At 44.7% G+C, this 223,853-nt stretch overlaps 5 protein-coding genes and 3 pseudogenes across 17 annotated transcripts; 2 read left to right on the top strand and 6 right to left on the bottom strand.

Moving 5' to 3' along the window:
* The first annotated feature begins 20,859 nt into the window (after positions 1 to 20,859).
* Positions 20,860 to 42,127, top strand: APTX (aprataxin). 5 transcript variants are annotated; one of them, XM_005903011.3, is made up of 8 exons: positions 20,860 to 20,967; positions 32,400 to 32,536; positions 33,861 to 33,907; positions 34,142 to 34,444; positions 35,054 to 35,113; positions 35,992 to 36,218; positions 40,905 to 41,008; positions 41,849 to 42,127. In XM_005903011.3, the coding sequence occupies exons 2-8, from the start codon at positions 32,404 to 32,406 to the stop codon at positions 42,001 to 42,003; spliced, it is 1,029 nt and encodes a 342-aa protein (XP_005903073.1). In that variant the 5' UTR covers positions 20,860 to 20,967; positions 32,400 to 32,403; the 3' UTR covers positions 42,004 to 42,127. The 5 variants fall into 5 exon arrangements, with proteins under 5 accessions (XP_005903073.1, XP_005903072.1, XP_070231577.1 ...); XM_005903010.3 differs by lacking the exon at positions 20,860 to 20,967 and adding an exon at positions 20,974 to 21,485; XM_070375476.1 differs by lacking the exon at positions 20,860 to 20,967 and adding an exon at positions 20,974 to 21,451.
* A 24,620-nt stretch (positions 42,128 to 66,747) lies between these two features.
* Positions 66,748 to 96,979, top strand: LOC102282203 (clusterin-like). Of its 6 annotated transcripts, XR_011465100.1 has the most exons (7): positions 66,748 to 66,932; positions 72,959 to 73,107; positions 79,203 to 79,304; positions 82,797 to 83,026; positions 84,138 to 84,243; positions 85,669 to 85,827; positions 96,874 to 96,979. XR_011465100.1 is itself a non-coding variant. In XM_070375483.1 (6 exons), exons 3-5 carry the CDS (start codon positions 79,262 to 79,264, stop codon positions 84,204 to 84,206), a joined length of 342 nt encoding a protein of 113 aa, XP_070231584.1. In that variant the 5' UTR covers positions 66,748 to 66,932; positions 72,959 to 73,107; positions 79,203 to 79,261; the 3' UTR covers positions 84,207 to 84,243; positions 85,669 to 85,853. The 6 variants fall into 6 exon arrangements, 4 of the variants coding, with proteins under 4 accessions (XP_070231584.1, XP_070231586.1, XP_070231583.1 ...); XM_070375483.1 differs by lacking the exon at positions 96,874 to 96,979 and having other exon boundaries at positions 85,669 to 85,853; XM_070375485.1 differs by lacking the exons at positions 85,669 to 85,827; positions 96,874 to 96,979 and adding an exon at positions 82,230 to 82,363 and having other exon boundaries at positions 84,138 to 84,392.
* On the bottom strand, positions 91,446 to 92,071 carry LOC138988968 (hydroxyacyl-thioester dehydratase type 2, mitochondrial-like; annotated as a pseudogene).
* LOC102281927 (ribonuclease P protein subunit p14 pseudogene) lies at positions 92,010 to 92,440 on the bottom strand (annotated as a pseudogene).
* Positions 96,980 to 97,751: 772 nt separating the features above from the next.
* LOC102268085 (L-gulonolactone oxidase) lies at positions 97,752 to 129,264 on the bottom strand. Of its 3 annotated transcripts, XM_005903009.3 has the most exons (12): positions 122,111 to 129,264; positions 121,034 to 121,134; positions 118,917 to 119,042; positions 117,565 to 117,659; positions 117,104 to 117,194; positions 114,100 to 114,285; positions 105,880 to 105,987; positions 104,747 to 104,823; positions 102,405 to 102,554; positions 101,407 to 101,571; positions 99,299 to 99,389; positions 97,753 to 98,524 (listed from the first exon to the last, which is right to left on the bottom strand). In XM_005903009.3, exons 2-12 carry the CDS (start codon positions 121,070 to 121,072, stop codon positions 98,396 to 98,398), a joined length of 1,257 nt encoding a protein of 418 aa, XP_005903071.2. In that variant the 5' UTR covers positions 121,073 to 121,134; positions 122,111 to 129,264; the 3' UTR covers positions 97,753 to 98,395. The 3 variants fall into 3 exon arrangements, with proteins under 3 accessions (XP_070231582.1, XP_005903071.2, XP_070231581.1); XM_070375480.1 differs by having other exon boundaries at positions 121,034 to 129,264; XM_070375481.1 differs by lacking the exon at positions 114,100 to 114,285 and having other exon boundaries at positions 97,752 to 98,524; positions 121,034 to 129,264.
* Positions 129,265 to 129,401: 137 nt separating this feature from the next.
* EPHX2 (epoxide hydrolase 2) lies at positions 129,402 to 220,956 on the bottom strand. 2 transcript variants are annotated; one of them, XM_070375479.1, is made up of 19 exons: positions 220,727 to 220,956; positions 197,003 to 197,087; positions 193,967 to 194,126; positions 192,267 to 192,457; positions 190,200 to 190,322; positions 167,603 to 167,677; positions 162,248 to 162,343; positions 161,655 to 161,715; positions 158,130 to 158,164; positions 155,890 to 155,916; positions 154,131 to 154,216; positions 149,005 to 149,116; positions 140,319 to 140,390; positions 138,076 to 138,109; positions 136,796 to 136,898; positions 135,354 to 135,423; positions 131,716 to 131,796; positions 130,023 to 130,081; positions 129,402 to 129,878 (listed from the first exon to the last, which is right to left on the bottom strand). In XM_070375479.1, the coding sequence occupies exons 1-19, from the start codon at positions 220,825 to 220,827 to the stop codon at positions 129,800 to 129,802; spliced, it is 1,650 nt and encodes a 549-aa protein (XP_070231580.1). In that variant the 5' UTR covers positions 220,828 to 220,956; the 3' UTR covers positions 129,402 to 129,799. The 2 variants fall into 2 exon arrangements, with proteins under 2 accessions (XP_070231580.1, XP_005903070.2); XM_005903008.3 differs by having other exon boundaries at positions 161,655 to 161,733; positions 220,727 to 220,954.
* LOC102267532 (nascent polypeptide-associated complex subunit alpha pseudogene) lies at positions 158,609 to 159,363 on the bottom strand (annotated as a pseudogene).
* LOC138988969 (DNA-directed RNA polymerase II subunit GRINL1A) lies at positions 179,998 to 181,474 on the bottom strand. The gene has a single exon (XM_070376092.1). It carries the CDS (start codon positions 181,340 to 181,342, stop codon positions 180,230 to 180,232), a length of 1,113 nt encoding a protein of 370 aa, XP_070232193.1. The 5' UTR covers positions 181,343 to 181,474; the 3' UTR covers positions 179,998 to 180,229.
* Positions 220,957 to 223,853: the final 2,897 nt, after the last annotated feature.

Consider the following 223,853-nt stretch of genomic DNA (forward strand, 5'->3'; position numbering starts at 1 on the left):
TTTTAGTGTCTGGTAAGCCTCTTTCCCCTCATTGCTCCTTCTTTTTACAATTTTCCTGGCATTTTTTAGTATTTTTCTTCTTCTGCATGAGCTTAGGAATATTTCTGGCAGATTCCCCTAACATCCCAGTGTGATTTTGATTGTGATTACAGTGCTTTTATATATCAGTTTGGGAAGAAGTAACTTGTTCATAATGTTGAATCTTCCTCTCTGTAAACAAGTTATCTTGCTGTGTCTTCTGCATTGGTAGGTGGATTCTTTACCACTGAGCCACCAGGGAAGCCCATGTTATAGTTTGATTTGCATTTATTAATAATTAGTGATGTTGAACATCTTTTCATGTGCCTCCTGGGCATTTATATGTCTTCTTTGGAGAAATGTCTAGTAACGTCTTCTGCCCATTTTTCAATTGGGTTGTTTGTTTTGTTGTTGTTGTTGAGTTGTTTGAGCTGTTAATTTATTTTGAGATTAAGCTCTCATCAGTCACATCATTCACAAATATTTTTTCCCATTCTGTAGGTCTTTTTTTGTTTTTTTATGGTTTTCTTTTCTGTGTAAAAGTTTGGAAGTTTGATTAGGTCCCATTTGTTTTTATTTCTATAGCTTTGGGAGACTGCCCATATTTGTGTGATTTATGTCAGAAAATGTTATGCTCTTTTCTAGGAGTTTTACGGTACCACGTCTTGTGTTTAAGTCTTTAAATCATTTTTGAATTTATTTTTGTGCATGGTGTGAAAGTGTTTTAACTTCATTGATTTGCACACGGCTGTCTAACTTTCCCAGCACCACTTGCTTAAGAGACTCTCTTTTTCCCCTTTTATATTTTTGCCTCCTTTGTCGAAGATTAATTGACCGTAGGTGTGTGGACTTATTTCTGGGCTCTTTATTCTGTTCCAGTGATCCGTATGTCTGTTTTTATACCAATACCACACTGTTTTGATTGCTGTATACTTAAAAAAACCAGGTCCTGATCATTTCTTCTTAAAGGTGCTTTTTGTTGCTATCACCAATGAGTTGTATGAGCTTTTGGTCTCCTTTCTTACCATTATAATTTATTTCAGTAGTGTGCTCTGTAACTCTCACCAGATCACAGGTATCCATGGAGATAGCTGGAAATAACTGGAGACGTGGTAGGAGCCAGTTTCATAAGGGCTTGAGAATTATGCTAGAATTTTTTCTTGAAAGCTCTTGAGAGATACTGGAAGAGTTTAGGGATAGGGTGATATAACATCTAACAGCTGATTTTTCAGGGGGAGTACCTGTGAGGCACTGTGCTAAACTCTATAAATGGTGTCATATTTTAGTCACAGCAACTTTGTTTTACAGATGATTTGATCATATTTATATTTTAGAACAACCATTTAGATGTTAATTTGGAGGATGGATTCATAGGAAGCTTTTATGATGAGAGATTAGATTAAAATTGGTAAGGCTGGAACTTCCCTGGTGGTCTAGTGGTTAGGACTCCGTGCTTCTAATGCTGGGGGCACAGGTTCGATCCCTGGTTGGGAAACTAGGATCCTACAAGCTGTGCAATGTGGCAAAAAAAAAAAAAAAGTAAGGCCTAAGGCCTATATAGTGAAATGGAGAGCGAGGGAAATATAAATATAAAGGTAGAATCTGCAGGGCATGGTGACAGGATGCCAAGTTGATGAAGAAAGAGTCATGGCTGACTTCCAGCTTTCTGTCCTGAGCAAGAGGATGGTTGGGGACGCTCTTTCTGAGATGGGGAGACCTAAAAGATGAGAAAGAGGAGACTGTGATGGGGTCAGAGTTGGAGGGGAGGAAAGATGAGGGGAGTTTTGGGTGTGTTGAATTACTGCTATACTTTTTTTCTTTAAAAAGGAAAGAAAAATTTTATTAGAAAGCACAAAATGGAAAGTGAATTCTAGCTAAAATGCAATTTTAAATGCTTGTATGAATTAAATTTCTTACAATGCTTAGGTTTCAACTGACTGTGAGGTCTAGTGGGGTTGGAAATTTTTTTTTTGTTTGAGTGTCACTGATTTGTTCTGGTTTTCCTCTTTATCTCTAGGACTACACATGGTCTCAGTCTTCTTTATGAACTATTCTCCCTTCCAACCTCCAGGTCTCCAGTTGTTAGTTTGTAAATAAACTTTTAATTTTGAAACAGTTTTACATTTATAGAAATGTTGCAAGAATAGTACAGAGAGTTCCTGTATACCTAATACCCTGCTGCTGCTAAGTCACTTCAGTCATGTCTGACTCTGTGCGACCCCATAGATGGCAGCCCACCAGGCTCCCCCATCCCTGGGATTCTCCAGGCAAGAACACTGGAGTGGGTTGCCATTTCCTTCTCCAATGCATGAAAATGAAAAGTGAAAGCGAAGTCGCTCAGTCGTGTCTGACTCTTAGCGACCCCATGGACTGCAGCCTACCAGGCTCTTCCATCCATGGGATTTTCCAGGCAAGAGTACTGGAGTGGGCTGCCAGTGCCTTCTCCTGGTACAGTTGTCACAACTAATGATCTAAAATTGTTACTGATACATTATTAATTAACCAGAGCCCATTCTTTTTTTAAATTGAGACCTAGTTGACAAATAGTTTCAGGGGTATAACAGAATGTTTTGATAATTGTATACACTGAAAAGTGATCACCATAGCATCACCATACAAAGTTACAATTTTTCTTTTTTTTAAAAAAATTTATTTATTTGTCTGCATCTAGTTATGGTACTCAAGACCTTTAATTTTGGCATGTGGGATCTAGTTCCCTGCGTGTGTGCAGTGCTAAGTTGCCTCAGTTCAGTTCAGTTGCTCAGTTGTGTCCGACTCTTTTCGACCCCATGAATCGCAGCACGCTAGGCCTCCCTGTCCATCACCAACTCCCGGAGTTCACTCAGACTCACGTCCATCGAGTCAGTGATGCCATCCAACCATCTCATCCTCTGTCGTCCCCTTCTCCTCCTGCCCCCAGTCCCTCCCAGCATCAGAGTCATTTCCAGTGAGTCAACTCTTTGCATGAGGGGCCAAAGTATTGGAGTTTCAGCCTCAGCATCAGTCCTTACAATGAACACCCAGGACTGGTCTCCTTTAGGATGGACTGGTTGGATCTCCTTGCAGTCCAAGGGACTCTCAAGAGTCTTCTCCAGCACCACAGTTCAAAAGCATCAATTCTTCGGCACTCAGCTTTCCAATTCTCACATCCATACATGACCACTGGAAAAACCATAGCCTTGACTAGACAGACCTTTGTTGGCAAAGTAATATCTCTGCTTTTAATATGCTATCTAGGTTGGTCATAACTTTCCTTCCAAGGAGTAAGCATCTTTTAATTTCATGGCTGCAGTCACCATCTGCAGTGATTTTGGAGCCCCCTAAAATAAAGTCTGTCACTGTTTCCACTGTTTCCCCATCTATTTCCCATGAAGTGATGGGACCAGATACCATGATCTTAGTTTTCTGAATGTTGAGCTTTAAGCCAACTTTTAACTCTCCTCTTCACTTTCATCAAGAGGCTTTTTAGTTCCTCTTCACTTTCTGCCATAAGGGTGGTGTCATCTGCATATCTGAGGTTATTGATATTTTTCCTGGCAATCTTGATTCCAGCTTGTGTTTCTTCCAGCCCAGTGTTTCTCATGATGTACTCTGCATATAAGTTAAATAAGCAGGGTGACAATATACAGCCTTGACGTACTCCTTTTCCTATTTGGAACCAGTCTGTTGTTCCATGTCCAGTTCTGACTGTTGCTTCCTGACCTGCATATAGGTTTCTCAGGAGGCAGGTCAGGTGGTCTGGTATTCCCATCTCTTTCAGAATTTTCCACAGTTTATTGTGATCCACACAGTCAAAAGCTTTGGCATAGTCAATAAAGCAGAAATAGATGTTTTTCTGGAACTCTTGCTTTTTTGATGATTCAGTGGATTTTGGCAATTTGATCTCTAGTTCCTCTGCCTTTCCTAAAACCAGTTTGAACATCTGGAAGTAAGTTGCCTCAGTCATGGCCAATTCTGTGATCCTACATACTGTAACCAGCCAGGCTCCTCTGTCCATGAGATTCTCCAGGCAAGAATACTGGAGTGGGTTGCCATTCCCTCCTATAGAGGATCTTTGCGACCCAGGGATGGAACTCAAATCTCTTATGTCTCTTGTGTTGGCAGTTGGGTTCTTTACCACTAAAGTCAACTGGGAAGCCCCCTAGTTCCCTGACCAGGAATAAAACCTGGGCCCCCAGGTTCACTCCCTGGTTGGAGAACTAAAATACTGCAAGCCGCAATGCATGGTTGGTAAAAAATAATTGAGAATTTCAGGATAGTGACAGCAGAGCATTAAACCAAGCATGAGGCCCTTCTGAGCATGAGACCCTGTGTGACAGCGTATCACACAGCATGTAACTGGCCCTGAGTAGACATAGTAAGTAAAGAGGGCCAATATTAAAGCAGAGGAAGTGAGATTGGAGACTACAGAGCTGTAATGCAAGATACTAAAGAGGTAAGCCTAAGGAATTGATTGATTAGATGTGGCAGGTAAGTGGGTGGATAAAATATGGAATGTTAAGTTTCAGATGGGATAATGCTATTCACTGACAAGGAAATCAGAGAACCAGGTTAGCTTTGAGGGGAAAATAATGAGTTTGGTTTTAAACATAGTAACATTTAATATACAAGTATCTATAGAAAAAGAACAGGAGAATACAATTGGAACTGATAGTACTTACTTATCTCTGATATTGAGGACCAGGTAGGAGGTGGTCGTTGGCTGGGGATGTTAGCCTTTTAACGAAAGAATCCATACGTTTCTTGTATAATTAAGAAATAATATTTTTATTCATGAAAATCAAGTCACAAAGTATTATTGTGTTTGTAAGAGAAATGGGTTGAATCTGAAAGCAAAAATTTATTAAAGTTTGTAGTAAAAGAAAGGCATTTATGATAGAAATAGATTTGTAACCACATATTTTCTGTTTCCAGTAATACACAAAATTCAAAATAGGGTCTTAGTGTCCTGTTCTGTAATTTATTTACTGAGCACCTACAGTCTATGCGTTGCTCTACAGGGTGTATAATTTTAAAAGTTTACATTAAATTTTACTCTTATGTTGTATCTCTGTGTGATGTTGGGAAAATTACCAAGTTTCTCTTAGTATAGTTTCCTCTAAGTCGCTTTAGTCGTGTCCGACTCTGTGTGACCCCATAGACGGCAGCCCACCAGGCTCCGCTGTCCCTGGGATTCTCCAGGCAAGAACACTGGAGTGGGTTGCCATTTCCTTCTCCAATGCATGAAAGTGAAAAGTGAAAGTGAAGTCGCTCAGTCGTGTCCGACTCTTAGTGACCCCATGGACTGCAGCCCACCAGGCTCCTCTGTCCATGGGATTCTCCAGGCAAGAGTACTGGAATGGGGTGCCATCGCTTTGGTAAAATGGAGATGAAACTAACTTTACTGGGAATGTGAGAATTAAATAGGACTATAAGAAAAAGTTCTTTGTAAACACTAAATTTTGTAAATTCATACTATGTAGCTCTGCACCCTTCTTAGTGAGCCTCCTATCTCCTTCCCAGTTTCATCTCCCACAGCCTTCCTTCTCAAACTAGTTTTCTTACCACTTCCTGAACATGCCTTGGCACCTCACCCCCCTCAAGGCTTTGTTTAAATATCACCTTCTCAATGAGGTCTACAGTGTGTACCCTATTCAAAACCGCAGTCTGCTCTTCTTCTTTAGCTCTTCATCCCCACTCCCACTTAACTTTTACTCACCTTCACACTCATAACAGAACAGATTCCTTACCTATTGTCTCTTCCTCCTGTACCCCCTTCCCAATAGCAATGAGATTTCATTTGGGTAGAGATCTTTGTCTGTTTGTTTTATGATGTATCCCAGGCTTCCCTGGTGGCTCAGATGGTAAAGAATCTGCCTCCAGTGTGGGAGACCCAGGTTCGATTCCTGGGTTGGGAAGATCCCATGGAGAAGAGAATGGCTACCCACTCCAGTATTCTTGCCGGAGAATTCCATGGATGGAGGGGGCTGGCAGTCTATTGGCCATGGGGTCGCGAAGAGTCATGATGTGACTGAGTGACTAAGCGCAGCCCAGCAGCAATCGACCATCATCTTACTTTTTTTCAGGCATATAGAACACTGCCTGGTACAGATTAGGTACTTGATACATATTTATTGAGTGAATGAATGCATGAATATACATTGTGCCAGACTTTAAGCCAGGCACCAGGTAGATGTGAAAAAGCAAAGATGGTTCCTGCCCTCATGGAATATCTAGCCTAGAACTATAGTGGTTTTTCCGCCTGTCTGGGCTGCCCTCCTACAGGAAATGTCAGAGTGACTAATTGCTAAGTTCAGAGCAGGCTTTCCTCTCAGCAGTAAGCATTTTTCAGATAATTTTGCCTTTATGTTTTTTTTCTTCTTTTTTCAAAATTCTAATAGGAAGAGGAGGGAAAAATAGAAATGTCTTCTCTTTGTGTTAGTTGCTCAGTCATGTCTGACTCTTTGTGATCCCATGGACTATAGCCCACCAGGCTTCTCTGTTCATGGGATTTCCCAGGCAAGAATGCTGGAGTGAGTGGCCATTTCCTTCTCCAGGGTATAGTCCCAACCTGGGGATCAAACCCGAGTTTCCTGCATTGCAGGCAGATTATTTACCATTAGTCATTCTAAATTAAAAGTGAATAATTTTCCCCAATGCAAGTCAGAATAGTATCCCCTTTAAACCAGGCCTTATAGATCGTTGAAAGAGGTCATGGAGTAGAGCTGGGTTACTTTTTTGTTCTTTTTTTTTTCAACCTGGATAAAAAAGGTGGTTGCAATTTTTCATGCTATTGAAGAATGAATAGATATGCAGTAAACATGTTTATTGGGGCTCCCCAAATTGCTAAGTGGTAAAGAATCTGCCTGCTAATACAGGAGCTGCAGGAGACCCAGGTTTGATTCCTGGGTCAGGAAGATTCCCTGGAGGAGGAAATGGCAACCCACTGCTGTATTCTTGCCTGGGAAATCTCATGAACAGAGGAGGCTGGTAGGCTACAGTCTGTGGGGTTGCAAAGAGTCGAACAAGACTGAGCATGTGTGCACAACATGTTTATTGCTGTCTTTTTTAAAATTATGAAATGCTTCATCTATGAGATCCTGACCTATTTCCTAAGGGCCCTTATATGCAGTTGGTCAATATGAGTTTTTATATTGCTAAAAATTTTTTTTTTTTTTAAGAAAAGAGGGAAAAAAAGAGCTCAAATTGAGTGTATTTAAAAATAATCTGCTGATCCAGCACACTTAAAACAATATGCCTGCAACTATTCTTTCTCACCCTTTTCTCATTCAGGTAACCACAATCCAGGGAAAGTCCAATGCTGGGTGTCTGCCTACAAGATAGAATAAAGAATTAAGGAAGAACAGTGCTGCACAGGTATGCACCTGAAATAAATGATTTTTAATATCCCTTCCAGATGGAGACTATTGACTTTGATAATTTAAATTCTTAAATCCTGTCTGTCCTCATTTATTTGAATAATCCAGTTGATAACATTTTGTATATATATGTCTTCTAGATAACTATTTTAATTCTTCACCTTACTTTGCTATAAAATATCTTCTAACTTGAGTTTGATATTCCATCTTAATTTCTTTGTCTGCAAGTAAATTTTGATATAAGCATTATAAGCATGAATTATTTTTCCCATGATCTTTTTGTTAGAAAAAAAATTGATTAGAGGAAACTCTTGTGAAAGTAGCCTTGATCTCTTGTGAACAATTTCTATGGTGCCCCATAAATCGATGATATGATATGATGTAGAAATTTACTGTGCAAGATTTTTAGTGTTATCTTGTACTAGGTAAAAACTTAATTTTGTTTAACAATTGTTGCATTGTGAATAAATTCTACAATATCCTCAACAAACCAAAGAGCAATACAAAAAAGAAACTCCAGAAATGACCCCTCTGCAAAGTCTTCTTTAATGCTCTTGATGATTTATAAGCTCTCCTGTTTGTCAGCATCACGCTGTAGACACAATTCTATCAGAGCATTTACATAACTGTGTATAATGTATTATAAATACCGATGCCAATGTCTTCTTTTAGAAAGGGTTCATAGCCAATTCCAAGGATACTAGAAAAGCCTCCAGAACAAAAAATTGCGCACATACACACACATACACACAATACATGATGCCATAAATTAAAAGTGCAAAAAAAAAAAGTGCAGAGAATGAATAAATAAAAACATAGTTTTCAGGAAGAGTGAAGAAATAAAAATAAGACAAAATAGAGCCAGGGACAAAGCTAAAAGTACAGATAGGAATGACCTTCACATTTGCTACACCTGGGCCATGAATTTGTCTCTAAGCTAACAGCCTCCTTGGTCCCACAATTCATGGTGTCCATAGATAAAAAAACAAACCCGTTATTCTGGAGAAGTAAAACTTCCCAGAATTGAGATCAGATTGGGCTGTCTCCCAGGGATGCTCAAGAAGAGAACATTGTGTTGGATAAGGAGCAGTGTCCTTGACAGCATCCCTGAGAGGGTGTCTAGTTCACAAGGGTGTCTCTTACAGCCTGATGGCAGCACACCAAAAAGTGATTCAGTGAGTTAAAGCGCTGTTTCTGAGGTGGAACATTCTTAGTGATCATCTACCTAGTACAGTTACTGGCGTATAGCAGATGTCAAAAAGTATTTGTTGAGTGAATGTCAAGTACAGAAGATGAAGCTCAAAGATTCCCTCTAAAAGGCCCCACTAATTACCAAGACTTAAAATCTTGCTCCCCAACTCTGCACTCCTTTTGTAGCTATCAAGCACTGTAGTCATGAAATATTTCTTCTACTGTTGGGGTAAATTGCCATTTCAGTTTGGCTGGAGCATTTATGTGTGGGTATACACACTTACTGGTGGTGATAGTGATAGTTTTGGGTTAAGAAAGTACTGTACTCATCAAACTGGGAGGTCAGATTGCTGGTGACCATCACATCGTTCCTGGCTTAGATCCAGATTCCCACATCTAGGCTGTTCTTCAGAGAAGAGGCAGGGCTGGCGATGGTACTGCAGCGGGCCTTTGTCATTGGTCTCTGAGCTGAGCATGGGGAAGACCCAGTAACAAGTCACAGACGCACTGGAATTAAAAGGGACTCAGTGGTGAGCTAGCAGCTCCTGAATCAGGGTTTCCTATAGTCCTATAGGGTGGCTGGAATTGAATTGAGCTCCCAGGTTGGGGTTCAGTCTTTTAGCTGGTAGAGTTAGAGGCTTAGGGTAGGGCCTTGTATAAGTGTCTTTCTTCCTGGTGTATGTCACCATCTCTCGTTCCTGAATGTCATCTTCTTGTCATTGATGTTGTAAAGGTGTTTTAGGGCAGAAATGTGGTCCCTGTGTGCAACTTTCCACCTGTATAATCACAATGGTGTCTTCATCATGGTGAAGATATTCTTCATCTTCTCGTGTGTAACCTTACCTTATTCTTGCTTCAATAGCAATGGCACTGCCAGACCTAGAACAGGAAACTTGGAGAGAGAGTGAAGTGGCAAAGAATATGGATTCTGGAAACTGACTCCCTGGGTTTGAATCCTGGCCCTGCAACAAGCAAGTTATTCTTCTTGTTCCTCAGTTTCCTAATCTGTAAAAAGGGATAGTAATAGTACCTAGCTCATAGGGTTATTGTGAGGACTAAATTAGTTAATACCTGTAAATTGCTTAGAACAGTGTCTGTATGTAAATATTACATAATAATGTTTGCTAATAATAAAATAAGTAATCCTGTCATATTTGAGCAGAAGAACTAATATAGCTAGTACATCAGCATAATATTGATTTATTAAAATATTGATTGAGTGCCTACTATGTGCTAGGGTCTTTTCTAGGTCCTTGAAACAATGTTGACCATGACAGACATAATCCCTTTCCTCACAGAACTTATAGATGAATGCACCGGCATCTCTATTATTAGGGAAGTCGACCCTTGACCCAAGGTTCAGGCATTTTAGTCTTAAGAATTCCAGTATACATTAGGAACAGTGCCTCTTTTGTTTTTATTTTTATAAAGTAGATGTTCTAGTTTTCTAATGCTATATGACTCTTGAGAGTCCCTTGGACTGCAAGGAGATCCAACCAGTCCATTCTGAAGGATATCAGCCCTGGGATTTCTTTGGAAGGAATTGGAAGGAATGCTAAAGCTGAAAATCCAGTACTTTGGCCACCTCATGTGAAGAGTTGACTCATTGGAAAAGACTCTGATGCTGGGAGGGATTGGGGGCAAGAGGAGAAGGGGACGACAGAGGATGAGATGGCTGGATGGCATCACTGACTCGATGGATGTGAGTCTGAGTGAACTCCGGGAGTTGGTGATGGACAGGGAGGCCTGGCGTGCTGCGATTCATGGGGTCACAAAGAGTCAGACACGACTGAGCGACTGATCTGATCTGATCTGATATGACAAAATGTCCTCCACTCCCCACCAAACTGGTGGCTTAAAATAGAAACAGTAAAAAAAAAAAAAAAGAAAAAAGAAACAGTCACTTATTTGCTCAAAACTCTGCATTTAAAGCAAGGTTTATCAGAGATAGCTCATGTTTGTTCTGTGTGGTGACTACTGAGATTGCTCAACTAGGGCTGGAGGGTTCATCCAAGCTAGATCACTCACATGCTGTCTGCTGGCTGGGAGCTTAGCTGGGGCTGTTCATCAGGACCCCCGTGCTCCTTCATGTGATCTCTCCACATAGCTAAGTTGGGCTTCTCACAGCGTGGCAGCTGAGTTCTGAAGAGGAGCACCCTGAAAGGATAAGCCACAATGTGTAAACACTTATTAAGGCTCTGCTCACATTCTACTTCTTATCTACTACTTATCTACTCTACTTCCCATCAGCTAAAGCTAGTCCCATGTCCAAGTCCAAAGTCAGCGTGGGAGGGAACTATACAAGGGCAAGGATTCTGAGACATAAGAATCAATAGGGCCTAGAAGTGTAATAGACTGCCATAGAGTTCAGTTCAGTTCAGTTCAGTCGCTCAGTCGTGTCCGACTCTTTGTGACTCCATGAACTGCAGCATGCCAGGCCTCCCTGCCCATCACCAACTCTTGGATTCCACCCAAACGAATGTCCATCAAGTCCATGAACTGCCATAGAGAGAAAGGCTAAATCTCTATTTTCTAAAAGAATTATTTGTCCCTTTTTTCCTCCTCAATCACATATGCTATACCCTCTATCTGTGAGATCTCCCCTATTTGGAAAGTGGTTAAAAACTTCTATTACAGGCCATATAATTTAGGCCAATGTTATCCTATGATAACAACAGACTGGTTCCAAATAGGAAAAGGAGTTTGTCAAGCCTGTATATTGTCACCCTGTTTATTTAACTTCTATGCAGAGTACATCATGAGAAACGCTGGACTGGAAGAAACACAAGCTGGAATCAAGATGGCCGGGAGAAATATCGATAACCTCAGATATGCAGATGACACCACCCTTATGGCAGAAAGTGAAGAGAAACTAAAAAGCCTCTTGATGAAAGTGAAAGTGGAGAGTGAAAAAGTTGGCTTAAAGCTCAACATTCAGAAAACTAAGATCATGGTATCTGGTCCCATCACTTCATGGGAAATAGATGGGGAAACAGTGGAAACAGTGTCAGACTTTATTTTTCTGGGCTCCAAAATCACTACAGATGGTGACTGCAGCCATGAAATTAAAAGACGCTTCCTCCTTGGAAGGAAAGTTATGACCAACCTAGATAGCATATTCAAAAGCAGAGACATTACTTTGCCAACAAAGGTCTGTCTAGTCAAGGCTATGGTTTTTCCAGTGGTCGTGTATGGATGTGAGAGTTGGACTGTGAAGAAGGCTGAGTGCCAAAGAATTGATGCTTTTGAACTGTGGTGTTGGAGAAGACTCTTGAGAGTCCCTTGGACTGCAAGGAGATCCAACCAGTCCATCCTAAAGGAGACCAGTCCTGGGATTTCTTTGGAAGGAATGATGCTAAAGCTGAAACTCCAGTACTTTGGCCACCTCATGTGAAGAGTTGACTCATTGGAAAAGAGTCTGATGCTGGGAGGGATTGGGGGCAGAGGAGAAGGGGACAACAGAGGATGAGATGGCTGGATGGCATCACTGACTCTATGGACGTGAGTCTCAGTGAACTCCGGGAGTTGGTGATGGACAGGGAGGCCTGGTGTGCTGCGATTCATGGGGTTGCAAAGAGTCGGACACGACTGAGCGACTGATCTGATCTGATCTATCCTATCATAAGTAGATTTTTTACTCTCATTGAAAATATGGTGAAGGAAGAAAGAGTAAATTTAATTAAACTGTGTTATTTTGATATGCAGAGCTGGATCTTTATTAGTGAAGAGTGATAAGGGAGGAGGGTCCCAGGGTTGTCTGAATAGTATAAAGTGTAGACATAGAAATTTGTTGTGTATGCATGCATGCTAAGTTGCTTCAGTGGTGTCTGACTCTTTGTGACTCCATGGACTGTAGCCTGCCAGGCTCCTCTGTCTATGGGATTCTCCAGGGAAGAATACTGGAGTGGGTTTCCATGCTGTCATCCATGGGATCTTTCTGACCCAGGGGTCAAACCCACATCTCTTATGTCTCCTGCATTGGCAAATGGGTTCTTTACCACTAGCACTATCTGGGAATCCCAAATTTGTTGTCAAGAGGAGCGAAAAAATCATGGTCAGGAAAATGCCACTGGGCATCCAGTCTGAATTATAGTGAGAAAGACAAAATGGGAGAAATTGCAGCTAGGTCAGTCTCACTGATTTACCTTTGAGAGTAGAAGAGCTCAAAGGTAAGTCAGTGAAAGGTGAATGTGGGCTGGAGCTGAGCTCTCCATACTGACAGTCCCTTAAAGGGAGCGGCTGGGTCTGGTTTGTTGCCTTGTCTGTCTTTAACACCTAACTCACTGCCTAATACAGAGGAGGCACTCCAAGTGGTTGTTGAATGGATGCAGACATTGAGGTTTGAAGAACTTTCAGGTTGTAAACCATTCCCTCTCTTTAATATCCTGGTGTCACAAAATAATCAGAATGACCTTTTAAAAATACATACCATTAAAAAAAATATTTGTCACTCTGGAAATCATTGGTGGTACCAGGGCTCAAAAAGCACTCCTCTGATTAAAATCCCTTGATGGCTTCCCATCCCATCTAAATATCCACATGGCTTCCTTCTTTTAAGTCTGTGCTAAAAAAAAGGGGGGGGGGGCCTTCCACAATATACAAAATGTCCTCACCACTTTCTATCCTGCTTTTTCTTAAAAAAAATTTTTTTATTTGGGCTTGCCTGGTGGTTCAGCCATAAAGAATTCCCCTGAAGTGCAGGAGACACAGGAGATGTGGGTTCAATCCCTGGGTTGGGAAGATCCCCTGGAGGAGGACATGGCAACCCACTCTAGCATTCTTGCCTTGAGAATCCCATGGACAGGAGCCTGGTGGGCTGCAGTCCATAGTGTTGCTAAGAGTTGGACATAACTGAAGCAACTCAGCAGGAGCATGAGGGGGCTAGTTGTGGCATGCAGGATCTTTCATTGTGGCATGCAAGGACTCTCTAGTTTCATCACACAGGCTTAGTTTCTCTGTGGCATCTGGTATCTTTGTTCCCTGAACAGGGATTGAACCCATGTTCCCTGCAGTGGAAGGTAGATCTTAACCACTGAACAAACAGGGAAGTCCCTATCCTGCTTTTCTTTATAACGTTTATCCCTACATGACCTGTATTTCTTTTAATGGTCTGCCTTTCCCTACTAGATTGTAAGCTCCTTGAAAGCAGAAGCTTTGTTTTGTTCACTGTGGTATAGGCCCCAACACCTAAAACAATGCCTGACATGTCAAAAGTGCTAAAAAATACTTGTTGAATGAATGAATAATGTACCAAGCCATGGAAGGCTAGGCCTCACTGATTTCCTCCGGCTAGAGGCCAAGACCCTGGAGACTGTGGAATGCAGGTATCTATGTGGGCTTCTACAGCCACGTCCCTCCTACTTGACCAGTGGGAAGAACTCATCTTGACTGTGTCAGGAGCCCAGGCCCTCCTGTTTGGAGTTACTGTTAACTGTCTGTAATTGTGAGGTTGAGGGCCTAGTGCAGGATTCATATGGCTTGGGAATGGTACCAAGGGCAGGCCTATCAGTCTTTAGGTTAGTTTTTCAGCTTCCAATCAGAGAACCTTGACTGAGTGCGTTCAAAAAATGGAAAGAAAGCCCTTGTGTTGGGTATATGGCTAGGTAAGGAAAAAGTGGTAGATAGGATTATGAGAGAGAGATAATATCTCATTTAAAAGTAGACACATACTGAGTTTAGTCAGGTCTGTGTTTTGAAATATTTTCTATAGTTACATGCAAATGGATTGGAGGAGGCTGAAGTGAATTAGGGAGAAAATAAAGAACATTCCAGAGAAAATAACATGAGCATCTGGGAACACAGTGGAGTATTGCAGTTAGGCCAGGGCTTCATAGGGAATCGCATCCATCTCTCTATAGAGTGCTGGGGAGGAGCGGTGGAAGGGTAGGAAGTTCAGGATTGTTGGTACAAGGCTGGCAATGAAGAGATAGTAGAAGGTAAGCAGGATAAGTTAGAAAGGCTTCCTGTGACTTTCTTCTTAGTGTGAGACATTCACAAGAGACCACCAGGACATCTGCAATTTACGCAAAAGAATTTCTGAATTGATATAAAAGTTCTAACCAGGAACCATATGAATGCTAGTACTTGGGATTACAATGATGATGCTATAAAGTCTTGGAAAGTTAGATTCTTGAGAGAGTTAAGCTATGAAATCAACACAGAGTGGGAGAGGTTAACCAGTACAGAAAGTAGGAGTTGAAAACAATAAAGTATAAATTATAGGTGGAAGGTTTTAAAGTAAATTGCAGGGTATAGTTTACAGATACATTAGCATGTTTATACTTTGATGAATAGAACAGAACTTCTCTATTGGTGTGCCAATTATAGGTGTGACTCTACGAATTTAAAAATATGATCATTATAAACAATCAGAAATTACATCGCTATTTCACCATGAAACCTAATGTCAGGTAATATGTCAGAAACACGGTCAAGTTTCTCATAAAAGTAAAAACAAATTTTATTTGGATATTTAGCCAAAATCAATACTATTTTCTCAAGTAGTCTATTTAAAATTATTACTGCATGTAATTACAAAGAAAATATTTTTTTTCCACCAAGTTCCTCGTAGAACTTAAGATGACCCCAATATGCTCTGCATACATAATTTTATCGTTATGCCACGACATCAATAAATTGGAAAGCAGTGGAGTTATTAACTTACCTAAAAAGAGAATACAAAATATCATTAGAAGTATTCATTACTTATTTCTAATAAAATATCATTAGAAAATATTCAGGAAGTGTTTAGGTTGGATTCCCTCAGAGGCAGACACTGAGGCAAGGATTTTCATGCAGTTTGTTTTGGAGATGATCCCAGGAAGCGCCAGTAGGGGAGTGGAGCCCTGAGACAGGGCTGGGAGGGCAGCAGGACAGGTTAAGGTGCAGCTCACCCCTCTAGACAACTAGGGCGGGAGAGCCTCCTGGAGTCAAGTAGTATATGCTTCAGAGTTGTTTCACCCCACAGGTGTGGAAACAAGTTACGCTTCCACCTCTTTACATCATTCTTACTACTATTCCCAGGGGTGTAAATTCCCTCCCTTCCGGCCTGTGTGCAGTTCAGAGAAGGCTCTCAGGCCAGAGGAAGCCAGCAGGCAGTCGCAGGTATGCACAGTGACAAAATTTTAGATATGTTAAAGATGCAACTACATTTATGGCTCACTAGGTTTTGATGCTTAGAGAAGAATATGTCTTGTCCAGTTGATGCTGCTTCCAAAATAACTCTTAAATCATCCCACTTCTATATTCTTGTCCAGGCTGCCATCCTCCTTTGTGCTACATCAGTAAACTAACTGCTCTCAGCTATTCTCTTCTCATCCTCCCCTCAAATCCATTCTTCCTCACAGCAGCCACAGTGATCTTCATAAAACGAAAATCAAATAATGTCACTCCTAGGGTTTTTTCACTGACTATAGGATGAGCCCACATACAGTTCCTAAATGGTTTACTATCTGACCCCTGCTCAGATCTCACCATTTTCCTTTTACTATCTAGGCTTCAGCTCCACTGGACTTCTGTCATGCCTAAAAGAATGCTAAAGGCCCTTCGGTAGGGCTTTTGTACATGCTCTTTCCTTAGGCTGCTGCTACTGCTGCTGCTAAGTCGCTTCAGTCGTGTCCGGCTCTGTGCAACCCCAGAGACGGCAGCCCACCGGGCTCCCCCGTCCCTGGGATTCTAGCTTATAGTATTCTTCTACCACGTCTTCTCTTGTCTGTTTCATTTTCATCCTTCTGGACTCGATTTAATTGTCCTTTCCTTAGATAGGTCTTTCCTGTGTGTGAGTTCAGTCACTCAGTTGTGTCCAACTTTTTGTGACCCTTTGGATTTTAACAGCCCGCCAGGCTCTTCTGTCCATGGAATTTTTCAGGCAAGAATACATTCCTGACACTCCTGTATAGTCCCTCCTACCATACCTTCTCTCCTGCATCGAACAAACAAACTTTCATAGCTATATTTCCTCTAAGAACTCTGTATTTTTCCTTTTGAGAAAATCTCTGAATTAGATCACTGCAGCCTCCGCAGTTAAGTCCTCTGGCTCCAACTGCCTTTCCCTTAGGCCAGGAGTCTCAAAGTCTGAAAGAAAGAGGGGCCTTCAGGGGGTCAGACAGGTTACAGAAATGAGTGGGTGGAGACAATGGTAACTTGAGAGCACTTTGCAGCTACTCACAATTCCAGTTATTTGTTGCCCAAATTTGCTGCATTTCTTGATTTTTTTTTCCTAAGAGACCAAGAATCCTGATTTTCATTCAAGATCTTCTAATGTCTAACTGTTGGAATTTAAAAAAGTTACCTCCGCCAAGCGAAATAGCTAAAACAACCTTGGGATTGGGGGAAAGAAAGTTGAAAGTCTTACACCCCCTGATTTAAAAAGTTATTACAAAGCTACAGTAATCAAGACAGGGTGGTACTGGATCAATGGAATACAATAGAAAACCCAGAAATAAACCATTACATGCATGGTCAAACGATTTTTAACAGATATTCCAAAACCATTTAGTGGAGAAAAGACAGTGTTTTCAATAAATGGTGCTGGGAAAACTGGATATCCAAATGCAAAAGGGTGACATTAGATGCTTACTTTACACCATATAAAAAATGAATGCAACCCCACTGCTGAGTGTATACCCTGAGAAAATCATTCTAAAAGACACATGTACTCCAGTGTTCATTGTAGCACTATTTACAATAGCCAGGACATGGAAACAACCTAGATCTCCAACCACAGATGAATGGATAAAGAAGAAGTGGCACACGTATGCAATGGAATATTAATCATAAAAGGAACAAAGTTGAGTCAGTTCTAGTGAGGTGGATGAACCTAGAGCTTGTTATACAGTGAAGTAAGTCAGGAAAACAAATATTATATATTACTGAATATACATGGAATCTATAAAAATGGTACTGATGAACCTGTTTGCAGGGCAGAAAGAGAGATGCAGACATAGAGAACAGACTTGTGGACACACGTCCACAAGATTTGTGGACGGAGAGGGTGGGGTGAATTGAGAGAGTAGCATTGAAACATACATCCAGGACCATGTGTAAAATGGATAGCCAGTGGGAATTTGCTGTATGACACAGGGGGCTCAACCTTGTGCCCTGTGACAACCTAGAAGGGTGGGATGGGATGGGAGGTGGGAGAGAGGTTCAGAAGAGAGGGGACATATGTATACCCAGAGTTGATGCATTTTGATGTATGGCAGAAACCAACCCAACATTGTAAAGCAATTATCCCCCAATTAAAAATAAATTAATTTAAAAAATGAACTCAAAGCGGATCAAAGACCTAAATGTAAGACCTAAAACTGTAATACACAGGGGGAAAGTTTCCAATAATTTCTTTGCTATAATTCCAAAAGCACAGATGGCAAGAGTAAAAATAGATACATTGGACTACATCAAAATGAAAAACTTCTGTGCAGGGCACAGTTGATAAGAGTGAAAAGGCAACCTATGAAATGGGAAAATATATCTCTAAGTCATATATCTGATAAGGGGTTAACATCCAGAAGATTAAAAGAACTTCTACAGTGCAACAACAACAAAATAACATGATTAAAAATTGGGCAAAAGACTTCAACAGACATTTCTCCAAAGAAGATATACAAATGGCCAAGAAACATATGGAAAGTTGCTCAACATCACTGATCATTAGAGAAATGCAAAATGAAAGCCACAGTGAGTTATTACCTCCCCTCACATCCAAAAAACCCAAATCAGAAAATACAAGCATTGGCAAGAATGTGGAGAAATTGGAAACCTTGTGCTCTGTTGGTGGGAATGTAAAATGGTGCAGCCACTATGGAAAACAGGTGGTTCCTTAAAATATTAAAAACAGAATTATGAGTCTGCAATCCCACTTTTGGGTATATAGCCAAAAGATCTAAAGGCAAGATCTCAAAGAGATATTTGTATAACGATGTTCATTGCAGCGTTATTCCTAATAGCCAAAAGGTGGAAGCAGAGGAATAGTGTAGTGTATGCATGCAACGGAATGGTTTTTAGCCTTGAAATGAAGTTTTGACACAAGTGAATTAACTTTGAGAACATTGTGCTAAGAAGTAAGCCAGTCACAAAAAGACAAATACTGTATGATTTCACTTATATGAAGTATGTGGAGTAGTCAGACTCATGGAAACTGAAAGCAGAATGGTGGCTTCCAGGGGTGGGAGTAGGAGTAACTAGGGAGTTGTTTGAATTCCGGTTTTGCAAGATTAAAAAGTTCTAGAAATAGATTTCATTACAATGTGAATGTTCTTTAAAAAAATTTTTTTTTGGCTGCACCATGCAACTCGTGGAATCTGTTTCCCAACTCGAGTTCCCTGCATTGCAAGCTCAGAGTCTTATTCACTGGACCATGAGGGTCAGATTAAGAATATTCTTAACACTACTGAACTGTACACTACTTAAAAGTGGTTAATGGTGAGTTTTATGTTATTTGTATTTTGCCACAAGTAAAAATCGAAAAAAATTTTATAAAAGAAAAAACCCCAAAGCCCTGAGCATACTAACAAAACATTTATTGTGGGTTATGGCATGCTGCAGTCCACGGGGTCTCAAAGAGTTGGACACAACTGAGCCACTGAACTGATGGTTTGATGCTTTCGCCATCCATCAGTGAATTTCAAATTTAAGCACCTATTAGGAAAACCTGCTGGATTTGTTAAACATATTGCTGGGCCCTGCCAGCAGTTTCTAAGTCAGTAACCCTAGTGTGAGAACTGAATTTGCATTTCTAATAAGTTCCTAAGTGTTTTGAGGCTACTGCTCTTGATCCAATTATTACACTTTTAGGGCTACTATATTAGATAATCTGGAGTGGGTTGCCATGCCCTTCTCCAGGGGATCTTCCCTACCCAGGATCCAACCGTCTCCTGCCTTGGCAGGCGGGTTCTTTATCACTAGCGCCACCTGGGAAGCCCAGCACACACGCAGCACACACATTAGATAATACCACGGGCTTATTTGCTATTATTTTTCTATATATGTGTTTGTGATAAATCTTTGGTTCTGGAGTCCTTGAAAATACCCTTAAGCCGTGCATTTCCTGGGCCAGTAATATGCTATAGAGAAAGGGCTAGACCTAATAGGCTGGACATTTTTGCACAATATATGTTGAATGATCAATTAGAGTAATTCAATCCAATTTTGAATGCAAGACACACATAGGCAGGTCAGGTATTTATAGAAGCAGAGGCTAAGAGAAGCTTAATTCTTTGTGTGAGTGTGGTGCTCAGTCATGCCCAACTCTTTTCTACCCCAAGGACTATAGCCCACCAGGCTCCTCTGTCCATTGGATTTTCCAAGCACGAATACTGGAGTGGGTTGCAATTTCCTTCTCTAGGGGATCTTCCCAACCAGGGATCAAAGTTGCGTCTTCTGCACTGGCGGGCGGATTCTTTACCACTGTGATGCTTGGAAAGTGCTTAATTCTGAGGGAACAACAAAACTGGTCAGGTCACCAGAACAGCCTCTCTTTACCTGGGACAATGTGAACCACATTCCACTGCCATGAGGCCTGTGCAGTCGCTGAGCTGTTCCCTGTGCTCCCGCACTTCCTGGTGTGACCTTAATATAAACCTGCATCTTTTCTGCTAACAAGGGCAGCTCTCCCTTGTTTCCTGGAAGATCCTCCTATTCTGTTTTGATAGCTGATATCTTCATCCTACCACTAAATCTCTATGTAAGGAAACGATATTCGAAAAGAGACACAGTTTTTCCATTTGCCAGAATGCCTTTGAATTCTTGCAGTTCATGACTCTTAGGGAACATCCTGGAACTGTCATAAAAATCAGTAAACATCTCATTCCAACATCCTGCTTTTCTCCTCCCTGACAGCCCCTCAGCCAGTTCATTCAGTGAAGACAGCATCAAAAAAAAATCTTAGCAGGTTTCTCCACTTCTGGCCCGTTCAGAACTTTCTCACTCAGAAAAGGGGAAAGCCGATTGTAGCTTCAAAAGGGTGCGGGAAAACAATGCCACAAGCAGGTACTGTCTACAGCGGAAACGGTGGCTTTAAAAGTAGTGAGCTTTCCTTATGAAGGGAAAATCAAAATGCTGCATGGCTGCCTAAAAGCGGCCACCGAGAGGATAGCTGCCTGAAGTGTCTCCCAATTCAGAGATTAAGAGGTAATGGCTGGGGAGCGGCTTTCGGATAGAGGGGAACTGGGAGAACTCATCGTTTTTTGGTTAACGGCCAGGAACCAAACTTGGACTGTGGCCCAGTTCGGGAACAAATGGGGCGGGCACTTCCCTATCCGGGCATCTGGCGAGATCCTCAGTCAGTCTTCCGACAGGCACTGGAAACGTCACAGGTTGCGCTCCATTTGTCTTGCAACGTCATCCTTCAGCGCCGGAAGTGGAGGAGTAACGTGAGCTTGTCGGCCTCAGCCGTCTCGAGGTAAGGCAGTTGTCGGCCTACCTCGTCTGCCTGCCGTGTTGAGAGCCGTGAGTGTGGGCCTCAATCGAGTCCGCTGCTACCCCTGAGTAATGTTCCCTGAATAACGCTCTCACGGCTCTTTCCCGGCAGGCCAGCAGGCGTTGCTCCATCCTCGGGCTCTAAGGTCAAGGGCTGGCCATTTCCCTCCTGCCGTGTTTCGGCGGCTGGCGGCGCTCGTGTTGGTCTCCACTGCACTTTGCGTTGGTTCTTCTGTGCGCCTGACACCTGAACCTAGCTTAGTCAGAACACAAGCAGAAGAAAGATTAGAGAGTGGGCACTGTCTGACCCAAGGAGGCTTCGCAGCCTGGGGACTTTGTTTTCTCCAGAAACGCTCCTTGAGAGGAACTTGAGGGCCTTCACAGCATCCACAGCTGGCCTTGTAGGAAGACCAGAAGAGTCAAGCCTTTTCTCACGCAGACCAGTGATAGCGGTTCAACAAATCAAGGCGATAATTTCCATGTGGAATTAATGTGGTCCAGGTTTGGAGCCTTTTGAGAATTTGATATATATCGGGAGCCATTAGAACACTGAGGACAGGACTACTCTCTTCAGGGAGACAGAACATTTGTGCCCTGTCACCTTCGTTGCAAGCAGTGTTGTCGGATGATCTTTTAACATTTCCTTATAGCGCCTGTTTTCATCCTACCTTCACTATTAACGAGAGTGGTAATGGTGTTAAATGCTGGTTTTTTGCCAGATGCTGAACTTTTTATATCTTAATTTAGCCCTTGTGACAACAGTGTGGTGTAGAGCCATAATTAATATCGTTTTCCAGCTGAAGAAATGAAGACTTAGCTTAAATAACTGGCCTCAAATTATGCAGTGAGTAGTGGTGGAGGGAAGATTTGAACTCGAGCAGTTGGATTTCAGAGGTCTGGATGTTGTCCACTAATTTATATTGATTGTCTTCAGCTGTTTCTCAAGTGCCCAGACACCCTATTCTTTTGTTATCTGCTATTTTAGGGAGAAAATTGAGTTCATCCGATGTGCTTTCCCTCAAATTTCTACCCTTGCTTTCTCTTCATACACTCGTCAAGGTTGATACCACCTATCTATACCTTTCCTTCAGTATCAGATGATGAGCTGTCTCTTGATCAAAACAAATTTCTTTACCTTTGCTTTGACCTTTCTTTTATATTTTCACCTATGAAACCTGGCTTTCATTTGTCTTTTCTTCCCTTGTCTTATGTCCCAGTCATGTATAAACAAGGTCAGGTTACTCAGATCCCTGCTCCTTATCCCCCAAGCCAGAAAAAAGTTCCTGGTGATCCATCTTCCTTTAGCTCGCATACAGTAACTCTTCTCCTTACCCAGACTTTTTAAAGAGTATTCGAAATTCTGTATCCAATTCCTCACCTCTCATTCCCTTCTGCAGTCTAGCTTTCAGATCTATTATTCCCCTAAAGTTTTATACAGTAGTCACTAGTGATTTATTATCAAACCAAATATACATTCTTTAATCATTACACTTCCCTGGTGGCTCAGACACGAAAGAATCTGCTTGCAGTGCAGGAGACCAGGGTTCGATTACTAGGTTGGGAAGATCCCCTGGAAAAGGGAATGGCCACCCATTTCAGTATTCTTGCTTGGAGAATTCCATGAACAGAGGAGGCTGCTTGGTCACAATAGGGTCACAAGGAGTCGGACATGACTGAGAGACTAACACTTTCGATCATTACTGGATCCTTTTGCTGAAAACATGGTGATATTTTTACTCTTTATTCCTTTGCTTTTCAAGACAGTACACTAAGCTGATGTATTCAACAAACATTTATTGTGATATTGTGATACAGATGAACACATCAAAGTGCCTCCTTCCCTTGAAGAGCTTACATTTTAGCTTTTTTTCCCCCGAGTGCTTCCCTCACCAGTAATTTCTCCTGTGGATAGTCTTCCCTCCTTATCTAAAATGTTGGGTGCTTCCAAGGCTTGTGACTTTGGCCCACTGTTGTTTTTATGCTGTACGCACTGCTTGAATGAGCACATCAACTAGCATGGCTTTAACTCCTTCATTTATGCTCCCAAATTAAAGTGTCAGCTTAGACCTCTGCTGAGTTTCATTCTCACCTCTGGCTACCCTGCTCGATACCTTTGCCTGCTAGTCCCACAGACTGTTCAAATATTGTCTTCTCTGTACTTACTCTTAGCACATTCATCACTGTCTTGTTGATTTTACCCTCTAAGTATTTCTCAAATCTGTGTTCTTTTTTTCATCTGTATTAATGTCTTACTTTGAACCTTCTTTCACCTGAAGTATGATGGCCTTCTAACTGGTTTCCCTGCCTCTAGATCAATTCCCTGCATAACTATTCTTTACACTACCTACCATCCTCCCCCAAATGATCCTTGAAAACAAATCTGAGTCAAAGTCCTGCTTAGTAATGTTTAAGATCATTTAAGATCTTAGTAATATTTAAAGATCTGTCCTTTCGTTCATCCTATCTTTTCTTTCATTAAGCAAATATTTATTGTTTACTAAATTGCAAAATCCATTAGAGCTTCTAAAGTTTGAGCTTCTCAACCCATCACCCAGGGCTCTGCTTCATCTGGACCTGCCTGCATCTCCAGCCTCGTATTGACCTCATACTTTAGGTTGTGGCAGCCCTGAACTGCTTCTTCTTGTGTGTGCACTGTCCTGTTCCTTTTGAGTGGAATCTTCTCTTTGATTCCTTCCTCCACTTCCTGCTCCTCAGCTGATTAGGCTGCCCACTTTCACCTAATTAACCAGTTCATACATAAGCCTCATTTTAGGCCCATCTCTTATAGGAAACCTTCCTTGACACCTTTCTCCAAGGCTAGGTTGGGTATTCCAGCTTTGTGCTCCCATAACACCCTTTGCATGCTGTTGCTGCTGCTAAGTCGCTTCAGTCGTGTCCGACTCTGTGTGACCCCAAAGATGGCAGCCCACCAGGCTCCCCCATCCCTGGAATTCTCCAGGCAAGAACAGTGGAGTGGGTTGCCATTTCCTTCTCCAATGCGTGAAAGTGAAGATGCTCAGTCGTATCCGACTGTTAGCGACCCCATGGACTGCAGCTACCAGACTCCTCCGTCCATGGGATTTTCCAGGCAAGAGTACTGGGTTGCCATTGTCTTCTCCGACCCTTTGCATAGACCAGTCATTATACTTTTCACATTTGTGGCATTTGTTTTTGAATCTCTGTCCTCCACAAGACTCTGAGCATCTCGAAGGCAGGTATGATGTATTATACCTGCATCATATACAGTGAGGCTTTTGCTGTCTTAGAGCTTGCAGTTTATGGTGTTTTACTGGATGGTTTATATTGACAGTTCAGGAACAGCCGTCTTTCTGTGCTCCCCATTTTCTAAAATACTTCATTCCTACAAGTTGGAACTGTAGGCTGAAATGGATCAAGATACTGCTTAAGGTTAGTTATATAAGCATTGTGTCGTCACTGCTTCAGCCTCTCAAGGAATAGTAAATGGGAGCATTATAACGTCAGAACTTTAGGGAGACTGAAGCATCTGAATGTGTGTCTGTAGGGCAGGAGGGGGAGTTCCTCTTATCCTGCAAAAGTCAGCTGTGCTCTCAGCTGCCCATTGGATTCCCTCCTGTCCTTGCTCTTCAGCTATTCTCTCTCCAGGGTCCTTTTATTATTCCTGTGAGTCGTCAGTCACCACATGACTTATTTCCCAATATTTAATGAAAACATGCTTCACTGCTCATTCATCAGTTTCCATCAAGTGCAAACAAAGATCCCTCTGAGCACATAGCATTTAAAAGTGGGGTTTGCCTGTAGCACCATCATCACTTGACACTCTGGGTCAAGGATTTTAGATTTACAGCTGACTCTTCATGCTCTTGCATCAGCTTCTTCACAGAGGAGCTGCCTCTTAGACCTAACACTGGCCCACGTTATGTTAACAGCCTCCTGATGATCGCTGACTAGATTTCTCCACTCCAGCCTGCCTACACACAGCGTCATTTCACCTTGCTGTGCAACTCAGACCCTGGCAGTGGTTTCCTATGGATTGTTAAATCTCATGGCCTAGTTTCTGTTCTTTCAACACCTTTGCCTTTTTTTGGTGACTCTCTGGGGCACTTCCTCCGGGCTGGCCAACTAAGGTCTGCTCGCCCCTTACCCATGGCTTGTCACTGTTGAAATCTGTACTGTCACTTGTGCTTTTTGAAATGGAATGTCCACTCCCACTCCTTTTCTTCCTTATGGTCCCCTTGGCTCTTGACCTTTTCAACTGCACAGTTTCCAAAGCCTTCCCTGACTGATCCAGTTTCTGTGACTGCAAGTTCTCAGCACTCATTTGCTCACTCTGACTAGCATTATCCTATCTTTGTAAATGGTAATGAAACTCTGATGTTTAAAAATGTGGTTTCTTTTCCCTTCCCTCTGGATACAAAGCTTGTGCAGAGGGGCTGATTAAGTGCTGCCTTGCCTGCGAGAGGCATTTCTCGGAGAGAGGACATTAGAGGCTTGAGCATCGGTAAGCTTCTGGAACTGAGGGAAGCATCCCAAAGATCTAGTCCCGTCCCTCTCTGTTCCATGCTCTGCCTCCCTGGGTGATCTCATCCTCTTCTTTCACCCTAAATTCTATGACATATTGATGCCTCGCAAATATATACATTCAATTAAAGGCAAATATTTCCTTTTTGTGTCAGAGCTGGTCATAATTACAGCTTTAACAACCTTTGCTTTTATAAGCCTCTGATTCTTTCTCTTCCTTGAAACACTTTCAGGTTTACTTGAAACTGTGTCTCCCGAATTGCAATTCCTAAGACTCCTAATAAAACACTTTGTAGTCTCAAAAAAAAATTACCTCCCCAGTTCTGTCCCTTCTTTGAGCTTTGTACTGTATATCCCAGCGTGACTCTAGCATCTTCCACAGACAACTTAATCTAATTGTGTTTCAATCTGAAATCATCATATCTTCACTTGTCTTTTTTTTTTTTTTGGTTTTACCCAGAATTCTCTCTCTTTTTTTTTTTTTTATTAATTTCAGATATACACATGCTCCCCATCCTGAACCCTCCTCCCTCCCCCCTCCCCATACCATCCCCCTGGGCCATCCCAGCGCACCAGCCCCAAGCATCCAGCATCGTGCACTGAACCTGGACTGGCATCTCGTTTCATACATGACATTTCACATGTTTCAATGCCATTCTCCCAAATCTTCCCACCCTCTCCCACAGAGTCCATAAGACTGTTCTATACATCAGTGTCTCTTTTGCTGTCTCGTATACAGGGTTATCGTTACCATCTTTCTAAATTCCATATATATCGTTAGTATACTGTATTTATGTTTTTCCTTCTGGCTTACTTCACTCTGTATAATAGGCTCCAGTTTCATCCACCTCATTAGAACTGATTCAAATGTATTCTTTTTAATGGCTGAGTAATACTCCATTGTGTATATGTACCACAGCTTTCTTATCCATTCATCTGCTGATGGACATCTAGGTTGCTTCCATGTCCTGGCTATTATAAACAGTGCTGCGATGAACATTGGGGTACACGTGTCTCTTTCCCTTCTGGTTTCCTCAGTGTGTATGCCCAGCAGTGGGATTGCTGGATCATAAGGCAGTTCTATTTCCAGTTTTTTAAGGAATCTCCACACTGTTCTCCATAGTGGCTGTACTAGTTTGCATTCCCACCAACAGTGTAAGAGGGTTCCCTTTACTCCACACCCTCTCCAGCATTTATTATTTGTAGACTTTTGGATCGCAGCCATTCTGACTGGTGTGAAATGGTACCTCATAGTGGTTTTGATTTGCATTTCTCTGATAAAGAGTGATGTTGAGCATCTTTTCAAGTGTTTGTTAGCCATCTGTATATGTCTTCTTTGGAGAAATGTCTGTTTAGTTCTTTGGCCCATTTTTTGATTGGTCATTTATTTTTCTGGAGTTGAGCTGTAGGAGTTGCTTGTATATTTTTGAGATTAGTTGTTTGTCGGTTGCTTCATTTGCTATTATTTTCTCCCATTCTGAAGGCTGTCTTTTCACCTTGCTAATAGTTTCCTTTGATGTGCAGAAGCTTTTAAGTTTAATTAGGTCCCATTTGTTTATTTTTGCTTTTATTTCCAATATTCTGGGAGGTGGGTCATAGAGGATCCTGCTGTGATGTATGTCAGAGAGTGTTTTGCCTATGTTCTCCTCTAGGAGTTTTATAGTTTCTGGTCTTATGTTGAGATCTTTAATCCATTTTGAGTTTATTTTTGTATATGGTGTTAGAAAGTGTTCTAGTTTCATTCTTTTACAAGTGGTTGACCAGATTTCCCAGCACCACTTGTTAAAGAGATTGTCTTTAATCCACTGTATATTCTTGCCTCGTTTGTCAAAGATAAGGTGTCCATATGTGCGTGGATTTATCTCTGGGCTTTCTATTTTGTTCCATTGATCTATATTTCTGTCTTTGTGCCAGTACCATACTGTCTTGATAACTGTGGCTTTGTAGTAGAGCCTGAAGTCAGGTAGGTTGATTCCTCCAGTTCCATTTTCTTTCTCAAGATCACTTTGGCTATTCGAGGTTTTTGTATTTCCATACAAATTGTGAAATTATTTGTTCTAGCTCTGTGAAGAATACTGTTGGTAGCTTGATAGGGATTGCATTGAATCTATAAATTGCTTTGGGTAGTATACTCATTTTCACTATATTGATTCTTCCAATCCATGAACATGGTATATTTCTCCATCTATTAGTGTCCTCTTTGATTTCTTTCACCAGTGTTTTATAGTTTTCTATATATAGGTCTTTAGTTTCTTTAGGTAGATATATTCCTAAGTATTTTATTCTTTTTCGTTGCAATGGTGAATGGAATTGTTTCCTTAATTTCTCTTTCTGTTTTCTCATTATTAGTGTATAGGAATGCAAGGGATTTCTGTGTGTTGATTTTATATCCTTCAACTTTACTATAATCATTGATTAGTTCTAGTAATTTTCTGGTGGAGTCTTTAGGGTTTTCTATGTAGAGGATCATGTCATCTGCAAATAGTGAGAGTTTTACTTCTTCTTTTCCAATTTGGATTCCTTTTATTTCTTTTTCTGCTCTGATTGCTGTAGCCAAAACTTCGAAACTATGTTGAATAGTAATGGTGAAAGTGGGCACCCTTGTCTTGTTCCTAAATGCTTTCAATTTTTTCACCATTGAGGATAATGTTTGCTGTGGGTTTGTCATATATAGCTTTTATTATGTTGAGGTATGTTCCTTCTATTCCTGCTTTCTGGAGAGTTTTTATCATAAATGGGTGTTGAATTTTGTCAAAGGCTTTCTCTGCATCTATTGAGATAATCATATGGTTTTTGTTTTTCAATTTGTTAATGTGGTGTATTACATTACAGAGCTGGAAGGGAGCAATCGCAGCCCCAGAGAGACATTATCTATAAAACTGTAAGCAGGCTTCTTTGCTAACTAAAACTTCTTGGGGGTCTGGACGGTTAACATCTGCCTAAGAAGGTGCGCCGGTTTTGCGCCCAGATAACCGAGTGGCAGGGAGGCGATAAGTCGCAGCATTGGTGCTCGCCAAACACCTCATCACTTGAGCTGCTCGGACCTGGGAAGAGCACAATACTCAGGCCCAACTGAGTCTGCGCCTCTGAGGACTACCCGAGTGCCTGAACCTGAGCGGCTTGGACCTGGGAGGTACATGCAACCCAGGGCCAGCCTCGGATTGTTCCCGGCGGAACAACCTAGAGCCCGAGCAGTGTGGGCAGGGAGGCTACACGCGCAGTGAGCGGGGGCAGACCCAGTGTGGCTGAGGCACTGCGGCGCGACGCCAGTGTTATTTGCTTGCAGCATCCCTCCCTCCCTCCCCACAGCGCGACTGAACAAAGAGAAGAAATACAGTTCCACCCATCAGAACACTGACACAAGCTTCCCTAACCAGGAAACCTTGACAAGCCACCTGTACAAACCCACACACAGCGAGGAATAGCCACAATAAAGAGAACTCCACAAACTGCCAGAATACAGAAAGGACACCCCAAACTCAGCAATTTAAACAAGATGAAGAGACAGAGGAATAGCCAGCAGATAAAGGAACAGGATAAATGCCCACCAAACCAAACAAAAGAGGAAGAGATAGGGAATCTACCTGATAAAGAATTCGAATAATGATAGTGAAATTGATCCAAAATCTTGAAATTAAAATGGAATCACAGATAAATAGCTTGGAGACAAGGATTGAGAAGATGCAAGAAAGGTTTAACAAGGACCTAGAAGAAATAAAAAAGAGTCAATATACAATGAATAATGCAATAAATGAAATTAAAAACACTCTGGAGGCAACAAATAGTAGAATAACAGAGGCAGAAGATAGGATTAGTGAATTAGAAGATAGAATGGTAGAAATAAATGAATCAGAGAGAATAAAAAAGAAAACGAATTAAAAGAAATGAGGACAATCTCAGAGACCTCCAGGACAATATTAAACGCTACAACATTGAATCATAGGGGTTCCAGAAGAAGAAGACAAAAAGAAAGACCATGAGAAAATACTTGAGGAGATAATAGTTGAAAACTTCCTAAACTGGGAAGGAAATAATCACCCAAGTCCAAGAAACCCAGAGAATCCCAAACAGGATAAACCCAAGGCAAAACACCCCAAGACACATATTAATCAAATTAACAAAGATCAAACACAAAGAACAAATATTAAAAGCAGCAAGGGAAAAACAACAAATAACACACAAGGGAATTCCCATAAGGATAACAGCTGATCTTTCAATAGAAACTCTTCAAGCCAGGAGGGAATGGCAAGACATACTTAAAATGATGAAAGAAAATAACCTACAGCCCAGATTATTGTACCCAGCAAGGATTTCATTCAAGTATGAAGGAGAAATCAAAAGCTTCTCAGACAAGCAAAAGCTGAGAGAATTCTGCACCACCAAGCCAGCTCTCCAACAAATACTAAAGGATATTCTCTAGACAGGAAACACAAAAATGGTGTATAAATTCGAACCCCAAACAATAAAGTAAATGGCAACGGGATCATACTTATCAGTAATTACCTTAAACGTAAATGGGTTGAATGCCCCAACCAAAAGACAAAGACTGGCTGAATGGATACAAAAACAAGACCCCTACATATGTTGTCTACAGGAGACCCACCTCAAAACAGGGGACACATACAGACTGAAAGTGAAGGGCTGGAAAAAGATTTTCCATGCAAATAGGGACCAAAAGAAAGCAGGAGTAGCAATACTCATATCAGATAAAATAGACTTTAAAACAAAGGCTGTGAAAAGAGACAAAGAAGGTCACTACATAATGATCAAAGGATCAATCCAAGAAGAAGATATAACAATTATAAATATATATGCACCCAACACGGGAGCACCGCAGTATGTAAGACAAATGCTAACAAGTATGAAAGGAAAAATTAACAATAACACAATAATAGTGGGAGACTTTAATACCCCACTCACACCTATGGATAGATCAACTAAACAGAAAATTAGCAAGGAAACACAAACTTTAAACGATACAATAGACCAGTTAGACCTAATTGATATCTATAGGACATTTCATCCCAAAACAATGAATTTCACCTTTTTCTCAAGCGCACATGGAACCTTCTCCAGGATAGATCACATCCTGGGCCATAAAGCTAGCCTTGGTAAATTCAAAAAAATAGAAATCATTCCAAGCATCCTTTCTGACCACAATGCAGTAAGATTAGATCTCAATTACAGGAGAAAAACTATTAAAAATTCCAACATATGGAGGCTGAACAACACGCTGCTGAATAACCAACAAATCACAGAAGAAATCAAAAAAGAAATCAAAATTTGCATAGAAACGAATGAAAATGAAAACACAACAACCCCAAACCTGTGGGACACAGTAAAAGCAGTCCTAAGGGGAAAGTTCATAGCAATACAGGCACACCTCAAGAAACAAGAAAAAGTCAAATAAATAACCTAACTCTACACCTAAAGCAACTAGAAAAGGAAGAAATGAAGAACCCCAGGGTTAGTAGAAGGAAAGAAATCTTAAAAATTAGAGCAGAAATAAATGCAAAAGAAACAAAAGAGACCATAGCAAAAATCAACAAAGCCAAAAGCTGGTTCTTTGAAAGGATAAATAAAATTGACAAACCATTAGCCAGACTCATCAAGAAACAAAGGGAGAAAAATCAATCAATAAAATTAGAAATGACAGTGGAGAGATCACAACAGACAACATAGAAATACAAAGGATCATAAGAGACTATTATCAACAATTATATGCCAATAAAATGGACAACGAGGAAGAAATGGACAAATTCTTAGAAAAGTACAACTTTCCAAAACTCGACCAGGAAGAAATAGAAAACCTTAACAGACCCATCACAAGCACGGAAATTGAAACTGTAATCAAAAATCTTCCAGCAAACAAAAGCCCAGGTCCAGACGGCTTCACAGCTGAATTCTTCACTTGTCTTTTATCCCCATATTATGTCTTCTATGTATTCCTCATTTTGGTTAATGAGTATTTCCAAATTAAACATCTTGGTTGGTGTCTCCCTTGTTATTCCCCCAGTGCAGTCAGGAGTAAGTCCCCTTCACAGTTTTTCCTGGCTTTTTCCTCTTCATCCTCTTTGTTCAGGCCTCTTCCCTCTCCCAAATTTCTTCTCTTGCTCTTCTACTGATAACTCTGTGTGACCATGAAAGTTGTTTTACAAAAGTATCAGCACCTGTAGTAGTGTCACTGCAAGTTGTGTATTGAATAAGGGTGCTATAATCACACTTTAGAAATAGTAGGTTTGTATGTTTATTATGACAATCTTCTGGCAGATGGCAGTACAATGTATTGTTCCAACATCAGTATGTTATGACAGTTAAGGACTAGAAACCTTGATTCCTGTGGAGAACATCCTCTGTTCTTGTGTCCTCAGTTCTCGTTCAGGCAAACTTCTTGTCCTTTAAAACCAAGTGTAAATATACCTTCCCCATGAAGCCTTTTTTTGATACTCCCTACAGGAGTCAGTCGTTCCTTTCCAAGGGCAAAGGCCATATGGCTACTCCCTTCTTATAGTAGACATTGCATTATGTTGTAATAATTGGTATATGAGTCTGCCCTGTTGTACTCTAGGCCCCTGAAGGATAGGGACAGTGTTTCATCATTCTTTAATCCTCAGCAGGTAGCTTAGTGTCCAGCATGTAGAGTATGTCAATAAACATAACAAATATTTGATTGCATAACATGATTCAGGCACAGAAGTAAATATTTTACCCACTTTGCCTTCTTTAATCCTCATGACACCTTCATGAGTCCTGTTATTATCACATTTTATAAGTGAGGCAATTCAGACTAGTGAGGTGAAGCCACTTGCCTCGAGAATGAGCAGCTGGTAAATGGCATATGTGGTGGTGCTGGGGTGTGGCCCTGGAGGACATGTACTAGTTTTTCCAGTGCTTCTTTTGTGTTTTGTCACTCAGAGTAATGATGCGGGTGTGCTGGTTGGTGAGACAGGACAACCGGCACCAGCGAATCAAACTTCCACATTTGGAAACAGTCATGGTTGGGCGCAGCCCAGAGACCAAGATCGCCGACAAGAAGTGTTCTCGACAGCAAGGTAATTGGTCACAGGATTGTGGAGATTACTGTGTTTGGTTCCTTCAGATAGTGATAATCAAAGATGCACTTTTCCTGAATGCTACTGATGAAAACCTTTTCTGCCCCAAATCAAAACTCAGCAACTGAGCTCTTTTGGCTGATGACAGGGCTCTGGGCACTCCTGATTCCACCCTCTGAAAGTGGGTTCATATTCAGTGTTGGGAGCAGGCAGGTTCCATCCTGTTCTATGCGGTGGTGGAGCTGAGTCCTTGCTCCGCTTTGCCCAGGGAGGTTCCTCGTTGGGCAGGGAGACAGCTGAATTCTGGGATTTCTAGGTTGAAACCATGTCTGAGAAGTGATGGTTTCATCCTTTACACTTTGCCATACACAGAGGGAACTATCATTAAAAGATGATGGCACCTGGCTCTTGGAATGTCTTTTCTGGAATTTAATGAAATGAAAGTCCTTAGGAAGAATCTTTACTGTGTGCCTCATTTTTTTTTTTTAACCTGTAAACTCCAGACGTGCTCACTGCTACCAGGTCTCCCCCTGCAGTGTGTTCCCCATGACAGGGATTCTTGAGACTTGGAGTCTGCAGCAGTGATTCTAGTTTTCCCCACATGTTAATATAAATGGGCAAAAGATACCGCTTCTTGCTCTCTGTCACCCTTGTCATGAGAGCAGCTGTAGGGGTGTGTATGTCAGCCCATCCACTGCCTGTTCTCCTTGGAGAGAAGCTGGGATGTCTTTCCTTTGCTCCCTGTCTCTTGCCAGAATTTTTTTTGTTCACATATCTGAACCCAAATGTTTGGTGTTAACTTCTTCCCACACATGCTCAGACTGTTCTGTCCCAGCAGTCCTCTTTCTAGAATAGTTTCTGCACTCCTCCTACCCAAGGCCAGCTGAACTTCAGTTTCCCAGGAATGTATCTTTTACCTCTTTCTCTGTTGAAGGTTTCTGATCATGTCATGTAATAGGATAAGTCTGATTTGATCCTGAGCTATAAGAGCTTGTGAGGGAATTGGGTTCCATTCCCTGATTTCAGAGCCTATGATCCCGAGTGGGTCAAGGGCTCTGAATTAGGGAGACTTGTGAGGATTCAGTGACTCTGCCTTATAGAGATACTAGCAGTGCTTGAGGGAGCGTGTACACTGTTGGGTACTGTATGGAAGGACCTGGAGCCCTAGTCCCCTGAATAATGAATGATTTTGCTCATAGGTCTTTGAGGAAAACCCTTGTCACATTGCTTCCTAGAGGGAGGCTTCATTGTCTTGTAGGGATAATAGGATCAAGTTGCTGGTTCTTCATGGCATTTGGGTTTACCTTTTTTCAATCTCTTTCAGTACAGTTGAAAGCAGAGTGTAACAAAGGATATGTCAAGGTAAAGCAGGTATGTCTATTTGTATCTTGGACTTCCATGTTCTACTTGATGATTGTCTTATACTGTTGACTTTAGAGTGTCTGTGCCAGCCAGTAAAGGCTCCTTGGTCATGTGTGGAAATGACAGAATAACAGAAGTGAATATTAAGCATAGTACTGGGCATGTAGTAAGTGGTGAACATAGGAGTAGCTATATTACTAATGATGTTACTGCTATTATAATTATTTTCTGGTTATTCCATAGGTAGGGGTCAATCCCACCAGCATTGACTCAGTCATAATTGGGAAGGACCAGGAGGTGAAGCTGCAGCCTGGCCAGGTCCTCTACCTGGTGAATGAACTTTATCCGTATATTATAGAGTTTGAGGAAGAGACAAAGAGCCCTGGCCTGGAGTCACACAGGAAGAGAAAGAGGTCAGGCAGTAGCGATCCTACAGAAAGGGGTGCTGACCCGGAAGCTGAGCCCAGCACAGGACTGGAACCTGGGAGCAACCCTCACCAGCGCTCTGTGCCTCCAAAGAAGGAGAAAGATGCATCCATCAAAAAGGTGAGGGAAGAGTGCTGGCTGGATAGGTGGCATGGAGAGTACATAAAATGTAATGTTGCTTAATTGTTTTGTACGCAGTCAAGCCCAGACACGTGTGAGGGATTATTATGATGAGAGAGTCACTTGTTTATGTCACCAGTCATTGGGATGAATATCCCTTTGTGTACTTTTCTCTTGAATTCCTGAGGTAAGCCACTTGAAGGTAGGGTGAAATGGCACTATGCTTCACATTGAGCTACTAAAATAGGACAGTCATCTGTCTCTCTATACAAGGTTAACATTGCAACACACTTCATAGATCCTGTGATTCGCATCCTGATGTCAAAGTGGAAACTGAGGCTATAGGTGAAGTGGGAGAGGGGAAAGAAGATGCAATTCACATTCTGGTGTGTCCAGCTTCTGTCTAGACATGCAGCTCTGAATATGGGAAGAGAGTGGGAATAGCTTATGGTTTATAAAGGAAAAGATTGAGGTAAAGGGATTAATTTAATTCTTAAAGACTGACCTTATTTCCAAGTTTGGTTGGACGTTGCTGACATCCAGTGTTAACTAATGCCAAATTTAGCCATCTTGTTTGCAGTGTACACTGTCTTTTTTTGTTTGTTTTAGGAATCCTTGGGCCACTGGAGTCAAGGCTTGAAGATTTCTATGGAGGACCCCAAAATGCAGGTCAGAATAAATTTTGGCATCAAAATACTTTTCACATTGTAAATGATCACTCCACAGAGCTACAAATGAAATCCAAGGAGATCAGTCTTTCTGAATGAGATTTGTTTTATTAGGCTGTTTTGTGAGATCAAGTGGCTTGTCTCATTGTCAGTAAGTTACAACTGGAATTCTTTAGAGAGAAAGCTAAGTTTTTCAAATGAGTATCTTCTCTGCATTGTCCCTCCTAAACTTCTGGGTACTATTATGGGATGTTGTGTTAAACTTAGTGTAGTCCCTTTCGACAAAGTGTCAGTTACTGTATGGTGACTATAGACCGTATGTCTACTGTATGGTGACTATATACACTAGTGACAGTGTATAGTCACTGTATGGTGACTATACTGTATGGTGTTATGGCTGCCCTGGGATTAATAGACATCATCCTGGGAGGGGTCTGAGTTCTTAAATGACATCCTGGGATCACAGGGGGCAAGATCTGATAGGGCTTCTTGGAACACATGTGTGTGAGTCGTGTGGTCTGCTGGGCTGGAGTGGAGAAGAGTGCATTTGAATTCAGACCTGGGGGCTTTGCATCAGTTCCTCAGCAACTGTTTTGCAGTGTGCCTCTTTTCTGTGCTCTGTGTGTTGTGGTGACTGAAAACACAGACAGGAGTCAGCTAGGTCTGTGTTGGGATTCTAGACTTCCCACTTGGTAACTATGTGACCTGGCACATGACACAGCTTATCTGAGTCTCTGTGCGCTCATCTGTCAACATTGGGATAAGACCCTCTTCACAGGATTGTGGCAGGAGTTAAGTATGTTAGTGAACCTGACCGTACCTGGCACACACAAGATGTCCAGCTGACGTCTGTTTCCTTCTCTTGTGCCCCTCTGCTAGGTTTACAAAGATGAGCAGGTGGTGGTGATAAAGGATAAATACCCCAAGGCTCGTTTCCACTGGCTGGTCTTACCTTGGGCCTCCATTTCCAGTCTGAAGGCTGTGACCAGAGAACATCTTGAGCTCCTCAGACACATGCATGCTGTTGGAGAGAAAGTGATTGCTGACTTCGCTGGGTCCAGCAAACTCCGCTTCCGATTGGGCTACCATGCCATTCCCAGCATGAGGTAAACCTTGTGGGGAGTGCTGGTGTGTTCTGGTTCCATCTCGGCAGACAGATGAATTCAGCCTGGGTCTGCTGAGTGTGCTGGTCACGCCGAGGTTCAGGGGATTGGGTGGGGTGTTTCCAAGGCAGGTGGGCTGAAACTTGCATGCTTTTGCCTGACTTGCTTGCAAGCCTTAAGTTCCTACTTCTGCTTATAATTTGATAACATACAGTTCTTTGTTCTTCTCAAATGTAAACTCTGAGAGCCTAACTTACAAACCAGATGAAGCAGCTTTATTACCTTCAGTGAAGAACTGTCACTTGACGGTAATAAAGTGACTTTTATCAGATTTTTCAGAAGTATCAATAACCTCTAAATGATTAGGGACCATTGCTTTGAAGGAGACAAGCCTCACTGACTTCTTTCATGACAGCTTAGATCTCAGATTTAAGATAAAATGAGAAAAAAAGTGTAGAGACGGTTATCCTTTGGCTCATACCTGGAAGGATTCAGAAAGGAATGATTGATGCTTTTCAAAGAATGCAAGCAAGGCAGATCTTCAATTCTTTTGAGTTAAGCAACAAGATAAGAGGACTAATGGGATTTCTGAGTTTTTATTTTGGGGTGTTTTTCTTGGGGGGGTGTAAAATATACATAATATAAAATTTACTATTTTAACAGTTCAGTTGCATTAAGTAAATTCACAGTGTTGTGCGACCATCACCACCATGTATTTCTAGAACCTTTTTTCATCTTCCTCATCTACCCCTCAGATCCCTTTCCCCCAGCCCCTTGCAACCACCATCCTACTTTCTGTTTTCATGAACTTGACTACCCTTCACTTTCACTTCAGGTACCTCATGTAAATGGAATTATATAGTACCCATTGTTTTGTGGCTGGCTTGTTTCACTTAGGATAGTGTCATCAAGGTTCATCCATACTGTAACGTGTCAATTTCTTTTGTTTTATTTAACCACCCAACATTCTTTACATTTTATTAGGTGGATAATTGTGACTTAGGTTACTGGGCACTTTAACACATGAAATTTTTGTGCTACATTTTTTCCCCATCCATACTCTTTGTTTTAAATCGAGGCATAATTTACATCCAATAAAATGTACAGTAAGATCTTTAGTTTAATCAGTCTTGACAAATGTGTATGCCATGTAACTATGACTGTGATCAAGATAAAGAACACAGAACTTTTCTATCATCTCCCAGGAAGTTCTTTTGTGCTTCTTTTTCTTTAATCCTCCCCTTAACCTCCAAGTGCTGTTCTCGTTTTTTTCAGCCTAGATTAGTTTTGTCTGTTCCAGAACATCATATAAATGAAATCATACAATGTCTACTCTTTTTCTGTCTGGCTTTTTTTGGTCAGCGTAATAGATTTTGAGACTCATGCATGATGTTGTGTGTATCATGGATATACTTCATTTTTTTGTTCTTGTGTAAATACCTAGAAGTGGAATTGCTAGGTCTCAGGGTGGAAGTATGTTGTATCTCATTTAAAAAATATTTTTAAATTGTTAAAACCTTATTCACAACTATAGGGCAGAAAGTCACGCATGATCCTATTCCCCTTATGCTGCATACCTCATGATGACAGCCCTTGACCACAGAACCTTTTTCACATAGCAGTCGTGGTGTCCACACCTTTTTCATATAATGGATGCTGTTGTGCTAAGGAGAATGCTAAAGGCAAGAGCTGCGACTGGTGTGAGTGGGAAGCAAAATGAGCAGTAAGTTGTCAGGCACATATCCTTTTATGATCACTCTTTAGAAGTTTGAATAAGTTAAACCTAGGAAGGAAAAAGTAACAAATATTTTTTCTATTGTAAAAGTAATATATTTTCAATTTAGAAAATATAAAGTATGAAGCAGAACAAAGATCTTCCATAATATCACCACTAATTAAACTCTAGACCTTATTCGAATTTCAGCCATTATTCTTTCCTTTTTTTTTTCGCTCCAGGATCCCACATTGCGTTTATTTGTTGTCTCGCCTTAGTCTCCCTGATCTGTGACAATTCCTCCTCCTGTTCTGGTTTTCATGACCTGGACACTTTTGATGAGGACTGGCTAGTTGTTTTATGGGATGGCTCTCAATTACAGTTTGTTTGATGTTTTTTCATGATTAGATTGAGGTTGTTTTTTTTTTTTTGCCAAAATACCCCAGAAATGATACTGTGTCTTCTCAGTGCATCATATCAAGGAGTGCATGATGTCGATCGAGACAGTTTGTTGCTCCTGATGTTCACCTTGATCACTTTATTAAGGTGGTGTCTGCCAGGTTTTTCTACTCAAAGTTGCTATTTTTCCCTTGTAATTGATCAGTATCTTGGGGGGAGATGTTCTAAGATTATGCTACTAAATTTTTTTCTCCTCAGACTTTGGCCCAGTGACTTTAGCATCTACTGGTGGATCTTTTCTGCAACAGTTATTATGGTAGTGTTTACTTCATGGTAACTTTATGTTTCCCTCCTTCCTTCTAATTTATTAATCAGAATTTTTCTGTGTGGAAGAGTTGTTCTTTCTCCCCCATTATGTATTCTATACATGTATGGACTCAATGGATATTTATTTTATTATATAGGTTTTAATTTAATCTGTCTCTGTTTAGTTTCTTGCTCATATTGTTCCAGCGTTGATCATTGGAAATTCCTTTAGGTTGGTTCCTGTATCACTCTGACATGCCCCAAACATTTTTTGAGCACATCCTTTTTTTCTGGCCCCTTACTTTTTGTAACAAGGTATTCTACGCTTACATTTTTCCTGTTCTAGCTCTGGAATGAACCACTTCTCCAAAGAGCCATAGTTCCTTTTATTGGAGAATGACATAAACCAAGACTAGATCACGAGGTTTCTATAGAGAGAAATGGTTGGTTCCAGAGTGTCTTTGCTTCTAGGTTCTCTCAGCAGATGGAACTAGGAAATAGAAGCATGAATCCAACCCACACAGATACATACATGTCTCTATTTATTTCTCTGTTTACCTACCTGTGCATGTGTATGAAAAACGTGAATTCATGCTGATACTTCTGATCCAGTCCTGTTCCACAGGTTCATTCTTGTCTTTCCCTTTCCTTTTTTGTGATTTCTTTCTCCAGTAGTGACAAATTTGGCTCTCATTAGCTACAGTTAATTCACTTATGTATTCATTCCCAGTATAAACATAAAATAGTTGCAGAATTGCTTATCCACACTCACGTGAGAAAGACATTTACTCACTAGAGTACAGTATTTGTATAGCGTTCTTTTTATCTTCACAGAATCAAATCAAAATACTGTTTTCCAAACTTAATTAGGTTAATTATTTTCTTCCTGACCTCCTTCAGTGTAGTTCCCTTTTTATTTTTAATACAGTTAGTTTATTTGTTACTGCTTGTATTCCATTTTAAATTCCCACAAGGTACTGGTTTTGATGATTTATTGGAGGAATGTGAAATATTACTGATTCTGAGTCAAAGCTTTATAGAAAGTCATCCTTCTTGGTTTAACAAATCCTAAAGAGAACTGTTGGTTTTCTACCTCAAACCTGTTTTTCCCTTAAGCTTCTTCATCCCAGCAAGTGGCACCTCCCCAAACCCATATCTAATCCATTAATTGTTCCTGTTGGTTCTGTTCCAAAATATATTTAAAATTGGACTGCTTCTTGTCATCTCCACCTGTATAGCTCCTGTCTGAAACATGATTATTTTTGGTTTGGACTGCTGTGGCAGCCTCCTAACTTCTCTCTATATCCATCTTTCGCCTTCCTACAGTCCTTTTCCACACAGTAGCCAGAGTAATCTTTTAAAGTAACAAGCAGATAATAGCACATGTGTGTGTGCCGAGTCACTTCAGTTGTGTCTGACTCTATGCAACCTCATGGACTGTAGCCCACCAGGCTCCTCTGTCCATGGGATTCTCCAGGCAAGAATACTGGAGTGGGTTGCCATGCCCTCCTCCAGGGGATCTTTCTGACCCAGGGGTCGAACCCACATCTCTTATGTCTCCTGCCATTGGCAGGTGGCTTCTTTACTACTAGCACCACCTAGGAAGCCCAGATAATAGCACTCCCCTGGTTAAAATCCTTCAGTGGTTCCTCAGTATGATTGGAATAAAATTCAAACCCTCTGTCAACCTATAAGACCCGTTATGATCCAGCTCCTCCCTAGTGCCTGCTCCTTGTTTCCAGCCACTCTGGCCGTTATTTTCTTTCTGCCACTCAGTTGCACCAAGCTCTTTTTCATACCAGGGCCTTCACACGTGGTCTCTCCACTCCCTGAAACTCTTTCAGATCTTTGCTTTCTCAGTTCAAATCTCTGCCTGGGAGAGGTTTTTTGTGAACATCCTAGCTACTTAAGGAGACAGCTTCTACCCCCTAGGCACACTATCCCATCTCCCTGTTTTGTTTTTTCTTAGCATTGTTGCAGGAACATTTTGAATCTTGTTTATTTGTTTACTTATTATTTATCTCCCTTCATTACAGTATAATTTCTATAAGGAATAGGCCTTTCCCATTTTGTTCACTGCTAAATTCCCAGTGCTAGAACAGTGCTTGGCCCTAGTAGGTACTTCATGAGCAGTAAATATTCTTCAGTGACTAGATGAATGAATGGAGTTAAGTGGAAACACTGTCAATATTTTGCATATTCATACTCTTACTTTTTGGCATTTTGATTATGCTAGCTTTAATTGTAATTATTTGTTTCCTCTCAACTAGCCATGTACACCTCCATGTGATCAGCCAGGATTTTGATTCTCCTTGCCTTAAAAACAAAAAACACTGGAATTCTTTCAATACTGAGTACTTCCTTGAATCACAAGGTAAACAGTATTGTTTAATTTTTGCATTTGTTTTAGTTTCTCAGCTGTTCTTATACTTGATTCAGTTGTTTCCCTAAATAATAACTTGGCTTCGAAAACTCATGTACAAGTTTGTGTTGCCTATACAGAGAACCCCATTAACAGAAACTGGATTGTTTTGGATTTTAGTAGGATTGCCACTTTGCTGTGAGCAGCCTTCTTGGGGGATGTAGAATGCTGTTATATCAGAGTCAGAAAAAATCAATGGGGGGCTTAAAAGGTTGTCCAGAGAATTATTGGAGTTCATGGATCTGAAAGCTCTGAATAGTTTTTTCTTTCTTTTGCCAGCAACTGGGAGGAGCTTGGTGGCTGCCTTCTGTCAAGAGTGGCTACTTAATAGGGGAAGCCTGTCTATATGTAGAAAGGAAGAATTTTCCATTGTGTATACTGTGGAACTTAAGTATGCTGGAATGTTAATGATGACATAGGCTAACTAGTGGTAAAGCCCTGTGATAATAAGCCTTTGACATAGTAACATGGATTGCTTAGAATGTATCCTAAAGGAATGTAATTATCTCAGAAATAGATTGCTCAGGGAACTCCCTGATGGTGTAGTGGTTAGAACTCCATGCTTTCACTGCTGAGGGCCCGGGTTCAGTCCCTCATTGGGGAACTAAGATCTCACAAGCTGTGTGGTGCTGCCAAAAAAATCAAACAAACGAAACCCATTGCTCAGATTTAGAATCTGACCAAGCATATTTTCCCAACAGTTAATGTAACCTCAGGTTTACTCTGTTTAAGGATAATTTTTGTATCTTGACTTTCCAGAGTAGCTGGACTCTGAACATTTTTCCCTTGCAGCTGTGATTGAGATGGTGCAAGAGGCTGGCAGGGTGACCGTCCGAGACGGGATGCCCGAGCTCCTGAAGCTGCCCCTCCGTTGTCACGAGTGCCAGCAGCTGCTGCCTTCCATCCCTCAGCTGAAGGAGCACCTCAGGAAGCACTGGTCCAAGTGATTCTGCGGAGCCTGACCTTCTGCAGCACGTGTACCGTATTGTTTAGAGCAAATTCCTGGCACCTGTTCTGGATTGCATGTGACTTTTCATTTCTTGAATTAAAACATGCGTTTTTTTCTTTTTTTACAAAGCTTGTTGTATTTCTGAGTGGCCGCAATATGACGTGACCTGAAATAGTTCAGGAATTAGGAATTAGAGTTTGTCATGGGTGTGTTTTCTGCTGAGGGTGGCAGGGATAGGCCTGGCCCACCATCTCCAGGAGTCACGTCAGGTCTGACTAATGGGGGACAAAGCCTTGTTCAAACTGACCAAACACAGGATACGGAAGCAGAGAGCTGCTTATAAAGTCCTGTTCTTTACATTTATTCTCTCTCCTCAGAGGTAGGTGGTGCCATTTTATCAGAGCAGACATAATGATTTCTTGTTTACCCCGAAGGCACTGATTGTTCTCTGATCCTAATCTGGTCTGTAATATTCTCCCTCTTTCCCTCTTTCATAGGGGAGACTTCGTTTCTTCTGTCCCCTTCATTCCTTCCCATCATCCAAATGCTTCTTTCTCAGGAAGCCTGTCTTATCAGTTCTCCTTCACTCTGAGCAAACAGCTGGTGACAAGGTACAGGGATGGAATTTTCTTCTAATGTCAGGAGTACTTGGATGGTAAAGAAATACTCAGCAATATGTTTGTTCCATTTCAGGGGTCAAGTCTTCTTGGTTGGCCTGCTTGGATCTGTTGTCTGATTAGGTAATTGAAAACTATCGGGAATTCAGCTAATAGTCACAGAGTCAGTTCTGATGCACAAAAAGGTAGTTGTTGAATGAAAAAGTTGCATAGAACCTCATGGTTTCACTTTTCCCTCAGAACAGATTTGGGTAGAATAGTTGGATTAAGTTGATTTTTTGGTTAACATCAGAACTAAAGGTGAAGGGAAATCTAAAACATTTTTGAACAATTGTTGATCTATTTGGTGATGTGATTTTTTTGCTCTTGTTTGTAAACCACCCCCCCCCAAAAAAAATCTTCTTAACAATAACTTCTCTCTGAAGAGAGGAAAACCTCAATCCATGGAGACCACATTTGACCTTGTTTTCTTTCACAAATAAACAAGATGCCATAGTGGTTTTTTGGTGACTATGAGTACAGTTATACTTAATAGTAATTAATGATTACAGCAGCTAACACTTGTCCAATTTCTTTGTTTCTGGTATTATGCTTAGTACCTTTATCCAAATCTTCTCACGGAGTGTAACTCTCGGGTAGGACCTATTGTTATGCCCCTCTAAAGGATGAAGATCTAAGTATCTATAAAAGGTCCTGGGCTCCATGGTTGGTCTTGATTCTAGTGCACAGAACTCATTACATTCCCGCTCAACTGAACAGTAAAATGTAGTACTAACCAGCAGGTGTCATAGGCCTGCAGGGGCCTTGGGCCTGTGCTGATCATAACTTTCCATGACTTTTGTTGATTTCTCTGAGGCCGGTCAGTTCCTTTGAAGCCCTGTTTGTCCAACATTCTTCATCTATGTCCTCTGTTCCTCTTGCGCTCCAGGAGTGTAGTCCTTACCTTGTCAGCCCAACTTATCCTTAGTTCCTTCTGTCTGGCTCAGCTATGGACCTTTGAGCCTGTGCAGTTGTCCTCTGCTGCACTGATGCTTCCTTACTTTGTGGCCCATGGCCTTCTCCCCTGACTCAGCTGTGGAAGGGATGTGGCTTCATAGCTTTTCCTTCAGAGTCATCAGGTTATTAGGCACTGTAATGCTTGTTGGATAAGAACAGACTCTGGATTCAGATCTGGGTCCCAAACCTGGCTCAGGTACTCAGAGCTGAGGGATCTTAGGCAAGTGACTGACTTTCCCTGAACTTCAGGGTGACAAGGATTAAATAAAATAATCCATGTAGAAGACTTAGCATAATATCTGGCACAGAGAAGATAACTGGAAGCCTCTGCTTTTATTTTGTTGAGGGGAGTGGTGGGGATGGGGAAGGGGTTCGCTTGATCTAGCCCCGTCTCTACATCTGAAGCCTTTAAGCCCAGAGAAACTGTTTGTAAAGGTATAGAGTATGCCTTCTATGGACTCCTGAGATCACAATTACTAGTTTATTTTTTTTTTAATGTAAATATTTGGGTTTTACCCCAGAAGTATTGGATCACAGTCCCCTGAGCCTATGGATCTGCACTACGTAACAAACATTTAAACTCATAATAAAGTTTGAGAACCATAGTATAAAGAGCCCTTGGCTTCAAAGTATATTCCATGTCTGAAGCTTCCAGATTAGGCTGTGCCCAGCCAGGACACAAACTGCATTTTCCAGTGGGCTTTCTGGGCCAGTCGTGGGCCTTGCTTCCTTCTGCAGGGTCAGTATTATTTCAGGATCCGGGAAGTCCTTGGGCGTTAGATGAGGGAGAGTGACTGGCTGTAGCGACCAGCCCTCCCTTTCTGCAGGAGTTGGAGGGAGCCCCTCTGGCCCTGGGTCTTAGGGCCAGGTTGAGATGATGACTACTCCTCTTCAGTGGCTCTCACTCCCCTCTTTGTGCCCAGAGGTCAGTCCTGGAGGCTTGGCTTGGAACCTTGATGAATGTAGCTAGCTGGAGACTCAGAGCATTTATATTTTTCCTCTTCTGAGTTTGTCTCTTTGATATCCAGGGGCAAATAGTCCCTTCAAGGACCAGACCATACTTGGGATGATCATTAAGAGTCTCTACAAGTTCAGGGACATCTCTTAGCTTGGCATCTGGATGCCCATCACATACATTGGGTATGGCTAGGTTTCAGAGATTCAGGGCTCATCTGTGACAGAACTGGCCTAACTGTGTCTCTCTGTTCCAGTAATACCTACTTGGAGACTTCCACAGAGCTCTTCCATAGATGAGATTTAAAAATATATATATATGACAGGGAGTTCCCTGGTGGTCCAGTGGTTAGGACTCTGCATTTTCACTGTGGCGGCCCTCCCCAGGATAATGTATATATACACATTTTATATAAATTGAGAGTTTATAAAATTCCTGAAGCCCTTTCATAGATTCCCTGCTGCTGCTGCTGCTAAGTCACTTCAGTTGTGTCCGACTCTGGGTGACCTCATAGACGGCAGCCCACCAGGCTCCCCCGTCCCTGGGATTCTCCAGGCAAGAACACTGGAGTGGGTTGCCATTTCCTTCTCCAATGCATGAAAGTGAAAAGTGAAAGTGAAGTCACTCAGTCGTGTCCGACTCTTATCGACCCCATGGACTGCAGCCTACCAGGCTCCTCCATCCATGGGATTTTCCAGGCAAGAGTACTGGAGTGGGGTGCCATTGCCTTCTCCCATAGACTCCCTAGGGGTGGTGAAAAGGGTCATCACCGTGTGTCTGTGATTTCAGGAGGTATCTGGGATCGCTGTGGAGGACCAGGGGCCAGACCCCATCTCGAAGTTTCTGGGATACTCCCTTGGGTGTCAGTGCTCCTCCCTCAGCCCTTTGGTACATGCACATCCTGGGGGCCTCTGGCCAGAGATGGAATGGGGCCCAGGAGCTGCTGGCTCAGTTTAGCCACCACACTCCTGCAGGAGTCCTGGGAAACAAGGAAATTCTCAGTGGGTCTGAGGTGTTTGGAAACCTCGGCTGCCAGGCTCATCATAAACTGTCTAAAAGGCATTGAATGTACTTTACCACAATCACTGTCCAAAGGAAAACTGTACTGATCATCTGCACAAATAGATCCGCTGCATCGTGACTGTATCTGAAGACAGTGGGAGTGGCAGTATTTACATACAGCCTGTTAATAGTACAAACTGTACTGAAGACCCAGTACAGCTTGTAGCAGCTCGTACTGTTGAAACCAAGGCAGAGGTTCTACTGGGGTCCCAGCTAGTGCACTTAGAATTAAGGGAACATTTAACTAAACTTCAGACAAAGTGCCCAGTGAACTTTAAAAAATAAAGATATTGCAGAAGCATACAATTTAATTTTCTACCTAATCAATAATGTTAGCATATCAGTATTAAAATCAAGATGAGAACATCTGGTAAACTGCAACCAAGGAGAGACACTGTCTCAGTATAACGTGAGGTATGATGAAGGAAAATTGGAAGTGAGGTGACCACCTCTAAATTCTCTTTTCAGCTAGGCTACTTGGTGAGCTTGAATAATAGCTCTTTTAGAAGAACAAATATAAATAATGACTTGTAAGGGCCAGAAAGAGGATGCAAAATATTGAGGTGTATAAGTCCCATGTCACTCCCTCCCCTAGGTGGGCTATTGTTGATAATATCACTAGAAAAAAATTACCTTTCTTTGCCTATTTAACCCAGATTTATCATTGCATTGCAATTGGGTGGAGTCTTCTCAAGGTACAGGGCATACTGACATGAAAAAAATAGACCACAGGCATGTAAGTCACATTTGTGATGCCAAATCTTAGTAATTTCTCCCTTAGGATGTTCTCTTTTATCTTGATCTTATTATAGCCAGACAAGGCAGAAGTTTTGTTAAAGCAATTGAATATGGATGGATCCTTACTAGTCAAGAAGTCACATTTATAATAAGTTCTTCTGTTGCTGTAGGAGAAGGTAGGTAAGATATGATAGAGCCGAACTGGAACCTGAAACTGAGCAAGTGAATGTCTTACATGAGAGTGTGAAGAACAGGCCTTAAACCAATTTAAGTTGTAACCTGAGGAAAGGGCTCTCAAAGTCCTTTAGCCTCTATGAAATGGAGTAATCTATTATTCATATCTTAATCTGTTTTTTGTTTTTTTTTTTAAGCAAACAAGCTATCACCAAGGAATGAGCTTTGGGTCGTAGAGTCTCCTAATGATTAGGGTTCTGATGCTTTCAATTCAAGAGGGGCTGGTAAGTGAGCATTATGTAAGCAATTATCAAATGACTCATCAAATCAGTGACATCCTCAAATGCCTGCCAATTCCTATGTTGGCAGCTGCTTTCCACCCAGACCTCAGGGAAGGAAACAGCCTGGGCCCCAGGCAGTGGCAAAGGAGTTCTAGGATTCTGGGCCACTCACTACTCAATTCCTTTTCCCTGTTCCATTTTGCAAATTTATTTTGAGACCATCTATTTCAACTTTGTCATTTTTTAGAAGGCTGCTGGGACCTGGAGGTTTAAAGGGCTCATTTAGCAGTTTAAACCAGATCTTGGCCTGTATTGGAAGTCTTCCTGACTTTTCCCAGATGCTCTCAAGTTACTGACATCTCATTTAAGAATAAGGAATGGCATCAGTGCTAAATGCCACTTGCTTCTTGTCTTACCTCATAATATTTTCTTTATCTAAAGGTAGAATAGGAATAAAGGGATTTAGGCTTGTATTGGAAGCTCAGCTCTGTTCCACATTAGCTGTGTGACGCTGGGGTAGTTATTTAACTTCTCTGGTCGGAATTTTATCATCTATGAAACTGAGCTAGAAAGTATAATCCCAGGTTGACTGTGAGGATTAAACAAGTATCATTGTGAAAGGCTCAGGTACTCCGATGGTCTAGCACTCATCAATCCTAGTTTTCTCTACTAAACTATGACCCCCACCTGACCTGCGAGGCTTTAACGGGTATTCTCTTGAGTAACTTCTTTTTCCCTTCTGGTTTGGTTTCTCATATTTAAAACAAGAGCCTTGGGCTGGATAATACCTAAAGTCCCTCTTAGCTGTAAGAGGGACTTACAACTTTTTAATTTAATTTTCATTTTTTTAAGGTTTTAAAAATAACATTTATTTCTGAAAGCTGACATGTACATAATAAGAAAACAAACAAACAAACAAAAACAGGAAGCAAAAAAAGTCATCCGTAATCACAAGCAATTTAGCATTTGCTGTGTGAGGGCCTTACAGCTTGCTTTAGGCCCTGGCTACTTAGCTCCTGTTGCTGTGTCCCCACGGTTTCCTTTTTTTCCAAGACCAAAATTGGCAGATGAATTTTCTACAGCACAGAGATTCTTTACATCCCTGCCTTGACCCTAAAGGAAATTTTACAAGAAGTTACATCTGCCTCACCTTATGCTGATTCTGGACCCATGGTGGGGAGCATGGGGAATAGCCGAATCTAGGGGTTTAAATGACATCATTGGAACTTTGCTTTGCTTGGTTCTGCTTTCCTGTGATGACTCTCTCCAGAAGGCAACAAAAGTAGCCATGGGCCTCAGAGACAGAGCACAGTCCTTCTCCCTGACATTTCTGCCAAAGTAGAGAAAGGACCCTGACTCTTCTTCTTAGGTCACATACTTGGCTCTGGACTAACCACTGTATCTCTTAGGAGGATGACGCTCTCTGGCCATCTTGAGGAACAGGGCCATCTTGAGGCGTGAGAGGCGGAGGGCTGTAGGACTGATGGCCCCACTAGACTTAAAAGGAACAGGGAAGAGCAGTTTACAAAACTGTATGTATTTACCACTCACATGGGCTGCACACATCATCCCAGCACACTCATAGCTCCCTTTACCACATGCCATCATCCTGGCATCTGAGACTAAAGGAGGCACAGTCCTGGCTTCTGGCAGCCACAAATTGAAAGTTGACACAACCCCCTGCTCCCACCCCTGGCCAGTACTGTTTGCCTTGATTGGAGGAAAAACTATCATATTCAAGTTGAATAGTTACTAGCCAAGGACCTTTTGCAGAAACTTTTCTGGAAGCTGTAGGGTGTACTCTTAACACTGGCTATCGTTGCCAGGGTCCTGAGTCACTTCCATGTCCTGGCTCCCCAGTAGACCACTGGCTTCTGCTGCTGTTTCATTGGTTGTATTCTGGGGTAGGAGGCCAGGGTCAGGGCAGAGGAAGGGGCTTTGGGAGTTGCCTAAAAAGTCAGTAGAGCAGCTGGATTTTTATCTGCTACTTTTTATCTGCATTTCCATTCTTGTTAACAACTTCTCTACGTTAGCATATACCCAGAGGATTGCTTAGTGACTAGAGACTGGAAAACCTTAACTTTTGCTTTTAAGAAACCGTGAAGGGGAAAATATTCGTGACAGAACAAGGGGAGGAAATAGGTCACATACTAAAGAGTGATCCCTCCAGCTTGTCAGGCATAAGATATACCCAAGATTTTGAAGAGAGGTCCCTCCCAATAGGCACCACTATCTGAATACCCCACCTGAGAATCTATTAGCGTATGTCTCACATGAATGAAAAAAGGTGCCTCTGCAAATGAAAGTTTTTAGCTCACAGCCACCCCTGACTCTGGGGCTCATGTAGGTCACAGATGTGCAGCCTAACAGGGTGGGGACCTTGTTTCTCATCAGAACATGAGGTTCTCTAGAACAGATGCTATTTCTTTAGTTCTCTGTTATGTACCCAATAAAATTCAGCGTACCTGCAACTTAATAGGATCCCAATAAAATTGGGATGAAGGAATGAAACCATGTGATACTCTGAAAAACACAGAGGAAACAACCGCTGCTGCAGCTGGGTTTAATGGTCAAGTGTGTGGTCTGTTGTGCGTCTGGCTTTTGGAAATGTTCTGATAGATATCCTGCTGCCAGTCTGTGAGCATAGTATATCACATGGATCATAATTAGCGGAACATAAACATGTTAATGTTTTCTCATATAATGTTACAGATTATCGTTCTTGAGGTCTTCCATATCTTTTCTATGAAAGGTTGTTTTTTTAGAGGGTTTATTATCTTTGGCCACCAGAGGGCAGTCTTTGAACAGTAAAATTTTAATTTGTCCTTTATTCCAAATCTTTTTGGGAAAGAAGTTTTATGTAAGTCTTTTATACTTTATGTTTGCTTTTCTGTTTTTATTTTATTAAAAATTATTTTTTATTCTGTTTTTTTCTGTAATTCTTTTATATTTTAGAATCAGTGTTTTAAAATAAAATATAGAGGGGTTTTAAAAATAGGCTTGTGTGTGTTTAACTGATCTCCTATTTAAGATAGAAGTTTGACAGAAAACCACGGTACAGGTAAGAATATAAAATGCACATGATTGATAAGGGGAGGCCATTTGGTTTGGGGTTAACTAGTCTAAAATTAGCTAGAGTCAGGGTTGAGGTCTGATTCTGGCACTTATCAGATGGGGATCTTGGACATGTCAAGTGCATGGTAGACACTGAAAAATATGCTAGTTCATTTCTTCCCATTTCTTACGTTGATCCCAAGGTTAGTAACTCTTGTTCCTATCACATATATACCAGGAAGCAGCACTGGAAATAGACGCTTCTCCTGGGCGTATCTTTGAAAAGTGTCTTTATTTTTATTTATTTATTTCTAATTGAAGGATAATTGCTTTACACTATTGTGTAAGTTTCTACCATACATCAAAATGAGTTCTTGAACCTCCCTCCCACCTCTTACTCTATCCCACCCCTCTAGATTGTCACAGAGCCCTGGTTTGAGTTCCTTAAGTCATACAGCAAATTCCTGAAGAAGTGAAGTGAAGTTGCTCAGTCATGTCTGACTCTTTGTGACCCCGTGGACTGTAGCCCGCCAGGCTCTTCTGTCCATGGGATTCTCCAGGCAAGAATACTGGAGTGGGTTACCATTTCCTTCTCCAGGGGATCTTCCTGACCCAGGGATCGAACCCAGGTATCCCACATTGGAGGCAGACGCTTTAACCTCTGAGCCACCAGGGAAGTCCAGCAAATTCCTACTGGCTATCTATTTTACATATGGTAGTGTATAGGTTTGCATGCTGCTCTCTCCACTCATCCCATGCTCTCCTCCCTGTCTCTCCTATGTCGATAAGTCTGTTCTTTATGTCTCCATCTCCTCTGCTGCCCTGCAGGTAGGTTCATCAGTACCATCTTTCTGGATTCCGTATATATGCATTAATGTATTTGTTTTTCTCTTTATGACTTGCTTCATTCTGTATAATAGGTTCTAGTTTCATCTACCTCATTAGCATAGACTCAAATGTGTTCCTTTTTATGGCTGAGTAATATTCCATTGGAAAAGACCATAATGCTGGGAAAGATTGAGGGCAAGGGGAGAAGGGGATGATGTGGGGTAAGATGGTTGGATGACATCACTGACTCAATGGGCATGAGTTTGCACAAACTCAGGGACCTAATGAAGGACAGGGAAGCCTGGTGTTCTGCAGTTCATGGGGTCACGAAGAGTCGGACATGACTTAGCGACTGACAACAATATTCTATTGTATATGTGTACCACAGCTTCTTTATCCATTCATTTGTTGATGGACATCGAGATTGCTTCCATGTCCTAGCTATTGTAAATAGTGTTGCAGTGAACATTGGAGTACAGGTGTCTTTTTCAATTATGGTTTTCTTAGGGTATATGCCCAGTAGTGGGATTGTTGGGTCGTATGGTAGTTTTGGGCTTCCCTGGTGGCTCAAATGATAAAGAATCCACATGCAATGCAGAAGACCTTGGTTCAATCCCTGAGTTGGAAAGATCCCCTGGAGGAGGGCATGGCAACACACTCTAATGTTCTAGCCTGGAGAATCTCCATGGACAGAGGAGCCTAGCAGGCTACAGTCCATGGTGTTGCAAAGAATCAGGCACAACTGAGCAACTAAGCACACACACACAGTAGTTTTACTCCTAGTTTTTTAAGCAATCTCCGTAAAGTGGCATCATGTTTACAGTGATGTTAATTCTCTGATGGTTCAGTATTAGAGGAAGCATTGTCAAAGTGAGATGAATGATCCAGAGAAGATGAAGGGCTATCTGTGCATTTTTCACAGGCTGCTGCTGCTGCTGCTAAGTCGCTTCAGTCCTGGGATTCTCCAGGCAAGAACACTGGAGTGGGTTGCCATTTCCTTCTCCAATGCATGAAGGTGAAAAGTGAAAGTGAAGTCGCTCAGTCGTGTCCGACTCTTCGTGACCCCATGGACTGTAGCTAGTTTCCCTCAAAGCCTTTTTCTGATAAATTAACCTAGCTTCCTCTCTGTCCTCCAGCTCCTCCATTACTTCTGTCTTTTAAGCAGGCAAAATAGGTGCCCCAACCTCAATATCAAAATGCTGGAAAGAACTTGACAAACCAGGGCTCCTGAAACTGTGATGGAGCCACAAATTCTGAGAATTTGGTGAAAGCTATGGATCCTCTCCACGTACATACTTTTTATACAAATCAAAAATATTTGGATTTCCTAGGGTAGAGGTTCTCAGCTGGGGTGTGTGTGTGTGTATGTGTGTGTGTGTGTGTGTATCCTTTAGACCCTCAGCTGGGGTATGTGTGTGTATGTGTGTGTGTGTGTGTGTGTATCCCTTAGATTGCTTTGAACCATCTGGTAGGGCCTTTTTCCAAACCACATACAGAAATTCATTCTGTTACTAATGGGAAAACATCTAATACTCCTGTATTTTGGAGGCAGACAAATGTTTAATCTCTTTCCTTAAGAAGTTATTAAAATTCTTTAGTCTAGTAGCCTCTAATATCCCATTGAGTTGTTTGGGACACAGAAGTAATTGTTTTAACACCAGTGACAAACTTAAGTCTTTATACAGACCAAGAATGCTGTTTTTGTTTTCTTTTTGAGGCCACTCAGCTTGTGGGATTTTAATTCCCCAACAAGGGATTGAACCTGGGCCCTCAGCAGTTGTGAGCACAGAGCCCCAACCACTGGACCTCCAGGGAATTCTCTAAACACCAAGAATGTTTATATTCCTAAACTCATATTGAGACAATATATACTAAAATATTAATTGGTAATCTTCTCTGGATGATGAGGATGTGAGTAACTTAAATTTCATTATGTTGTGCATATTTCTAATTAGCTATTGTGAATATGTATTTGAGGATGTGAGAAAAACCAACTTTTATTAAGAGTCATAAGTCACGAGGGAATGCAATCAACAGTTATTTATATTAATAGCTGGCAAAGCCAAACATGGCTAATAATTTTAACAAGTCATATCAGTTCTTCAGGCCTCTACAGACTGAAAAACATCCTGCAGGGCCACATTCCAAGCCTTTAACAGGTTCACTTGGGCCTTAGAATGACACAAATGAAGGTAATTCACGTTCTGGATCTGATTTCTCCATCACTAGGTTTAGAAAAGTAGATCTTCTCTGTTTGCCCACAACCACAATCGCTTTTTGCAGAGATGTCAACTACATTTTGTTCAGAATTGTTGTACACAGCAACTTCCTTTTTGTATTTACAAATGTTTTTCGGCAGCCATTGAAGTCCCACGATCTCTCTTGTGTGTTATGTTGATGTGGCACATTATTAATATATTAAGTTTCCAAGTATTGAACCATCCTTGAGTTTTGGGAATGAATCCTCTTGGTTCCTAAGGGCTACTTTTAGTGTTGACTTGGACTCAAGGAGACATTTTTGATGGTGTGGGAATGGGTGATAAAGTTTATAGATTAGTTCATGTGTGAGTGCTTTGTGGCCTGGAAACCAGACTTCAGACATAAAGTATCATGAGAAGTGGAGGAGCAAATTAGACCTGAACATCAGGAGGAGAAGGGTCAAGATTTTGGTTTTAGATATCCTTTGTGGCAAAGAGTTCAAGTAATGAGAGAAGTGGAGAGGTCACAAAAAGAAGTCAGAGAAGCTAAACCAATCTATTTAATGAGAAGGTGAACATTTGGGGAAGACCAACTCAGATGATAAATAATCTACCTTCAGTGCCGCAGCCAGCCAGTATACATGTTATTGGCTGTTACACAGTTACTCTTCCGGATGAACCTTCCCTCCAACTTGTCAGATTTTATTTAAAAATATCATTAGGCTTTTGACTTTGATGGTTTTTAATTTATCATTTAAAGGGAAGCATATTAACCATATTGGATTGTCAGAATGGATTCTGATGACAGGAGCTAGGTCTCTAGTGGACATTATGGGTATGTGTGTGTGTGTATGTATAGAATGATGGTGGTGGTGGGAGATAAAACATGGAAGGCTTTCCTTTGTAGTGTCATTTCAATAGGCATTTTAGAGGAAAAAGCAAATTTAATTGGTGAGTCAGTTCTGATGAATTTTATGAGACAAAACAATCTATATTTAAAAAGGAGTCAAGGCCAAATCAGCCAATATAGTTTGATTTACATTAAAGTGTTAATATATTATAAAATCACTGAATGCACATTGAAGAGTTGCCATAGTAACAGTGATGTTCATGAAATGATTTTAGATACTAGATTCTTGAATAATGGCATGCCTTTTTATTTACTTCAAGGCATCTTTAGTGCTCTCTCCTTTTCTCCCTTATCTCTGAGGAGGGATGTAAAAGGTATTGTATCCCTTTGTTCAAGGCTCCAATTCTAGGAAGTTTCTGATCTGCCTGGTTTACAAAAAACGTGTACATCACCCTCTCCCTCCACAGGCATTTGTTTTTCTTGTAGAAAGGATTCTTATGGAGAGATTCTCATAGTGGTTTACAACCTCTTTCAGATTATGAATCATGAGCCACAGGTAATAGACCAAAGATGGCCATATAAGAAATGCCAGTTTCGAATGGAGAAGCACCTTGTGCTTGAACAGGTTTACTTCTATGTGCAGGTTTCTCAAAACTTGTCTTTCTGTGGGATTTCCTTTTACACTCATGTATCTATGTTTTCTTGCTGTCTTGTCTTGTTTTTCTTCACTCCTGAATTTTCACTAGTGAATTTCATTCATGAGGGTGTTCTGTTTTCTTCCAGAGACCTCCACTGTGGCACCTCCCCCAGCCCTTCCTCCCTCATGGACAGTGTCCAGCATGTTATATATTTTTGGACCCCACTTTCCCCCTTTCCTTCTGTGCTGTTTCCTTAGTGTATTCTTTTTAAGTCTGGCTAAATATGAAAACTCTTCCCAGAAGAGTGATGGCATGTGGAGCATAGTTGCTCCCCCATAGCACACACCCACAGCATGAGACTGAGCTCTCCCATCACACCTGCAGACTTATGAATGTGAGAATAAATGCTTCTTGTTGCATGCCTCTCTGTTTTGGGTCAATCTGTTAAGCAGCATTTATGGGCAATATTTAACTGTTACATTACTTTCTAGCAAATGTATTTTCATTTAAACTGGAGTATTCTGGAGTTCATGCCTTAATCTTTGTGCATATTTCATAGAGTCTCTTGCAGGGTAGGGGCTTCCCTGGTGGCTCAGACGGTAAAGAATCTGCCTGCAGATTCTGCGGGAGACCTGGGTTCTATCCCTGGGTTGAGAACATCCCTTGGAAAAAGGAACAGCTGCCCACTCCAGTACTCTGGCCTGGAGAATCCCATGGACGGGGAGCCTGGCAGGCTACAGTCCATGGGGTCGTAAAGAGTTGGACACGACTGAGTGACTTTCACTTTTGGGCTTCTCTGGTGACTCAGCTGGTAAAGAATCCGCCCGCAATGCAGGAGACCTGGGTTCAATTTCTAGATTAGGAAGATCCCCTGGAGAAGGGAACAGCTACCCACTCCAGTATTCTGGCCTGGAGAATTCAATGGACTATATAGGCCATGGGGTTGCAAACAGTTGGACATGACTGAGCAACTTTCACTTTCACTTTGCAGGGTAGGCAAAAAATGCTGAGCAGAAAGTATTTTCTGGGGTTCTCTCAGTATATACCAAGGGGCAAAAACCTACTATGTGCATGCTGGTTTCACACACTAAATAATCAGTATTTTTGTTAGAGAAGTGAAGCAGATTCTGGAAAGCCTTTATACACCATGTAATTATCTAGAGTTTTCCCCTGCTGAGTACATTGTCATCATGATTCTAGTATAGGTTGAACTCCTTTGATGGGCTCTTGAAACTCTGCTTAATATACTTTCCAGCAGATTTCCAGGCAGAAGTATTCCAAGGGGAAAGTATCAGCACTTTCCTGGAATTGTCCTGTCTATGAGGTCAACTCTGAGTTCAAAACTCTAGTTTGTTTGTGTTTTATGTCTATAAAAAAGTTAGTGTTTATTAAGAATCCCCTTATTTGTGGCAGCAGATAGTATATAGAGGAGTGCTTATCTATCATTCATGTCTTCCAGGAGCTCATTCTTTGAGAAGACAGCATGAATTTTATTTTAACATTGTTATTGTTTTTTATGCTTATGAAAAATCTGCTTCTTGTAAAATAGTCAAACACGTAAGTAAATGACATTGAAAATAAAAGTCTCAGCAGTCCTACACCTTAGGAAAATGATTCCTGATTCCTTAAGATATTTTTTCTAGACATATGCAAAAATATGCTTATTTCTTTTCTTTCTACAAAAATGGGGTTACACTATAAATGCCATTTTGCAGCTGTTTTTTTCTACCTAACAATATATTTCAGATGTCTTTCTTGTTAGCTATTATTCTAGTTTTGTTATTTTTAAATTTTATTTAAATTTTTTTAAATGTTTATTTAATTTTCTTTACAGAACTATTTGTAAAGTGATTCTCTTTGAGGCATAATTTTGTTTTCTTTTCAAGGATTGTATTCTAAAGCAACATAATTGGTTTTTTGCAACTGCTGAAAGCAGTAAAAACTTGAAAGAGAAAAAAAAAATGTTGGATAACCAAAGTCGGTGCTAGCATGTCCAGGTGATAGAAATTCACAATCTTTACTCAGGAATGGACCTTAGTCTGAGCCAATTTTTTGCTTTTACTTCATACTCAATTTTTTTACCTTAGTATAAGCTCTTAGTTGAAGTTAGAGGGGAGATGAATTGCTAGAAGCCTGTGTGATGAGGGCAGCAAGAAGTGACAGGTGCCATTCTGTTTGGAGGAAGAATTCAGAAAGAGACATTTCAAAAGATCCAACAGTTTGAAAAAAAAGTCATCTAGAGCATTTTATTGATAGTATAGAGAGAAAGTATCAGTTGTTTTTTAGAGTTCCTGATGGCAGCCTAGGAAGAGAGCTTATATTCATCCAACTCCTGAGCCATAGGAAATGTTTCATTATTGATCTTTCTGTTGAAACAGGAAAATTATTATGCATAAATATGTGTAAAATTAAAAACTTAAGTGTTTAAAGGGCAAGCTCCCATTATAAGAAGAAGTAAATAGGGAAATTCTTTCTTTGCCTATTGAATAAACGCAATCGTCTGTTCTTTTTATAAACCCAGTCGGCTGTTCTTTTGGTTGGGGTGGGGAAGCAACGTGAGCCCCCTTCCCAGGCTTCCTTGCAATTCGGTTGGCCTTGAGACTGAGTTGAGTCAAGGGAATGTGAGCAGAAGTAAAGGGCATCTTGATCAGATCTGGCTCATAAACAACATCCTTCTTCATTTTCTCTCGTCTGCTGGTGGGACTCTGATGTTCAGGGCAACCTGAAAAGCCAAGTGGTGTAAATAGCAAGGGCCTCCATCAACCTGGCTTCTCTTCCTTCTCCTTATCCCAGGCTGATTGGACTTCTAAATAAACAAGAAAGTAGTTTTCATTTTGTTCAGCTATTGAGAAAATAGATTTCTCTTTCTTTACAAATGTATTACTTCCACTAATATAGAGGAACATAGTCCTACCCCAGGGAATCTGGAAATCTGTGGAGATAGTCCAGCTGTACTTGATTATGTTTGTGTGAAATCTGATTACTACTAAAATGTGTTGATAGATGGACCTGATGATACTTTTGACACAGTGTCTTCCCTATTGTCCAATCCAGTGACTGATGACTAGAATCCTGCAGGAAGCCCAGTTTTCTAGGTTTGGGCATCACTAAGTCACTTGTTTTGGTCTTGAATGGGGTCTCAGATGTCCTGGCAAACTTCAGTCTTACAGCTCTCGCAATTCCTGGAAATAGTCTGATTCACATCTTCCTTGATGACTTCCAATATAGTTTTGTAACTTTCAATCTATATCCTCCACATTTCTTCTTAACTTTATTCCTAGTGGTTATTCTTTATATGTAAAGATATTCTGTTGGTAATAGGAGTGTGATTTATATTTTTCATCTGTTGCTAATACAAAGTTAGTAACTTGTTTCATAACTAGCTCCTTAGTGAACAGTCTGATTAATTCTAATTAGTTCTGACTGATTTTCCAAAGTTTTTAGACAGACTGTCATGTGTTAATTCTCTCCTCTCTGATAGTAATACTTTTGTTTTTCATTGCCTTCTTCTCGATGCCATTTGTCAAAATATTCAAGGCAGTGTTAAATGATAGTTGTAATATTGGCTATCCCGGTCTTCACCCTAAAACATATCTATATAAGAAGTTTGATTTCTCATTTTCTGTTTTTCTATTCAGGGATATATGAGTTTTTGGTAAATGAAGGGAAATTGTTCTCTAAGTTTAATGCTCTATAATGGATTACAGAACATGGAAATTATCTGTACCTTGAAAATGTGTTATTTTCAAATTATGTCTACTGGGGTGTTAGAAAATCACATAGATCTTCATTAGGAAAAAGGAAAATTGTAAGAACAGAAATAGGATTTTCCCCTTTAAGAACGGAAGTCAGCTTAACAGTAAAGTGCTCATTAGCTAGATTTTAAAGGTTCGAGAAAACTCTCCAAGACAAGTGCATTCGCTTTGAAGTATTCTCCAGCTTCTGCCCCAAGGAGAAGATAAGAACTTTTCTAGTCCTAAAAAAATCCTGTTAGTTCTTTTCCTGTAGCTCACAATAAAGCCTTTGTTTCATCATTATCTCTGGCACCTATGAACTATTGTTTAGAAAATTATATTGTTATTATTTTAAACTCATATTTCTTTTTTTAAAGATTTTTTTTGATGTGGACTTTTTTATTAAAAAAATAACAGTCTTTGTTGAATTTGTTACAGTATTGCTTCTGTTTCATAATTAGCCCCTTAGTGAACAGTCTGATTAGTTCTAACTAGTGGTTTTTGGGTTTTTGGCCATGAGACATGTCAGGGAGGCCTGTGGGATCTTAGCTCCCCAACCAGGGATCGAACTCCCACTCCCAGCATTGTAAGGCAAAGTCTTAACCACTGGACTGGCAAGGAAGTCCCAGAAAATTTTATTATTTATTAGTGGTTTTTATGAAGAGAAATAATGAATGGCTCAAACATTGTTCAGTGTTGTTATGATTCACAGTAAATTTCCAAGAACTTCCTTAAAGGTGAATTGTAACCAACATTTATATAAAAACACATTCCTGATTTCTTCTTCAACAGTAGATTAAAAAAAAAACTCTTTGCCCTCTGAAACTTAAACACAATGCAATAAATAATAGAGTGAATAATTACATGCTCATAGACAACACCAAATTGCGATGTAAACTGAACTCGTTAAGTCCGTGTACAAAATGGATTTAGTATAAGCTTATTTGGCTCACGTTGAGAACTAGGTGCACACTTCTTAGTTATGGGCATCACCCGCTTTTCTCAGTCCTGTGCTCTGCCCGCCCCCTTCACTCCACTCCTCCTCTATGAGAAACTCAATTGCAGAGATACCCACTCAGCCTCATCTCGCATTAATTAACTTCCTTGACTTTCTTTTCCCTCTTCATCATTTGCCCTCCCCAGGGCTAAGCTTGAAGGCAGGTGAGGTCACTTGTGTTTAGCCTTAGGTTTTTAATTAGGAGAATAAAAGAAATAGAGGATAGTCTGTTAGGTTTAAGAGAGTGTTCAGTGGACAAAGGGAGTGTAGCTCAGGGCAAGTTGAAAAATCTTTTTTCCCACTGGTGTGTTCTGAAGTTCTTCTTGACTCTGTGAGAATACTTTTTTTTAGCCTGATGTGGGCACTTGAAGGAGCCACAAGTCATTGAAGGGTGGGAAAGGCTTGTTTCACCCCAACAGCCTCTCTCCCATCATTGAAATTCTCCTCACATATTAGTCTGGTTATTTTCTTTTGCATTTTCACAAGGCATCTATGGCATGAGTCTCATTACAGTAAGAGGCTCATTATAAGACTGTGCCAGATTACAAAGTATTTTCCCCCTCTAATGGCAGATTCAAAAAGTTAAAATTGTAGTGATTCAATAAACTTTAGAGCATGATTTTTGAAGCCCTGTACCTATTTTTTGTTAGTATAAACTGGAGTTTATACCATAAAATTAATTAAAATTGTTATTTAATTCAAGCGTTCTCAAATTTAAAGCAATTGTCCCTACAGAGTTAGTTGTACTCTTCAAACTGAAATGAAAGGTACCATCAGTTCAGTTCAGTTGCTCAGTCGTGTCCGACTCTTTGCGACCCCATGAATCACAGCACGCCAGGCCTCCCTGTCCATCACCACTCCTGGAGTTCACTCAAACTCACGTCTATTGAGTCAGTGATGCCATCCAGCCATCTCATCCTCTGTCGTCCCTTTTTCCTCCTGCCCCCAATCCCTCCCAGCATCAGACTCTTCCAATGAGTCAACTCTTTGCATGAGGTGGCCAAAGTACTGGAGTTTCAGCTTTAGCATCAATCCTTCCAAAGAACACCCAGGGCTTATCTCCTTCAGAATGGACTGGTTGGATCTCCTTGCAGTCCAAGGGACTCTCAAGAGTCTTCTCCAACACCACAGTTCAAAAGCATCAATTCTTCGGCACTCAGCTTTCTTCACAGTCCAACTCTCACATCCATACATGACCACTGGAAAAACCATAGCCTTGACTAGATGGACCTTTGTTGGGAAAGTAATGTCTCTGTTTTTCAATATGCTATCTAGGTTGGTTATAACTTTTCTTCCAAGGAGTAAGCGTCTTTTAATTTCATGGCTGCAATCACCATCTTCAGTGATTTTGGAGCCCCCAAAAATGAAGTCTGACACTGTTTTCACTGTTTCCCCATCTATTTGCCATGAAGTGATGGGACCAGATGCCATGGTATTTGTTTTCTGAATGTTGATGAGATTTAAGCCAACTTTTTCACTCTGAAAGAGATGGGAATACCAGACCACCTGACTTGCCTCTTGAGAAACCTATATGCAGGTCAGGAAGCAACAGTTAGAACTGGACATGGAACAACAGACTGGTTCCAAATAGGAAAAGGAGTGCATCAAGGCTGTATATTGTCATCCTGCTTATTTAACTTATATGCAGAGTACATCATGAGAAACACTGGGCTGGAAGAAGCACAAGCTGGAATCAAGATTGCCAGGAGAAATATCAATAACCTCAGATATGCAGCTGACACCACCCTTATGGCAGAAAGGTACCATAAATGGATGCAAAAAGGGAATCGCAAACACAGGTGCTGCCTTACTATTAGTATGTGAAGTATGTGGGATGTGTATGCATGTGTGTGTGTGATTTGTGTGGCAAGGGTGTCTTGTAGTATATGTGTATTTATGTGGTGGGTGTGTGGTTTGCGTGTTGGGTATATATGTGTTATGTATATGTGGATTGTACATGTGTGTGTGTATTTATGTTGTATTTTTTGATGATGAGTGTGTATCGTTTGGTGTTAGTGCATGGTTTGTGTAGTATGTGTATGTGATGAATATAGTATGTGTGTGTGTGTGGTGGTTTGCAGGGAGCTGAGACCCTGAGCTTAGAGTTTTTATTTTAAAAGTATCTCTGCGTTGAGATCAATTGGTAAAGTCTTTTCAAATGTTTCATTTCCCCAGAAATTATTTGGAACATGTTTTCTTAAGAACAAATGTTTGTTTTTCAGGAAGAAACTTCAAATGTTGTAGACTGCTTTAAGTGAAAATGATTGCTGCAGTACTTGAGTCTCAGCAGACCCTGTAGTTTAATTTAGCAATCAAAGGCACTTGCATTCAGAGTTATTATGCTCAGAGCTTCCAGAGGTCCCATTTCCTCTGCTTCTGACATGAAACTCCATTTCCCCTGTTCTGTTGCAACCATTTCTTTCTCTCCAGAGGAAGTTGTGGGGGATGAGGTGCTTATTTTGGCATCTGTCCTCACTGACCCTGTGCCATCTCCTGGGAGACAGTGTAGGTTAGAGGCTAAGCATGAAAGCTCTTGAGTAAGAATGCATGGGTCCAAATGCTGGCTCCACCAACTTGGTGAGAGCTTAATCTTGATGAGTTTCCTCATCTGTGACATGGGGTAACAGTGGTTACTTACCCTGCAGGGTTGTAGGAAGGCTTTCATGAGATAATGATGTAAACATAGTGCTTGGGAGATACTAAGTGTTCAGTGAACACAAACTTTGGTGACGAAGTGGGTCTTGTATGGATCTGGCCGTGCCTCTATAGGTAAAGGAGAAGTAGAAGCTGTTAGTGGACCATTTCTTCCAAGATTTATGGTGAATTTATTCCATTTGGCTTGCATATACCAACTATATACTAAGATTTATTATGAATGACCTGTCAGCTCTTGCATCTGATTTGTTGGTGGGGTAATGAATGCTTAGAAGGGATTTTTGAAGATGCCAGTGGTTCCAGGTCTGGTCCAATGTTAGGGCAACAAGTCTTCCAAGCAAAATTGCTCTCCCTCACATGTTGCAGCTAGCCTACCATCGGTCCCTTGCTCTGGAATAGGTAAGTGTCTCAGCACTGTGAACTGTACTTTGACAGCATTAAAACCTCCCAAAATTCTGGCATGTTATATAAGTTACTCTGACTAACATGCAGCTATTTGGCACAGTTTTCAGATGAAACTTCACATTTTGTCCTTGCCATTTCGGGACCCCTCTGTAGACATTAAAGTCTGAGCAGTGTATCCAGTAGAAGGTTCTGGGTGCAGAAACAGAAGGTGTGGATGTGGGGCATCTGCTTTTCATTTTTGCTTTTTTCATACAATTTAGTGGGAGGGTCTTGGCCCTTCTCTTGGTGGAGGAATGCAAATTGTAGATTCTGGAGACATGTCAGGTGGTTGGGTGGGGATACCTACATAGAAATACCTGGAAACTTAAGACCTTGTACTTGTCTAGCACTGCAGCTGCTCCCAAAGAGTTTTGTGAAGACATGGAGTGTCCAAGAGCTAGAAAGAGGCCAGTGGGGACCATTGCTGTGTCCACCATAGCAAGATCCACTCATCAGAGAGGAGGCAGCCCTGCCAGGTGTCTATCAGAACTTACATCTCCCTCTCTCTCTCTCTTTTTCCTCTCTTGTCTTCCTGACTGTAGGCTAGGGCCCACAGGACCATCTCTAGGATTCCCTCTTCCAGGCAGTTCTCAAGCAGTACTAATGAGAAAGCCTTTGGCTTTAATCCCAAATTTATCCCACCTCCCCTCAACCCCATTCACTTTGCCAAAGGGTTTTCATTGTTTCGCCAGTAAGATTTGGATTTACATTGGTAGAAAAATGGGTGCACTGTAAACCAACTACACTTCAATTAAAAAAAGGATGCCTAACCCAACAGAACGAGCAATAATATGAATAAGCAATCACAGAAAAGGAAACTTTATTTTAAAATGAGTAGCTGAAAACAATAAACAAAGACAGTAAGAGAGTAAAATGTCAGTTTTACCTGCCAGAGTGGCAAACATTCAAAAGGACAACTACATCCAGACTGATGGTCTCGTGGGAACTGGGTTTTCTCGGAGACAGTGAGAGTTGCTGCTACCATCAGCCTGTATATATTAACACTGACATGACATATTCTCTTTTACCTTACAATCCCAATTTCAGAATCTCTTATACCAATAAAAGGTTAACAGTGAAGGTAGTTTAAGTAATATTTGTCTAGTTGTAGGTCCATGAAAATCAACTCAAGAGAGACTAGCATCAGATCTTTTCTCAAAGAGATCCTATTTGGGAAAATAAGGGATACACAGTGGATGGAGTGAATGTTTCTGGACTTAGGGAAGCCCTGAAACAGCAGTCAGGATGCCTCTGCATCAGCTCTAGGCTAATTTTATCACTTCTAATTTTATTATCCATTATTTTTTTATGACTGAATACACCCAAATTATAATTAGAGCCTGGAGAGTGATTCTTAATTATAGGCCATGGAGTATTTACTGCTCTCATCCATTTCTAGCTTGTTCCACTTCCATCAGCGGTAGCTAAACTGCCACGCTGCTGGCACAGAGCTGGACCATGGTGGTGGTGGTGTGCAGAAAAAAGACACCACCTAGCCAGGGAGAGATGATGGGCAAAGCAGAAAGAGATGAGCTGCTGCTGCTGCTGCTAAGTCGCTTCAGTCGTGTCCGACTCTGTGGGACCCCATAGATGGAAGCCCACTAGGCTTCTCTGTCCCTGGGATTCTCCAGGCAAGAACACTGGAGTGGGTTGCCATTTCCTTCTCCAATGCATGAAAGTGAAAGAGATGAGCAAATAAACGTAAAGTTCTTTACTTTCTCCTTGCCCCCTCCCTGATGGTTCCCCCACTCCAAGAAAAAAAATCAAGCCCCAAACCCCAAACCTGACTGCCTAAGTCCATGATAGAAGAAAAATGTCTTAACAGCAGTGTCTGCCAAAAAGATGATGAATTCTATATGAATCAACCAAGTGACTCAGCAGCTAAATAAAAGCTTATCTCGAGTGTGCCGGCAAGGGAGCAGGTGGTCCTGCTCTGGTCCCTCTGGCCTGTGGTCAGTCCTCACCGGTATTGGCAAGCCCAGGGCTCAAGAGTGGTAACATGCAGGAGGCCAAAGGGTTGGGGAAGAATTTACAAACAATGACAGAGCAGGCAGCGACAAACCTGGGGAAATGCTGGGAGAAATGACCAAATGCCTTCGAAGAGCTGAAGGGCTAGCAGTGGGGAGATGGATTGGGTTTTCTCTGTGTGATTTCAGAGGACAGAGCTGGGTTTGAGACTGTCTCTTGCAGGAGCCAGGCTCTGACTTCACCAAGTTCTATGGACAGTTTTCTAGATGATTTTGTGCATGTAGGTAGTGAGCTCCCAGTTATTGGGAGCATCCAAACAAAGGCAGGATGATTACCTGGTGGGAATGTGGCAGTGGTGGTGGTGGTTGGTGGGGAGTTGAGAATCAAGTGGTGGAATCTAAAAAAAAAAAGGTACAAGAGGACTTCCCTGGTGGCCCAATGGTTAAGACTTTGCCTTCCAAAGCGGGGAGTAGAAGTTCGATCCCTGGTTAGGGAACTAAGACCTTATATGACCTGTGGCCAAAACATAAAACAGAAGCAACGTGGTAACAAATTCGATAAAGACTTAAAAACAAATTTAAAAAGGGTACAAGAAACTGAGAACTGAGGAGCGGGGTGGAATGTGAGGGTTAAATCTTTGGTCTGGCCACGGTCACCCAGAGCCTCAGGACAGAGCTGAGACTGTGTCAGAATTTCTTGCAATGCCCCACCCCCACTTGCCCCCTGTTTTTCACATCCCTAGAAGCTCCCTCCGTGCTCCTTCCTGAAAAGGTGGGAGGGGGGTTTCTAGTTGTGCCTGGACCTTGAGCAACCAGAGACTGGATCTGAAGCTGTATGTTGAAAATTATGAGCAGGAAAACTCAGCCCCTGGCCATACAACTCTCTTCTGAGCCCCTCAACTTGCTGGTTTTCAGTTGGCGAGTGAACCATACTGCCCACACCTGCCCTGCGCCCCCATCTCCCCCCAGCCAGCACGAGAACCACACTCAAGCCCTTAGACCTTTCTCATAGGGCTCAAACATCCTGGGTCGGAGTGCCTGACTGTTTCTTCCCCAGGAAGTATTAATGGCTATGCCTGTGAAGCTTCTGGGTTGGTCCTCTCCCTGCTAGGGGGTGGCATGACTGCTCGCACCCCTCTGCCCCCATCAAAGCCCCCTGCCACAGGGAGTCTGTTGGCAAGCTTCCTCCTGCCAGCAGAGGGAACTTGGGGCTGGTGATCAGTGAGTCCCTTTGCAAATAGGATCAGCAGCATAATTTGTGAGGCTCCATGCATGATGAAAACGCAGGGCCCCTTGTTCAAAAACTATTGAGAATTTCAAGACTTGGACAGTCTTGGCTCATTAAACAATAAATGGGCCAGCAGGGTCCCGTGTTCATGAAGCCCACCTGGTTTGGCTGGGTCTCAAGTGGATGGGGACAATATTTACTTCAAGTCTGGGACTCAAAGAGCCAGGGAGGCCTTCTAAGTTTCCAAATGAATGTTCTGTACCTCCCTAAGAACATGTTTCTGTTTCCTGCACTCTAGCAGGTCTGCCAAAGGACCACCAGGTCACTGTAGTGGTTTGGGAAGCCATCATTTTATACTCTGTGTTGCATCACAGCATCCCTCTCCGTCACACCCCTGATATTTCTGATGCTGTTAAATGGAGCCGGAGGAGTGGCACATATGAAAAATTAACGTTCAACCGGGCAGCGGAACTGTGAGGTTTTATTTGGGAGTAGGGACCAGGCAAAATCACTACAGATGGTGACTGCAGCCATGAAATTAAAAGACGCTTACTCCTTGGAAGGAAAGTTATGACCAACCTAGATAGCATATTCAAAAGCAGAGACATTACTTTGCCAACAAAAGTTCGTCTAGTCAAGGCTATGGTTTTTCCTGTGGTCATGTACGGATGTGAGAGTTGGACTGTGAAGAAGGCTGAGTGCCGAAGAATTGATGCTTTTGAACTGTGGTGTTGGAGAAGACTCTTGAGAGTCCCTTGGACTGCAAGGAGATCCAACCAGTCCATTCTGAAGGAGATCAGCCCTGGGATTTCTTTGGAAGGAATGATGCTAAAGCTGAAACTCTAGTACGTTGGCCACCTCATGTGAAGAGTTGACTCATTGGAAAAGACTCTGATGCTGGGAGGGATTGGGGGCAGGAGGAGAAGGGGATGACAGAGGATGAGATGGCTGGATGGCATCACTGACTCGATGGACGTGAGTCTGAGTGAACTCTGGAAGTTGGTGACGGACAGGGAGGCCTGGTGTGCTGCGATTCATGGGGTCGCAAAGAGTCGGACACGATTGAGCGACTGATCTGATCTGATCTGAGGGACCAGGCAGGGGCGCGGAGCATCCCTCCACTCCTGCGGAGCTGGGCGCTCGCCGTGCATGTTAACTCAGGCTCTCCCCTTCTGGGGCGCCGTGCTCCGGCTCTGAGCCCCTTGGGTGCGACCCCGCGCCCCAGCGTCTGTCTCCGCCCGAGCCTTTCGCGGTGCCAAAGCGCCCCCCTATGCCCCGCGCCGGGTGCTGCACCTCACCCACCTCCCCAAATGCCCACCCCCTGTATCTCCGCCCGCTTCCCGCGCCGGCTTCCGGAAAGCTCTCGGTGCTTTCTACGGCATTCTTTGGGTGTCCTGCAGGTTTGGAGCCATTCCCAAAGTGGGTGTATACGCAGCGGAGCGCTATAAACACGGGAGCTTCACCGTGCAGTGCACGCGGCGTCGCCGGAAGCTTGTGGGCGGCGCTGACGGGTGAGAAGTCCCCACTCTTCCAGTCCCCTGTGCAGCCCCGCCGCCGGGAAGACAAGCGTACGGCTGGGGGTGGGGGGCCGCCAGGCGAGGAGAGGATGATCGCTGGTAGTCCCCGGGCTGTCAGAGGGGGCGCTTTGGGTGGAGTCGGAAGATCCAGGGAAGGGAAGTGGCTGGAGCCCCATCGCCAGGGAACCGAGTTGGGGACCGAAAATTGTGGGGTCGGCGTACAGGCAGGGACTCGGGAGCCTCTTTGTTTATGAACTCCAATCACAATTCTGTGGGGTAAACAGGATAGATGTTAGTGAACCTCCTTTTGTGAAGATGGGGAAACTGACATTTGGAGAACTGACGCTGCTGCTGGAGTGGCAGAGCTGCTTCCTAAAGCACCAGAGTACATCAGAGAAACGTCACACAACCTCCATCAGGTTTCAGACATCTGATTCAAACTGTCACATCTTATAAATGAAAATCTGGAAGGATAAACAGAAAGAAAAATCTCCAAAGATAAACAGAAAACAGGTATCAGAATTGCGATTAGAACCCAAGTCTTGACCTTTCAGAATTTCTGGACCTATTGAAAAAAGAAGCTGATTATTACTATTTAAGAGTGGGGTTAGGAATTAAAGAGTAAGTACTGGTATTGTAACAGGATGCTTTTGAGACTTCGTTATAATAATAGTTGGAAATTACAGACAATTTAAAAGATCAGCCATGTGGGATGGCAAAATAAGGTACACCAGATAAGAGACTATTACACAGCTGCAAAACTGTGCTTTTAGAGTGTATTTGAAGATAGTGGATGTAAAGGATCCAATTCTATGCAAATGCACGGAAAAGAGGAGAGATACCACAGTGCTAATGGTTGCCTCTGGAAGGTGTGAATTACTGGCAATTGTTTTGTTTTTCTTTTTGATTGAGTTTGCTATATTTTGGGATGGAGTAGGAGAGGAGCTTGGGCTTTGAACCTTGCAGCTTACTCCGCGTGACAGTGTCTTCCCCATGGCTTCCTCTGGGGAAAGGAGAGCCTTTGAGAGGCTTGTTTAATCAGAGCAGTTGGCAACCAGGTGCCCTAGTCTGAAGATGGGAGGGGAGGGGAGGGGAGTCGGTGCAAAGGGAGGGCAATTTGGCTGCACAGCCACTGTTCCCGTACTGCCCTTGGGCTAGTGTCAATATCATCTGCATGTGTGTTAGCACAGTAGTCTCGGAATCAGAATCTAGTGTGGTAACAAGACTCCCGGCTACTTCCCAGATACTTTAAAGGAGTCAGCAGCAGGGAGGGACCACAGGTGGCCTCTGTGTGCCTGCTTCCTTTCCTCTGTCCCTCTCTACGTGCCACCTCCTCCCACTTCCCCAAAAGATACTGTGCCAGTGCCCACAACTGGTCCTACGTCTATTTTTGAAGGAGTCAGAATTTGCAAAGATGACATAAGACCCTTGTGTTTACAGAACACATTCACATCTCTGAGATCTGTATTACGTCCATTTTACAGATGGAGAAACTGAGGCTCAGATATCAGTGACTTGGTGTCAAGGAAAGAACACTGGGCTGGGGGATTGGGAGGGCTGGGTTCTCATCCTGGGGTTGCCACCAGCTTGTTGCAGGCCTTGGGGAGCCCCAGCCTGTTTCTGGGTTCTGCCTTACCTCTGAGGTGATTGGGTGGGAGACAGGTCCCTGTCCCAGCTCTCAGCTCCATGACTCCCATGGTCCCCAGGCTCCTGATGGGAGATCCTGTACTGACCCCTGGGTTTCCGGACTCCTCATCCAGCGCTCCTGCCTTTGGCTTCCCTGAGTCTCTTTTCTTCAGGACCCAATGCCCTGTCTTCCAGTCACAGCCTATTTCAAAGGCTGGGGTATGATTTCTACAAAGCCTTCACTTATGGGGGAGGAGTGCTCTGCTGGAGGGGTGTTTCTCTCTGGCTTTCTCTCTCTGGCATGACAAAGCCTCTGTCTGTGCTCCAGGTGTTTCAGGCCTCAGTGAGTAGCAGGGGCAGTGTCTGGCAGACCTGAACTAGCACCTTGGCTTAGCTGCCCACCCACCATCTCTGCAGAGGGCAGTGACCCGCTCTCCTCTCCCACGCTACTCTACTCAGGGACCACAGCCCAGCTGCCTTACTAATTGTGTCTCAGGAGAGACTTGCCTTATTCATTTTCTCCCAAGGGTCCCAGTGGACCTGTGGAGGAGCTGAGAACGGCTTCAGGGTGTGCATCGTTTCAGGAAGGGGAGAGCCCCTTCCCGTTCTTGTTAGGATGAAGTGGGTAAGTTCAGATGAGCAGTTGTGAGGAGGAGGGGTGCGGGATGGGAGAGGGATGCAGGGAGAGGGATTTTTGTTTTGCAACAACTTCAGCTTTGGGGAAAGGATCCATTGTGTAAGACCAGCTGGTCCAGGGCTCAGGGCAGCTAGTCAAGTGATGGTGGGAGGACCTTGGGAGGTGCCCTGCTGTGGGCTTAGAGGGACCAGCCAAGTGAAAGGGACCTGGTGGAGCAGAGAAGCGCTGCTCCCAGCAGGACTTCTTCTGGGGAGGCTCCTTCCCCCCCCACAGTGCCACACCCCACCAATCCCTTTGGCCTTGCCCCTCCCTCTCTATACTCCCTGAAGACCACTGTCCTCCTCGCCTCACTCTACTCCCATCCATGCCTCCTGCCTCGAGTCTCACACTGGGGATGATAAATGGACTTATTTCCCTGTGTCGACCCAGAGGGTCTGAGGCTATCACTGCTTCAGGCCCTTGAAAAGCACTTTTGGGAGGTGTTGAGGCTTGGTTGGGGAATGGTGCTGTGGTTGATTGGTGATGCCGACAGCAGGGGACTGGATGTGTTCAGGGCTGCAGTCCCCACTTTAGGGGGATGTGAGAGGCTGGATGAGTGACCCAAGAGAGGTGTTTTCAGAGTTGAGTTTGTTGAGATAGACGCCTTCTCTGGATGCAGAAATCTCATGTGTCTTTTGCAGGCATAGTCAGCTATGATGGGAAGAGAAGAAGGAAGGGGAGGGGAGGAGGAGGAGCAGGAGGAGGGTGGCTTGGACCCGAGTCCAGTGGTTCCAACTCCAGATCCTTATTTCTTCTGTATTAGGCCGCTTTCCTGGGGTTCTTCCCGGTACCCCGCTGCCTCCACTTTCTTTTGAAAGTGCCCAGTGGCAAGAGTGATCCTTTCTTGTCAAGTCCCTGGGATGTGAGCTGAGGGCATAGTGGAGGGCCAGGCCTCAGCAGGGCTCCAGGAAAGCAGGCAGCAGGCTGGGCTGGACACAGCGGGCTGTCTAGCTATTACCATGACAGTCCCCTGTTCTCTCCAAACAGAGGCTTGCTGGGATTCCAGAATTGGAGAAGGAGGCAAGCTGAAGACTCTCCTGCTGTTGATGGGGCTGCTGCTCAGCTGGGAGAGTGGCCGGGCAATCTCGGGCAAAGAGCTCCGGGATAAGTGACCGGTCATGCCCTTCTGTCAGTGCCGGGGACCAGCCCCAGCTGATCCAGGGTATTCGAAGGAGAGACGGCCTAGGCGACTATTTATATGCTAATTAGAGATATAAAGAATAATAGAATGAGGATAGCTCAGTAGGAAAATTCAGTGGAGAAAAGAGGCTGAGTAGCTTGGTTTACGCGGGAGACCGATAAAACTTCAAGACAAGAAGTTTGCACCACTTACGTAGGCCGCAGGCGCCCTCTCGAATAGCGGAGGGTGCCTCACCCTAGACACCTTCTCGAGTGGGTCTTAGAAGCCCAGGCATAATTAGTAAGCGTGGTGGGTTCCGCGCTCCAGATGGAGACTCAGCTGGAAGTTAAAGGGAAGAATGACATGGGGAGACCAAACGTTGGTGAACAAGGCCTGTAGCTTTATTTTTAACAGGGGCTTTTATACCCTAAGTTACACATAGAGGATAATAGGGGATGCAAAGTCAGCAGTCTTTGATTCTTATCAAAAACCAGGGTTTCTTTCCTGCAAATTTATCGTATACAAATGGTTTAGGTGATTTACATCATCTTCTGGCCAGAAGGCCTACTAACATTTTATGACTCTTGACAAGGACTTATCAACAAAGACTTATTTTCTCTAAGAGTAATTATTTTAAGGTTTGGCGCCATCTTCCAAAGATAAAATTACATTCCTATAGGGCGGATGTGTAATGGGTTTACAACAAAGGAAAGAATTTATTACCTTAAGGGTCTAAAGTTACTAACACCAAGGCCACTACTTATTTTTTCTACATACCCACTATTAATTAATACACATTCAAGGATACAATTCAGGGGATGTGAAAACTTGGCAACAAGCATTGACTCATCAATGAAATCCTTTACTAGTTTATTCTGACAGTTTTTAACTCTCTCAGAGGCTCTAAGCTATTTGAATATCTTAAGCTTCCCGTGCCTCTGGAGGCTAGGAGACTGTAAACAATCGTATGCATAGCTGCAGGAGTCCGGGTAAACTTGTCAGGCGAGTTAGAGAGCCATCTGAGGGGTTTGGATTTAAACACTCCTAATTGCCCAGGAACTTTATTAATTGGAGCTGTAAGTTAACTCTTTGACAGAGAGAGCGAGATGGTGGTAGGGGACAGCCCCCAGTAGAGTCAGAGGTGAGAGCACAAAGCAACACAGTAGGCAGACTCTGGTTTTTTTGGGGGGTAGATGCTCGAGAATATCCAGGCGGACTCCTGAGGCTCGATCCCGCCTTTGCGTATGCTGAGCCTCCTTCCTCATGACCTTTGTCACGAGTGGAATGCCTCACCGGCTCCCGGCATGTCAGGACCCCAAGGGTCAGAGCCCATCTCTGACCTGTGCATGAGGTCTGGTTTGCTCTGCCTGGGTCCTTCTCTGAGCTCCCTGTTGCTAGTCAAGGCTCTTTGTGGTCAGGTTGGCTTCCAGGCACTTTCAAGTGGACCCCAAGCCCTTTCTGGATCTTGTATCTCATCTGGCTGTTCTCTTCCCATTCAGCTTGGCCCAGTACCCACACAGCTCCCCCTGAAGCTCCATGAAGCCTGGACCATTGGGGCCTCTGTGGACTTCCCCCTTGAGTTTCCATAACGCTTACTACCTGTGTCTGCCACCTTTCCACCTACAAAACCAATGCTCTGGGTTCAGGAAAGAGAAAATATAATTCATTAGGAGGGCTTATCATCCTTCAGAGCCCAGCTTTTGGTTCCCCTCTTCTGCTAGGTCCTTCCTGACACCCATCTTCCCTCTGCTCCACTCTTGTCCTGCGAGCTGACCAACTCTCTGGGGTAGTAGTTAGAAAACCAAATGTTGAGATCAGAGGTGGGTGGGAGTCTATCTCCACCCTCCCAGCTGTATAACTGTGGGTGAGTATCTTGATCTCATTATGATTCTTCATCCTCATTTATGCAATGAGGTGAAGGCAGTGTTGAGAGTCTTAGATAAAATGCATATGAAGCATCCAGCACGGTGCCTGGCCCAGGATAAGCACCAGAGAAGCGTGGGCTATTACTTTTAGTACTTTAGTAACATTGTCTCATCGTATTTGTCAAACGATGTGGTATGTCTGATCAGTCTCCTTGTGTGATGGTGTAATTAAGTCACCTCGGTGTCCCTGTCACCTGACACCATGCATTGGAACAAAGACGAAGTTCAGATGTTTGCTTAAACTGCTTTCCAGAAAGGACTGTATCCAAAAGGATACTATTTTATATTTTGATGCTTAAACATCAAATTATGCTTCCAGGATTTTTTTTTTTTTTCCTTGAACATTTTCTTCTGCAGTTAGTTAGGCTGCTCCTCCAGAGCCCCAGGGGCAGACTGGGTTATTTCTCTGGGTGTGTCTGCTCCAGTGTTTGCATTTCTGAGCAGCTGGGTAATTGATTCTCAGGCCCTGGGTCTTTAGTGCGCCCTGGAGATGGAACCTGGAATGGAACCTGTGTCAGAGTGAAGCTGGGACCCTGAAGGCTGCTTGCCAGGGGGACCCCAGCCATGGCAGCCCCTAGATCCACTGGCCTTTCTGACCCTTTCAAATGGTTCCAGGATTGTATTCCCAGCACCACCCACTCACATCATCCACCTCTCTGCCCTTTTCCTGCAGAAATGTCCACCGAGGGGAGTAAGTATGTGAATAAAGAAATTTAAAATGCCCTCAAGGAGGTGAAACAGATAAAGACCCAAATAGAACAAACCAACGAAGAGCGCAAATTACTGCACAGCTCCCTAGAGGAAGCCAAGAAGAAGAAAGAGGTAAGGAAGAGCTCCGTGGCCCCAACCTTGATCCTCTGTGCTGGAGGGAGGGAGTGGCCCTTGCTCCTCCAGGTGCCCTGCCAGGTTGCCATGGTGACCTGCCCTCCTTCCTCCCCCACTGTGTCATCTGATACCAGGGGCTGTGGTTAACAAATAGGGAAGGTTTATTTGCTTTTGAAAGCTTCAAGAGATGAGATTTTGGATCTGGTTTCGTTACAAGCCTGCTGCCAGATTCATTTCAATAGATTTTTCTAAACCCCGATTGTGTGCAGGCTCCAACGTCGGCTTTGGGTAGGGTCTGTCACTGTCACGGGTTAGAAGGGGAATGGCACCCTACCTTCAGGAAGCTTATCTAGTGTGGGTAATACCTTTGGGGGTATAGCAGGCACACACTGTATTGCCCACGTCTGAGTTCTGGACTACTTTGTAAGGAGACACCTAAGTCCAACAGTGAGCATACACAACTAAGCCACTGTCATTCGACAAACAGCTTATTTGTGCTGTGCTCAGTCCCTCAGTTGTGTCCAACTCTTTGAGACCCCATGGACTGTAGCCCGCCAGGCTCCTCTGTCCATGGGATTCTCCAGGCAAGAATACTGGAGCATGTGGCCATTTCCTCTTCCAGGGGATCTTTCTGATCCAGGGATCAAACGCACGTCTCTTAAATGTCTCTTGCACTGGCAGGCGTGTTCTTACCATTACCGCCACCTGGGAAGCCCAGCTTATTTAAAAAATCAATAGTCTTTGTCAGGGAATCCTCAAATTCTACGCTGATTGCTACCCTACCCCTAATGACAGAGATGCTGAGATGCAGCCTATGGTCCCTGATGTGTGGGGTGAAATCATTATAAAGACTCAGAGAAGTTCTGTGGTAAAGAAACACATGTAACTTCATTTAACCCAAGTGCTTTCCAAATCCAATTGACCAGGGAATCCATTTATTTTTTTCCTGATAGCTTGGAGCACAATTTCATGGTAGCCACTTGAAGAAATGTTGGCCTGGGTGCAGCTCTAACTTTCTCTGAAACTTAATGCCCTTTCTTGGTATGAGTAGAAATTCCCGCCATGCTATGAGAAACCTCCTAGACTCCACGGAGATGTGGCAAGTCTTGTTCTTGAATGTTTGTTTCTCACTGGAATATCTTGTTTCTCACTGGAATTTAATATTTGACAATCCAGGTTCTATAAAGCACATCATGTTTGGAGAAAGACTTCATGACTTCTCAGTTGAGAAATATGAGAACTGGAAAGAAAGGAACTGCCTGTGACTTGGCCTCATAGAAGGTGTGGTGGCCTTCCCCATTTGGGAGCAAGAGGCAGTGGACACAGACCAGGGGACAGGGGACATGGAGCAGGAGAAGATTTCACATGGCTCCTCCTGCTCAGACATTCCTAGTGCAGCTTCATCTGGGGGTATAGATGGTCTACTTCATTCTTTGAAGAGTAAAACACTTATTTTTCAAGATTTTAATATAGAAAAGCAGAAGAAAAGTTTTTCCATAATCCTTTTACTTTAGGACAATTCCTTAGGTATCTAAGGATACCTACGTTTGATCTATTTCTTACTATTTTTTCTCCTCTGTACTTTTTGGACAGTGGCTGTACTCAAACTCATTAATTTTTTAACATGAGAAATGCTTATTATAATATTTAACACTTATTACAAACATCCTTGGTAATGCTGTCCTAGCTACCATTTGTAGGTAGTACTATTTCCTTAACTTGTCCCCTAGTTTTGAACATCTGAGTTAACTCCAGTTTTTTTTTTTTTTTTTGCCATTTATGAATATTGTAAAAAATATCTTCAGGCATACAGATTTTTCCTTGATTGCAGGAATTCCTTGGGATAGATTCCTGCAGAATTACTGGATCAAATGTCATGGTCATGTTAGAGACTTTTGGTAGCAGGTGTGATTTTGATTTCAGAAACTTACCTATTCCCATGGCATGCTGCAGACTGTGGTTGCCATAGAAAAATAAGATTCAAGGAAGCTTTGGAAGATGATATTTAAATTCCTGAAGTTGAGAGTATAAAGTGGGGTATTTAGTGAGAAGGGGGAAGTCTTGGGGTAAAGACATTAGGTGCAGCATCAGAGAAAGATGTCTAGATGGGCTCTAGTGGCCAGAAAGGACTAACGAGCAGGATGAAGATGGGAGGATGTTTAAAACCAGATGAGAAGGGACATCCTGGTGGCAAATGTGGGAACTTGTGAGCCAGAGCAGGATGGAAATAAGCACCCATGTGCCAGGTTGGGCAGAGTTAGGGGTGGGCACCCATGCCTGCTTCAGGAAGGGGAAGCCCGTGGTTTCTGTGGCTAAGCCAGCCTGTGTCATCCCCCAGAACCCCCTGAATGACACCAGGGATTCCGAAACCAAGCTGAAAGCATCCCAGGGGGTGTGCAATAAGACCACGACGGCCCTCTGGGACGAGTGTAAGCCCTGCCTGAAGCAGATCTGCATGAAGTTCTATGCTCCTGTGTGCAGAAGCGACTCAGGATTGGTTGGCCACCAGGTGACAAGGCTCCCTGCCCCTTCAGCACAGCATGTCTCGGGCAGGGGAATGAGAACTGAATATGCTTCTTTGATTCTGCACCGAGTTCCAAGTGTGGGGATTTCCCTACCAAGGGGTTCTCCCACACCAGCCGGGTGCCCTGCAGTTCAACTCAAGTCGGACCCCATCTACCTAGAGACAACATCAGACCCCACAGCTTCAGGGCTCAGTCCCACAAGTCTGCCCCACCACTCCCACCCCCGATTTCAACCGCCAATCATGAATCCAGGTGGTCACCTGTGCTTCTGACTGGCTGGCTGTAGATTAGAGTGTTCCATGACCGCTTCCTTTTATTGTTGTTGAGTCATTAAGTCATGTCCAACTCTTTCCAACCCCATGGACTGTAGCCTGACAGGCTCCTCTGTCCATGGGATTCCCCAGGCAAGAATACTGGAGTGAGTTGCCATTTCTTTCTCCCAGGGATCTTCCTGACCCAGGCATCAAACCCATATCTCTTACACTGCAAGTGGAACCCAGCATCCCCTTGGGTTCAATTAATTTGTTCAAGAAGCCCACAGAACCCCGGGAAAACATTTTACATACTAGATAATCAATTTATTATTAAAGGATATATCTTGGGTTATATCTGGACCACTGGGGAAGTCTTCCCCAGTGGTCCAGAGGTTAAGTATCTACCTTGCAGTGCAGGGAACATGAGTTCGAACCCTGCTTGGGGAACTAGGATCCCAGTGCCACAGGGCAGTTAAGCCTGTGTACCGCAATGAAAGATCCCGCGTGACACAACTAAGGCCTGACACAACCAGAGATAAATTTTAAAAATCAAAAATAAGTAAAATCATTTTTAAAAAAGCCACCAATGGGTGACTAGCCCATTGGTCATCCATTAAAAAAAGTAATAAAAATAAAAGGGTATAAGTCAAGAACAGCCAGATGGAAGAGATGCCCAGAAAAAGGGATGGGGAGGGCTGGGGAGCCTTCATGTCCTCTCTGAGTCAGCAGGCTCTTGTGTCTCATTGGTGCATGTGTTCATCAACCCAGAAGCTTCCCAACCCATCCTTTTGGATTTCATAGAGGCTTCGTTACAGAGGCACGGTTGATTAAATCATTGACCATTGGTCATTGATTTAATCTCCAGCCTCTCTCTCCCCTCCCTAGAAATCAGGGGCTGGAGCTAAAAGTTCTAACCCTTTAATCATGTAGTTGGCTCTCCCATCAATCAGCCCCCATCCTTCAGATCAGATCAGTCACTCAGTCGTGTCTGACTCTTTGCAACCCTATGAATCGCAGCACGCCAGGCCTCCCTGTCCATCACCAACTCCCGGAGTTCACTCAGACTCATGTCCATCGAGTCAGTGATGCCATCCAGCCATCTCATCCTCTGTCATCCCCTTCTCCTCTTGCCCCCAATCCCTCCCAGCATCAGAGTCTTTTCCAATGAGTAAACTTTTCACATGAGGTGGCCAAAGTACTGGAGTTTCAGCTTTAGCATCATTCCTTCCAAAGAAATCCCAGGGCTGATCTCCTTCAGAATGGACTGGTTGGATCTCCTTGCAGTCCAAGGACTCTCAAGAGTCTTCTCCAACACCACAGTTCAAAAGCATCAGTTCTTCGGCGCTCAGCCTTCTTCACAGTCCAACTCTCACATCCATACATGACCACAGGAAAAACCATAGCCTTGACTAGACGAACCTTTGTTGGCAAAGTAATGTCTCTGCTTTTGAATATGCTATCTAGGTTGGTCATAACTTTCCTTCCAAGGAGTAAGCGTCTTTTAATTTCATGGCTGCAGTCACCATCTGTAGTGATTTTGGAGCCCAGAAAAATAAAGTCTTGACACTGTTTCCACTGTTTCCCCATCTATTTCCCATGAAGTGATGGGACCGGATGCCATGATCTTAGTTTTCTGAATGTTGAGCTTTAAGCCAACTTTTTCACTCTCCATTTTCATCTTCATCAAGAGGCTTTTTAGTTTCTCTTCACTTTCTGCCATAAGGGTGGTGTCATCTGTATATCTGAGGTTATTGATATTTCTCCTGGCAATCTTGATTCCAGCTTGTGTTTCTTTCAGTCCAGCGTTTCTCATGATGTACTCTGCATAGAAGTTAAATAAACAGGGTGACAATATACAGCCTTGACGTACTCCTTTTCCTATTTGGAACCAGTCAGTTGTTCCATGTCCAGTTCTAACTGTTGCTTCCTGACCTGCATACAGATTTCTCAAGAGGCAGATCAGGTGGTCTGGTATTCCCATCTCTTTCAGAATTTTCCACAGTTTATTGTGATCCACACAGTCAAAGGCTTTGGCATAGTCAATAAAGCAGAAATAGATGTTTTTCTGGAACTCTCTTGCTTTTTCCATGATCCAGCGGATGTTGGCAATTTGATCTCTAGTTCCTCTGCCTTTTCTAAAACCAGCTTGAACATCAGGAAGTTCAGAAACTTTCAAAAAGTTACTTCCCTAACAAAGCAAAGACAGCTTGATTGCTCTTATCATGGGAAATTCCAAGAGATTTAGGACCTCCTTGTCAGGAACCAGACCATATATATGTTTCTTACGATAAATCACAGTATCACAGCTTCATTTCACATGCCATTTGCAACTGATTAGTTCTGGCTGCATTGGAGCCCAGAGTGTCGTGATCTATTGGTAATGTCTGCTATGAGTGAGAACAGCTCAGCTGTTCGTGGCTATAACCTTAGGGTCTGGTAGAGAATGGGCACACAGTGAGTAGTATCTTTTGAATGAATGAACTCTAACATGGACATGAAAAGCCAAAACTTTTAGAAGTGTCTTCTTTCAGTGAATCAGTAGACCCTGGTTGGCCAACCCCATCTCCTAAATGCTACAGTTTGACTGGCACTGGGGCTTGGCTTGTAATGGATTGGAAATACAGGAGGGTATTGGCTTGAATGGGCCTCCCTGGCGGCTCAGTGGTGAAGAACCCACCTTCCAGTGCAGGAGACATGGGTTCAATCCCTGGGTCAGGAAGATCCCCTGGATAAGGAAATGGCAACCCACTCCAGTATTCTTGCCTGGAGAATCCCATGGACAGCAGGAACCTGGCGGGCTACAGTCCATGGGGTCACAAAAGAGTCAGACATGACTTAGCGGCTAAATGACAAATTGACTTGAATAAGCATTTACTGCATATCTTAAGGTCGGGGGTGGGGCACCCTGTGTTATAAGGAGGTTCCAAGGTGAATCTTACTCCTGCCTTCAAGGGGCTTGCTGCCTGGCGAGGGGGAGAGAAATGAGCCAGACAGAATGCAGAGCAAAGCAGGTTATAATGCCAAAGAGAAGTATGGACGGATCAGAAAATGTGGAGGTGGGAGAGGTGTCAGCAGGTGGCAATGGTGAGAGGGAGGCCATACCCAGCTCAGGGGGCCCTGGGAACCACCTCCTGGTCCTGCTGCAGGGAGTCCCACTGCTGACCCAAGCCTGTGTCTTTCTGCAGGCAGACAGCCAGATGCCAACCTGCTCTGCCTGCAGAACCATCTCAAAGGGCCAGACAGTGGTGTGGAAGGGCTCAGAGAGATGGGGCGGCCCATGTTGCTCCGTGTGACTTCCCTTGTGTGTCCCCAGAAAACAGTGACCGCACTGTGTGCAAGGAGATCCGCCACAACTCCACGGGATGCCTGTGGATGAAGGAGCAGTGCGAGAAGTGCCAGGAGATCTTGGAAGTGGGTGAGTCGGAGACCCCTGGTCTCCTGTGTCCTCAGGTTCCCAGCACCTCCCTGGGGCTGCCTTTAGGGCGTCAAGCGGATAGGAGTTCAAACGCCAACTCTGCTACCTTCCAGCTGTGGCTCTTGGTGGGAGAGGGGTCCTTTGCTTGGTTCTGCCTGGATCCCCATCTGGGGTCGAGGGTTAGGATGCAGAGTCGTCCGCAAAGTTGGGAGACAGAATACAAAGTATTGGGTTGGCCAAAAAGTTTATTCAGGCTTTTCCATAACATCTTGTAGAAAAACCTGAAGAACTTTATGGCCAACCCAATACTTACCGCATCAGTTCATGGTTAACAGGCTGACTGTAGGAGGGGCAGCCGTGCTTTCTAAAAAGCTGTCATCCTGTGACTTCCTCCAGTTAGTCTGTCCCCAAGGGCCAAACCCAGTAGACATCCTCATTTTGGGCTGCAGACGATGAAAATTTAGATAGCATGTTGTTGTTACTGTTGTTTTGTCACTAAGTCGTGTCCAACTCTTTGCAACCCTGCGGACTATATAGCCCGCCAGGCTCCTCTTTCTGTGGGATTTCCAAGACGAGAATACTGCAGTGGGTTGCCATTTCCTACTCCAAAGGATCTTCCCGACCCAGGGATTGAATTCGAGTCTCCTGCATTGGCAGGCGGATTCTTTACCACTGAGCCATTGAGGAAACCCTTCGACAGTGTGAACTCTGTTAAACTCTTGCCAAGTGTTTGTTACTGAACACTCTTCTTCTACACACTTCATATTTACTCTGCTCCCTTGGATAACTGGGGTGGCTACTTATCTTACAGAGGAGGAGACTGAGTTAGAGAAGGTTCAGTGACCTGCTCAGGATTACAGGACACCCCTCCTGTGGGGTGTTTGGAGTGTGTTCCCCACCAGTGCTGCTGTGTTCTCTGCCCTGAACATACAGGACTCTCCTTGTGGTACCTGCACTTCCTGACCACCTTCCTTGTGGTTGGTTGGTCCCTGAGGCAAAGGAAATAGCTCTCTTCTGCTGTTGCTCTCTGTTTTATCTGGGAACTGAATTCTTCCTACTTGGAGGTAACAGCTATAAAAGCAGAGACACACTTCCTGGCTCACAGAAGTTTATGCTCGGAAGGAAAGAGTTAATTATCCCCACCCCCACCCCAAGTGGATCGATCCTGTGGCTTTGATCTTAATTCTTTTGGGTGCCTGGGCAGGCCTTCAGAGTCTGGTTAAATATTCCTAATCTCAGTGCTGTGATTTTAGAAGCCACTGCAAAAGTACAAGTGCTATATGAGGCTGATCTATGAAGAAGTGAGGTGAGTCCACAAGCACGCCTCTTGGGTTTAGCCCATAAAATATCATAGGTAGGAAACTGTAAATCACACAGTACCTCACAGTGAGAAAGTCACCTTAGGGCCAGAAGAAGAGACCTACTGATGCCCAAGCTCAGATTGGTGCCCCTGGTACTGATCTTAACCGTCACTGATCACAACTTCCTGAAACACTTCTTTTCTACACTGAGGAAGATTTATGACTTCTTATCTAAAGTGCTTGCAACCTTTGGAGCGTGTGCTGCCTGGGACCTCCAGACTGAACTTTTGCAATTTCCATTCTCCTGGCATTTTGGACCAGATCATTCTTTTTTTTTATTTTATGATAGGTTTCATCATTTTTTAATATTTATTTTTAAAAAATATTTATTTATGTATTTGGCTGCTTAGGGTCTTAGCTGTGGCCTGTGTGACCCTCACTGTGTCATGTATTGCAGTGGGTGGGTTCAGTTGTTGCCGCGTGCAATGTGGGATCCTAGTTCCCCAACCAGAGATCAAACCCATGACCCTGCATTGCAAGGCAGATTCTCAACCACTGGACCCCCAGGGAAGTCCCTAGACCAGATCATTCTCTGTGATGGGGGCTTCCCTGTGCACTCTAAGGTGTTTCATAGCATCTCTGGCCTCCAGTAACCTCCCATCCCCTACCCTGCCAGTTGTGACAACCAAAAGTGTTTTCAGACCTTGTCAAATATCCATGGGGACAGCACTGTCCCAGGTGAGAGCCACTGCTCTAGACTTCATCCCGGTTCTCAATGACTGTCCTTATTTTCAATGACTCTCTGGCACAAAGAGTTAAGGTTAGTCATTGTACATATTTCTCAACCCAGGTTATTGTTCATAATCCTATGTCTTGCTCCACCTGATGTTTTATTTTAATTTAATAGAAATGATTAAAGGGCTTCCGTCATAGCTCAGTCTGTAAAGAATCTGCCTGCAACTCAGGAGACCCTGGTTCTATTCCTGGGTCAGGAAGATTCCCTGGAGAAGGGCATGGCAATTCACTCCACTATTCTTGCCTGGAGAATCCCATGGACAGAGGAACCTGGTGGGCTACATACAGTCCATAAGGTTGAAAAGAGTTTCACATGACTTAGTGACTAAACCGAAACCAATAGAAATGATTACAACCAGCATGATGAAGCGTGCAAAGAACTCCTCCTTTTCCTGACTTGCTTGAGTTTCATGTGCTCTTTTGGGGATATTTTTCAACAATTAAGGGAGAGAAAAACAGTAGTTTTTAAAGAGAGAGCGTGTTGTTTCCAACCCCTGTCTACCTGACCACCTGCAGTGGGTGGGGTGGGGGGGAGTGGGGGGAGCAAAAGCAATGAACTTCCCTACTCTCTGGTGAGCTTGGCAGCCAGCCACACTGGGCAGATGGGCAAACCTGGACCCCCTCACTTCCTGTGTGCTTGTGGTCCGAGGATCCTGGCTGGCTCTTCTGCTAGCCAGGTTCTTGGGGCCAGAATTTCCAACTCTGTATATATAGGCAAACTTGGAGAACTTGGGAGAGCCACAGACTCAATAGGAAGAGCCCAAGTTTAGGAGTTAAAGCCTTGAGTTCACCATCCTGACCTCCCAAATAATTCATCCTATGACTTTAGGCAAATGATTTAGCTCTGTGCTCCTCAGTTTCATTGTTGGACGTCAGAATACATCAGACTATTAGAGATCACCACTACCCAGAGCGTTCGGTGATGCCTGGGGCATAGCAGTACCACGCAAATGGCAGCTACAGGTAATGTCCACCATTTCCGGAAATGACTCCTGGGGGGACGGGGGCAGCAAGAGGAGCTCCTGGTCTTTGCACACGGAGCCCTGAAGTCCATGCTTCTTGAGGTGTGGACAATGCCCCTCCTTGCCAATCTCCAGGGAGGCAGGATCTTGCACCCAAAGAGAAATCAGTGATGTTACTGAAACAATTTAGTTCAGCTGACACTGTCTCCCAGAGCAAGACTTTTTTGATGAAGATAGTATGTGCTGATTCACACTCAGGGCAAGCTCTCTGCTTTGTCTTGGGCTGACAGCAAACACACGGTGGAAAGACGGTGCTCAGAGTAGCTCTGCCTTAGGTACTGGCTGTGTGACCCGATTGCCATTTGTCTTCATCCCTGTTGAGCTCTCCCTTCACATTCCTGTCATTTGTTTGTGTTCTTTCCATCTCTGGGCAGACTGTTCTGCCAGCAACCCGACTCAGACGCTGCTGCGTCAGCAGCTGAACGAGTCCCTGCAGCTGGCGGAGAAGTTCAGCAGGCTGTACAACCAGCTGCTCCAGTCCTACCAGCAGAAGCTGCTCAACACGTCAGCCCTGCTCAAGCAGCTGAACGAGCAGTTCACCTGGGTGTCCCAACTGGCCAACCTCACGCAGAACGATGACCAGTACCATCTGCAGGTCTCCATGGTTAGTCTGTGCTGGCCACACATGGCAGCTGCACTCATGGTGCAGTCTGGAGGTCGCATGGTCCTCCCCCAGGGGTGAAACGGGATCAAGATGTTCACGGGGGCATGTCTGCTTTGATGGAGCACTTGTCCTACTGCAGGAAGCAAACACTCAGGCACAGCGGTACACGGAGACCTCATTGCCTGATGAGGCGGAGTGTCACGATCCTATTTCATTGGCTAGGTTCAACAGCTTACCCAGCATCTCCTACCTGAGGGGTGATCACCCAGGTGTTTGAACCTGTCTGCCTGGCCGCAGAGCTCTTTCCAGAGAGCTGCCCTGTCCCACGTAGGATGCCTCATGAACTGGCCCATTGTTCTCCTCCAGTGATAAGCAGCATCACTCTAGTACCAGAAAACGTTTCTTTTTCTCTCCCTGATTCCTTTTCTACCACTGTCTGGCTGGCTGCTGCCCAAAGGAAGCATGGCAGCTGGGAAACCATGTTTTACTTGGTGGGGCTCCCCCTGGGATGGTACTTCATGGAAGGCATTTACCCCCCAAAAGTAGTGTCTCTGAGGGCATTTCCGTTCACCAAGTTGTCTAGTTGTGGAGGTTAGGGAAAAGCAAAGGGGTCCACAGATCTGAATGAAGCCTTACTTTAGTTGCCAGCTGAGTCTGGGTTGACCGTCTTCCCCACCCCCTTGTTACCTTTTCTCCTTCCAAGTGAATGCTCCGACCCCAGCATTCCATCTGGCCTCACCAAGGTGGCTGTGAAGCTCTTCAACTCCTTTCCCATCACCGTGACAGTCCCGCAGGAAGTCTCCAGTCCTGACTTTATGGAGAACGAGGTGGAGAAAGCGCTGCAGCGCTACCGCCAGAGGAGCCCATGAGTGTGCGCCCCCCAGCCCCACCTGGGGCCCTCTGGGGCGAACAGTTCCCTGGGGGTCCAAAACACAGGGCAGAGGCATCACTGGAGCTACAGCCAGAGCCCACGCGGGAAGTTGGAAAGCTACTCGGAATTTTTTTCTTTCTTTGGAGGATGTTCTTTCTGGGTTGATGAGGATCAAAGTGTTGGTTGCTGCTTCTCAGTGATTATCAGCCCTCACCTCCCCCTCCCCTGTTTCTTTTTCAGGGAGGAGTGAGGCGTGAAAGTTGCTTTTCTAAGTATGGGGGCATCTGCACCCACTTGCCCCTGAGATGAGCTTCAGGCCCCTCTAGAGAGTTCTGCACATCACCAGGTGACCAGGCCTGGGCTCGAGGCCCTCCTGACCCCACCAGCCTCTCTTTCCTCTGAACTCCTCTGAAACGCACTGATGCCTGTGTTTGCTGATCACGGGAGGAGCTTGCTCACATGCCACTAACTCAATAAATTGCCTTGTAATCTGAATGCTTTGCTGTGTCTTTTTTTGTTTGTTTGTTTGTTTGGCTGCGCCCTGAGGCATGTGGGATCAACACTGTTGTTGTTGATTAGTCGCTCAGTCTCTATTGATCCCTATTACGACCTATGTCCTGTAGCCCACCAGGCTACTCTGTCCATGGAATTCTCCAGGCAAGAATATTGGAGTGACTAACCATTCCCTTCTCCTGGGGATCTTCCTGACCCAGGGATCAAACCCACATCTCCTGCACTGGCAGGCGGGTTCTTTATCGTTGAGCCACCAGGGAAGCCCCTTTTAGTTCACTGACTAGGGATCCAGCCCGCACTCCCAGCATTGCAAGTGTGGCGTCTTAACCACTGGACCACCAGGGAAGTCCTGGTGTGTCCACCTTAGGCTGGTTGTTTTGTTTGTTTTAACCCCGGAAGGTCTTCATTTGAATGTGGGAAAAAAAGAGAAGAGAAAAACCAATGGCTAAGATGGTGTAGTCTCATATAGTTGAGAATAAAAGGAGTGGGATGATGAAGTTGGTCCAGTTCAAGGGTTTCCTGCTTTTAGGAAGAGATGTGCTCAGCAGCCAGCTAAAGCATATTTCTAAAAAACGAACCTTTTCCATTTTCTTATAAAGTGGATACTTACTATGATTGGGGTGAGGATGATCTCCCGAAGGAATACATTGAAAATTAGGGTGCGTAAGGGGTAAAAATAAGGCATACTGGTTATTTTGATATATAATTGATATTTTCCTTCTGGAAAATGTACTCCTCCCCAAAAAACAAAAGGAAGTAATTTTCTTTTAGTTGTGAGAGCTTAGCATCCCTGTGAAACCTTGACTGTGGTATTGCTTGTTTACTGTCTGTTCTATACTACCTTTATATCTTTCCCCCAACCTTAAGAATTTCTCCTCTGCCTGGGTTTTTCCTGATAACTATTCATCCCTCCGGGCTTCCCAGGTGCCTCAGTGGTAGAGAATCCACCTGCAATGCAGGAGACACTAGTTCAATCCCTGGGTTGGGATAAACAGGAGAGGGTGAGATGTATGGAAAGAGTACCATGGAAGCTTACATTACCATATGTAAAATAGATAGCAACGGGAATTTGCTGTATGGCTCAGGAAACTCAAACAGGGGCTCTGTGTCAACCTTAGAGGGGTGGGATGGGGCGGGAGATGGAGGGAGTTTCAAACGAGGGGGGGTATATGTATACCCATGGCTGATTCATGTTGAGGTTTGACAGAAAAATAACAAAATTTTAAAATTTTAAAAATTTCGCCCCTCTGAAATATAGCTGGTCTGCAGTACCTCCAAATTGCCAGCAGGTGGCACTGACTAACTGCGACACTTCTCTCCACATTAAGAAGCCTTTCCATTTATAAATCTTCTCTAAAGAATCCTGTTCATCAAACATACATCAAAGGGAAATGAAAACCATCTGGATGCACCCCAGGTCTGTAACAAGATCCACATGTAAATTAAAAGCTTAAAATATTCTTAGTTTACTATTCCTTTTCTCTCTTAAGTTATAAGCACACTTGCCACACACGACAATGTCTATTAGCTTATGTCCATAGAAGCTAGTACTTTAGTATTGCTACCAAGGAAATTCAGAGGAAGGTAAGTGTGTGTGATTCACTTAAAGATATACATTAATTAGGGTTATGGTTCAGAAGACATTTGCTAAAATGACCATATTGTAAATTATATATTACATTAATGTCACTTACTACATTTCACAAGTTATTTTCTGTCTTCCACTATGCTGCTGGATGTTGGAAGTCACTATACCCAGTTGTTGCTTCTTTTTATGCAACTCCCTTTAAATTCTAGACTTGCCCCTTAAAAGACAGAGACTAGGACTTCCCTGGTGGTCCAGTGGTTAAGAATTTTTTCTGCCAATGTGGGGAACATGGGTTTGATCCCTGGTCTGGGAAGATCCTGCATGCCATGGGGCAGCTAAGCCTATACACCACAACTACTGAGCCCACGCGCCTAGAACCTGTGCTCTGCAACAAGAGAAGCCACCACAATTAAAAACTCATGCACCACAACTGCTTGCCCTAACTAGAGAAAGCCCACATGCAGCAATGAAGACCCTGCGCAGCCCAAAATACTACCTGATGCAAAGAGCCGACTCGTTGGAAAAGACCCTGATGCTGGGAAAGACTGAGGGCAGGAGGAGAGGGGGGCGACAAAGGATGAGATGGTTGGATGGTATGACCGACTCAATGGACATGAATTTGAGCAAAATCTGGGAGATAGTGAAGGATGGGGAAGCCTGGCATGCTGCAGTCCATGGGATTCGAAAGTAGACACAACTGAGCAACTGAACAACAATAAAAGCACCCCCAAAAAGAGAGAGAGCCTGAAGCTGACTCTGAGTTTCATCGGATGCCCCTTTCCCCTTCCTGTTTCCCTCTTTGCACAGTGACCTGGTTTGAGGGTCCTTGGATGTCCCTCCGTCCCTGATAGAAATCCCAGCCCGAGGCCCCAGAAAGCCCTGAGGCAGGAGATGAAGTCACCAAGGTACTAGATGAGACAGGGTGGGGATCTTCCAGCTGGGGGTCTGTGGATAATGGGCCCTTGGTTTCTAGCTTCTAGGATCCTTGTGGCAGAGAGGGAGCAGGGCTTGATGTTCTGAGAAGAGAGGGCTTGACCTCTGCTTAGTGGAGGTGGGGACGGGGTGCGGAATCACGAAGCCTGCTGTCAGACTCTGCATGCCACTTGACTGTCTTCTGCCAGAAACCTATGATTGGATAACGTCTCTGATGACCATGATGTGAAATGACACCAGAGTTGTGCAGCGTGCAGCCTGGGCAACTGTTACTAGGAACCCTGGACCAACCACAATTCTCTAATCCCTGGGCCAATTATTTTGTGTGATCCCATCAGTTCCCCACAGTTACCCTCAGGGCAGTGGTTATTTCCTCTACAGCATAAAAGCTGCTGGGAGTGGTGGGGGGAGCTTTCACTTGAGAAGTGCCTCGAGGGAAGAAGACCCCGCCCCAGTTCCTTGTGGCCCACAGAGGCTATAGGAGACCCGGGGTTGCGGACCTACCCTGTGAAGTAGCAGAGAATAGGGGAGTGGTGGGAGCCAAGAAGCCCTCCAAAAGGATGCAGAGAGCGAGAGCGCGCCACCAAGTGGTGGAGGTGGGGATGACAGTCACTCAGCTCAGGACTCCCCAGCCTCCTGGCATCGTCTCTCCTGGGGTTACACGGTCACGGAGTCACAGTGACAGGATTAGAAGAAAGTGGTCAACACGTAACAGAGCCTTTGGTCGCCCTGAGGGGGCTGGAGACTCGGACTGCTGGCAGGGGCCTATGGAGGACACAGGTGCCAAGTTTAAGGCCTACCCAGGGACACTGTTCACTTGTCTGTGATGAGAAGAGACCAACAGTAGCAGCCCAGGTCAACAGACCAAGCAAGACCCCACCCTGCCTCAGAGGAGCTTGACCAGGAGCGAGGAGGACGAGGGAGGGGTGTCCAGCGTGGGACACGCCCCCCTCCCTTCTCTGCTCCGGGTTCTCAGAACGTGAGGAGGGCAGCCTGGTGCCCCCACCTCCTGCACCCCTCCTCCTCTGATGGGGGAGAGAAAGAGCCTGGCTTTGCACGGGAGAGTGGCGTTCCAAAGTAAATGGATCCTTTTATTACCTGTGAGATGTTCAGGAAGTAAAACAATCTGCTCTAGCTGCTATCAAGTGACGAGAACAGTGGTCAGAATGAATAAAATTGCTTCTTGTGTGTGCCTCTGAAGGAATGGAAACTCCACAATAAACAGATTCCCAGAGTCGCAACCACAGTTGAGCAAGAGCTTCAGACAGGAAGTGGACCGAGGAGAGGTAATTGCAAGTGTGGGTGTAAACATAATGTGTGTGCTCAGTTGCTCGGTCATGTCCTACCCTTTGTAGCCCCATGGACTCTAGCCTGCCAGGCTCCCGTTCATGGGATTCTTCAGGCAAGAATACTGGAGTGGGTTGCTGTGCCCTCCTTCTCCAGGGGATCTTCCCAACTCAGGGACTAAACGTGTGTCTCTTATGTCTCCTGCGTTGGCAGGTGAGTTCTTTACCACTATTGCCACCCGGGAAGCATAGAGATAATAAGAACCATTTATTTTCAGAAATGCAGAGTTGGGATCAAACCCAAGTCTGACTCTGGGGTCCGAGGCCCCTGCCCCAGGGTCCTCTCGCGACCGAGCATTTGCCTGGTGTTCTCTCACTGTGACAGAATGGCTTGGCAAACCCAGGAAGTATCAGTACTGAATAGATCTAAAGACAATTCGAGGACTCAGCTCTGCAGAATTTATTCATAGAACTGACAACTGCCGAATCAGTCAATAAGAAAGCAAGGAAATGCTGGGCAACAGGGAACAAATTTACCAGGTTAATAATGGACTCTGTTTGCCTCTGAGATATCTCAGCCCCTCAGGCACAATCCTCCCAGATGGTGACATTGATCTCGGTGAGGTGGGGGTGGGCAATAACAGTGACTCCTGCCCCACCCCCACCACTCTTACACACTAATGGTCAACACTTGCCTTCAGCCAGGTCAAGTCCGCTGCAAGGTTGGGGAGGGGGAGTCAGGCTACATATAGGAGAGGAAGACAAGTCAGCACATTTCTTGCCCTCACTTCTTGCCTCGGGGCTTCCCAGGTGGCACGAGTGGTAAAGAACCCATCTGCCAAGGCAGGAGGCTTAAAAGATGAGGTTCGGTCCCTGAGTCAGGAAGATCTCCTGGAGGAGGGCACAGCAACCCACTCCAGTATTCTTGCCTGGAGACTCCCATGGACAGAGGAGCCTGGCGGGCTAGGTCCATGGAGTCGCAAAGAGTCAAACATGACTGAAGTGACTTAGCATGCACGTTGCCTCCAATATCAAAGGAATAAAGACAGTGATCTTCAACTGGTACCAGATGTTCTACAATCTCCTCTTGATCTCCAGACACTTTGGTGCCCAATTCAATAAAAAAGAGCACTTGACCTAGGTTGACTGCCAAGCAGGCCTGTCACTCAGCAGTGGAGGTGACAGGTGAACCACATACTCCAGCCTCATGTCCATGAAGAGACTTTTGCCTTCTTTGTGAAGGACTTTGTGTACGTGGACAACATCACAGAGATGCCCTGACAGCATTAAAGGAAGATATTCGTCCTCCAAATTCAAGCCTGCACCCCTACTACCAGCCTGGAATGAACAAGCCGTCATTCTTTAAAACAATGTCCTGCGATTATCCAGAGCCCAACAAAACATTCTCTTACTCTGTGTATGTAAAAGTATCCATTTGTGTGTGTCAAAAATTAAAACTAACCAAAAGTTTGATAATTTTCTTTGGGAACTTTCTGGAAATGCCTGGGTCTCTCTTGACCCTGTCACATGGAGAAGAAACCAGGGTGGAGATGAAGATAAATCAAGCTTGGGTATTTCGTGCAGCTTTATTCAGGCACTGCCTTGTATTCATCCCCTTTAGTTCATGGGTTCCTCAAGGAACTATTTTTCATGGCTATTTATCCACTTTCCACTGCCCCATTCTTGTAGCTCCTGCTTTTGGCCTCATTTTTGTGTGTGGCGCTAGTGGTAAAGAACCTGCCTGCCAATGCAGAAGATATAAGAGACACAGGTTCAATCCCTGGGTCAGAAAGATCCCCTGAAGTAGGAAATGGCAATCCACTCCAGTATTCTTGCTTGGAGAACCCCATGAACAGAGGACCCTGGCGAGCTACAGTCCATGCGGTCGCAAACAGTCAGACATGACTGAACACACATAGAGATCTATGGGTAAGATCTTCCTGGTAGGGGACCCAGCGCCACCCCTTCTAAATTTGTTTCCTTTTTTTTTGTTTTAAAGACTCATCTGTTCTTTAATTTTTGGCCAGTTCAGTTCAGTCGCTCAGTCATGTCCGACTCTTTGTGATCCCATGAACCGCAGCACACCAGGCCTCTCTGTCCATCACCAACTCCTGGAGTTCACCCAAACCCATGTCCATTGAGTTGGTGATGCCATCCAACCATCTCATTCTCTGGCATCCCTTTCTCCTCCTGCCCTCAATCTCCAAATGCCCAAAGCTCCCAAATCAGGAAACCTGTAACCTTGCTCATAGATGAGAATGGACAACAGCAGAAGCTACTGTGTAGAGGCTGGGCTTTGTGCTTACCTGTTTGTATCTGTCATCTCCAACACTCCTGTGTGGTGTCATTATCCCTGCTTTGTAGTGAAACCAAGAGAGCTTATAGAACTGAGTCCAAAGATGTATATAAGCCCTCCCCCAGTGACAGGAAAACCATCTGAAGGGACAGTGACACTGAAGGGTCAAAAAATCACCGTCTTGCTATAAACAGTAATGAATTATAATAAATTCTGACTCAGAAATTGCTGGAGAACAGGATCTAAGAATATTTACTGGTAAAAGATAGGTGTTTAAAGAGGACCTATCTTCCATCATTGCCTTTAATAATTAAATGCTTGCTACTTATAAATTCAGTGACTTTAACAAATTCTTATTCTACACAGGTATAGACAAGTTTGTGTTATCTAACTGCAAATCTAATTAGGTTTGAAATCCTAAAAGTAGAACATTTAAGCTAAATGATAACTTTCCTAACACTTTTCAGAGTTTTTTTTTTTTCCCTTCTACAATGGCACCTCGTGGGAGACTGGTTAACAATGTGCAACCTTAGAATCACCACTGATTTCCTCTGTGTGTGTGTGTGTGTGTGTATGTGTGCACGCGTGTGTGCTGTGCCACATGGCTTGTGGGTCTCAGCTTGTGGGATGGTAGTTCCCTGACTAGGGATTGGATCCATTGGATTGGCCCTGGCAGTGAAAGCCTGGAGTCCTAACCACTGCACCGCCAGGGAATTGCCTGTTTTTTTCAGTTTTGAAAACCTAGATAGGTGATGAATATACTTAACCCTGAGTGAAGCATAAGTGGACACTGGAACAACTCTTCACCTGCTCCCCTCCCCCAGTATAGGTCTGTGAGCCCGTCCTTGGGAAGAACAGCAATCCCTGTTTTCCCCAGAGGCTTTCAATACTAAAAACACTGATGGCTGAACTTGCATCTTTAAAGATATAGTTCAGGATTTGGGCGTTTCTGGAACCATAACTTTAACCCAGCCTTCCATAACAGTCTTTTTACTTTCTAGTACAGAACATGACACTGCAACAATGGCAATGAACCGCTTCAGCTTTTTCACTTCTGCAGAAGCTAAAACAACTTCCCCAACATACAAAGGGGCTGGAAAGTTAATTTTCTGGGAAAGAAATACACAGCCTGGCCCCGGCATTTTAGTACCGAGGAAAGCTGAAGTAAGTCCATTGATCAAAACTTCATGGACAATTGTCTTCCTAAATCTAGTGTGTTTTGCAAATCTTCATCTAAGTGCAAAGGGTTGACATCCCCTGTTAATTCTGAGAAGGTGGCTACGTCCCTGTGTGTGAAGGCCCTATTGAGTTCAGCCCAGTCTCCGACTCTGAGGTGTGTGTGCTCTAAGGGCTGCCTGTTCGGTACTGATTGGCTCAGGCAGATTCTCCTGTGAAGCCAACCCCACCAAAGGCGATGGCTGGACATTACTGGGAGCATCTTCAACACTCTTAAATTCCATCGACAGGAGATTTTGGGCTGCTTCAGTCTCCAAACATTATGCTGGCACCAAAAAGTACTTTTGAGAGTGAGGAATATTTTCTCAAATTGAAGACTACTCAATTCTAGTTCCCTACTATTGCCAGATAGTGCAAGGAGAGGTGGAGAAACCTGAATCACTCTGAAAGCACAGTTCTTGCCTTTATAGGATCCTAACAGGGTCAGAGAGCTCCACAATTTGACAAGACCACTGCTGCATATCCTTAGGATGGCTGACAGGGTCTTCTCTTCATAGGTCAGAACGTCCAAGGGTAACGCAGCATCAACCTCACCAAACAGGTCCTTCAGGGCTGAAATAAGCAGCTGTTTGAATTGTGCAGCATTCAGTCCAATCCCACAATCTTGAAATTCTGGGTGGACTTTCATGTAGTGGTACTCAGAGGGATGTTTGTAAACTGTTCTTTTCTATGTGGCAGCTGAGGCTGGCATCTTTTTCCAGTGCTGATCACATCTATATTGAGTCAAGAGGGTTTTGGGCACTTGAAGTCATTTTCAACTTTTTTTTGACTAACTTCTGCCACTGATTTCTCCCCTACCTGGGGCCAGGCGCATGCGCTCTGCATACGTGGTCTCAGTCCTCTCGGCCGCCCTGTGTGACTGAGACCGTGTTGTAGAGAGAGGCCTGGGATGGTTCATGGCCCAGCCTCACCTTAGTCGGTGGCATCCGCGGCCAGAGCGGGAGGTACCCAAGGCCGCTCCTTGCTGCCCGCCACCCTTCTGCCTTCTGTTTTCATTTTTTACTTTTTTATTATTTTATTTATTTGACTGGACCAGATTTCACTGTGGCAGGCAGGATCTATTTCCTTGATCAGGGATAGAACCCAGGGCCTCTGCTTTAGGAGCAGGGAGTCTTAACCACTGGACCACCAGGGATGTCCTCCACCCCTTCTCAATTTGAAACCTACTTTTGCAGGGAGGAATCTGTTCCCTCTTGCCCACCCCCATCCTCCAGGGTTTTCTCCCTTTTCTGAGGCCCTTCTGGTGGCTTCAGAGTTTGAGACTAGCCAGCTTCACGCCTTTAGGGTCAGCCTTGCTTGCCTTCTTGTGTGCTCAGCTGTGTCCGACTCTTTATGACCCCATGGATTGTAGCCCACCAGGCTTCTCTGTCCTTGGGATTCTCCAGGCAAGAATACTGGGATGTGTTGTCATTTCCTTCACCAGGGCATCTCCCCAACCCAGGGGTCGAACCTGAGTCTCCTGCATTGGCAGGCAGATTCTTTACCACTGAGCCACTTGGAAAGCCTTTTAGGTTCAGAGAGGGAGGCTTTGTTCCTCTTGAGCCTGCACCTCGCAGGATCCCGACAGCTGCCATCAGGGGGCGCCATGAGCCCCTGTTCCAGGGCTGACGGTGGATGCTGACCTTGAGAAGGACCAGAGCTGTGCTGTGGCTCCGCAGACGCTGGGCTTTGCTGCACTGCCCGCTCCCGTCACCTGACCCACACATTCCCTTGTCTATCTTCCAGTCTGAGCCCCTGCAGGTGGCCAGGTTGACTTGGCCGGTTTGGGGTTATCCGCATGCAGAGACACCTGCAAGTGAAGTGAGGGGGCATCCGTCTTGGTTTTTAAATGTCCCACATCTTTGCATTTGGGGAGGCTTTCTGATCAGTGGTGCATCCTTCTGGGACCCTCAGAGGTCACCTGGAACCCTCCTTTTCTCTGCTATACACCTGTAGGGTGCGGGGGCCAGGCGGCCACTCGAGGGGAGAAGCTGCCCACAGTCCACTCACTCCACTTGGTGAAATTTGCATGTTACTTTTCGGCTGGTGACTGCTCACCCCAAATTCAACTTTGAGAGCCGCCCACAACCCAACAGCTCTGATGCTGTACTATGACTGAGCTTCACACTGGCCCAGGAGGAATTTTCCTCATCCTTCCAGCCTACTTCAAAGATGCTGCCGACGATCACTGTTTACTGTTAGAAGCACAGGTTCTGACTCTCAGCACCCACGATTTTCCAAGTCCCCCGAGGTGAGGACAGTGTTTGCCACTGGGGCACAATATGACCCGAGGCTTGGGCCTGAGGACAGCACTGGGAGAGAGGCGAAGCCAGCCAGTGGGAATCTGGACCAGCAATGGCCAGCAGGAGGTGAAGGAGGAGAGAAAAAGTGGATCTGCAGCAGTGGTGGCTCAGGAGCACAATTTATGGCCTCAGTATACACTCAATCTCAAAAGGACTCTGCAATGAAAATTTGGGGGGCGGGGAATGACCTTCAGGCTTTAAAAGGTCTCAAATCAAAGGAAGACTAAATTATAATTCATCTAAAGCCTGATCTAGGAAGGGGCCTTGGGTTCTCTGGTAGTTAGAAAGTCTGTTTCCAAAATATTCTTTGACCTCAGCATTCCAGGAGTTGAAGTTTAACTGAATCTCAAGGTTTTGGACTTAAGCCATTGCAGTGGGTATTCCTTAAAGCCTGCACTTGTCCCCTTGGGGTTCATGAAAGGGGCCATAAAACACACAGCAAACTGGCACTCCTGCCTAGGGTGGAAATGCCATCTAAAAATTTGGAAAATAAAACACTGCTCAAAAGTTTAAAACACAATTACATAATGGAATAGAAGACAAAATTCACAGATTTTAAACATTTAATTCGAGCTATTGAAAATATGGGTTTTGAGATGTACCTTGATTGAAATATTTAGGGGCACTGTATTTCCTAAATTGCTGTGTGACATTGAACAAGTTTCCTCAACTCTCTGAGACTTGGTTTTCTCATCTGTACAACAGGGAGTGACTTGGACTCCACCTTTTCCCGAGCCTCAGAGTTTAGTCCACCACGCTTTTCTTTGTATTAACGTCACCAGTCTATCTCTTTCCTTATATATCAGACAGCTCCTCCAGAGAAATAGAACCAGTGTACATGTTTATGTTAGACTGATGTCAAGGAGCTGGCTCAAGTCTGACAGTTGTAGGGCAGCCCCACGGGCTGGAAACTCAGCCAGCAGCTCTTGAAATAGAATTTACTCTTCTCTTAGAGATGTCAACTTGTGTTTTGAAGCCCTTTCTAATGTTGCATGAAGCCCATGTGGATTGTTATTGTTCGGTTGCTAAGTCGTGTCTGACTCTTTGCGACCCCATGGACTGCAGCACGCCAGGCTCCCCTGTCCCCCACTATCTCACTGGAGCTCGCTCAGATTCATGTCCATTGAGTTGGTGATGCTATCTAACCATCTCATCCTCTGCCACCCCCTTCTCCTTTTGCCTTCAATCTTTAGCATCTGGGTCTTTTCCAATGAGTCGGCTCTTTGCATCAGGTAGACAAGTATTGGAGCTTCAGCATCAGTACATTATTGAGGGTAATTCCCTTTAAATTAACTCACTGTAGATGCTCAGTGCTTCCACAAAATACCTTCAGAACAACCCCTAGGTTAGTGTTTGATGAAATGATTCAGACTGTTGTCCAGTAAGGTGACATGTGCCTACCAGCTATGCCTGGTGGTGGGGAGCAGGGCTGGTTTCATGGGTTAGCTCAGCCAGTGCTGTGCTTAGAAGGTCCCTGTACTTTTTAATTGTATATTTTAGTTTTGGGTTGTGCCGTGCAGCATGTGGGATCTTAGTTCCTTACCCAGGGATCCAACCCATGGCGCCTGCACTGGAGTATGGAGCCTTAACCACTGGACCAGCAGGAATGTCCCAGAAGGCCCTTGTGCTTGGTTGAGTGCTCTGTTGTCACCCTCTTGAAATTTGTGTTTTAATTGAAGTATAATTGTCTTCTTGAAATTCTTTATCGTCTTGCGCTGGGCCCTGTGATTCACATAGCCTGTCCTACTGAAGGTGTAGTTTTTGCCCTTGAAACCATGGCCTCGGATCTTGAACCAGTCTCTCTGGGGAAGCTGAGTCCATGGGGACTGACCAGGTCTCCATGGCTGTGCCATTTCCCTGACACTTCATCACACACTCCCTGGCTTGGCTATTTAATGTCCTATGAATGTTAGTCTTGCTTCCCTGAATTAGAATATACATTGCTTTACTTTTATTGGTGTAGAAATATATATAATATAGAATGTACCGTGTTAACCATTTTTCAGTGTGCAGTTCAGTGGCATTAAGTGCATTCACTGTATTTTATTTTTTCATATTTATTTATTTATATGGCTGTACCGGGTCTTCATTGCAGCATGTGGTATGGATTGAACCTGGGCACCCTGTGCTGAGACTGGACACCAGGGACGTCCCAAGGACATTCACTTTATTGTGAAGCCATCACCAGTCTCCAGAATTCTTCATCTTCCCCAACTGGAAACTGTACCAGTTAAACACTGTCTCCTAGCCTCCCTTTCTCCCAGCCCCCAGCACCCACTATTCTATTTTCTGTTTCTGAGTCTGAATATTCTAGGTACCTCATATAAGTGGAATCGTGCAGGATTTGTCTCTTTGTGACTGGCTTATTTCAGTTAGCAGAAAGCTTTCAAGGCTCATTAATTGTAGGATATATCAAAATTTCCTTCCTTTTTAAGTCTGAGTATTATTCTACTGTATGTGGAATATGAGGCCACGTTTTATTTATCCAGCCGTCCATCAGTGGACATGTGGGCTGCTTCTACTCTTTGGCAATGGTGAACGATGCTGCTATGAGTATAGGTGTGCAAATATCTGTTTGAGTCCCTGCTTTCAGTTGTTTTGGGTGTATGCCCAGAAGTGGAATTGCTGGATCGTGTTTTATGTTTTTTGAGGAACCCTGTACTATTTTCCTTGGCAGCTGCACCATATTATTACAGTTTCACCAGCAATATACACAGATTCCAATTTCTCCATGTCCTTGACAACACTTGTTATTTTCTGTTGTTGTTTTGGAAAATAGTAATCCTAATGCATGTAAAGGGACATCTCATTGTGATTTTATTTTCATTTCCCTAATGATTAGTGTATGGATGTGAGAGTTGAATTGTGAAGAAAGCTGAGCACCGAAGAATTGATGCTTTTGAACTGTGGTGTTGGAGAAGACTCTGCAGAGTCCCTTGGACTGCAAGGAGATCCAACCAGTCCATTCTAAAGGATATCAGCCCTGGGTGTTCTTTGGAAGGAATGATGCTAAAGCTGAAACTCCAGTACTTTGGCCACCTCATGCGAAGAGTTGACTCATTGGAAAAGACTCTGATGCTGGGAGGGATTGGGGGCAGGAGGAGAAGGGGATGACAGAGGATGAGATGGCTGGATGGCATCACTGACTCGATGGACATGAGTCTGAGTGAACTCCGGGAGTTGGTGATGGACAGGGAGGTCTGGCGTGCTGCGATTCATGGGGTCGCAAAGAGTCAGACACGACTGAGCAACTGAACTGAACTGAACTGAATGATGAGTGATATGGAGCATCTTTTCATGTGCTTATTGACCATTCGTATATTTTCTTTGGAGAAATGTGTATTCAAGTCCTTTGCCCATTTTTGATTAGTTTGTTTTTGTGTTGATAAATTGTAGGGGTTCTTTGTATCTTCTGCATATTAACCTCTTATGAGACATATGATTAGAATATACATTTCTTGATCCAGGAGCCTGTCTTAAGGTTCTTTTAATTTCCCCCAAAGCACTTGGCACCTTGTAGATATTCAACAAAAGCTTTGTGAAATACTAGCCACAACATGTGGGAGGTCAGAGGCCACTTGAAACTGCAAAAGGAATATGAAGAGCATTTTCCAGGCAAGTCCAAGACTCTGGAGGGAAGCTGGGGAATCAAGGAGCCTTCTGTTCCCAAAGGATTACCTTGGAGATGGAGAGGAAGGAGCAGAGACTAGACTAAATGAACTCTTGGCCTTTATTAAAAAGAAGGCAAGGAAAGTCCCCCTTTCCAAACATCCCTGGAATAGACATGCTGCAGGTTGGGCTATGGGAGGTCAGGTGGACAAGTGGACCCCCTGAAGAGAACAGTCCCAGGGCAGGGCACATGCCTCTGAGCATCTGAAAGACCCTGGAGGGTGAAAGGAAGCAGGGCACAGCACACACGACCTCTATGTCTAAACGTATGCTGGTGGGACTCCTCCTTATGAGGGTAGGCAGGGTGACCCCTGGAGCTCCAGACATCCAGCCAGCAGGTGGAACCTGTGAATGGCCGAATCCTTACCTCCTAGATACACAGAATGTTTGGGGGCTTCTCTGTGTCCTGGGAACAGGATGTGGTGACTGCAGGCTTGGGCTAAGAGGATGCTGCTGGAGAGATAAAGGGATTTGGTGCTCTTCCTTACCTAGGGTGTTGTGAGGATGAAGGAGGTAGGGGATGCCCAGACCCAGGTTCCTTGCTGTGGATCAGAGAAGCTGTGGGTGTCCTGGCAGAGGGCCCCAGGGGAGATGTCTGTTCCCCATCAGGACAGCGGGACACTGAGCCTTCAGCCCTGTGGGAGGTGGGCCTGGAGGTGGGATGAGGTGGGCTAGACTTGTTTTCTGTTTGTGCTTCAGTAGAACACTTTCTCCAGATAGGCATTCAGGAACATCCCCGTGGGGTCCAGCTTTTCTCGGATGGCACAGAACCTCTGGAAGGCCGGGTACATTTTCTCAAAGTCCTTCCGGGTACAGTTGTGGGCCTGAGGAAGCAACCGGAGACAACAGGCCTTGTTTCCCGGAGCCGGCATTTCAGCGGGGCTGCAAACCTGTGTCTGTGTGCCTGCATGTGTGATCCCCCATCCCTTGGCACACACAGAGCACATGCGTGCAGGTATATGCATGCACACACTCATAAACCAACATGCGTGTACCACACCCATGTCTGCATGTATGCACATGTATACATGCATATAGGCTCATGCACAAACACATGTGTTATGTGTGTGCACATATGCACACACATACATGCATGCACATACATATAATGTGAAGAGCCCAAACAGGAGGGAGGAAGTTCTTGGAAAGCAGAGAAGGAAGCGGTTAAAATGCAGTATTAAAGTTCCCGTTCCATTTGCCATCGGGCAGTGGAGGGGGCTCTGGCCCCAGTTCTACTGCTAATTAGTAAGTCCCATCATCTCTGAGAGACCCCTAGTTTCCTGTCTGCTGAATGGACTCATTGCCTTAGCCTGCTTATAGGGTTTCTATGAGAATTAAATAAAATGAAAAGTGAGCACTAAAAACTTGAAGGGAACTACAGTCACTGGGCTGCTGGAACATGAATGCAGAGAAGCTGGTTTAGTTGAGGTGGTGGAGGTCCTCCTTCCTCTGACTTGCTCAGCTCACGGTTTCCCCAGGAGGTTGGAGCCCTGGGCAGGCAGGACAATAGGGAAGAGAGGCACCCTCTGGTGGAAGCCCTGGCTCACAGTAGCTGCCCAGCTCCCACCCATGGTGAGGCTCCAACAGACGCGTCTTACCTTGGCCCAGTGGGGCCTGCCTCCCACCTTCTTCATGATGGTCTCATAGGCCAGCCAGTAGTCCAGCCGCGGTACGTCCTTGCCATAGGGCCTGAGGAGGGGGCAGAAGGAGGTGAGGCTATGCTCTTGTCTTGTGTGGTCTCACCCATGGTTATCAGGCATCTTGCCCAGCACTTGTCCACACAGCACGGATGGCAGTGACTCAGCATCCTGCAGCTTTTGCTCAGACGGATTTGGAAAAAGTTTACAACCTCTTACATATATTTTAACTGTCAACTGAAAGTTGCTGTATTTTTGTTGTTGTTCAGTCATTCAGTCATGTCCGACTCCTTGCAACCCCATGTGTATGAGTGTGAATAATTTTAAATTAATACATTTTTTTCCTCTGTGTGTGTGTATATATACACACACACTTATTTGGGCTTCCCTGGTGACTTAGTGGTAAAGAATCCACCTGCCAATGCAGGAGATGTGGGAGACATGGGTTGGGAGGATTCCCTGGAGGAGGAAATGGCAACCTACTCCAGTATTCTTGCCTGGAAAATCCCATGAACAGAGGGAAAATCCTATGAACAGAGGAGCCTGGTGGGCTACAGTCCATAGGGTTATAAGAGTTGGACATGACTGAGTGACTAAGCATAGCACATACAGTTATTTAAAGATTTGAATTTTAAATCTAAATAGTTTAAAATGTAAATTTTAAAAATTTAATGTAAAGATTATTTAAAAGATATATACAAAAATCTTAAATAAATAGATATATAAATATTTCTATCAGAATCACCTCATTTGATGTATGGAAATCACAGCCAATATAACCTAGTTGGTCAGTCCTTGCTGCAAAGTCAGACTTACTGACAGAGAAGAATCAGAACTCACAAAAACTCAAATGTTATGATGCAGCCCCCAGGCGAATTTTCTTGCTTCTGAATTTGGATTCACTGGCAGGGACAAAATGGACAGACATCTTGAGGACTGAGCCAGGCCCTAAGTTTGTCCCTGCGTGAAATAAGCTGCCTTCTGTTCAGTGTGGGTTTCTGAAATTCTCTTTTCTGGCTTCCGGACCCCCCTCCAGGGCAGCGCCCTCTTAAATTGTCCCTTGGGATCCCCTGAGTTTGGGGGTATTTTACAGATGGGAGAAATAAAGCATAGTAAGATTCAGGCTGGGTGAGAGGTGGTCTGTTTGTCTTTTACAAAGTCAGGGAAGGACTAGTATCAGTGGTGGATGGGAAGGAAGATAGATGTGTCTTAAGCAAGGAGTTTTAGAAAAGATGAGTTTCTTAAACTGTGTGTGTCCTTAAGCCTCACATGGGAGGTCATTGCCCAACCAACTCAGGAAACAGTAACACAGTATGAGCGTAAGGTGTCTGCCTATGGCCCGGCGGAGCTGGCTAGATGGGCGCCGTGTCCAGGCATAACTCTGTTTTCTGCTGAACTGAAACCTGGCCTCACAGTCCTTCTCAACCCAATGTTCCGGGCTCTCAGAATCATTGCCTAGGGCAGCACATGAGACAGCATAAACTTGTCATTCCTTAATATCAGTTTTGCAAAGGGTAGCTTTGCATATTAACATTAACATTTGCCTGTATTCTCAGTCACTCAGTTGTGTCTGACTCTTTATGATCCCATAGGCTATAGCCCACCAGGCTCCTGGGATTTTCCAGGCAAGAATACTGGAATGGGTTGCCATGCCTTCCTCCAGGGGAATCTTCTGGACCCAGGGAATTGAACCTGTGATTCCTGCATTGGCAGGTGGATTCTTTACCACCAGAGGAGCCCATTACGTATTACATATTAATTAATAGTACATATTAATAATATCTCCAATAATAACTAACAATTATAATTATTATATATAAATAAAACAATTCTAATTAACAATAATATTATATATTAATTAACATTAATGACCACATTAACACAGTACAGCTAGAAAGGGTAGTTGTTGGAACGGGAAGGAGAGAGACTATTTTCTGCTGCTAGGACCAGGGAAGTCTCCCTGGAGAAGGTGGCATTTGAACTGGCCTTGAAAGCTGGGGAAGGAGGGAGGGGCCCTTCGAAGGGCAGGGACCTGCTTCCCCAGCCCCGCCCCCGAGCGAACCACTCACCTGTACATGATGATGTTCATGTAGCAGCTGTCGCGCTGGAAGCAGGGGCTCAGCAGGATGTCGTCCCCGCGAGTGAAGCGTACCTCCACGGGGTAGTGGGCCACTACCTTGGGGTTCGCCTCCAGCATGGCCTTCAGCTCCAGCAGGGCCTCTTTGGTCTTCTCTCTGCCCTCGGCCCAGGGTGGGAGAGGGGATGGAACCCAGACCTGAGGAAGGGGCCTCCGGAGATGTCCCATGAGGCTCAGCATGGCCCCCAGGAAGCCCCTTCCTCATGGCTTCTGCTCTTAAAGTCCTTCTCACAGAAGCAGAGAGCTACCTCCTGCTCCTGCTCCAGCCCCCAGGACCCCCACCCAATTGGAGGCTCTCCTCAGGTCTCTTTTCTGGCCACAGCTGTCCCAGGCCGTGGCCTCCTCTTCTTCAGATAGGATCAAGCCACTCTGATGCCAAGATTCCTACGTTTTCTAATAGTCCAGCCCTGAGAGTCTGGTGGCCCCAGCCCCTGAACACTGTGACAGAGGGATCTCCTGAGCCCTGAGCACTGATCCCCCTTTTCCTGGAGAAAGACAAAGAGGGGCAATTCAGAGAGGAAGCTGCAGTGAGTCGGGTACAGACCTAGCCTCCGTCTCAAGAGGGTCCCTCCCCGTGAAGAGGCCCCCAGCCTGCCAGGTGGGCTCTGCTAACGGAGGGACTGAACACAGGGTACAGTCTTTCAGAAGAACCAGATGCTGGCCACAAAGCCCTATGTTTCAAGTCTAAACCTGCTCTCCCAGCCTCATGGCTGGAGAGGGGCCAATGGGGAGAGTGGAGTGGATCCCTGGCTGGTTTCCCGAGAGGCACAATGGTGCAAGGACACTGAATGGGGATTTGGAACTTTCCGTTTCCCCCAGAAATAACAGGTAGGATGGGGAGCCTGGTTGGCAGTGCATAGGCTATGAGCAGGACCCAAAGGGAGCTATATGTTGCTGACCTACCCGCAGGGTGGCCCACTCGGCCCTTACCTGGGGATGGCCCAGTCCTGGACATGCTGCTTGAAGCGGCACTCGTAGGTGAAGATCTTGTGGCTGAGGTTGCAGTTTTCCTTCTTCCCGTTGAACAGGAGCCAGAAGAAAAAGCGATTGATCCAGCCCACAAGGCCTGGCAGGAAGGTGCTGGGGGGCAGGGCAGAGGGGTCATGATCATCAAATTATCCAGCGGTTAAGTACTGGCTGTGTTGCGGGCAGTGGACCGAGTCCTTTACAAACCGGGGCTTCGTTCTCTACATCCTGTGCCACATGTGCTAATCTGCAGCCTGGAAATCCCTCCAGGGAACCTGAAGATCCCCCTGCAACACTCTCTCTGTGGCTGCCCAGGGCTCCAGTTATGGATTTTAGCCTACGTTTTATTCTTCTCTCCCTCTTTAATGACTAGGTTGTTTTTAGTGTTAGAGTGTTTCATCTTAATCGTGATTTAAAAGAAAAAAAACACAAAATTTAGCCTCTTAACCATTGTTTAAGTGTGCAGTTCCGTAGTGTTAAGTATATTCACATCACTGAGCAGTGGATCTCCAGAATCTTGCAAAACCAAAACTCTTGTCTCCATTAAAAATTAACTCCCCATTTCTCCCTCCAGCCTCCGGCAACCTCCATTCTTCTCCCACAACCTTCCATACTTCCCGTCTCTGTGAATTTGACTGCTCTGGCTGCCTCGTATAAGTGGAATCCTCAATATTTGTCCTCTTACGTGTCTGGCTTATTTCAGTTTTCATCATGTCTTCAAGATTCGCTCACATTGTAGCCAGTGTCAGAATTTCCTTCCTTTTTAAAGGCTGTCTGGTTTTCCATTGCATAGCTATATGTCCCATTTTGTTTAGTCATCAGTTGGATAGTTATGTTCACTTTTTGGTTGTGAACACAGATGTGCAAATGTCTCTTTGAAATTGTGCTTTCAGTTCTTTCTGACATATAGTCAGAGGTGGAATTGCTGGGTCATAAGGGAAATTCTGTTTTTAACTGTTTGAGAAACCTCATACTGTTTTCCATAGTGGCTACACCAGTTTATATTCTCACCAAGAGTGCATGCGTCCTAAGTCGCATCCAATTCTCTGTGACCCTGTGGACTGTAGCCCGTCAGGCTCCTCTGTCCATGGGATTTCTCAGGCAAGAATACTGGAGGGGGTTGCCATTTCCTCCTCCAGGGGATCTTCCTGACCCAGGAATTGAACCTGTGTCTACTGCATTGGCAGGCGTCTTTACCACTGAGCCACCGGGGAAGCCAAATCACCAAGACCCAATCCATCATTTAGCTTTCACCACTGCATCCTTGGGCACATGGCTCAGCAAGCGGCCCAGAGCTGCAAGGGTGAGGCCAAGTGGACGTGGTTTCCAGAAGCTACTAAGTGAGAGCCACATGGGCGGGGCTCACAGGCCATGGAGCTCCCTCAGAGCATGTGTCCCGGCCCGGGATGTGGCCACTGTGATTTAGAGCTCAATTTATTTGGATGCTTCCTGGCTTGGACTCCACAGACACAGGCACATAAAGCTGCCAGGCTGCTGTGATGGAAGGGGAGAGAAGTCTGGCTGGGCATTTTCCACTCTCACCCCCAATCCATCATCTGATGGAGCAATGGCCTCCAGGCTGGACTCACTGTCTTTAATAAGACACCAAAGTCTCCAAGATAAAAGACTAGATGGATACACTTTACAATAAGTTTAAATATGTCTATATACCATAAGGGCTTCCCAGGTGGTAAAGAATCTGCCTGTCAATGCAGGAGACACAAGAGAAGTAGGTTTGATCCCTGGGTCAAGAAGATCTCCTGGAGCAGGAAATGGCAACCCACTCCTGTATTCTTGCCTAGGAAATCCCATGGACAGAGGAGCCTGCTGGCCTACAGTCCAGGGGGTCTCAAAGAGTCTGACACTTAGTGGCTGAACAACAACAATAGCAGCAACATACTTTAAATATGTGTTGCCTATATTATTTATGTGTATGAAACATTTCAAAAGTTTTTATCAGATGCCATTCCACGTCTTGGCTGAATATAGCATCACTGCTCAAGGACCCATAGGCCTTCCTCATCACTCATAGTTATGTGTCTGGTGCTTGAGCCTGAACACAGACTTCAGGCTGGGAAGGAGGTAAGAAACTGGACAATAGGAAGGTTCACATCACCCATGAGTCAGGGTGTGCAGCCTGGGCATGGGTATTTTTTAAAAAAGCTCCACAGGGTTGGAATTCACTGCTCTGGACCATGCAGACAGACCCAGTTTGCATGTCTGAAGGTGGGATGTTGTTCTCCTGATGGACCACATCCCCAGAAGTAGATGGCAGGTGCTGGGGAAAGATACAGTAGCATTCCTACCTGATCCAGAGTAGGAACTCCAGTAAGTAGAATCCAATAGCGTAGTCCCAGAACCAGTTGGCTGAAGAGGAGGGCGGCTGGGAAGCAGAGTCTGTGGTCAGTTCCGAGCTGGAGCTGAGTGTCCCAGGAGAGTGTGTGTGCTGGGGGAGGGGGAACCCACTTGCCAGGATGATTGAAAGCCTCATTCTTGGTGGCACTGCCGATCCCCATGTCCTGTCCCCTTCTGTTTCGTGCTTATGTGATCGTTTTGCTCAAGACCAAGAAATGCCTATGTCTCTTCTCTGCAGAGCTGATGAGCCTGGTGTTCAGCAGTCACCCTTTATGAACCCCATGCCAGCCCCATACACATAGTAGGTGTTCTGGCCTTTGCCTGACTTGTCTGGTCAACATTTTCCTGCTGCTGCTGATGCTAAGTCGCTTCATTCGTGTCCGACTCTGTGCGACCCCATAGATGGCAGCCCACCAGGCTCCCCCATCCCTGGGATTCTCCAGGCAAGAACACTGGAGTGGGTTGCCATTTCCTTCTCCAATGCATGAAAATGAAAAGTGAGAGTGAAGTCGCTCAGTCGTGTCCGACTGTTAGCGACCTCATGGATGGCAGCCTACCAGGCTCCTCCATCCATGGGATTTTCCAGGCAAGAGTACTGGAGTGGGTTGCCATTGCCTTCTCCAACATCTTCCTAAGTGATGGCTTTATTTTATTCTGCTGAGAAGCAGCCTGTTTGCCAAGGACATGGTGGTGAGGAGACAGAACCATGGGTTTCTTCCCCTGGGGGGTGGGAAGGATGGGGTGCTGGAGTGAAGGTGGGATGTGCTAGCTGGCTTCTGAGGTCTATCCTGACTGCTTAGGACTCATTAGCCAGTCCTGCCAACACCTCTGTCTCTGCTTCCCACATCTGGATTTTCCCTTGACCTCCTACTCCTGTATCCCTGCTCACAGACTCATGGACCCTTACTGGGACCACCTTCCCTCTCCTTCCACCCTCTGGCATTTAGTGCTTCTCTCCTCATGCTCAGGGATGTTCACCCTTTGCTTTTCCTCTCATCTCTCACCGATCATCAGGATGATAATAAGTGTTAGGTGCCCTGGGAGCTGGGCAGTGTTGGGGAATGGGGAAGATGCCCACAGCTACCTTGTTGGTGTGGTCCTGGTAGATTACACTGACATTCTCACTGTGTGGGAACCAGAGAAAGCGGAAGTATTCGGATTTCTTCAGGTGACTGTCCAGGTTGTCAAGAACCTGAGAAAGGAGCAGAGATTGTGTTGGTCACATTTGATGGTGGGGATGCTGGAAGTTGGGCCCCCCCATCAAAAGAAAATATCCAAAATTGTCCTAACATTGCCAAATAACAAGGGGTGTGTCCTATAAGATGCTGGACGTCAAGTAGTAAGGAATCTATCGCCAATGCAGGAGATGCAAGAGACACAGTTTCGATCCCTGGGTTGGGAAGATCCCCTAGAGAAAGGAATGGCAACCCACTCCAGTATTCTTGCCTGGATAATCCCATGGACAGAGGAGCCTGGTGGGCTACCGTCCATGGAATCACAAAGAGTTGGACACGACTGAGCACACGCATGCCACGGGCATTAAAATGGTCCACTTTTTAGGCTGACTTCATTGAATTATGCAGAGGATAAAAATGAGTTCTCGGTTATCCTGACTTGAACAAAGACTAGCTGTATAAGTTTGGGCAAGTGCCTCAATTTCCTCATCTGCAAAATAGGATTAACAACAGTATCTATGTCAGGATTGTTATGAAGATTAAACACACTAAGGCCTAGAAAGCCCTTAATGTGGTGTCATGAGCGCGGTAAGCTCCACACAGGAGTAAGCTGCTGCTGCTACCATCACTCTTCCACTGCCGTTGGCAGCATCACTGTCATCCTCTCTTATTCCCACAACCCCTGACACTGCAGTGGGCTTTAATAAAACGAACAGGAGTGTCTGACTCTGAATGGCTCATCCGTATACGTCGAGATGTCACAGAGCAAGTCATCTCTCCCTGACACCCATCAGGCTGACACATGACAGATTCTGAGCCACAGGAGATGCAGATTTGGGGTTTGACAGGCAGCTGGGAGGGAGGGGGAGAGTGCTGGTTTTGGAGTAAGTTCTGGATTCAAGTCCTGGCCTGGTGACTTGGCAGCTGCACAACCTTGCGGATCCATATCCCTGGAGCCTTGGTTTCCCACCCTCCCCAACAACACATGGGCAGTTGTACAAATGAAATGAGATAATCTATGCTGAAGCTCCTGAGTAGAGTGCCTGCCTGTGGCATGTACCCAGTGGAGAGTTTAGGTTCTGAATGTGAGCAATCCTGGCACACATCTGGGGATCTAGCCCTATTCCCCACCAGGTTCCCAGCTGCGAGTTTCAGGAAGCAGCATCTCTTCATCTGTAGAACCAAGACAGAAATAGCTTTCTGTCCTTTTCTTCCTTCCTTCCTTCTTTCCTTCCAGGACTCTTGAGAGAACCAAGGGAGGTCATGGATATGAAAGTAGTTTACAAGCTGTAAACACAGCAAGGAGATCAAACCAGTCAATCTGAAAGGGAATCAACCCTGAATTCTCATTGGGAAGACTGACGCTGAGGCTGAAGTTCCAATACTTTGGCCACTTGCTGCCAAGAATCAACTCATTGGAAAAGACTCTGTTGCTGGGAAAAATTGAAGGCAAAAGGAGAAGGGGGCAGCAGAGGATGAAATGGTTGGATGGCATCACTGACTCAATGAACATGAAGTTGAGCAAACTCTGGGAGATAGTGAAAGACAGGGAAGCCTGGTGCGCTGCAGTCCATGGGGTCACAAAGAACTGGACACAACTCAGCAACTGAACAACAACAAAAACCACCTGTGATTTCCATATCTGGCCATGAAGGAAGGAAAAACCAAGGTGAAACACCAAGGAATGAGTCCATCTAAAACTTCAATTTGGAGCACCTGGGAGCAGTGGAATTTTAGGATTCTGGGTCCTGGTCATCACTTCAGGGAGGACCCCTGACTTGTTAACTGATGCTTGATGGGGCCCAGGAGATACAGGAATGGGCGGACCATTGTCACCTTCCAGTGACCTGGCTGCCATCCCCAACCTCCCCTGCCACACGTCAGCCCAGGCTGTGGGTCACCCAATTGCATCTCTGTTCATATCTCTCCAGCCTTCCCCTAAAATCGGCTCCTGCTAACGTGGCTTAGTCCAGGCCCTTCTTAGCTCTCACTGGCTCTTCTGCACTAGCCTCATAATTTTCCCCATTTTTCATCTTTCCAGACAACATCTACAGGGAAGCATTCCAAGACACAGCTCAAAAATCCCCAGCAGTGCTCCATTTCCAATGGAATCGAGCCCGAATAGTTCAGCACTAAGAGGACTTCTTCCACACACTCTGTCCAGTTCTGTTGCCACTGCCCACAAGTGACCACATGAAAAGGGTCAGATCTGAATTCAGATGTGCTGTAACTCAGATGCTCAACTCAACCCCACCCCTACCCCCACCAATGCTGTCTCCTTCCATTCTAAGTGGTGTTTATTTATTATATTACATCCATCCCAGAAGTATATTACAGGTACTGAAGCATACATCTGTCCTGAAAGTCATCAAGCCTCTCATTCACATTTGGTTTCTTCTCGAGGACAGACATCAGCACATTTTTTTCTGTTAAGGGCTAGATAGTAAATATATTAGGCTTTGCTCTCTCTGTTTCCTCACCTCTGCTGTGGTAGCATGAAAGCAGCCACCGACAATACGTTAATGAGGATCGTTGTGGTGTGTCAAGAAAACTTTATTTATAAAAGCAGGTAGTGACCCAGATCTTGCCTGTGGGCCAGTTTCCCAAACCCTCATCCTATCCACTGCCATAGGGACTTGGACACAGTAAATGCGGCAGGGTTCTTTGCTGTTGTTGTTCAGCCGCTCAGTAATACCCGACTCTTTGTGACCCCGTGGATTGCAGCACACCCGGGTTCCCTGTCCGTCACCATCTCCTGGAGTTTGCTCAAACTCATGTCTATTGAGTCGGTGATGCCATCCAACCATCTCATCCTCTGTCATCCCTTTTTCTTCCTGCCTTCAATCTTTCCCAGCATCATAGCCTTTTCTAATGAGTTGGCTTCGCATCAGGTGGCCAAAATATTGCAACTTCAGCTTCAGCATCAGTTCTTCCAATGCATATTCAGGGTTAATTTGTTTAGGATGGGCTGGTTGGATCTCCTTGCAGTCCAGGGGACTCTGAAGAGTCTTCTCCAACACCACAGTCTGACAGTATCAATTCTTTGGCGCTCAGCCTTAATGGTTCAACCCTCACATTGTACATGACTCCTGGAAAACACTATATGGACCTTTGTCCACAAAGTGATGTCTCTGCTTTTTAATATGCTGTCTAGGTTTGTCGTAGATTTTCTTCTAAGGAGCAAGTGTCTTTTCATTTCATGGCTGCAGTCATTGTCCACAGTGATTTTGGAGTCCAAGAAAAGAAAGCGCCCTATGATTCCTTATTGGAAGAGGAGGCCCTCTTCTGCTGGGCTGTAGATCCGTGAAAAGTTCAGGAAGAAACACCAGGTCCCTGTCACTATCACTTCCATCCTGACTGGGTGATGGACCCATGGCCCATCTCCTCTGGGCAGAACTATTTCTCCTGGGAGGATAGGAACATGGTCTGGAGCTCTGCCTGGAGGATGGGACTGAGAGAGTGGAAAATCCCCCTTCCCTCCTGTCCCAGCCTCCGGGGCCTTCCCAGGTTGCCCAGAATCTCAGCAGTAAAAGTAACGGTGGCACCCCTTTCTGGGCGCCCAGGTTCCCACCAAAATGGAGTAATGGAGCCACTTTCACAGCACACTTTGTGCCTCTCTCCTGGCATCTGTCATTTCTTTTCCTCCCTGCTTTAGAGGGACAAGGCATATCTTTCCTCCCATGCTAAACTCCAAGCTCCTCCAGGCAGGCAGCATGTACCCCCCAGCTCTGTGTCCCTGTGGTCCCTAACTGAGCATTGTGTGGTCACTGAAGGATGGAGCCCCCTGCCCTGGACCCATCCCACTGTGACTCTCTTCAGGGCCTACAAACAATCCTATCTGGGGGAGGAGGGTCCCCAGGATCATGTTTCCTCAAGTCTAATTGGTGGTTCCTGGGAGCACCATCAAAGAGGGTGGGCCCCAGAGGAACGTCTTCCTTGGAATGTCATTGGCAGGAAGGGTTCTAGAGGGTTCCATCCCCTCCAAAATTAGCACCCTACTGAACTGACTCACAAGAACTGATTACCAGGCCTGTGAGCAGAAGCTGAGGGCTACCTGTCCCATGGTTGGGGGTTACCTAGTCGTCACTGGCCAGCCACTCAAGAGAGTGGCGGGCATTGGGATGCTGCTGACAAGGTTGGTGTGTCCCAGGGACCAACCCTGCTTCCTGCGGCACGGGGGGAGGCGGTGACGCAGGCAGCCGGCTATACTTCTCACATCTCATTATGATTTGCATGGCATAAAGGGCAAAGGTTGACAGCCATTTCCAAAATCCTCCAGTCTTCTCTCTGACTGTGATTTCATACCAGTTGGACTGCAGAAAGTTGGGAATGCTGAGACCTTGTCATAAGAAGCCAGGGAGGCCACCCCTTTCTTGGCCCCTCTGCCCAGAAGCACTGATTCCAACTCTCCCTTCCCCTCATATGGCTTTGAGCGGCCTTCAGAAGCTGTGTTGAGGTGCAGATAAGAGAATCAGACCTGGGAAGCAGGGAGCTGCGTCTGAGATGGACCACACACAGCACAGGGGTGGGCAGGAGAGGGTAACCTCAGAGAGGGGTGGATGTTAATAAATTCTTCCTTGTGGCTCAGACAGTAAATCTGCTGTCAATGTGGGAGACTCGGGTTCGATCCCTGGGTAGGGAAGATCCCCTGGAGAAGCGAATGGCAACCCACTCCAATATTCTTGCCTGGGGAATCCCATGGACAGAGGAGCCTGGTGAGCTACAGTCCATGGGGTTGCAAAGACTCTGACACGACTAAGTGATTAAGCACACATTGGTTCTCAGGCACCTGCCTGCTCCTGGAAATGAGGTCTCATCATTTTTCTTTTCGGAAGGAAAACATTCAGGGGGAGCAAGAGTGAGGAGAAGCTGCTCCAGTGACAGTTTTCTGATCAGTCACTGAGCAGACTGGGAGCAGGGAGCAGCCTGGGACTCGGCTTCCCACCTGCATATTACTCTTCCTCCCAAGCATTCCCAGCCCCTTGAAGGGGCCCTTTAAAGGCTGCTCTGAGCGGAGAGGGTAAAAGAGAGTTGAATGCAGGGCCATGGACAGCACACGCCCCTGGGAGGAAATCATAGGGTTGTAAATGCCACCCACCCTCTGCACAGTCCTTGTTTGTGGCTAAAACTGGGCGGGGAAGGCTTGTCCATGGGCGTGATGGACACTGATGATGGGCCTGGTGGAGACCCATGCAGCTCCGGGTGGAAGACCAGCCAGAGTTGTGCAGAGGAGAGAGAGAGAATCCACAGAGGACCTGCTGACTCACAGAAGAGGAGGAGGAGCAGCATCTAGCCTTGTGAGCCCTCGAGGGATGGGCCGGGGTCACAGGGGAACGGTGGGGGAATCCACACCAGGATTCATGCCCCTCCCCAGGGATAAGACCCAAGAACATCCCCAGATGCTCCAGGGGAGAGAAGGACCCTCTGTCTCCAGGGCGGGGCACAGTTTTGTATCCAAGTGCTGCACTGGTTTATGTAATGTCAGGGCTGGAAAAGACCTCAGGTTCATCTAATCTGACCCTACTTTTAAAATGGCAAAGAAGGGACTTCCCTGGTGGTCCAGTGGCTGGGCTCCATGCCCCAGTGCAGGGGACTTGGTTTCGATCCCTGGTCAGGGAACTAGATCCCACATGCTGCAACTGAGACCTGACCAGACAAATAATTTAAAAAATAAAGGCTCCAAAAGTTTGAAGGGCTTGGTCCAGGTTCCACAGAGGGAGCTGCACAATCAGGCTTGGGGCTGCCTGCCTCCCCAGAGCCCCTCTAAATACTCACCGAGCATTCACTGCTGTGTAATTGTGTATGTGTGTTGGGGTTGGGGGACAGCCTGAGATAAGACTGCAAGAACCAGGCCTTAGGTGTGGTCAGTCTTAATACATCTCTGCCAGGTCAAAGGAGGAGCAGGAAGAGGGTGGAGTCTGTCTGTCCACTTGGTTCTAATGCCCTGGTAGGAGCCCCGGGGCCAATCCTACTGGTAAAAGAAGAAGCAATCTCTTTATCTCTGGGTCAAATTATTCAGCTTAAAAATGAACAAGTTCTGACCTAAGTGAGAGGCCGGAAGGTGGTCCCTTTCTTATTGAAGGTGATCTCTGCCCATCTCCCTTCTCTGCCTGAGATGCCGACCCCTTAACCTGCCCACCGCTCCATTGACACCATGCTCACTGAAGTCAGCAGTGATCTCCTGATGACCAGACCCTGCTGTTGCTCCCCAGCTCCTCACAGCGTTGGACTCGTCTGGCTGCTCTGCTCTGGACTGAGCACTAAGGCTCCCTTCTCTCCTCAGCCAAGCCCTCTCTCTGTGGGTGACCACATCTACTCTCACGGCCTGAGGGGAGTGTCGACCTCTGCTTTGTGCTGAATTGCATCGACCTAAAATGCAGCATGTAGAAGCCCTCATCCTCGGCATGTGACTGTATTTGAAGCTAGGGCCTGCTTGGAGTGAACAAGAAGCTTAGATCAGCCCCTTAACACTGGTCTGGGGATGTGACTAGTTGAAGCAGGCTCTTGAGGTGGCTCAGAGTCTGGGGTGGCTCCAGGTGGACTGGTTCTACCCTCTTGGAGCTCCCTGGCTTAGCCACACAGTATCACTGCCAAACAATTCCACGAAATGTCCTTGTAATCCTTTCTTGGGCCAAAGCATCAGGCAACTCATTTGCCAAGACTGGCCCACACATGCTCAGCATTGATGCTCTAGGAATCAATGCCGCATCCCCTCGACCAGCATCCCCAACCTTTTTGGCACCAGGGATTGGTCTCATGGAAGACAAGTTTTCCAAGGACCAGGACAGGGGTAATGGTTTCTGGATGATTCAAGTGCACTTTATTTCTGTCATTACTACATCAGCTCCACCTCAGATCATCAGGCATTAGATCTCAGGGAATGGGGACCCCTGCCCAAGAGCATCCCTGGAATCACTTTGTCAGCCACCAGTGGAGAGTTCTGGGGCTAAAGTTCCACAAACATCATGTGTGCTCAGCTGCTTCAGTTGGGTCCGACTCTTTGCAGCCCCACCCACTGTAGCCTACCAGGTTCCTCTGTCCATGGGATTCTCCAGGCAAGAATACTGGAGTGGGTTGCCATACCCTCTTCCAGGGGATCTTTCCAACCCAAGGATTGAATCCGCATCTCCTGCGTCTCCTGCATCTCCTGCAGGCAGACATTTTACCGCTGAGCCACCAGGGAGGCCCCACCAAACACCATGCCTCTGCATAAAGGACCTTCTGCATTTAAATCCTTTGCTGTAAGGTTTATAATGTATTAGAAATTCCAATGGTAAGGATTTTTTAGACCAGATGCTAGATAACAGAATTTTCCATTTTTCACTGACTAGGTACCCTGGGGAGCGTGTTTTGGTACTGAACTAGATACTTTACAAGTGTTATCTGAGTCAATTCTCAGGTTCAATCCTTTCAGGTAAACATGATTTACTCTGTTTTTGCATGAGGAAACGGGCTCAGCAAGGTTAAATGGCTGACTCAAGGTCACTGCTTGGGGGTGGTACTGCCAGCATTCAGTTTGACCCCAAATTCCACCATAACTATGTGGGGCCAGTAGTGTTCACATCACTACCAACTCCATCTGTGCAGAGGGTCTACTCATATTGAATAGTGAGTTGACTATGGAGGAGCTCAGATGCTGAGGGACTTGGAACCATAGATTTGAGTCCTGTAGCTTAGCAATTACCAGGGATAGATCCATGTTTATCAGGCATTTCTGGTCTATTGCATGCTATCCATCCATCCATGCATCAATCCATCATCCATTCATCCATCCATCTGATCATCTGTCCATCTAGTCATCCATCCATTCATCATCCATCCATGTATCCATTCATCCATCCATCCAATCATCCATTTTCCCAGCTAACCAACATGGGTTTTCATTCATTCAAAAAACAATCCTATCATTCAGAAGCCATCCTTTCTGCCCCTCATCATCCAGCTCCTCTGAGCTCCACTGACCTGCTCACAAAGGGATACTGCCACAGTATTCTGGGGTCAAGGAAGGGCTGGTGAGGTCAGCTCACTGCCCCATTCTGGGGACCTGCAGAGGAGCTCAGAGGAGCATGACTTATTAATGTCCTCCATTTCTCTTCTGAGGCTGAGCAGTGGCAAAGGAGAGACAGTACCTCTTTCAAGGTTGAGGGGAAGGTGGTCTCCTGCAAGTGGAACTGGGGCACACACTGCAGTGTGACTGTGAGGATGACTCCGAGGCAGCCCAAGTGCACGCGCGCAGCCTGGAACACCTCTGCGTTGCTGGACTCTGAACACTCGAGAATGGTCCCATTGGCTGTCAGCAGGGTCAGTGCCACCACCTGGCGGTGGGAGAAGAACCATGCTTCAGCATCCCCAGGCTTCTGGCAAACCCCTCACTTCCCTGTTTGTCCTTGCAAATGAGGCCAAGTGTCTCCGATTCCCAGATGTATCTGGCCATGATTCCCACCATGTTTCTGGCCCCAGAGACTTTCCCAGCTAGGTCTCCAATCACAGCCCGAGGGAGCCTCAGTCTTGGGGGAGGGTAGGAGGAGAAATGGAGTGAGGGGGGCTGTTTCTGGGTGGCATCAGCCCTCAGCAGGGAGGGGGCCCATCCATCACAGGCATTTCCATGGCACCCCAGTGGCTTGCCCTCCCCCAGCTGCCTTGCTCATCCTGTGGATTTCAAAGTCAGGATTCAGCAAGCTTGTCCTTTGCCCGGAAGAGAGCTAAGATGAAATCAACTCCAAAGAGCACGAGGCCCTGGGTGGAAATGGCTCATAAAGGCAAAGGGTGTGCATGCATCTGGGGGTCCGGAGCTGGCTCTGCTGTCCCAACACACAGCCCTGGGGACCAGAGTCCCTTGCAGGCTGTCTGCTCATTGCCCACAGCACCATCTCAGCCATGTCTAGTCCATTTTCTCATTTGGGGACCTCTCCCTTGCCTTAGGAACTAGATTCCCCTACTTGGCTCTACCAAACTCAGAATCTCTGGGCTCTGCAGAGTGGGCCGCCCAGTTGGAGACAGGTGATGAACATCACTCTCCTTGCCCTGGGCTCCTGTCTCCAGAGGAACCCTCTTTCATTGCCTGCTGAAGTTCCTCTCCACACTCTGCTATCTGCTTACTGGGATGGAAATTGCTTTTGACATGTGCGGTTGGTGGCAGGGTGCCCAGGGTGAGAGAACAGATAAAGCTGAACTAATTCTGATTAACAGCGACCTAAACCAGAGAAGAGAAACTGGCAGAAGTGGGGCACAGTGGCCTGCTGTGGGACTGAGGGCGTTAGGATGGTTTTTATTAAAAACACAAACAAACAGACTTTGTTGGAGATTTGGGGATGAGCTGAGCACTGGCCAGTGAAACACAGCAGCGGGGTCCAGCAATAATAAAGGTGGGCACTGACTCACCAGCTGTGTGATCTTGGATGTGTGACTTAACCTCTCTGTTTCCTCATCTGTGAAATGAGGGTCATAACCAACTCAGAGAGACTGGGTGAAGCACCCAGTTAAGTGCCTGGGGGACAGTAGATATTAAAGATGCCAGTGTCTTCCCCTTGCTCCCTGCCATCAGCATAAGTGTAGAATTAAACAGAGGAGCTCTCACCCCCATGTGCCAGGGCCTGTCTTACTCACCTGGGCTTCCTAAGGGAAAGAAAGTAAAAGTGAAAGTCCCTTGTGAAAGTGAAAGACTCTTTGTGACCCCATGGACTGTAGCCCACCAGGCTCCTCTGTCCATGGAATTCTCCAGGTAAGAATACTGGGGTGGGTTGCTATGCCCTCCTCCAGGGGATCTTCCTAACCCAGGAATTGAACCCAGGTCTCCTGCATTGCAGGCAGGTTCTTTACTGTCTGAGCCACCAGGGAGGCCCAAGAATACTGGAGTTGATAGCTTATCCCTTCTCAAGGGAATCTTCCTGACTCAGGAATCGAACGAAGGACTCCTGCATCGCAGGTGGAAGGGGTGGGGAGTTGATAGCTTATCCCTTCTCAAGAGGATCTTCCTGACCCAGGAGTCGAACCAGGGACTCCTGCATTGCAGGTAGAAGGGGTGGCTCCCTTCCAAGTGTCGTGAACTGTCATTGGGCCCCCAGGCTCTCATACACACTGTCTCATTAACCCCCAACCTCCTACAGGTTGAGGAAGATTCTCTTGAGGTAACAGCTGAAAACAGGGATGCCCAGATGAGTTAAACAACCTGCACACATGTGCACACCCAATGCATGTGGGAGGCAGGTTTTGGCCCCACATCTGAGTCCCAAATCTGTGCCCCATACTGGATTCCCATGAAGTTTAAGAAATACTTTTGGGTGGGAACTTCCATGGCAGTCCAGTGGTTAAGACTCTGCCTTCCAGTGCAGAGGGCAGGGGGTTTGATCCTTGGTTGAGGAGCTAAGATCTCACATGCCCAAAACCAAAACATAAAAAAGAAGCAATATTGTAACAAATTCAATAAAGATTGTAAAAAGTGAAAGAAAAGAAAGTGAAGTCGTTCAGTTGTGTCTGACTCTTTGCCACCGCATGGACTGTAGCCTGCCAGGCTCCTCCACCCATGGGATTTTCCAGGCAAGAATATTGGAGTGGGTTGCCATTTCCTTCTCCAGGGGATCTTCCCAACCCAGGGATTTAACACTGGTCCCCCGCACCGCAGGTAGACTCTTTACCATCTGAGCCACCAGGGAAGCAAAGTGGTCCACATCAAAAAATCTTAAAAGCTTTTGGGTGAAGGTCAGATGTGATCCCAGGCCCATGTGCTCAGCTCCTTCTTGGCTCCTCCCCAACTTGCTAACCTGAAAAGGCCCTTCGCCCTGCCTGGCTTCCAGTTCAGAGCTTTCCCTGGGGATGGAACCCTTTGCTCTGCTTGCCCTTTTCCCCAGGGTGGCCAGGAAGCTCCCTAGAGATGGGGCTGTGTCAACACACATGGGGGTGCCTTCGTCACTTGTGTCTGCTGGGGACTCATGAGGTTCAGAGAGACAATGTTTCTGGAGGGCCTTGCAGAGTCTCCATCAGAAGAGAGACCCAAATGTGTTCAAGGCCCCCACAGAGCTCTGCCGACACCATGCTGGAATGCCTGCTTGTCAGGAGCATTGATGACAAGGGTGAAGGGGCCCTGACCCATCCTCCCCTCTCCCTGGTGGTCAGCATCGAAGCAAGTGAACTCACTTGTGTGGCCAGGATGCCGTGCTTGATCCCCGTGTTGTGGGTTCCAGACCCGATGACGCCACCTGCGGTCACGTCTGACACAGCTCCCAGGCTGGGGAGAGGAGGAAGGACACGGTTAGTCTTCCTGGGACAATACCTCCCAGGATTGTGGTGCGAGGCCCCTCAAAGCAGAACAGCTGATTCATCTCCTGCCTGGGAATCTTGTCCCCAGTTTAGCTTGCAAAGAGTCAGACATGACTTAGCAACTAAACAACAATTTCTTTCTATTCACATATAATAGCCCCTGGACACCCGGGGATGGGGAGATGGGTACCCTGTACAGGGATCCAGAGAAACAAGTTTATCCTAAAATGTGCTCCTCTCTGGCCCCTGTCAGATCCTTGAGTGTCTGGCTGAGGTCAGGGCTGGGAGTGATGGGCATCACTGGCACCCGCCCTGGGAATGGGCGAGGTGGCTCTTACTTGGACAAAGCCAGGCCGTGCTTGTCCAGCTGGGGGTGCAGGTCAGCTAGGAGGATGCCGGCCTCCACGGTCACCTGCTTCTTCTCCGTGTCCACCTGCAAGAGACCGGCACAGGCTAGGGTGAGCTAGGCTGTCACCCAGCCCTCGTCCTGCAGCCACGCAAGGCTGTGAGTACAAGCATATCTGTCCCAGCCCACAGTCAGCCCAAGCTGCCTCCCGCTGCAGGCAGCCAAAAGGGCATGCAGGCAGAGCCCTAGAGTGCTGGGGCTCAGGGACTGTCCTGTGCAACCCTTCTAGTCACAGGGGAGAGAAATAAGGGGCAGGGAAGAGAAGAGGTTTACTCAAGGTCACCTTAGGGCTGGGACTGGTGCTCAGGTCCCCTCAGCCATGTGGGAGAGTGGCTCTATGCCCTGAGACCCCCATGGCTGTCCAGGAGTGGTGGGGGAGGGAGGGGAGGAGTAGTCTCTCCATTTCACAGCATGGAGACTGAAGTTCAGGGACTCTAAGTCACTTGCCCAAGGTCACACAAACATCCGCAGTGGAACCGAGATAAGGATTCACATCTGTGGACTCCGGAACACACATTTCACTGACCCTGAGCACACAGCCTGGGCAAAATCAATTACCAGAGCCCGGTCCTCACTAATTAGCGATCAGAGTTAATTCCTGCCATGACTGATGTTTTGACCAGAGCATTTTCTACGGGGTGGAGATGGTTGGCCTGAGCAAATCAGGAAATACATAGTACAGAGAAATCTAGAATCTCTGCTAGCAGAGCTGGAGGGGTGGGTACCAGGCAAAAAAGACAGCTCAGAGGAGCTGGCCCTGGCAGGTGAGAACAAGAGCCCTGCACATGCCTGCACTCTCACTCCCTGGCAGGCTCCTGGTTGTGGGCGGGGCAGGGGAGGGTGTGAGACGCCTGGATTAATGTATCCCAGCACAGGGCTGGTGTCAGACTCCTGAGTCTGTGGCCAGCTCTGCCACTGGTCAGCTGTGTGACCTTAGGCAAGTCACTCCCCCTCTCTGATCTTCAGTTTCCCTATATGCAGAACAAGTAAGGTGCAAATCTTGGATTTGTCATGAATCCACCTTTGGGGGCCTGACTTGTGGACATCCTCTCTGTGGCCACAAGGATGCACACAGACCAGATGTGAGGCTTGAAGGAGTCCAGGGCAGGCCTGTGGGAGGTGAGGGTGACCACAAGTGGACCAGGAATGGGGGGGGTCACTTTGGGACTCAGAGGCCAGGAGGGGATGATGCATGAGGGAAAAGAAGGCTCCGCGTCCACCCTGGAGTCTGGGATGGAGTGGCATGGGGTGGGGCAGAGGCAGGGAGCCCAGCGCTCCGAGTACCTTGAGGACGCGGTTCATCTTGCCCATGTGGATCATGAAGCCGTCAGTGCAGGCGATGTCTGAGGGCGAGTGGCCACCGCCCACCACCTTCACCCGCTTGTTCTGCTGCCTGGCCAGGGCCAGCACCTGTGGAGGCAGCATCTGCATCAGCCTCAGCCCAGGCCTTTCTCTGCGAGGCAGCCGGGAAACCCAGGTGTTGCACCCCCAGTCCCCCAGGTGCTGCCTGGCTGGAAGCCGCTGTGCAGGCCACTCCAAGAAAGAGCTAGAGAGAAGGACCAGAAAGTGAGCGGGGTGCAGGCCAGCAGGGCTTGGAACAAACTTCGCATGCAGGACATCAGCCCTCAGCTCAGTATGAAGCCTGTTTTCTCTGCATTCAAGGACTTCAGATCCATTCAAAGCCACTCCACCTCCTAGCCTTCCTCTTTTGCCCTCTCTGCTCCACAAACATCCCCCACCAGCCATTGAAGACTCTGATCATTCTCCACCTGTCCTCCCCTCATCTCCCACTGCCCTACCCCAGCTCCCTTTTGAGCTCCTATTCATTCTCCGGGCTGACACAGTGATCATTTTTCTTCATTTTTCTGCTTAAGAAATTGGGGGCTTCGAATCCGGGTTTAAAATCTGGCTCTGATATTTAGTATTTAATAACAAGGGGAAATTCCAAAGCCTTTCTGAGCCTGTTTGCCCATCTGTTAAATGGGCTAATAATCACTACCTCACAGGTATGGATGGGGACAGGTGAGACCACAGATATGAAGCAGGTGGTGCTGATCACCAGTGGTGACCATGTCATTCCCACCACTCTCCTCTGAGTGCCCTCACACACACGTATGAACAGGCTCACAAACACGTGAATCTCTCCCCTCTTTGTGGTCTGCTAATACTAGTGAAACATCTGCATCCTCTGGGTTAGTCCTATGCAACCTGTCTTAGGGGTAAGCCTTTCAAGAGCAGAGGTTGGGTCTTGTCCATTCGTTCATTCATTCACTCATTTATTCAACAATATTCATTAAGTGCTTCCTGTGTGCCCGATAAAGGGCTAGGTGTGCTAAGGATCCAATGGAAAACAGGAAAAATATGGCCTTACATCCTTATGAGGGAGAGAGAAAAAAGCATGAAAAAGTTCATGTCAATGAAATAACTGCAGGTTTTGAATGCAGTGAAAGAAATAAGCAAGGAGCTGAGATGCAGAAGATGGGGACATACTCAGATGAAGTGGTCTGGAAGTCTCTGAGGAGGTGATTTACCCTGAGTGCTAAAGGATGCAAAGGAGTTGGTCCCGTGAAAAGTGAAGGGACAGGCATCCCAGGCAGTGGGAACAGCAAGGGCTAAGATACAGAGGTAGGAAAAACCTTGGTTTTTCCTGTGATCAAAAGTAAAGAATCCGCCTGCCAGAGCAGGAGATGTGCGTTTGATCCCTGGGTCAGGAAGATCCCCTGGAGAAGGACATGGCAACCCACCCCAGTATTCTTGCCTGGAAAATCCCCTGGACAGAGAAGCCTAGTGGGCTACAGTCCACGGGGTCACAAAGCTTCGGACAGAGATCAGTAGTGAGGCCATTTCAGGCCATGGCAGGTGGGGAAGGGGTGGTGGCCTGGGCTTAGTGACAACAGTGCTGGAGAGAAGGAGGTGGGTTCTAGAAACTTCCAAGCCAGGACTTGCTGAAGTCAGATAAGGGTAAAGAAAGGACAGTGACCTACTTCCTGGCTTCTAGTTTGAGCAACCAGGTGGTTGGTACAGAGTTAGGAAGACCGCAATAGAATAGGTTGAAAGCAAAGAAACATCAAAAACATCCTTCGGGGCATCAAAGTTTGTTATGTCTCTGATGAAAGAAGTCATATGCCAATTTGCAGCTCAGGGAAGAGGCCTGAGCCAGAAATAACAACCGGACAGTCACTGGTGGACACCCCAGGTGGTCACGTGACAGCAGAGTTCAGTTGGAGCCAACCCCATGGTGCTGTTGCCTGGCTAGCAATTCTGGAGTGGGGATGTGGGTCTTAGCCGGGAAGTCCTCCTCTCAGCCTCCTCTCTGGGGGCATTTCTGATCTACATCTCTGGATGGAACTGGAGATCTGGTGGCTGGACCATCGGGCACTGTTCTGAGACAAGATACTCACCTCTCTGACCTCCTCCACGGACGTGGGCTGAAAGTACATCTCCGGGCAACAGCCATAGGTCCTTGCCCAGTTTTGGAATTTGACCCCTTGTACCCGTGAACCTATGTGATAGGACAAAAGCTGGGTCACCTCCAGTGAGTGGTCTCAGGCTGCCTGACCCCCATCCATCCACTGCCCTGACATTGTAGAGATGGAGGCTGAGGCCACGGCACTGAGCCAGCCTCCGGTTTGCCCTTGTCACCCCTCTGCACCCCTGGGAAGCCTAAACACATGTCAGAAGTTCTGAAGCCAAGTGGCCATGTGGGGGCTTCCTGCTACTATTTTCCTCTATGAGCTCATGGCCGAGCGGGACGGTTGGGGGGTTGGGCAGATCATGCAGAAAACTCAGTGCTCTTAGGAGAAGCAGGGAGATGAGATCAGGGGTGCAGCTGGAGAAAGCAGTGTTTGGGTTCCGGCTCCAGTGTGGTGAGCCCTCTGAAAGACCCAGTAGTATAAGGTGCCCTGGGCTGAGTAGGACAATGGGGGAGGGGCTGCATGAACTGGCCCAGTGGCCCAAGAAGGAAGGAAACTGGCCTTCAGCTTTCCCACCAGTCTTCTCCTGCAGGAAGGGGCGCGTCTGGGAGACTCCATGGTAGCCTTTCCTGGCCTGGAAGCCAAGCAGGGAGCCCTGGGAAAGGGATTCCCATTTGAGGGACCTCTGCTGTGTGCCTGGATTCCTCCACATGTCATACCTTTTTAGGCCTTACAGCGATACCACTGGATGGATGATATCAATGGTCATTTTCAGGAGCAGAAACTGAGGCCCAGAGAGGTGCAGTAACTCCCCCAACTCACACAGCAACCGAGTAAAGACACAGGAGCCCAACCCAGGCCTTCCTCTTCTATCCCTTCCCCAGCACCCCAACGGCTCCTCAGAGCCTCGAGTCCAATTTGAAGGCTTCCCTGTGGCCACCCCTCAGCCCCACGCCTGCCCAGTTTTGCCCCCTGCCCCAAGCCAGGTTCACGGGCTCAGTCTGGATGTAGCCGGTGGGGCTGACCGGCTGAACTGACCCGACCAGCAGTACCATTTGGCCCTACCATGGCTTCAGTGGTGGGTCAGTGGCCTCGGCTGACTCCGGCTTCGTCTGGGAAGAGAGCACAGGGCAGCAGGGCCCTGGGGCAAAGCAGAGGGGCTGGAACCAGCAGTGTGGTGACAGTGAGCACAGAAGCTCAGGGAGGCACAGAGGGGCCCGCCGGAGGCGGATCAGCAGTGTGACGACAGGCTCCACCCAGACAAACAGCCGCTGGGCCGGCCCTCCGCCCCTCAGCCCCTCTCAGGCAGCAGGGTGAAGAGGCAGCCTTCGCAGGGTGGCCGGTTTTTCCCCAAAAGCTGTGGAGCTCTGATCCCAACAGGGTCTTTGGGGGCTTTCTGGAGCTGAAGGACCCCTGGCCTTGAAACTGAGTCCTTAATGCCACAGATCAGGGGAGGTTGTGACATGGGGCCCATGTGTCAGTTCATTTGTCAGAGTTGGGGGAGGAATTCACCAGGCTGCCCACTGCTACAGGGAGATAGGACAGGATGTTGGTGGCTGTAGCGGGGGTGGTGTGCGGGGGAGGAGAGGGACCAGTGACAGCCCAGGCAGCCTTCTAGCTGAAGTCTTCCTTCTCCAGGCCTCAGGGCAGACAGACCCGGGTTCCTCTTTTGTGCTTTGCTGGTTAACCTCCATGAACCTCAGTTTTCTCTTCAGTAAAGCGGGGGCATGTGCCTGTGTGCTGAGCTGCTTCAGTCATGTCCAACTCTGTGTGACCCCGTGGACTGTGGCCCACCAGGATCCTCTGTCTATGGGATTCTCCAGGCAAGAATACGGGAGTGGGTTGCCATGCCCTCTTCCAGGCGATCTTCCTGACCGAGGGATCAAATCCACATTTCTTAGGTCTCCTGCATTGGCAGGCGGGTTCTTTACTACTAGTGACACCTGGGAAGCCCTGAAGTGGGCTTTTTTTTGCCTACTTCTCTGGGCAGACATCAAGGTTAGAGCAGACGTCTGAGAAGCACTGGGACACAATCAGAGCCTGACATGGTATCAAGCTCTTGCATTTGCTCCCGGCTCTGAGCTTCCAGTGGCAGATTCCTTGGGACACTCCTGTCCCCGTCACTGCCCCTTGGCTCCATGCCTGGTGCCGCACTGGCCTCTGAGGCACGTTTGTCCAACAGAACAGATTAATCATCGCTGAGTACCTTGGCATCAGATCTGTCCAAGCCAAGAGCTGGGGTCTAGTAGGAAGTGAGAGCAACAACTCTGGGGTTTAAGAGGTGAGGCTGGGCTGGAGGAGCAAAGCTTGAGGTCAGACACATACATAAGTTCTGGGATGGAGGTGGTCAGAGTCGCACCTGTGTTCTCAAAACCAGGGTCTCATACAGCTGCCAGGCACTTGTGTGTATCCATGTTCATGTGTGTGTGTGTGTGTGAGAACATGATCACACTCCCCATCTGCAAATGTATGTGCTGGGGGAGGGGAGGGTGGCAGCTACATGCTCCCCACAGGGAGATCCCAGCTAGTGGAGATGCTGCCGTTTATGATCGCTTAGAGGCAGCTCAACAGCAGAGAGGAAAGAATGGGATGGGTAAGGAATCTGCAGAGCTCAGGGCCACAGAACAGAGCTGACTGGGAACAAGAGATGGAGCCCCTGTTATGGGCTGAATCATGTCCCCTCCCCCACCCTTAAGTTTCTAAGTTGAAGGCTTAATCCCCAGGACCTCAACAGGTGACTGTGTTTAGATAAGGTTTTTAGAAATAATGAGGTTAAAATGAGGTCATTAGAATGGGACTTGATCCAATACAACTGTGGATAAGAGGAGATTAGGACACACACACAGAGGCTTCCCAGGTGTTGCTGGTGTAAAGGACCTGCTTGCCAATGCAGGATGTAAGAGTTTGTTTCCCACACTTCAGGCAAAATGTGTCCTGCCCCCACCCACAAATGCCTCCTACAGCTACAGCTGAAGCCAGGTTTTCTCCTTTGGGCATATGCATTCTGAGGCAGAACATTCCAGAAGCTGGGTGCCATGGGTGTGGGTGCACCTGGATTGTGCCCCCAAACTGCCTGGGGGCCTTCTTCTGTGCTCCGCTGAGACCCCCTGGAGCCTAGAGTCACCCATCAGGCTTGCTCTGTTCACTCCGAGCTGCAGCCCTTGCATGGAACTCGTCCTCCTCACCTCCCTTAAACCAGGAACATCACTCCTACAAATGGCCCTTATTGAAGGAAATAAAATGACATGAAAAGAAATAAGATCAGCAGAAATGGTGTCTATCAGTTAATTCAATCTGCGTCGCTGCCATCTCATGGTTGAGGTCGATGGTTTATTGCTTACTCCTTGTCTGAAGGACTCAGCTTGTTCTATACTTGCTGAGTCTTAACTTTTTCAAACATTTGCTGGCAAGGGAAATTAATGTTACTGTCCTGATGGCCACTGAAGCTCGTTTTTATCTTTTCCCCTCCTATGCTTATTTTATTTTTTTGGGACTCCTATGCTTATTAATCAGTGAAAATGAGTCCTTAATATACAATAAATTAAGGGCAGGAGGAGAAAGGGGCGACAGAAGATGATGGTTGGATGGCATCACCAACTCAATGGACACTAGTTTGAAAAAACTCCGAGATAGTGAAGGACAGGGAAGCCTGGTGTGCTGCAGTCCATGGGGTTGCAAAGAGTTGGACACGACTTGGTGACTGCACAACTTAACACATTTCTTTGAAACACCGTGAACATCTGGAAGAGTGTTTAATGATTTCTGATTGGCAGATACTACTTCCTTGACCTGCTCAGCCAGCTCATTCTCTTTTAATAAATTTTATCTAAATGGCATATCTACACAGCACTGAAAGTGAAAAGAGAAATGTTAGTTGCTCAGTCATATCTGACTCTTTGCAATCCCATGGACTGTAGCCCACCAGACTCCTCTGTCCATGGGATTCTCTGGGGAAGAATACTGGTGTGGGTAACCATTTCCTTCTCTAGGGGACCTTCCCAACCCAGGGATCGAACCTGAGTCTCCCACATCGCAGTTGGAGTTTTTACTCTTCTGACAGCGGGCAAACGCCTATGCACCCAACATCTGAAATATGGAAATATGGATGGAAATTAGACAAAATGTATTTAGCTAACATCGGGGAGAAACTTCCCAATTGCTAAGAAAGTATTTTATCATTTGTGGCCCGCTGTGTTCCTTTGAATAGCGAGTTAGGATGTTTTCCACGCAACTCTTGTTTCTTTTCTTTTTCTTTCTTCCTTTTTTTTTTTTTTTGGTGTGGATCATCTTTAAAGTCTTTATTGAATGTGTTGCAATATTGCTTCTGTTTTACGTTTTGGTTTTTGGCCCCGAGGCATGTGGGATCTTAGTCCTGGATCAGGGATCAAACTACCAGCCCCTGCACTGGAAGACGAAATCTCAACCATTGGACCACCAGGGAAATCTCCAATTCTTGTTTCTAAAATCTTTGAGCTTCTGATCTATATATTTTCTTCTCTGACCTACATATTTTAACCATTGTTTGGTTTTAATTTGTGTTCATGTTAACATCAGTGTGAACAGTGGGCCTTAGAATCACTGCCAGGTCTATTCTAAATAGACCCACTTTTAGAAGACATTTCTCCTGGAAACCTTGGACACTGCTAGTTGACAGTCACTGGGTGTGAGGACAGTGCCTGTGAGTGAGCGTGGCATTCCTGCCCCCAGTGGGATGTGGGTGTCATAGAGAACGTGGGGTCTGCCATGCTTCTTTTAAAAGGCTCACTAGGTGGCTCAGTGGTAAAGAACCCTCCTGCCAACGTAGGAGATGCAGGTTTGATCCCTCGATCGGGAAAGTCTCCTGGAGAAGGAAATGGCAATACACTATAGTATTCTTGCCTGGGAAATCCCATGGACAGAGGAGCTTGGCAGGCCACAGTCCATGGGGTCCCAAAAGAGTTGGACATGAGTGAGCACTAGCTCCCTCCGCAGAGGTAAAGACACTTTGTTATTTATGCCTTCGTAGTCTGAAATAAGGGAGAAGGCAATGGCACCCCACTCCAGTACTGTTGCCCAGAAAATCCCATGGATGGAGGAACCTGGTAGGCTGCAGTCCATGGGGTCGCTAAGTCAGACACGACTGAGCGACTTCACTTTCACTTTCCACTTTCATGCATTGAGAAGGAAATGGCAACCCACTACAGTGTTCTTGCCTGGAGAATCCCATGGACGGAGTAGCCTGGTAGGCTTCAGTCCTTGGGGTCGCACAGAGTCGGACACGACTGAAGCGACTTAGCAGCAGCAGCAGTCCGAAATAAAAATAACATTTAAAAAAAATCAAAGCAGTTTGAACATACATCAAACAAGTTGCACTTAACATGGCCTCTGAAAAGTATTTTTGGGAATGACCTAAAAACTTTTTCCCGATGAAGCAATTTTTTTTTTTTAATGACCTGCAGTCTTGTACGACTGGTGATATTTGTGGTGCAGTGCTATGGACTTGATTCATCTGGCCCTTATTTGCCAAAAGAGAATTTCTGAACATTTTGAATAGTTTATGGAGATTTCTGCGTAGAATTCTGGAAACTCAAACCGGTTGAAGAGGTTTGCCTACTTGTGTTTTTTCTGATGAAAGATGTTTTAAGATTTTTCTTTCCAGTGACTGGGCTTCCCTGGTGTCTCAGACAGTGAAGCGTCTGCCTGCAATGCTGGAGACCTGGGTTCGATCCCTGGGTTGGGAAGATCCCTTGGAGAAGGAAATGGCAATCTACTCCAGTATTCTTGCCTGGAAAATTCCATGGATGGAGGAGCCTGGTGGGCTATGGGGTGGCAAAGAGTCGGACACGACTGAGCGACTTCACTTTCACTTTCTTCTAGCAACTGCTCCCTGACAAATAAGCCTGGACACAGTGAAATAATGTTATCTGGATTTTGTAGTCATCCCCCTGGGGCACACATTTGCATTTGAAATGAGTCCTTTAATTCTCAGATCCAAAAGAGAGGAGCTGGTGGTGGACTGGTTGGGAGTTTAAAGTCCTCAGAAACCTTGTCCTGGGATAAACTGGAAAGTTCAGTCCAGTGGCTCAGTTGTGTCAGACTCTCTGCGACCCCATGGACTGCAGCACCCCAGGCTGCCCTGTCCTTCACGAACTCCCAGAGCTTGCTCACGTTCATGTCTGTTGAGTTGGTGATGCCATCCAACCATTTCATCCTCTGTTGTCCCCTTCTCCTCCTGCCTTCAATCTTTTTCAGCATCAGCGTCTTTTCTAATGAGTCAGCTCTTCGTATCAGGTGGCCAAAGTACTGGAGCTTCAGCTACAGCATCAATCCTTCCAATGAATATTAAGGATTGCTTTCCTTTAGGATGGACTGGTTGGATCTCCTTGCTGTCCAAGGGACTCTTAAGAGTCTTCTCCAACACCACAGTTCAAAAGCATCAATTCTTGAGGGCTCAGCTTTCTTTACGGTCCAACTCTCACATCCATACATGACTACTGGAAAAACCATAGCTTTGACTATATGGACCTTTGTCAGCAAAGTATTGCCTCTGTTTTTTAATATGCTCTCCAGGTTTGTCATGGCTTTTCTTCCAAGGAGCAAGTGTCTTTTAATTTCATGGCTGCAGTCACCATCTGCAGTGATTTTGGAGCCCAAGAAAATAAAGTCTGTCACTGTTTCCATTGTTTCCCCATCTATATGCCATAGAGTGATGGGACCGGACGCCATGATCTTAGTTTTCTGAATGCTGAGTTTTAAGCCAGCCTTTCCACTCTCCTTTTTAACTTTCATCAAGAGGCTCTTTAGTTCCTGTTCACTTTCTGCCATAAGGGTGGTGTTATCTGCATACCTGAGGTTATTGATATTTATCCCGGCAATCTTGATTCCAGCTTGTGTTTCATCCAACCCAGCATGATGTACTCTGCACATAAGTTAAACAAGCAAGGTGACAATATACAGCCTTGATGTACTCCTTTCCCAATTTTGAACAAGTCCATTGTTCCATGTCTGGTTCTAATTGTTGCTTCTTGACCTGCATACAGATTTCTCAGGAGGCAGGTAAGGTAGTAAGGTATTCCCATCTCTTTAAGAATTAAAAACGGAAAACTTACAGTTAATGCTTGGAACACTTTCTCTGTGCCAGGCACTGCTCCAGGGGTCCTGCATGTATTCAGTCATTTAATACAACTGTTGGGGTCACTATGAAGAAAGCAGGAGAGACTCCATCTTAAAGCCTGTCATACATCTTAAAGAAAGGATGTGAACTGGGCCTGAATTCTGCTCAAGAATGAGGAAACCATTGCTAACAAAAAACAGGTTTCCTTCCCTCCCTATAGATGGCAAATGGAGATTGTAGTTGAAGTCTGATTGCCCTTGGACCCGTTGGAGTAACAAACTGTACTCTGCTGTCTTGAGTGTCCTCCAAGATGTGTTTTGTGACTCCACATTCCACAACACAACCACTAAGAGTTTAGTGCTATTAATGTCCCTTTTTTTAACAGAGGAAGCTGAGGCAGAGGAAACCCTTTCTTGAGGTCACACTGTGATCGGTGGCCCAGCAGAGTTTGATCTGGGTAGTCTGACTCCAGATTTAGAAAAGAGAAGAGCTTTTGCTGGAAGGAGCTCTGCTTGAAGAACCAGATACCATGTGTCTGAATCTAGGCTCTGTCCCACAGTAGCCCAGTGACCTTGGGCAAGTTATCCGACCCTCAGTTTTCCTAATCTGCTAAATGGGAAGAATAAGAGATGGTCTGTATGGGGCTCCAGGCACACAGAAGTACTTAAAAATGAGCTTCTGGGACTTCCCTGGGGGTCCAGTGGCTAAGACTTCATGCTCCCAATGCAGGGGGCCTGGGTTTAACCCATGGTCAGGAAGCTAGATCCCATATGCTGCAACAAAGAGTTCATACGCTGCAACTAAAGATCCTGTGCACCACAACTAAGATCAGGCATAGCCAAATAAATAAAAATAAATATTTTTTTTAAAAGAAGCATGATAGCTGCTAACATTTCTAACCTATCCCTTGCTTTCTACATATACCTAGATATACATGCCATTTTTTTTCCTAGTTAATTTATATTCATCAGAATTCAGCCTGGTGACACCACCTTGTCCACAAGACTGCCCTGCAGGAAGAGCAGCGAGGGAGGTGAGCATAAGTTACTGAGGACACCGTGCCAGGGGAGCAGGGAGACAGGGTGAAAGGCTAAGTGTGGCTGGCTGGTGGCCCCTCTATCCGACAGCACAGATTATTTTTATAACATCAGAAAGTTCTACCCGACAGCGTTGTTCTAGGCCATGCAGAGTCTTGCAGACACAAGTGCAGAGGGAACTGGATTCACAGTTACCCTGCCTTCCTCCCAAGAATGAAAACAGCAGTATCATCATTGCCTTTGCTTTATTGAATAAAGGAGCTCTCATCTCTGCTGAAAAGCGTCTCAATTGCTGATTCTGCATAATCAAAATAGTGAATTGATCCGTTAAAGAGAAATCACCCCCTGATCATCTCATTCTGTCCTCCACAGAACACTAACCACCCTTAGAGACAAATTGATGCCTTTGTACCCAGAGAATTAATCACATGTGATTTTTCCCATATCTAAAATTAGGTCAGACTTGACTCATTTCATTGAAAGAAAAGCATTCTTGGCTGCAAACCCCTTCTGAATGATGCTGCTGGTTTTGAAAGACACATGTAAAGCTTCATGTGGGTACCAGAGCAGTTCCCCAGCAGATGAAGAGGTCAGAATGCCTGCTGGCAGCTGACACATCACACCCTAAAGCTTTGAGACCACCGGCAGGTCCCGGGCGTCAGTCTCCAGCCACTCAATGAGGATCCGATTCAACTCAGTGGGCCTGGAAAGGGAACAGAAGGCAATTCCCATTTGTCTCCACCCACTCACCTGGCTCGCGGGAAGGTAGGGGTGACGAAGCGAGCAGCTCATTGGAGGTGAACAGGGAGCCCTGCTGTCCCCCACCCAGGGACCCCCATCTCCTTACTTCTCCATCTGTGTCCAGTGTCCACAATCCTTAATGTGTCCCCTTTTCAGGTGGGGAATCTGGAAGAAAATCCCACCCAGAAAAGTAAATGGCAGAAGGCAAGTTTTCTGCTCTCCACAGGCCACCCTGCTGAAAACCCCACATTATTTACAAAAGGAATGACCACTGCTCAAGTTCCTACTATGTATTAGGTGCTCTAAACACACTGCACCATTTAACCTTGACCATGATCCTCTGGGTAACTTGAAGGCTCAGAAAAGAAGCTAGGTGACTGGCCCAAAGCCACACAGAAAGTGGCTGAGCTAAGACTCAAATTCAGGCTGACCCATACTCATCACAACAGACTGCCTCCCTTCAGAACCATTAGGACTTGGTCCATTCGCTACCTGGAAAAGGCCAAGTCAAGCTTGGTTGACTCTTGCCCTGCAGCCATGATCTTGTCCCCTCCCCAGGCTGCCTCCCTCTTCCCTGGTGGTCTCCGTGCAGGGCTGTTCCGCCTCTCTTTGGCACCTGAACCCCCAAAGTAGGTCACAGCCCTTTCTTGACTGGTTCCACAGTCCACAAAGGGCGTCCTTTGCAGCAGCCCTTGAAACACAGTCTCTCTGTCGCACGAGATGATGCTAACAAAGCCACGGCCAAGTGCAGGCGAATGCTCTCAGTATCCAGCCCCAATACTTGAGCAGTCATGGTGACCCCACTCAAGACCTCCCAGTTCCCACCAACCTCCAAGCTTTTGTCAGAGAACACTTCCAAATCACAGCTTTGACTCTTGAGAGTCTCTTGGACAGCAAAGAGATCAAACCAGTCAATCCCCAGAAATCAACCCTGAATATTCATTGAAAGGACTGGTGCTTAAGCTGAAGCTCCAATACCTTGGCCACCTGATGTGAAAAACTAGATGCTGGGAAAGATTGGAAAAGACCCTGATGCTGGGAAAGATTGAAGGCAGGAGAAGGGGATGACAGAGGATGAGATGGTTGGATGGCATCACTGACTCAATGGACATAAGTTTGAACAAACTCCTGGAGGTGGTGATAGGTAAGCCTGACATGTGGCAATCCATGAGGTCACAAAGAGTCGGACGCCACTTAGCGACTGAACAACAACAACAATTCCACTTCAGTGGGCTCCATGCGCTTAGGTCCATGCAGCTCAGCAGCTCCTAGCAGGCTCAGGGAGACCCTGATGCCTATCGGGTTCCTACCATGCTCTGAGCTCTTTCATCTACCCTCACCTCTCAACACCCCATCTCGTCTCCCATTCTCTCTCTGCCAGGCAAGCCTTAAGAGTTCCTCAAGCCCAGAAGTGGTGGTCAGCATTTCTGTGAAGCCCCTGCTCCCAGCTGTGCCCCCATCCTCCCAAGCCTCTTGGGTACCGCATTAACTGCTGGCCATGAGCTCCTGCATGGTGGGCTCCGTACCTTCTTCATCTTTACCTCCCTGGTACCTAGCACTGTCCCAATGCGTCTCAGTGCACTGTAAAAGCCCATGAGATGAAAGAGTGAGTGATGAGAGACTGCAGCAGGGTGGTGGAAAGGAGGTCTTAATTGCTACTCCCAAAGGTGACTATCTCACTGTGGAGGAAGGCCTTATTAAGCAAGTGGTTTCCCTGAACATCCCACTCTGCATCCTCTGGGACACCTGAGACCTCTGCCAGGAAGCCCCGATGACCCCGAGCAGGACTGTTCCCTTACCCAGTCCTCCATATGCTTGGACATCTCAGGAGTGAGCACAAAGTCCTTCTCCGCGGTGACCATCAGGGCCGGAATCAGGATCTGGGGAGAGATTAACAGGAAGTAGAAGCGATTTCCACGCTTGGGCTCCCCCATCACCTGGGAAAGGAAATGTTATTTTCACGCCCTGTAGCTTCCTCCACTTGTTTAGTCGCCAAGTCGTGTCTGATTATTTTGTGACCCCATGGACTGTAGCCAGCCAGGCTCCTCTGTCCATGGGATTCTCCAGGCAAAAAAACTGGAGTGGGTTGTCATGCCCTCCTCCCAGGGATCTTCCTGACCCAGGGACAGAACCTGAGTCTCCTGCATTGGCAGGCGGGTTCTTTACTACCGAGCCTCTCTTAACTCCCCCCAAAAGACCCCTCAGAGCACTACTGTGGTCTGGCTTTGTTTTCACCACATGCTTTGTGCGAAGGAGGCACCACTATTATTGAAGATCTACAATGACTGTGTAAGAGATTAGAAAATGTATTAATATATCTCGGCCTCTGCCCCTGGTGCCTGACACAGAGCTCCTGAAGCCCTTGTAAATTCCTAAGTAGTAAGCATTCTCAGAGCATCTTTTGTTCTAATGAGGTGACTCTGGGTGGGTTCCTGGGTGGGAGCTCATCACCAGAAAGACAAAGCCAGGATTAGAAGCTTGGGATTTTCAGCCACCTCCCCCTTCCCCACAATGTCTGGAAGGGGAGGGAGGGAGGAAGGGCTGGAAGTGAAGTTAATAATTGATGGTGCCTACATGAGGAAGTCTCCATGAACATCCACCCAACTCCAGAAGCATGGAGTTCAGAGACCTTCTAGGCTGGTGAAATCCACACTGAAAGGGTAACATGCCACAACTCCAGGGAGACAGAGGCTCCTGTGCTCGGGACCCTCCCAGATCTTGCCCTGTGCCTCCCTTCATCTGGCTGTTCATCTGTGTCCTTTATTAAATTCTTTTATAAACTGGTTAGGGTTAGGGTTCTCCAGGGGATCTTCCCAACCCAGGGATCGAACCTGGGCCTCCTGCATTGCAGGCAGATTCTTTCCCGACTGAGCCACCAGGAAAGCCCGAATAACACTTTATAAACGTGTAAACAAAAGTGCTTCCCTGAGTTCTGTGAGCCACTGTAACAAGTTAATAGATTCGGGGGGTGGGGTTCTGAGACGCTCCAATTTATAGCCAATCAGTTGGAAGCACAGGTGACGACTTCAATGTGGGGTTGGCATCTGAAGTCGAGGGGTCAGTCTTGTCAGACTGAGCCCTTAACCTGTGAGTTCTGATACCCTCTCCAGGTAGATAGTGTCAGAATAAGTTAAATTGTAGGCCACCTAGCTCGTGTGGCAGAGAACTGCTTGGTGTGGGGAAAAACCTCCACACATTTGGTGGTAGTAAGTGTCAGAAAGAAAGTGTTTTGGGGACTTCCCAGGCAGTCCAGTGGATAAAACTCTCTGCTTCCAATACAGAGGGCTTGGGTTCGATCCCTGATTGGGGAACTAGACCTCACATGTCGCACCTAAGACCTGGTCCAGTCAAATAAATAAATAAATAATTTTGTTTGTTTTGAAAAAGAAGACAGTGTTTTGTGTGAAAGTAAAAGAGACACAGAGAAGGAAAAGACTGTGTTTTTCTCAATTGGATGGATTTGGGCATGTAGTGACCACTCAGGTTCCGTGTATGTGTGTGTAATACATGCATGTGGTCTGCTCCAGGGACTGATATTTCTGGAACCAATCAAATGGCACCAGGAAGGAGGAAGATGCCCTCGGATGGGTGGAGATCAATATTTCTTTTCTTTGAATTGAACGGATGCTTTAGAAGGGCAGCCATGGTGACCAGCATGACATTCGAGGCAGCAAAATGACTTCACTTTTGTCCTCTGATAAATGGGGCACTGCCAGATTGAGAGAGCCCCTCTTTATTCTTGTTCTCACGCCACCATTACAACTTCCAGACAGTGTTCATTGTCTCTGGTTAAGGAATTTGCACTATTTTTTTTTTACCTACAATGCAGAGCTGTGTGCTTCTCACTGCTCCCCCTCCTCTGAGGAGTGAAGACCCAGGGGTGGCTTTGTGGCTGAAATGAATCCTGAGGCTGCTGTGGGGGGCTGTGGAGGGACACCCTCCACAGTGTTCCAAGGGAAAATGTGAAGGCATAGTAGAGGTGTAGAAGGAGGTGGGAGAGAAGAGCTGGAAGGAAACCTCAGAAGAAGGGGTCCCCAACCTCAGATCCCTGGGCTTCACCTCCCTAAAGACCTCATCTTCATCCCTCACGCTATGAGAGAATCTACCGATCACACTGGGGTTTTGTCCATCACAGAGTAGAGTGATGATTGGCTCAAGAGCATTAATTAAGCCACTACTATGTATCAAGCATTGTTCTAGCTCAGCATTTCATATGCATCAACCCACTGTATCCTTACACAGATCCTGAGGAAGGCACCACTCTTGCCATTTCCATCTTAAGCAGCCACAGAGAACAGAGTGGGTAAGTGCCTTGCCCAAGGTCACACAGGGATTACAAGGCAGTTTCTGCCCATCCTGTTCTTTTTTCTTTTTTTAAATTTTATTTATTTGGCTGTCAGGTCTTAGTTGCAGTACATGGGATCTTTAGTTACATGTGCTCAGTCGAGTCTGACTTTCTGCAGCCCCATGAACAGCAAACTGGTAAGCTCCTCTGTTCATGGGATTCTCCAGGCAAGCATGGCAGGTTGCCATGCTCCTCCAGGGGATCTTCCAGACCCAGGGATAGAACCCAGGTCTCCTGCATTGCAGGCAGATTCTTTACCATCTGAGAAACCAGGGAAGCCCAGATATTTAGTTGTGACATGTGAACTTGTAGCTGCAGCATGTGGGATCTAATTCCCTAGCCAGGGATCAAACCTGGGTGCCTGCATTGGGAGCATGGAGTCAGCCACTGGAACACCAGGCAAATCCCTGCCCCACCTGCTCTTTACTATGTTTCATGTTCTCCTGACTGAATACCTGATCCCGAGAGGTTGGGACCGCCCTTGTTTTATTCGTCTGGTGCCCCAAAGTCTAGTACAGTTCCTGGCACATGGAGGATGTTCATTTTCACCTGAATCAAGGAGATGGCTGGGGTTACCGAATGAGCGGGGGAAGGTGAAAATGCAATTTCCCTTAGATTTTTAATGCTCTGAGTGTGAACCTGGGACCCCATTACTCCGTTTGCTGACCTGGAGATTGGAAACCTGTCTTCTGCTTGACAAATGAGGAAACTGAGACTCAGGCTGACTTGGTCAAGGTGACACACCCAGGGGTTAAAGCCCTATCTCTCTTGTCTCTCAGAAAGCACATGATGCTCCTTCTGTGAGCTGGGGGCTTCAACCTTGTGATCTCTGGGGGTTGCCCTGGACCACCTGCACCCTGAGCCGGGACACCACTGGGAGACCTGGGTGAAGTCACCTGGCAGACCCCTGTCCCCCCACCCCACCCTCTGCCATTCCAAGAGAAGCAGCCACACAGAGGTCCCAAGAGGAAACCCTGCAGTGGAGGTGCTTCCCAGAGCAGCTGGCAGTCTGTCCACCCCTAACTCTGACCAGCTAAGTGGGGTCCATGGATGCCCCGAGGGTGACTTGGGAGAGAACAGCGTGGGACTCACCTTCCTCCCTGAGCCTTTGAAGCCCCACTCCCAGTTCTTGTCCATGTTTCGGTACCAGTTTAGAGGCCCCCTGGGAGGGGCAGATTGGGAAATAACAAAAGGAAAGCTTTTAGTAGATGTTTGTGTTACAGACCCCACCAGCAACCAGCTTGGCGTAGAGCCAGTCTTCCCAGGAAGAGCCAAGATTCTGGCAGGGGGTCGAGAACACAGCCTAGGAGTCACACCCTGGTGCCCTATATGCCTGCCAGGCTTTGTGGAGCACAGCCTGGTGCAGGCATGGCCCTGGACTGGGAGCTGGCACTCTCTGAAACCAGCATTAGGGGACACAGAGAAGCCAGCCCCACAGGACTCTCCGCTTCCTCCCAGGGCTGTCTCAGAAGAGGGTGGGGAACTTGGTTTAGTGGCCTCACCAGCCAGAGCGACTCCCCCTACCCCAGGAAACCCACAGAAAAGGGATACGAGGAGATGCTTCCTCCTAATGGGACACCAGTGAGTGTTGCTGAGGCGTCTCCACTGGACTAGCAGGGTGGCCCCAGGGCTGTGCCTGGAACATTCTCCCAGTCCTCAGGCACAGTAGGGGTTGGTGCTGTTGGGCCCTTGAGACTTCTCCAGTGTAAACGAGGCCGGAAAGACCCTAGACAAGCCACGTGTCCTTTCAGCATGCACGTTTCAGTTGTCTCCATGGACGGTAGCCAGGCTCCTCTGTCCACGGGATTCTCCCAGCAAGAAGACTGGAGTAGGTTGTCATGCCCTCCTCCAGGGTATTTTCCTGACCCAGGGATCAAACCCATGTCTCCTGAGTCTCCTGCACTGCAGGCAGATTCCTTACCACTAAGCCACCAGGGAAGCCCCAAGTGTGTGTGGGTGGTGTGCTCAATTGTGTCCGGCTCTTTGAGACCCCATGGACCATAGGCTGCCAGGCTCCTCTGTCCAGAGGATTTTCTGGGAAAGAGTCCTGGAGTGGGCTTCTAATACTTCGGGGCTTCTAAGTTTCCCTCCTGTGAGAGGAGGGGCTGGAGCAGATAGCCTTCTACGCTCCTTTCTATAGCACATCTATGCCCCAGTCTGAGGCTCCTAAATTGCTACCCACTTCAGAAATATGTATGCAGTTTTGAGTTTACGTGGGTTTTTGTGTTCTTTTGAAGTAAGAACTCAGAACTGTCTTCTGATCCTCACTGAGATCACGACTGAAAAAAAGCTAAAAACGTGTGCTCTGAAGGGACTCCTAAGCATAAGGGAGAACAAACTAAACTCTCCAAACTAGAGCAGACTGAGCGTCGTCAGTAAAGAGCCTCCTGACACTGGAAGCATTCAAGCAGAGGCTAGCCAGACATTCAAGAGGGCTGATGAGCTGGAGGATCTCCGGGCTTCACCCTGCACCGTGTGAGTAGAAGAAGCTGCCCACCTTCTCTCTCCTGCGTTCGGGGTGCTGTCCTCTTTACCTGAAACCAGACTTCTTGAACTCCTGCACATAGAACTGGATGTCCTCCTCAGTGACCATCTTGCTGAGGGTGGGCTCCTCTGGGGTGTTCACAAGGAGTCCTCCTGCAAAAAGCCACTTGTTTCTTCACCATCCCCTTTCCATTGTTCTTCACCGCCAGCCCCTCCCCGGGGTCAGATGTCTGAGTTACAACACCTTGGTGTCTCTTGAGACCCTCCACCACCTCTCCTTGTCTTATTAGGGTGCTCTTTGCCTCCTTAAGAGACTATATGGCAGAAGTCAGCACAATATTGTAAAGCAATTATCCTCCAGTTAAAAATAAATAAATTTTAAAAAACAGACTGGGACTCCCTGAGGGCAAAGACGCTTTCCCATGGGTTTGGATACCTGCTCCTGCTTTTACACCAAGTGTACACTTTAAATGTTTGAGGAATGAAGGAATGAATCAGTGACCATGTGAATGAGTAAAGGGGTGAAGGGAGGGAAGGGAGAGGTGTTCCTGACCAGTGACAGGAGTTTAACCCCAGCCTGGCCACTTTGGACAAACTCTGGCACTCTTGTAAGACTCATTTTTCTCATCTGTAGAACAGAGATAATAGTGAGAGTTTTCAGGGATGTCATGAGGATGATAAACAATATATCTAAAAAGGGCTAGCCCAGTGTCTGATGCACAGAGTAGGTGCTCAAACAAGTGGTAGCCATCATCATCATTAATACAAAATACAAGGGAATCATGGCAAAGTCACAGGCTTGGAGTCAAGCAAGGTTCTCTGGAAACAGTGCTGGATCCAGAAGCTGAGGGGATGAGCACTTGGTCTGCTTCTGGCTCTGGCTCCTTGCTTATTTCCAAACTGGGAGAGAGAACAGGGGCTGTTGGAACAGAGCTTGATGGAGGGGAGGCCAGGGAATTGTGACAGAAGTGACCTGGCTGGGGTCTGGCCTGATTTCCTCCTTACCTGGACCAGGTGACCATACAGAGGTCAGGTTCTATCTTGGGTCTCTGTCCTAATCAGTAGAGGATGCTTTGACAAGCTCTGAGAGTTCTCCAAGCTCTTGGCTCTAAAACTCTGTGGGTAAACGGAAGCTGGGGCCTCATGGTCACCCTGGGTCAGGGTAAATGTGATTCACCAGTAGAGGTTCTATGTTAAGCATGTCAGAGTTCAGGCTGGCAGGTGACTGCTTCTGCCCGCAGCCGGCAGATGGAGAAACAATCATTAAACGTTCATCTGGTTCCTGCCATGGCCCCTCCTGTCTCCCTTCCCTCCTGAGAATGTCTCTTACCCATTTCACAGGTTCTGCTCACGGTGATGAAAGTCTGGAGGGAGAAAAGTTAGAAACAACGTCATGGGTCAAGCAAAGGAAATACGTATGAACAGGGCATCTAAAAGCCCTGTGAGTGCCAGCAGACCACACAAATATTCTAAATGCCCAGGATTGCTAGGCGGGTCCTGAGTGGTCAGAGTAGAGATAGCTCTCAGCAAGCTCCAGGTTACAGCTGCTCCTGGGTGCTTGCAGGTCTTGGTAACGTAAAAACCTGGGTGTACCAACCAATAGGAACAAGAGATTAGGCCTTAGGTCTATGGCAGATGGGAAGTTAAAAATGAGATTGTCCCCACCATCCACAGAGTTAATCTGGGGTCATCAGTTAAAGGGTGGACTAGGAAAAACCCTGGAGAAGGAAATGGCAACCCACTCCAGTATTCTTGCCTAGAGAATCCCGTGGTCAGAGGAGCCTGGGGTCCCACAGAGTTGGATACAACTGAAGTGACTTAGCAGCAGCAGCAGGAAAAACCCACCCATCATGATAGAGAGAAATCAAGGGAGCTGTCTATTCAGTTTGATACTAAGAAGATGCTAAAAACACTTCCCTAGGAATTCACAGCTACAAGTCTGCCTTTGCATGTATTTGAGTTTGGATCCACACTGTGAGATCTGGAAAGCCCCAGTAAGTGATGTAAAACACTACAGTAGCAAAAGGGAGCCTGGGCTGGTAAATTCTACCAGGAGGCCTGGCAGGAGCAATAAATGCTGGACCACCCAGGAAGGGCATTTCCTCCATGTCATCTGAAGCAGGTTGGAGCAGATTAAGTGCTACTGAAGATGAGCTCGCAAACCAAAATTATGGAACTCTCTCCACTACCCCCACATACACAATAAGGCCCCACTGCAAGAGACAGCAAGCAAAGCAGACAGTAAACAAGACTCTTCAAGAATACTAATAGAACCTGAACAGAGAGAGAAGAAAAAATGAGTATGCTTAAGATGATTAATGTGGCTTCCCTGGTGGCTCAGATAGTAAAGAATTTGCCTGTAGTGCAGGAGACCCAGATTCAATACCCAGGTGGGGAAGATCCCCTGGAGAAGGCAATGGCAACCCTCTCCAGTATTCTTGCCTGGAGAATTCCATGGACAGACCATGGGGTCACATGGAGTCAGACTAAGATAGAAGAAGGAACAGAACAACAAGACTAGAACCAAGACTCTATGGACAGAGATCTGAATGCTTTGAAAAATAATCAAATACAACTTTCAAAAATTAAAAAAAAAAACACAACTGTTCACTGAAATTAAAACCTCAAAGATGGGTTAAACTGTGGATCAGACATGACTAAAAGACAAATAATACACAGAAGGTAGACTTGAGACCGATTTCTTACAATCAGTGATAGAAGTTTCTAGAAGAAAATAATTGTCAACCTAGAATGCTCTGATAAACTGTTCCTCGGGCCTAAGAGCAAAATAAAGATATTTTCTAGGCCAAAATATGATGAGTTTATTCCTAACAAACTTATTGAAAAAACTACAAAAGAAGGTACTTCAGGAAGAAAGAAATTGAACTGAATATCAAAGAGTGAGGTGCCAGAAGTACTCAGCAAAGAAACTGGCAAAAATCGGGACATCTGAGCAGGCACTGACCAGGCAAAGCAACAGTGACTCCTAACACATAAGACGGGACAGTGGGATTACCACGATAAAGCAGTCTGGGCTCTTGCGTTGCTCCAGAAAAGAGTTAGAAGCATCAACTCATTCTGTACCTTCATAAGCAATCATGCATATGAAAATGATAATGGTAATAATTTCTTAACTGTCACCATTATGATCAGTTCAGTTCAGTTACTCAGTCGTGTCCGACTCTTTGAGACCCTGTGGACTGTAGCACACTAGGCTTCCCTGTCTGACCAACCCTGTTTGACCAGCTCCTAGAGCTTGCTCAAACTCATGTCCATCAAGTCGGTGATGCCATCCAACCATCTCATCTATAAATACATATGTTTCAAAGCCTTCCTGGTGTGTTTCAGTCAGGACCAGACCTTTCGCCATTATAATGAAGGGACCAGTGGGACTGAGGACCCCAATCACCCTGACCACAGAAGTCAAAGAAAAGAAGGCCAGTTGCTAACTGCCAGACCCTGACACCCCCATCCTCCCATCCCCGCATCCTCCCGCAGGAGGCATCTGGGGACCTGCACCCCTGCAGCTCCCACTTTCTGCTGAAAACCCACCCCACGCCCCGCATTCCTCACCTCATCATTTGATCTGAAGAAGCTTTTGAAAGTCCGACTCAGGTTCTTTTCCAGTTCAGCCTCAGCCACTCCCTAAAACAATCAAGAAAGCAAAATGAAAGATGCGGCAGAGATCTCGGAAACCTATCTGACCCAAAGCAAGAAGCCCGTGACCTCTGTCCCATTAAGCCCAAGATTCGTCAGAAGTTCATGATTTTGAATTTTCATATTGAAAAACATTTTTTTTTAAAGCTTCAAATAAAATATGAGATTCTGACAGAGGTCCCCTCCACCCCACCCTGAACCTGGGAGATAGGTTTATGGCTATCACTTTTTTTTTCTCTTATTCTAAATTTTACAACGAGAATGTAATTCTTATAATAATCACTTTATTATTATAGACTGGGGCAGGAATGAAGTGTTGGGGGCTGAAGGGTGGTAAGGGGAAGAGGAGGGTTTGGAGGAGGCCTAGAAGCCAAGGGCGGTTCCATCCATGGGTCTCGAATTGCCATGGTAACGTCAAAACCAACTCCTTTGATTTGGACCCAGGTTGTCTCCCCAAGAACAGGACAGTAAGGTGTCTTTGGCTAAGGAGCTGGGATGCATATCATTTGTGCTCCCAGTTCTTCCCGCCACATGGGAGCTCAAGTTGTACCTTGGACTCTTTCATCCATATCTGATTCTTTGGTCATTTCCAGGCCAAATCAAACCCTGTACCAAACCCTGCCTTCTCCTTGAAGCCCCACATCCCTCATCACAATAAAACAGCTCTGCTCTTCCTGGATCCTACAGGGTCTTTCATGTGCTCTCCGTGGTCCACCCTGAGAAAGCAGGAAAACATCCACTCCGGGGGGCATCTGTGACTGGTCCTGGATGGACCAGAAGCTGGATGTGGTGAAAGGTTTATTCGTCTTCTGCTAGTAACATTCCCAGAGAGTGTTGCCGAAAGGAGGGTGTGGGGTCTGGCTGCTTGCTGCTCAAAAGCCAATAAACAGGCCAGATTGGTGGAAAGGAAAGTTTGCTTCATTTCAGATGTTGACAACTGGAGAGGGAGGGTGGCAGATGTCTGTCCAAAGGCTGACTCCCCCACCCCCACTGGCAACCAGTGGGCAAGAGCTTTTATAGACAGAAGGTGGGGGAACTACATGCAGAAACAGCACAGTCAGCTCTGACAGTCACCTTTCAAATTGGTCATCGGTGGTCCAACCAGCATCATCTTGATTGTTTTAGGTACAGTCAGTTCCAGGGTCCATTTGTTTCCATTTCTTTGAGCTCAGTTCTTGGAATTGTGGCAGCTTATGTCATGGCTATAGTTTGGTCATCATGTAGTTAACATCTTCAACCTGGGATTTCAGTATCTACAAGACAACTTAACAGGAGATGACTCAGAATATTATCTATAGCCCTTGAGAAAGAACTAAAGGTCCTCAACTATGCTTAATGAGTACATTACTGTTATTTGGTTTCTTTTGACTCTTTTCCTTTGTTTTAACTGTTTCTTACTTGTCTGATTAAACTTATTCTCTGACTACAGTTTTCCACAGACAAAAGGCTGGCAGATGATATGGGTGGGCTTGGGGCAAGGACCCTAATAGGGTCCTGCTCTGTTTTAAGAGGAGGGTCCTGTAAGCCAGGCTGGCAAAGTGTGCTGGTGGCCCTCAGACCCTGCACACTTAAAGAGGTCCTGCTACCCTGCACTTGTTTATTCTGTAGGTTGCATATCATGAGAGCTCTGGATTTACAAGAGAGCGGCACTATAGGCAAGGAAACATTTATCATCAAGCAGCGCTGCGTCAGCAGTTTGAGGTTTTCTGATGAAAGCAATGTTGGCATGTTAATCACAATCCTTTGACAAGCATAGGATTCCATCACGATGGAGAATCAATCGTGGCCTTCAGTGATGTGATGAATGTTGGGGCCAGAAATAGCCATGGAAGGCAGTGCATTTTATGTGCTCAATAAAGGCCCCGCATGTTACCACAGGTCATCATTCTTCTTCTTCTTCTTTTTTCTTTTTATTGGTTTCTTTGCTCTCTTATTTATTTATTTTATTTTTGACTGTGCTGGGTCTTCATTGCTGCTCAGGCTTTTCTCTAGTTGCGACAAGCCCCCAGAGGCTACTCTCCTGTGGCAGTGTATAGGCTTCTCATCGTGGTGGCTTCTCTTGTGTGGAGCACAGGCTCTAGGGCGCCCAAACTTCCACGCTTGCAGCATGTGGGTTCAGCAGTTGCGGCTCCCAGGCTCTAAAGTGCTGGGTCAGTAGTTGTGAGCTGCTCTGCAGCATGTGGGATCTTCCTGGATCAGGGATCGAACCTGTGTCTCCTGCATTGGCAAGTGGATTCTTTACCACTGAGCCAGTAGGGAAGCCCCATCATTCTTATTTATTGTGAACAGCCCCCATCTGGGAAACAGCTTGGTGTTCATGAGCTTGGGATATGTCTCAGCATGTGGAGGAATCTCCACGGGGTCAGAGGTCTGGACAGGCTGCATAGCTCAAACAGTCCGTAAAAGAGCAAATGAATATCAAAAGGGTCAACCAGAAAATCAAAGAGAACACAAAGGTAAATAAGTCTGTCCACCCACATGAAAGCATATCAGATCAACAGGGGTGATGAGGACAAAGGTGAGGGCCAGAGGGGGAGATAAGAGCATTTGTACTCTGGTGGTGTGGTCTGTTGATATTCTCGAGCTCTCTGTAATTTACAAAAGGTGTTACTCTATTTTTAAGTCCCACAGACCAATGACAAGCCTCCTGTTAGTCCACTGTATGGGGCTCCTCCCTTTGTGCTCCTGATCAGAAGAATTAAAGGATGAACTTTGGAATCTAACAAACAAGGTTTCAAGCCCCACTGCAAGTGCTAATCACTTAGTTGGGTCCAACTGTTTGCAACCCCATGGACTATAGCCCGCCAGGCTCCTCTGTGCAGTTCTCCAGGCAAGAACACTGGAGTGGGTTGCCATTCCCCTCTCCAGTGGATCTTCCCAATCCAGGGATAGAATTTGGGTCTCCTGTATTGCAGGCAGATTCTTATCTGTCTGAGCCACCAGGGCAGCCCCACTACTTCTCCTTATTAACTGGGCAACTTAATCTTCCAGAGCCTCAGTTTCCTCATCTGTAAAATGGGAGTTTTATAAGGATAACAGGAGATAATGCCTGTTTCTGATCATGCCTGGAAGAGTATACGTAGGAGAGATGCCAATAAATGGTGATTATTATTGTTGTTATTATTACCTCCATAGTTACAAGTGACTTGGATTTTCTTTTGTTCCATTTTCAAGGGCTTTTCCCTTTCTTTGTCTTTTAGCCACCACCATTTTGGACTCCTTTTTCCTATTCTAACTACCTAACAGTTAAAAGTTATTTGATTGCATAAGAATTGTCTTTGGTGGGAATGTCTTCTAAATGACCACATGGATTGTGGCTTTTATTTTTTTGCCCTCTACTGTAAGCTCCTATTCACCAAAGAAAGTGAAAGAAAATGCAGATTTTATGGCAGGAAGTGAAGAAGAACTAAAGAGCTTCTTGATAAAAGTGAAAGAGGAGAGTGAAAAAGTTGGCTTAAAACTCAACATTCAGAAAACTAAGATCATGGCATCCGACCCCATCACTTCATGGCAAATAGATGGGGAAACAGTGGAAACAGTGGCTGATTTTATTTTTCTGGGCTCCAAAATCACTGCAGATGGTGATTGCAGCTATGAAATTAAAAGACGCTTACTCCTTGGAAGAAAAGTTATGACCAACCTGGACAGCATATTGAAAAGCAGAGACATTACTTTGCCAACAAAGGTCTGTCTAGTCAAGGCTATGGTTTTTCCAGTGGTCATGTATGGATGTGAGAGTTGGACTATAAAGAGAGCTGAGTGCCGAAGAATTGATGCTTTTGAACTGTGGTGTTGGAGAAGACTCGTGAGAGTCCCTTGGACTGCAAGGAGATCCACCCAGTCCATCCTAAAGGAGGTCAGTCCTGGGTGTTCATTGGAAGGACTGATGTTGAAGCTGAAACTCCAATACTTTGGCCACCTGATGCGAAGAGCTGACTCATTTGAAAGACTCTGATGCTGGGAAAGATTGAGAGCAGGAGAAGGGGACGACAGAGGATGAGATGGTTGGATGGCATCACCAACTCGATGGACATGGGTTTGGGTGGACTCCTGGAGTTGGCAATGGACAGGGAGGCCTGGTGTGCTGCAGTTAATGGGGTCGCAAAGAGTCGGACACGACTGAGCGACTGAACTGAACTGAACTGATGGCAGGACAAGAATAATTTAGACATAAAATTTTTTTCTGTGACTTTCAGCCTCCTCTCCCCCAACACTGTGCACTGTGTATCTGCATTAGACATAGAACAAACCCCCATCAGCAGAAATACCTGCTCAACCATAAAGAACAACATTCTTCTCACATCAACAAGACAACTCCTTAAAAGAAAACCTTGACCTTGTAAGGGGACACGATGAACCATGATGACTCACTAGATTGTGTAAACTGTTGATAAGACATCATTTAATATACAGCCCTCTGTCTCAAAAAGTGTAACTGTGTCTAGACCTCTAATCAGTAGGACAGTTCTCAGAATTTTCTGAGAGACTGTTTCTGGATTACAGTCCTCACTTTGACTCGAATAAAATTTTGCATTTCTGGGACTTCCATGGTGGACAAACCCAGACAATGTACTGAAAACCAGAGGCATTACTTTGCCAACAAAGGTCTGTATAGTTTTTCTACTAGTCAAGTACAGATGTGAGAGTTGGACCATAAAGTAGGCTGAGCGCCAAAGAATTGATGCTTTCGAACTGTGGTGATGGAAAAGACTCTTGAGAGTCCCTCGGACAGCGAGGAGATCAAACCAGTCAATCCTAAAGGAAATCAACCCTGAATATTCACTGGAAGGATTGACACTGAAGCTCCAATACTTTGGTCACCTGATGGGAAGAGATGACTCACTGGAAAAGACCCTGATGCTGGGAAAGATTCAGGACAGGAGGAGAAGGGAGCAATAGAGAACGAGATGGTTGGATGGCATCACTGGCATCACTGACTCAATGGACATGAGTTTGAGCAAACTTCGGGAGATAGTGAAGGACAGTGGAGCCTGGAGTGTTGCAGTCCATGGGGTCACAAAGAGTTGTACATGACTGAGAGAGGGAACAACAATATGCTTAAGTACACTTAAAAGCATAGTTTTAAAACATCTGGGAAATACTCATCAAGCTATTCATAGTAGCTAGTTCTACAGAAGTGAAGTGGGATCTGACTTTTTATTTTAGACAACTCGGTACTTTTTTTTCAGATAGCAAGCATGAAATACCTAAAGAATAAATGATGTAACAAACCACAAGCAGTCTCTGTAGCTCAAGGAATTACTGTGTTCTAGAGATTAAGACGGAGAAGGCGATAGCACCCCACTCCAGTACTCTTGCCTGGAAAATCCCATGGACGGAGGAGCCTGGTAGGCTGCAGTCCATGGGGTCGAGAAGAGTTGGACACGACTGAGCGACTTCACTTTCCCTTTTCACTTTCATGCATTGGAGAAGGAAATGGCAACCCACTCCAGTGTTCTTGCCTGGAGAATCCCAGGGATGGGGGAGCCTGGGGGGCTGCCGTCTATGGGGTCATAGAGTCGGACATGACTGAAGCGACTTAGCAGCAGCAGCAGCATCAGGGATTAAGAAAGATTCTAAACATCAAGGGTAATGTGGATGTAGATAGTAATGTGGATGTGGATGTCAAGGTTCCTTCCTTCTATCTCAAAACCATCTCTCTTAATTACCTATAATTTTCCCCCACATTTTATCTCTATTCCCTAGTTTCTCAGCTGGTTAAACACCTGAAAGTGTGTTTGGTGCTTGAAATTTGCCCATAGCTATGGTTTTACACACACACACATGGACACCCCTGGGCACCATGAAATCTTCTCCAAAGAAATAAAATATAAATACATTGCTAAGGAGAAATAAAGAGGAAGCAGTGTTGGGGTTGGGAGAGGGCAGGGTTAACAGGACACACTGGACGTGCTGAGATGTCCCCAGGGTCAGAATCTTAAGATTAAAAACAAATGGAACAGGTCGTACTGAAGTCACCTAGATTCTATTTGTCTTTGCTGTCCTGAGCTGCCACTGCCTTCTCCTCCTCCTCCTTTTCCTCCTACAAAAAGGTGAAGGTCATAATCCCTTCCCTGAGAAGAAAAACACAGCTTTTGATTTGAGTTTCCACCAGACTTGGCGAGTTCCCAGGACAGAACAGTACATGTTGGCTAACAGTTCAAAGAGCTGGATCTCAACGTGGCGTTTGTCTAAGCTACATTTCAAGGTGCTCCGAAGAACTTGAGGTGGGAGGGCTGGGGACAGGAGTCTGCACACCTGAGAGCTCACAGACGCCACCTGCAGGCTGGAGAGAGGTGGCAGCTGTGGTAGGGAGACAGGAGGGTGGTGGTGGTGGTGCAGCGTAGGTAAAGGGTGGGAAAGAGGGGCTCCCAGTGCCTGCATGCATGCTGAGTCACTCAGTCGTGTCCAACTCTTTGCAACCCTATGATGGTAGCCCGCCAGGCTCCTCTGTCCATGGGATTCTCCAGGCAAGAATACTGGAGTGCGTTGCCTTGCCCTCCTCCAGGGGATCTTCCTGACCCAGGGTTCAAACCTGAGTCTCTTACATCTCCTGCACTGGCAGGCAGGTTCTTTACCTCTAGTGCCACATGGGAAGCCCAGGGCTCCCAGTGCCCACCCCTGAATCAAAGACTTGCTTTATGTTGTGTTTTATTTATTGGCCTGAATTCAGCTTATCTTTAAAGCTATCACCTGGATGAAAACTATCCAACCAGACCCACCTTTTTCAAATAAGAAAACTGAGTGTAGAGACAGAAGCATACAGGGCTTGTCCATTTCCTCACTGAGCAGGGAGTATACAGGCTGGAGGGACTCATCAGCCACCATGGTTTCTCCTTAAGACCCAGCTTGGGGCCCATCCTACCAGGCCCAGATACCGAATTCACTCAGTCTGGTCTTCTAGTAGTCAGATCACTAATTTGAATATAGAACACTTCCCTGCCAAGAAGCTTTGTCCTTAAGAACAAAGCCAGCCCCAAACAGTGACCACAGAACAATAAAGGTACTGATTTTTTCCACAATGACTGTAATAACCTTTGAAACAAAAATCATTGCTCTACAATGGCTGCTATTAGTAAGCATCGTTCCCCCTCCCCTGAGGTCACTCTGACCTTGAGCTTATCCTGGGTTGCCCCTCCCCTCCCTGCTTGGATGCACAGGATGCACAGATAAAGTCCAAATTCCCTCTGAGTGTGGCTGAAGAGGAGGTGTGAGGGCTTTGAAGACAAACAAGGCAAGGTCAGCATCCTGACCCAGTCGAGGATCTGGTCTCTGGCCACTGAGAAAGACTCCTCGAGCCAGCTCAGCTGAAGAGATGGGAGAGAAGGCCACGTGATGATGCAAACAGAACTACCTGGCCCAATAGGCACCCAAACAGCAGGAGTTGCAACCCAAGCGTCCATCAAGGGAAGAATGCATGAGCCAAATACACAATGGGATACTGCATGCGTGTGCGCATGTTCAGTTGTGTCTCCCTCTGGAACCCCACGGACTGTAGTCTGCCAGGCTCCTCTGTCCATGGAATTTCCCAGGCAAGGATACTGGAGTGGGTTGCCATTTCTAACTCCAGGGGATCTTCCTGATCCAGGAGACGTGGGTTAGATCCTTGGGTCAGGAAGATCCTCTGGAGAAGGGAATGGCAACCCACTCCAGTTTCCTTGCCTGGGAAATCTGATGGACAGAGGAGCCTGACAGGCTATAGTCCATAGGGTTGCAAACAGTCGGATACAACTTAGTGACTGAGCGCACACACGCACACGCGCGCACACAAACACACACACATGAGTAGCAGACAGGCAAAGGCTGGATGACAGATGTGGTGAGATGCTGTCATGATCTTTATCAATAGACTCGATCCATCCTTCTCTCTTTGGAGTGTTAGGGAGCATTTTTTCCTTTCTGGAATTACCCAGACATAGCTGGGCATCAGAGTGCAGAGCCCACAAACGGAGAAGGATCAGATGAGGGCAGCTTCAGGGGGGCAGGCCGGCTGGACGATGTTGCTTTCAGGGAATCCAGGGACAGGTGGAAAGCAGCCACATGGATCACACAGCACCCAAACCCTGGGAGGCAACTCTGAAAGGCATCCTAGGCTTTGAGGCACACAGGTGATACCTAGAAGCCTCCCACATCTCTCAAAGGACATCTGCAGGGGCTCCATCTTTTAGGCTCCAGTGCTGTCTGTAACTACAAACATCACTCCTCAGTACACAGAAATATCAGGTCCCAGGCAGGAAGCCAGGAGGTGTTCACAACTAGAGGTGAGTTTCACCAGCTGCTTAGCCAGAGAACTAAGAAGAGGTGGCTCCAAACGAATGCTCAAGCCCCCTGCTTCCCCATTTCAGAGAAGCAGGAGAACCCCATCCACCACACTGCTGTTCCATCAACACCCCAAATACACACACACACACACATGCAGAATTGCCATCACTCAGGAAGGACCAGCTGAGCTCAGCTTCACCTAAGCCTTCTTGTGAAACACCTTTCTCACTGAAGCCACAGAAAACTCAAGAGGGCAGACACAGATCAGACCATCAGGGAGAAGGAGGGAGGAAGGAGAAAGAACAAAACCCTCGGTGAGCTGGCAGGGCCCTGAACTTACTGGTTCCTGGAAGTAGAGCTGGTAATTGAAGGTGGGGGTGGCCTTGATGATCTCCATGGTGGACACTTTGGGATTTGACGGCATGAAGGGAGTATTCAAACTGGCCACTGCCCTGTGGGAAGAAGAGGTGTCAAGACACAGACCCCATAAGAAGACAGTCTGCAAGGACCAGAAAGGATCTTATGTATCAAAACGTAGATCGGAGTGGGGGAGTGCCACATACATGATCTCACTTCAGCAGTGCATAGACAACAGGACCTAAAACTAAACCACCCTTCTTGACTTTCCAGTCCAATGTTTTTTTTTTTAATTTAATTTTTATTTATTTTATATACCCCAATACAAAACCAAAGACATTTTTTATTGAGGTATGACCAATTAACAATGTTGCGGTAGTGTCAGGTGGACAGCAAAGGGGCTCAGCCTTACATATACAGGCATCCATTTTCCCCCAAATTCCCCTCCCATCCAGGCTGCTGCATAACATTGAGCAGAGTTCCCTGTGCTGTACAGTAGGTTCTTGTTGGTTATACATTTTAAATATAGCAGTGTGTACACGACCTTCCCAAAGTTCCTAACTATCCCTTCTCCCCAGCAACCATAACTGCAGTATTTCTCACCTACTTGCCTTCGACAAAGACATGCACACAAGCATGCCCTCATGTATGTTACATGCAGTATATCTATCTTGATTAGAATAAGTGCATAGCATAATCTTTCTCTAGATTTTAAAAACACAGTCATATTTCCTTCCTTCCTTCACTCACTGTTTCCTCTGTGTTGAGTGCAATTCCATGCCACATACTAGGGGAGAGAAAACATAAAACCAATACTCCAGGAGCTTACTATGGTCTAATAGGAAGCCTAGACAGATACATGCATGTGTGCTCAGTCATGTCTGACTCTTTGCAATCCCATGGACTGTAGCCAGCCAGGCTCCTCTGTCCACGGGAGTTCCCAGGGAGGAATATTGGAGTGGGTTGCCATTTTCTTCTTCAGGGAATCTTCCTCACCCAGGGATCAAACCTGGGTCTCCTGCATTGCAGGCAGATTCTTTACCAACTGAATTACTAGGCTTCCCATAGGAATAAAAGAGAGCGTGAATTTGAAAGACCCCATGAATGCAGAACTAACAGAAGTTGGCCAGGAATACAGTTAGCTTGACTGGTTGGCAAGAATTCCATATCCCACTCTTACCTTGGGGAAACTTCCTATGAAAGAAACAGATATATAGGGGATTCTCTTGGTGGTCCACTGGTTAAAGCTCTGTGCTTCCAATGCAAGGGGTGTGGGTGTGACCCCTGGTCAGGGAGCTAACAACCCACATGCCACTAGGCATGACCCACGCCCGCCAAATAAACAGTTAAAAAAAATCCCATTAAAAAAACCCAGATATATGAAATTATTAAAAAACAGATATATAAAAAATATACATATTTTATATATAAAATAGGAGCAATGGGATAATCAGGGCAAAAGAAATAATCAGAGGAAAGACTGGTAAGGCTTACTCCATACCAGCCAATAGAAATATAATTCAAACCATACATGATTAAAATTTTCTAGTAGCCTGCAGTGCAGGAGACCTGGGTTCAATTCCTGGGTTGGGAAGATTCCCCTGGAGGAGGGGATGGCAACCCACTCCAATATTCTTGCCTGGAGAATCCCCATGGATATAGGAGCCTGGCAGGCTACAGTCCACAGGGTCACAAAGAATTGGACATGACTGACTAACTAAGCACAGCACAGTAGCCAAATTAAAACCAGTAAAGAGGAATATGTGAGGTTAATTTTAAACATTATTTAATATTAATTAATTTGATATTAATTTTAATTTAATGTTAACTGAAATGTTAATATTTAACCTAATATATCAAAATATTAATAATTTAATATGTAATCAATATTGAGAATTATTAAGAAGCTATTTTACATTCTTTTTTTCATACTAAGTCTTTGGAATCTGGAAGGCATTTTCTACTTATAGTAATCTCAATTCAAACTGGCCACATTTCAAAGGTTCAATAGCCATGATTAGTGCAAGTTATGGTACAAATCTCATTGGAAAAAACTCTGATGCTGGGAGGGATTGGGGGCAGGAGGAGAAGGGGACGACAGAGGATGAGATGGCTGGATGGCATCTCTGACTCGATGGACGTGAGTCTCGGTGAACTCTGGGAGTTGGTGATGGACAGGGAGGCCTGGCATGCTGCAATTCATGGGGTTGCAAAGAGTCGGACATGACTGAGCGACTGATCTGATATGATGGTACAAATAAGTTATATTTATGCCTATAGGTTTCTAATGATACCATAGTGAACCCATTTTAAGTGCTATTTAAGTCACAAGTCAAGAAACTATAACTTTTACTAAATACTTTGGACGGAATGGGGTTTTCTTTTTAATCACCTTGACACACTATTTATTCCATATTAAAAAACCATCACTAAATGAGATGATAGCACGTAAATACTTAAAGACTACTTAGTACATATAAACTGCATTAAGATTAGAAAAAGCTGAACCATAGCCTCCTGGCAGCAGCATCTTTAGAAAGGATATAAAACAAACAAGGGAGTACATCCTTATTTTAAATAGGTCCTCAAAGCTTATTTGAGTAGAATGGCAAAACCATGATTCAAAGAAATATTCCACATCAAATGTTACCTTTTCTTTTTCCTTCACTCATTGTCTGAATAGAAAGGCAGAGATTAGTGCTATCAACAATATTTTTTAATAAAAGATGCTCCCAGACCCAGAGATGTGCAGTCCTATTCTCTGGAGACCCAGAGATGTGAGACCCTGAGACGGTCTCAGCTCCCTTACAACCTCCCAGGAATAAGGTAACAGGGCTGATTTGATGAGAGCAGATGGAGGAGAAGCTACTACCCCAGAACCAACAGCAGACATGGTGGAAACAGCACAGGGAGAAAAGAAACAGGAAACCAGAGCACGCCTGCGTGTTTCAGATCTGATGTTATTATGCACAAAATTTCACTTGGCTCATGTTAAATCTTTTAAAATTCTCACAGGAGAGAAAGAGACAAAGAGAGAGAGACTAAGTTTAATAGAACAGCAATGTGGAGACCATATGTTGTTGCTCTATTTCTTTTTGTTCCCTTCAAGAAGCATCCAGGGACTTCCCTGGTGACCCAGTGGTTAAGAGTCTGCTTTCCAATGCAGGGTCTGTGGGTTCAATCCCTGGTCGGGGAACTAGGACCCCACGTGCTGAGGGCAACTAAGTCACAACTAAGGCCCGGTGCAGTCCAATAAATAAAAAAAGAAGAAGAAGAAGCCCCTAACACGGTCTGCAGAGTAACTTTTTGGTGAAACTGATTCTTGAGAGCTGATTTCTTACCTTGCTTTTGAATGAGAGAGAGAAAACAGAGAGAGAAGCTAAAGAGATCAGAAGAACAGAGCACAAAAACTTTAAAACTATTTTAGGAAATGTTTGATTTTTTTCTGGTCTTTGAGATCACCCAACCGTTTGAACTGGGGTTGAACTGAGCATAAACATTTTTAAAATTTCTCAAGTGTTTCCATTTGTATAAAGTCTGCCAAACAAAAAGTAATTGGGTTAGTTAGGGAAACACAGAGGACTCCTAAGGATGATGTTTTAGTTAATTTGCTAAGATAGAAGGCTGAAATGGGAGGTCAGACAGGCTTTAACTGCAGTTACCAACTCAAGTGGTGTGTGGCCACAAAGACCATCTGACCCTCCAGGTTCAAAACAGGTCATATGAAAGCTCCCATGGGTGCCCTGAAATGCCATTCTCAAAATGATTATGAGTGATGTGATCATGATCATGAAATATCACTCCAACCTGACTTCTGTACAGCATTTTGCAGGGGAAGTAGCCATGTGTGTGTGTATGTGTTCAGTCATTTAGTTGTGCCAGCTCTTTGCAACCCCCTGGACTATAGCCCTCCAGGCTCCTCTGTCCATGGGATTCTCCAGACAAGAATACTGGGGTGGGTTGCCATTTCTTCCCCCAGGGGATCTTGCCACCCAGGGACTGAACCTGTGTCTCCTGCAGCTCCTATATTATCAGGCAGATTCTCTACCACAGAGCCACCTGGGAAGCCCTGGAAGAGTTGGGCAGGAGTGGCAATCACCACTTTGTGGTTGAAGAAACCAGGGCCTAATGTGTGAAGTGAGTTGTCACACAGCCAGTTTAGGGCAAAATCGAAAGCTGCATTTTCTGACTCCAACCAGGGCTAAAGTCTTTCCTGGTCCTCAATTCTATGAAGCTGACATCCCTGCTACCTCACCCACTCCCCTCAAAGCCCACCCTCATTGTCCTGCATTCTGGCTACTAGGGTGCTGCATTATTCCCTGCATTACTGGTGACTGGGACAGGCCTGGTGCCTAAGACATTAGCTCATTAAACTGTCCCTATTAAGAAATGGAATATTTTCTGCCATATCAGTAAACAAAGGATGTCGCAGTCATCAGCAACTGCAACCCTCCAAAGTGAGCAGGTAAGCCCTGACGGAACTCAGGAAAGAAAGAATACCTACCATCTAGGAGCCATCAGACTGAAGCCACTCCCTAAGTTGAGCCCTGAGAAAACTCAGGATGTAAAAACACAGCATGCTGGCCTCAGACAGCTGAAGTGCATGTCAAAGGAATGGTTTCAGTGAGCCCAGACTCTTGCATCTTCCCATACATGGGAAGCATCTTTCCATACATGGGAAAGTGCTTAATTCCCTTAACTTGAGATATCTCGTTTTCTTTAATTAACAATCAACTTAAAAAAAATTATTGGAAGATACTTGCTTGACAATATGATGCTGGTTTCTGCCATACATCTGCCATCTGCTGCAAAACTGCTATACAACCTGGCCCCCCCTCACCTCCTCAGAGCAGTTTCTCAGAGCTATCTGAGACACTGTCTCCAGGCTGCAGTCCTCACTTTGCTGCAAATAAAACTTACAACACTCAAGTTGTGAAAAATTTTTTCAATTCTACTCACACACCAGTGAGCTAAGGGAATAAGGTTTTACCTTCTCAGATAACAACTTACCATTTTCAAGATGTTTTTTGGAACTCAAGACCTGAGAAAGGATTTTAGGGAATTCAAGTCTGGTCTGACCCAAACTCTTGATGCCCATTGCCTAATTACCTCACTCTCTCGGGGTGGAAGAGAGCGATGGTCCACACCAGCATGCCGCCCCAGTCGTGGCCAATGAACACAGCCTGAGAGATGCCCTAGGAGGACAAAGAAAGGGGAAGAGTGTGAGCAGGTTCCTGGGATGAGGGATAGGTGCTGAGAGCTGAAGGCCTGGTTCTCCCTTGAGGTCCAACCATAGCAACTACTTCCAATGTCCACTGTCTTGAAACCTCTGTCCCCACGTGTGGGCCCCACAGACCTGCCACACAAACAACTGGCCTTTTAAATCTTCTTGGAAGACTGAGGCCACTGGCCATGAATTCCCTCTCTACCTTCTCTCCAATCAAAATTTTTTTCACCTTCTTTCCTCCTATTTGTCTTAAAGTTAGAATGACTCCCCTCCCCTCCTGTGCTCATCTCACACTGAGTGGTTATTATTCTGTTCCCCATTCTTTTGGGATCTTCTCTCCCCTAAGTAGCCAGGAGAGCCTCAAAAGCATCTTATATCTCCTGATTTCTCCCTGGAACTTCCTCTTCTCTGCTGCTGTAACCACGAATGACCACACTCCCTTCCATGGAAGACCTACTGTGTCACAGGCTCTTTGTCTTCTAACGCACATTTTGCAAATGAAAGATGGTTCACAGTGGTCAAGAGACTTGCCCATGCTGCACGGATGATAAGTGGTGGAGGTCCCAGGTGGAGGTCAGACCCAGGTCCCCCAGCCTAAGGACTTCCCAGGTGGTGCTAGTGGTAAAGAATCCACCTGACAATGCAGGAGACATAAGAGATGCTTCCCTGGGTCAGGAAGATCCCCTGAAGGAGGGCATGGCAACCCACTCCAGTATTCTTGCCTGGAAAATCCCATGGACAGAGGAGCCTGGTGGGCTAGTCCATAGTGTTGCAAAGAGTTGGACACTACCAAAGTGACTTAGCATGCACACAGCCCCCAACCTAAAATTGGGCTCCCTCCTCTATCCTACCTACTGATCACATTTAGGGCCTTCAGATCCTTCCCAGCCTCACTGGAAGGAAGTGGGCAGGACACAATCATTAAAAGAATGATACAACCATTAAGAACAGGATATCACAAAAATCTGTTAGAATGTACTAGGCCCAAGATGGCAAAAGGTTCGACCTCCAATAGACCTTGAGCCTCATTATACGCTCAAACATTCTAAACCACGTTAAATGAAGGCATTAGATTTTAAATATTTCAAAAGGGGTGTAACTTTTAAAAAGTTGTGTAATATTGTTGTTCAGTTGCTAAGTCACGTCCAACTCTTTTGTGACCCCATGGGCTGTAGCCTGCCAGACTCCTCTGTCCATGGGATTTCCCAGGCAAGAATACTGGAGTAGACTGTCATTTTCCTTCTCCAGGGGATCTTTCTGACTCAGGGGTCAAACCCACATCCCTGCATTGGCAGGCGGATCCCTTACCACGGAGCCACCTGGGAAGCACTGTGGGAATATTAGGATATTTTCCAAACTTCTTAACTTGGCACTAAGCCTCTCCACCTGGCTTAAAGCCAACAAAGATATCCTATCCTTCGGAAGATGCTTTTCATAAAACAAGAAGCAAAACAAATTCATCTGTGTATTCTCCAAACCTGTCTTTGTGGTCCCTTCCCACCCACCACCCCCACTTGCCTGGCCTGTGCCACTCCCTTGAGAGCTCTGACAGATGACATCTTCTAGGATTATATCTTTTCTTTAACTGCCCAGCCCCAAACAGAATTCTCCAAAGAGATCAGTTCAAGATAATTAACTTACCAACTTATCCAGGAAGGTGATCATGTCCTAAGAAAGAAAGCACACAGCAAAATCAGAACTATAGCCATCCAACTCAGCAGTTTAAAGATTAGAATTACTGTGTTTGCCTTTTTTACAGTCTGAATTGTGTCCTCCCCAACCACAATCCCATCCCCAAATTCCCCTAACCCAGAATATGGCTGTATTAAATATCTGAAAGTAGAGTCATTTAAAAAGTGATGAAGTTAAATGGGATCATTAGGATGAGCCTTAATCCAATATAAAAGGGAAAACAACTATGGCTTCCTGTTTCTCAGCCCCACTCCTCCAAAAAGACTCCCAGGTAACTTGTCACACCATCTCTGTCTGAGCCAACACAAAGGGCCTCTGCTCAGTACAGTAAGTCTACAGAGCTGCATATACAGAGCCCATAAGGGTGGGGCCCTGAGCCAGTAAGATTAGTGTTCTTATAAGAATAGCCCCAGAGTTGTTCTCTCTCCCTGCCATGTGAAGACACAGCAAGACGGCAGTCACCTGCAGGCCAGGGGGTCCCTCACGAGAACTTGAGCCTACTGGAACCAGATCCCAGACTTTCAGCCTCAAGAAAGAGGAGAAATACATTTCTGTGGTTTAAGCCCTCTGGTCTGTGGTGTCTTGTCATGTAAGCTCGAGCCGACTAATGCATACACTAATGGGGAATTTAGCTGAGAGATTCCCAGAAACTCCATGACGTGCAAAGTGGCAGCACCCATGAGGTTCCCGATGAGGAACCAACAGACTGTCTGATGTAAGAGCATCTCCAAGGGGTGAAGGGTGCAGAACTGTGGTCCAGCTACAGTGACTGGGGTGAACTGAGTCCCCCATCAGCAAGAAAAGTGATTAAGGAGGAATGTGGGAAATGAAATAAACACAGGAACCCCTTTACCTTCTCCTCCTAGCTGATACTGTCCATACCACTCCCTCAGCACTAAAGTTTTATTCATAGCATCTCTCCACTTCCTTCTTTCTTTATCATTCCCTTAATTTATGGTTCTCAGACTGGTTCCTCAGACTTGCCTGAGCACGGGCACTGTTTGCCGAGTCCACAACTCTGCTTTGGAAGCAACTCAGAGCGTGGGCTTTGCTTTTTGGCAACTTACAGAGGCTGTTCACAGGCTAGAGTGAAGTCAGGGTCACTAATTCCAGGGCAGCCAGAATCCTGTGCTGTTCCTGGGACCACTTCATTTCTAACAAGAAACAGCATCATTCTCACAGTTCCCTGAAGGATCTCTGGTCCTGGGGAAATCATTTCCAGAAGGAAGGTCCTGGATCCATACATATTCTCAGGGGTCTACCCAGATAACTATCCACTGGAAAACTCACTAAGTGTACTTTTTCTGTATAACAGGTAGGCTTATACCTGGGCAGGCCACAGTCCCCTCATCCTGCCAGTAATAAGCATTTGTATTTTAGCATAATCAGTGGCATCACCAGTTTCCAGGCCACACAGGAGGCTGTTTCTTCCTCCCGGTCCCTCCAGCCTTTGCTTTTGCTCTAGGGCTGATGGAGGTTTGGGAGCAAGCTCTGAGATGAGGGTCCCCCTCCTAATGGTGCTTATGCCTTAGAATAGGAAGACCACTGCAGTCTCCAGTCCACACACCCACTCCCAGGGTCTGACCAAAAATGTCTTTACCAAAATAAAGTGATTTTTAAAAATTCTCAGGATAGAAAGTTGATATGGTGGAGTAGTTAAGAGCAGGATCAGGGGAGCTACTATAGAATTCAAACCTGGCTCTAAAACTGTTGACCTCAGGCAAATTATATGACTCCTTGTACTCAATTTCCTTTTCCATCAAACACTTAGAAAAATACTTGATATACAGGGTGTGCGTGCATGCTGAGTTGCTTCAGTCATAACTCTTTGCAACCCTATGGACTATAGCCTGCCAGGCTCCTCTGTCCATGGGATTCTCCAGGCAAGAATACTGGAGTGGGTTGCTATGTCCTTCTCCAGGGAAACTTCCCAACCCTGAATTCCAACCAGCATCTCTTACGTCGCCAGCTTTGGCAGGCAGGTTCTTTGCCACTAGTACCACCTGGGAAAACCTACTTGATATACAGTAAATGTTGGCTATTATTTCAAAATATTTCAACCTTCAGAAAGAACTTATACCCAAATGTTGTGAAATGCTGCATTCTTAGGACTTAAATCACACTTCTTTTATCAATGAAAACACAGGATGGAAAATAAGTTACAGATGTTACCCAAAGACCCTTCTTACCTTGCTTAACACTTCCAAGGAATATTCTTCTATTTCTGCAATTATAAATAAAAGAAACATTTAATTTAATTTAATTTGTGTGATTAAAAATTCAGTTCAGTTCAGTCTCTCAGTCATGTCCGACTCTTTGCAACCCCATGAATCGCAGCACGCCAGACCTCCCTGTCCATCACCAACTCCTGGAGTTTACCCAAACTCATGTCCATTGAGTTGGTGATGCCATCCAGCCACCTCATCCTCTGTCATCCCCTTCTCCTCCTGCCCCCAATCCCTCCCAGTTACCAACAAACTAAAAAGGCCCCTTAGCAAAAAAAAACGTATCTTATTACATGATTAGATTGATACAGTCCGTACAAGGGATTCAGGGAAGATTACAATAGAGATGAATGAAAATAAACACTTAAATAATTAAAGAAAATACCCTTAGACATCTTTCCTGAATATCTGGACTGAGTCCTTCCTTTTTTTTTTTTAGTTCATCCAACAAGAAGCCATAACTTTATTAATGATAGAAACAGTACAAATTTCAAACCCAGCTGCAGTTACTCTTTTGAAACACCAAAAAAAGGTCCTCTTTTCAGATGGTTACATTGTTAATTCCATAATAGCATTTACAATATCATTACTGTTGTTCTTCAGGGCTCTGACTGCCTTTGCTCTGGACACATTTGCTTGTGACATGACCAATTCTATGTTCTTAACTTCCACACCTGTTTCATCAACCTCTTCCTCTTCACTCTCCTCTTGTACAGTTGGAGTCTGTGTGTTTTCTTGGATGTTTGAGACAGCTTCACCTTGAACTTTGAATTTCTCAGCAGCTGCTAACTGTGCTTGCTGAGATAAATCCTCAGTCTTGGCTTCCCCAAAAACAATGTAGGTATCTGAACCTGGGCTCTTGTACACATCTGGTTTTGTGATGACAAAAAGGATATTCTTAGATTTCCGGATAGTGACTCTAGTAACCCCTGTAACCTGTAGAAGACCGAGTTTGGACATAGCCTTCCGTGCCTTCTTTTCACTCCGGCTCTGTTTTGCTTTACTGACTGGTTCTTCATCGATTTCAGCTGCTGCTGCCAGCTGAGCTTGTTGTGTGGTTGCCTGTGTAGAATCCTGTTCCTCAAGTTCTGGGACTGATTCATCACTATCAGATTCTGTTCCAGACCCTGTCTCAGCCTGGGGCTGTGGCCAACTCCTGCTCTGTAGCAGGGACGGTGTCTGTGGCTTCACCAGGCATTTTGTGCGGGGAACGCGGAACCAAGATGGCGGCAGAAAGAGCTGAATCCTTCCTTTTATCTAAAATGCTTCTGTGTCATTCAAGAGGTAGTAAGCTGAGGCTGAGTTGACATGATGACATTTAGGGAACAATCTTAGAGGCACACTCTTGCCATGATAGGCTGAGTGGCCTGGAGGTGGCCCCTGAATGCCTAAGAGCCCCAGCCCATGTCAGCGGGTTTCCAACTCAGCATAGCAGGGCTGATGTGAATGTGGCTGCAGCAGCTCAGGAAAGGGGTGGTGAGCCACTGCCTGGGCTCACTAAGCTGCTAAGAGCATCCTTGACGACAGAGGGACCAGCGACTCTGCTGCACACCTGACTGCTTCCCATTCCCTCCTCCACATGGCATTCTTAAAGGTTGGGGGCTGAGGAACCCTCTGACACTGATAAAGACAATGCACTCTTGGGCAATCCAGTGCTTAAGACTTTGCCTTTCAATGCAGGGGGTGCAGGTTAGATATCTGGTCAGGGAGCCAAGATCCCACATGCCTTGTGGCCAAAAAACCAAAAACATAAAACAGAAGCAATGTTGTAACAAATTCAACAAAGACTTTAAAAATTGCCCTAATTAAAAAAAAATCTTAAAAATATAATGGATTCCTCCCTTCCCAGGGGAAATGCTCATAAACCCACATGTGGTCTCAAGGGTTCACAGGCCCTGACATCCTCGGATGGGCTCCCACTAGGGCCCATAGATGCCGGATTAAGTAAGAATCTGGCCTGCAAATTACTGTATGATTCAGCAATTCCACTTCTGGGTATATATGCCAAAGAACTGACAGAAGGGATGCAAAGAGATATTTGTACACCCGTGTTAATTGCAGCATTATTCACAATAGCCAAAAGGTGAAGCCATCCCAATGTCCATCAATGGATGCATGTATAAACAAACTGTGGTCTATTCATACAACAAAATATTGTGTGTGTGTGTGTTCAGTCCCTCAGTGGTGTCCGACTCTTTGTAACCCTATGAACTGTAGCCCGCCAGGCTCCTCTGTCCATGGGATTATTCTGGAAAGAATACTAGAGTGGGCTGCCATGCCCTCATCTAGGAGATCTCCCCCACCCAAGAGTCAAACCTGCATCTCCTGAGGCTCCTGCATTGTCAGGCATATTCTTTTATCACTGATCTACTGAGCCTCCCACAATGGAATATTATTCACCCTTAAAAAGGAAGGAAATTGTGATACAGGGTATAACATGGATGAACCCTGATGACATTATGCTAAGTGAAATAAGTCAATTACAAAAGGATAGATACTGTATGATCCACTTAGATGAGGTACCTGGTGAAGTTTATAGAATCAGAGAGCAGAAGGGAGCTTGATGGAAACTGAGGGGAGGGAGAATGGGGAGTCACTGGTTAATGGTCCAGAGATTCAGTTCTGCAAACTGAAAAAAGAAGCTGCTGCTGCTAAGTTGCTTCAGTCATGTCCGACTCTGTGCGACCCCAGAGACAGCACCAGGCTCCCCCGTCCCTGGGATTCTCCAGGCAAGAACACTGGAGTGGGTTGCCATTTCCTTCTCCAATGCATGAAAGTGAAAGGGAAGTCGCTCAGTCATGTCCGATTCTTTGCGACCCCATGGACTGCGGCCTACCAGGCTCCTTCGTCCATGGGATTTTCCAGGCAAGAGTACTAGAGTGGGGTGCCATTGCCTTCTCTGAAAAAGAAGCTGCTGCTGCTGCTGCCAAGTCGCTTCAGTCGTGTCCGACTCTGTGCGACCCCATAGATGGCAGCCCACGAAGCTCCCTCGTTCCTGGGATTCTCCAGGCAAGAACACTGGAGTGGGTTGCCATTTCCTTCTCCAATGTAGGAAAGTGAAAAGTGAAAGTGAAGTTGCTGAGTCTTGTCCGACTCTTAGCGACCCCATGGACTTCGGGGTCCACCAGGCTCCTCCATCCATGGGATTTTCCAGGCAAGAGTACTGGAGTGGGGTGCCATTGCCTTTTCTGGAAAAAGCTAGATGGTACCAATTACACTTTATATCCTCACTGACTCACAGGAGACTCCCTTGGGGGCACAGAACGCTGAGTTTCTTATATTCATTCAGAGTATGAGGACCAGAGTCATCTGGGGCCCAAAGTGCACAGACATGGACACTGCAGGAACTGGGAGGGGATGGGGTAAGTCAGACCTCCTGGAAGGGCTGCCTGCTCTGACATGAGACCAGGGGAAGACAGTACAGTTGGAGAGCTCAGACAGTCAGAGGGCATGACTCACACAGGAACAGCTGTAAAACAGCTAACTCACCAGGAGGAGCAGATGACTCTCCGTAGCCTTTCATGTCCACAGCTAGGACCCGGAAACCTGCCTGGGCCAGAGCAGGGATCTAGAGCACAAACATTTCAGAACCCCTCTGGTGTGGTCTCATTAGTATTTTTTTGGACACTCCCTCTTTGCTTCTTATAAATGGCTTGATTCTAAGTGCCACATGATACTACCTGGAATCCTTGCCATGGGGTTGGAATCTCACTGGGATGGGGCTGCCATGGATGGTGGTAGGGTTTGTACACTGCACCTACTGCGACACGAGAGAGAGTAGCTTTCCTAGTAAAGACCTTGCAGATTTTTATAATCACTACAGACACTTCCCAGCAGGTGGCATAAAGCATCTTGAGGAAGTCGACCTTTATGTAATCTGCAAAGAGATTATAGGAACTAGCACACCTCTGAGCTCTGAAGCCATCTCCAACCCCAATATTTCAGAGATATCACGGTCATCCTTGGGAGACGATGCTCCACAGCAAGGTGTCAGCTTCTTAACGATAGCCAAGGCTGGGTCACACTGTCTAGATGCTTCCCTCCCCTCACCTGACCATGGTGTTTCTCCCAGTTTCCCTTACCTGATACCGCCAAGAGAACCAACTCTCAGGAAATCCATGGCAGAGGCACACGACAGGGCCAGAGCCCAGCTCCACAAAATGCAGACGTACCCCTGGCTGTAGAAGAGAGAGGGGAACAGGGAGTGATCACAGCCTGCAGGCCAGAGGGAACCAACACCTCTTCCCCAGACCACACGGCCATTTCAGTATGCTGCCAGATCACTTGCGCCTGGCCTGGCTTTCTCAGCGAAAACCCCCAATGTTAGAAGAAAATGTCTGAGAAGAGACAAATGGTCAAACTGTGCAACAGAAATAGGCAGCTTCACTGGAACAAGAAAAGCATGAAAAGAAGATCATAATGTCAATCCTAAAGAAAGGAAATGCCAAAGAATGCTCAAACTACCGCACAATTACACTCATCCACACGCTAGTAAAGTAATGTTCAAACCTCTCCAACCCAGGCTTCAGCAATACATGAACCGTGAACTTCCAGATGTTCAAGCTGGTTTTAGAAAAGGCAGAGGAACCAGAGATCAAATTGCCAACATCCACTGGATCATCGAAAAAGCAAGAGAGTTCCAGAAAAACATCTATTTCTGCTTTATTGACTATGCCAAAGCCTTTGACTATGAGGATCACAATAAACTGTGGAAAATTCTGAAAGAGATGGGAATACTAGAGCACCTGACCTGCCTCTTGAGAAACCTGTCAGGAAGCAACAGTTAGAACTGGACGTGGAACAACAGACTGGTTCCAAATAGAAAAAGAAGTACGTCAAGGCTGTATATTGTTACCATGCTTATTTAACTTATATGCAGAGTACATCATGAGAAACGCTGGGCTGGATGAAGCACAAGCTGGAATCAAGATTGCAGGGAGAAATATCAATAACCTCAGATATGCAGATAACACCACCTTTATGGCAGAAAATGAAGAAGAACTAAAGAGCCTCTTGATGAAAGTGAGACAGGAGAGTGAAAAATTTGGCTTAAAGCTCAACATTCAGAAAACTAAGATCATGGCATCTGGTCCCATCACTTCATGGCAAATAGATGGGGAAACAGTGGCTGATTTTATTTTTCTAGGCTCCAAAATCACTGCAGATGGTGATTGCAGCCATGAAATTAAAAGACACTTACTCCTTGGAAGAAAAGTTATGACCAACCTAGACAGCATATTCAAAAGCAGAGACATTACTTTGCCAACAAAGGTCCGTCTAGTCAAGGCTAAGATTTTTCCAGTAGTCATGTATGGATGTGAGAGTTGGAATATAAGGAAAGCTGAGGGCCGAAGAATTGATGCTTTTGAACTGTGGCGTTGGAGAAGACTCTTGAGAGTCCCTTGGACTGCAAGGAGATCCATCCAGTCCATCCTAAAGGAGGTCAGTCCTGGGTGTTCATTGGAAGAACTGATGTTGAAGTTGAAACTCCAATACTTTGGCCACCTGATGTGAAGAGCTGACTCATTTGAAAAGACCCTGATGCTGGGAAAGATTAACGGCAGGAGGAAAAGGGCACAACAGAGGATGAGATGGTTGGATGGCATCACTGACTCAATGGACATGAATTTGGGTAGGCTCCAGGAGTTGGTGATGGACAGGGAGGCCTGGCCTGCGGTGGCTAATGGGGTCGCAAAGAGTTGGACATGACTGAGTGACTGAACTGAACTGAATTGAAGTGAACGTTGGAAAACAAACTGATTTTGCTTTCCTCCCTAAAAGGCCCTCATATCCTGTCGGGGTTTCTGGTACCATATGTATTGCATATTTTAAACTAGGGGCTGGGGCTTTCCTGGTGGTCTAGTGCTTAACAATCCTACTTGCAATGCAAGGGACACCAGCTCCATCCGAGGTTGGGAGGATCCCACATGCCACGGGGCAACTAAACCCGTGCACCACAACTAATGAGCCTGCACTCTGGAGCCCAAGAGCTGCAGCTACTGAAGGCCGTGCACCCTAGAGCCCATGCTCTGCAATAAGAGAAGCCATGGCAACAAGAAGCCTGAGCACCACAACTACAGAGTAGCCCCCTGCTTGCTGCAACTAAAGAAAGCCCTCGAACCGCAACAAAGACCCAGCATAAACAAAAATAAAATCAATTAATTAATTAAAAATAAAGTAAACTGGGGGCTGCTCTCGTGCAGGGCATAATATTCAGATGAAGGTGCAGAACACCGTGATTGTTACGTTAAAAGCCGTTTGTCTCTTGAATATGAATTTTTTTCCCCAGCTCTGCTATACTTCTGGTCTTTGGTGGACTACACAGGTGTGCCTAAGACTGCTCGGGCTGAAAATCCACCTTCTTCTCTACTCCTTGGCTTCTGCTGACATTTTCCAGGCCTCTCCCAACCTCGTTGCAGTGGGTGTGGCCGTGTGACTTAGCCAGTGCTGCCTGAGTGCAAGAGCCCTGAGTTCCATCTGGGCCATAAACCTCTCTCGCACCTGGTTCCCCCTCACTTTTCCTATCTGTACCCGAATGGACTGGACTGTGAGGAAGGAAGAACCTGCAAAAAGAAGAAGCCTGGGTGCTTGAATGACTGTGAGGAGAGAGCCCATTCCCAAACCACAACGGATTTCGCTGCCAGACAGAAACAAACTTGGGAGTCAAGCCACTGGAAGTGTGGGGCTACTTATTACAGCATCGAGCCTACCCTGACCATTACAGCAGGGTCTAAGCAAAAGAGCTAAAGCAATATATAGTCAAAGCACCCTATTTTCTCCTCAAAATACATATCTTTAAATTTCTAATGGAAATAAATGAAAAAAAAAAATAAGCTCCATCTTATGGAAATCTACTTGGAATGACTCTATTTCACTGCAGGTCATACAACTCCAAGGTGGGCATTCCAAACTGGAAGTTTCACTCATAATTCCCAATGAGCTATTTTGCTCAAGAAAATATCAGGCTGATGTTTCACAAACTATTTCATGGACAATAGTTTTGTTTTTTGTTTTTTTTAAATCAGAATATGTTCTATAGTCTTTCCTTCAGTACTTGGCAAAGAAAGGGAATTGAACTTTTTTGTTTAGGCAACAGTTAATATGCATGGGGTCGCTAAGAGTCGGACACGACTGAGCGACTTCACTTTCACTTTTCACTTTCATGCATTGGAGAAGGAAATGGCAACCCACTCCAGTGTTCTTGCCTGGAGAATCCCAGGGATGGGGGAGCCTGGTGGGCTGCCATCTATGGGGTCGCACAGAGTCGGACACGACTGAAGTGACTTAGCAGCAGCAATATACTTTAATTTGTAAAACTTGACTTTTGCATGTAAAATTGTTATTTAGTCGCTAAGTCATTGGACTCTTTGGCGACCCCATGGACTATAGCACACCAGGCTCCTCTGTCTATGCGATTTTCCCGGGCAAGAATACTGGAGTGGGTTGCCATTTCCTTTTCCAGGAATTGAACTTTAAATTCTATACTCCTTTATATTGAAAAATATTACAGTGCTTTTGTTCAGTCAAATGATCCTAACCGCCCTCTGTTCTTAATGGATCTTAACTAAAAGGCTTGTTCTTTCAGCTGAGTAGCTCAGCAAACACCTGCACTTTCCCATCCTTTGAACAACTTGTTAACACAACTGTCATTAAGCCAGAAATCGGAGATCTATTATTAGCCCACTTTGAGTTTCACTGGCATCAAGGCAACAGTACCCTCAGAGCCTAGGATCCCCAGAGGCCACTACCCCAGTCCTTAAGTTTGGGGTGAGGCCAGAGGAGGTGGTTAGGCAGCTCTGAATCACACTCCTTCAAGGTCAAATAGGAATCTATTGAAACTGGCTGGATATGCAAACATCAGGAGGATTGTGAGAACAAACACTGTCCACTGGGTTGGAGACGCAGGGTCACAGCCCAGACCCCAGCCCCAGGCAAGGAGGCCCTCATGCTGATTCAGTATTAGAGATGAGGTCTGGAGGGAGCTTATGAAACCTTCACCACTCCAGGAGTACCCAGGACCGCACTCACTGATGCTCACCAGAAACGCCCTTTCTCACTGTTCAAATCCCACTCATTGTCTGATGCCTGCTTCGCCACTGAGCCTTATCCCCAGCAATTACATTATAGTCACTTTCTCCATCCCCATAGCACCCATTCTGAGTACCTGAGTCACTGCCAGTAGGGCCATATCCTGTGATGTCACCATGGGAAATATTTTCCTGGCAGACTGCAGACCGCACAAGTCCCGAGGTCATGGAAGACCTCCATTCATCTAGGTTGTTTCTTGAGGTGCCGAGCAAACAGCAATGCTCCCTGAATATCCCTGTGGCTCTCCTCCAGGACATCAGGCACCCCCCCACACACACACCCAGGTCCCAGACCCGCACAGCTCAGGACACCTGCTCTCTTTGTCCTCAGCTCTCTTCTTTGTGGAGCATGAGGCACAACACCCCATGATCAACACAGGATATTTCAGTTAATCCTTACAAGAACACCAAGACCAGGTATTAGCACCGTCACATCACATAGCTGTGTATACTGAGGTTCAGGACATTAAGAAATGTACACATATGTGTAGACTTAGTAAGTGCCAATGCAGGATTCTAACTGGTTCTTTCCGGCTCCAAAGCAACTGTTGGGGTTTTTTTTGTTGTGTGTCAGCTAACCCATAGCTATACTTGCTTTTTTAGTTTAAGTGGTAACAGTGCCAAATGAAGAAAGATCCCAAAATGAACCTGAGTAGATGTCCCAAAGCCCTGTCCTGTATGCCAACTGGGTCGGAAGTCAGGGCCCCTCTGCACATGGCCTTGGTCTTGCCGTAGCTCTGATCCCTGGGCTTAAAACTGGCCATCTCCCTCTTTTTCTTTTCCCTGCATTTTCCCCAGGACAGGTCTGGTGCCTCCCTGCACCCTTCATATCTGGCTCATGCCTGACACAAAGGAAGGCCCCAATCACACCCGCCAGATGAAATAATGAAATTAAGTGCCAGACACACAGGATGTGCAGGCCAAGCAAGGCCCCCACATGGCCTGTTGTTTGGTGGGAGTCTGATCACACTGGCCCACATCTGTTGTCAAGTTTTGAGGAATGATGCTTTTGTTGTGTTGTTGTTTAGTTGCTAAGTCATGTCCAATCTTTTTTGACCCCATGGACTCTATAGCCCACCATGCTCCCCTGTCCTTGGGATTTCCCAAGCAAGAATACTGGAGTGCGTTGCCATTTCCTTCTCCAGGGGATCTTCCTGATCCAGGGATCGAATCCATATCTCTTGTATTGGCAGGTGGATTCTTTACCACTGAGCCACCAGAGAAGGTGGATGCTTGTGGGAAAGGCCTTTTCCCTATAAATGGTGGGTGTGCAGCTCCCCAGGAGATTTCACAAATGTACATGGGCTGGTTGGAGAGGACTCGGCTGACAGCGAGAGCGCATGGACTCACCTTTATGGGCACGTATCCATGGGTCATGGTGCTTGGATCACATGAGATGGGCTGGGGGGCTGCGGTTTGGAGAAGCTGAAAGTAAGAGACACACAGTAAGGGAGATGGCTCTGCTTCTGTCCACAAGACCTCTGAGTTCACACAAAGTATTGCAAGACAGCCCCAGGTTGTGCCATGGACTCCTGAGCTGATGAGGTGACTGACCTACTGGCCCCCTCTCCCCTCGGGTCATAGCCAGGCTTCACTCCCTCCATTTCCCCTTGGGTCAGTGGAGTCTAATAACTGAGTTCTGGCCAATGGGTAGCAGACAAAAGAGTATGGCCCATGCAACTAGAGGTGATCATACTGAGAGAAGCAACTCAGAAAGAGAAAAGACAAATACCATATTGTCACTTATAGGTAGACTCTAAAATACACACAAATGAACCTATCTGTGAAAGAGAAACAGACTCAGACAATAAACAATAAGGCCCTACTATAGAGCACAGGGAACTATATTCAATGCTGTTGTGTAGTCGCTAAGTTGTGTCTGACTCTTTTGCGATCCCAGGGACTGTAACCCACTAGGCTCCTCTGTCCATGGGATTTCCCAGGCAAGGCTACTAGAGTGGGTTGCCATTTCCTTCTCTAGGGGATCTTCCCAGACCAGGAATCGAACCTGCATCACCTGGATTGCAAGAGGATTCTTTACCGCTGAGCCACCAGGGAAGCTCATGGAAAAGATTTTTAAAATGCATGAAAAATAAAAGAAGAAGAGCGTGGTCTGACCACCAGACCTGTGAAAATCCACGGGCAAATAATGGAGGAAGTAGACTGTGAAACTGACCTCCTTTTAAAAACGGAAGAGTCTGCCTGGGAATCTGTAGAGGGTGAGACTGGTGGGTCTCCACCCATGCAGTGTTCAGAAAGGACCCAGGGTGAGGTGACAGGGATGGGCAGCTGGGTGCCTCTGACAGTGATGAGGGAGTCAGGACAGCCCCCAGGGCCAGTGTACCCTGGAGTCCTTTTCCTAATGTGTCCCCAACTTCCCAGATCACACACCAGGGGCTGTCTCCCTGATTCCATGGGTGGGGAAGGTGGGGATTTCCTCCACACACATGGTTCTCCCATGTTTTTGTCCAGCTTATAAAGCCCACTCATGACTGATTCCCATAGCCTTTCTGACAGATAAGAGGCACTTCCCACTTTAAAAAGGAGTGATTAGCATTTTTCCTTACACCTTCCCCATGCCTCTTAGGAGGACAAGTGGGACATAGCTTACTTTCCCTATTATAATAAGGCCGGTGTGTATGGCTCAGATGTGATGAGGGGATAAATCTCGTAAGTGGGAGCAGCAAGTGGCCACTCTAATTCCAGGTTTGGCGCTTCCTTCTCTGCTGCACAAGGCTTCTGGGCTTGTGGAAAGACAAATCAAGCTTGGGAGAGATGCTCTAACGTTGTGAAGTCATTGTGCTGTGTGTGCTATGCTAAGTTGCTTCAATCGTCTCTGACTCTGCGATACTATGGACTGTAGCCCACCAGCCTCCTCCGAGTCCATGGGATTCTCCAGACAAGAAAACTGGAGTGGGTTGCCATTTCCTTCTCCAGGGGATATTCTAGACCCAGGGATGGACCTGAGTCTCCTGCATTGGCAGGTGGGTTCTTTACTACTGAGCCACTTAACTTCCCCCAAAAGACCCCTCAAGGCACCACTGTGGTCTGGCTTTGTTTTCACCACATGCTTTGTGCAAAGGAGGCACCACTATTATTGAAGATCTACAATGACTGTGTAAGAGATTAGAAAATATATTAATATATCTCAGTCTCTGCCTGGCACAGAGCTCATGAAGCCCTTGTAAATTCTTAAGTAGTAACAGTGCTCATTGAAAAAGCAAGAGAGTTCCAGAAAAACATCTATTTCTGCTTTATTGACTATGCCAAAGCCTTTGACTCTGTGGATCACAATAAATTGGAAAATTCTGAAAGAGATAGGAATACCAGACTACCTGACCTGCCTCTTGAGAGATCTGTATGCAGGTCAGGAGGCAACAGTTAGAACTGGACATGGAACAACTGACTGGTTCCAAATAGGAAAGAAGTATGTCAAGACTGTATATTGTCACCATGCTTATTTAACTTACATGCAGAGTACATCATGAGAAATGCTGGGCTGGAAGAAGCACAAGCCGGAATCAAGATTGCCAGGACAAATATCAATAACCTCAGATATGCAGATGACACCACCCGTATGGCAGAAAGTGAAGAGGAACTAAAAAGCCTCTTGATGAAAGTGAAAGAGGAGAGTGAAAAAGTTGGCTTAAAGCTCAACATTCAGAAAATGAAGATCATGGCATCTGGTCCCATCACTTCATGGCAAATAGATGGGGAAACAATGGAAACAGTGGCAGACTTTATTTTCTTGGGCTCCAAAACCACTGAAGATGGTGATTACAGCCATGAAATAAAAAGACACTTACTCCTTGGAAGGAAAGTTATGACCAACCTAGATAGCATATTAAAAAGCAGAGACATTACTTTGCCAACAAAGGTCCCTCTAGTCAAGGTTATGGTTTTTCCAGTGGTCATGTATGGATGTGAGAGTTGGACTATAAAGAAAGCTGAGTGCTGAAGAATTGATGCTTTTGAACTGTGGTGTTGGAGAAGACTCTTGCAAGTCCCTTGGACTGCAAGGAGATCCAACCAGTCCATCCTAAAGGAAACCAGTCCTGAATGTTCATTGGAAGGACTGATGTTGAAGCTGAAACTCCAATACTTTGGCCACCTGATGCGAAGAACTGACTCACTGGAAAAGATCCTGATGCTGGGAAAGACTGAGGGCAGGAGGAGAAGGGGATGACAGAGAATGAGATGGTTGGATGGCATCACTGACTCAATGAACATGAAGTGAAGTGAAGTGAAGTCGCTCAGTCGTGTCCGACTTTTTGCGGCCCCATGGACTGTAGCCTATCAGGCTCCTCCATCTATGGGATTTTCCAGGCAAGAATACTGGAGTGGGTTGCCATTTCCTTCTCCAGGGATATTCCCAACCCAGGGATCGAACCCGGGTCTCCCGCGTTGTAGGCAGACGCTTTTACCATCTGAGCCACTAGGGAAGCCAATGAACATGAGTTTGAGTAAACTGCGGGAGTTGATGATGAACAGGGAGGCCTGGCATGCTACAGTCCATGGCATCACAAAGAGTCTGACACGACTGAGCGACTGAACTGGACTGAACGGAAGAGTGCTCAGAGCATCTTTTGTTCTAATGAGGTGACTCTGGGTGGGTTCCTGGGTGGAGGCTGGTCACCAGAAAGACAAAGCCAGGATTAGAAGCTTGGGATTTTCAGCCACCTCCCCCTTCCCCACAATGTCTGGAAGGGGAGGGAGGGAGGAAGGGCTGGAAGTGAAGTTAATAATTGATCGTGCCTACATGAGGAAGTCTCCATGAACATCCACCCAACTCCAGGAGCATGGAGTTCAGAGACCTTCTAGGCTGGTGAAATCCACACTGAAAGGGTAACATGCCACAACTCCAGGGAGACAGAGGCTCCTGTGCTCGGGACCCTCCCAGATCTTGCCCTGTGCCTCCCTTCATCTGGCTGTTCATCTGTGTCCTTTATTAAATTCTTTTATAAACTGGTTAGGGTTAGGGTTCTCCAGGGGATCTTCCCAACCCAGGGATCGAACCTGGGCCTCCTGCATTGCAGGCAGATTCTTTCCCGACTGAGCCACCAGGAAAGCCCGAATAACACTTTATAAACGTGTAAACAAAAGTGCTTCCCTGAGTTCTGTGAGCCACTGTAACAAGTTAATAGATTCGGGGGGTGGGGTTCTGAGACGCTCCAATTTATAGCCAATCAGTTGGAAGCACAGGTGACGACTTCAATGTGGGGTTGGCATCTGAAGTCGAGGGGTCAGTCTTGTCAGACTGAGCCCTTAACCTGTGAGCTCTGATACCCTCTCCAGGTAGATGGTGTCAGAACTAAGCTAAACTGAAGGCCACCGGCTCATGTGGCAGAGTGTCAGGGAATGTTCCACAGTAGGATTCCTGTGTGCTGTTTCCTATCTCTCTTGAACCCTCTGTTCCTTATCAGTTCCTGATAGGAGCGAGAGGAGTGGCAAGCCACTCCCAGGACTGAGGTCAAAGAGATGGGATTCTTGCATAGGATTTCCTTCATTAGCTTTTCCATATGGTGAAAGGGATTATCTACGACCCTCTTTTGATATGGATTGCCTTTTGGCCTTATGGCCTCTACTGCTCTTTGTTTCCTTGGTAACTCCCGGTAAAGCCTGGTCTTTTGATCTTTATCTGAAGAAGCTATCTTGTAATATGGTATATATACTCACACAAAACTCAATGAAGCACACTTGTTCCATCAGACTTGGGTCCCTGTGCCCTTCCTTCTCTCTCTCTCTCTTTCTGTCTTATTCCCTGGAGTGTGAAGGCCAGCTGCATAACCCAGGGAATATTACCCTCTTTCCTTCTTTCACTTTCTTATCGTCGACTCTGGACCACCAGGTTCTGGTCCACTGAAGGACCCCAACAAGTGGCGCCCAGAACAGGGGCCTGGTATATGCGGTACTTCGGACAGAGTGACTCAGGGCCTATTGAGGCCGGTAAGTACAAGGACATGGGTCAAACGGCTGGAAAGCCCCCCTCACTTTTCTACTTCATCATCTATTTAAAGTTCAGGGACTTTCGGTTTTGTGCCAATGAGTAGAGGCTTGCCTTCAAACAATAGTTGAACATAATCCCTGGTTCCCTGATGAAGGCAGTTTTGATTTAGAAATTTGGCACTGGGTCAAAGAGAATGTTGAACAAGCCGCTAGACGGGGAAAAAATATTCCAATTGATTTCTGGCCCCTGTGGGCTCTCATTAAAGCTGTAATCTGCCATTTCAAGGCAATTCTAGCTCTCCCGATATTCGACAACAGACAGAACGCTTATTACATTAATATGAATTAAATGATGAAATTTTACAAAAGGCCCAATTAGAACAACATAAAATATTTCAGAATTTTCCTACAAGCCCTGCCCCGGCTGCTCCAAATGCTCCTCCTCTGCCAACAGGCGCGAATTCAAAAGTCTCTCTTTTTCTAGAACTTAATGCTTCTGACGACTCTCCTGAGACACTTTGTGACACCAAAACTGGCAATACTTTTCTGGATAATAATGCTATGTCCTTAGCACAAATTCATATTTGCAAAAAATTGCTACCTACTCACTCTCCTTTGCGACAGAGGCACTCTGATTTGCTGGCTTTGCAATCACAAGTCTCTGAAGCCGATGGTTTTTTCTGCCTTCCCAGTTTTAGGAAATGCAAATGCTCAAAGGCAAACAATATCTCAATATGAGGGTATTAACTTTTCTCACATGCAACAAATGAAAAAGGCTGTAACTATGTATGGCCCACATTCACCTTTTACTAGAAAAATTCTAAATGCTATGGTGTCTTCTACTGGAACCTTTATTCCCTATGATTGGTCAACTTTAATAAAAGCTCTCCTTAAACCAGGAGAATATCGTCAGTGGACAATGTGGTTTTAAGATGTAGCCAGAGATCATGCTAACAAAAACACTCGAGCTGGCACTCCCCCAAACCAAATTACTTTTGAAATGTTAACTGGCACTGGACAATTTGACGCTATAGAAGCTCAAATACAATGCCCGCCTTTGTTGCATGAATAATTAAAAACAGTGGCTCTTGAAGCTTGGGATGGAATTACTCCTCAAGGGGAGCCTACAGGTAGCTACACTAAAATATTACAAGGACCTAATGAAACTTATGCTGATTTTTTTAGCTAGATTAGAAACTGCTATTTCCCGTACTGTAATCAGAGAAGAAGCTAAAAGGCAACTTGAGAAATTACTTGCTTATGAAAATGCAAATCAGGGATGTCAAAAGGCTATAGCCCCAATTCGTGAGACAGGGACTATTATTGATTATTTGAAGGCTTGTCACAATCTAGCATCAGAAACTCAAAAAATGCAAATGCTAGCTGAAACAATGGCTGCTTGCTTTAAAAAGGGAAATGGGGGATATTTTACATGCGGGGATAAGAACTATTTAAAAAGGGATTGTCTTAAGTAAGCTAATAAAAAACCTCCAAAAGTCTGCCCCCACAAATCTTCGGTCTTTTACTCAGCCGATCTAGTTTGACTTCTAAAGGAATTAATTAACTGTTCACCCTGGAGTAATCGATTCAGATTATAAAGGAGAAATTCAAATTATGATGTCATCTAAGATTTTATGGCAATTCAAAAGGGGGGACAAAATTGTTCAATTACTTCTTTTACCCTACATTTCTATTAACTCCTCTAATGATGTACGGACAGGCGGATTCGGCAGTACAGATCAAAAACAATCTTTATGGACATCATTGGTATCTGAATATGCCTGACCAAATATAAATATCAAAATTAACAGTAAAAGATTTTCTGGTCTCCTTGATATTGGATCTGATATTACTATTATATCCAAACATTTATGGCCCAAATCCTGGCCTATACAAAAAATCTCTTGCCAAATTGCAGGAATTTCTCAAATCAAAGTACAAGAAGTTCATCAAAGTGTTCAAATCTACCCATGTGAGGGACCAGAAGGTCAAACTGCAACATTAAAACCTTATGTGATAGATGCACCCCTTAATCTAATAGGAAGGGACTTACTTATGCAATGGCAAACTCAGATATACAGTCCACATTTTTCCTAGGGGCCACTGCTCATTTAACAAATAATACAATTATTAAAATAACTTGGAAGAATGATGAGCCCATTTGGACAGAGCAGTGGCCTCTTATGAAAGAGAACAGGCTGCTAAAGAACTTATAGATACACAATTAGAATTGAAACATATTGAGGAATATTACTCTCCTTGGAACTCTCCAAGTTATATTTTTGTTATAAAAAAGAAATCTAAAAACTGGCGTCTCTTAACAGACTTTAGAAAAGTTATTGCTACTGTGAAACCTATGGGTGCATTACAACCAGGAATCCCATCACCTACCACTATTCCTCAAAATTGGCACATTATTATTATTGATTTGCAAGATTGCTTTTTTAATATACCTCTATGAGATTCGCTTTCTCTCTCCTTTATCCCAATCATATCAGGCTTCATAAACGATACCAATGGACTGTATTGCCTCAAGGAATGATGAACTCCCACTATGCGTCAGTACTACGTAGCTAAAGCCCTTGAGCCTGTGAGAAAACAATTTCCTGACTTGCGACCCCATGGACTGTAGCCTATCAGGCTCCTCCGTCCATGGGATTTTCCAGGCAAGAGCGCTGGAGTGGATTGCCATTTCCTTCTCCAGGGCATATTCCCGACCCAGGAACTGAACCCGGGTCTCCTGCATTGCAGCCAGACACTTTACCGTCTGAGCCACCGGGGAAGCCCTGTTATCCTTTATATGAATGATATATTGTTTTCGGTTCCATCCGTTTTAGAAACTCAACGTATGTTTGATACAGCTCAACAATGCTTATACTCTGGATTAATTATTGCCCCTGAAAAAATTTAAGCCTCTACACCTTATCATTACTTAGGATTTGTTGTTAATAGACAACTTATTACTACCCAACTAACTCAGATTCATACTGATAACCTTAAATGATTTTCAGAAACCCTTGCTGCTGCTGCTGCTAAGTCACTTCAGTTGTGTCCGACTCTGTGTGACCCCATAGACGTCAGCCCACAGGCTCTATCCCCCATCCCTGGGATTCTCCAGGCAAGAACACTGGAGTGGGTTGCCATTTCCTTCTCCAATGCATGAAAGTGAAAAGTGAAAGTGAAGTCGCTCAGTCGTGTCCGACTCTTCACGACCCCATGGACTGCAGCCTACCAGGCTCCGCTGTCCATAGGATTTTCCAGGCAAGAGTACTGGAGTGGGGTGCCGTCGCCTTCTCCATCAGAAACCCTTAGGTGATATAAATTGGATTAGACCCTCTTTCAGTTCAGTTCAGTCGCTCAGTCGTGTCTGACTCTTTGCGACCCCATGAATCACAGCACGCCAGGCCTCCTTGTCCATCACCAACTCCTGGGTTCACTCACACCCACGTCCATTGAGTCAGTGATGCCATCCAGCCACCTCATCCTCTGTCGTCCCCTTTTCCTCCTGCCCCCGATCCCTCCCAGCATCAGACTCTTTTCCAATGAGTCAACTCTTCGCATGAGGTGGCCAAAGTACTGGAGCTTCAGCTTTATCATCATTCCCTCCAAAGAACACCCAGGGTTGATCTCCTTCAGAATGGACTGGTTGGATCTCCTTGCAGTCCAAGGGACTCTCCGGCATCTTCTCCAACACCACAGTTCAAAAGCATCAATTCTTTGTCGCTCAGCTTTCTTCACAGTCCAACTCTCACATCCATACATGACCACAGGAAAAACCATAGACTTGACTAGATGGACCTTTGTTGGCAAAGTAATGTCTCTGCTTTTCAATATGCTAACTATGGTGGTCATAACTTTTCTTCCAAGGAGTAAGTGTCTTTTAATTTCATGGCTGCAATCACCATCTTCAGTGATTTTGGAGCCGAAAAAATAAAGTCTGACACTGTTTCCACTGTTTCCCCATCTATTTCCCATGAAGTGATGGGACCAGATGCCATGATCTTAGTTTTCTGAATGTTGAGCTTTAGGTCAACATTTTCACTCTCCTCTTTCACTTTCATCAAGAGGCTTTTTAGTTCCTCTTCATTTTCTGCCATAAGGGTGGTGTCATCTGCATATCTGAGGTTATTGATTTTTCTCCCTGCAATCTTGATTCCAGCTTGTGCTTCATCCAGCCCAGCATTTCTCTTGATGTACTCTGCATATAAGTTAAATAAGCAGGGTGACAATATACAGCCTTGACGTACTCCCTTCCCGAATTGGAACCAGTCTGTTGTTCCATGTCCAGTTCTAACTGTTGCTTCCTGACCTGCATATAGGTTTCTCAAGAGGCAGGTCAGGTGGTCTGGTATTCCCATCTCTTTCAGAATTTTCCATAGTTTATTGTGGTCCACACAGTCAAAGGCTTTGGCATAGTCAATAAAGCAGAAATAGATGTTTTTCTGGAACTCTCTTGCTTTTTCCATGATCCAGCGGATGTTGGCAATTTGATCTCTGGTTCCTTTGCCTTTTCTAAAACCAGCTTGAACATCTGGAAGTTCATGGTTCACGTATTGCTGAAGCCTGGCTTGGAGAATTTTAAGCATTACTTTACTAGCGTGTGAGATGAGTGCAATTGTGTGGTAGTTTGAGCATTCTTTGGCATTGCCTTTCTTTGAGATTGGAATGAAAACTGACCTTTTCCAGTCCTGTGGCCACTGCTGAGTTTTCCAAATTTGCTGGCATACTGAGTGCAGCACTTTCACAGCATCATCTTCCAGGATTTGAAATAGGTCAACTGGAGTTCCATCACCTCCACTAGCTTTGTTCATAGTGATGCTTCCTAAGGCCCACTTGACTTCACATTCCAGGATGTCTGGCTTTAGGTGAGTGATCACACCATCGTGATTATCTGGGTCGTGAAGCTCTTTTCTGTACAGTTCTTCTGTGTATTCTTGCCACCTCTTCTTAATATCTTCTGCTTCTGTTAGGTCTATACAATTTCTGTCCTTTATTGAGTCCATCTTTGCATGAAATGTTCCCTTGGTATCTCTAATTTTCTTGAAGAGATCTCTAGTCTTTCCCATTTTGTTCTATTTCTTTGCATTGATTGCTGAGGAAGGCTTTCTTATCTCTTCTTGCTATTCTTTGGAACTCTGCATTCAGATGCTTATGTCTTTCCTTTTCTCCTTTGCTTTTCACTTCTCTTCTTTTCACAGCTATTTGTAAGGCCTCCCCAGACAGCCATTTTACTTTTTTGCATTTCTTTTCCATGGGGATGATCTTGATCCCTGTCTCCTGTACAATGTCACGAAGCTCCATCCATAGTTGATCAGGCACTCTGTCTATCAGATCTAGGCCCTTAAATCTATTTCTCACTTCCACTGTATAGTCATAAGGGATTTGATTTAGGTCATACCAGAATGGTCTAGTGGTTTTCCCTACTTTCTTCAATTTCAGTCTGAATTTGGCAATAAGGAGCTCAGGATCTGAGCCACAGTCACCTCCCGGTCTTGTTTTTGCTGACTGTATAGAGCTTCTCCATCTTTGGCTGCAAAGAATATAATCAATCTGGTTTTGGTGTTGACCATCTGGTGATGTCCATGTGTACAGGCCTTCTTTAGACATTGCTAATTATGAACTGAATAACCTATTTAATACTTTAAAAGGAGGTCCTGATTTAAATAGCCCTTCTTCACCTTCTCAAGAGACACGAGAGGAACTGTATTTAGTGCAAAGTAAATTACAAAAACAATTTCTTACTCACCTTAAACTAGATTTACCTCTAAAATTATTTGTACTCCCCTCTCTTCATTGTCCCACAGGACTTCTTGCCCATCAAGAACACCCAGTAGAATGGATCTATACCCATTTTAGGGGAATAAAGTCACTTACACCCTACCTTGATTTAATTGTTCTAATCATTATCAATGGAAGAAATAGGACTAAAACTCTAATTGGCTCTGATCCTCATAAAATTGTAATACTTATCAATAAATCTCAATTTGAGAATGCATTACAAACTTCTACCGATTCCAAATAGCTTTTCTGGAATATTTTGGAGAAGTTTCATTTCATTATCCTTCTGGTAAGCTGTGGAATTTCTTCAAAAGTACTGAATGTATTATTTCTTGCATTATCAGCTCACAGCCTATACCATAGCCTGAGGTTTTTTGTATAGATGGGACTAAAAACGCCAAAGCTTCATTCTAGTCTCTTAAGGAATATAAAGTCTTTTATACTAAATTTCATTCTGCTCAACAAAATGAATTATATGCTCTTATTCAAGTTGTTTGCCTACATCCTTACCCCATTAATATAGTCTATGACTCTTTATAGTCTGTTTTTGTATTAAAAAATATAGAAACCTCCACCATAAACTCCTATCAACCTATTATTCAACAACTCTTTTTCGAACTACAATCTGTTGTTAGAAACTGCAATTCTCCCATTTATATTACACATATTCGAGCACATTCTTGTCTTCCTAGCCCCATGACTATGGTAATGAACAAGCTGATAAACTGGTTTCCTTTGCTACTCCAGAGGAACAGCATGCTCTGTTGCATAACAATGCTGGCTCCCTACACCAGCTATGGAAAATCCCATAACGCCCAGCTAACGAAATTATTAGTCATTGTTCTACTGGTAGATGAAGACCCCTACATCTTCGACCCATCGCACAAGGTATTAATCCTCACGGTTTGCAACCTAATGAACTACGGCAAATGGATGTAACTCATTGCCCTGAACTTTCTCCATCTTCTTCCTTGCATGTCTGTATCGACACGAATTCTTCTTTTATTTGGGTCACACCTCTTCGTGGTGAGGTTACACAACACGTTATAACCCACTTATTAGCTTGTTTTGCTGTAATGGGAACTCCTAGTTCTACAAAAACAGACAATGGCCCTGTCTATATTGCTAGACACTTTAAACAATTTTTACAATCTTTTTCTTTAAACATATTACAGGTATTCCTTATAATCCACAGACACAAGACATAGTTGAACGAACACATCACACACTAAAGTTACAAATAAAAAAAAATAATAAAAAAGAGGGAATACACAGGAACACTACTGTCTTCCTTATCTAAAGCAGACTTTACCAGATTCCAATATAAGATGTTTTCTAAACGTATAACTATTGTTAATACAGCTTTATTTGTTTTAAAATTTTTAAACTTACCACAGGGAGATATCTTAACCAGAACAGAAAGGCATTTTGAGGAATTGAGGACACTCCTCTTCCTCTGCCCATTTGGTACCAAGACGGGTTAACGAAATAATGGAAATCTGGGAAACTAATCTTACAGGGAAAGTGGTATGCTTGAATTTCCCCAGATGGATCAAACGAACCCACATGGCTTCCCCTTCAAAAGATTCGACTCAAGGGGGCCCATGGCCTTCAAAATGGAGACGGCACAACATGCACACCAGGAGGAAGAAATTCGAATACGGGCCATGGCGGCTCTAAAGATCTCCAGGAAGCACCGCCCTCAGCGGCATCAACCATATGATCTCCCCACTTGGGGACAAATAAAAACTAATCGAGCTAAAAACTTGGACTTTGAACAGGAAATGCCTCATAGTCCTGAAAACCTCAGTTGGTCTGCGCGACCCCTGGTTGAGCCGGATTAACTAATCAGACTTAACTGGGCTTACTTACCCAACTGCCCTTTATTGCAGGCCGTAAAATGGACGGAGAAAGGACCAATCATATCAACCAATGACTCCACCAATAAGCCTGGAATGTGAAAGGGCCCTCACTTTGGGGAGGAGGGAAAACTAATTAACATTTCTTTTTTTTTTTTTACTGCCAAAATTTAATATAGTGTCATTAAACACAATATTCAAATATTCAACTTTTCAAGCACATGAAAGTTATCATCTGAAAGTGGGCTCTTTTTATAGTTTCCTTAGTGTAACTTTACAAAATTCTTTCTCTCAACAATGTCTGACACTGATCTTGACACTTGTTAGGCACTCTGATGTAAGATAATGAGATCTCAACAGGCAGAGATTTAGGAGATAATCTGAACATCCATCTTCAGAATTCATCCTCGGAGGACTGATCATCATCTTCATCCCTTACTTCTCGGTATTTCCTTGAAGACTCCCCTTCTGGATTATAGCTCTGCATTTTAATATTTAGTCTTTCAGCTAGCTTCTGTGCTGCGAGCTTGGCTTGTATCTCCTCATAACTCTGCTTCTGCTGTCTCTGAAGTGCCAGCGACTCCTCTATGGAGAGCAGCTGGGTTGGCAGGTGGTGCAGCGGCAGAAGCCGGGCCGCTGTGATATCATCAAGATGCTTCCTGTCCCTGCGCCGCCTCTCCTCTGAGGAGATGGGAGACCCTCTCCTCTGACAAGCACTGGATGAATCATGGGGCTGTGAAGGTAATACATTGGTTTTAAATTTATGTGGCGGGGGCATGGGATTTTTGGCTCGCATTTCCAGCACTTCCATGTAATGAGGCTTCTTCTGCGGCCCACTCCAGAGGCCGGCCAAGTTCTCAGGATTCCGGTTTCCTTCTGAGTGGTGTTCAGTCGGATCCGCAATTGTGATCCTTTGTAATCTATCAATGAACAGGTTGTCTGAGCTGCCAGGATGATCCTCCACTTGACCTAAGGCACAATGCTGAGGGAGACCCTCACTAGCTTGAGATGAGGAAGGCGCTGGGGCTCCGCTGCTAGAAGTTGGGTGCTCGCTCACTGTGTGTTCAGCCTCAGCTGCCTCAGCATCACCTCCTCGAGTTGGATGTGCCAGTCCCTGTTGTCGTGAGGTTGTCTGAGATGATGTGATGTTAGCTACAGAGGAACAGCCAGGAACGGGTGATGAAGTGTCAAGTATCTGGTCAGAATTCTGGGCCTTATCTCTGTCTCCATCAACAACTGCAATCGCTTTTTGCCTCTCCTTACAGTCTAAGCTAACAGGATAAAAGAGTTCACTTCTTCCTCTAACTTCTTCACGTTCTGCGATGGCAGCTTTCAGTTTGGTGACAGCGTCTGAGATCTTTTTACCTTTGTCGGGCAATTTGCAAATGAATTTTACGTTGCGCAAAAGTCTCTCCTGGCGCTTCAACATTTCCCGTAGCTCCGCCAAACTCCGCTGCCCCAAGTCCTCGGGAGTTTGGGGCTCGAAGCCGCGGGGCAGCGAGGACATTCTGCAGGGGCTGAGGCTGGAGAGGCGGTGGGCACGCGGCGTCCTCGGCAGCCCCCGTAGCTGGCGCCAGATCCGCGGCCGGCGGGGACTCCGGCGAACGAGCGGGAGTCGCCATTTTCCCGGAAGAACCTTAACATTTCTTTAGGCTATGAAGTCCTTCCCTTGTGCCTGGGCCCAGGGGAATTATGCATAAACGTCAGCCAACAAACTTGGGCTTTTGTCCTGCCTCCCCCCCAAAATTTTCAGACGTTGCTTGGACTATTTACTGCCCTTTCTTTGTCTGTGAACCAAGTTTATACTATTGAGACTTTAGGGAAAGTGTTAGGGAAAGAGTTAGGGAAAGAACAAAGAACATTATGCAAAAGGTTTACTTATAAGAACTTTACCTATACTCCTGTTCGTTGGGACAAATGTCAAGCCAAATCAGGAAAATTAATGTTTGTGGCTAATCATACAATTGTTGATTGGGGACCCCATGATAAGTGGTGATCCAGTTGCTCAGAAGAGGTTAACAGCATGGTGTGTGACTGTTACTCAAGTGACATGGAGGGTCACTGACACTACGATGGAGCATTACCATGACATAGGACTTCTTGGGTGGCTTGACGGTGGATTAGCCCCACCTCGTCCTAGGATTATCCTCGATAAACAGAGTGGGCCTGAACAATGGGACATTTGGAAACTTGCTGTGAGCACCGAACAACTTGGAACTTGGACCGGACATTTCACAGGGAACAGTCATGGTCATAGTAACTATTTCTTTTGCTATAATCAGTCATATCTTATACAGGCCTGTGTCCCACTTCCTTTTGTTATAGCCATAGGCAAAGTATTACCCACAGCATCGGGTCTGGAACTATAACTTTGCTGATTGTCTTGGTAATTATATTTGTTGTTTATCGTTGCCTTTCTATAAGGTTGGTTAATACTAAACAAACTCAACTGGTCAGGCCCTTTTTACAAATAAAATAAAATAGGGGGAATTGTCAGGAAGCATTTAACAGGAGCCTTCCTGTGTGCTGTTTTGGATCTGTCATGAATCCTCTGTCCCTTATTAATTCCTGAATATTCAGGAATTAAGTGGAGTAGCAAACTACTCCCGGGGGCTTAGGAATGCATGCATTTCCTTCGTTAGTTTTTCCATACGGTGATAAGTAACTATTTAAGACCTTTTTTATGAACCATACCATAAAAGTGATTATTTACAACCCTCTCTCTTTCATATGGATGACTTCATGTTTCCTCGATAACTTGTAAGTTTTGATTTTAGCTCTGCTGAAAATAGTTACCTTGTAAGACAGTATAAATACTCACACAGTGTTGAATAAAACACCTTTGCTCCATCAGAACTTGGGTCCCCGTGTCTTTCTTTCTATCTCTCTCTCAGGCTAATTGTCTGGAGCGCAGAAGCCTGTTGTGTTCACTTTCCCACCCAGGCTTCTAAGACCCTCTCAAGAAGGCGCTCTGTGCCTTCACCCCATCGAGAGGGCGCCAGGTGCCTTCGTGAACAGCGCAAGCCCCATGTCAGGAGCTTTATTGGTTTTCTGTGTAAACCAAGGAATATCAGCCTTTTTCTCTCTCCTTTACTTTCTTATCATCGACTCCAGACCACCAGGTTCCAGTCCATTAAAGGATCCCAACAGGGGAATACACTGGAACATTGCTATCTTCCCTTTCTAAAGCAGACTCTACTAGATTCCAACATAGATATTCCCTAAACCTATAACTATTGTTAATACAGCTTTATTTGTTTTAAGTTTTTCACACTTACCACAAAGAGGTATCTTGACAAGAGCTAAAAAACATTTCGAGGACCTGAAGGACACTTCTCTTCCTCTGCCCATTTGGTATCAAGATGGGTTCAATAAACAATGGAAATCTGGGAAATTAATCTTACAGGGAAAGGGCTATGCTTGTATTTCCCCAGATGGATCCAATGAACTCACATGGCTCCCTCTTCGGAAAATTTGACCTAAGGGGGACCCCGGCATTCAAAATGGAGACAAAACAACAAAAATCCGAGGAGGAAGAAATTCCAATACGGGCCATGTCGGCTTTAAAGATCTCCAGGAGCACTGCCCTGGGCGACATCAACCTTATGACCGCCCCTCTTGGGGACAGATAAAAACCCTTACTAATCAAGATGAAAATCTGGTTTCTCCACAGGGAATGCCTCAGGTCCTGAAAACCTTCTTATCGCTATGCTCGATCTGTTGGCCTGAACGACCCCCACTGTAGCTGGATTAACAAATCATACTTACTGGGTTTACCCAACCCCCTTTTATTGCAGGTCGCAGAATGGATGGAGAAAGGACCAACCATATCAACCAATGACTCTACCCAGATACCCCTTCCCTGGAATGTGCAAGGGACCTCACACTCTAGCGAGGAGGGAAAAAGAATTAACATTTCTTTAGGCTATGACCTCCTTCCCTTGTGCCTGGGCCCAGGGGAATTATGTATAAACGTCAGCCAAAAAACTTGGGCTTTCATCCTGCCTCCCGAAAAGGATTTTCGGATGTTGCTTAGACTATTTACTGCTTGGACTATGCAATATGCACTCAATATGCAATATGCACTCAATATGCAATATGCTGGGAGCCGGCATATTGCATATTGAGTGCAGCACTTTCCACAGCATCATCTTTCAGGATCTGGAATAGCTCAACTGGAATTCTATCACTGCCGGGAGCCAGCGTGAGGAACTCTGCCCATGACAAAGGTCATGAGGAAGGAGGCTCGGCATACGCAGAGGCGGGATCGAGCTTCAGGAGTCCCCCTGGAAATTCTCGAGCATCTACCCCCAAAACCAGAGTCTGCCTACTTTCTGCTTTGTGCTTTCACCTACACCTCTGACTTTACGGGGGGCTGTCCCCCACTACCTCTCTGAAAAAAGAGTTAGCTTACAGCTCAGTTAATAATTCCTGGGTGTGACAGTGTTTAACCTACAAACTCCTTTGGAAATCCTCTAGCCTGCCTGAATAGGTTTTTCTGGGCACATGTGATTGTTCAGAGCCTCCCAACTGTGAGAGGCAGGAGATGTTCTAAACTGTCTAAATACAGATTCCTTTGAGCAGTTAAAAGACTGATTAGAAATTGTATTGGTGAAGGGATTTTCACTTGTTGGGCCAATGTTTGCTGCTAAGTCTCCATATCCCTTACCTGCTGTGTCCCTGGCAGTGTATTGATTAATATAATTGGTGTAAATAGTAGCTTTAATGTTTGTAACCTGGGACCCTTGAGTTAATTCTTTTTCTTGTTATAGCCCACCACACCTTTGCTATCTAATGCTTTTGGAGGGTGGCGCTTGACTTACCACCTTTAGAGAAAAATTAGTTTTCTGAAGAAAGGATCTTAAAATGTTAACAGGCCTCCGGGCCAGAAGATGATGCAAATCACCTAAGCTTTTGCATATGATAAGTTTGCAGGAAGAAAGCCTGGCTTGCTGCATGACTCTACCCCTTCCCCCATTATCCTCTATGCATAACTTAAGGTATACAAACTACTTTGGAAAATAAAGTGCGGGCCTTGTTCACTGAAACTTGGTCTCCCCATGTCGGTCTTTCTCTCACCTTCTGGCTGAATGATTCAGCCTCTTTTCTCCGCTAAATTTCCTCACTGAGCTATCCTTATTTCAGCCTCTTTTCTTCACTGAATTTTCCTACTGAGCTATCCTCATTCTATTACTCTTTATATCTTTGATAAATGTTTAAATAAATAGGTCACCTATGCCGTCTCTCCTTCCTTTACCCTGGATCAGCCGGGGCTGGACCCCAGCAATTTACTATTTACTTGGACTATTTACTTTCTTTGTCTGTGAACCATGTTTATACTAAAAGTGTAGGGAAAGAGTTAAGGAAAGAACAAACAACATTATGTACGGGGTTTACTTATAAGAACTTTAAAAAAAAAAAAAAACTAAAAAAGAACAAACAACATTATGTACAGGGTTTACTTATAAGAACTTTAAAAAAAAAAAAACTAAAACTATTTACTTTCTTTGTCTGTGAACCATGTTTATACTAAAAGTGTAGGGAAAGAGTTAAGGAAAGAACAAACAACATTATGTACAGGGTTTACTTATAAGAAAAAAAAAAAAACTAAAAAAAAATCATAATATCTGTGAAGCACAATAAAGCAAAATGCACTTAAAAAAAAAAAAAAGAAAAAAAAAAAAAGAACTTTAAATATACTCCTGTTCATTGGGACAAATATCAAGCCAAATCATGAAAACTAATATTTGTGGCTAGCCACATCATTGTCAATTTGGGACCCCCATGGTACGTGGTTGTCTAACTGCTCAGATAATATTGATAGCACTGTATGTGATTATGCTACTCAAGTGGCTTGGAACGTTACTAACGCTACGATGGAACGTTACCATAACAAAGGACTTCTTGGCTGGCTTGACGATGGAATGGCACCCCCTTCGTACCCGCATCGTCCTCGATAAACAAATTGGGCCTGAACAATGGGACTTATGTAAACTTGCTGTGAGCACTGAAGAACTTGGACTGGACATTTCACAGGAATCAGTCGTAGTCATAATAATTATTTCTTTTGCTATAATCAATCATATTTCATACAAGCTTGTATTCCCCTTCCTTTTGTTTTAGCCATAGGAAACTGACAATTCAATAAGATGTTACGTTCTGTAACTTTATAAATTGCAAATTATATACCTGTCTTAACTCTTGTATTTCCTTAAGAAATGAATCCATTTTGATTCTTCGATCTCGATGGAATTTGTGGTTACCAGTAAATCTCCAGCAGCCCTGGGAAGAAAGTCCCATGGCCGGGCTTGCTTCCCAGTTACTTACTAAATTACCCAGATGATCTAAACGATTCACTGGATGGCTGATTCTTGGCATTTTGGGATTAATATCTATTTGCACCACTGCTACTGTCACTGGTGTTGCTTTACAAACCTCAATTCAAACACATAATTTTATCCAAAATTGGACTAAAGATGCTCATACCATGTGGGCCACCCAGGCTCAGAAAGATGAGGATATTCAAGATGAAATACAGGAACTAAAAACAGCCATCAAATGGGTTGGAGATCAATTAATAGATGTACAAAACCAAGTGATACTAAAATGTGATTGGAATTCTACTCAGTTTTGTGTTACTCCTCTTCAATTCAATCATAGTGCCTATAACTGGGAGCAAATAAAATTTCATTTACAAACTGTACATGATAATGCCTCTTTGAATGTACAATTATTGCAAAGAGAAATCTTTGAAACCTTCTTTAAAAGTCTGCCCTCATCCACCAATCTGGAAATTTTGGCTGAACAACTAGGCGATCAATTATCTGGGCTAGACTCACGAGGATGGTTTCAAAGCATCACCCACAGCATCGGGTCTGGAACTGTAACTCTGGTGATTGTCTTGGCAATTATATTTGTTGTTTACCATTGCCTTTCTGCAAAAATTGTTAAAACTAAACAACTCAAATGGTCAGGACCTTTTTTACAAATATAATAAAATAGGGGGAATTGTTAGGGAATGTTTAACAGTAGGATTCCTGTGTGCTGTTTCCTATCTCTCTTGAACCCTCTGTTCCTTATCAGTTCCTGATAGGAGCAAGAGGAGTGGCAAGCCACTCCCAGGACTGAGGTCAAAGAGATGGGATTCTTGCATAGGATTTCCTTCATTAGCTTTTCCATGTGGTGAAATGCGGGGAGCGAGCTCCGCCCCTGGCAAAGGTCATGAGGGAGGAGGCTTGGCATACGCAAAGGCGGGATCAAGCCTCCGGAGTCTCCCTGGAAACTCTCGAGCAATCTACCCCCAAAACCAGAGTCTGCCTACTTTCTGCTTTGTGCTTTCACCTACACCTCTGACTTTACGGAGGGATGTCCCCCTTGTGCTTTCACCTACACCTCTGACTTTACGGAGGGATGTCCCCCACTACCTCTCTCTGAAAAAAGAGTTAGCTTACAGCTCCAGTTAATAATTCCTGGGTGTGACAGTGTTTCAACCTACAAACTCCCTTGGAAGTCCTCTAGCCTGCCTGAATAGGTTTTTCTGGCCACATGTGATTGCTCAGAGCCTCCCAACTGTGAGAGGCAGGAGATGTTCTAAACTGTCTAAATACAGATTCCTTTGAGCAGTTAAAAGATTGATTAGAAATTGTATTGGTGAAGGGATTTTCACTTGTTGGGCCAATGTTTGCTGCTAAGTCTCCATATCCCTTATCTGCTGTGTCCCTGGCAGTGTATTGATTAATATAATTGGTGTAAGTAGTAGCTTTAATGTTTGTAACCTGGGACCCTTGAGTTAATTCTTTTTCTTGTTATAGCCACCACACCTTTGCTCTGTAGGAATGCAACTTTATCTAATGCTTTTTGGAGGCTGGCGCCTGACTTTAGAATAATCACCTTTAGAGAAAAATAAGTTTCTTAAAATGTTAACAGGCCTCTGGGCCAGAAGATGATGCAAATCACCTAAGCTTTTGCATATGATAAGTTTGCAGGAAGAAAGCCTGGCTTGCTGCATGACTCTACCCCTTCCCCCATTATCCTCTATGCATAACTTTATGGTATACAAACTACTTTGGAAAATAAAGTGCGGGCCTTGTTCACTGAAACTTGGTCTCACCATGTCGTTCTTTCTCTTACCTTCTGGCTGAATTATTCAGCCTCTTTTCTCCACTGAATTTCCTCACTAAGCTATCCTTATTTCAGCCTCTTTTCTCCACTGAATTTCCTCACTGAGCTATCCTTATTCCATTACTCTTTATATCCTTAATTAAAGTTTAATTAAGCAGTTGTTTCCTGATCCTTGCCAACGCCGTCCCCGCTTCGAATTCCCTGGATCCACCGGGGCTGGACCCCGGCAGTGAAAGGGATTATCTACGACCCTCTTGATATGGATTGCCTTTCGGCCTTATGGCTTCTACTGCTCTTTGTTTCCTTGGTAACTTGTAAGGCCTGGTCTTTTGATCTTTATCTGAAGAAGCTACCTTGTAATATGGTATATATAGTCACACAGAATTCAATAACGCACCCTTGTTTCATCAGACTTGGGTCCCCGTGTCCTTCCTTCTTTCTCTCTCTCTCAGTTCAGTTCAGTTCAGTCACTCAGTCATGTCCGACTCTTTGCGACCCCATGAATCGCAGCACGCCAGGCCTCCCTGTCCATCACCAACTTCCAGAGTTGACTCAGACTCACGTCCATCGAGTCAGTGATGCCATCCAACCATCTCATCCTCTGTCGTCCCCTTCTCCTCCTGCCCCCGATCCCTCCCAGCATCAGAGTCTTTTCCAATGAGTCAACTCTTCACATGAGGTGGCCAAAGTACTGGAGTTTCAGCTTTAGCATCATTCCTTCCAAAGAAATCCCAGGGCTGATCTCCTTCAGAATGGACTGGTTGGATCTCCTTGCAGTCCAAGGGACTCTGCAGAGTCTTCTCCAACACCACAGTTCAAAAGCATCAATTCTTTGGTGCTCAGCCTTGTTCACAGTCCAACTCTCACATCGATACATGACCACAGGAAAAACCATAGCCTTGACTAGCCAGACCTTTGTTGGCAAAGTAATGTCTCTGCTTTTGAATATGCTATCTAGGTTGGTCATAACTTTCCTTCCAAGGAGTAAGCGTCTTTTAATTTCATGGCTGCAATCACCATCTGCAGTGATTTTGGAGCCCAGAAAAATAAAGTCTGACACTGTTTCCACTGTTTCCCCATCTATTTCCCATGAAGGGATGGGACCAGATGCCATGATCTTCGTTTGGCTTTAAGCCAACTTTTTACTCCCACTTTCACTTTCATCAAGAGGCTCTTTAGTTCCTCTTCACTTTCTGCCATAAGGGTGGTGTCATCTGCATATCTGAGGTTATTGATATTTCTCCCGGCAATCTTGATTCCAGCTTGTGTTTCTTCCAGTCCAGCGTTTCTCATGATGTATTCTGCATATAAGTTAAATAAGCAGGGTGACAATATACAGCCTTGACGGACTCCTTTTCCTATTTGGAACCAGTCTGTTGTTCCATGTCCAGTTCTAACTGTTGCTTCCTGACCTGGATACAGATTTCTTAAGAGGCAGGTCAGGTGGTCTGGTATTCCCATCTCTCTCTCTATTTCTGGCTTATTCCCTGGAGCGTGAAGGCCAGCTGCATAACCCAGGGAATATTAGCCTCTTTCCTTCTTTCACTTTCTTGTCGTTGACTCTGGACCACCAGGTTCCGGTCCATTGAAGGAGCCCAACAGCAGAGAACTGCTTGATGTGGGGAAAAACCTTCACACATTTGGTGGCATTAAGTGTCAGAAAGAACGTATATGGCAACTAAGACTTGATACAGGCAAATAAATAAGTTTATTTTTAAAAGAACAAAAGATACCTCCTCTCTGGCAGAGCAGGCTAACCTCTAGCAGCCCCCAGCAGCATCTTGGTGGGCCTCCCTGCCTCCTGAGAGAGGAACAGGTTAACTTTGGAGCCTTCCCTCTGACTGCCAAGAGGGTGTGGCCCAGGTGGAACTAAATCACTATGCCTGAGTGCCAGTAGCATCACCAGGCAGATGAGAGAAGAACAGGGCTCCTGACCACCTCAGGGGAGGACCCAGCAGTGACATTCTTAGTATTTACTCTGAATATGTGACTCTGAGGGCCTGGCTCTAGTCTTGGTCCCCTGCCTCTGACCAATATAGATTCTTGCTCTCCGAGCATCCGTTCCCTGTTCACTGATTGCAGAGAAGGAACTAGGAAGTTTGTCACAGACATCATGCTGGTTACAGGAAGGGTAACAGTCTTCCACCCAGGAGTTCCTCGCCTGGAACTCCGCGTGTTTTGCTGAGCATGGCTGAACATAGGCAAGTGACTGGAAATCCGACTCGGCACAGCTGGAAAGTTACCTGCACCCCGGTTACTTTCTCTAGCTCCTTCAGGGCTGCATCAGTGTCGTGGACGAAAATGGTGACCATCCCCATCTCATGGGCCGGCTTCAGATTAGTTTCGAAGTTATCTAAGAAAACCACCTGAATGCAAAGAGCATGGATGGTAGCGTTAGTTTGATCAAAGCAAAACTGAAGCATGAGGGCCATTAGCCTGAAATATGCTACAATGTGGACAGTGACTGAGGTTAAGAATTAGTAATCTCAGGACTTCCCTGACAGTCCAGGGGTTAAGACTTTGCCTTCCAATGCAGGGGGTGTGGGTTCTATCCCTGGTCAGGGGTCTAAGATCCCACAAGCGTCTCAGCCAAAAAACCAAAACGTAAAACAGAAGCAATGTAACAAATTCAATAAAGACTAAAAATGGTCCATATAAAAAAATCTTAAAAGAGAAAAAAAGGATTAGTAATCTCATGATAAGATTGATAAAATATTGAGTATTTTTCTCTCCATGTAACTGTTCACTCTTAAAATAAATTTTGTAATTAATTTAATTATGTAAGCATACATATAAACACATAGTTAGATACACATGTTCCCTGAATCTGAAACTGTAAGAAGATGAAAGATGCATATAAACTTACCAGATGAAACTTAAAATTCATCTAGGAAAATCAACATGTATGAATAGACTCCCTCCAAAAAAATGTTTGGAATAGACCTATAATAAGGTCATATAATAAAAGGTTTCATAAAATATGAAGCTATAAAAGGTATAAAAAGAAAAAGTTTTGTTCTAGAAAAGAATAAACATATTAATGAAATAGAAGCGTCTAGGAATAGACTCATATGAGACTCAAATGAGAATTTAGTTTCTAATAAAATTGTCATGCCCAGTTGGTAAGGAAAAGGATTACTTAAAAGATTAAATATTTCAACTGTTTGGGGGGAAGAAAAGTTATTCCTTCTTTCACTTATTCTCTATATAAATTCTGAATAGATCAGATCTAAATTAAAAAAAAAAAAAAAAATGATCCTTTGGCACTTTCCCTGGTGGTCCAGTGGTTAAGAATCTGCCTTGCAATGCAGGGGACACTGGTTAGATCCCTGGTCAGGGAACTAAGATCCCACATGCTGTAAAGCAACTAAGCCGGACTCTGCAACTGCTGAGCTCTCACACCACAACTAGAGAGTCCGTGTGTCAAACGATCAGCTTATGGGTGAAAGGGGCCAACAGGAAAGTGTCAGAGAGGAATTTGTCTTGGTCCAATTACGTTTGTGGAGAATAGAGTAGTGAAATACAACAAAAACAACATTTCAGACCAAATAATCTAGAGATGGCACGAAGGCAGGATTTAGGGGTGCGGGGGTGCCTACAAGGAGACTCCTGCAGTATTGGATCCCCTTCCTGTACAGCCTTTGGTTGGGTGACACTGACTAGCCTGTGGTTTTGGGAAAGTCTCCCAGGGTCTATGTTTCTTTATAGGTAAATGCAGGCAGCTGGTCTGGCAGCTTTGGACAATAATGACTGTTTTAACCAAGCTCTCCAGGGTATCTTCCCAACCAAGGGATTGAACCCGCATCTCTGAAGTCTCACTGCATTGGCAGGTGGGTTCTTCACCACCAGTGCCACCTGGGAAGCCATTCTGAAGGGTCTGGACAATAATGCCTGTTTTAACCAAGGTCCTGCAAGAGGCATAGAGGTCAACCAGAGGGCCATCTCTGGTAGAACTTCCTAGGCTGAAGGGGCAGGTGAAAACCCTTTAGAAGTCCTGGCCTGGGAGAAGTCGCTCCTGCCGCTGGACATTGGACCACTCTGCCAAGTCCCAGGTGTCCCCTACCTGTTCACACCTCTTTAATGTTTTTAAAATTTATTTGTTTATTTGGCTGCATCAAGTCTTAGTTGTGGTACCCTGGATCTCTCCACTGGGGTGTTCGGGCTTAGTTACCCCACATCACTGAACCTGTGTCCCCTGCATTGGAAGGCAGATTCTTAACCATTGGACTCTCTAGGGAAGGTCCCTCAATTTTTCTTGATTGCAATCACTCTAGAACATTCTTTTCCATCGAAAGGCAGTGTCCACATACCTCACTGGGGCTGATCTTCAAGGTGTCCAGCACAAACTTGTAGATCTGAGGGTCAGGCTTGACCATTCCAATCTGGCATGACTCAATCAGGAAATCAAAGTGTGGCTTGAGCTCACACAACACCTGGGCCAGGCTGCCTCTCTCTGCGCTGTCATCCAGCCAAGTGTTGGTGAGGATGCAGGTTGTAAATCCTAAGCAAGAAGGTGCCAATGAATCGGCCAGCTACAGAACTTTGCTCTGTGAAGCTCAGGGTGTCCCACTGAGGGGGCCCCAAAGATGGGGCCAAACAGGTTTCTGCTCACTTACATCAATCTCCTGATGCCCGGCTTCTCAACTGACAAGTTGGAAAAGCACCATCTTTACCCATCCGCCCCTTCTGATGCAGACATGAGAGCCAGCTAGTGGTGTGTACCAAGGGCTTTTGGATGGAGATGATACATCCCTTCATTCCTTGCAATTGCAGAGCAAGAAGTTGTGACATTTGTCAGCTCATCTGATCAAAGTGTTTTAACTTTCATCAGCCCCTTTGATCCTTACGCCTTTGGGGCAGGCAGGGTAGGCCTTACCATCCCACCTTTACCAACAGGAAAATGAAAGCTCAGACAAATTCTACCCTGCCCAGAGCCACACAGTACAGGAAGAGCCAAGCAAGGCCTAGAATCCCACCTTCTGACTGCCACTCCAACCCTCCACCCTCCTCCCAGTCCACGTTACTGCAAACTTTGTTAGTGTGTGTGTTGTTTGTGTGTGTGTGTGTGTGTGTGTTCAGTTGTGTCTGACTCTTTGCCACTCTATGGACTGTAGCCCTCCAGGCTCCTCTGTCCATGGGATTCTCCAGGCAAGAATACTGGAGTGGGTTGCCATGCTTTCCCTCCAGGGAATCATCCAGACCCAGTGATCAAACCCAAGTCTTCTGCACTGGCAGGTGGGTTCTTTATCACTAGTGCCACCTGGGAAGCCCTTTTCTTCTTTATACCCAACTGCATTTTTACATAAGTGTAATCTTAGTGTTCTGACACTTTTACCATTCTGCTTTTATTATTTAACCTCCTGTTTAAAGCATTTCTCCATATTTTAAATCATCTTTGTAATTAACAGTTAAAATTTCTCTGATAAATAAGTGAATGCCTATTGAGTGGACATGACCGCATGTCCTAGACTATTTGACACCACTTGAACCCATGTCAGCCAGCTCATATAGCTCAACAACTGTGACATGAAGAGGTTGAGAAAATCATGGTTGCTTAAAAGGTCTTGTTTTTGGGACTTCCTTGGTGGTCCAGTGGTTAAGACTATGGGCTTCCACTGCAGGGGGTGTGGGTTTGATTTCTGGTTGGGGAACTTAGATCTTCTGTGTTTCATGGCACAATCAAAACAAAACAAAATAAAAAGGCTTTGTTTTCTAATCACTGTAACAAGAGGTTGGGTCATTCAGGTCATTACTGGTAACATGGTAGGGGGAGAATTTTGCTCATGAAGCATAAATTGCTAATTAAACAAAATTCTTTCTTACAGGTATTCTGATAGTGCTGATTTTGGCCATTTCCTAAAACTTACTTTGAAGCTGTGTTTGAAGAACAGCTTTCCATCTAGGCCCAGAAAATTCCTGATCTCCAACCACATTTCAACATACTACAACCTGACCTTCCCAACAGTTCCGTTGCAATTAGGTCAGAGAATGGCCAGTATTGAATCCTTACCCTTCTGTTTGAGAGTGACAGCTGCCTGAAGCATGGGGTAGTTGATCTTTCTTGATGAAAGTATCTTCTCAAAGATTTGCTTTATAGAGAAATTCTCTGGGAGGCAGATTCCACAGTCCTTGGAGCACTTCCTGCAGTCTTCTTCCATGAATGGCACCCACTGCAAAAGTGAATTGATGAGGGACTGTCAGTCGGTACAACCACTTGGGAAAGCTTTGGGCAGCACGTACTTAATCTGAAGACACTCATTGCCTGTGATCCACCAGATCTGTTCCTGGACACATTATTGTTCGTACTCAGTCATGTCCGACTCTTTGCAGACCCACAGACTGCAGTACACTGAGCTTCCCTGTCCTTCACTATCTCCCGGAGTTTGCTCAAACTCACGTCCATTTAGTTGGTGATGCCATCCAACCATCTCATTCTCTGCCACCCCCTTCTCCTTCTGCCCTCAATCTTTCCCAGCATCAGGGTCTTTTCTCAGCATTAGGGGCCTGTACACATACCCAGTGGAAATTGTCTACACATGTCAAAAGACATGAGCCAAAGTGTTCTAACAGTGATATTCCCAAGAGCTCCCAGTTGGAAACTACTCAAACATCCCTATTATGAGCCTACTTTTGTTTCCTCCAAATTCATGTTGAAGTCCTAAATCCTAGGACCTTGGAATGTGATGTCGTTGGTGAGAGGGTCTTTATAGAATTATTAAGGTAGCTCAGATGGTAAAGAATCCACTTGCAATGCGAAAGACCTGGGTTTGATTCCAGGGTTGGGAAGATCCCCTGGAGAAGGGAATGGCAACCCACTCCAATATTCTTGCCTGGAGAATCCCACAGACAGAGGAGCCTGGCGGGCTACAGTGCATGGGGTCACCAAAAGTCAGACACAACTGAGTGACTTTCACTCACTCACTTCCCTAAGGTAAAATGAGGTCACCGGGGGCCCTAATCCAATCTGATGGGTGTCCTTTAAAGAACAGGAGATCAGGACACAGATACACACAAAGGGACCAATGTGTCTGGACAGGGAAAAGGAGGCCATTTGCAAGCAAATGAGAGAGGCCTCAGGAGAAACCAGCCTTGCTGACACCTTGATCCTGGGATTCTACCTCTAGACCTCTGAGAAAATCAATTTTTGTTGTTTAAGTCACCTAGTCTGTGGCATTTTTTTAAAATGGCAGCACAAGCAGGAGACTTGAGTTTGATCGCTGGGATGGGAAGATTACCCTGGAGGAGGAAATGTCAACCCACTCCATTATTCTTCCCTGGGAAATCCCATGGACAGAGAAGCCTGGTGGGCTACAGCCCATAGGGTCACAAAAGAGTTGGACACGACCAAAGCGACTGAGCATGCACAAATTAAAAAAGTTAAGGTTGTAGTAATAATAATAACCACTATTTCTTAAGCACTTATTACATGACAAGCACTGTGCTAAGCACTTTTCAATCTTCAAAACAACCTAGGAGATGGACAGTGTTATTTGTCTCATTTTATAGATGGCAAAACTGACTTTGAGAGCTTCTGTGACTTGGTGTGCTCACACATCTGTAAGTGGGAGCCGTGACCCACATTCTGTCCCTAGATTCCAAAGTCCACCCATCACATAGTTATTAATTAGCAAAACTGCCTCTGACCCAGTGGCTTGGCCTGAAAACAACTACTCTAAGGATGACTACCATTAAAAAAAAAAAAAAAAAAAACACGAAAATAATAAGTTGGCAAGTATATGGAAATACTGGTAACCTTGGGTGTGTTGCACAGAAATGTAAAATGGTGCAGCCACTATGGAAAATCATATGGTGGTTTCTCAAAAAATTAAAAAGTGAAACTGCCCTATGATCTAGCCATCCCATTTCTGGATGTATACCCAGAAAAACTGAAAGCAAGGTTTCAAACAGATATTTGTACACTCATGTTCATAGCAGCACTGTTCACGATAACTAAAAGGAGAAAGCAACCCAAACATCCTTTGAAAGACGAATGGATAAACAGAGTGTGCTCTATCCATACAGTGGAATACCATTCAGCCTTAGAAAGAAGGAAATGGTGACACATGCTACAGTATGGATGAAACTTGAAGACTTCATGCAAAGTGAAATACGCCAGTCACAAGAGGACAAATATTGCATGAGTGTTAGTTACTTCAGTTGTGCCCTATTCTTTGTGACCCCAGGGACTGTAGCCTACAAGGCACCTCTCTCTATGCATGGGATTCTCCAGGCAAGAATACTGGAGTGGCTTGCCATTTCCTCCTTCAGGGGATCTTTCCGACCCAGGGATGCAACCCAGGTCTTCTGCATAGGCAGGCAGATTCTTTACCATCTGAGCCACCAGGGAAGCCCATATAAAGTATCTAGAGTAGCCAAATACATGGAAAATTCAATAGTGGTTGCCAGGGGCTGGAGGTAAGGAGGGCTGGGAAGTTGCTGTTTAATGGGTATAGAGTTTCAGTTTTTGAAGATAAAAAGAATTCTGGGACTTTCTTGGTGGTCCAATGGATAAGACTCAGTTTCCACAGCACAGAGTGCAGGGTCAATCCCTGGTGGGGGAACTAAGATCCCACATTCCATGTGACTGAAAAAGAAAGAAAGAAAGAAAATACAATATATTAACTTAAAAATTTTTTTAAAAACAGTTCTGGAGATGGATGGTGGATTTGGTTACCTAACATGAATATACATAACATTACTGCATTGTATACTTAAAAATGATCACGGTGGTAAATTTCATGTGATGTGTATTTAACTACAGCTTAAGAGGGAAAAAAAGCTACTCTGGCTGCTGTAATTCCCTGGCACACATCTTCAACGGCTTGGGAAATCTCCTAGTCACTGATGCATGCCCCTCTGTTTGGCTCAAAGAGACAGTAAACCAGCCTGAAATGTCTCCACACCAGTCTTGTGAGTTAAGTGTTATAAGGGGTAAATGGATGAGTCAGAAGACGTCCTGCCCTCACGGAGCTTATGGGTAGCGGGGGAAGATGGGTGTGTAGGCACAGAACATCTCCTCAAGGGGGTCTATGAGACGTCACTGCACCTGGGAGAATGTGATCTCTCCTTTCATCACACGGATGCTGGGACCATCTGGGCCTCCTCTCAGGAAAGCTTTACTCAGAAAGCCTCTGCAAGACACAAAGAAACATTGGGAACATTTCAATGACTTCATCACAGCAGCAGGCAGGGGACAGACACCTTGATGGTGGACTTCTAGCTCCTGGAATTGCTGTTGAAAACACCCAGTTTGTAGTCCTTCTTTACAGTAACTCTAGCTGATTAATACACTGGTTCATGGTTATCCTGTGTATGTGGCCCAAAGGAGAGGCAGACAGAGAGAGACCAGGCCATTACCCTCTTACTTTCCTATATTACAAAACAAAAGGTTCCATTCCACTTTCTTGATAATTTCTCACCTCCCATGGCTGGCTGGGTGACATCAGACAGGTAGCAGATGGCAGATACAACTCTGTTCCCTCAAATTCCTGGCCGATTTTCTAACCTGTCACATCCTATACCACTGCATTCAGACATTGATTTATAGTCCTTCTTAGTATAGGGCTCTAGGCAAAAACTTAGAATGGAATGGAATTGGCAACCCAGTTGAAAGTATTAATATTTAACATTCCATGTTAAGAGGACAGACATCTGGGAGTTTCATATCTGATAAGTCAACAACCTTTTACCCAACGAATCCTCTTGCAGGTAACAGTGATTAACATTAAGACATAATATTAAAAAAAAATCCCTACTATTTATAGCCTTGTTCAGTTTTCTAACATCAACAATGGCTTTGGCACATCTTTGCCATTGGTTGTCTTTTTTCAGATATGACTTTATTAAATTATACTTACATGTCCTCAAACGCACAAGTTTTCAGTGTACAAGTCAATGACTTGTAGTAATTTTTGTAGTGGTGCGCAAACATCACTGTGTTGCAGTTTTAGAACATTTCTATCTTCCCTGGTGGCTCAGATGGTAAAGAATACACCTGCAATGGGGAAGATCTGGGTTTGATCCCTGGGTTGGGAAGATCCCTTGGAGGAGGGCATGGCAACCCACTCCAGTATTCTTGCCTGGAGAATCCCCATGGACAGAGGTGGGCTGGGGTTCATGGGGTCACAAAGAGTCAGACATGACTGAATTACTAAGCACGACATGGTACATCACCTCGAAAAGATCCCTCATGCCCTTCTTAGCTGCCACCCACTTTGAAGAAACAACACACAGTTCAACTCAACAATCTTTCATTGAGGACCTAAGGCATCAGGGCATTGTGTCTGGTGCTGTGATAGAAAAATGAAAAAATATGGATATATTCTTAGGGAGCTCCTAGGGGAACAAGTGAGGCAACAAATAAACAAATAACTATTACACACTGGATGAGTGAGATGGAAAAGTACAGGGAAAATTGATTTTGCTGCCTGACATTGGGGGTAGGTAAAAGAAGAGGAATTGAAGGAAGAATGTAGCTGTACAGGAAGGAGAGGTTGATAACTCTATAAAACAAAAGGAGGCAGTATTTTTATTGGTGTCTCAGAGAAGCAATTGGAGATAAGTTGTTGGCACTGGAAAGCATGACTTTCAAATTTTAAGGTTGCTTAATAAAAGCAGGGAACAGTGAAATGGCTATCACAGAAATGAAATTAGTGAATCAAAAGACCCAACAAGATTTCCGAGGACAAAGAGTAAAATGATGAAGCAATTAAAATGAATGTGCAAGCAGGGAGGTCAACTTGGTGCTCTGTGATGATCCAGAGAGGTGGGGGATGAGAAAGGAGGTCCAAGAGGGAGGGGATATATTTATACACAGAGCTGACTCACTATGTTGTACAATAGAAGCTAACACAACACTGTAATTATACTTCAATGTTTAAAAAAAGTTTAAAAAAAGAATTAATGTACAAAAAGATAAGGCCCATGGAGGCCAAATTCCTTCAATAAACAATAAGAATCATAGAAGGAAAGATCAAAAAGCAATAGTCAAAGGAAAAATAGGAGAAGATGTTTCCAGGCTAAAGAAAAATCTGAGTTCTTAAATCAAAGGTGTTCACCAAAAAAAAAGTGTTCACCAGTCAAAATTAATGAAAAAATAACCACAGCAGATAGAGGGTGGGGAAGTGTTTCAATTCTTGGGATAAGAAAGTCTAACAGACAACATTTTGGGCAAAAAAAAAAATAGACTATACACTGCCGGGAGCCGGCATATTGCATATTGAGTGCATATTGCATATTGAGTGCAGCACTTTTCAGGATCTGGAATAGCTCAACTGGAATTCTATCTCTGCCGGTAGCCAGCGTGAATGAGGAAGGAGGCTTGGCATACGCAAAGGCGGGATCAAGCCTCAGGAGTCTCCTGAAATTCTCGAGCAATCTACCCCAAAACCAGAGTCTGCCTACTTTCTGCTTTGTGCTTTCACCTACACCTCTGACTTTACGGGGGGCTGTCCCCCACGACCTCTCTGAAAAAAGAGTTAGCTTACAGCTCCAGTTAATAATTCCTGGGTGTGACAGTGTTTAACCTACAAACTCCCTTTTTGAAATCCTCTAGCCTGCCTGAATAGGTTTTTCCGCCACATGTGATTGTTCAGAGCCTCCCAACTGTGAGAGGCAGGAGATGTTCTAAACTGTCTAAACACAGATTCTTTTGAGTAGTTAAAAGATTGATTAGAAATTGTATTGGTGAAGGGATTTTCACTTGTTGGGCCAATGTTTGCTGCTAAGTTTCCATATCCCTTACCTGCTGTGTCCCTGGCAGTGTATTGATTAATATAGTTGGTGTAAGTAGTAGCTTTAATGTTTGTAACCTGGGACCCTTGAGTTAATTATTTTTCTTGTTATAGCCCACCACACCTTTGCTCTGTAGGAATGCAACTTTATCTAATGCTTTTTGAGGCTGGCGCCTGACTTGAGAATAATCACCTTTAGAGAAAAAGGCCTCCGGCCAGAAGATAATGCAAATCACCTAAGCTTTTGCATATGATAAGTTTGCAGGAAGAAAGCCTGGCTTACTGCATGACTCTACCCCTTCCCCCATTATCCTCTATGCATAACTTAAGGTATAAAAACTACTTTGGAAAATAAAGTGCGGGCCTTGTTCACCGAAACTTGGTCTCACCATGTCGTTCTTTCTCTTACCTTCTGGCTGAATTATTCAGCCTCTTTTCTCCACTGAATTTCCTCACTGAGCTATCCTTATTTCAGCCTCTTTTCTCCACTGAATTTTCCTACTGAGCTATCCTCATTCTATTACTCTTTATATCCTTAATTAAAGTTTAATTAAGCAATTGTTTCCTGATCTTCGCCGACGCATCCCCCGCTTCAATTCCCTGGATCAGCCGGGCTGGTCCCCGCAAGTGGCGCCCGAACAGGCTGATTCAAGGTAGGTACCTCAGAAAAAGTGTTGAGAAAGTGTTGAATTGAAAAAGTGTTGAGAAAGTGTTCAATTTACGGGATGGATAGGCCCCCACCCAGGGTGCCGCGGACCCCCCTGTAGGACAGACAGGGCGAGTAGTGGTGGGAAGTGTTAAAGGGTTTGAGAGAAAACCCGGTTTTTATTGAAAGTGTCAAAGGGGTTTGAGAGAAAACCCGGTTTCTAGAGTTAAAAGGCCAAAGAAAAGCCTGATCTTTTAAAAGCTAAAAGCTTTATCTTCTCTTATACTTAATTTTCTGACATGGGTAACACTGAAACTAAGAATGGCAACTCTTTATACAAGTAATCTTGAAACTGTTAAAGAGGCTACTGTTAATTTAGATACTTGGGTGAAGGTAAAAACAACTAAAAACTTATCCTATAAATATGATTAAAAATGTTCTGGACCCTCATCATGAGGCTGTGGGATAGCCTATGGGAGAGGCTATAGCGGTGGATGGTAGTGGGTCTCCACCTTCTGCAGAGCAGATATTTTCTGCCATTGACGAATGAAAGGAGGGAGACTGTGCTCTACCTCCGGAGGAAGGAGAGGGCTTACAGGACGCTGCATGGCCGGGCGCCTGACGAGCCCCCTCCCCCTCTACACAAACCTTTAAAAATTTATCCAACAATTTCTGATTTAAGGTGACTACTCCACCTCCGCTTGCACCTCCCAGGGCCTAAGAATTCCCCAGTTTACATCCAAAGTCTCCCAGAGCATTGCCTAAAGCTGAAAAAGATAAAAAAGACTTCTTTTAAACAAAGGAGCTTTTAAAAAATACACAATATACAGAGCCTGCTCCTTGAAGAAAACCCCCTCAGGGGGGCCTCACTCAAGCAAAAAAAAAATAAATAAATAAAAAGAGAAAAAAAAAAAAAAGAAAAAAAAAAAATAGAGAAAGATCTAAAGATAGAGAAAAAGCTAAAGAGTGAAAAGGAGAGAGGAACAGAGAGGGAAGGAATCAGGGAATGCAGCAAGATTGAGAAAGGAAGAAAGGAAGTTAGAAAAAGAGATACAGAGAGAAAGAGAGGGACGAGGGAAGAAAAAGAGAGAAAGAGGGTAAAGGGAAAGAAACAAAGGAAAGAGAAGGGTAGCGAAAAATGAAGGGGGAGAAAAAAGTGAGAAAAGCAGGAAGAGAGGAAGAGAGAGACTGTAAGAGACGCTGTGACCAGGTGCCCTGGCGAGCTCCCCCTCCCCCCCACCCCCCCTGCGCAAAAAAAAAAAAAAAAAAAAAAAACTTAACGACCACTTTCTGATTTAAGGCCATTGCTGCCGCCTCCGTTTGCGCCTTCCAGGGCCCAAGAGTTCCCCACTTTGCCCCCAAAGTTTCTCAAAGTGTTGCCTAAGCCTGAGGAAGATAAAAAGTTTTTTGAACAGTGGAGATTTTAAAACAGACTGCGTGCACAATATGCAGTGCTCCTTGGAGAAAACCCCCTCAGGGGGGTCTCACCCAGGCTAAGAAAAAAGCAGATGGTAAAGGGATTTAGCAACAATATTAACCCCTGATATGCCGGCTGCTCCGATTCCAAGGGGAGTGGCTGGCCCCCTGCCTGAGGGCATTGTAGGACTTGTGCTAGGGTGTAGCTCGCTTTCTTTTCAAGAAATTTCGGTGGTATATGGTGTGGTAGATTCTGATTATATTGGAGAAATTATAGTTTTGATCTCGCCGCTTACCAAAACTGTGCAAATTAATAAAGGTCAAAGAATAACACAGTTTTTGCTTTTACCTTATCAGGCAGGAAAAAACTTGACTTCTCAAGCTAAGAGCCACAGAGCGTTTAGATCTAGTGATCCAGCCTTTTGGGTGCAGGAAATTACAGCTCCAAGGCCTTTAAAAGATCTTTTAATTCAAGAAAATAAAATGTCAGGGCTATTAGACACAGGAACAGACGTCTCTTAACATTGCTGGGAAAGACTGACCCAGCTCCTGGCCAACACATACTACTGAAAATGAGTTGAGATTAGAGAAACTGGTAGGGTGGGAATGCTGTAGAGAAAAAGGCGAGGGAGAGTTTAAAACCTTGAAGAATAGTGAGTTCCCCGTTGCTGGAAGTATTCAAGCAAAGATTAGATGGTTGCTTGTCATCTAAAAGGCTATAGACCAGATTTTACAAAATCGTTTACAAAACGATAACTGGAGAAGCTTATAAACATGTTGTGCAACACCTCTTTACTTGCTTCTCATATTTAGGTCTGCCAAAAGTTTTAAAAACTGATGATGCCCCTTTGAAGCTGTGGAGAGATTGTTTACTAACTTTAAATGATTTCCAAAAATTATTAGGAGACATTAATTGGATACGCCGTCATTTAAAACTGACTACTGCAGATTTAAAGCCTTTATTTGATTGCTTAAAAATTGATCCTAATTCCAGTTCTAAGAGAAAGTTAACTAATGAGACAGAGTTAGCTCTTGTTAAAGTAGATGAGACTTTAAATGATCAGTTAATTAGGATTAATACTACCAAAAGATGAGATTAAATTATTCTTGCCATAAAACATACACCTACAGGGTGATTGTGACAAAAGGCCCATTGGTTCCATCTACCAGTGATCCCAAGAAAATAGTTTTATCTTATCCCAGCTTGGTGGCACAATTAATTATAAAAGGAGGAAAAAGAAGTGTGGAACTTTTTAGAAAAGAAGTAGCAAATATAATAATTTCCATTCAATAAGGATCAACTGCAAGTCTTTTACAAAATAGTGATGATTGGCAAGTTGCCCTGATAGATTTCAGGGGTCAAATTTTGTTTCATTTGCCCTCAAGCCCCCACAGTCGTTAAAAGTTCAAAATGTTAGATTGGCAGTTTGAGGATACCTGTGGAACTTTCCAACTGTATGTAGTTCCTATGCTCCCTTTACCCTATGGGGAGGGACGTGCTGTCTCAAATAGGAGATACTCAGAGAAGGGTTTTCTCAATTTCTTAGTTATCAACAGGAGGTACAATTAACAATACTTTATATATTGTTATAAATACATAATATAAATATATTTGCCTAATTACAGTTTGCCTAATTAGATATGGGTATAAATAAAATATAATAAAGGTATACCTAATTCTATTTATAGATCTATACTTACTTAATTTGTATATAAATTATATGTATATCAATATATGCATATTATATATATACTGTATAATTAAATGTATATTGCAGTAATATAATGTGTGTGGCTGATATTAATTGGTATGGATTGATGTGCTGTGATGATATATGTTCTGTATACTGTATAATTATATATGTGTGACATGTATTATTACAGTACATTGGTTTGTGTTGGTTGGTATTAGCTGTGTATGTGTTGTATTGCTGTAATATATATTAATTAACATTAATTATAAAGATTAATTCAAGTATATTGATTTATATATTATGTCAATAAGTTTATACTTGTTGCCATATATAAATACATTTTGCATTTAGGTATATCTGTATATCAAAATGAGATAAGGAGGTTATACATTTATTATTTAAATTTATAGAGACCTAAACTAAACATTAGACCTAAATTAACATATCTCTAAATTTATATTGTTAAAATGTAAATTTTAAAAATTAAATTGACAACTGCTTGATAATTCCTTTGCCATAAAAACCCCATAGGTGTAATTGGGGTAAGACAACAAAAATTGGCAAAACGGCCCCTAGAGTGGGTCCATCTTCCGCTCAAACTAAAAAGTAGTGGCTTCTTATCCAGGATTGATAGCTACTTTGATATTAAAAGAAAAAAGTGGAACATTGAATTATTTGGTAAAGAGCCATCAGAAATTGTAATTCCATATAATAAGGAACAACTTGTTGCTCTTCTAATGTTTGATAAAATTGGCAGATTGCTATAAGAAACTATTTTGGTCAAAATTTTGCATCATTTACCCTCACATGTTTTGCTGAATTTTATATCCAGACATCCAGTTATTTTTCCTGTCAGATGTAAACAATCTCCTATTCCAAATGCTCAGATAGCCTTTACTGACGGGTCAGCAAATGGTAAAGCCTCCATAGTTACTAAAAATCACCAAAAGGTTTTAGAAACATGGGAAACTTCATCTCAAAGAGCTGAAATAACAGCAGTCATAGAGGCTTTTGCTATGTTTGCAGATGAGGAATTTAACCTTTATTCTGATTCTCAGTATATTGTCAGGTTGTTTCCACACATTGAAACTGCGGTTTTGCCTGAAAATAAAACTACCATATTTCATTTGTTAACTAAATTACAGCAACAAATTTGGAAAAGAAATAAAATATTTTTCATTGGACACATTTGGGCTCATTCCAGATTGCCCGGCCCTTAAAATGCCTTTAATGATTTGGCTAACTTGTTAACCAGAAATACAGTGGCTTCTGTGATTGAGGAGGCCAGAGCCTCTCACTCACTTCATCAATACGCTACTGCTTTAAGGTATCAATTCCAAATTCCCAGAGAGACTGCTTGAGAAATTGTGCATTCTTGCTTATATTGCCCCACTGTTTATAATAGTCTACCTATGGGAGTTAATACTTGCGGTCTCAAACCTAACGTACTCTGGCAAATGGATGTAACTCATGTCTCTTCATTTGGAAAACTCCTTTGTTCTTTAACTGTAGACACCTTTTCTCATGTTATTATTGCAACTGCTCGTACAGGGGAAGCAATTAAAGATGTAATACAACATCTCTTTACTTGTTTTTCATATTTGGGCCTACCAAAAGCTTTGAAAACTGACAATGCTCCTGCTTATACTTCTAAGTCTTTTCAGGAATTTTGTATAAAGTTTCAAATTAAACATAATACAGGCATCCCTTATAATCCCCAGGGACAGGCCATTGTGGAAAGAGCACATCAAACATTAAAAATCCAAATTCAAAAACTAAAAGAAGGGGAGTTTAAGTATAGCTGTCCCCATCAAATCTTGCAACATGCTCTTTTCGTAATAAATATTTGCTCTTTTCGTAATAAATATTCTAAATACTGATCTGGCTGGAACTACTGCAATGCTTCGTCATTGGTGCCTGGAGCAATTAAATGCAAAACCGTTAGTCAAATGGAAGGACCTTCTCTCAGGACAATGGAAGGGTCCTGACCCATTATTAACTAGCGGTCGAGGATGTGCTTGTATTTTTCCACAGGATGCAGATTCTCCAATTTAGATCCAAGACAGGTTGATTCGCCATGTTGCAGACCCCCAGACATCCAGTTCCCCCATTGCTTCGATCACAAAAGAGGAGCCCGCCGGAAGGGGAGGCAAGATAAACATCGAGATCCCGGCAAGACTGACGGGGCTGCTGCAGTGCGAACTCCAACCAGAAAATAATTCTACTTACTCTGTTTTGGCTTGTCTACCCTCTCCTTATGTTTTTCTCTTTACCAATGATTCTGGAAAACTTAATGTACATGTGACTTTCACTGGTGGACCCAATGCAGTGACTTGTGAACAATGCGTGCTCTCATCTTGTTTAAACCCTCAATATAATGTTTGCTCCTTTGTAGTGTTACAACGTCCACCTTATCTTATGATGTAACCACTTATTGATATGTTAACTATAGTCTTGCTGTGTTACAACAACTACAAGATTTAATGTGATCACGACGATCTGTGGGCTTACTTATTTTAGGAATATCAGCTTTAATAGCAGCAATTGCTTCTGTTACTGTGGCAGCAATATCATTGACTCAACAAGTGCATACTGCCCAATATGTTGATACCATGTCTAAAAATGTTTCTTTAACTCTAGCAACACAGAAAGTTATAGATAGAAAATTGAGATGAGAGTAGAGGCCTTAGAAGAGGCAATAATGCATATTGGGACTGAGTTACAGGCTTTAAAAGTGAAAATGGCTCTGTCTTGCCACGCTGATTACTGGTGGATATGTGACATCTTTAAAGGTAAACGAGACAGATTATAAATGAAAAAAATTACAAATCATATTTCAGGTGTTTGGAACAGCTCTGACATTGGCTTAGGGAAACTTCATAATCAAATACAGGCCCTGGAACACTGTCGACTGGATTTTACCACAGCTGGAGCAGCTAATGACTTTTTCACACCTTCTCTAACTTTACTTCTGGAAAAAACATTCTGTCTAATATCTTTAGTTCTAATTTTGCTTCTCATAATCATTCTTCCTTGTATTGTCAGGATTCTTCGGCAGAGCATTCAAAAGCTCGAGACTGAGCTGGCTCTGGCTGTTTTAAGAAATAAAAAAGGGGGAGATGCGGGAGCGTGCAGCCCCAGGATCTGGCAAAGGTCATGAGGAAGGAGGCTTGGCATACATGCAGTCATGAGGAAGGCGGGATCAAGCCTCAGGAGTCTCCTGGAAATTCTCGAGCAATCTACCCCCAAAACCAGAGTCTGCCTACTTTCTGCTTTGTGCTTTCACCTACACCTCTGACTTTACGGGGGCTGTCCCCACGACCTCTCTCTGAAAAGAGTTAGCTTACAGCTCCAGTTAATAATTCCTGGGTGTGACAGTGTTTAACCTACAAACTCCTTTGAAATCCTCTAGCCTGCCTGAATAGGTTTTTTCCGCCACATGTGATTGTTCAGAGCCTCCCAACTGTGAGAGGCAGGAGATGTTCTAAACTGTCTAAACACAGATTCTTTTGAGTAGTTAAAAGATTGATTAGAAATTGTATTGGTGAAGGGATTTTCACTTGTTGGGCCAATGTTTGCTGCTAAGTTTCCATATCCCTTACCTGCTGTGTCCCTGGCAGTGTATTGATTAATATAGTTGGTGTAAGTAGTAGCTTTAATGTTTGTAACCTGGGACCCTTGAGTTAATTTTTTTCTTGTTATAGCCCACCACACCTTTGCTCTGTAGGAATGCAACTTTATCTAATGCTTTTTGGAGGCTGGCGCCTGACTTGAGAATAATCACCTTTAGAGAAAAAGGCCTCCGGGCCAGAAGATGATGCAAATCACCTAAACTTTTGCATATGATATGTTTGCAGGAAGAAAGCCTGGCTTACTGCATGACTCTACCCCTTCCCCATTATCCTCTATGCATAACTTAAGGTATAAAAACTACTTTGGAAAATAAAGTGCGGGCCTTGTTCACCAAACTTGGTCTCACCATGTCGTTCTTTTTCTTACCTTCTGGCTGAATTATTCAGCCTCTTTTTCCACTGAATTTCCTCACTGAGCTATCCTTATTTCAGCCTCTTTTCTCCACTGAATTTTCCTACTGAGCTATCCTCATTCTATTACTTTATATCCTTAATTAACGTTTAATTACAATTGTTTCTGATCTTCGCCGACGCCATCCCAGCTTCAATTCCCTGATCAGCCGGGCTGGTCCTCGCAAGTGGCGCCCGAACAGGCTGATTCAAGGTAGGTACCTCAGAAAAAGTGTTGAGAAAGTGTTGAATTGAAAAAGTGTTGAGAAAGTGTTCAATTTACGGGATGGATAGGCCCCACCCAGGGTGTGCCGGACCCCTGTAGGACAGACAGGGCGAGTAGTGGTGGGAAGTGTTAAAGGGTTTGAGAGAAAACCCGGTTTTTATTGAAAGTGTCAAAGGGGTTTGAGAGAAAACCCGGTTTCTAGAGTTAAAAGGCCAAAGAAAAGCCTGATCTTTTAAAAGCTAAAAGCTTTATCTTCTATTATACTTAATTTTCTGACATGGGTAACACTGAAACTAAGAATGGCAACTTTATACAAGTAATCTTGAAACTGTTAAAGAGGCTACTGTTAATTTAGATACTTGGGTGAAGGTAAAAACAACTAAAAACTTATCCTATAAATATGATTAAAATGTTCTGGACCCTCATCATGAGGCTGTGGATAGCCTATGGGAGAGGCTATAGCGGTGGATGGTAGTGGGTCTCCACCTTCTGCGCAGATATTTTCTGCCATTGACGAATGAAAGGAGGGAGACTGTGCTCTACCTCCGGAGGAAGGAGAGGGCTTACAGGACGCATGCCGGGCGCGCCTGACGAGCCCCCCCCCTCTACACAAACCTTTAAAAATTTATCCAACAATTTCTGATTTAAGGTGACTACTCCACCTCCGCTGCACCTCCCAGGGCCTAAGAATTCCCAGTTTACATCCAAAGTCTCCCAGAGCATTGCCTAAAGCTGAAAAAGATAAAAAGACTTTTTTAAACAAAGGAGCTTTTAAAAAATACACAATATACAGAGCCTGCTCCTTGAAGAAAACTCAGGGGGCCTCACCAAGCAAAAAAAAAAAAAAATAAATAAAAAAGAAAAAAAAAAAAGGTAAAAAAAAATAGAGAAAGATCTAAAGATAGAGAAAAAGCTAAAGAGTGAAAAGGAGAGAGGAACAGAGAGGGAAGGAATCAGGGAATGCAGCAAGATTGAGAAAGGAAGAAAGGAAGTTAGAAAAAGAGATACAGAGAGAAAGAGAGGGACGAGGGAAGAAAAAGAGAGAAAGAGGGTAAAGGGAAAGAAACAAAGGAAAGAGAAGGGTAGCTAAAAATGAAGGGGGAGAAAAAGTGAGAAAAGCAGGAAGAGAGGAAGAGAGAGACTGTAAGAGACGCTGTGACCAGGTGCCCTGGCGAGCTCCCCCTCCCCCCCACCCCCCCTGCGCAAACCTTAAAAAAAAAAAAAAAAAAAAACTTAACGACCACTTTCTGATTTAAGGCCATTGCTGCCGCCTCCGTTTGCGCCTTCCAGGGCCCAAGAGTTCCCCACTTTGCCCCCAAAGTTTCTCAAAGTGTTGCCTAAGCCTGAGGAAGATAAAAAGTTTTTTGAACAGTGGAGATTTTAAAACAGACTGCGTGCACAATATGCAGTGCTCCTTGGAGAAAACCCCCTCAGGGGGGTCTCACCCAGGCTAAGAAAAAAGCAGATGGTAAAGGGATTTAGCAACAATATTAACCCCTGATATGCCGGCTGTCCGATTCCAAGGGGAGTGGCTGGGCCCCTGCCTGAGGGCATTGTAGGACTTGTGCTAGGGTGTAGCTCGCTTTCTTTTCAAGAAATTTTTGGTGGTGGTATATGGTGTGGTAGATTCTGATTATATTGAGAAATTATAGTTTTGATCTCGCCGCTACCAAAACTGTGCAATTATTAATAAAGGTCAAAGAATAACACAGTTTTTGCTTTTACCTTATCAGGCAGGAAAAAACTTGACTTCAAGCTAAGAGCCACAGAGCGTTTAGATCTAGTGATCCAGCCTTTTGGGTGCAGGAAATTACAGCTCCAAGGCCTTTAAAAGATTTTTAATTCAAGAAAATAAAATGTCAGGGCTATTAGACACAGGAACAGACGTCTCTTAACATTGCTGGGAAAGACTGACCCAGCTCCTGGCCAACACATACTACTGAAAATGAGTTGAGATTAGAGAAACTAAAGGTGAGGGAGAGTTTAAAACCTTGAAGAATAGTGAGTTCCCATTGCTGGAAGTATTCAAGCAAAGATTAGATGGTTGCTTGTCATCTAAAAGGCTATAGACCAGATTTTACAAAATCGTTTACAAAACGATAACTGGAGAAGCTTATAAACATGTTGTGCAACACCTCTTTACTTGCTTCTCATATTTAGGTCTGCCAAAAGTTTTAAAAACTGATGATGCCCCTTTGAAGCTGTGGAGAGATTGTTTACTAACTTTAAATGATTTCCAAAAATTATTAGGAGACATTAATTGGATACGCCCTCATTTAAAACTGACTACTGCAGATTTAAAGCCTTTATTTGATTGCTTAAAAATTGATCCTAATTCCAGTTCTAAGAGAAAGTTAACTAATGAGACAGAGTTAGCTCTTGTTGAAGTGTATGAGACTTTAAATGATCAGTTAATTAGGATTAATACTACCAAAAGATGAGATTAAATTATTCTTGCCATAAAACATACACCTACAGGGTAATTGTGACAAAAAGGCCCATTGGTTCCATCTACCAGTGATCCCAAGAAAAATAGTTTTATCTTATCCCAGCTTGGTGGCACAATTAATTATAAAAGGAGGAAAAAAGAAGTGTGGAACTTTTTAGAAAAGAAGTAGCAAATATAATAATTCCATTCAATAAGGATCAACTACAAGTCTTTTACAATATAGTGATTGGCAAGTTGCCCTGATAGATTTCAGGGGTCAAATTTTGTTTCATTTGCCCTCAAGCCCTGACAGTCGTTAAAAGTTCAAAATGTTAGATTGGCAGTTTGAGGATACCTGTGGAACTTTCCAACTGTATGTAGTTCCTATGCTCCACTTTACCCTGTGGGGAGGGACGTGCTGTCTCAAATAGGATATACCAGAGAAAGGGTTTTTCAATTTCTTAGTTATCAACAGGAGGTACAATTAACAATACTTTATATATTGTTATAAATACATAATATAAATATATTTGCCTAATTACAGTTTGCCTAATTAGATATGGGTATAAATAAAATATAATAAAGGTATACCTAATTCTATTTATAGATCTATACTTAATTAATTTGTATATAAATTAGTATGTATACTATATATGCATATTATATATATACTGTATAATTAAATGTATATTGCAGTAATATAATGTGTGTGGCTGATATTAATTGGTATAGATTGATGTGCTGTGATGATATATGTCCTGTATACTGTATAATTATATATGTGTGACATGTATTATTACAGTACATTGGTTTGTGTTGGTTGGTATTAGCTGTCTATGTGTTGTATTGCTGTAATATATATTAATTAACATTAATTATAAAGATTAATTCAAGTATATTATGTCAATAAGTCTATACTTGTTGCCATATATAAATACATTTTGCATTTAGGTATATCTGTATATCAAAATGAGATAAGGAGGTTATACATTTATTATTTAAATTTATAGAGACCTAAACTAAACATTAGACCTAAATTAACATATCTCTAAATTTATATTGTTAAAATGTAAATTTTAAAAATTAAATTGACAACTGCTTGATAATTCCTTTGCCATAAAAACCCCATAGGTGTAACTGGGGTAACCAGACAAAAATTGGCAAAACGGCCCCCTAGAGTGGGTCCATCTTCCCGCTCAAACTAAAAAGTAGTGGCTTTTATCCAGGATTGATAGCTACTTTGATATTAAAGGAAAAAAGCAGAACATTGGATTATTTGGTAAAGAGCCATCAGAAATTGTAATTCCATATAATAAGGAACAACTTGTTGCTCTTCTAATGTTTGATAAAAATTGGCAGATTGCTATAGGAAACTATTTTGGTCAAAATTTTGCATCATTTACCCTCGCATGTTTTGCTGAATTTTATATCCAGACATCCAGTTATTTTTCCTGTCAGATGTAAACAATCTCCTATTCCAAATGCTCAGATAGTTTTTACTGATGGGGCAGCAAACAGTAAAGCCTCCATAGTTACTAAAAATCACCAAAAGGTTTTAGAAACACGGGAAACTTCAGCTCAAAGAGCTGAAATAACAGCAGTCATAGAGGCTTTTGCTATGTTTGCAGATGAGGAATTTAACCTTTATTCTGATTCTCAGTATATTGTCAGGTTGTTTCACACATTGAAACTGCGGTTTTGCCTGAAAATAAAACTACCATATATTTAATTTGTTAACTAAATTTGGAAAAGAAATAAAGTATTTTTCATTGACACATTTGGGCTCATTCCAGATTGCCCGCCCTTAAAATGCCTTTAATGATTTGGCTAACTTGTTAACCAGAAATACAGTGGCTACTGTGATTGAGGAGGCCAGAGCCTCTCACTTACTTCATCATCAATACGCTACTGCTTTAAGATATCAATTCCAAATTCCCAGAGAGACTGCTCGAGAAATTGTGCGTTCTTGCTTATATTGCCCCACTGTTTATAATAGTCTACCTATGGGAGTTAATATCCGCGGTCTCAAACCTAACGACTCTGGCAAATGGATGTAACTCATGTCTCTTCATTTGGAAAACTCCTTTGTTCTTTAACTGTAGACACCTTTTCTCATGTTATTATTGCAACTGCTCATACAGGGGAAGCAATTAAAGATGTAATACAACATCTCTTTACTTGTTTTTCATATTTGGGCCTACCAAAAAAGCTTTGAAAACTGACAATGCTCCTGCTTATACTTCTAAGTCTTTTCAGGAATTTTGTATAAAGTTTCAAATTAAACATAATACAGGCATCCCTTATAATCCCTAGGACAGGCCATTGTGGAAAGAGCACATCAAACATTAAAAATCCAAATTCAAAAACTAAAAGAAGGGGAGTTTAAGTATAGCTGTCCCCATCAAATCTTGCAACATGCTCTTTCCGTAATAAATATTTGCTCTTTTTGTAATAAATATTCTAAATACTGATCTGGCTGGAACTACTGCAATGCTTCGTCATTGGTGCCTGGAGCAATTAAATGCAAAACCGTTAGTCAAATGGAAGGACCTTCTCTCAGGACAATGGAAGGGTCCTGACCCTTATTAACTAGCGGTCGAGGATGTGCTTGTATTTTTCCACAGGACGCAGATTCTCCAATTTAGATCCAAGACAGGTTGATTCGCCATGTTGCAGACCCCCAGACATCCAGTTCCCCCATTGCTTCGATCACAAAAGAGGAGCCCGCCGGAAGGGGAGGCAAGATAAACATCGAGATCCCGGCAAGACTGACGGGGCTGCTGCAGTGCGAACTCCAACCAGAAAATAATTCTACTTACTCTGTTTTGGCTTGTCTACCCTCTCCTTATGTTTTTTCTTTACCAATGATTCTGGAAAACTTAATGTACATGTGACTTTCACTGGTGGACCCAATGTAGTGACTTTAGAACAATGCGTGCTCTCATCTTGTTTAAACCTCAATATAATGTTTGCTCTTTTTTGTAGTGTTACAACGTCCACCTTATCTTATGATGTAACCACTTATTGATATGTTAACTATAGTCTTGCTGTGTTACAACAACTACAAGATTTAATGTGATCACGACGATCTGTGGGCTTACTTATTTTAGGAATATCAGCTTTAATAGCAGCAATTGCTTCTGTTACTGTGGCAGCAATATCATTGACTCAACAAGTGCATACTGCCCAATATGTTGATACCATGTCTAAAAATGTTTTTTAACTCTAGCAACACAGAAAGTTATAGATAGAAAATTGAGATGAGAGTAGAGGCCTTAAAAGAGGCAATAATGCATATTGGGACTGAGTTACAGGCTTTAAAAGTGAAAATGGCTCTGTCTTGCCACGCTGATTACTGGTGGATATGCGTGACATCTTTAAAGGTAAACGAGACAGATTATAAATGAAAAAAATTACAAATCATATTTCAGGTGTTTGGAACAGCTCTGACATTGGCTTAGGGAAACTTCATAATCAAATACAGGCCCTGGAACACTGTCGACTGGATTTTACCACAGCTGGAGCAGCTAATGACTTACTTCACACCTTCTCTAACTTTACTTCTGGAAAAAACATTCTGTCTAATATCTTTAGTTCTAATTTTGCTTCTCATAATCATTCTTCCTTGTATTGTCAGGATTCTTCGGCAGAGCATTCAAAAGCTCGAGACTGAGCTGCCTCTGGCTGTTTTAAGAAATAAAAATGGGGGGAGATGGGGAGCATATTGAGTGCAGCACTTTTCAGGATCTGGCAAAGGTCATGAGGAAGGAGGCTTGGCATGACAAAGGTCATGAGGAAGGAGGCTTGGCATATGCGGGCGGGATCAAGCCTCAGGAGTCTCCCCTGAAATTCTCGAGCAATCTACCCCAAAACCAGAGTCTGCCTACTTTCTGCTTTGTGCTTTCACCTACACCTCTGACTTTACGGGGGGCTGTCCCCCACTACCTCTCTGAAAAAAAAAGAGTTAGCTTACAGCTCCAGTTAATAATTCCTGGGTGTGACAGTGTTTAACCTACAAACTCCTTTTGAAATCCTCTAGCCTGCCTGAATAGGTTTTTCCGCCACATGTGATTGTTCAGAGCCTCCCAACTGTGAGAGGCAGGAGATGTTCTAAACTGTCTAAACACAGATTCTTTTGAGTAGTTAAAAGATTGATTAGAAATTGTATTGGTGAAGGGATTTTCACTTGTTGGGCCAATGTTTGCTGCTAAGTTTCCATATCCCTTACCTGCTGTGTCCCTGGCAGTGTATTGATTAATATAGTTGGTGTAAGTAGTAGCTTTAATGTTTGTAACCTGGGACCCTTGAGTTAATTCTTTTTCTTGTTATAGCCCACCACACCTTTGCTCTGTAGGAATGCAACTTTATCTAATGCTTTTTGGAGGCTGGCGCCTGACTTGAGAATAATCACCTTTAGAGAAAAAGGCCTCCGGCCAGAAGATGATGCAAATCACCTAAACTTTTGCATATGATAAGTTTGCAGGAAGAAAGCCTGGCTTACTGCCTGACTCTACCCCTTCCCCCATTATCCTCTATGCATAACTTAAGGTATAAAAACTACTTTGGAAAATAAAGTGCGGGCCTTGTTCACCGAAACTTGGTCTCCCCATGTCGTTCTTTCTCTTACCTTCTGGCTGAATTATTCAGCCTCTTTTCTACACTGAATTTCCTCACTGAGCTATCCTTATCTCAGCCTCTTTTCTCCACTGAATTTTCCTACTGAGCTATCCTCATTCTATTACTCTTTATATCCTTAATTAACGTTTAATTAAGCAATTGTTTCCTGATCTTCGCCGACGCCGTCTCTCCTTCGAATACCCTGGTTCAGCCGGGGCTGGTCCCCGGCAATACACAAAAGAAGAACAATTCAGACTGACAACAGCCTTTTATGCTTGCAGCTTTAAATGTGAGAAAATGGTGGAGTAATACACACTAGACACTGAGATAAAAAGATGGCAAGAAAGAATGCCCCCCAAGTCTATCGCCAGAAAACTTATTTTATGCCCAAGGAGGCACCTTTGTTTTAGAGATCTTGGTTGATTTTCATAACTGATCAAATGGGGTATTTGTTCTATTTCCATGCTTTAAATTCCCGCTCTTGTTTGAAATTCACCAATAAAGAGTGAGCCCATGAAACCATGGCCCACATCCTGAACCCTGATAAAAGCAGAACTCAGGCCCACGTGCTCTCATTCTCCTCATATCCTCACTATGTGGCCCCAGGTGTGCTGTGCAATTTCCAGGTCCCGTAAGTAATAAATCTTTATTTTTTTCAAAGTTCCCCAATGGCTACTGCTGAAGGATGTCTTGTAATCACAAAAAGAACCTCAAGGACTGGCCCAAACAGAACACTGGTTATTGGTAAGCTGAGACCCACACAAACCAGGTTCAGGCAGGGAAAACTAATATAGTAGTTTGCCATCATGCCTTTCCTGGAAGGAAAAAAAATACAAGAAAGACTTCCAGTTAACTTAAAGATAGATCAAAAAATCCTGAGAAGAGCAAAGAAATGGTTTAAAAGAAATTACAACAAACAACTGTCTCATTCAAGAGAATTATCAAATGGCCAGTAAGCACTTAATAAGAAGCTCAACATCATCATTCATCAGAAAAACATGAATTAAAGCCATGGTGACAAAGCACCAGGCCAGGCTCCCTGTGTGATATAGCAAATTCTCACTAACTATCCACTTTACACATAATAGTGTATATATGTTGATGCTACTTTCTCTATTCGTCCCACTCTCTCCTTCCTCCTCCATGTCTACAAGTCCATTCTCTACATCTGTGTTGCCATTCCTTCCCTGCAAATAGGTTCGTCAGTACCATTTTTCCAGATTCCACATTTGGGCATAAATATGCATTTGTTTTCATCTTTCTGACTTATTTCACTCTGTGGGATGGGGGTAAGGGAGGGAGGCTCAAGAGGGAGAGCATACAAGTATAATTATTTCTGATTTGAGTTGAGTTGTTGTATGGCAGAAACCAACACAACATTGTAAAAATTAAAAAAAAAATTTTTTTTAAATCCAAGGGCTAAAAAAACATACAAATGAACCATGAGATAACACCATAAACCCACCAGATTTGCTAAATTTAAACAGAATGACATCAAGTACTAATGACAAGGTGGAGAAACTAGAACTCTCTTATATTTCTGGTAGGAGCAGGATTTGATACAACTGCTTTAGAAAAATTGTGTACCTACTGAGAACTTTTATACTGACAAAGGGCACAAACATTTACGCAGTAGAGTTATAAGGCACACAAGGTTATGCACGGATTACAATAGAGTGAAAGGAAAACCAGAAGAGACCCTGATGCTGGGAAAGACTGAGGATAGGAGGAGAAGGAGGCAACCAAGATTGAGATGGTTGGATACCATCACTGAATCAATGAACATGAATTTGAGCAAACTCCAGGAGATGGTGAAGGACAGGGAAGCCTGGCATGCTGCAGTCCATGGGGTTGCAAAGAGTCGGACATGACTGAATGACCGAGCAATAATGATAATGAACGAGTGGTCTGGAATGGAGCCAGGAGGCTGCCGAGGACACATGACTTATGTACGTCTCAGTCTGGGTGACAGCATGTATTGTCCTATGTACTGTCCTAGGAGACATCAGAATACCTGCCAGAAACTCAGGATACGTACTAGGTTCCTTCCCCAAAGGGCAACTATTTCGTTTCTTGAATCAGAGCACAGCCTCGTGGCTTTTGCCTTAATAAGCCCTTGACTCTTTCTCTTCCCCAAAACACTCTCGGTTTTACCCAAATTTGTTTCTCCCGAATTGCAGTTCTTAAGACTCTTAAATCAAGCGCTTTGTTCTTTGCAGCCTTGATTCTATTGAAAGAGGGGATTGTACCAAGACATCACTCTGGGCACTTATCTGTTTCTCTCTCTGTCTAAAATACCACTGAAATTACACAAAAGATAGCCTTAAAAGATTTAAAAAAAATAATAATTTCAGGAACTCCCTGGTGGTCCAGTGGTTAGGACTTGACGCTTTCACTGCCAGGGGCCGGGTTCAATCCCTGGTCAGGGAACTAGATCCCACATGCCATGGCACAATCAAATAAATAAATATTTTTTAAAAAAGAAGTAGCAGAAGAGATGGTAAGTAAAAAACATAAAACATCATGGTAGAAATAAAAAGTTCCTAGAAATCAAGAAGAAAGTGATAATCAAATGCAAAAAAGGGCAAATGGTATAAAAAGGTAAACACCAAGGGAAAAAAATACAGATGACCAATAAAAGTGAATAGCAGAGAGGAAAATGCAGACTGATACAGGATAATGTTTTTCCCTCTATGTCTGGCAAAAGTTCAGGAGAGTCATGTTCACCTTAGGGAGGATCTGGGCTGGCCTACTCAAGCATTGTCAGGGCAGGTACAGCATGTTCTGGAGAATAGCTTGGCAGAATCAGTCAATATTTTAAATGTAAATACTACTTGCTTTTACTTGGCAACTCCACTTTTAGAAAACTACTCTATGAAAATATGATAGTGACATTATTTGTAATAGTGACCACTAACAAATAAATGTCCACCAACAGGGGAAAATGGTTAAATAAATTATGGAACTTCCATATTGTGGAGTGGTTAAAAAGAGAAAAGTAGGTCTATATAAACAAAAAGACATCCAACTGTTGAATGAAATAAAATGGTTAAAATTAAATAAAAAGTTAAAAAATTAAATAAAAAGTTAAAACCTAGAACAATACATGTACTAGAATTCTGTTTGTTTTAAACCTACCTGTCTACCAACCTACCTACCTACCAACCAATGTATTCATAAACGTGTCTGCATTTTTCAGACTATAAAGGTAAAATGGGGAATATACCATATATTAAGTAACATCTCCAGGAGGCTGTGGCAGCCTGTGTAATCAAACTCATGAAGATATTTATAGTGAAAGGTGTGACTATTTGAGGTTTCCCATGTGGCTCAAGTGGTAAAGAATCCACCTGCCAACGAAGAAAAAGCAGGAGATGCCGGTTTAATCCTTGGATCGGGAAGATCCCCTGGAGGAGGACATGGCAACCCACTGCAATATTCTCACCTGGAGAATCCCATGGACAGAGGAGCTTGATGGGCTGCAGTCCATGGGGTCACAAAAGAGTCAGACATGACTGAGAACACACGCACATGCATAGGTGATTATTTACAGTAGTAGGAGAGATAACGGTGATAAATAACTTCATGCTTGTTCAGGTCAGATTTGCCACCAAATGAAGCCAGGTAAGATTTTGCTGCCAAAAGATTATAAAATAAACAAATAAAACCCTGGGTTTTGCCTAAATGATTTATGTATCAACTATGATGATGTCTGGGATGTGGAGAGGAACAAGGAAAAGTGAAGAGGCACTTTCATTTTCTGTCCACAGGCTAATAAGGTCAAAGTCATGGACTCTGACTTCCGGGGTCAGCTAGCTTTGCTATACTGTTTTGTGACTACTGGGAACAATCCTCACCATGGTCACAAAGATAGTGTGTGAGTCAGTGCCACACTGGATGAACAGAATATCCCAGTACATTGCTCTCCCTGTGCATGCTGCTGCTGCTGCTAAGTCGCTTCAGTCCTGTCCGACTCTGTGCGACCCCATAGACGGCAGCCCACCAGGCTCCCCTGTCCCTGGGATTCTCCAGGCAAGAACACTGGAGTGGGTTGCCATTTCCTTCTCCAATGCATGAAAGTGAAAAGGGAAAGTGAAGTTGCTCAGTTGTGTCCGACTATTAGCGACCCCATGGACTGCAGCCTACCAGGCTCCTCTGTCCATGGGATTTTCCAGGCAAGAGTACTGGAGTGGGGTGCCATTGCCTTCTCCCTGTGCATGAGAACTGAATAAATAAAAAATGGATCAGGAACACAGTGGCCCACCTATCTTACGTGTCATCTAATTTAACCTACAGAAATTTGAGGGGAGGTATTTTCTTATTTTAAGACTAAGGTCTCAGTTGAGTTGAATAAGTCAGGTTAAGCAAGTATTAGGCCCAACGCTAAGTATTAGAACTGAGATTTTAACCTGGGTGGGACTCAAAGTCCAGTGCTGTTTGAAATTCTGTACATTTGTGGGTTCCATTGTGTAATGGTTAGCACTCTGAACTCTGAAATGTTGTACATTTGTAAACTTGACTACTGGTGACCTGTACACTCACAGATATACTCTCAAGTATATGCACTGGTATACTGACAAGTATTCTTGTGACTTGCACATTCACAAGTCATGTTCTCTCCCCCACTGATGAGGTCACAGGTATAAACATACGACATACCTTACTCTCTTTTTATGTCTTTTAAAAAAATAATAATACAACTTACAGGGTAAAAAAAGTGAAACAATACCATGGTTAAAAGGACTTCAAGAAAAGGCAATCAAAACTACAGTGAGATACAACCTCACATCTGTTAGAATGGCAAGCAATAACATGTTTGGCAAGGATGTGGAGAACGATAAACCTGCCTGCACTATTGACTGGAATGTAAATTGGTGCAGCCACAGGGATATTTTGGAACATTTCTTTCAGGCATCTTCAACAGGTAGCTGTTTTTCCATAGTTGAAATAGTTTTTCCATAGTTTCCATGCTGTATAAACAGTTGTACATTCTGGTGGGTTTGTTTTTCTGCACTTATTATAATAGATATGTTCTGATGTCACTGAAATCTCATCCTGAACATTCCGGTTACTGGTTATGCTTCCTAGTTGACCATTTCCCAGTAGTTAGGTTTGGGGGCTGTTTCTGCTTTGCTGTTAACATTGTGCAGGAACACGACGTTTTCCTCTAAAAACCTTCAGCGCAGCTCTCTGAAGTGAAGGTCGCTGAGTCGTGTCTGAGTCTTTGCGACCTCATGGACTATACAGTCCATGGAATTCTCTACGCCAGAATGCTGGAGGGGGTAGCCTTTCCCTTCTCCAGGGGCTCTTCCTAACCCAGGGATCGAACCCGGGTCTCCCTCATTGCGGACGGATTCTTTACCAGCTGAGCCACAAGGAAAACCCGAGCCCATTCCATTACAGAGAAGTAAGTGGGCAGCAGACACCTCAGGGAGTAATTTCTCTGACTTTAAGAAGAGATTTCAATATAAAGGTCAATTTTGGAGTCCTTCTGCTGATGCTAAGTCACGTCAGTCGTGTCCGACTCTGTGCTACCCCACAGACGGCAGCCCACCAGGCTCCCGTCCCTGGGATTCTCCAGGCAAGAATACTGGAGTGGGTTGCCATTTCCTTCTCCAGTGCACGAAAGTGAAAAGTGAAAATGAAGTCGCTTAGTCGTGTCCGACTCTTCGCGACCCCATGGACTGCAGCCTACCAGGCTCCGCCGTCCATGGGATTTCCCAGGCAAGAGTACTGGAGTGGGTTGCCATTGGAGTCCTTAGAGAGCTTTAAACACTCAGCATTTAGAAAGACAGTGGATCTACTTACACACACTGGTATTTGAGGGCCGAATAATTGTTCTAACCTTCCACCCAGCGCTCTCGCCCTACAGCAATCTGAAATCAGAACCGCGAGTCTCGAAAAGCAACTTCTCCAAGGAGTGGCGCCCCAGCCGCCCGGACCAAACCACGCAGGCTTCTGAGCACTGGCAGCGATGCGGGGTCCTTACCCGGGCAGCGCCAGCTCCTCCTCGGCGCGATCCCAGAAACTGGTGGCCGAAGGCAGAGTCAGGATCCCGCCCAGTTCGAACACGGCCGCACGCAGCGCCATGGCGATCTTTCAACCAGAAATCAAGCGAAGCAAGATGCACGAAAACCGGGCGGCCAGACTGGAGCAGCAGGCCACCAAGGTTACCTAACTCGAGCTCGGCCCCGCTCCAGCCCGAGCCTCGGCCCCACCCCCTGCCTTCAGACTGGACACAACTCCACCCCGCCCCCTGCCCTGACCCTGGCCCCGCCCCTGCCCCGGCCTCCGCCACGACCCCCTGTACCAGATTCGACCGCGACCCACCTCCGCTCCGCCCCTTGACTTGCGCTTGACCACGCCCCACCTCCGCCTGGTCCCCTGACCCCGGCCCCGCCACTCCAACACGCCCCCATGCCCCGCCTCAGCCACGCCCCCCCGTGCCAAACTTTATTGCCACCCATCTCCGCCCGCCCCCTGTCCTGGTCCCCGCTGGGGTCGCCAGGAGGTCCTATGAGCCCTCCTTTGATGTACCCGCACCCGACTGAGCGACTTAACTTTCACTTTTCACTTTCACGCATTGGAGAAGGAAATGGCAACCCACTCCAGTGTTCTTGCCTGGAGAATCCCAGGGACGGGGGAGCCTGGTGGGCTGCCGTCTATGGAGTCGCACAGAGTCAGACATGACTGAAGCGACTTAGCAGCAGCAGCAGCATCGTCCGAGGCCCGGATTCCATCTCCTTGCCTCCTCGCGCCTGCATCTGGGGCTGGAATCTCGCTTCTGAATGCATCATCTTCTGTCCCCAAAACGAAATTCCTAAGAAGATCCCCTGGAGAAGGAAATGGCAACCCACTCCAATATTCTTGCCTGGAGAATCCCATGGACAGAGGAGCCTGGCGGGCTACAATCCATGGGGTTGCAAAAGAATCGAACTTGACTGAGCGATTAAACAAGTAGCCTCAGGCCAGAGCAGTGGCTGCTTGAAAAGATGGACCCAGCCCAGGGAACAGGCTGACAGGCTTAAAGTGTACTTGTCAGACTTTCCAGTCTGGGCGAAGATGGGGACCTGAGAAAAAGCCAGAGGCTACAGAACCTTTGAGAGAGAAAGAGAGAGAGAGAGTGTGTGTGTGTTGCCAAATCTTTCTTCATTCAATATTTGGATCTTCTATATTCATCTCCGGAGAAGGCGATGGCACCCCACTCCAGTACTCTTGCCTGGAAAATCTCATGGATGGAGGAGCCTGGTAGGCTGCAGTCCATGGGGTCTCGAAGAGTTGGACATGACTGAGCGACTTCACTTTCCCTTTTCACTTGCATGCATTGGAGAAGGAAATGGCAACCCACTCCAGTGTTCTTGTCTGGAGAATCCCAAGGACAGGGGAGCCTGGTGGGCTGCCGTCTTTGGGGTTGCACAGAGTCGGGCACGACTGAAGTGACTTAGCAGCATATTCATCTCAGTTGGAATATCTAAAAAAATAATAGATTTGTGTCCCTAATTTTCTAGATACAGATTCCTCACTATCCTGACCATGTGCCTCTAGTCACACTTGTTTGTCAAGGCAAAATGTAATTCTAGAATAAAATAGAATGCCTCATATATGGTATGCCAACAGAATACATCCACCCCAGCCTCTTGTGGAATGAGGTTTAGAAGACGTTGTTGTTCAGTCTCTCAGTCGTGTCTAACTCTTTGCGACCCCATGGACTGCAGCATGCCAGGCTTCCCTGTCCTTCATGATCTCCTGGAGTTTGCTCAAATTCATGTCCACTGAATCAGTGTTGCTGTCTAACCATCTCATCCTCTGCCTCCCCCTTCTCCTTTTGCCTTCAATCTTTAGCATCAGGGTCTTTTCGAATGAGTAAGTTCTTCGCATCAGGTAGCCAAAGTATTGGAACTTCAGCTTCAGCATCAGTCCTTCCAAAGAGTATTCAGGGTTGATTTCCTTCAAAAGACATACATTTGAACTATGATTACTCCTTTGTACATTCTTTTTATGCTAATGCTGCCTTAAAATGTTTGAACTTCATTTTAAACTATACTCTTGGCTCATTTGTGTTTTTGGAAAACCTAAACCTTAGGAGTGTCCGAGTTGAGCTTACTAATGGGTTGTTGGATTCTCTGTGCCTTTGTAGTAAGTTCTGTGAGTTAAAGCATACACCTGGCCTAATGTTCCAACTTGCTGAGATGTGGGTTCGATCCCTGGATTAGGAAGATTCCCTGGAGGCAGGCATGGCAACCCACTCCAGTATTCTTGCCTAGAGAATCCCATGGACAGAGGAGCTTGGGGGCCTACAGTCCACAGGGAGGGTTGCAAAGAATTGGACACAAATGAAGCAACTTAGGATGCATGCTCAAAGACCCTAGGTTTGAAGACTGAGCCAGAGTTAAAGTGAATAAATACAGTAGTCACTCAAGAAGTTGACAATCTTAGGGACTTCCCTGATGGTCCAGTGCTTAAGACTTCACCTCCCAATGCAGGGGGTGCAGGTTCCATCCCTGGTCAGGAAGCCTGGGGCCATAAAATCAAAACATAAAATAGAAGCAATACTGTCATAAATTCACTAAAAGACTTTAAAAGTGATCCACATCAGAAAAATTTTTTAAAAAGTTGGTGATCTCAGAAGTAAAATTGAGTCGAAAAAAAGAAAGAAAATGGCTGCCTGACTTATGTAGTTTAAAACCTCTTAAATTGAAATCTACAATTTAGACTTCTCTGTGGTCTCCACATATGCACATGCAATTTTCTATTCAATACCTCCTCATGAATATCTCATAGGCATCTTGAATTTCTAATGATTGAAACAGAGTTCTTGCTGCATTCACACCTCCCAAGTCTGCTCCTGGTCTTCAGTTCAGTTCAGTTCAGTCACTCAGTCATGTCTGACTCTTTGCGACCCCATGAATCGCAGCACGCCAGGCCTTGCTGTCCATCACCAACTCTTGGAGTTCACTCAAACTCATGTCCATCGAGTCGGTGATGCCATCCAGCCGTCTCATCCTCTGTCATCCCCTTCTCCTCCTGCCCCCAATCCCTCCCAGCATCAGGGTCTTTTCAAACGAGTCAGCTCTTCGCATCAGGTGGCCAAAGTATTGGAGTTTCAGCTTCAACAT

This window comes from Bos mutus, chromosome 8 (assembly GCF_027580195.1).
Source record: "Bos mutus isolate GX-2022 chromosome 8, NWIPB_WYAK_1.1, whole genome shotgun sequence".
NCBI classification, from domain to species: domain Eukaryota; kingdom Metazoa; phylum Chordata; class Mammalia; order Artiodactyla; family Bovidae; genus Bos; species Bos mutus.

Excerpts from the sequence above, each read along its gene's own strand:
- APTX (XM_005903010.3), top strand. Across the intron at positions 33,908-34,141 it reads GATATGTCAAGGTAAAGCAG|GTAGGGGTCAATCCCACCAG; the intron begins GTATGTCTATTT and ends GTTATTCCATAG. Across the intron at positions 34,445-35,053 it reads AAGATGCATCCATCAAAAAG|GAATCCTTGGGCCACTGGAG; the intron begins GTGAGGGAAGAG and ends TGTTTGTTTTAG.
- LOC102282203 (XM_070375483.1), top strand. The coding sequence starts at position 79,262 with ATGAAGGAGCAGTGCGAGAAGTGCCAGGAGATCTTGGAAGTGG. Across the intron at positions 79,305-82,796 it reads CCAGGAGATCTTGGAAGTGG|ACTGTTCTGCCAGCAACCCG; the intron begins GTGAGTCGGAGA and ends ATCTCTGGGCAG. Across the intron at positions 83,027-84,137 it reads ACCATCTGCAGGTCTCCATG|GGAGGAGTGAGGCGTGAAAG; the intron begins GTTAGTCTGTGC and ends TTTCTTTTTCAG.
- LOC102268085 (XM_005903009.3), bottom strand. The coding sequence starts at position 121,072 with ATGTACTTTCAGCCCACGTCCGTGGAGGAGGTCAGAGAG. Across the intron at positions 117,195-117,564 it reads CACGGCCTGGCTTTGTCCAA|CCTGGGAGCTGTGTCAGACG; the intron begins GTAAGAGCCACC and ends TCCTCTCCCCAG. Across the intron at positions 101,572-102,404 it reads CAGGACTGGGCCATCCCCAG|AGAGAAGACCAAAGAGGCCC; the intron begins GTAAGGGCCGAG and ends GGCCGAGGGCAG.
- LOC138988969 (XM_070376092.1), bottom strand. The coding sequence starts at position 181,342 with ATGTCCTCGCTGCCCCGCGGCTTCGAGCCCCAAACTCCCGAGGACTTG.
- EPHX2 (XM_005903008.3), bottom strand. The coding sequence starts at position 220,827 with ATGGCGCTGCGTGCGGCCGTGTTCGAACTGGGCGGGATCCTGACTCTG. Across the intron at positions 136,899-138,075 it reads GAGCAGAACCTGTGAAATGG|GAGGACTCCTTGTGAACACC; the intron begins GTAAGAGACATT and ends GGCTTTTTGCAG. Across the intron at positions 131,797-135,353 it reads TCAAAGGCTCAGGGAGGAAG|ATCCTGATTCCGGCCCTGAT; the intron begins GTGAGTCCCACG and ends ATCTCTCCCCAG.